At 45.1% G+C, this 262,287-nt stretch overlaps 3 protein-coding genes across 3 annotated transcripts; 1 reads left to right on the top strand and 2 right to left on the bottom strand.

Moving 5' to 3' along the window:
* Window positions 1-27,107: 27,107 nt before the first annotated feature.
* Window positions 27,108-143,493, bottom strand: LOC143957101 (NACHT, LRR and PYD domains-containing protein 3-like). The gene is made up of 13 exons (XM_077467245.1): window positions 143,293-143,493; window positions 123,606-123,662; window positions 121,927-122,214; window positions 107,550-107,591; window positions 92,760-94,464; window positions 90,247-90,354; window positions 80,253-80,423; window positions 59,947-60,114; window positions 49,074-49,241; window positions 38,560-38,730; window positions 35,600-35,764; window positions 28,873-28,934; window positions 27,108-27,783 (listed from the first exon to the last, which is right to left on the bottom strand). Exons 2-12 carry the CDS (start codon window positions 123,625-123,627, stop codon window positions 28,895-28,897), a joined length of 3,048 nt encoding a protein of 1,015 aa, XP_077323371.1. The 5' UTR covers window positions 123,628-123,662; window positions 143,293-143,493; the 3' UTR covers window positions 27,108-27,783; window positions 28,873-28,894.
* A 34,899-nt stretch (window positions 143,494-178,392) lies between these two features.
* LOC143957102 (uncharacterized) lies at window positions 178,393-199,056 on the bottom strand. The gene is made up of 8 exons (XM_077467246.1): window positions 198,852-199,056; window positions 191,036-191,162; window positions 190,236-190,397; window positions 189,933-190,056; window positions 185,473-186,254; window positions 185,277-185,388; window positions 182,663-182,757; window positions 178,393-180,096 (listed from the first exon to the last, which is right to left on the bottom strand). The coding sequence occupies exons 2-8, from the start codon at window positions 191,111-191,113 to the stop codon at window positions 178,606-178,608; spliced, it is 2,844 nt and encodes a 947-aa protein (XP_077323372.1). The 5' UTR covers window positions 191,114-191,162; window positions 198,852-199,056; the 3' UTR covers window positions 178,393-178,605.
* A 1,439-nt stretch (window positions 199,057-200,495) lies between these two features.
* LOC143957115 (uncharacterized) lies at window positions 200,496-222,464 on the top strand. The gene is made up of 5 exons (XM_077467263.1): window positions 200,496-200,688; window positions 213,080-213,238; window positions 213,671-213,808; window positions 216,593-216,716; window positions 220,243-222,464. Exons 1-5 carry the CDS (start codon window positions 200,677-200,679, stop codon window positions 221,808-221,810), a joined length of 2,001 nt encoding a protein of 666 aa, XP_077323389.1. The 5' UTR covers window positions 200,496-200,676; the 3' UTR covers window positions 221,811-222,464.
* Window positions 222,465-262,287: the final 39,823 nt, after the last annotated feature.

Below are 262,287 nucleotides of genomic sequence, written 5' to 3'. Positions count from 1 at the left end.
GTGAGGAAAGCTCTGTGAGCTGATTGGAGGGAAGGGACACACCCCCCCTTCACACAACACACAGGAACAGAGCTGAGGCTCTCAATCAGCTGGAGTTCCTTCCCCTGTCACCATTTTTCTTTTGGGGTCAGGAAAACTTGTCAAAAGTGAGTCATGCTAATAGCAGAGGAAGGGGGCAGCGGACAGAAATGACACTGGAATGAGACAAGCACACACTATAGAGGGATATACTTTGTTCATATTTCTGAGGTTTACAACCACTAAGTAAGCCTGAGCTCCAGCTAGTTACATATATAGCTGAAAATAACTGCCTCATAAAGAAGGACTTCTGGGTGATATTGTGTATTACATGTCATGATTATTAGTGAATGTATTTCTCAATAGTCCCTTGATCTGTCTATGTACTCGCCTCCCTTAATTACTTACAGTATCAGGATTCAGAATATTCGAAGGTGGATAAGTACTGTAAGCCAAACAGGCTTCGATGTATTGCATAGTGATATTAATCTTTCTCCTCCTCCAGTGTGTGATTGGGATCCATTACCACTGTGGCTTTATCCTTCTTGTGGAGGAACCTCTCATGAACTTTATGGTTTGAAAAGGTAGGTATCCTGGTATCCAACAGGCACTACAGCCTGCACTGGTCCTCTGATGGACCTTCTTATTTCTCCAAACTATGACACTCAATTGCCCTTGCCATCTGATATTCTTTCCACTCATACTGTGCGTTTAAAGTATTCACGCCCCTTGATATTTTCCACATTTCGTCACGTTACAAAAAACTTAAATGTATTTTATTGGGATTTATATGTGATAGACCAACACAGTGGCACATAATTGTCAAGTGGAAGGAAAATACTTTGTAGAACCCAATTACAGCTGCAAGTCTTTTTGGGGATGTCTCTACCAGCTTTGCACATCTGGAGAGTGACCTTTTTGCGCATTCTTTCCAAAATAGCTCAAGCTCTGTCAGTTTAGATGGAGAGCGTCTGTGAACAGCAATTTTCAACTCTTGCCACAGATTCTCAATTGGATTTGGGTCTGGACTTTGACTGGGCCATTCTAACACATGAATACTCTTTAATCTAAACCAGTGGTTCTCAACCACGAACAGGCCAGGTTTGCAAGATAACTGAAATACATCACAGGTGATATCATTTGCTGCTCAGTGATTGCAGTATTCTAGTCTGCATTTCCCCAAGGTAATAGTTAAAATCTGGCCTCATAGTGGGTCCTGAGGACAGGAGTTGAGAACCACTGATCTAAACCATTCCATTGTAGCTCTGGCTGTATGTTTAGGGTCGTGGTCCTGCTGGAAGGTGAACCTCCTCTCCAGTCTCAAATCTTTTGCAGACTTGAATGCTGTGTACACACGACCAAACTTTCCAGCAAACTAGGTCCAACGGTCTTCCCGATGGACTTTCAGCAGATTTCCGACGGACTTTCCGAACGAACGGACTTGGCCACATACGAATGGACTAAATCCGGTTGAAAGTCCGCCCGTTCAAACGTGGTGAGGTAAACGGGACAAAAAAATAGCCAGTAGCCAATAGCTGCCCTTGAGCAGTATTTGGTCCGTCGGACCAGCACACAGACGAACGTTTTTCCAGATTTTAGTCCGTCGGGAATTGAGTCCGTTGGATAGATTTGAAACATGTTCTATTTTTAGGTCTGCCGAAATTTAGCCCAATCCGGTCGGACCTAGTTTTGCCGGAAAGTCCGGTCGTGCGTACGCGGCATAACAGGTTTTCTTCTAACATTGCCCTGTATTTGGCTTCATCCATCTTCCCATCAACTCTGACCAGCTTCCCTGTCCCTGCTGAAGAAAAGCATCCTCACAACATGATGTTCCTCCACCATGTTTCACAGTGGGGATGGTGTGTTCAGGGTGATGTGCAGTGTTCGTTTTTCGCCACACATAGCGTTTTACTATTAAGCCAAAAAGTTCAATTTTGGTCTCATCTGACCAGAGCACCTTCTTCCACACGTTTTCTGTGTCCCCCACATGGCTTCTCGTAAACTACAAACAGGACTTTTTTATGGCTTTTTTTCAACAATGGCTTTCTTCTTGTCACTCTTCCATAAAGGCCAGATTTGTGGAGTGCATGAATAATAGTTGTCCTGTGGACTGATTCTTCCAGCTGAACTGGGGATCTCTGCTCTCTTTGCCCGGGCTGTCAGTTTAGATGGAGGGTAATTTCTTGGTAGGTTTGCAGGTGTGCCATACTCTTTCCATTTTCCGATGATGGATTGAACAGAGCTCCGTGAGATGTTCAAAGCTTGGGATATTTTTTTTATAACCTAACCCTGCTTTAAACTTCTCCACAACATTATCCCTGACCTGTCTGGTGTGTTCCTTAGCCTTCATGATGCTGTTTGTTCACTAAAGTTCTCTAAAGCCGCGTACACACGTAGCCGTTTGTCCGACGTACTTAGTCTGGCGGACTTCCCGAACGGGCTACTTGCCCACACACGGCACTTTTTCAGCGAACTAATACGGCGTACTAAGTCCACCGTACTATCCGCCCTACTTTTGAAATGAACGGACTCGCCCACACACGCGGAGGAAAGTCCGCTCATTTCGAGCTCGTCTCCAGGTAGGCGGGGCCCGCGAAGGAGACGCCGCTGGCCCCGCCGCCTGGTATGGACTTAAAGGGGAACCCCAACGACCCTTGTCCGAGCACGCTACTCGGCCGGCCAGGAAAGGAGGGGCGAGCGAACGCCCCCCCCCTCCTGAGCCGTACCAGGCCGCGTGCCCTCAACAGGGGGGTGCCTTGGGGAAGGGAAGAAGAAGAACGGAAGGCGGCGGGGACCACCTGGCTCAAAAGAGCTAGAAGAAGGCGCGGTGGCCTGGCAGAAGAACCGAAGAGGGGGACAAGACCCCCGAAGTCGGAAGAAGAGGCCGCGGCGACGAAGAAGAATGCCGGGCTCCTCCGCTAGTAAAAGAGCTACAAGAAGATAGCGGAGGAGTCCGGCGAGAAGACCCCCGAAGACGGAAGACCCCCGGAGCTGTGCAATAAATTATTTTATCTTGTGTGTTGTGTTTTTTTTTGTACTTTATTTGACAGGTGAATGGGTAGGGGTACATTGTACCCCATACTCATTCACATAGGGTGGGGGGCCGGTATCCGGGGGCCCCCTTATTAAAGCCCCCCGCCCGCAGACCCCGACAACCAACGGCCAGGGTTGTCGGGAAGAGGCCCTTGTCCTCATCAACATGGGGACAACGTGCTTTGGGGTGGGGGGGCCACGCGGCCCCCCCTTCCCTAAGGCACCCCCCATGTTGAGGGCACATGGCCTGGTACGGCTCAGGAGGGGGGGCGCTCGCTCGCCCCTCCTTTCCTGGCCGGCCGGGTAGCGTGCTCGGACAAGGGTCTGTTGTGGACTTTGGGGGGACCCCCACGATGATTTTTTTCGGCGTTGGGGTTCCCCTTTAAGTCCATACCAGGTGGCGGGGCCAGCGGCGTCTCCTTCGCGGGCCCCGCCTACCTGGAGACGCGCTCGAAATGAGCGGACTTTCCTCCGCGTGTGTGGGTGAGTCCGTTCATTTCAAAAGTAGGGCGGATAGTACGGCGGACTTAGCCGTATTAGTCCGCTGAAAAAGTGCTGTGTGTGGGCAAGTAGCCTGTTCGGAAAGTCCGTCGGACAGACGGCTACGTGTGTACGCGGCTTAAGTCTGATTGAGGTTCCCTCACAAGGCTCTGGGTCTTTTCCAAATTTGGTAAAACCCAGCCATCTGACAGCTTGAAAATAATATAAATCAAAAATTTAAGGAGAAATTGCAAGTTATACCGTTAAACTAGCCTACTGATTCTTAAAGTATTAAAATTAATGACCCATCAGGTTTATCACATCTTCAGTCACGTCTTTTTTATTAATAGAGATGAGAGTGATGTCATGTTACCTCCCAGAGTCCTCCTCACCTCTCAAGTCAGGTCTGTGTTTTATTATTAGAGATATGAGTGTTGGCATGTGGCTTCCAGAAGCCTCGATAAAAGGAAGGGGGGTAACAAACCCTTGGACTTTAACGGTGTTCAGTGCAAAAACAGGGTAAAGACACAATAGCATAGATCATGAGTCTTCAAACTACGGCCCTCCAGTTGTTCAGGAACTACAATTCCCATCATGCCTAGTCATGTCTGTGAATGTCAGAGTTTTACAATGCCTCATGGGATGTGTAGTTTCACAACAGCTGGAGGGCCGTAGTTTGAGGATCCCTGGCATAGATAGAATTTTAATATTTTATTATAAAGGTAAAAAACATGAGGAATATAGACCATCCATATCAAGGTTATGAAGTACAACCAATACCACTCAACATGTTTCGCTTTTGGAGCTTCTTCAGGAGTTTCTGGTAAGAGGTATATTATGCTAGGGATAACAAAAGGACAAGGACGAGATCTCATGTTGATTGATTAAGATAAACAAACAAGAAACAAATGAATTATGGTTGGTAAATTGGCAAAGTTGCCAATACATATATCCATAATCATAGAAGACAAATCTTACCTGGGCTGCCAAAAAGCTAAGTAGAAACATCTGTCAGAGGCTCCTGATGAGAGGGAGAGAGAACATCTCTCCAACCTCTCTCTGTACTCCCAATGTCCGTTTAATCTGGTAAGTCTCCTGTTTGTTTTTTGGCTTACAGTGCAGCCCCAGCGATTAATTCAACACTGATCCAGGTCGTTTTTTTTTTCTTTGTTTGTTTTATTACTTTAGATTTTGCTCCTTGGCAGAGCTCAACTTGAATGCAGTATTATCAAATACCAAGTTAGTCCAGCCTTGCATGCGTTCTCTCATACCTGAGCTGAACATCTCCCCTATGCCCAGACCTGTGCTGGATTTACTTTTGGATTCAGCAGGATACTAATTGATTCCATCTTTGGTATTATCCCCTTAAAGGTAAAAACCATTTTGTCATAATTTTGGCCTTTGGTGTCTCTTTTGACATCAGCGGCCTATATTTGACTCTATTTTCCAATGATCCCTTAATTTTCCCTTCTCTAGGGACACATACATTCTTTTCCTCCTGCGACCACTTGGAATAGCACATTCAGGTGGGGTGCTCTGAACCTTTATGGGACGTATAATTTTTCTATTTCCAAATAAAGTTTATACTTAGCTTTTTGGCATCCCACGTAAGATTTGTCTCCTTCCCACACCTATATCTCTGTATTTTCATCCATATGATTATGCATATATGTATTGACTGTATATGTATTGGTAACTTTGCCAATTTACCAACCTTAATTCATTTGTTTCTTGTTTGTTTATCTTAATAAAACAATCAACATAAGATCTCATCCTTGTCCTTTTGTTATCCCTAGAATAATATACCTCTTACCAGAAACTCCTGAAGAAGCTCCAAAAGCGAAACATGTTGAGTGGTATTGGTTGTACTTATGCCTTTTAGTGAAATTCATAACCTTGATATGGATGGTCTAATTTCCTCATGTTTTTTACCTTTATAATAAAATATTCAAATTTTATCAATGCTATTGTGTCTTTACCCTGTTTTAGTACTGAACACCATTAAAGTCCCAGGGTTTGTACCCCTCTTTCCCTTACTTTTATCATAAAATATATTGGGATGTGGTGTTCCTTTCTGATTTGTCTGCTTTGGTTTTCATTTTTGTTCTCCCAGAATCCTCCTCACCTCTCCGGTCAGGTTTGTGTTTTATTAATAGAGATAAGAGTGATGTCATGTGACCCTCCCAGAATCCTCCTCACCTCTCCGGTCAGGTCTGTGTTTTATTAATAGAGATGAGAGTGATGTCATGTGACCCTCCCAGAATCCTCCTCACCTCTCCGGTCAGGTCTATGTTTTATTAATAGAGATGAGAGTAATGTCATGTGACCTCCCAGAATACTCCTCACCTCTCCGGTCAGGTTTGTGTTTTATTAATAGACATGAATGATGTCATGTGACCCTCCCAGAATCCTCCTCACCTCTCCGGTCAGGTCTGTGTTTTATTAATAGGGATGAGAGTGATGTCATGTGACCTCCCAGAATCCTCCTCACCTCTCCGGTCAGTAGATACATGATCTGCAGGGTGAGGTGTAGTATCCTTTCTCCCATGTGTCCTTTGGCCTCTTCCATCACAGTGGAGAGCCTGGAATAGGGCCTTGTTCCTTATGTAAAATGTTTATCATAATGGACTCCTGCAAGAAAATGTGCTACGTGTATCCAGAAGATTAAATCAATGTTGCATACATTCAATTACTGAAATTGTTGTACAAACCATATTTTATGTTATGCAGAGTAAAAAATACATTATTGGCACTTCCAAACTTGTGGTACCAGTTTAGCGAAAGCTTTCTCCTGTTTCAGCTTGACAGCGTACAAACCAGCTCCATAAAGACATGGTCTGACCAGCTTGGTGTGGAGGAACACAAGTGTGGCCTACTTAAAGAGGAAGTAAACCCTGATGGGTTTACTTCCTCTTTGATTCCCTGCAAAGGTAAAGCATAATGGACTACTATGCATCGCTAAGTCACTAAGTCACCGCTGTCCCCTGTAGTTCCGAGTGTCCATCTTCTTGGTGGGTCTCACTGCTCCATCGCTGTGATTCGCCGGAGCAGCGATGACGTTACTCCCACGCATGCGCATGGGAGCCAACACTCGCGGCATATCGCCGCGATCTGCGGCTTGCCCAGTGCGCCTGCGCGCCGCTGTCTTCAGGTAAATATCTTCTAAACCGTATAGGTTTAGGAGATATTTCTTGGACCTACAGGTAAGCCTTAATCTAGGCTCACCTGTAGGTCAAAGTGGTTTGTAAGGGTTTACAACCACTTTAAAGCCCTGACCTCAAGCCTACTGAACACCTTTGGGATGAACTGGAATGCCGATTGTGAGCCAGGTTTTCTCTTCCAACACTAGGACCTGGCCTCACAAATTTTCTTTTGGCTGATTGGGCACAGATTTCCATGGATACCCTTCAAAATCTTGTGGAATACTGTCCCACAAGACCAGAGAGTGTTATAGCAACAAAGGGAGAAATCATTCCATGGTTTTGGAATGGGGTGTCCAACAAGCTCACATAGGAGTATTGGTGAGGTCTCCACAAACTTTTGGCCATATGGTATAGCCTCAGAAAATGCTAAAACATAAAACACTCCCAGGACTTATTCAGAGGGGGTGTATGCATCCTTGCCCCATGTGGGAGCACATGTGTTCCATGCATCCCCATGTGTATATTCCCATTCAAGTCAACTGAGCGCAGCAGCTGTTGAGATGTAGCCACTGGTCCCAATGTGACATCGGTGCAGGTGCACAGCCCTGAACACACTCATGCAAAAAATATGTTAAAGTGGTTGTAAAGGCAGAAGATTTTCTACCTTAATGCATTAGCTGCATTAAGGTAAAAAATCTTTAATGTGCAGCCCCATTTTAGCCACCCTAATTACTTACCTGGGCCAGCTTTTGATCCAGCTCTGTGCCCAAGAACAGCGGTACCGCTCTCTCTCTGTCTTCTCACTGGACTCATTGGCTACCAGCTGATTGGCGAAAAGCAAATGTGGTACCAATATTAAAAAAAGGGCCAAAATACATACCTGAAAACTACAGACCAGTCAGCCTAACATCAATAGTATGTAAATTACTGGAGGAGATAAGGGACCATTTCCAAGAATTTGAATTTCAGTCAGAGGAAAGTCATCCAGAATGCCTAGAATAAATCTAGAGGGTTCAACCGGCACAGTAATGTGAAAGACAGTATTAAGGGTGCCGATTACCCCAGTCTAGTAGCAATGAAGTTTAGGACATCATCATAGTAGATGGAAAGGATCCCCTGGCATGGTGGCGCACCTAGCACAGAGGGGAGATTGCAAGATACTCATATGTTGCAATTTCAAAGGCGTATAGTGAACCCGAAGAACAATATATACCGGTAGTTGGGAAAGCCTCTGAGTAGTGTTAAGTGAGTTTTATAGGACTGATTCAAGAGTGTTATCCCAAAGTTCCTCTTCCACAGGGCCTATATCATGCTCCCATTTCTCTTTAGCATTGCAAGGATATTCTTGTAAATAAAATAGGAATAGCATTGTATAGCATCTAGAAATAAACCCTTTGGTATCCTAGACTGATAGGACATATCTAAAAATGAGCGTTGGAGATGGAGACCAATCTGTGAAGAGGCCCTGTAAGAGGACAACTTGACAAAGTTGGATATAGTAGAACTGCGATGTGGCGGGGGGGGGGGGGGGGACGGGACATATCTAAGAATTTGCTGATGACTTATGAAAGATTGTACTCACCAGACCAATTTTTTAACTGTCTATGAGGAGGTAAGTTGTAATCTGGATGAAGGAAGGCCTGTGGATCTAGATTTCACTAAGACATTTGATACAATACCCCATAAACACTTTGGCTTGAGATTGTACCTAGCCTGGGTATAAAACTGGTTGCAGGAACGTGTTCAGAGGGTGGCGATTAATGGCATATTTTCTGAATGGTTAGCCATATAAACAGCCATTGGCTTCTGCTGCTGTCAATCAAATAACAAGAGAGTGGGGGCAGGGCTGAGTCGCACTGTGTGTGTCAATAGACACACGCAGCCAAGTTCAGGTATGCTATGGTGAGCACTTGGAAGGAAAGAGGAGCCAAGGAAGAGGAGGATCTGGGCTGCTCTGAGTAATATTATTGCACAGAGCAGGTAAGTATTTTTGTTATTTAATAAAAACCAATGCAGCCAGCACATAAAAGGATGGGTAAGCTACAATATATTAAATTTCTGGTTTTTGTTTTGAAATATCTTTTAAAAATTTTAATGGAAAAAACAATACTATTATGATGAAATATTTGTATACAGTGATTTATAAATAATAACCTAGATATTACTCCTCACCATATGGGTATAATTCAGCAATAAAAGCACACAGTCATACAGTATATGTATGTATAATGGCTGCATGCAAAAAGAAAAAGCAACCAATCAGACAATTCTTTATTTTATTTTTTTCCATTAAAGTTTGATGCAGAAAAATAAAGGATTACATATAAACTCGGATTACAAATCCAGTTATGACTTGACATATAATGTATAAACTAGGTAATACAAATAACAGTTTAAAACAAGTTAGTGGATATGGTCGAGTAGACAACCATCGCCTGGTAGTGGGGTCTAAAGACCATGTCATTGTATCAAGAAGCAATTACATTCCAAAGTTACATGTATATAGAAGGAAATTTGTGCATGCTAGGAGCTCATAATAGGTAAGTAAGGGGGGGTAAAAAGTGAAAGGAGGGAGACAGATAGGGATATTGGGTGGGGGGATGAGGGTATTTGGTACGCAAATTGCATGTTGTTGAGTAAGTAACAGAGTCAACATTCTATCCAACGTCCGTTAATATATTTTAAAAGATGAACTGGGACATCTGAGAGAATGCCAAAGATTGTTCACTGGTGAGTGTGTTGCCCCAGAATAAGGGTATGGTGTGGATGGGTTCCTCAAGACAGCTTCTCATAGTCCTGAGAATATTTATATATGAACCAAGGAGACCAAGTATTATGAAAGTGTTCTACATTTTCATTTGATTGAGCAATGGTTTCCTCCACCTCACAAATGCTGGAGATCCTAGGTAACCAATCCGAAATGGATGGTGAACGTGTACATTTCCAGTGAAGTGGAACGAGGGACTTAGCTGCATTTAGCAGGAGTCTGGATAGAGAATTATTGTATTTCTTAAATGCAAAATGTGAAATGTGGAGCAGACAACATTCTGCATTAAAGTAAGCTTGGTCTCTGTGATGTGATAAACAATATCTTTGACATTAGACCAAAATGGGGTTATCGGGTTGCATTGCCACCAGATGTGAAACATGGTACCTTTTGTCTTTGTTGCATCTCCAGCATGTTTCCGAGGACTGGGAATACCATTTGTGTAGCTTTTCTGGAGTGGCAAACCACTGAGGGATTTTATAGGCAGTTTCCAGCATTCCTGTGCTGAGTGAACATTTATGAGAAAAAATACATGCTCTATCCCATTACTTGTCTGAGATTTTCAGATCTAGATCATCCGGCCATCTCTCTTTGAACCTGTCTGCGCCACCCCCCACCAGGTTCTGCAGCCATGCGTAGGAGATGGAGGCAGGGCTGGACTGGGACAGAAATTTGGCCCTGGACTTCATCCAGACCGGCCCACTTACATTTTGAGTGTCCCATCACCAGCCACTTACAACAGAGTGTCCCATCAGCACCACCTTACATCAGAGTGTCCCATTACCAGCCCCCTTACATCAGAGTGTCCCATCAGCACCCCCTTACATCAGAGTGTCCCATCAGCAGCCTCCATACATCAGAGTGTCCCATGAGCAGCCCCCTTACATCAGAGTGTCCCATCACCAGCCCCCTTACATCAGAGCGGCCCACTGAGCCATCGGCCCACCGGGAAACTCCCAGTAGTCCCGATGGCAAGTACATGCCTGGATGGAGGTAGATTTTGGAACCTGTTCCCCTTTTAGGCACACCGACTCCAACTCAGTGAGATCTCTTGTGAAGTGTCCTTTGTGGGCATTATTGTTAACGTAACTACGAACCTGAAAGTATGACCACATGGGTAAGAGGCGTGTATTGTTTTCTGCCTTAAACCTGCTAAGCTTTTCATGACATTGTTGCTAAAACAGTTGAGTGCTAAAAGGGGTTTCTTCGAGTCCGAAGACTCTAGGAAATGGTTCCCGATCCCTTTATGGGTAACATGCGAAGTAGATAGAGAATTCTTGGTAGAATGGACATTTTGCAAATGTCCGCTCTGCCGAACCACAAAAAATTTTTTAGGTGCTTTCTCTATGTTCTTAAGGAGGCGGAGATAAATAAATTTGTCATATCATAAATTTAGGACAGTCGGGGGGGGGGGGGGGGGGTTAGCCAGACCCCCACGTATTTAAGGGCTGACGATTCCCATTTAAAGGGGCTGTTCTCTTGTTATTTCTTCGGATTTTGTGTAATTTATTTTAAGGTTAGAGATGTAACCATATAAAGAGAATTCCTTCAGTAGTAAGGGTATGGAGATATGAGGCTTTGTCAGGAAAAAAACAGATCATCCGCGTAGGCCGCAACTTTACACTCTTTCTCTGTCATCTTAAACCCCTGGATTGAGCTGTTGGCCAGTATCCTTCTGATGAACGGTTCAGGTGAAATTTTAAAAAGTAAGGGTGACAGTGGGCATCCCTGTCTTGTGCCATTTTTTTATGTGGAGTTCTGGTATAATGAGGATATCCAAGTCATCATGTGCGGTCCTAGATAAACCGGCAGGTTTCCAGCATAAATTTCCAGGCTCCTCGATCGAAGGCCTTCTCCACATCCATGGACAGGAGAAGGCCCTCGATTTTTCACGTATGTGCTGCATAGATCAAGTCTACAAATTTGGTGACGTTGTCTTTGGCCTCCCTGCCTGGCATGAAGCCAGCCTGGTCAGATCCAATCAGACTATGAAGATGTGGCTTCAATCTATTGGCAATAATTTTCGCCATGCTTAAATCCAAATTCAGCAGGGAGATTGGTCTGTAGCTGGCACAGTGTAACGGGTCTTTGTTCGGTTTAGGGATAACTGCAATAAAAGCACCTAAGAAGTCAGTGGGTACTTGCTGTTCATGATGAATTTAGTGCTTCCATAAGGGGTTTTATTAGTAAGTCAAGAAACGTCTTGTAATATATAGCGCTAAAGCCATCTGGGCCTGGACTTTTGCCTGTCTTTAGTTCCTTGATGGCAAGTTTAATTTCAAAAGAGTCTATGGGTTTCTTGAGTTGTGAGATGTCGTCCGGGGTAAGTGTGGGGAGGTTGGAGTCTTTTAAGTAGTCCTATATGGCTCGTAGTCTTTTATCTTGGGTAATTGCTTGTTTGTGGTGATTTGGCAGGTTGTAAAGACTGGTATAGAAGTCATGGAAGTGTTGTGCTATCTTGTCTGTAGTTCTGTCTATCTTACCCACCTTATTCTGTATGCCTGATATGTTTTGGGAGGAATATGAGTCCCTAAGGGCCCTCGCCAATATTTTATCAGTTTTATCACTGTGTTCATAATAAATTTTTTTACGAAAGAACAGAAACCTCTTTATTTTAGAATCTAGGATTTGCCTAAGTGCTTTCCTGGTGTCCAATAAGGCCTGTGCCGAGTGTATTGATAGGGAATGTTTGTGTAGGGTTTCTAGAGAGCGAACTTTATCAGTAAGTTGTGTGATTCATTTTTCTTTCTTTCTTTTCCTGTGGGTACCCATTTTAATTAACTCCCCTCTAATGGAACACTTGTGTGCTTCCCATACCATCATGGGATATGCGTCAGGGGCCATGTTGTGTTTAAAGAACTCCTTCAGTAGTGAAGTCAGTTTGGGCAACAGAACAGGGTCCATTAATAGTGAGAAATTTAATCTCCATGTATTTGGTTTGGCTGGAGGGGCTGAAAAATTTAAGGTGATGGAGATGGGGGCATGATCAGATATAGATTGTATCCCTATATTAGCTGCTGTTGTCCCCTGGAGGTCCCTCTGTGATGTGAATAGCTAATCGATCCTAGAATGACACTTGTGTGGAGTTGAGTAGAAAGTGAAGTCTTGGTCTTCCGGATGGAGGAAGCGCCAGGAATCTATTAACTGCAGTAAATTTACTAGAGACTTGATTCGTTTTAAGATTCTGTAAGCAATGTGGGATTTGCCCAAGGAAGTGTCAACAAGGGAGTTGAGGGGGATATTAAAATCCCCACCTAAGAGCAGCTGTCCTGAGCTCAAGTTTTTTTTTTCTTTGATTAGGCGTTGGCAAAATGTTAGGTGTGAGGAATTTGGAAAATACAAGTCCATGTCTCACTGTATTATCCAGGCTGCTCTACACTGGCTATTCACAGGCGCGATCCCACTACTGATCGGCAAGGGGAGTTTGACCTGCTCCGTTTCTGACCCTAGGCCGGTTCACCCCTCCTTGGTACAACCTGGTGGCCCCTGGCTCCCCTAGGGCCACCATATTGATACTGAACTTATCATGGACACCTGATCTACACAGCACAGGGTAGACTATAACTCCTGCACTTAAGCAATCTGATAGCCTCAGCCTCCCAAGTTTCTGGGGTTACAGATGCATGCCACTGCAACCAGCAAAGGTCAGTGCTTGCCCCGAGATACTAGAACAGGTATATGTAATTAGCAGATCTCCAGCTGTTGCAAAACTACAAGTCCCATCATGCCTCTGCCTCTGGGTGTCATGCTTGGGGTTGTCAGAGTCTTGTTATGCCTCAATGTACCTGTAGTTCTGCAACAGCTGGAGGTCAACTAATTGCATATCCCTGTACTAGAAGCTCAAAGCTACATGATGTCAAATCCCTGCCAACTAGTGTCAATATTGCTAATTGCAAAATGTTACCAAAGTACAGCATGAAAGAAAAACTAGGTTTTTTAATAATATGTTGAGGTAAGGGAGGGTGGGGTAGAGGGGGCTGAGTGGGGAATCACATTGTGTAATCCTGAAATGAAGGAAAGCTAATACGATGTCCTACATCTGTCCAAGTAGGCTTCTGTCCAAAATTGGCCCTAGTATATGAATGGGGACCTTGGATTGTGGGCTCCTTGAGGGTAGGGACCGATGTGAGTGTGTAATGTACAGGGATAGGGACAATTGTAGATACTCACTCAGGTTGAACTGGATGGACTGGTGTCTTTATTTAACCTTACTAACTATGTAACTATGTAAATGTAGCTGTCTACCAAATTTTGGCCTGAGACTATCTACTAAGGATGAGCCGAACACCCCCATGTTCGGTTCGCACCAGAACCTGCGAACAGACCTAAACTTCGTGTGAACTTTAGAACCCTATTAAAGTCTATAGGACTCGAACATTCAAAATCTAAAGTGCTAATTTTAAAGGCTAATATGCAAGTTACTGTCCTAAAAAGTGTTTGGGGACCTGGGTCCTGCTCCAGGGGACATGGATCAATGCAAAAAAAAGTTTTAAAAACTAACGTTTTTTCGGGAGCAGTGATTTTAATAATGATTGAAGTGAAACAATAAAAGTGTAATATTCCTTTAAATTTCGTACCTGGGGGGTGTCTATAGTATGCCTGTGAAGGGGCGCATGTTTCCCGTGCTTAGAACTGTCCCTGCACAAAGTGTAATTTCTGCAGGAAAAAAAGGTCTTTTAAAATCACTCACGGCTATAATGAATTGGGCCATTCTTTGGGCCCCGTACACGCGATAGGATTTTCCAACGGAAAATGTTTGATAGGAGCTTGTTGTCGGAAATTCCAACCCTGTGTAGGCTCCATCGGACATTTTCCATCAGAATTTCCGTCACACAAAATTTGAGAGCTGGTTCTCAAATTTTCCGACAACAAAATCTGTTGTTGGAAATTCCGATCGTGTATACACAATTCCGACACACGAAGTTCCATGCATGCTCGGAATCAAGCAGAAGAGCAGCACTGGCTATTGAACTTAATCTTTCTTGGCTCGTCATACGTTTTGTACTCCACCGCGATTTTGACGTTCACAATTCACGACCAACTTTGTGTGACCGTGTGTATGCAAGACAAGTTTGAGCCAACATCCGTCTGAAAAAATCCATGGATTGTGTACGCGGCATAACACATGAATATGCTTTCATCGAAACCATTCTATTGTAGCTCTGGCTGTATGTTTAGAGTCATTGTCCTGTTGGAAGGTGAACCTCCGCCCCAGTCTCACGTCTTTTGCAGACTCCAACAGGTTTTCTTCTAAGATGGCCCTGTATTTGGCTCCATCCATCTTCCCATCACCTCTGACCAGCTTCCCTGTCTCTGCTGAAGAAAAACATCCCCACAACATGATGCTGCCACCACCATGTTTGTTCAGGATGATATGCAGTGTTAGTTTTCCGCCACACATAGCGTTTTGCTTTTAGGCCAAAAAGTTCAATTTTGGTCTCATCTGACCAGAGCACCTTCTTCCACATGTTTGCTGTGTCCCCAACATGGCTTCTCACAAACTGAAAATGGTTTGGAATGTCTTTCTTCTTGCCAGATTTGTGGAGTGTACGGTGATGTCCTGTGGACAGATTCTCCCACCTGAGCTGTGCATCTATGCAGCTCCTCCAGAGTTACCATGGGCCTCTTGGCTGCTTCTCTGATTAATGCTCTCCTTGCCCGGCCTGTCATTTTAGGTGGACAGCCATGTCTTGGTAGGGTTGTAGTCACACCATACTCTTTCCATTTGATAGATTAAACAGTGCTCCATGATATGTTCAAAGCTTAGGACATTTTTTTAGAACCTAACCCTGTTTTAAACTTCTCCATAACTTTATCCCTGACCTGTCTGGTGTGTTCATTGGCCTTCATGATGCTGTTTGTTCACCAAGGTTCTCTAAAGCCCCATACACACTATCAGATTATCTGCTGAGTTTTTCCTTCAGATTTACCAAAACCATATAATATGAGGACAAACCTTAGGAGTTTCAATGTGTATGCAATCAGGCAGGTCCTTCTACTACATGGTTTTGGTAAATCTGAAGGAAAAACTCAGCAGATAATTTGATAGTGTGTATGGGGCTTTACAAACCTCTGCGGGCTTCACAGAACAGCTGTATTTATACAGAGATTAAATTACACACAGGTGGACTCTATTTACTAATTAGGTGACTTCTGAAAGCAATTGGTCCTACTAGATTTTCGTTAGGGGTATCAGAGTAAAGGGGCCGGAATACAAATGCACCCCACACTTTTCAAATATTTATTTGTAAAAAAAATTGAAAACCATTTATCATTTTTCTTCCACTTCCCAATTATGTGCCACTTTGTTTTGGTCTATCACAGAAAATTCCTGTAAAATGCATTTACGTTTTTGGTTGCAACATGACAAAATGTGGAAAATTTCAAGGGGTATGAATCCTTTTTCGAGGCGCTGTAATACAGATAATAGAAACGCTGTATAAAAATTAATAACTGGACAAAAATCAGTGTCTCACTTTATTGTCCAGGCTGCTCTACACTGGCTATTCACAGGCACGATCTCACTACTGAGACCTGCTCCATTTCCTACCTGGGCCGATGTTCTGTCCAAAAATGTCCACCTATCGAATACTGTCTGCCCCGTACTGCACAGGTGCAGCGCTTGCGCAGTACGGAGCACAAGGAGATTTGGAAAATCTCCGAAGATGAACGGCGCATGCTTCGGGCACAGCCTCGCTTCCCTCGGCTCTTTTATATTCTAACTCTGTGTAAACTTGGATGGTGGGGGTTGAACCTGGACTCACGGTGCAGGCGCCGTTCATCTTCCGCTATTTTCGGAATCTGCTTGTCATGTGTAGTGCGCATGCGCAGTACACAGCGGACAATATCCGACGGAGGCCAGTATTTGACAGGACACCGGTTCACCCCCTCCTTAGGACAACCTGGCGGCTCTGGGCTCACCTGCAACATATGTATCATATCTTCTTTATCTTAGGTTTGGTTCACAGTTTTCCAGTAGAAGGGTTTTTTTAGGCGAAAAGACATGCCTTCCCTTTTTCAAGTATCGGCTCCAAAAAGTACAAGCAACCATTTATAATTGTAATCTCCGTATTTGTTTTTATAAATCTGTTTTATGGAGTTTAAAACATAAAGGAAACATTACAAATTCTGATGTACCAACCCACGCAGGAGAGGTCACTGGTGACTTTTGGGTCCACAGTACATCTAACAAAAAACTAATGTCTAACTAAACTCTAATGTGATGGCTTACTGACCAGTCCACAGCACCAGGAATACATGACAAAGCATATCCTCCTATTAGAGACACCAGATTGTATGTATCAGACATGAGGGGGTACAGGAAGCCTCCAAGAGACCAACAAAGCATAGATCAAGGGCCTTAAGTGGCAGCAGTGGATTGTTCCTCTAGCCATTTTGTCCATACATTGCGAAAAAAAAAAATCATATGCATTCCAATAGAGAGGGAGATTCAAATTGGCCAAGCGTTTCCAAAATGAAAGATATGGATAAAGTTGTTTTCTTCCAGTGCATAGTGATTAACTTCCTTGCATAGAAAAGTAACAGTCCCAAGAGCGTTCTTTCTGCTACAGTGGTGTGTCTATTGGGTCATCTCCTCCGCAGGGCCCAATAGACACAGTTTGGGCTTCAGGGTAAAATAGATTACAGTGACTGTGTTAACTGCGTCCACCACCCCAGTCCAGAACCAGGAGGAGATAGATGGGCAGGTCCAAAATAAATGTGAATAAAGTAATCTTCCAGGTGGCTAAACCTTCAACAGGTAGAGAAGAGATTCATATTTAACCTATGCAACCTATGAGGAGTAAAGTATACACTATGTAGGATTTTGAACTGGATCAACTTATCTCCAGCAGTTGTTTGAAAGGGACTTCCTAAATATTTTCCCAGTCATCATATCGGGCATGTTCCTCTGCCTTTCCCCTGGAGACTAGAAAGCTAAGATAGGGTAATAATGAGAACAATGTGCTGGGTTATAGGGTTAACCTTAGCAACATCAACACCAGTAATGAATCAGATACTCAGTCACTGGTTCAGGGATGTGTTGGAGAAGGTGGATCTTCACATTCAGTTTGTCTAAGCCCTCCGAGAATCCATCGGAATGTGTCCTATCGGACTGTGTCATCGGATAATCCGTCGGATAATCGGACTGTGTGTGGTATGCATCGGACTGATTCCATCGGAATATCCGTCTGACTCAATTTTCCAACATGTTGGAAATATTTCCCGACCAACTGGGCTGATCGGACATACTCCGATCATGTGTAGAGAATTTTGATCGGACCAAGTGCCAAGAATGCTCAGATCAAATTCCTACATCAAAGCTATTGGCTACTAGCCTGAACATAGTCCCATCGTAACGAAATTACGTCATCACGTTCTGAAAGATCGGATTTTTCTCCAACTTTGTCCGACTGTGTGTATGCAACAGTTTCGGACAAGATCCGACAGACAAAATCCGACGGGCAAAATCCGACGGATTTGGTTGTGGAAATCTCCGACCGTGTGTACAGGGGCTAAGGGTACAATGGCCACCTGACATCAAGGAGTATAAGATCGATGGCTTATTTATACTTATGACGGACTGGCGAGGAGCCAAGGAGAAATCTACAGCCATTATACTTATAGTGACATACGGCCTGTAGTGGCCATTGCTTGAGGTGAGAGGCTGGGGGAAACAAGGGGCGCACTCTGGAGCACATTTGAACACTACATTGGTGGACTGACACAGTTTGAAGCGAATTGCACTTATTTGCTGCATGGTCAATTTGATTTCTTGGAAGATTATTCATCATTGTGGGACTTATTGAGAATTTCGAATCACTTAAATATATCATCAGCGCAATATACGCATGCACTTTAAAAAACATATTTGCACTATATATTGCTGATTTGCACATTATTGTGATTTATATGAATTATTTGCACTATTTATTGCTGATTTGCACATTATTGTGATTTATATGAATTATTTGCACTATTTATTGCTGTTTTGCACATTATTGTGATTTATGTGGCACTTTTTTCTGTGGATATGGATTAATTTGAGCAAATTTTGCACATTGTCGTGATATTAGGTTTGCACATTTATGATTGATTGCACGTCACTAATTTATTTATGTATTTTATATTGGATAGAAAGTAAGGTAGTGCCACATACTATTTATTATATATGTCCTTAAATTGTGCAGAGATCACTTTTTAAGTTGGTGGCTTCCCGATATCTTTTTTTTATTTTTATTTTTTTTTTTTTTTTATAGAGACATTTTGTAGGTAGGAATTTTCTGGGTTGTGCGCATTAGTACTTTTTATTATAATGTGTGCCATAGTCTTTTTTGAAATTTTTACTTTGGCCCGGTAGTGAGGGTCAGTCAACGTGAGAAGATGGGGCAAATGAAGGATGGATGTACAATGGGGTGTAAGGGCAAAGATTAATGTAAGCCTGTGCTTCCCATTTGACCCCCACAGAGTAGGCTTTAATAGTAGTCTTTATGAGGAGGGTAAGTGAGTATGGGGCTTTTATACCTCGAAAGAGTGGGTTTTGAAGTGCCAAGCCAAGGCTGCTTCCAACATGATGAAGGAGTTATTCAGATTCGGCACCAACCACCAATGAGCAATCGCTAGTGTCAGGGTCGTTACCTGGATGGTCGCGGTGCTGCCCGTGTTGGTGCGCGCCGATGTCCTGCGGTGCGTGCTGGGGTGCGTGTTCCTGTGCGTGCGGTGTTGCGCGCTCCTGTGGGCGCTGGTGCGCGTCGGTGTGTGCCCTCACGTGCCCCTGCTGGCGCTGGTGCGCATCAGCGCGCGCCGTTACGCGCTGTGGTGGGCACTTCGGGTACCGCTGGTGTGTCTGCCGGCATTCGGGTGCGCGCGCGCGTGCGGGTGCGCGCGCGCCCGTGCGCAGTGCTTGGCACCAATCGGCCTATTTAGGTCTGCTACTGACATCTCCCAGGTGCTGCCTGATCAACAGCTTCTCGGTTCCTGTCCCGTTGTTCGTATCCTGTGTTCCTGTTTGCTTATCTCCTGACGACCCGGCTTTCCTTTGACACCGCTGACCTCTGCCTGCATCTGACCTCGGCCTGTTTGACCTCTCTTTTGCCTGCTCCTTCTGTGCCTCTGCTGCCCGCCTGTTGCTGTACCCTGCCTGCACCCGGACCTGCCTGCTCCGCTCCTGCTCTGTACCCAGTTTGCCTGTGTCCCACCTACACACCTGCTGCCGGAAGCTTCCTGCAAGTTCCTGCTCCTGGAGCCATATCACAGGCTCTCTTACCACTCCGCACTCTCAGCCACCTGTCTGCTCTATCAGGGGTTGTGAGTCGGACACGTACGGGAGACCACCCTCTGCCCAAGCGGACTCATTGGTTCGGTAAGTGCCAGCCTGACAGTATCAGGCAGCCATGACTGAGTCCGGGCAGGGGGCCTCCCCTATGGATGAGTTATGCAGACATTTGGCCGGTCTGACCCAAGCCGTGAAGAGTCTCCAGGATGGCTACTCAAGGTTGGAGGAGCAAGTCCAAGCCTTGTCCTCCTCATCCAACCCTCAAGGAACCTCCCCCACCGGTCTTTCATCTGCACCCTCCGTAGTGATGCTTCCTCCAGAGCCAAGGGTACCTACACCCGAGAGGTTTTCTGGCGATCGCACCAAGTATCGTGCGTTTCGCAACTCTTGCGAACTGTACTTCGCACTGCAGCCCCGGACATTCTCTCTAGAGGCAACCAAGGTGGGCTTTGTAATATCCCTGTTGTCCGGCGAGCCTCAAACCTGGGCCCATCGTTTACTGGAGCAGAAATCTGGAACCCTGGATAGCCTTGACGACTTCTTCTTGGCCATGTCTCAGTTATATGAGGACCCTCAGTTGACTGCGACTGCAGAAGCCGCACTACACTCTCTCCAACAAGGTCTCAGAGCGGCCGAGGACTATGCAGTGGACTTCCGCTGTTGGACCTCCGACACGGATTGGAATGACGCCGCCTTGCGCCACCAATTCCGGATGGGACTCTCCGACCCCCTTAAGGATGAGTTGGCACGGGTAGGAATACCACAAACCCTGGATGAGTTAGTCAACCTCTCCATTCAGATTGATCGCCGGTTAAGGGAACGCCGGTCGGAGAGGTCCTCCAGCCACTTCCGTCCCACCTGGGTGCTCCCCAAGGTTCCCAGTTCTGCTGGTCAGTTCTCTTCTACCTCTTCTGCTCCCGCTCTGGAAGCTCCAGAACCAATGCAGCTCGGGTTACTTCGGCCCTCGTTGACCCCTGAAGAAAAGCAGCGCAGACGTACCCTTAACTTATTTCTCTACTGTGGTGAACCTGGGCACTATGTCAGGGCTTGCCCCAACAAGACACGTAAGTGTGTTTCCTCTTCCTTCATGTGTTCCTCTGTTCTACGAAAACCCAGTTCTCACCTTGCCCTTCTTCTCACTTTGCAGCTTCCAGGAGGGAGTTTCCCAGTGTCAGCCATCATTGATTCCGGAGCATGCAGCTGCTTTATCGATCTGACTTTCGCTGCCAACCATCACATCTCGCTCATACCTAAGGCTCAGGGGCTTACTGTACATCTAGCCGATGGCTCCGCTCCTAGTTCCGGTCCTGTCACTCAAGAGACTGTTCCTTTGCTGGCCACTATGGGCACCTGTCACCAGGAGCACCTACGTCTGGATGCCATCTCTTCCCCCTTGTTTCCCATTATCCTGGGGATACCCTGGTTGCAGGCCCACAATCCAAGCATTAACTGGGCCACAGGGGAAATCAAGTTTCTTTCCGATTACTGTCAACAACACTGCTTGGCCCAACCAACATGCAACTCCTCTCAACTTCTCTGTTTGGATGTCGATCCGAAATTGCTTCAGACCGTTCCTGAACCCTACAAGGACTTTGTGGATGTTTTCAGCAAAAAGGGCGCAGACACTCTTCCCCCCCACAGGCCTTATGACTGCCGTATTGAACTGTTACCAGGTACTGAAGTCCCCTTTAGGAGAATTTTTTCATTAACGGAGCAGGAGTTAGGCACGCTGAAGGAGTATATTGGCGAAAACCTAAAAAAAGGGTTTATCCGTCCGTCTACTTCCCCTGCCGGTGCTGGCATTTTTTTCGTCGAAAAGAAGGACCATTCCTTAAGCCCCTGCATTGACTATCGGGAATTGAATAAGATAACTGTCAAAAACCGTTACCCTTTACCCCTAGTACCCGAGTTGTTCCAGAGGCTGGGGTCCGCAGTCATCTTTTCGAAATTGGATCTTCGCGGAGCCTACAATTTAATCCGTATCCGAGAAGGAGACGAGTGGAAGACAGCGTTCCGTACTCGTTTTGGGCACTACGAGTACCTTGTCATGCCCTTCGGGCTGTGTAATGCACCCGCAACCTTTCAACATTTTGTCAACGACATCTTTCGCGACTACCTGGATCTATACGTAATTGCATACCTGGACGATATCCTAATCTTTTCCTCATCATTGGAAGACCATCGTAGACATGTCCGTAGTGTGCTAGCTCGTCTCAGGGTACACGGGCTTTACGCGAAACTCGAAAAGTGCGAGTTTGAACGCCAGTCCATCCAATTCCTGGGCCTGGTTATATCCGTGGAGGGCATCAAGATGGATCCCCAAAAAGTATCTGCCATCCTGGACTGGCCTGCACCTGTGGACAGGAAGGGCGTACAACGTTTCGTCGGTTTTTCCAACTTCTACCGGAAATTTATCAGGGGTTTCTCTGCAATTATTGCTCCCATCACCGAACTGACCAGGCAGGGTACTCGATTCTCTTGGACCCCTGAGGCACAGCTGGCCTTCGAAAAACTTAAGATGCTATTCACTTCTGCCTCTATTCTAAAACATCCGGACCCAGCTTTACCCTTCGTTCTCGAAGTGGATGCTTCGGAAATCGCTGTGGGGGCGGTGTTATCCCAACGGCAGGGTGCCAAGGCCCTTCTTTTTCCGGTGGCATTCTTTTCTCGCAAACTGTCGTCATCCGAAAGGAACTATGATGTTGGGGACCGAGAACTTCTGGCCATTAAGGCGGCTCTGGAGGAGTGGCGTTATCTATTGGAAGGTGCTGCACATCCCATCCTGGTTTACACCGACCATAAAAACCTGGAATATTTGAGAACTGCCAAAAGACTTAGACCACGGCAAGCCAGATGGGCTCTTTTTTTTTCCCGGTTTCAATTCCACATCACCTATAGACCTGGTTCTAAGAATGTCAAGCCGGATGCCCTGTCACGTATGTTTTCTATCCCTGAAGAGACTCGGCCTCCTGATACAATTCTCCCTTCTGGGAACTTCCTGCTCCTCCAAGGGGACCTTATCTCCCGGATCAGACAGGCTTCTGTTGGAATGCCCCCGAGCCCCGAGGTCAGCTGTAGTGAGGGGTTGTTCTGGCATAAAGGCAAGATTGTGGTCCCTGAAGCCTTGAATGTGAACGTGTTGGAACTCTGCCACGACCATAAGATGGCCGGACACTTTGGTACCCTGAAGACTGCCGAACTGATTCAGCGCACCTTCTGGTGGCCTCAACTTCTTAAGGATTGCAAGGACTATGTGGACTCGTGTAGCACTTGCGCCCGAAATAAAAACAGCCGGACACGGGCTTGGGGCCTACTGAAACCTTTGCCTGTCCCTGAGAGACCGTGGAAAATGATTTCGATGGACTTTATCGTGGAACTCCCCCTTTCCGAGGGGTTCTCTACTATCTTTGTTGTCGTAGATAGGCTGTCCAAGATGGCCCACTTCCTCCCGATGAGGGGCAATCCCTCGGCAATGGAGACGGCCAAGATCTTTGTCAAAGAAGTTGTAAGGCTACATGGGATCCCGGCAAGTATTGTTTCCGATCGAGGCGCCCAATTCACCTCAAGGTTTTGGAGAGCGCTCTGAGGGTCTCTTGAAATTGAATTGGCTTTTTCCTCCGCTTATCACCCCCAGACAAACGGACAAACGGAGAAAACCAATCAGTCCCTGGAGCAGTACATCCGCTGTTTTTCTTCTTTCTCGCAGGATGACTGGGTCTCGCTACTACCCATGGCGGAGTTTGCTTATAACAACTCCTTGCATTCCGCCATCAACCAGACACCGTTCTTTGCCAATTACGGCTTCCACCCAGCCTTCTTACCCAGCTCAGTCCCAGAATGCCTTGTTCCGGCAGTTTCCGAGACATTGGACTTCTTTTCTAAAAACAACCAACTCCTAAAGGAAACTATGGCCCGGTCCCAGGAATGCTATAAACGGGCGTTTGACAAGAAGAGACGGGGAGAACTCGTTCTGGCGCCCGGCAGCCAAGTATGGTTATCTACAGCCAACCTTAAGATGGCCTGTCCTTCCAGGAAGTTAGGCCCTAAATTCATGGGCCCTTTTTCAGTAAAGAGGAGGATAAACGAAGTCGCATATGAACTTAACCTGCCTGACTCTTTTAGAGTGCACCCGGTCTTTCACGTGACCTTACTGAAGCCCGTTACCCCAAATCCCTTTGCTGACCGCACTACTGACCCACCCGAACCTGTTATAGTGGACAATGAAAAGGAGTTTGAGGTTGAAGCAATCCTTGATTGCAGGAAGAGGGGTAATGTAACCCAGTACCTTATCAAGTGGAAGGGTTATGGACCTGAAGACAATTCCTGGGAACCCGAGGACAATCTACATGCTCAAGAACTTTTGCGGGCCTTCAAGAACCGCCAGGTTTCCAGATCGGCTCACCTGGGCAGCCGGAGTCTGCCCTTAGGGAGGGGGCACTGTCAGGGTCGTTACCTGGATGGTAGCGGTGCTGCCCGTGTTGGTGCGCGCCGATGTCCTGCGGTGCGTGCTGGGGTGCGTGTTCCTGTGCGTGCGGTGTTGCGCGCTCCTGTGGGCGCTGGTGCGCGTCGGTGTGTGCCCTCACGTGCCCCTGCTGGCGCTGGTGCGCGTCAGCGCGCGCTGTTACGCGCTGTGGTGGGCACTTCGGGTACCGCTGGTGTGTCTGCCGGCGTTCGGGTGCGCGCGCCTATGCGCGCGCCCGCGGGTGCACGCGCGCCCGCGCGCGTCGGCGCGCGCACGTGCGCGGTGCTTGCCGCCAATCGGCCTATTTAGGTCTGCTACTGACATCTCCCAGGTGCTGCCTGATCAACAGCTTCTCGGTTCCTGTCCCGTTGTTCGTATCCTGTGTTCCTGTTTGCTTATCTCCTGACGACCCGGCTTTCCTTTGACACCGCTGACCTCTGCCTGCATCTGACCTCGGCCTGTTTGACCTCTCTTTTGCCTGCTCCTTCTGTGCCTCTGCTGCCCGCCTGTTGCTGTACCCTGCCTGCACCTGGACCTGCCTGCTCCGCTCCTGCTCTGTACCCAGTTTGCCTGTGTCCTACCTACACACCTGCTGCCGGAAGCTTCCTGCAAGTTCCTGCTCCTGGAGCCATATCACAGGCTCTCTTACCACTCCGCACTCTCAGCCACCTGTCTGCTCTATCAGGGGTTGTGAGTCGGACACGTACGGGAGACCACCCTCTGCCCAATCGGACTCATCGGTTCGGTAAGTGCCAGCCTGACAGCTAGTAACTGTGACGTTTGTTTTATTATACTTTTCTACGTTTTCCTTACTCTTAAGCCTTGTACACACGATCCGATTTTTGTCAGGGAATTGTGTGATGACAGACTGTTTGCCTAAAATCCCACCGTTCGTACGCTCCATCAGACAATTGTTGGCCAACTTTCCGCCAACTAATGTTAGCTGGCAGGCTAGTAAATTTTCGGCGGACAATGGTCTGTTGTCAGATTTTCCTATCATGTGTACACAAGTCTATCACACAAAAGTCCAAAGTACAAACACGCATGCTCGGAATCAATGCTCACCAAACATGGCATTAGCAGAAGGTGCCCAAAGGGTGGCGCCCAAGAGCTGAAATTCCACGTTGTATGTTGGTACATTCATGTTTGTTGGCCAACAATTGTGTACCGTTTTGTATGCAAGACAAGTTAACGGCACACGCCCTTCGGATAATAGTCTGACGCTTTGTCTGCGGAAAATCCGATCATGTGTACGAGGCTTTAGTTAGGCCTTGCTAGTTAATTCCTTTAAAAAAAGGCATTGACCTCTGGTGCTCTTTGATCTCCCTCATGTTGTTCAGTTAAATCTCCAGTTCTTAAACTGATCATAGATGGTTCTAGACGCAGCCAGTTCAGGGATTGGCCCAGATTTGAACCATGTAAGGTTGATTGTACCCAAGTTGATTGGTCAAACAACTTGGGTACAACTAGCCTGTCAGCTTTTTCATGCGATAATCACTGTGTGTTCTCCTGGCAGGGACCAGCAGAACCACCAGCAGAACACAATGGCTCCGTGGGAGCGATTCCCTCATCAACACTGACTCTATGGATTGGGGAATCAAGCAATTTTCTTTCCTGCAACCAGTGCAAAAAGTGCTCCTTGCTGCAAAGGCTAGTTAAAGGTTGAGGTGGTTGCCATTTGTTTGTACAGTTGGTGAGATGGTGCTGCGGCACCCTGGATACCATCAGCCGCCATTGTGCCCTTGCTGTGTTTCCCATGCGTGACATCCCTGTACCTTTTTAAGGAGGGGTGGGCTTCCTCCAGGAAAACCTGACCTTAATCTATCCATTGTTATGTTCTCCAACTTGGGAGACTCTTAAAATTATAGAGTTAGGACTGGTTGGTTACTAAGTAACCAAATACAAAAACGGGGAAAGGGGGTTAAACAAGAACCCCGGGACTTTGAAGGTGCTGGTATATGGTAAGTAGATAATGACACAATGTATGTCATAAAAAACACAGATCTTTATTACAATAGCACAAATACAAAATTGATCACATATAAAAGATAAAATTAATTATCCACATCAATGTTTTCAGATGAAACAACAACAGAATTGTATATCATTTATCACTTTAGAGTATACCACTTGTCATGTTTCGCTCCAAACAAGATTCCTTAGGAGTTACAGGTACACCTAGTGGATAAACTAAAAATAAGTACAAAGCAAATGTATATCGTACATACATAGTGTACTCAAATGGCAATTTTGAATAATAGCCAAAATATTGTAACTAAACAGCAATTGTAGACACTCTGCTAATTATCATGTATAGTAGTAAGTTTAATGAATTTTTAAAGTGTAGGTCCACTGAGGGGACCACAGGCGAGCTATTAAGGGTGACCTATATACACTATGTATGTACGATATACATTTGATTTGTACTTTTTTTTTAGTTTATCCACTAGGTTTACCTGTAACTCCTGAGGAAGCTTGTTTGGAGCGAAACAACATGTCGAGTGGTATACTCTAAAGTGATAAATGATATACAATTCTGTTGTTGTTTCATCTGAAAACATTGATGTGGATAATTCATTTTATCTTTTATATGTGATCAATTTTGTATTTGTGCTATTGTAATAAAAATCTGTGTTTTTTTTTATGACATACATTATCTACTTACCATATACCAGCACCTTCAAAGTCCCGGGGTTCTTGTTTAACCCCCTTTCCCCTGTTTTTGTATCCAATTTGCAATGGTGTGAACCCAGCCTAAAGGTTGCCTACCCCTGCCCTATATCTTTCGCCCATTACAAGATATAAAATAGGGAATTCATAGTGTTACTCCCAAGTAGTGATTTGTAGTTTAAAGACAAAATGTACCTTTTGTCTAGTGGGTCAATACAACAGACAATTTCAAAGGGAGCGAATGTCAAAGGTGAGTCTGTGTTAGTCAATGTCAAGTTTATTAAGTGCATATTAAAACAAGATTTCAAACAATTTCAACAGAAGGGATAGATAAACTCCAACCTCTGAAATCAAATTGGATTTTGGTAAAAAAAAATAAAAATGTTCTTGCTGAAGAGGAAGCTGTCCCTGAAGATCTGCAGTGCAAAGATCTCCCTGCTTCATCCATTCTGTGGATATGTGGTTCCTTTACCTCTTGTGCTGCTTCTTGCACTGGTCATCAGATCCCCAGTCATGTAGGGGGAGGCAGCTTACATGAGAAAGCAAAGTTCTGCTTTTGCAAAGATGTCCGCCACCCCAAAGAGAAAAAGCATGGAGCGAGGCATGGTCCAAGGGAAAGGTCAACTGCAAGGAGCCTACCAAAGAAACTACTGACTAGTCCTTGACCCTCTCCTAAACTTTTTTAGGCATCGCTTTGACAGCTTATAACCACAAAAAAAAAGGTTCATGACTCTGGGAGAAGCTTGTGTCCATATTCTGAGCCTATATTAAGCACAAAGGCTTCTCTTCGTGAGACTGAACAGAGCTAAAACTCTGACACCGACTTCAATGCAATATTTCATCTTTATGTACAAAATAATCTGCCTGAGAAAGGCTTCATTTCTTGATACAGGTCCACGTGGTCAAGCAGTGATACATTTTCTTTCAGGCAGTGTATCTAAAAATGTAAATCAAACACAAGAAAGTACGTTTTTTCATTAAAAAATTTATAAGCAATTTTTGTTTTGTCTGTATTGTCTTGTAAAGTCCATCTCTGGTTTTGTGCAAAACTTCCCCATTCGTTCCTCACACGGGGCACCACCCTACCCCCCCCCCCCCCCCCCCAAAAAAAAATACTTTCCAGCGTTATTCAAGGTTACTTGAAGATTGGAAATTTGGACTTTTACAAATGTCAAATTCTGATTGGCTGTCTTTAAAGCAGAGTTACAGCCTGTATTAAATCAAAATTATAAGTCAACATCTACAAATACTGTAGCTGCGGACTCTTAATATAAGGACACTTACCTGTCTAAGGAGCCCACTATGTCGGCACCCGAAGCTGACCCATCCATCGGCTTCGGGTGCAGGCTCCACCATCCTTACTAAGGGATCCAGGAAGCGAAGCCTTGCGGCTTCACAGCCGGTTTCATACTGCGCATGCGCGAGTCACGCTGAGCTTTCTGAATGGTCCTGCTGTCTTCTGGGACCTGTGTGCATCTCTCAGAAGGCAGTGGGGGGAATGAGAAGGGTCTGTAAATGATGTAGGTCGCCGCAGCGCCCTAACGTGGGAGTGAGTACCTGTTTTTGACAGGTATCCTTCCCCCCTCCGGTGCCAAATGTAGCACCGGGGGGGGGGAGGGGGGAAGCAGAGCTTCCACTTTTGGGTGGAACTCCGCTTTAAGGAGTAATGATACAGAATATGACCACCACCCTTCATTCAGAGGAGATAAGAAGTGTCTCAGCTGCTGCAAACCTCACCCGGGCTGTATGGATAAAGCAGATAAAAGCAACCTCACCTCACTCCATCAAAGCCACTCACCCAAAGCGTGTTGCCCTGTTGTCGGTCCGGCACATCACATGGGGGGACAGGGCTTTGCTGTCACGTAATTGCATAGAAAACCAGGTGAAAAAAAACTTTAATGTAATTTGGTTTTATTGAATGAAATGATATGCTACAGGGGGTTTTGTTTGGGGGTGGTTGGGGGGCTTTCCTGGCCTCAAAAAATACCTCCTAATAATAAAATGGTCTAATAGGTAATTTATTTACCATATCAATGGACTTTGCATCTTCAATGTGAAAAAATGATGGTTTCTGGTCCAAAATGAACTCTACAAAAAAACAGAAAATAATGTTTGAACACAAATGCACTAAAAAATAGTACCTTCTCTCTTCACCTTTAGCATCTACTGTATGTTACAAAGAGCTAAATACCCAATTTGATATAAATATACATTGTATGTGTAAATTGTTTAACAAGACAAAGGATATAGTTCTGTACAGCCGGGCTTGCAATTCATACTCCCCTGCTGAACATCACAGCCAGGTGACCTCCACTAGAGTTACACAATATAGCTTGATCTCTGACCCCAGCTTGTTGACTGGACATTAAAGAAACCTCATTGCCAACATGATCTGGTCATTGCTTTTCCCACACCTCCTGTGAGCGCAATTCCAGAATAAAGCTGACTACATCATGCTAAGCACCAGAGCCTCACTGGCTTACTTTACTTCTGATGCCGCGTACACACGGTTGGAAATTCTAGCCGGAAAAGCCTTGGATGTTTTTTCTGATGGAATTCCGCTCAAGCTTGTGTTGCCTACACACGGTCACACCAAATTCCGACCGCCAAGAACGCCGTGACGTACAACACAACGACGAGCTGCGAAAATTAAGTTCAATGCTTCCGAGCATGCGTCAAATTGTTTCAGAGCATGTGTTGGAATTTTGCACGGAATTGCCACAGACTAACGGAATTTCCGCCTGAAAACTTCAGAACATGCTCTCAATCTTTTCCTGGCCGAAATTCCGCCAGCAAAAGTCTGATGGAGCCTACACAAGGTCACGTTTTCTGACCAAAAGCTCACATCGGTCTTTTGCTGGCGGAATTTCCGATTGTGTGTACGCGGCATTACAGTCTGAATAATGTGGTAGAGGACCTTTTCATGGTGTTTTCTGTAGGTACAGCAGCCCATTCAAGGAAACCAATAAAATGTGAAGCTAGCCTTAAAGTGGATGTATTCATGAAATCTCACCTGGGCACATATACAGTGCATCCGGAAAGTATTCACAGCGCTTCACTTTTTCCACATTTTGTTATCTTACAGCCTTATTCCAAAATGGATTAAATTCATTATTTTCCTCAAAATTCTACAAACAATACCCCATAATGACAAAATGAAAAGTTTGTTTGAAATATTTGCAAATTTATTAAAAATAAAAAAAGGAAAAAATCTCATGTACATAAGTATTCACAGCCTTTGCTCAATACTTTGTTGAAGCACACTTGGCACCAATTACAGCCTCAAATCTTTTTGAGTATGATGCTACAAGCTTGGCACACCTATTTTTGGGCAGTTTCTCCCATTCTTGTTTGCAAGACCTCTCAAGCTTCATCAGGTTGGATGGGCAGCATCGGTGCATTGCCATTTTCAGATCTCCCCAGAGATGTTCAATCGGGTTTATGTCTTGGCTCTGGCTGGGCCATTCGAGGATATTCACAGAGTTGTCCCTTAGCGTACCTCCTTTGTTATCTTGGCTGTGTGTTTAGGGTCGTTGTCCTGTTGGAAGATGAACCTTCGCCCCAGTCTGAGGTCCAGAGTGCTTTGGAGCAGGTTTTCCTTAAGCATGTCTCTGAACATTGCTGCATTCACCTTTCTCTCGATCCTGACTAGTCTCCCAGTTCATGCCACCACCATGCTTCACTGTAGGGATGGTATTGGCCAGGTGATGAACGGTGCCTGGTTTCCTCCAGACATGATTCTTGCCATTCAGAGAAAAGAGTTGAATGTTTGTTTCATCAGACCAGAGAATTTTGTATCTCATGTCTGAGAGTCCTTCAGGTGCCTTTTGGCAAACACCAGGCGGGCTGTCATGTGCCTTTTACTAAGGAGTGGTTTCTGTCTGGCCACTCTACCATACAGGCCTGATTGGTGGAGTGCTGCCGAGATGGTTGTTCTTCTTCCTGCTCTAGGAAGAATCCTGGTGGTTCCAAACTTCTTCCATTTACGGATGATGGAGGCCACTGTGCTCATTGGGACCTTCAATGCTGCAGACATTTTTCTGTTCCCTTCCCCAGATCTGTGCCTCAATACAATCCTGTCTCAGAGGTCTACAGACAATTCCTTGGACTTTATGGCTTGGTTTGTGCTCTGACATGCACTGTTAACTGTGGGACCTTATATAGACAGGTGTGTGCCTTTCCAAATCATGTCCGATCAACTGAATTTACCACAGGTCATGTCCAATCAAGTTGTAGAAACATATCAAGGATGATCAGTGGAAACAAGATGCCCCTGAGCTCAGTTTTGAGTGTCATGGCAAAGGCTGTGAATACTTACGTACATGTGATTTGTTTTATTTTTAATACATTTTCAAAGATTTCAAACAAACTTCTTTCACGTTGTCATTATGGGGTATTGTTTGTAGAATTTTGAGGAAAATAATGAATTTAATCCATTTTGGAATAAGGCTGTAACATAACAAAATGTGGAAAAAGTGAAGCGCTGTGAATACTTTCCAGATGCACATATATCTTTAGTGTTTACTTATCTCTCTCCAAAGCATGTGTCTTTCTCCTGCTCCTTTCTTTTGTCAGCATGATAACTTCTGACAAGCTTTCAGACACAGGAGATGAAAGCAGCTTGAAATTTGTGGGAGGGAGCTTAGAGACAGATAAGCAGAGAGCTTATCTATTCACAGCTCTGCAAGTTTCTTTGTTCCTCTGCCTATGTGGAGAGGGGGGTGTGTGCCTTTCCTCCAATCAGCTCTCACACAGTGTAAGCCCAGACTCCCCTCCCACCTCCCACTGATGAAACAGGACTGCACTTTCTAAAGAGTGTAAAAAGCTGAAGACAGCAGATATGGATGTAAATCCTATGTAGGGAGATTTCTTTAATCACTGTATATCATACGATGCTGTTCACTTCACTGGGTATAGGAGAGGGTTCACATCCACTTTAAAGTACAAGTAAAGGGGAAATCTTCTTTTTTTTTTTTTTACATTTTGGATAGAGTGGAGATGGATTAGAACACCTGTCAGGTTTTTATTGCTGTCCCCATTAGGGAGATTCACCCTTTTGTCCTGTTTACCATTATCATTGAAACTGAAAGTAAAAGAAATTACCGAATTTTGGGTTGTCCCCAGAAAAGTAAGAGGGGAAATCTTTCAATAGGGATAATAGTTCTGGTGACCTGGGGATTTCCTTAATTTTTCAGGGATTTAATATCACTTCCTGTTTTGGCTATGGGACAGGAAGTGAAGGGAATTCTCCCCAATGGGACATGTATAGCAAAAAACAAACAAACAGGGGTTATACCCCTTCCTTACTCTATCCAAAATGAAAAAAATAAGGTTTTGCCTATAGTTCTACTTTAACTGCTTCAGCCCCGGAAGATTTGGCTGCTGAATGACGGGGCCATTTTTTGCGATTCGGCACTGCGTCGCTTTAACTGAAAATTGTGCGGTCTTGCGACATTGTACCCAAACAAAATTGACATCCTTTTTTTCCCACAAATGGAGCTTTGTTTTGGTGGTATATCATCTCTGCAGTTTTTATTTTTTGCGCTATAGACAAAAAAAGAGCGACAATTTTGAAGAAAACACAATATTTAGTACTTTTTGCTATAATAAATATCCCCATTTTTAAAAAAAATGCAAATTTTTTCTCAGTTTAGGCCGATGTGTATTCTTCTACATATTTTTGGTAATAAAAATCACAATAAGCGTATATAGATTGGTTTGCGCAAAAGTTATAGCGTTTACACAATAGGGGATAGATTTATAGCATTTTTATTATTATTATTTTTTACTAGTAATGGCGGCGATCTGCGTTTTTTTTTTTTTTATCGTGACTGCGACATTATGGTGGACAATTTTGACACATTTTTGGGACCATTGGCATTTATGCAGCGATCAGTGCTATAAAAATGCATTGATTACTGTAAAAACGTCACTGCCGTGAAGGGATTAACATGAGGGGGCAATCAAGGGGTTAACTCTGTTCCCTAGTGTGTGTTCTAACTGAAGAGGGGGATGGGACTTGCTAGGGGAAGAGATAGATTGGTGTTCATACTTTGTATGAACACACGATCAGTCTCTTCTCCCCTCAGAGAACCGGGATCTCTGTGTTTACACACAGAGATCCCGGATCTCGCCGTGTCACAAGCAATCGCGGGAGCCCAGCGGTCATAGTGACCGCTGGGCTCCTGCGATCTCTTGTGATACAGCGAGAACCGGGATGTGTGTATGTAAAAACGCACACCCCTAGTGGCCAAAAAAGGCAGCCATGTTGCCGCAGTGCAACTGATGGGTTTTACTTCCTCTTTGTTTCCCTGCAAAGGTAAAGCATAATGGGCTACTATGCATCGCATAGTAGCCCATTATGTGTCACTTACCTGACACAGGAGCCAGCGATGTCACTGCTGTCCCCTCTTCCATGAAGCGTCATCTTCCTTCTGGGTATCGCGGCTCCGGCGCTATGATTGGCCGGAGCAGCAATGACGCACGTGAGCCGCTGCTAACGGCATGATCACCACTGTCTATGGCGCATGCGCCGTAGACATCGATGACTGTCTTTTGCAAATATCTCCTAAACCGTGTAGGTTTAGGAGATATTTATTGCACCTACAGGTAAGCCTTAATCTAGGCTTACCTGTAGGTAAAAGTGGTCTGTAAGGATTTACAACCACTTTAAGGTAGAGTGAAAGCATCATAGTAAACTTTAAAGTTTAGGTTAAAGCGTACTGCAAAGCAAAGTAAAACAAAGCAAATATAAGCATTTATATCCATTTTTAGAGACCATGTAAGTACAGGAAAGATTTAACAAAACACTTTAGTTATTTCGGTTTAATCTTTCAATTTGTAGTCAGGATTAATTTCATGTCTTTTTTTAATTTACCGATTTTTATTTATTTTTTTCGATTCGAAGAGTTGGAATCGATAAATTTTGAATCGGTCAAATTGAAAACTTTTTATTTTTTTCTAATTCAAAGGGGCAAAGTGAGCAAACAAAAGAAAAATTATTCAAATGATTACAATGACTCATTAACTGCTTAAGGACCGCCTCACGCCGATATACGTCGGCAGAATGGCACGGCTGGGCACAATCACGTACCTGTACGTGATTCTTTAAGTGCCCAGCCGTGGGCCAGGAGCGCGCCGCAGGCTTAGATGCAACATTCTTTATTTTGTTCACTAACAAATACAAAACTAATATTATTTAAGGTTTTTCAAATTTTCAGGTTTTCAGGTTTCCAAATTTCCGAACATTTGGAAAAATTTGTTAAACTGTTTTTTTTTTTCATATATTAGATATATTCTGGGAACGTCTGGTGCAGACGTCACATCTAATGTTCAGCGGGGAACAGCAGGAAGGTTAGCAAGACCTGGACTGGAACAAAGCAAATAGACCGCTCACGTGCGGTGTAACATGGGAACACTATAGCAGAAAGTGAGCAGGGACCAGAGAGAGAAGACTGAGGGGCAGGGGAGTAGCAGAGCTGGGGGGCTGGAGCAGGAGAAACTAGCAGATGTCACACATGGGAACAATATAGTGGGAAGTAAGTGGGGACCGGGAGGGACCGAGAAAGGAGGATCAGAAAACCAAAAGATCAGCAAAGCTGGGGGTTACTATTAAGCATGGGATCAGCAAAGCTGGGGGTTACTACTGAGCACGGGATCAGCAAAGCTGCGGGTTACTACTGAGCATGGGATCAGCAAAGCTGGGGGTTACTACTGAGCATGGAATCAGCAAAGCTGGGGGTTACTACTGAGCACGGGATCAGCAAAGCTGGGGGTTACTACTGAGCACGGGATCAGCAAAGCTGAGGGTACTACTAAGTGGGGCATTAGCAGAGCTGGGGGTGCTGCTGTGCAGGGGATCTGCTGAACAAGGGTACTAATATTCTAGGGATCTGCTTATCAGGCGTACTAATGAGCTGCGGATCTGTTAAGTGCCAGTACTACTAAGTGAGTTCTACTGTATCCCTTTAAAATAAATAGAAAATCAGCACACACACACAGGGCATTTGCCAAGCTTCATCCTAGATTGTAAGCTCTAATGAGCAGGGCCCTCTGATTCCTCCTGTTTTGTATGGTAACTGTACTGACTGCCCTCATGTTGTAAAGTGCAGTGCAAACTGTTGGCGCTATATAAATCATGTAGAATAATAATAATTAAAGCTCCAAAAAAGCATCAAAAACACATGAAAAAAGACACATCTTGAAGCGGTAGCACATGGAAATGCAATAGATTTACTAAATATAAAGGGCTAAATACCATTTCTCGCCATCAGTTATAGCAGTCTTGTGACTTCTATCAGTGTCTGGTTACAGCTTGTAGGAGCAGTTTTCATTCTCCTCTGACTGTCCTACGAGGCTGCAGGACCCATGACCCTCTGGACAGTGCTGATTGGCTCTGTGCTGATCACATGCATCCCCCCCAAAAAAAAACTTTCTAGCAATACACACCAAACTGGGTATGTGCAACATGTCCCCTAGCTTCTGCCTTATCAGGAGACAGAGTGGGGACTGTGGAAGAAGGGGAGGATCAGAGAAGACAGGATCAAACAGGCTTTTTATACAATGCAAAGGATTAACCCCTTAGGTTCCACAGTGAGTATAACATGAATGGTTTACTGCATATACAGACTGATTTTACTGTTGTGTGTTTAGTAACACTTTAAAGTTGAAGCAAAAGTAAATGAGCCCTAAGTTCCTATCTAAGAAATCTTATTCCAAAGTCCTTGGTATATAATATACAGTACTATTCTCACCTCAGTTCTAGTGTTGAAGCAGTGGGGCGCTTGAGACCCTGAAATTGCCTTTTCATGTTCCTTAGATTATCAGTGCTCAGGTGCAGCGTGGTCAGATGTAGGTTCGTTGTAATGACAGATTTCAGATCCTCATAGCAGTGTGAGGTCAGGCCACATTGCTCCAACCTGCAAAGAGGATGAAGGCCAGCTGCATTGTAAAGTCATTTTCCTAAGAAATTCAGAACAGTTTCCCTAATATATAATTTGGGTTTTTGTAGCACCTTTTACTCAGTGGCTGATCCCACTGAGTTAACATTTCTATATCTGTTTTATCTGTCTGTGACCCCATTGGGAAGATGTTCCCTCACTTTTGGTTCTGTTGAGAAAGTGGTTGTTAACTGTGACGGGATCACAAAAACTTTTGTCGAGTTACAACCCTTCCCTACTCTACGAAAAACATTTTTTTTGAGGGTGAAACTCCCAATTAAGACACAGACTGCAATAAAAAAAATTGACAAAACTCCATCCGCGCCCTCACCTTTAACACATTGAGGAGGGCGCACAGTCAACCGTGACACCATGAGTATTCAAATAGCAAAAATAGCCAGCACGCAAGAAATTTAGAACCTTGAACCTACCGAGGTCTTAACTGCAATGACGACATAGCTTGAACGTAGACACCACCAATGTTTTGGAGACACTTTCACCTGCCCCCCTGAGAAAAGGGATCATATTGTCTCTGAAACATTGGTTATTTTTATGTTTTCTTTTGTGCTTTAGACAGGATTCTCAACCAGGGTTCCATAGATCCCTAGGGTTCCTCCGAAGGTTGCTAAGGGTTCCTTTAGCAATTTCTGCCTCTCAAATAAGTTCCCACTGACACCATTGATATTTTTACTTATCTATAAGGGGAAATTCTTCCCAATGACCACAAGTGTAAGGAGTATTCTTCCTACTGACCATCACACTAATGTATCATGAGTTGTAGATATTGTCATTTTAAGCAGGGGTTTTCTGTGCTTGGAATGTTATTTCAAGGGTTCCTCTGTGTTGAACAAGTAGAGAAAGGCTGTGCTATAGGATTGTTTAGCATAATTCTCCTTTAAGCAGGCCATAGATTTATAGATTTATTTTGTTCAGCTGGCGGGCTAACCTATTGTTCAATCAACACTAAACAGCTCAGATGGATGGATTTCACACTTCAGCTGTTAGAATACCTGAATTCTTGCATCTGATTGGATGTGTTTGAAGGAAGCTGGGCGGAGTGGTGCCGACAGGGCTGCCCACTGATCAAAGTTTTGGCTGGTTCATTAGGAGTAGCCAGGTTAAAGCTCAACTCTTGAAAAATTGCAGCCCCACTGCAGGGGTTAATTACTCGTTTTGTTTAGGGTAGAGGAGAAACACTTTTACTTACCTGATCTTCTTCTCTCTTGGCATATGGGGCTCCCCTCTGTTCTGGTGGTGGACTGTCCCTCAGTGTCAACACGTTCAACGTAGGGCTATCAGGATCTTAGACCATGGGGACATGGGGAGAAGATGCTTTGCGGACAACTATAGCTGTATGGAGAATAGGGATGAGCTCGGCGTTCGAATTCGAACGCATGTTCATCCCGAACATCAGCCGTTCGTCTGTTCGGCGAATTCATAACTTTGTGGACCATTCGCACCAAATTCATGTGGCGCGAACGGCCCACAATGTACTACGCCATCGCAGTGCATTGCTGGCTCATGATTGGCCAAGCATGCACTGTGACCCCGCATGCTTGGCCAATCACAGCGAGGAGAGCCATAATTGGCCACAGGCATGATGCCTGTGGCCAATTATAGCTCAGGGGGTTTAGTACACGCCCCACACTATATAAGGCCGCCAGCGTGGCGGCCTTGTGTAGTGTGTTCCAGCGTGCAGGGAAAGAGCTAGATAGGCAGGGACAGTGTGTTCTTTTCTCAGCCATCTGCAGGAGTTAGTGGGTGTTGTGTGCCTCCAGCACAGTATACACCTGTATCTACCCTTTATTACTGGTCTTTAATACAGGCATCTGCAGGAGTTAGTGGGTGTTGTGTGCCTCCAGCATAGCACAGTATACACCTGTATCTACCCTTTATTACTGGTGTTCTCTAATACAGGAATCTGCAGGAGTTAAAGTCGGTGTAGTGTGCCTCCAGCACAGTATACACCTGAAGATACCCCTTATTGCTGGTGTTGTCTGTTGCATAGCTTGCATATTAGCCTTTAAAATTAGCACTTTTTATTTTGAACATTCGAGTCCCATAGACTTTAATAGGGTTCTAAAGTTCATATGAATTTTCAGTCCATTCGAATGTTCTGGTGCGTACTGAACCGAACCTAATATAGAAGCAGGTAAGTAAATCTTCTTTTATTATTTCCCTAAACTTAAATGAGCAAATAACCCTTGCAGTGCAGGTGCAGTCCCACTGCAAGGGATATATATATATTTTTTTTTTACTTGCCTGGAGTTGGGCTTTAGGCTCTTGCATGCTATAGACCAGTCTTTCTCAACCTTTTTACCCCAAAGCAATCCTTGAAATAATTTTCACGTCTTGGAGACCTCGGCTAATACTGGTTCATTGGTGGTCAATGAGAAAATGCCCCTTACATTGGCGGTCAGTTAGAAGAATGCCCCCTTTACAATGGTGGTCAGATTGCCATCCTTACAGAAAACGAAAAGATCATCGGGGTCATGCAGTTGGCTCTGCCAAGTGGCATGGACCCTGGAACTATGCAGGAACCATCAGATAGGAGGTCAGCTACAGCTCAAGAAACCCTTGGCAACCTCTGGAAGAACCCTAGTGTTCCATGGAACCATGGTTGAGAATGGCTGCTATAGACGTTATGTAAAATCTTCACACAGAATTTTGTTTATGTACAGTCTTTTTATGCTTTCTGGAAAAATCCCCAGCCTGAAAGTCCTATTCCTGCAGTGTCCTGCAGCTCATTATGGAGTTTGTAGCAGATCCCTTACCATAGTTCACGCAGGGTGCAGCTTGGAGATCTCAGTTCTTCACATAGCAGTTTTATTCCAGAGTCCATCAAATTATTGAATGACAGGTCCAGCTTGATCAGAGAGCAGTTGGCAGCAATAGCAGAGCGAATCTCATAACAACATGAGTAGGTCAGATTACATTTTCTCAATCTGAAGATGGTAAAATTTATAGTATATTTAATATTCACATTTATATGGCACTGCTCTAAGCTACAGCAGCTTACAGGCTGCACCAAAATGATCAGGCAGTAGGTGAGGCTCAGGACTTTCACATTTCAGACTGTCCTTTACCCCTCTGTTGTATGAAGTCTATTGTCTACAAAGCACAATAGTTCAGGCTGAAATTTACAGTGATTAAAGAAGAAGTATAGCCAAAGGTATTTTGTTCAGCACCCTGGTTGTAGGCAGGGTTGCTAACAAATGTATTTTGCTAGGTGGTAACTAGCCTGGTTAAATGTTAGGGGGATCCACTGACTTCTCTAACTCTGGATTTGATGCACCTCTCTCTTCTGTCACTAGATGGCATTGTTGCCAGTGGCATTAGACTGACAAGGGCATAGTGAATTCAGACTAGGAGTGGATGGGTTGTCTCAGACAATTGGCAGAGGTTTCTTTGCCCCCTTGGCCTGCTGAGAGAGCCCATTAATTTGGGAGTTGTCAGGTGATCGGGGTTCTGTGCCACCTGGAGAGTTGTCTGAGTGGAAGTGTGTTATAAGGCTCCAGATTGCTAGGCCAGAACCCAGAGGCCTATCCTGGGAGCACCTGGCTACTAGGTTGTCTGAGGCCTATCCAGGTTTGAGAAAAGCAGCACAGGTGGCCAGGCCAACCAAATTGCAGAGGTTTTGCCGGAAGGGGAACCGAATTGTTGTCAGCGGTGAGGGAGAAACAGTTGCCATAAGGGACGACCGCTCCTGTCGCCAGGGGCAAGTGGGGATCAAGTCCAGAGGTAAATGGGAAGCAGTCGCCACCAAGGGACACCCACTCCTGTTATCAGAGGCCAGTGTATGGAAGTCTGAAGAAGTACCAGAGTAACTTTTTCACCAGCTTGGGACAGTGAAGAAGTGGGAAAGCTTCAGCAGATTGTCAAGCCGGGGACCTAGCAGGTTAGCAGGGGTGAACCTTGAGGATTATACAGAGGGTTAGCTGTGTAGGAGCTCAGGGGATCCAGTGACAACTGGGATCTTTAAGTCTAGTGAGAGAGCTCAGTGAGTGAAGATCTACAGAGGGATGCTGTGAGATGTGAGAGAAGATCTGTAATGGGTTACTGTGAGTTACATGTATAGATCTCTATTGACTGTTGAAAGTTCAGTTGCCATAGGAGACGCCAGTTCTACAAATACAGTTGCTGCATCCAGCTTAAGGGCCCTCCACCTGTATAGCTGTCTGCCTATTATTTTGGCTTTAGTGTGCTGTTATAGTAGTTGAGTAAAATAATTATATGTATAGCTTTGGTAATGTTTATATAATTTGTTATTATACCGCCATCTTTTGGTTATTTTGGTTGTAGCATTATCCTTTTCTGCTTATTATCTGTGTCCCCTTCCATATTATGATTGACTTCCTTTTCCTGTTCCTTCACTTTCTTGGGAGAACAGAGATGGCCATTTCTGTATAGGCCGCATTCAATCTGCTCGCATCCTGGAAAACTTTTCTGTGTTTTGACCTGCAGATACCATCTTTCAATCATCTGACACATTTTGTTATCGGCTATACCTGCTGCTTGCAATAAAACCCACGCTTATGGAAGAAACGGTGTCTAGTGAGTTCAAGCTACCTGATAAAGACTGTCCACTGTGATTATATCTGCTTATACAGGCCAGGCACAGAGGTCTCAGCAAGGGATAAGTCACTATTACAACAGTTGGAGTTAGAGTACGCTGAGTCTTTCAATTGCTATTGCATCTGCCTAAGGGTGTCCTGGCCCTAACCCTCTCTCCACCAGTTCTGTTTAAGAGACAATATATCTCTTTTTCTTGCATTCAAAAAGTGGCTGGCACCCATGTTTCTAACTTGCATTACACCCACCATGCCTAATAACCCACACTCCGAGGAAGGTTGTCAGCTCTCCCAGACTCTGAAGGTCACCATTAGGCCTTTAGAGGGCAGGGACACCTCTACATTTGGATATACTTCTCCTATGGATTAAAAGAGTTCAGTTTGTTCTGCACTTCTGTGACACATTTTTAGTTGACCGTGGCATAAAGCCTGCTGTCAACTGATGTCACAGAGCTGGTCCAGGCTTGGGAAAGACCCTGGCTTTACAGTTGGGATCCACCCAGATGCCTGGACCAGCAGCTGGCTCAGCCTCTCAGCATGCTGCTGAGATCCTGAGCCTGCCCCATCCACACCCCAGCACTCCAGTGAGCATTGGAGGGGCAGACCAGAAAGCCGATAATTTACCACCACAGCTCTTTGCTTAGAGCAGAGGGGGGTAACTGAGCTATCAGCTCTCAGGGTAGGGTTGGTGGGGGACAGCTGCAGCTAGGACCGATTCTGCAGCCATCTTTTTTTTTTTGGTATTCCTGAACTTCTCATTTAGGTCAAAGCAGTGACTCCTTTCCCTTCTTTCTTGACAGCAACGCACCAGGTTTCAATTAGTGACAACATATCTGACTTTTAATTGGATAAAGACTGAATGAAAGCAAGCAGTATCTGCAACTTTCTTTAGATAACCCATAATGCTTTGCGAAACCAGTATCAAGGTGAACAGTGACATAAGGGCAGCACAGTGGTGTGATGGTCAGCACTTCTGCTTGGCAGTACTGGGTTCATCGGTTTTAAGCTCAACCATGACAATACCTGCCTGGATAAAACATCAATTGAAGGGGTAGGTTGGGACTTTAAATTCTTCACAAAATGCGTAGAGCCCCAACCTTATGCTACACCATACAATCATGTTATTTTGAGATTCCACGATATGAATGATATGACATTTTATCCTCCATTATAACCTTTATTAATATAATCATGCCGTCCATGAATTCGTACAATTGTACTATTATATACCAATGTATCTATTACCCATTGATTGGTTGTCTATTATGTCATTATCATGCATAATAAATTGTTAAGGTGCTACTTATTTTTATCATGTTATCACCATTATTCAATGTATATCCTTTTCATTTCCTTAGCGGTGCTTCATTAAACATAATAGGGATGGAGGCAGATGAACCTGCCATGGGCGTCCGCAGAACTTTTTTCAGGGGGGCATCATTTTAGGGTCACTCATGCACCGCCCCTTTTTGACAATGTCATTATCCCATTATCATGGTCAGAGTTTGCATAGTACAAGGATAATGGCCAACAGCCCCTTTTACCAGACCCAGCAAAGCTACAGCAGTGATCCCTCCGGCTGGACGATCGCGCACTCTTGGTTCCCCAGGGGGCGACTCTGGTTAGTAGTTTAGTATGTCTGTACCCTGGTAGTGGCTCAGCCTTTCTCTCCCTGGTGGTGCTGGGCAGCGTGGATCTCTCTGGTGGCTCTGGGCAGTATGTCTCTCTTTCTCTGGTGGCACTGGGCGGTGTGTGTCTCTCTCTCTCTGGTGGCACTGGGCAGTGTCTCTCTGGTGGCACTGGGCAGTGTGTCTTTCTGGTGGCACTGGGCAGTGTGTCTCTCTCTGGTGGCACTGGGCAGTGTGTCTCTCTCTGGTGGTGCTGGGCAGTGTGGCTCTCTCTCTAGTTTCCGCCCAGCACACTCCTCATTCTTTGTCCTGTAGAACTCTCTCCCTCAGCTTTTTTCCAGGCTGCAGTCTCTCAATCTCTCTCTTGATCGAGCTGTAGCCTCCTCCCTGTGGAAAATGGGGCCACCAATCTTTGGATCCACATGTCTCATGATGCTCTCCTCTCCTAGTCTCCTTTGATTGGCCCTCAGTTATGGCCAGTAGGGAAGGAGCAGGCAGAAAGCTGGACGGGGAACCTGGTGAGAGCCGTCGTCTCTTCTCCCTGACAGGAGAAAGTAGGGGTGAGCAGGGGAAACCTATGACAGCCCGCAGCTCGCCTCTCTGGTGGACTGAGCAGGGAAAAGAGCCATAGTCACACTACATTAATGGGGGGGCTTGACAACACCTTGATGGTGTCGCCCCACTGGCGGGTGGCACCCATGTGAGGGCTGCCCACACCCTGATTTAAGATCTGATCCCTGATTCCGGGGGGCACTTGGCCCCCCTTGCCCTACCTGCGGACGCCCATGGAACCTACCCATTCATTGCCTCATTTGAAGTCCCAATCTTTCCCCCTGCCTTCTTTTTTTCAGGACTACCTGCCTGGAGTTTGTATGTTCTCCTTATGTTTGTGTGCATTTCCTGTGAGCACTCTTGGTTTTCTCCAACACTCAATGGAAATGCTGGTAGCTTAATTGGCTCCTGTCCAAATTGGCCCTAGTATGTGTCTGTATGAATGTGTTTTAGGGCCCTTAGACTGTAAGCTCTTTGAGGGCAGGGATTTATTTGAATGTATAATATGCTGTATATGTAAAGTGCATTGTAAAATTGTCGGAGCTATACAAATAGCAATAAAAAAATATTAACAAAGGGGTGTCTTCTACAGTCACATGGCACTCTTAAGCCAGCCATATACATAGTTTTAAACTGGGCTGATCCAGCCAAATTTTGATCCATCTTTTGATAAACATGTGTACAATCATCAGCTTGTCTGGTTTTTCACAATCAGTGCTGCCAACTAAAATGAATCATGTATTGCAAGGCAAGCTATTGATATGCAATTGCCCCTTCATCCAGAGAGTCCCGGAGCAAAATGCCAGAAGAAATAGGCGCAGGGACGGCATGACTGTGCTGGACTGCACAGTTGCCGCTTTAAACGGTTGGGACACTTTAAGAGAGGGAAAGGGGAGGAACGGGGGGCGGTGCCTGGGCTAAGGAAGTGAGATGGTTAGGGGAAGTGAAGTGCAGTCACAGAGCGGAGGAGGAAGCGTTTGGTCACATCGCCCTCACCGCTCTGCTTCTCCCCTAACAAAATGGCGGCGGCGGCAGAACACCTGGACCGGTTTAGAGCGGCATTGCGGGCACAGGGCGTTGAAAGGGTTAGGCAGCAGGTGACGGCCATTACAGCGGAAGGTGAGGTGGCACCGATGGCGGGGGGGTCGGCTACTCCACAGGCGTGGCATTTTCCGGCCACCTGACCGCTTCAGCCCTGACCCTGGCCCCGGGGGTTCACAGAGGGGGGCGCAGCCGGCAGACAGAAGGGCAGAACGGTGCACAGCTGGGGGGTCGCCCCAGGCTGGAGGGAGGAAGGCATCCGGGGGGGCTGACGGGGAGGTCAGGTCTCAGCGGGTGATGGACGCAGCACAGCACATGGCTCAGCACCCCCTGCCAGGCGCAGAGGTTTGGGGCAGACGGTGGAGACGAGGGGGGGCACAGAGGTCAGCCCAGCCCATCAGCAAGAAAACACAGTTCAGCGGGTGGGGGGCCGGTCGGCGGGCAGGCCCCCCAGTCCCCAGCGCTTGGGTGAGACCCCCGGGAGGAGCGCCGGAGGGGGAGCAAGCGATGATGAACGGCCTGCATGCAGTGTTTGGCGGGGTGACAGGAGCATGTCGCCGCGGGGGCAGAGCAATTCGGACGGACCAAGGACGGGCGGCGAGCAGGGGCAGCGTGGCTGCTCCAGGGAGAGCGGAGCGAGCCCGGCAGCAGCTCCGGGGGAGGCAACGCATGACACGGCAGGTGGCGACAGATCTGAGGGCGAGGTGACGGAGTCCAATGGAGGTGACGATCCCGGCCGATCAGCGGAGGTGGGTCCAGTATCGGCGGCTGTCGGGCAGCCTGGTGAGTCTAATGTTTCCTCTACCATTTTTTCATTGTTCCATGCTTAGTTAGGACGCCACAGCTCGACTGGGACTCCGGTGGCGGGGGGTGGCTAGCAATGGGGGGGGTGTCTACACCTCCGGTCTCCACTGACCCAGGGACAGGGGCAAGCTCGCTGGGCCTTGCCACTAGGGCTAAAGGAGTTAGTACAGCGCTTTGAGCCTGCGGTGCCGAGTGGTCCGGCGCAGGCCTGGACACCTATTCCAGTGGTGGTCGTTAGGGACACAGCAGGGTCTGCGGTACCATTGGATACAGTGGCAGCCGCGGGGGTGGTCACCCAGTGGGACGTGCACGGTGACACCAACAGAGGGCCAGAATAAGACGGGGACAGGGTGGCTGATTCCGTTAGGTTGACGGACTCTGCTAAGAGTGAGGTAGTCGTGTGCTTCGAGGGACCGTTGGGAGCGCACTTGGAGGCTGAGGTGAGGAACAAGATTTGGAAGGGCGAATGTGTTGAGATATTCACCCTGCTGCCCTTGGAGCAGTTCAACCTGGATTGGTTGAAGCCGGAGAAGCGTAAGAAGGAGGACGGGAAAAAGAGACGATATCGGCTGATTCTGCGGACCTTCTCCAATTGGCTACCAGCCTTTGCGATCTTGGCAAGCATGATAGGTGAGAAGACGCTGGAACATTGCACGGCCCTGTTTGTGTGCCTCGAGGCCACCAGTGAGGCTCATGGGACCTACGGAGGGACGGCATGGTTCGGGTATGACGTGCAGTTCGACAGAGGATGGTGGTCAGACCGTCACTCCGTTGGGACTGTAGGGACATCAGCCTTTTCAGTTTTGTTTTGTTTGTTTTTCGGGGGGGGGGTCGGCGGTTCCACAGCGTCAGGACAACCGACCAAAAAGCGTTGGGTTTATCTGCTGGGAGTTCGAGGAAGGGACCCGCAAGTTCGATTTAAACACATGTGCGCCGTCTGTGGGGGAACGCACACGTTGTCAACATGTTTTAAGAGGGGGAAGGGTCGTCCCGGGGATTCTACAGGTAAGGGGGACGACACCGGTGTGGGTGGACGGGATGTGTCCTTTCCTCAATAGATACCACGACCGGGCGGCAGATCGCCTGCTGGAAGTGGGTTTTTGCTGACAGTTTTCAAATCCCCTGTAAGTTGACTACAGTTCTACCGGTGGCTAGAAATCTGAGGTCAGCCTTGTCCTACCCGAAGGTGGTAGCTGAGAAGTTTGGCTAGGAGGTTGCGCTGGGACGTATGGCCGGCCCCCTTTTTCAGGAATTGCCGCTGCCAGATCTGGTGGTCTCCCCGTTGGGGGTCGTCCCTAGGAAGGAACCCAAAAAAATTACAGCTCATACATCACCTGTCGTTTCCTAAAGGAGGGTCGGGGACCGATTCGATCTCGCCGGAGGAAGGTGCAGTATCATACATGCCTTTGGATGCTGCCGTCGCTTGGGTTAGGCGCTACAGACAGGGGGCGCCGATGGCCAAGTCTGATACAGAAGCAGCCTTCCTGCTTTTGCCAGTGCACCCCGAAAGCTTTAGGCTGTTGGGCTGCACTTGGGGAGGGAGATACTATGTGGATGGGTGCCTGCCGATGGGGTGTTCAATCTCCTGTGTGTTGTTTGAAACGTTCAGCTCCTTCTTGGAATAGGCTGTGCGGGACGTGGCAGGCATAAGCTCGGTCATTCATTACTTGGATGGCTTCTTATGGGGGGGCCCGACAGGTTTGAACATTTGCACAGTTCTCCTGGGGGACGTTGCAACACCTACGGAACGATTGGGAGTCCCTTGGGCGCAGGCAAAGACGGAAGGTCCGGCATCCACCGTGACATTCCTGGGGATAGAGATTGATTCTTTGAGGATGGAATGTGGGCTGCCGGCGGACAAATTGGTTGGGTTGCAGTAGGAAGTGCGTGCAACCAGGGGGATTGCGTGAACTACAACTACGTAGACTTCAACCGTTGTTGGGTAAGTTGCACTTTGCTTGACAGGGCATGCCCATGGGCAGGGTCTTTTTGCCACCGGCTGGTGGCTTCAACTGCGGGAGTCAGTTCCCCCATGCATTTGGTGACACTGGGTAAGGAAAATGGGGAGGACTTGTTGGTGTAGCAGGAGTTCTTGGAATCGTACACAGGACGAGCTCTCGGGATGTCTGGCCCCCATTAGCAATTTTGATCTGGAGCTGTTCACAGATGCAGCTGGATCGACGGGGTTGGGGGACTTCTTTAAAGGTCAGTGGTGCGCGGCAAAATGGCCGGTGGAGTGGCAGAAAGCAGGGGTGTTGAAGAACTTGGTTTTGTTGGAGTTATTCCCTATTGTGGTTGCTCTGGAAACTTGGGGGGAATCCTTTCGCAATCGGAAAGTCCGCTTCAATTGTGACAATCTTGGGGTAGTGCAGGTGGTCAACAGGTTGACAGCGGATTCGGGAACGGTAATTAGGTTGTTGAGGCCTTTAGTACTGCGTTGCTTGCAAGTTAATGCATTCATATATGCTGTGCATTTCCCGGGAGTGGAGAATACTCGGGCTGACGCCCTGTCTCGCTTCCAGTGGGACAGGTTTTGGGAATTGGCGCAGAGGGCGGAGCAGTGCGGGGTGCCCTGTCCCGAGTGGCTGTGGAGTGTAGCTTTGGGACAGCAGCCAAATGGATGAGAGCGTCAGTGACTAAGGCCTCCTGGAACACCTATTCTAGGGTATAGAGGGAATGGTTGGACTGCTTAACAAGCATCGGGGTATCTTCGGAGGCTCCAGGTATAGATCATGCGGTGCTTTATTGTTAGCCTGGGTTTAGAGGCTGGCTTGTTGCCAGCATCGATTGACCGTGGGTTAGCGGGTCTGGTGTTCCTGTTTAAGTGGCAGGGGCACAGGGATGGATTACACCAAGGACTGCTGGGGGAAGCAGGCAGTGAAAGGGTATAGAAAGGCCCGTCTAAGGGAGTGGCTGGAGGGCTTCTGGCTGGGGAGGTGGAGTGTGGTCAAGACTACATCGGGATCTGGGTCAGACGTTCCAAGATGGACAAAAGTGAACGGGGGGCACGGATGGAGGTGAGGAGGATTTCTGGGTTTGGTCTCTGCCCTGTACAAACGGTGGCGACCTATTTGGAGAGACGCCCGCAAGGCGGGGGTTCTTTCCTGGTACATGAGGGTTGGGGGTCCCTCTTAAAATTCCAATTTATTGCAGTGTTCCGCAAATGTTTTGTCGTAGCAGGCTTTGACCACAAGAATTTTTTCATCACATTCATTCCGAATTGGGGCGGCGACGGAGGCGTCAAAAGGCAGGACTGAGTCAGAAGGTGGTCAGGCGCATAGGGAGGTGGGGACTCGGACAGGTTTAAGTTGCACGTGCACCCACACATGTTGTAAGGGTTGCACGAGGGGAGTTTGTTGTAAATTTGTTGATATGTTTATGTGTTGCCTTAACGTATGTGTTTGTACTGTTAATCTTTTTTACAGGTCGGGAAGTCGGATTGGTGTGGAGACTTGGCCACTCGTATGTGAACTGGGGGGCCAAGAGGTCGGACGTTCGGCCGAACGGCAGGTAATTGATGATACCCCCGGGCAGGAGGCTCTAGTCTGGTGAATCGGGGTACTGGGGATGCGGGGGAATAGGGTGCTGGGGGAAGTTTTTAGGTTCTCTAGACCAGACCGCCCTCCCTATGTTTTGGTGTTACATGTTGGGGGGAATGACATGGGAGCAAGAGCCATGCGGGATTTGATTTGGGACAAAAAGGATGACCTATTGAGGATAACAAGCTGCTTATCCTCAAATGGTGGTGGTATGGTCGGACATGGTAGGTTAGAGGTCCTGGAGATGGGCGTGGTCGGACTAAAAGGTTGACAGGGCTCGGTAAAAGTAAATAAAGAAGTTAGCAGGTTTTTATTTGGAATGGATGTTTGGCGGTTCGACACATGGAATTGGAGGTGGACACTTGGAGGTATCTCGGGAGTGATGGGGTGCATTTGACTGAGGTTGGTACGGATTTGTGGGCCCTGGGATGCAAGACGGGATCCAGTGGGGCCTGAGGGTTTGGAGGTGCTCGCAAGGGTAAGGGTTTACCCCTTGCGGGCTGTGGCAGCTCTTTGGGTTGCTGGGAGAGGAGATCGGAGAAGTACATGTGTAAAAACATGCTGTACCCATCCATGTGATGGGAGTGGTTTATGGTACTTCCAGGTACAGGGGGTACCTGGAAGGGTTAAAAGGGGTAGGTCACTGCTAGGTTTGATAACGCCTCAGAGTCAGGGGATTCCGACTGGAGGCATAAGGTTGAAGTTAAAATAGGTGGTAGCAGTGACCAGTGGGTGGGCGTTTCCCCCACCCAACCAGGAACCAGTTTAAAAGTTGAAGTGTTGGTAATGTTAATTTATGTTATTTACTAAAGTTTATATTTGTTAATAAAATAAGGCCGGATGGCCATTTACTCCAAAGCCTAGTTGGGTCTTTTGTAAAGAGGGGTTTTGGAGGGTGGTATGTGGGCATGGGGTAGTAGGCATTAGGTTACTGGGCCTAAGTCCTACAAGGTCAAGACCAGATCGTATGAACGCTATTTAATATTTGTTGGTGAAGGCCCACTAACCTACCAGTATGTTCTTGTGCTATAGGAGAAATTCATGCAAACACAAGGATAGTTAATAGAAAGGTTCTATCTCCACTGACTATGTGGAGAATGAAAATGAGGACTTCAGCTTTGTAACTTTACCACTATGTTAGCGTGAACATCACCTGAGCTCCTGCAGGGTACAGTCTGGATTTTTGAGTCCTTCACAGAGACGCCTCATCCCAATGTCCTGTAGATTATTACTTGCTAAGTCCAGGCTGATCAAAGATCGGTTTGCAATAATGGAGCACAGGTCACCGCAAGAGAATGAGGTCAGCTCGCATTTATGCAGTCTGCAGACATACAAAGGCCAACAATTGTAACGTCACTTTATTCTGACATACAAATAAAAAAGGTATCAAACTAATTATATTTTGGAAAAGGGTTTGCAAAGATGACTAAGATTTTAAAAAATGACATATGGTTAGGTTGAAAAAAGACCCAAGCCCATGTAGTTCAACCAAAAAAACAAAAAACAAACAAACATACAATCCCATATAAACAATCCTATACCCACAGTTGATCCAGAGAAAGGCAAAAAACCCCAGTAAGGACGAGCCGAACACCCCCTGGTTCAGTTGGTATCAGAACAACTCGAACAGGCAAAAGGTTCTTGCGAACATGCGAACCCTATTAAAGTCTATGGGACACGAACATGAAAAATCAAGTCCTCATTTTAAAGGCTTATATGGAAGTTATGTTATGTGATGCTATTACTATGATGCTGGTTTTATGTTGAGCTTGCAAAGAAGAGGGGAACTTCCGACACAGGTCCCGTGCCTCTGGTAAGAGTACCCACCCTTTTGCCTTTTTCCATTTCATCTGGATGTCATTGCTGTGAATATCTCTGTGATTATCCCGTGGCCTTCATATTGTGTAAAATACCATATCCGAATTCCATGTGGGTTCCAAGGACTCATCCATTTCTATTATCTGGACTTTATAGTGTCTGTTCTTGGTGTTAGTCACTTCACAATTTTTTAAAATAATTTTTATATTTTTTTTAGCGCTACATTATAGTTTTTCCTTTTATGTATTGTGCCTAGGGCTGTGGCGGCCCGTTCATAGGGGACGCATGCGCGGCGGCCTCCCCCCAAAGCCAGTCGCCAAAAAGAAAAAAAAAAATGGTCCCTCACAAACATGGTTTCCTAGATTGGGTATACCATGTGTGGACAAAACGCTCTCTGGCTCCCTCTAGCGGGGGATCAAAATGTGGAAGTAGAAATGTTGATGGTAGTACAATAGAAAAAAAAATGTTTATGTATAAAATATTTTTTAAATGAAATGAAAAATGTATTATAAAAAGGGAAGGGATTAAAGGTGGGATCTAACCCCATATAACCACATAGGGCAGTGATGGCGAACCTTGGCACCCCAGATGTTTTGGAACTACATTTCCCATGATGCTCCACTACAGTGCATAGTGCCAGAGCATCATGGGAAATGTAGTTCCAAAACATCTGGGGTGCCAAGGTTCGCCATCACTGACATAGGGTAATGCTGCAAACCAAAAAGGAGGAAATTGCAGATGAGATTTATCAGACATGGTGGGCCTATTACATACTGGCAAACATATGGCATATCCACGAGTTTCTCCCCTCCCTTATTTCACATTAGGCCCCAACTCTTTTAATAATCTGTGATAAAACATTTAAAATCTATATCTTAGTTTAAGCCCTGGTGATATAGAGACTGGAGCCTATATATCCACCCAGTCTCCATTTGGTAGACTCCCTTAGTCATATCGTGACCCTTTCAATAGGGATGGACTTTGTCTATCCCCCAAAATATAAGTAGAGAGGGGTCTCTGTTATGCACTAGTCTGAAGTGGTTGGAGACACTGTACTTTTTAAACCCTTTCGGCCAAGGTCCTGGTAGATCAACCTATATTTTGAAGATTGCAAGGGCACATGAGAAGATATGTAACATATCTACTGTCGCAGGTGATGAGTTGTTTAATATCATACTCCCTCCCTGTGACCACCAAAGAGAATTGATCTGCTTTCCTGGTTCTATCTCTCACTGTTTTACATGCTTTGCACCTTCTACATTTATAAAAACCTGTACAGTCAGGTTTTTTTGGGGGGGGGGATGGGTGATGTTTTGGCCAACATCACCCTAAGTCCCGGAGCTCTTCTGTAAATAAATTTAGGTTTTGGTGGAAGAATTTTTTTCAAAGTGTGATCTCTCAATAATATAGGCCACCATTTCTGGATGGCTTTTTCTACTTCCCTATATTGTGAATTAAATCCTGTAACAAATGCAAGGTAAAACTGATCTCCTCCATTGTTCCCTAGACAATTCCATTTTATTCTTAAAAACTGTCCTTTTGGTATTGCTCTTACCCAATTGGGATGATGGCAACTTCGGGTCAAGATGTACCCATTGCGATCAGTTTCTTTAAAAAATTTACGAGTCCTCAGGGAGTTCCTTGACTTATACATTTCTAAATCCAGAAAATGTATAAACGACTTATGCCAAGAGCTGGTGAATTTGATACTATACTTGTTCGCAGTCATCTAAGTCAGGAACTTTTCTAGTCCCTCCTGTGAACCCTCCCAGATGATAAATATATCTATGTACCTTGTGTACATTTTAAGTTATGACCACTTGTTCAAAAAGATATTGATGATACTGAGGGCATATCTTGCCCCCATCGCCACACCTTTCATTTGGCTAAAGAACTCCCCTGAATACCAAAAATAGTTATTCATCATAGCCATTTTTAAAGTTTCCACCAGATAATTTATTTGTGTATTGGTCAATTTTGAATATTTGTTAGCAGCCCATAGGGTGGCATCCAAAGCATGCTGTTGTTTGATATTGATGTAGAGAGATTCCTCATCTACTGTACCAAGCAATGTGTGTTCCCTTACCTCTACATCCTTTATTGCATTGATGAGTTGCCTACTATCTTTTAGATAAGCTTTACCCTGTGTGAAAAACGGCTGTAAAAAAGTATACAGTATCTGTATTCCCCTAATCTGGAATAAAGAGAACTTATCCCACTGACTATGGGTCTACCTGGTGGGGTGTTCTTATTTTTGTGAATCTTTGGGACCCGATAGATCACTGGAATGTTGGGAACTTTCAGAAGTAGATAATTGGCCTCTTTTTTGCTCAATATTCCTATCTTGGACCCTTTGTCAATCAATTGACTAAGTGCAGATTTTAACTTGATAGTGGGATCCCCCAATAATTTTTTGAAAGTGGATGGGTCCTGGAGAATTCTCTGCATTTCTGCAGTATATACCTCTTGAGTGAGGATCACCACCCCCCCCCCCCCCCCCTCATTATATGAAGGTCTAATCACTGTCCCCTTATTTTGTTATATTTGCTTGATAGCCTTTCTTTCATTTGTTTCATATTTATTTTATTTTAGATATCTTGAATGTCCTCCTGTACCATATGTTTAAAAATTCAATAAACTAGTGGGAAGAACCTTTAGGGTTAAAAGCCAATTTATTTCATAGTCCTGTATGAGAGTAAGTAGATTGAATAGCTGTATCGGTTCTACTTGAATGCTCCTCAAATATTTTTTTTTTCATTAAACTTCCTAGAAATTTTTTCCAAATCAATATACGTTTCAAACTTGTACAGAAATTTAACAGGGGCAAATTTCAAACCTTCACTTAAGACTAAGAGCTCTTCCTGTGAGAAAGAGATCTCAGTATTGGGTAAAAGCAATACCAAATGGACAGTTTTTAAGAATAAAATGGAATTGTAAAGAGAGCAGATTATCAAGCCCAAACAGTTATGTTGATCAGTAGATTCCTGTAAAAGGGTTATAGCAAAGAACAACTGCTTAACACTAGGGAACAAGGAGGAGATCAGTTTAACCTTGCATTTGTTACAGGATTTAATTCACAATATAGGGAAGTAGAACAAGCCATCTAGAAACGGTAGCCTATAGTATTGAGGGATCACACTTTGAAAAAAAATTCTTCCACCAAAACCTAAATTTATTTATAGAAGAGCACCGGAACTTAGGGTCCCAGAGGATGCTGGGACTGTGACATCATAAGGGGTGGGGTCACCATATGACATCACCCAGTGACCCCGCCCCTTGTCCCTATATAAGTCGCTAGCATTACGGCCTGAGAGAGCGTTGTGTCAACATCGAAAGAAGGAAGAAGAAGCAGAAGGCGGCGGCGGTGCCAACAGAAGACCGGGCCAATGCTAGTAAAAGAGCTGGAAGAAGAAAGCGGAGGCCCGGCAAGAAGAACTGAATAGCGGGACAAGACCCCCAAAAACCGGGACAAGACCCCCAAAGTTGGAAGAAGACCCCCGGACGGCGGCGATGAAGGAGAAAGCTGGGCTCCTCCGCTAGTAAAAGAGCTAGCAAAAGAGCAAAAGATAGCGGAGGAGTCCAGCGAGAAGACCCCCAAAGACGGAAGAAGAGAAGACCACCGGAGCTGTCTAATAAAGTATTTTAAAAAACTGTGTTGTGTTTTTTTTCTGTACACTTTTTTTTTTCACCAGGTGAATGGGTAGGGGTACAATGCACCCCATACTGATTCACATAGGGTAGGGGGGCGGAATCTGGGGGCCCCCGGATTCTGATAAGCCCCCCGCCCGCAGACCCCGACAACCAACAGCCAGGGTTGTCGGGAAGAGGCCCTTGTCCTCATCAACATGGGGACAAGGTGCTTTGGGGTGGGGGGCCGCAGGGCCCCCCTTCCCCAAAGTACCCCCCCATGTTTAGGGCATGCGGCCTGGTACGGCTCAGGAGGAGGGGCGCTCTTGTCCCCACCCCCTTTCCTGACCAGCCGGGCTGCGTGCTTGGATAAGGGTCTGCTATGGAGGGGACCGTTCACATTCCCAGTCAACACCAAGTTGCTGAAGTTCCATTCCAGGGCCCGGAATCCGAAAGCAATTGGGGCGGAGGTGCTGACTGCAGAGTGCATTTCCAAGACAGGTTATGCCTTTCTTCTGCTCCCTCTGATTCTCAGCTTCTAGCTGAGGCTGTGGCGGGGGAAGGCAACAGTTCTGGTGATCACCTCAAATTAGAGAGGCAGAGGCTAATGGATTTTGAATTCTCTGTGATGATTGTAAATACTCTTATGCAAACAAGAAAGGACAGAGGTAATCGTGCCTATAGTAGAATATGGCATAAATTCACAGTATTATTGCTGATCAAGATTTTACGCTGGACTCTTCAGAAGTCTGTTCTGAAATGCCTGCAGGCGTGGCTTGATTTAGGTCTATGCGTAAGTATGCTATAGGCACACATTTTGACTATCTCTGCCTTCACCAGCATACAGTGGGCATCCAACACCTAATTACACTGTTTTTCAAGATGCAATTTGGTTGAAACATCAAATTGTTTCCGAAATGGGATCTCCGATTGCTGTTGGACGTTATTGCTTCAGATGCCGTCAATCACCCTCTCACTGAAAACTGCTTTACTGGTGGCAATTACATCAGCCAGAAGAGAGTCGGCATCGGTGGCCTTGGGGTTTAAATAACCCATACTCGCGTACTTCCCAGACAGGGTGTTACGCATGCCAATGCTAAAATTTTGTGCCTGACCTTCAGAGTCCACATCACACAAGAGGTTGTCCTCCTACGTTCCTTTTGGGGAGTACACAAGAAATTAGCCCATTGGATGTGGACCAAGCTTTAAAATGTTTAATCAAGGCGACTTCTGCCATCAGAAAGTCGGATCATCTGTTTGTCATTTCAGGTGGCACACATAATGATTTTACGGCTTCCAGCAAAATTATTGCCCCTTGGTTGGTAAAGCTCATCTCCTTGGCCATGCCAGGAGAATCACAGCACCCTTCCCTAGAAGGGTCTTGACCTTAAGAGTGGCAGCAGACCGAGTGTCTGAAACTATCTGCAAGGCAGCTACGTGGGCACCAAAATATTCATGGCTTAATGACAGTTGAGTTTGGCATCCTGGCTTCTGTTTTTTTAGTCAGAATTGAGGAGTGTGTAGCATTATCCCTCCCTTGTTTTGGCAAGTTAGTTCCCAGCTGTGCTGACATGGAGCCGTCAGAATAATTGAAAATTGAATTTAAATACTTACCGTAATTTTCCTTTCCTGATGAGCTCCATGGCAGCACAGATCCCACCCAGTTTGGTAGGCCTAGTTACAGAATGCTGAGGCTGTAGGTGGGCTAAAATTTATGACACACAAAACACATCATGTTGCACTGTGGTGCATTGCAGTGAATGAACACATCTAAGCCCCCCTCTTTTTTATTTACATACATCGTATTTTGATGAGAGTGGCCGTGGTGTTCTTTTTGGAAAAGTCATCTTTGCAAGTCAGTTGAGATCTATGAGGTCGTCGGAAGACATCTCTGGAGTTTCCGGGGTCCTGTATCCAGCTGAGAGAACCATTTATCTGTGTGTCCAAGCTCGTATGATTCAGTGTCACTGACATCCGGGTCCAAGCGCTCTGGTAAGGGTGTTTCACCTTATTCACTTTTTGGATTCACCTACTGTGAATGTTTTACATTGCACCCAACACGTTTGAAGATTATCACTTTGTTGTGGATCTCAACCTAGTTTCTTTTATTGGGACTCATGCTATGAGATTTGTGTAAAGATTCTTCATTCCACACATTTGTTCATTCTATTATGTTGGACTTTGGACTTTCCATAAATTTTTCATTGATGTATATATTTTGTTAGTGCTACATTGTCAGGTCACCTAGAGCCCAGGTGACAGGTGCACACCGTAGGGTTGGGGGTGCACCGCTAGGCTGTGGACCCTACGGCTGACGGCTGCAGACGGGGGACAGATCCCACTGGGGTAAGAGCGTAAGATTCCCCGGGGCGCGGAGTCTAAGAGCCAGCTGGTGTTCACCAGAGCTTCGAGTGGTGAAGATGGTCTTGGCTGCAACTGGCTCCAGGTCGCGACCCCCAGGGTCCCCCAGCTCACACCCACAGTAGGGAACAGGAGGATAGGGATGGTAAGGGACAAAGCCAAAGTCGGGGCCACAAGCAGAACAGAATAGTCGGGTACACACCAATAGGTCAGGGTCACAGGCAAGCAGGGATGGTCAGAACACGCCAAGGTCGGTAACGGAAATCAGTAGCAGAGCACACGACAGGAGACAGGAAACAGGAAGCTAATACACAATGGAATACACAATGGTTGATCAGCACTGAGCCCTGCAGTGCACAGGTTTATATAGGCTCCCTGATGGGGCCTGGGGTGGAGCCATGCTTAGAGGAGAGGTTATAAAAACCACCAAGTGGAAGTAGCTGGCTTCTTAGTCTGAAGACATGAGGGAAGGTAAGCAAACACAGGAAGATCACTGCATAACCATGACAGTACCCTCCCTCTTACGAGGCCTCCCCCTTCCCTGCCTGGGTCCAGGCTTAAAGGGAAACTCCAGATGGAACCTCCTTAACAGACAGGGAGCAAAGGCCTCAGATGCAGTGATCCAAGACCTCTCCTCAGGACCCAACCCTTTCCAAAGTACGAGTTATTGAAGAATGCCTTTACGGAGCCGGGAATCCAAAACTTGACTAACCTCGTATTTTAGATTATCCTCAGAAACCAAAGCAGAGGTAGGGAGAGGACGAGAGGACTTGAGGACTAAAGGCTTTTTAGGAATGGGTAAGGGCATGAGAAGATCAGGAGTCTGAGCAGGGACCCCCTCACCCTTAAAGTTGAGTTGGGCATCCATCACAGGACCACCAAACTGGGCAGAGGTCAGTGGATCCCTGAGGTCAGGTTGGTTAGAGGGTGACATGTCGCAAGATTTAGGCTGGATAGCAGAAACACAAACAGAACCCTGAGAAAAAGATTGAAAACCCCTCCTGGCCGAATGAGGTATTCTATCCAAAGGATGGATTGAGCCTCTTAAATGGGTTTGAACGGACATAGTAGTAGTAGGGTGAGGCTGGGTCACAGAAGGTCCTGAACAAGAAGCAGGAAGCTCATAGGGCATGGGCTGGACTGGCATAAGTGGTGTGGAGGCCGACTGATTAGTATTGTCAGATGTAGCGACCATCTCAATCGCATCACAAGGCATAGCGACTCTGGAACTTGCAGACAAGTTAGCCTGGCTGTGCGTCCAAGGGAGATCAGGGACTGGCAGAGGTAAATGGTTATGCGAACTGGAGCCAATGATCGACTCAGGTTCATAGGTGGGCTCCTCATCCAGAGTATCACATGACCCAGAGAGTGCACCAGTCCGACTATTGCAGGACGCGTCCCAGAGATCGCCATATACAGCAGGAAAAGCAGAAGATACTGGGATGGTGGTAACGGGAAGTCTCTCCTTTGGGGTACCCTTGAGTAGTCAGGAAGAGGAACAGGAGGAACCCCAAGCCAGGATCCGTCCAGCAGACCAGTCAACGTGTGGAGAATGGAGCCGAAACCAAGGAAGACCTAATATGATAGGAGGTGAAGCCTTAGGTAAGACAAGGAAGGATATCCACTCCTGGTGGAGTGCCCCTACTGACATCTTAACAGGAATAGTCTGGAAGCGGATAGGACCCCCTGGGAGAACCGTGCCATCAATCGCCAAGACCACCAATGGTGTTGTAAGGGGCAAAAGGGTAAGTCTCATGGAGGATGCAGTTTCCCAATCCAAGAAATTGGCAGCGGCTCCGGAATCAAGATGTGCTGAGACCAAACGAGAGGAAGCACCGACATGAAGCAACACAGAAAGGAGAAGACGAGACGGTGAAGGTGATATTTCAGGGTCTAATACTCCACCTTCCAGATGTATTAGCCCTGAGCGTTTTTCCGGACGAAGAGAACAAGTGTCACGGAAATGACCTTTAGCCCCACAATAGAGACATAGGCCCAGAGTTCTGCGCCTAGCGCGTTCTTCGGGAGATAACTTAGTCCAGCCCAACTGCATAGGTTCCTCGGTAGGCAGGGGGTGCTCCTCGAATCGAGGAGAAGGGACTGGGGACTCAGGATGCCTAAAGAACGGGGAGTGCTGGCGTCTTTTTTCCAGGGCCCTCTCCTGAAAGCGAATATCGATCTGGTTACACAAGGTGATGACACTGTCCAGATCAGCAGAAAGGGATCTTCCTGCTAATTCATCCTTCACTCTATCAGAGAGGCCATGTAAAAAGGTTGCAACTAAGGCCTCATTATTCCAGCTCAATTCAGCTGAGACGATACGGAACTGAAGAGCATACTGTCCCACAGAAGCGGCCTCTTGACGGAGACGTAAAAGAGCGCTAGCCGCTGAGGAGACACGACCTGGTTCCTCAAAGATATTCCGAAAAAGTTTCAAGAAATCAGACAGGCTAGAAACCACTGGATCATTCAGTTCCCACAGAGGGGCGGCCCAAGCCAACGCCTCGCCGGACAGGAGGGATATGATATATGCGACTTTTGCAGGAAGTTTTTGCAGGAAGTTTTGGGGCTGAAGTTCAAAATGAATTGTGCATTGGCTGAGGAAGCCCCTGCAGGCCTTGGAGTCCCCAGAGAAATGGGACGGAGCTGGCAGTACTAATGAATGCGTGGATGCGACTGGTGCGATAGGTGCAGTCGCAGATAGCGGTTGAGGTTGTTGAACTGGGGGTCCTAATGAGGCCTGAACCTGTTCAAAACGGGATGCCAAATCCTGAAGGAATTGCATCACCTGGGTCTGATGCGATTCTTGGGTCTCAAGTCGCCGAACTAAGCTCTGCAATGGATCATCTGCAGGAAGCGGCACGTCAGCTGGATCCATGGCTGATCAAACTGTCAGGTCACCTAGAGCCCAGGTGACAGGTGCACACCGTAGGGTTGGGGGTGCACCGCTAGGCTGTGGACCCTACGGCTGACGGCTGCAGACGGGGGACAGATCCCACTGGGGTAAGAGCGTAAGATTCCCCGGGGCGCGGAGTCTAAGAGCCAGCTGGTGTTCACCAGAGCTTCGAGTGGTGAAGATGGTCTTGGCTGCAACTGGCTCCAGGTCGCGACCCCCAGGGTCCCCCAGCTCACACCCACAGTAGTGAACAGGAGGATAGGGATGGTAAGGGACAAAGCCAAAGTCGGGGCCACAAGCAGAACAGAATAGTCGGGTACACACCAATAGGTCAGGGTCACAGGCAAGCAGGGATGGTCAGAACACGCCAAGGTCGGTAACGGAAATCAGTAGCAGAGCACACGACAGGAGACAGGAAACAGGAAGCTAATACACAATGGAATACACAATGGTTGATCAGCACTGAGCCCTGCAGTGCACAGGTTTATATAGGCTCCCTGATAGGGCCTGGGGTGGAGCCATGCTTAGAGGAGAGGTTATAAAAACCACCAAGTGGAAGTAGCTGGCTTCTTAGTCTGAAGACATGAGGGAAGGTAAGCAAACACAGGAAGATCACTGCATAACCATGACATACATTTTTTTGCACTTCTCTGATTTGAATTTTTGTCACATTTTTTTGCGTAGCAGCTATTATATTAATTTTTATTTCTATTTCACCTTTTTTTGATATTTTGCACAGTATTATTTCTATTCACACACAAATGTATATGAGTTAATGGAGGCATGGGGGCAGAGCCTATACCCAGCTGTGCTGCCATGGAGCTCGCCAGGAAAGGAAAATTACGGTAAGTATTTGAATTCAATTTTCCATTTTATGCTCTCTTGCTCCCTTAGCAGAACTGAGGAGGAGTATAAGAACGGTCTTGCAAATGTTACCTGAAAGGAAACCAGTAGCCAGAACCTTTAGATGGACTAGATAACAGTAGAGCAGCAGGGTCCAGTCCAGGCAGAAGGTTTAGAGTCCATGTAGTAAGCCAAGGATAGAATCCAGGATACAATCAGTGTAGCAGACAGCCAGTAAGCAGGACAAATGAGACAAGGAAGTTGCGTGTTGGGTGCTGGTCAGAGACAAAGAGCTCTTGTACACTAGTGGTTGTATTGGTGAGCCATGACAAGGAAAATGTAATTCCTCCATCAGTGACAGTGTAATGCTTGGACCAACTAACTTTATTTTAGAATATAAATGTTATATATCAGGTCACTGCAAGCATAGGAACCCTAGTTCATTGTGATCTTCCTGTATGTAATGTAACATAAACCTTACCTTAAATTTTGCAAGCTGCAACGATTATGTCTAAGTGCTCGGCATAGACATTTTATTCCAGGGTCCTGCAGGTCATTCCGTGACAGATCCAGGGTGATCAGAGATGGGTTTCTGATAACTGAGCAGAGGTTGCCACAGGAGGATGTTGTGAGACCACATTTCTCCAACCTTCAAAAAATGTAAAGTATATGTGAACCCTCATGAATAACATTTACAGTGCATTCAGACCCCCTTCACTTTTTCAGTTTTGTTATGATGCAGCCTGATACTACAGTTGTTTAAATTCATTTTTCTCATTAATCTACAATTAGTACCCCATAATGACAAAGTGAAAACAGAATTTTAGAAATTTTTGCAAATGTATGAAAAAGTAAAGACTGAAATATCACATTGGCATTCAGACCCTTTCCAAAAACATTTAAAATGTAGCTCAGGTGCCTCCCATTTCTCTTCATCGTTGCTAAGATGTTTCTACACCTTGATTGGAATCCATCTGTGGTAAATTACATAAATTGATTGGACATGATATGGAAAGGCACACACCTCTCTATAAAAGGCCTCACAGCTGCCAATGCATACTGTATCAGAGCAAAAGCCAAGAGGTCAAATGAACTGCCTGCAGAGCTCAGAGACTATTAGATTATTGCAATGCACAGATCTAGAATTACAACTGAGAGACCAAAAGAGAGACAACACTTAACCCATGTTACATTGATATGCCATTTAATGCATTCTAGTAATTTAGGTTGTTAGGATGTCCTGAGGAGTCATAGAGATGAGATCTCTATAGCAAGTTGTGGTGATAAAAGAGGACCAGGGGGCCCAAGTAGAGGTATGGCGCTTAGTAGTCCCCCTTGCAATGTGGGTAAGTTCCTCCATGAGGCAAACCTCAGAGATCTTTTGTAACCATTTCTGTATGGAGGGGATTATGGGTTGGCCCCACATAGAGGGAATAAGGGCCATGGCCGTGTTCAGCAGGTGGGGAATGAGCAAGCCTTTATTATACCTGCCAATGGGCATCAAAGTGGCATGGAAAAGTATAATCCAAGGATCGTGGGGGAGGTCGATACCAGTGATTTGATGAATTAGTGACCCTGACCCTTACATCCGTGATGCCCACAGACTTTGTGTGGCCACTGGAGTCTGGAGCTGCCTGTCACTGACCTCCTCCATTGCTGGCTCGTATGCTTTCTCATAATTCATCTCTGTACTCCCCATTCTGCCACTCACTCACACCCCCCAATTCCACCTTTGTACCTAACCCTCCCTTATTCCACCACTCACCTCTGTATCTAACCCTCCCCATTCCAGCACTCACCAGTCTGGAGGCATCTTCCCATCAGTGGGGGGGTCTTTCTCCCACTCCTCCTGCATAGACTTTCACTGCCCTCCCTTCTCTTTGTTAATTATTAAAATACTCAAAAATACCTCCTAACACCCAAACTGTCCTCATACAGTACAGCAGATAATTCCATAATTTCAATCCTCTATATTCTACCATCATCTCCACCCTCTGTATGCTCTTGCTCTCCCCACCGTCAGTGTCCCCTCAACAGAGCTTCCTGGCAGCAGTGTCCCCCTCACTGTAGCACCCCCATCAGTGTACCTCAACACTGACAGCTGGGAACAGACAGTGCCCCCCCCATGTTGGATTCCCTTGGTCTGCCCTTACTGGGGGCCGAGCGGGCTGGACTTAGCTGTCAGAATTTGCGACGGGACTCGATAAACTTGTTATCAGTGTTTTTCTTTCAAATTGTGCACAGTTAGTGCAGTCCTGTCTCAGTCTGAGTGAGGCAGGGAGAGGAGGCGGGACACAGGCAGCAGCCAAGTCCAGAGGAGAAAGTTCTGTTCTTCTCCACTGAATTTTGAGGGCGAACCAACCACGTGGTTGGGTGCTAGACGACAGGCGGCCCTAGCAACCAATTACTAATGCTGGGTACTGGAGCACAGATCTCGGCTGTGGGACACAAGGCAGATCGGAGCTGTACTCTGGGATTTTTTGGAGGGAATGCAGCAGGCTAATATTACAGGGCAGCCGCACAGGCCCGCTGGGGCTGATGCTACGCCCATGGTTTGAAGCATGAAGCAGAGGGGTTCTTGTCCAGGAGGAGGAGATCCCAGCCTTAAGGGCTGCGGCCCTTCTGGGCAGACCAGCTGTACTTTTCAGCTGCTTTTCGAGGTCTTTTCAGGGTCACAGCTATACTAGCTGGAGGGACCTATTCTATTAAACTGTGCTGGAGCTGAGTGAGGGACTTCTTTTTGGTATCTGGTCTGAAGAATTCACTGGAGAGGTGTCTGGAAGATATTGGAAGGAAGCATCCAATTGTCCAAGGTCTGGTCCAGACCAGTGTGTGAGATTCCAGTGATTGTGCACTGCTGCTATCCCTCTTACATCAGAGTCAGACTGTACTTAAAGTGGACATTGTTCATGGTGTCCCTGTCAACCCATCATTTGCTGTTGCAAGAATTGTGCTCAGAATCTTAAGGAGGAAGATTAGTGTACTCGAGTTACTACTTAACATTACTGCTGTATCCCACTGTTACCCTGCACCCATCCAAGTTAAACTTTCTCTAAATATAGCATCAAAAAGAATACCCCTAGACCAGTGATGGCGAACCTATGGCATACCTGCCACAGATGGCACACAGAGCCCTCTCTGTAGGCACGCAAGCAGTCCGGTGATCGCAAGGTATAGGGAAATCTATGAAGAGTCCAAATTTGTGGTGGGGGAAGCGCAACAGCAGCGAGGTCGAGGTGTGGGAATCTATTTACACATAGCGAGCGAGTGGGCGGCCCCATATCCTCCGTGGGGAAATTTTAACAGATAGGCCTGAGAGCTCATAAGGAAGAAAAGAACTTCACTGCCTCCTTGACCCCTGTAGAAGGGAGCAGCGGGTGCAGCATCCCCGGCGCCTTCCAGAGCCTTGACTCCTCTCCGTTAAAACATCAACAGTGAGGCCCGGAGAACAGGCTGACTGGGGCCCAGAAGATGAGGATGGCCCAGAGGTGCAGGCTGCGAGGGAGCTGCTGGAAGAAACAAAGCAGAGAGCACACAGAGACTGGCATGGAAAGTATCAGGCAAGATCATACACAGACCTACCTGCAGACAGAGACTGGGATGACTGGGATGAATTTCGGCCAGCAAAAGATTGAGAGCATGTCCTCTTTTTCAGTCGGAAAAAGTTCCTATCCAAAAATGCATTCGCGTGCAGGCAATTCCGATGCGCAAAAACTCATGCATGCTCAGATTCAACTACGAGATAGAAGCTATTGGCTACTGGGTATTGAACTTCCTCTTTCTAGTCCCGTCGTATGTGTTGTACGTCACCGTGTTCTTGACGGTCGGAATTTGGTGTGACCGCGTGTATGCAAGACAGCTTGACCGAAATCCCATCGGAATTCCGTTGGGAAACCATCAGAGCTTTTTCCGACCAAAATTCCGATCGTGTGTACGCGGCATTACACTTCTCTCTCTCTTCTCATTCACCTCCTCTCTCTTACACCCCTCCTCGCTCTCTCACACCCCCCTTTCTCACACACACACACCTCCTCACTGTCTTTCTCACACCCCCCCCACACCCCCTCTCTCTCACACACACACACACCCCCTCAATCTCTTTCTCACACCCTTCCTCTCACACCCCCCTCTCTCACATGCCCCCCCTCTCTCACACACACACCCCCTCACTCTCTTTCTCACACCCCCTCTTTCTCTCTCACCCCCTCTCAATCTCTCTCTCATCCCCTGAGCAGTCTGAGCAGTGCTGGGTGCCACTGCTGCCCCTGGAGGATAGAGATTTCTGGGGGCTCAGAGCGAGGTGCACAGGTGAGAGGGGAGGGTGCACTGCACCTGCCGGTGAGGATGGGGTCTCCTAGAGGGACCATTACTTCTAGCGGACTGTGTGTGGCCTCCTTTTGGGGATCGGACATATGGTGGGTTGAGTGGAGTTCTGTCTCCCCCCCTCTGGACACAGTCACATGACTTCTGACACACTGCCCTATACACCTGTTGCAGTTTGGTCACTCAAAATGGTTTGCCATCACTGCCCTGGACTGATCATTGAGCTGGAGGAGTGACTGAGACTGTGTGCCCGGGTGTTAATGCACTTACTGAGAAAATAACATTGGAACCTATGCAGCAGGCCCTTTAGGGGGGTGAGCTGTACATTCTCAAGTATTTTTTTTAAAATCTGTCGAGGGGGGGGGGGGGAGTTACATTTTTTTTAACACTACCCAGGGTTTAGCTTCAACATGTTACAGCTTACATACAGTGCCTTAAAAAAGTATTTACATCCCATGACATTTTTAACATTTTTGTCATGTCACAACCAAAAACGTTTTATTAAGATTTTATGTGATAGACCAAAAAAAAGTCACATAATTGGGAAGTGAAAGGAAAATGATAAATGGTTTCTAACATTTTTTACAAATAAATATCTGAAAAGCATGGCGTGCATTTGTATTCAGCCCCCTTTACTCTGATACCCCTAACTAAAATCTAGTGGAACCAATTGCCTCCAGAAGTCACCTAATTATACCTGTCAACGTAAATCCCAAGGTTCTATATCATGCTAATAGGTCAGGAGGTCTGGGAGTCCCTCAAATATGGTTGTATTATGTTAGCCCAATGGAATTGGCTGAGTTTTGAACAGGCTTCTATCTCCTCATACTACCTTCCAGGCCTACTATGGTCCTCTAAGCCCTCATTGTCAGGTATGTGGAATCATAATATAGTAGTAGCCCAATCACTGAAATTATGGCACTTTTATAGACTTAAGCCTGTGCTTATTTCTAAGACACCCCCATGGGCCTCTTTCCTGGGTGATCCCAGGCTCCCTGCAGCCTTTGAGGACCAAAAGGCATTTCAATGGTGGATAGACCAGGGTCTAACTACAGTAAACGACAATCAGTTTGCAACTTCTCTCTTTCTCCCACCTGGAGACCCCAAAAAATATTCCATCATGGGAATTTTACCATTATATCCAAATATGTAATTTTTTCGTAACACGTTACACTTTAGTCCCGTCATATTCCCATGCCCCCTTTAAATTTCTTTGTAAGAATGCCCCCAGACAAAAAGGTCTAATCTCTGGGCTTTATAAATCTATGGCTGCCATGGGGAAGATGCCAAACTAATATATATATATGTGCAACTGGAAATGGGAGCTAAGCTTGACGTTTGATATAAAGGAGTGGGAGACTAAATGGCAAAATATGCGTAACTACACAAAATCCTTAACAATATGCAAGACGGCGATACAGCTTTTTACTCGCTGGTACTATACCCTGTTGCATCTACACGCGATTTACCCACAGGTCTGCCCCTCCTGTTTCCATGGATGTGCTCTCTCTGGCTCCTTTTTGCTCATATTCTGGGAGTGTGATAGATTACAGTCTACTTGGAGGGAACTGTTCGTCCTTGTTGACATGCTGGCGGGGAGGCATCTTGCTCTGACACACGAACATTGTCTTTTATTTGGAAAAATCACAAAAGTTCCTAAAAATCTATTAAATCTCATACAAACCATATGTTTTGCTATGCAATGGCAATTGCCCAATACCAAAGCTCTAATATGGTACCGCTCTCTCAAGTAATTGTTCGTATTGACCAGATAATGTTGATGGAAAACTTTTTTCATACATTTCATGATTCCATATCTTCCTTTTGATGCTAAGTGGGACCCAAGGTTAATTTGCTGCCATCGGGATTGATTTAATTTAGTGATGAATACCATCACCCTAGGTCTTCATGTAATGGTTTCACGCTCTGTTTTATTTTTGTTACAGTTTTTAAAGTTGAAACTTATTTGGAGTTGCGTTAAATTCTATACACATTACTAACTCTTGGTCCAATAATAGAATGAAGAAAAATTCCAGTTGCTCCTGTTTTATTAGCTATTGGACATCAATGATTTGGTGAATTGTTTTTACAACAGTTATCTGTAACCTGTAATATCCATGTTCCACCTCACTATACTTTTGTGATGTGGATTTAGAATCCTAACTTGCTTCTTTCTGCTGTAAAGTTTTTTTTTATCTCAATAAAAAAAAGTTTGTATACAAAAAAATAAGTCACCTAATTAGAAAATAGAGTACGCCTGTGTGTAATTTTAATCTCAGTATGAATACAGCTGTTCTGTGAAGCCCTCAAAGGTTTGTTAGAGAACCTTAGTGAACAAACCGCATTATGAAGGTCAAGGTACACACCAGACAGGTCGTAGATAAAGTTGTGAAGAAGTTTAAAGCAGGGTTACGTTATAAAAAAAAATATCCCACGCTTTGAATATCTCACAGAGCACTGTTCAATCCATCATCCAAAAATGGAAAGAGTATGGCACAACTGCAAACCTATCAAGACATGGCCATCCACCTAAACTGACAGGCCGGGCAAGGAGAGCATTCATCAGAGAAACAGCCAAGAGGTCCATGGTAACTCTGGAAGAGCTGCAGAGATCCACAGCTCAGGTGGGAGAATCTGTCCACAGGACAACTATTAGTTGTGCTCTCCACAAATCTGGTCTTTATGGAAGAGTGGCAAGAAGAAAGTCATTGTTGAAAGAAAGCCATAAGAAGTCCAGTTTGCCGTTTTTGCAAGAAGCCATGTGGGGGACACAGCAAACATGTGGAAGAAGGTCAGATGAGACCAAAATTTAACTTTTTGGCCTATAAGAAAAGCATATGTGTGGTGGAAAACTAATTCTGCACATCACCCTGAACACACCATTCCCACCATGAAACATGGTGATTACAGCGTCATGTTGTGGGGATGCTTTTCTTTAGCAGGGGCAGGGAAGCTGGTCCGAGGTGATGGGAAGATGGATGGAGCCAAATACAGGGCAATCTTAGAGGAAAACCTGTTATTTCTGCAAATAATTTGAGCCTAGGGCAGAGGTTCCCCTTCCAGCAGGACAACGGCCGTAAACCTACAGCCAGAGCTACAATGGAATAGTTTAGATCAAAGCATAGTCATGAGTTAGAATGAAATAAATTAAATTGAGAATCTGTGGCAAGACTTGAAAATTGCTATTTACAGACGTTGTCCATCCAATCTGACAGAGCTTGAGCTATTTTGCAAAGAAGAATGGCCAAAAATTTCACTCTCTAGATGTGCAAAGCTGGTAGAGACATCCCCAAAAAGACTTGCAGCTGTAATTGCAGTGAAAGGTGGTTCTACAAAGTATTGACTCAGGGGGGCGCCATACAAATGCACGCCACACTTAAATATTTATTTGTTAAAAAAAAATTGAAAATCATTTATCATTTTTCGTTCCACTTCACAATTATGTGCCACTTTGTGTTGGTCTGCCGCATATAATCCCAATTAAATACATATACGTTTTTAGTTGTAACATGACAAAATGTGAAAAATTTCAAGTGGCATGAATACTTTTTCAAGGCACTCTATATTTTGTAATTGGTATTTACATTTATACTTTAACATAACCAAATGTTTCATAGGGACCTAAGTTGTTAAAATAGTTTTCAGAGAAATGATCAATTGCACCATTGTATCCTGTTTCTGTAAATACCTAATGTAATCTAATGCAGTTTGTAGTTATAAATAAACATAAGATAATCCATAGTCACAAACACAATATCTCTTCCGCTTGGGAGAGTGCCCACTCTAACGATAAAAGCTATATCTCAGTCCTGTTCCTATTTGGATAAGCCAGGTCTTGCTACCCTCTTAGACTGGGGAAGTCTGGAACACTGCAACTACACAAAAAAACAAACAAGGGTGCACCGACCTAGTGCATTATCTTAGGATCAAAGTTTATTAAAGTAAATCGTGGTAAGTATCATACTCACAGAGTGTATAGACATCAAAGATCATAGTGTAAAATACATCCATTCATATGAGGATCCGATAGGCTGACGTGTTTCGAGGATGACCCTCTTTCTCAGAGCCTCTGAGGAAGAGGGTCATCCTCGAAACGCGTCAGCCTATCGGATCTGCATGCTAATGTATGTATTTTACACTATGACCTTTGATGTCTTTACACTCTGTAAGTATGATACTTAACACGATTTACTTTAATAAATGTTGATCTTAGGATAATGCACTAGGTCGGTGAGCCCTTGTTTATTTGCTTTTTGTATAGGATAATCCATATTTGATCTATACATACTCAGGATCCGCTTCTTCCTTTGCAGCACTACACAGTGGTTGTGCTTTACTGCTCTTACTATGGAACTCTATATATTAGTCGGCTGACACTGATGCTCTTTCTGTGTTTCTGATATCTTAGTTTAAGTGGTTGCAAACCTGCAGTGTATGCTACCTAAAAAAAGCACCATATTAATGTGTCCACATTGCATATTTAAATCATTGTACTTTTACCTTAACCACTTCCTGCCCATCCTATAGCAGAATGACGGCTGGGCGGTGGTTGCGTTATCCTGACTGGACGTCATATGACGTCCAGCAGGAGAAGTCGCGTTGGCGCGCAGTGATCGGTGGTGTGGTGTGTCACTCTGACACACCACAACTGCGATTAGGGTAAAGTGCCTATGATACGCTCCAGTCGTCTCCACCGCTTACCGGAGCCTTCGGTAGCGGCAGAGACGATCACATCTCCCCTGTGAGGCTGGATGCCGAGTGAGGAAAAGATGACCCCCACTCGGCTCCATACCATTGGATGACAGAAGCGACATCAAATGTCACTTCCGCCCAATGGTCTTAAAGGAGACATTTTTTTTTCATTGCATATAAGTGTAAATGTGAGATCTGAGGTCTTTTTGACCCCAGATATCACATTTAGGAGGTCCTGTCATGCTTTTTTTCTATTACACTATTGCACTGATTACTGTAAAAATTACACTGGCAGTGAAGGGGTTAACCACTAGGGGGGCCAGGGAGGAATTAAGTGTGTCCTGGGGAGTGATTCTAATTGTTAGGGGGCGTGGCTATGAATGACACTTCACTGATCATAGCTCCCGTTCACAGGGAGCTATGATCAGTAACCGTGTCACTAGGCAGAACGGGGAGATGCTTGTTTACATTAGCATCTCCCCGTTTTTCAGCTCTGTGAGACGATCGCGGACATAGGCCGCGTACACACGCGGGGACTGTTCGCTCAACTTTGTCCGCTGAACAGTGTTTCGGCGGACAGTCCGCTCATGTGTGGGCTTTCAGCGGACAGTTTCAGCGGACAGTCTGCTGAACAAAGTTTTTCGGAAATTCCGAAAAACTGTCCGCTGAAACTTTGTTTCAGCGAACAGTCCCCTCGTGTGTAGGCTTGTTCGTCAAACTAAGTTCCGCGCATGCTCAGAAAGGATTTACACGCCGAAGTTTGCATTGCAGTGTATAGGACGTCGTTTTCTAGTCCCGTCGTACATGCCGTTCACGTCATCGCGCACGGTTTCAGCGGACTGTTCGTTCGTCGTGTGTGGGCAAGTCCGTCCATGCTAATTTTGAGCGGACTGTCCGCTGAAACTGTTTGACGGACAAAGTTGAGCGAACAGTCCCCGCGTGTGTACGCGGCCATAGAGTCAGTGGGACCCGCGATCCTACTCATGGAGCTCCCAGCAGGGTCACGTACGTGCCGCTGGTAGCTTTTGGCATAAAGAAACAGGAGCCATGCTGGATGCAATTTACTTTACAATCTACTATGTAAGTTTGTGTCACCGGTACAAAATTAAATGAACTAATAAATGAGTGTGTTTGTTTAAATTTGTGTACTGGATCTGCCGCAATCATAAATTCCCTACCAATGGTATGGGAGGTGCAATACATTATTTTAGTGGATGACTGCACCAACCTTTATCCAAATGGCACCCAAAAAATACCAATAACAGTGAATATTAATTTACATCCTATAGTATGAATTCGGTAAAAATTTATTAATATAAAATAGAAATTTAAGCCATGAAAACAACTGTGAACTATATATGAAGAAAAAAACAAAACAGAAGATTCAGTGGATCCAAAAAGCATATAGAGGAAAATTTATATATATAAATATATATATATATATATATATATATATATATATATATATATATATATATATATATATATTAAAGAAAGTCCCCGTGCTCTTCTTTAAAAATGGGTGATTAAACCCTCCTCAACAAATCACGATGCCGTGTTTAAACTTCCACCAAATCCATGACACACCACCACCTTCCAGCACCAGAGATCAATATTAAAAAAGCCTGGATCAGCCACTCCTCATCAGAATGTATCAGAGTATGTCTGTTTTTTCCAACTGGTATCTCAGTAATCATTCCATGATATCTCCACTTAATGGGGATCTTAAAAACTCGTAGGAAACAAACGGTCATAAAGCTTCCTGAAGACGCATGATTGGATGCGAAACGCGTAGATGCTTCTGGGCCCTAAATAGATTGCTGGAAGGACTCAGTGCCGGTCTATAGGCACTATACTTATGAGTGCAATATTTTATATATATTTATGAGTTTTTAAGATACCCATTAAGTGGAAATATCATGGAATGATTACTAAGATACTGGTTGGAAAACCCAGACTCATGATACAAAAAACCGAAAACCCATGCTCTGATACATTCTGATGCGGAGTGGCTGATCCAGGCTTTTTTAATATTTATCTCTAGTGAGTGCCCATTTTGGAAGGTGGTGGAAGTTTAAAAACGGCATCGTGATTTGTTCAGGAGGGTTTAATCACCCACTTTTGAAGAAGAGCACGGGGACTTCCTTTACTATATTTTCTCTATATATTTTTGGATGCACTGAATCTTCTGTGTTGTTTTTCTGCACATATAGTTCACAGTTTTTTTATGGCTTAAATTTCTATATTATATTTTTATATTATTTTATTATTACTGAATTCATACTATAGGATGTAAATTAATACTCACTGTTATAGGTATTTTTTTGGGTGGCATCTGGTTAACCACTTCAGCCTCGGACCAATAAATACCTTAAGGACCAGAGGTCTTTTTCCAATTTCGCACTGCGCTGCTTTAACTGTTAATTGCGCGGTCATGCAATATTGCACCCAAACGAAATTTGCGTCCTTTTCTTCCCACAAATAGAGCTTTCTTTTGATGGTATTTGATTGCCTCTGCGATTTTTATTTTTTGCGATATAAATGGAAAAAGAGCGAAAATTTTGAAAAAAAATGATATTTTCTTCTTTTTGTTATAAGAAAAATCGAATAAACTAAATTTTAGTCATACATTGAGGGCAAAATTTATTCAGCCACATGTCTTTAGTAAAAAAAATGTCAATAAGCGTATATTTTTTGGTTTGCGCAAAAGTTATAGCGTCTACAAACTAGAGTACATTTTCTGGAATTTACACAGCTTTTAATTTATGACTGCCTATCTCATTTCTTGAAGTGCTAAAATGGCAGGGCAGTACAAACCCCCCCCAAATGACCCCATTTTGGAAAGTAGACACCCCAAGGAAACTGCTGATGGGTATGTTGAGCCCATTGAATATTTTTTTTTTTGTCCTAAGGGATTGAATAATGACAAAAAAAAAAAAAAAGTACAAAAAGTTGTCACTAAATGATATATTGCTCACACATGCCATGGTTATATGTGGAATTGCACCCCAAAATATATTCCGCTACTTCTCCCGAGTATGGGGATACCACATGTGTGGGACTTTTTGGGAGTCTAGTCGCGCACGGCATCCCGAAAACCAATCACTGCCTTCAGGATTTCTAAGGGTGCAAATTTTTGATTTCACCCCTCACTACCTATCACAGTTTCGAAGGCCATAAAAAGCCAAAATAGCACAAAACCCCCCAAATGACCCCATTTTGGAAACTAGACACCCCAAGCTATTTACTGAGAGGCATGTTGAGTCCATGGAATATTTTATATTTTGCCACAAGTTGCGGGAATATTACAAACTTTTTTTTTTTTGCACAAAGTTGTCACTAAATGATATATTGCTCACACATGCTATGGGCATATGTGAAATGACACCCCAAAATACATTCTGCTGCTTCTCCTGAGTACAGGGATACCACATGTGTGGGACTTTTTGGGAGCCTAGCCGCGTACGGGACCCCGAAATCCAAGCACCGCCTTCAGGATTTCTAAGGGCATAATTTTTTTATTTTACTCCTCACTACCTATCACTACCTATCACAGTTTTGACGGCCATAAAATGCCAAGATGGCACAAAACCCCCCCAAATGACCTCATTTTGGAAAGTAGACACCCCAAGGAAACTGCTGATGGGTATGTTGAGCCCATTGAATATTTATTTTTTTTGTCCTAAGGGATTGAATAATGACTAAAAAAAAAAAAAAAAAAAATGTACAAAAAGTTGTCACTAAATGATATATTGCTCACACATGCCATGGTTATATGTGGAATTGCACCCCAAAATATATTCAGCTACTTCTCCCGAGTATGGGGATACCACATGTGCGGGACTTTTTGGGAGTCTAGCCGCGTACGGCACCCCGAAAACCAATCACCACCTTCAGGATTTCTAAGGGTGCAAAGGCCATAAAATGCCAAAATAGCACAAAACCCCCCCAAATTACCCCATTTTGGAAAGTAGACACCCCAAGCTATTTACTGAGAGTCATGTTGTCTGAACGAAAAAAAAGAGATTGATCGGTGGGTATGCCCACCATTAGATACCTCCCTTCATCCACCCACTTCTAATGATGGACATACATGCACCATTTATATATGCCGAAGCATGGGGGCATCCTCCCGCAAAAAAGTTATGCCGCGTACATACGTTCAAACTTTTCCATGGGCAAGCCCCCTGTCGGAATTTTGACCGTATGTACGCGGCATTAGGAGCAAAATCGCTCCTCCACCCCTTATGCCCCCATGCTTCGGCATATATGCTCTTTTTTAACTGTGGTGGTGAAATCACCGCCTACAGCACTGGAGTCACGGCTTTATGTATCGTGGGAGCAAACGCTGTTGCTGTCAAGATAAATAAATCCGCGCTGCAGCTGAATGGCGTACCTGCTAAGCAAATTATGGTTAACGTTAAAACAAAGTAACATCCCAGTAAAACCTTACCATACCATACCTGCAAAGCAATTGCCAAAAAAAACTGTAAAAAATAAAACATTTTTTAACACAACCTGTGCCTAAAATATATATATATGCCGAAGCATGGGGGCATCCTCCCGCAAAAAAGTTATGCTGCGTACATACGTTCAAACTTTTCCACGGGCAAGCCCTCTGTCGGAATTTTGACCGTATGTACGCGGCATTAGGAGCAAAATCACTCCTCCACCCCTTATGCCCCCATGCTTCGGCATATATGCTCTTTTTTAACTGTGGTGGTGAAATCACCGCCTACAGCACTGGAGTCACGGCTTTATGTATCGTGGGAGCAAACGCTGTTGCTGTCAAGATAAATAAATCCGCGCTGCAGCTGAATGGCGTACCTGCTAAGCAAATTATGGTTAACGTTAAAACAAAGTAACATCCCAGTAAAACCTTACCATACCATACCTGCAAAGCAATTGCCAAAAAAAAACAGTAAAAAATAAAACATTTTTTAACACAACCTTTGCCTAAAATATATATATGCCGAAGCATGGGGGCATCCTCCCGCAAAAAAGTTATGCTGCGTACATACGTTCAAACTTTTCCACGGGCAAGCCCTCCGTCGGAATTTTGACCGTATGTACGCGGCATTAGGAGCAAAATCGCTCCTCCACCCCTTATGCCCCCATGCTTCGGCATATATGCTCTTTTTTAACTGTGGTGGTGAAATCACCTCCTGCAGCACTGGAGTCGCGGCTTTATGTATCGTGGGAGCAAACGCTGTTGCTGTCAAGATAAATAAATCCACGCTGCAGCTGAATGGCGTACCTGAAAACATGAAAAATGGTTAACAATAACACAGTAAACAGTAAAGTATAAAAAATTTGAGAGAAGAGAGAGAGAGAGAGAGAGAGAGAGAGAACAATAAAACGACAACTATTTTTGGTTTTTATATTTTATATTTTTTTTGGTTTTTTTATTTTACTTTTTTTTTTTTTTTTTTTTTATACACTTTTTTTTGAACTGTAAACTGTAACTGTAACGGTTCGGGTCTCTCAAAATGCGATGGCATCTTGGGAGACCCTGTGTAAGTGTGCCTAGCCTGTGAAATGCTGTACCCTACGCTAATACTTCACTAGTTCATGGTAGCGTTCAAAACACTCACCCTGACAAAGACCAGGATTGCCAGGACAGCGTGGACAATAAGAACGGGTGTCACGCCTATATCCGCGCTTGCTACAGACACGACATCTTTTTTGGGGGGCTCGTTGGGTAGGGGTACTCGGGAGGACATAAGAATAATGCCTCTCATGCAGCCGGCTTACTGCATTTGGTTGGGAATGGTGAGGTACAGAACCGTCTGGAAACAGAAGCTCTGTGACAACCTCTCTTTGGAAGAAAAGAAAGGTTAATGTTCCGCCTGAAGTTTTGTATAGCACAAAAGCATTCAGCAAAGCCAATTGAAATAAGTAAGCAGACACTTTTTTGTACCAGCGTCTGGTCTTACGGGAAGTTAGATACGGCGCCAACATCTGGTCATTGAGGTCCACCCCTCCCATATTTTTGTTATATTCGTGGACACAGAGGGGTTTCTCCACAATACCAGTCGCCGTAGAAATTTGGACCGTCGTGTCTGCATGAAGGGAGGTAAGAAAGAAAACATTCTTATTATGCCTCCACTTCATAGCGAGCAAATTATTACACCGATAGCAGGCTCTCTCCCCCAGCCTAAGACGGGAATCTACAAGCCGCTGGGGAAAGCCCCGGCGATTAGGTCGCACGGTGCCACATGCTCCAATCTGATTATCAAATAAATGACTAAACAGTGGCACGCTGGTGTAATAGTTGTCCACGTACAAGTGGTACCCCTTTCCGAATAAGGGTGACACCAATTTCCACACTATCTTGCCAGCGCTTCCTATGTAATCAGGGCAGTTCTCCGGCTCTACGTAACTATCTTTACCCTCATAAACCATAAAGCTCCATGCATAGCCTGTGGCCCTGTCACAGCACTTATAGAGCTTGACCCCGTATCTGGTACGCTTGTTGGGAATGTACTGTTTGAATGATAAGCGACCAGTAAACTTAACCAGGGACTCATCAACGCAGACAACTTTTTGGGGAGTAAACAAGTCTGCAAAACGTTGGTTGAAGTGGTTTATGAGGGGCCGAATTTTGTAGAGCCGATCGTATTCAGGGTCTCCACGTGGACGACAAAGTTCATTGTCACTGAAGTGCAAGAACCGCAAGATCTGCTCGTATCGTTTCCTGGACATGGAGTTAGAGAACACGGGCATGTGGTCAGCCGGATGCGTGGACCAATAAGCCCGCATCCACATAAATTTATGTGTGCCCATGTTGAGGGAAAGGCCCAAAAACGTCTTAAATTCGGAAACCGTAACTGGTTTCCAATCTCTGGCAAGAGACGGCAACTGGGGATTAGCGGCGATGCGTTGACCAGCATATAAATTGGTTTGGTCCACAATAGATCTATAGAGATCTTCCGTGAGATACAGAGAATAAAAATCGAGTGGCGTAAAATCATCTGTATCCACCTGAATACCGGGTTGGGCAGTGAATGGGGGAAGTACGGGTTCTGCAGAAGTGGTGGGCACCCAATTGGGATAGGCGAATTCTGCAGGAAGGGCACTATGGGTACGACGGGCCTGTCTTTGTCTTCTTCTTGGTGGCAGCGGGACACTACTTGTGCTTGCCACCTCGCCAGCTTGAACTGCACTTATGGGACTCGCCACGTCACCACGTGATACTGCAGTGCTGGATGTACGTCCAGGGTGTACTAGGCCGCTGGTGCTTGCCAGTTCACCAAAAGGATGAGCGGCGCTAGTACTGGCTCTATACTCCATACGAGGGACTTGCGGTTCCTGCACCTCAACAACATCAGAAAATCGGGGTCGGGTACGCCTGACAATAGCAGGGACCTCTTCTTCGTCGTCAGAGCTATCTGACATGGAGGCGCTGTCCTCTACAGGTTCGTATTCTGAGCCTGAATCTGACAGATCAGTGTCTTCCTCTTCACTATCTGTCATGCTCAGAAACGTGTAGGCCTCTTCACTAGTGTACCTTCGCTTTGCCATTTTGGGCTCTAAATTTAGGGGTACAGTAGTGAGACTCACAGGTAAAAAAGCACCTAGCCTGTCAGCGACTGTATAAAACGCTACCAAAAAAAACTGTTAGCGATCGCAGGGATCAGGCCTGACTCTGCGAACGCTGCAGTTATGTGTGTTGTGTTTTGTAAGTGACAGTGATCGATCGATACTGCACTTGGGTGGGCTGGGCTGGGCTGGGCTGGGCAGAGGGGCAAAACGCAGGTGCTAGCAGGTATCTGGGCTGATCCCGCTAACAATGCGTTTTTTTAGAACCCTAAATTGCTGGGCACGCTAGTATAGATCTGATCAGATCAGATATTGATCTGTTCGGATACTATACCACTAAGGGAGGTGTATGCTTTGCGCGTGGGTGTTAGCGGTGCTGGCACTAACCTAGCACTGCCTGGGGCGACGCAGACCCTTTCTGACCCTAAAACCAAATTTATATCACCCGCCGGGTGATCAGGGGGTTAAACCTTTATTAGGCCGCGTACACACGGGCGGACTGTTCGCCCAACCTTGTCCGCTGAACAGTGTTTGGGCGGACAGTCCGCTCGTGTGTGGGCTTTCAGCGGACAGTTTCAGCGGACAGTTGGACGGACAAAGTCTTTCGGAAATTCCGAAAAACTGTCCGCTGAAACTGTGTTTGAGCGAACAGTCCGCCCATGTGTGGGCTTGTCCGCTGTACTTTCGAAATGAGCGGACTGTTCCCGCTCGGAAAGTCCGCCCATTTCGAGCGCGTGTACAGGTAGGCGGGGCCCGCGAAGGAGACGTCGCGGGCTCCGCCGCCTGGAATGGGCTTAAAGGGGAACCCCAACGCCGAAAAAAATCGGCGTGGGGGTTCCCCCAAGTCCACACCAGACCCTTGTCCGAGCACGCTACCCGGCCGGCCAGGAAAGGGGGGCGAGCGAGCGCGCCCCCCCTCCTGAGCCGTACCAGGCCGCGTGCCCTCAACATGGGGGGTGCCTTGGGGAAGGGGGGGCCGCGCGGCCCCCCCACCCCAAAGCACCTTGTCCCCATGTTGATGAGGACAAGGGCCTCTTCCCGACAACCCTGGCCGTTGGTTGTCGGGGTCTGCGGGCGGGGGGCTTATCGGAATCCGGGAGCCCCCTTTAAGAAGGGGGCCCCCGGATACCGGCCCCCCACCCTATGTGAATGAGTATGGGGTACAATGTACCCCTACCCATTCACCTGTGAACTAAAGTACAATAAAAAACACAACACAGAGAAAAAATATTTTATTGCACAGCTCCGGGGGTCTTCCGTCTTCGGGGGTCTTCTCGCCGGACTCCTCCGCTATGTGTGTGTAGCTCTTTTGCTAGCGGAGGAGTCCGGCTTTCTTCCTCCCCGCCGCCGGCCTCTTCTCCCGACTTCGGGGGTCTTGTCCCCCTCTTCGGTTCTTCTGCCGGGCCACCGCGCCTGGTCCGGTGGCCCGGTCTTCTGTCGCCGTCTTCCGTTCTTCTGTCGCCGCCTTCGGTTCTTCTGCCGGGCCACCGCGCCTTCTTGTAGCTCTTTTACAGGCGGTGGCCCGGTCTTCTGTCGCCGCTGTCGTCGCCGCCGCCGCCTTCCGTTCTTGTTCTTCTTCTTGTTCTTCTTCTTCTTCTCCTGGAGATGTTGACTCGACGATCTCTCCGGCCGGAATGCCAGAGCCGCGCTGTGCGGTCACTTATATAGTGACAATGGGGCGGTGTCACATGGTATATGTCACATGGGTTGGTCACATGGGTTGATGTCACATGGGGACTATGACATCGTAAGGGGGCGGGGTCACCATGTGACCAACCCATGTGACATATACCATGTGACACCGCCCCATTGTCACTATATAAGTGACCGCACAGCGCGGCTCTGGCATTCCGGCCGGAGAGATCGTCGAGTCAACATCTCCAGGAGAAGAAGAAGAAGAACAAGAAGAAGAACAAGAACGGAAGGCGGCGGCGACGACGACAGCGGCGACAGAAGACCGGGCCACCGCCTGTAAAAGAGCTACAAGAAGGCGCGGTGGCCCGGCAGAAGAACCGAAGGCGGCGACAGAAGAACGGAAGACGGCGACAGAAGACCGGGCCACCGGACCAGGCGCGGTGGCCCGGCAGAAGAACCGAAGAGGGGGACAAGACCCCCGAAGTCGGGAGAAGAGGCCGGCGGCGGGGAGGAAGAAAGCCGGACTCCTCCGCTAGCAAAAGAGCTACACACACATAGCGGAGGAGTCCGGCGAGAAGACCCCCGAAGACGGAAGACCCCCGGAGCTGTGCAATAAAATATTTTTTCTCTGTGTTGTGTTTTTTATTGTACTTTAGTTCACAGGTGAATGGGTAGGGGTACATTGTACCCCATACTCATTCACATAGGGTGGGGGGCCGGTATCCGGGGGCCCCCTTATTAAAGGGGGCTCCCGGATTCCGATAAGCCCCCCGCCCGCAGACCCCGACAACCAACGGCCAGGGTTGTCGGGAAGAGGCCCTTGTCCTCATCAACATGGGGACAAGGTGCTTTGGGGTGGGGGGGCCGCGCGGCCCCCCCTTCCCCAAGGCACCCCCCATGTTGAGGGCACGCGGCCTGGTACGGCTCAGGAGGGGGGGCGCGCTCGCTCGCCCCCCTTTCCTGGCCGGCCGGGTAGCGCGCTCGGACAAGGGTCTGGTGTGGACTTGGGGGAACCCCCACGCCGATTTTTTTCGGCGTTGGGGTTCCCCTTTAAGCCCATTCCAGGCGGCGGAGCCCGCGACGTCTCCTTCGCGGGCCCCGCCTACCTGTACACGCGCTCGAAATGGGCGGATTTGCCTCCGCCTTACGTGGGCGAGTCCGTTCATTTCAAAAGTTGAGCGAACTGTTTGCCCAACCTTGTTCGTCAAACAGTCCGCTCGTGTGTGGGCAAGTCCGCTCATGCAAATTTTGAGCGGACTGTTTGATGAAACTGTTTGCCGAACAAGGTTGGGCAAACAGTCCGCGCGTGTGTACGCGGCCTTAGGTAATAAATGGCGGGTGCCCTGATGCTATAAAAAGCAAACTACCTAACCAGCGTCACCCGTAACACTTATACGGTGATCACTGGCGAAAGGGTTAACTAAGGGCAATCAGGGGTTAAAACCTTTATTGGGTATTTATATGGGGGTACCTGAAGCTTTATAAAAACCTGACGGGGAACCTAAATAACTAAATAACTAACTGGCTAACCAGCGTCACCAGTGACACTTATGCAGCGATCGCTGGTGAAAGGGTTAACTCTAGGGGCAATCAAAGGGTTAAAACCTTTATTAGGTTATATATCGGGGTACCTAACGGTATAAAAACCTGGCGTTGAACCTAAAAAAAAACTAGCTTCCTAGCGGGACCAGTGACACTATTGCAGCGATCAGAAAAACGATCGCTTAGTGACACTGGTAAAAGAGGGTGAAAGGGTTAACTGGGAGGGCAATCAAGGGGTTAAACCTTTATTAGGGGGGGGGGGTAGGGGGCTAACACTAGCTGCCCTGACACTTTTTACAGTCACAACTGACACTAAATGTAGTGATCAATAAATAAATGAACACTGCATTAGTGACACTGTGACTGGGGGGGGGCGGGGGGCCGATCGGGGGGGTGATCGGGGGGTGACTGGGGTGAAATGTGTGCCTGTGTGTACCTATGTGTCAGTGGACTGTTGGTGCACTTACTTGGACGTCTTCACTCCTCGCTGTCCGGTTCAAAAAGACCGCCACGAGGAGTGTGACATCACTTCCTCCTCCTGTGTTTACATCTTCACAGGGGAGGAAGTTCGTCACTGGCCAGGAGCGATCGAGAGGGGATGGGCGGAAACCAACGGCCATCCCCTCATCGCCGATCGCTCCGGCACCGAAAGGGACCGCCGTATCTAGCGGGAGGGGGTCCGATCGGACCCCCCACCCGCTAGAAGGCATTCACGTACATTTACGTGATTGTGCCTGCCTGTGCCATTGTGTTGACGTACATTGGCAATACGGCGGTCCTGAAGTGGTTAAAGGTTGGTGCAGTCATCCACTAAAATTAACGTAATTTACTTCATACACTCATTTTGATAGCATAATTATTAATGTGGAATATATGTTCCTTGCTAAAAAACATTAGCTTTATCAAGTTGTTATGAGTAAAGTTAGACCTTAACTGTCCATATGTTTGTACTTGGTCAGTGGTTTAGAAAGTACTGACTGCAGAGACAGCGACACAACTAGCATGGTCACAATTGCAGCATAGGTTTTGTTTCAGTAATAGAATAATTCTCACTTCAGCTCTTGTATAGTGCAGCTCCGACGTCTAAGTGCCACATGCAGAATATCTATTCCAGAGTCATGTAGGTTATTCCTTGACAGGTCAATTCTGATCAGCGATCGATTTGTGGAGATAACAGAGAGGAGGTCTTCACAACATGATGAGGTCAGACCACAGTTGCTCATCCTAAAGAGAAGAAGACAGTCATCGGTGAGCAGATGAACCCAAAGAACAGTGGTATGCAGCAATACAATTACACTTTATTTGTATTAATTAATTAACTTTCTATATATACACTATACTACCAAAAGTATTGCGACACCCGCCTTTACACGCACAAGAACTTGAATGACATCTTTGTATTAGTCTATAGGGTGTAATATTGAGTTGGCCCACCCTTTGCAGCTATAACAGCTTCAGCTCTAGTGGGAAGGTTGTCCACAAGGTTTAGGAGTGGGTCTATAGGAATGTTTTACCATTCTTCTAGAATCACATTTGTGAGGTCAGGCACTGATATTGGATGAGAAGGCCTGTCTCAAAGTCTCCACTCTAATTCATCCCAAAGGTGTTCTATCGAGTTGAGGTCAGGACTTTGTGCAGGCCAGTCAAGTTCCTCCACCCCAAACTCGCTCATCCATGTCTTTATGGACCTTGCTTTTTGCACTGGTGCACAGTCATGTTGGAACAGGAAGGGGCCACCCCCAAACTGTTCCCACAAAATTGTTCAAAATGTCTTGGTACCCTTCACTGGAACTAAGGGGTCAAGCCCAACCCCTAAAAAACAACCCTTCACCATAATCCCCCATCCTCCAAATGATTTTGACCAGTGCACAAAGAAAGGTCCATAAAGACATGGATGAGTGAGTTTGGGGTGGAGGAACTTATGATAGCCTCCTATGATCACGCTGGGTGCGGGTGGCGTGCTCTGTGATCAGTGTCTGGAGGACACTGCTGGTCACAGATTGAGGTAAAGAGCCAATCAGCGTCACTTTATTACATGGGCAGCTGTGTCCAATCACAGCTGATTAAAGATGTAACTAAAAGCCGGTTATCAGCACTCCTTTCCTAATGCCGACAAAATGAGGTGAACAGAAGAGAGCCGATAAGTGGCTTCTCTAAAAGGGACATGTACACTAATAATCAGGGCAGATTGGAAGGAGAGACTGGAGAGTGTAGCGCACCTGTAACAGGTCCTGGCCCAGCTGGTGGCAAAGCTTGGAGAGCCCGTTTGAGGAGAAAGCTACCGTTGCTGGAGCTCCGGCGAAGATTTTTCTTAAGGAAGCAGCAGGCCCACTATGCAGTGGCCATGCAGAACCTCTGAAGATGCCTAGAAAAGAGGGATGTTCGGGGCTGTGGCAACATCACTGATTCAGATCACATACTGAGGGACCAATTTATAACTGGTCTGAAGGTAGGCCCAGTGTCAGGAAGATCCTTCTCACCGGCATCCGAGCGGCGTAAGACGCAGAAGATCATCTGTGCGGTAAGAAGAGCGTCATCGCGGTCGGCGGTGCACCCGGCTGTTGTCTTCCACTGTGACCTGTTGCCTCTTATCTCTTGCTGCGGACTACAGGACTCCTTCCACTTCCCGCTATATCCTGTTTGCACCTGCACTCCGCTGTTGGACTACAGAACTCCTCCCGTTGTCCGCTGTACCCTGTAGCCACTTGCACTCTGCTGTCGGACTACAGGACTCCTCCCGCTGTCTGCTGTACCTTGCCATCACCTGCACTCCGCTGCTGGACTACAGGACACCTCCCATTACCAACTGTCTGCTGCTTCCTACATCAACCATCCAGTCAGGCACTTGTGCTCCTCTGTGCTCCCGAGCCCCTGTCATCTCCACCAGGGCCTCCCGAGTCAGAGGTCTACGAGAGGCCGCTCCCTGCATTCCGGGCTCTGCCTTAAGGTACGTGACACCCAGTCTGGAGAGGCCTGCAGGAGAAAGTTAAAGAGCAACCCACCATTTATTTTTATAATGTGCTAGTGGATGTGGTTGCATGGGAACAAGAAGAGGCAGATGCAAAAGTAGCAGTCACTAAGAAGTTTAAGCCTGCGTACCTCAACCAGGAGGCCCTGGCACCATCACCCCTGTCATCCATTCAGACAGCACTGATGAAGCTAGTTCAGGATCTGGCTGCCTTGAAGCAGAAAGTAGCCTCCTCTAAAAAGGCCTCACCTCAACCCCATAGGGGCAAGAACCCATGGCACAAAGTCCTGGTAGAAGGCAGAAAATGTTGGAGGTGTAGCCACTATGGACACATATCCAAGAACTGTGAGCAGCCTAGAGTCAGGAACTCTTCTAGGCTGTGGTTAAACTGTTAACTCCTGGGGTAGAGGGACAACCCCCGGGACAGTCCACCCAGAGTCCCAACAAGTCTGAAGGCATGGTCGCTCCGAGCCCAGAAGCATCCACCCTAGTAAACAGGCAAGAGGTCTCATGTTTGATTGACACTGGGTAAGAGGTCACTGTCATGGAATAGGAACAGCTGGACCCTTGTTGGCAGTCCCTACAAGCGGCCAATAATCTGCTTATCCTAGTCAAAGGCATCACTTGGGTAAAGATTCAAATCAATAATCAGGTGGTGGGGCGGTTTGCAGTAGACGTAACCCGTGGCCCAGTTAATTCTGCAGTGCCTGTGGTGCTGGGCATGAACATCTTTAAGGACTTGAACTTGCCCTGCCTGCTAGACAAATATGAGCATTTGGGCAGGCGGGCCCATAGCTGTGGCCTGCGGGTAGTAGGCTCAGAGTAGTTCAAGTTTTTGAGGCACAACACAGAGCTACTTAGAGGCAACCTGAACAAGTTGGGCTAGTCTGTACCACCCTTACGGAATAAAGGAAGCTACCAGGAGTGATAGTATAGGCTCACAAGGATCCTGTAACACCAGGAGAATGGTTGGTGGGCCGTACCCTATCAAATGTTCACTGCAAAAGGGTGTTGGTACAGCTTATCAACCTGGGAAAAAACACCAATCTCACTGCCCAGGCAGACAAACATATACACTGTACCTTCCCAGTGCATCTCCGAGGCCCAACCAGGGGTTAAGTTGGTATGTGCCCCCCTGCAGGCAGCCGTGGCCTATTTAGATGAGACCTAATACAAGTCTCTCTTAGAACAGCTGGACATTACTTTTAAAGACTTTGCCTTACCTCAACAGAGACTGCATCATCAAATATTGGAGAAGAACTTATTGGTGTTTGCCACCAGCCCTAAAGATTACAGATTCACTGAAGCCGTTTATCACTTTATTCACCCGGGGGGGAGGGGGGTACCGCCACATTTCCCCAGCTCTGTGCGAAGAGGTTAAGGAGTTATTTTGCAATATGCTACAAGGTGGGGTGATTTTGGAAAGCCGCAGTCCATGGGCAGCTTTCGTTGCTAACTTGGCAATGGGTTCATGGGAGTCCCAATACATTTGGTATAATTCCATATTCTAAAAATCTAATATTCTATTGCAGATATATAGATGATGTTTTACTCATCTGGGATGGCCCAAATTATATCATCTGTGATTTTCTAAAACAATGTAATGATACCCATATCCTTGATTTTGAAAAACTTGCATTCTTTGACTTGGAATTCTATCACATCAAAGATGAAATTCACACCAGAAATTATTATTGACCCACAGCCAGAATTTCTTTATTGTATTACAAAAGCTGTCACTATGGAAAATGGACAAAAAACATCCCAAAAGGACAGTACAAGACTACCTCTACAGGGCATGTTCCAATGCAAAAAATTACTTTGTAAGACTTGTGCTTTCATCCAACATGACAAAAAACATTTTTCCACCAAGAGAAAATCATATAAGCTTGATGATTTCTATAATTGTTCCTCTGACCATGTGGTGTATTGTCTGAGTTGTCCTTGCAACCTACTTTACGTAGGACACACCATCCATCCACTCCGACAAAGATTTGATGAGCATTGGAGAAAGGTGGAAGAAGGTAAGGACAAACACAGTGTCCTCCACCACTTTTTTGAACACCACAACAAATCCACCACAGGCCTAGAGGTATGGATTATAGAGCAGATGCTTAAAAATCTCTCAGAAGCTGAGAGATTTCATAGACTCTGCAAACATGAAACTTTCCGGATCTACTTTTTTCGCCTGGGGGGATTAATGAAGAATTAGAAGTGTCTACCATTTTATGAGTCTCTATTGGCTTTTATATGTTTCTCTATTCTTTTCCTCAGGTGGTAATACACGCTTCTGTCTGATCATGATGGAACAAGTATATGATGGCTTGGGTGGTGGGCGGTTCCCTCTAGGAGTAAGTAATCACCTAGTCACATTGATAAGTATACATATTGGACCATGTACATTGTAAAACACATATGATTCCCATCTACAGTTTGTTTTATTCCACATCCATTTTTTCCATCCATTTTTTATAATATGAGGTACCGTTAATCTAGATAGGAACCTATAGCCGCACAGCTATACCACCTATTTAGGAACAAATATGCCCGTTAGTGCCATCCATAGCCCTGTCCCTAGCTATACAGCTGAGTTTTTTCAAACTGTTATATATTATAAGATTAATTAAAATATAAAAAATATAAAATACAAAAAATAAGATATAAATGTATATATATATATATATATATATATATATATATACACAGGCATGTACTGGCCATCGGGACTACAGGGAGTTTCCCGGTGGGCCGATGGCTCAGTGGGCCACTCTGATGTAAGGGGGCTGCTGATGGGACACTCTGATGTAAGGGGGCTGCTGATGGGACACTCTTATGTAAGGGGGCTGCTGATGGGACACTCTTATGTAAGGGGGCTGCTGATGGGACACTCTTATGTAAGGGGGCTGCTGATGGGACACTCTTATGTAAGGGGGCTGCTGATGGGACACTCTGATGTAAGGGGGTGATGATGGGACACTGTGATGTAAGGGGGTGATGATGGGACACTCTGATGTAAGGGGGTGATGGGACACTCTGATGTAAGGGGGTGATGATGGGACACTCTGATGTAAGGGGGCTGCTGATGGGACACTCTGATGTAAGGGGGCTGCTGATGGGACACTCTGATGTAAGGGGGCTGCTGATGGGACACTCTGATGTAAGGGGGTTGCTGATGGGACACTCTGATGTAAGGGGGCTACTGATCGGACACTCTGATGTAAGGGGGGGGGGTGATGGGACACTCTGATGTAAGGGGGGGTGATGGGACACTCTGATGTAAGGGGGCTACTGATGGGACACTCTGATGTAAGGGGGCTACTGATGGGACACTCTGATGTAAGGGGGCTACTGATGGGACACTCTGATGTAAGGGGGGGGGTGATGGGACACTCTGATGTAAGGGGGCTACTGGTGGGACACTCTGATGTAAGGGGGCTGCTGATGGGACACTCTGATGTAAGGGGGCTGCTGATGGGACACTCTGATGTAAGGGGGTGATGGGACACTCTGATGTAAGGGGGTGATGGTGGGACACTCTGATGTAAGGGGGTGATGATGGGACACTCTGATGTAAGGGGGTGATGATGGGACACTCTGATGTAAGGGGGTGCTGATGGGACACTCTGATGTAAGGGAGTGCTGATGGGACACTCAAAATGTAAGTGGGCCGGTCTGGATGAAGTCCAGGGCCAAATTTCTGTCCCAGTCCAGCCCTGTATATATATATATATATATATATATATATATATATATATATATATATACACACACACTGCTCATAAGTTTACATACCCTGGCAGAATTTATGATTTCTTGGCCATTTTTCAGAGAATATGAATGATGACACAAAAACTTTTCTTTCATGGTTAGTGTTTGGCTGATGCCATTTATTATCAGTCAACTCTGTTTACTCTTTTTAAATCATAATCACAACAGAAACTACCCAAATGACCCTGATCAAAAGTTTACATACCCCAGTTCTTAATAGTGGGTATTGCCCCCTTTAACATCAATAACAGCTTAAAGCAGAGGTCTCAAACTGGCGGCCCTCCAGCTGTTGCAAAACTACAAGTCCCATGAGGCTGACAGTTACCAGCATGACTCCCACAGGCAGAGGCATGATGGAATTTGTAGTTTCGCAGCAGCTGGAGGGCCGCCAGTTTGAGACCCCTGGCTTAAGGTCTTTTGTGGTATTTGTAGATGAAGCTCTTTATCTTCTCAGATGGTAAAGCTGCACATTCCTCTTGGCAAAAAGCCTCCAGTTCCTGTAAATTATTGGGCTGTCTTGCATGAACTGTACATTTGAGATTTCCCCAGAGTAGCTCAATGATATTGAGGTCAGTAGACTGAGATGGCCACTCCAGAACCTTCACTTTATTCTGCTGTAGCCAATGATAGGTCGACTTGACCTTGTGTTTTGGATCATTGTCATGTTGGAATGTCCTAGTATGTCCCATGAGCAGCTTCCTGGCTGGCATCTCTTCTGAAAACCCAGACGGACACTGGCAGTAAAAACGCCCTGAGGCGATTTAGTTTGCATACAGTATGTAGCACTATACAAATTATTCATTCCTTCATGCAAATGTTCCTCCAGTATTTTTTGATAGCATATTGCATTCATCTTGCCATCAATTTTGATCAAATTTCCTGTGCCTTTGTAACTCAAAACATTAGCGGTCCACCTCCGTGTTTCACAGTAGGAATGATGTACCTTTCATCATAGGCCTTGGTGACTCCTCTCCAAATGTAGCATTTATGGTTTGGCCAAAAAGCTCAATTTTGGTTTCATTACACCAAATGACTTTGTGCTACAAGGTTTGACGCTTGTCTCTGTGCTGTTTGGCATATTGTAAGTGGGGTACTTTATGGAATTTGCGCAGTAATGGCTTTCTTCTGGCGACTTGACCATGCAGCCCATCTTTCTTCAAGTGCCTCCTTGTGCATCTTTAAACAGCCACACCATATGTTTTCAGAGAGAGAGTCCTGTATTTCACCTGAAGTTATTTGTGGGGTTTTCTTTGCATCCCAAACAATTTTCCTGGCTAAAATTTTAGTTGGTCTACCTGACTGTGGTTTTATTTCAACAGAATCCCTCATTTTCCACTTCTTGATTAGAGTTTGAACTCTGCGATTGGCATTCTTAATTCCTTGGATATATTTTTATATCCCTTTCCTGTTTTATACAGTTCAACTACCTTTTCCCACAGATCCTTTGACAATTCTTTTGCTTTCCCCATGACTCAGAATCCAGAAACGTCAGTGCAGCACTGGATGAAAGATGTAAGGGTCTGCCAGGAGTCTGGAAACTCATTGACCTTTCTACACACACACTAATTACAAGCAAACAGAGCACATGTGAGGTTGGTTACCTTTAATAGCCATTCAAACCTCTTTGTGTCAACTCGTGTGCATGTTATCAGGCCAAAATCACCAGGGTATGTAAACTTTTAATTTGGGTAGTTTCTTTCGTGATTATGATTTAAAAAGAGTAAACACATTTGATAATAAATGGCTTCAGCCAAACACTAACAATGAGTGAAAAAAAATGTTTTTGTGTTATTCATATTCTCTGAAAAATGGCCAAGAAATCATAAATTCTGCCAGGGTATGTAAACTTATGAGCACAACTGTATATATATATATATATATATATGCACATTTATTGTCTACATTTTTATATCCATTTTTACTCCTATTTATTATTCTATGCATTTGCATTATTTATTTATATTCATATTTATCTCTATATATTGGCTAGTTATCATTCTTTATTAAATCTATTTATTCATAATTACCGGTATGTTTATGATTGAATTAGAAAATTCATATAGTTATGAATAAATATATATATATATATATATATATATATATATATATATATATATATATATATATATATATATATATATATATATATATATATATATATATATATATACACATACACACACACACACACACGTATGTGATTTTTATATACTTTAAATTGTATTGTAGAGCATATTGTATAATGTCAAAATAATTTAAAAGTTACTGTGCTGTCCTAAATAATATGTGATATAAATGTGTGATTCATAATGACAATTTTAAAAAATATAGAAAAACAGCTGCGACTTCCTGCGAGATACACACATCAGTCAACAATTTCAAATATCAAGTCGTGCTTTATTTCCATAAAGTGAATCCGTGCTGTGAGTTAAAATATTTCAACCTTTCTAGAGTGAAAATCATAAAAGAATTAATCAAACTGCACACTGTAAACAGTCCATTCTATTGATAGTAGATCTCCATTGTGAAATCAGCAGACAATACGCCCAGGAATAGTGATGAGAAAAAGATCTACCTTCCACCGCCACACACACTGTCGCTTACCGACTCCTGTTGATCTCTTATTACAGGAGATCACATGCGCTTCTGGCTTTATACTCAGCCCAGGCCCTTTATGTGCGTAGCCAAGGTCTCAGTGTCTTCCCAGGTGTTATACCCTTTACTGGTACACTTTGCCAGATATTCCCCATAAGAAATAAGAATAAATAAAAAAGTATTGCACTTACATTTGTATAAGTAAATTCATGCAGTATAAAATGAGAGCTGGCCGGCTCTCGATTGCAGCCCATGGTTCCGGAACTTGGGTGTAATGTGACGTCAGCACATTGCTCCTCCCTATGCGTTTTGTCATACCTGACGTCGTCTTGGAGCACGTCGGTGAGGTCAGCACGGACATGCTTGCTCCCCAGCGCGGACCAGTGCAGTTCAGGCATGGCTAGCACTTATGTTCTCCATGTGTGTTTTATTCCTTTGCTCTATCATTAAATGTGTTATGGTCTACACTCAGAGGTGCCTGTATTTTCTTCTTTTTTGCATATTTGGAGATCACTTCTACTCCTCCCTAAGACTGGCCCTGAGCACATTGACTGTGCATCTTTCTACAATACACTAAGAGACTGCCACCTTTAAAAATATTTATGATAGACCCTGAATCACTTTAACGCACTTATGCTCACTCCACTATCTATTTGTATAGCTTTCGTTGTACTGGTGCATAAGAAAGACGGCAGTCTACGGTTCTGTGTGGACTATCGCAAACTTACTGCCTGCACCCACAGGGACGCTTATCCCCTTCCTCGGGTTATAGAAACCCTAATGACTCTTGGATAAGCCAAGTTCTTCTCTACCTTGGATCTCTCCAGCGGCTACTGGCAAGTCCCAATACAGGAACAAGACCTAAAGAAGACTTCCTTTATTATACCACTGGGCCTGTTCAAATTCAGTCGTATGCTCTTCGACCTCAGTAATGGCCCCACCAGCGCCTAATGGAGAGATATCTAGGGGATTTAAATTTTGAGACTGCGCTTGTTTACCTTGATGATATTATCATTTTCTCCAAGAGTTTCAAGTAGCACGTGAAACATCTGGACCAGGTGTTGGTAAAGAACAACAAGGAAATCACAGGAAGCAAGCTGGAGCCACACCACGCTGCACCCTACCTACATCCATATCATGTTCATAGTTAAACATTTTAATCCCCATCCAAGTGTGATGGAGCAATGTTAAAGTTGCAGATCCAGTGCCTCACACATATAATATAAAAAATGCTCAAAAATCCAAAGAGAGTAGCTATTCTTCATAATGGCTGTAGGGGGTCTACAGAGAACATAAATATGGTAATTAATAGAGCCCTCAAGTGCTCTAGAATACCTTTAGGTCGTTTAACTATCCTACATATACCAAAAGCTGAAATATCCACCTTGGGGGACCTGACCCCTCAAATAAATCATGATGCATAGAGCTAGGCAAAAATGGCATCAAAGTTTTGTGAGTAAATCATTTCAATATTACTTATCTTGCCTATTTGTTCCCACATTTTTTTTTTGTATTTATTATTTATCATAATGGGTAACTTTGTCATTTTGTAGAATCTGTAATTGGAGAGAAACATAGAGGTGCAAAATGGGCCAAGGACTCTGTACTGGGATGTGACTTAGTGTTACTAAACAGAGTTGCCCTAAGCCAAGTATTCTAAGTACCCTACATAAGAACCTACGTCCACCTTTATCCCATGTTCTCCATTATACTTACACAAGTGTTTCTATTCCACAATGGGATGTAAAAAGATTGGAGATGCTGGATTTGTCTCTGCTTTTTTGTTCATTATCCTCTTGGTCAGGAAAGCTGCAATGATTAAACCTTAAAAAAAAACATGTCTGTAAAAAATTCTGGGAAGAAACATAACAAGCATCACATCATAACAAACAGTAGAGATCATGGCTGTCTATCATTGAGACAGTCATAGCAGTTTCAATATCTTTGGCTCCAACGTTCCAAGAGGACAATAGTAGAAAATATTTTCAGAAGTCTTGGCCCTTGCTTAAAGCGGTAGTAAACCGCGATAATAAAAAACGTTCCCCAGCAAAATAATATGCACATTATAATATGCATCGCATATTCGCACATTATAAAATACTTACCTTGAAACAAGGCCATCCAGTGGTGCACTGTCACCACAGAGAAGGCTTCCATCTTCCCCTAGTCTTCCCTCCGGATTCATGGACTCCGGCTGTGTGAGAGGCCGGAACCATAATGACGTCACTCCGACGCATGCGTGTGAGATCCCTAGGTTACGGCACGGTGCTCTAAAGGTCCGGCACAGTCACCGGCTACATCCAGGGTGAATATCTCCTAAACGTCCACCATTTAGGAGATATTCATTTTACCTACAGGTAAGATTTATCATTGGCTTACCAGTAGGTAAAAATCACAAAGTGGATTTTACTACCACTTTAAATGTAGACAATAACATCAGCTAGCGATGAGTGGAGTGATTTTGCTAAAACTGATTTTACAACGAAGAAATCACAGGCTTTATTTCAATGCATTGTTTTGTTTTATGGTGGCCAGTGGTGTCACGCTCAACCTTCTGGACTTTTATTGTATTTCTTTTGAGAATTCACTAGAGCAGGCATCATTAAATGGTGAACCGAGTGGGAGTTTTATCTGGACCACCAGCCAACCAGTCCTGAGCAAAGATTATACCCTTCCTCTGCAGTAAATGGTTGGTAGGACTGTCAGTATTGTAATAAGCAATGATATCACGTGCATGCCATATGATGTGCAACCTCTGCATCACAGGAGAATTGAGGAGGAACTTCCTCCATCCAGACTCTGATGGGGACACCTGATGTAAGGGGGGGCACTCTTATGGGGACACCTGACTTAATGGGATATCTTATATATGTTGGAACTCTAACGACAGGACATTCACATATAAGGACTTGAAGGCTGTGAAAATCTCTACGTCTTTATCAGGAGAACACCTAATATGTTGGTAGTAAGAAAACATATGTTAAAATACATGAATAATCAAATGCAACCAAAAAAAAACACACTAATATTTGATACATCATTATTTACAGCTGGTATATACTGTATACTGTATATACAAAAGGTGTAGACTTGTGGCCAGCACAACGAGGAAGGGGTCAGTATAGCCAAGTCCATCCTGCAAACTTTATTTTGTTTTCAGCTATGTTGCCTTACTTCACAGTGTAGCCCTTTATCTAGCCTGGTATAAATATTTTTGTACATTTTATGTATGCTTTTGCTTCTTTTTCCTGTCCCTGGGTCCTTTATTTGTAACTAGGTTGATACAATTTTGGAGACATTGGGGGTTTCTTGTGAGCACCAGGAAGACAGTAAGATTGCCCTGTTCCCCAGTATTTTGTTTTATATCCTTTTTGGGTCATACAGTGCCCCTATATTCCTACACATATAAAAGTATTTTTTTTCACACTTGTCTCTTGCTGGCTCCTTCATATGGTGTGTGGGCTTTTTCTACCTTCCTGTATATTGTAGTATAAGAGTATGCTATACTATGACTCTGCTCAATGATTTTATTCTAGATTTATGTCCTGTGTGGGGTAACACCCCTCTTTATACCTGTGGTGGTTCGCGGGGTGGACTTGGCCATACTGACCCATTCCTCGTTTTGCTGAAGACAAGTCAACACCTTTTTACATATACCAGCTGTGAGTAACTATGAATCAAATAATAGTGTGTTTGTTTGGTTGGATTTGACTATTCATGTATTCTAACATATATTTTCTTACTACCAACACCTTAAATGTTCTCCTGATGAAGCTTTCCAAGTGAAACACAGCCTTCTAGTCCTCATATGCGAATGTCCTGTCGTTGTTGATCTAATACTTCTACTTGGGGATGTGGGGATACTTATGATATTTACTGTATAATATGATGTGGGCTGAAGGCTGCCAAACTTGTTTTTAATGATTCTTGCATTTTAACATTATTCTAATGTTTTATATGAAATAAAGTTGTTATAAATATTTTTTTATAATATATTATAAATATAATATATTTATTACATTCATGGGGTGTTTCGCAGCGTTTAAAATTACAGACTTAATTTTTCCTTCCACTCCTACTATGGGATGTGGTTCTCTTTTTGCCCAGCCAAGCCAATTTGATTCTATTTGAGACCTGATGTAAGTTCGCTTCTCATTTCTTTGGCTTCTGAGAGGTTAAGAACTCATTGACCTTTCTATAGATTTCTAAGTGACATGATAAGTACTCACCAAAGCTTTGAGTATTTCTGAAGAGGTGCAGCTAGAATTGATTGTGCCTTTGGCCTTATCACACATCGAGTAAGTTTAATCGTATGCTTGATTAAGCTGTTTTTTAAGCAGTATGATAATGTTCTGTAATCCATATCACTGAGCCTGTATTCATAGTCACATGGCTTAATGTCCATGTTGGGGAAAAGAGACATAACCCTTTCAACCCAGTTGGCATCTTGTGTTTCATACAAGAGTCTGAATATTTTACAAGAATGAGAAAAGCCAATGTTTCTAAGCCACGTTTCTAGAACAGGCTTTTCATTGAACGATATCGGACAACCTAGACATCTTCTTGTCAGGTGAATATCACCAGCGAGACCGAACAAGAACTGTACAGTTAGGTCCAGGTGAGAATTTTTTTCTGATGTCCTCAGCAATTGGCTGACGGTGGTACATTTATCAGCAGTATAAACAAGTTGTCTTTCAGACTCATCAACCAGCATATAGTACAGAGCAGCAAAGAACTCCTGAACGCTCAGATGGATGAAGCTGTAGCAGGTTTTAATATCAACATCCTGGACAAAAATGTTCTGGATCAAAAATGCAGACTCTTCATCTGATAAAGAAAGCCCATGTCTTTGAACATCTTCTTCTTCGAACAAGATCTTCTGATCCCAAACTCCTTTGTTAGCCAATGCACATAACTTTTTGACACAGGTAACTACCTGGTTGGATCCTGTAGTGTGATACTTTATTAAACTTTTCAGGTAGAGGAGGTAAATAGATGTAGTTGTATTGCAATTATTTACCACATCAACCCCCTTTTCAATTTTCTGTTTTATTATAGTACATACGATCCAGCATGTTATTGGGACAGCACACATAGTGAAGATGGTGTCATTGTCCATAATAATGCTGAGAGCCAAGTTTGCTTGATAGCTGTCTTTAAAGAAATTGTAGCAGAATTGTTGGCGTTCGTTCCCTGTGAACCCCAGAATTTCCACATAACGAGGGCGTCTAATAAGTTCCCGAAGGTTCATCAGTGAGAATGGCCTTGTGGTGATGATTACTGAACAGTCTCTGAGTACACTTTTTCTAAGTAAACTGTTTAGAAGGACTTCTATTGGAACCTCTTGAAAAGGATCTTCACAGACCCCAGTTCTCTTCTCTATGGAACATGTCAACTCATCAAAGCCATCAATCACAAACAGAAGTTCTTCAGGCTTTCTGAAGATTGACATAACAAGGCCTTGTTCATAATTTAAATGACAAACTCGGCAAAGAAGCTTGGCTAGACTTATGTTTGTGGTGATGGTGTTAAGTTCTCTACAGTTCAGATAAAACACAAAGTTAAACTTTTCTTTCCACAGATCTCCAGAGGCCCAGTCAAGCATGATCTTATGGGAGGTCATGGTTTTACCAATACCTGCTGGGCCTTGCAGAACAACAATCTTGGGGACAACCCAATGTTCATCAGGGGAAAACAAAAGGTCGATATTAGTTGGGGAATACTCATGAGAAGATCTGTTGTCCATTATTTGTAGATGTCTCCTTCCAGAAGACCGGATTTCGTGTTCTCTTTCCACTTCGTTACGATGTTGCTTTATAATCAACAGTCTGGTGTATATACTCCGTAAACTAACCACCTCTCCTAAGAGAGCATTTCTTTCCTCGAAAGTTGAATAATTATTCTTTAGGAGATGCATATAAACTTCTCTGCATTCTGCATAAGATAAGAATGTTAAAATGTCACACATACAAAGTTAAAGTGGAAGTCCACCCTAACACTTAAATTCTCCCCTGCAATCATTAACCACTTCAGCCCCTGAAGGTTCTACCCCTTCATGACCAGGCCAGTTTTCACGATACAGCACTACCTTATTTTAGTTGACCATTGTGTGGTCATGCAACGCTGTACCCAAATAAAATTGATGTCCTTTTCCCCACAAATAGAGCATTGTTTTGTTGGATTTGTATCACTTCTACGATTTTTACTTTTTGTGCTATAAACAAAATAAGACCGACAATTTTGAAAAAAAACAAAAAAAAACAATATTTTTTATTTTCTGCTATAAAACATATCCAATAAAAAAAATTTTAAATCTAATTTCTTAATCAATTTAGACCACTATTTATTCTGCTACATATTTTTGGTAAAAAAAAAAATCGCAATAAGCGTATATTGATTGGTTTGCGCAGAAGTTATAGCGTCTACAAAATTGGGGATAGATTTATGCCATTTTTATTATTATTTTTAATTTTTTTACTTGTAATGGTGGCAATCAGCGATTTTTAGCGGAACTGTGACATTGCGGCTGACAGATTGGACACCTAACTGACATTTTTGACACTTTTTTGGGAAATGGTGACATTATTACAGTGATCAGTTCTAAAACTATTACATTGTACTAATGACACTGGCAGGGAAGGGGTTAACATCAGGGGCGATCAAGGGGATAAATGTGTTCCCTCAGTGTATTTCTAACTGTGTGGGGGAAGGGCTGCCTGGGACAACACACTGAGCCCTCTTCCTGCATAGCATAAAGACAGGATCTGTGTGTCATCCCCTGTCAGAATGGAGATCTGCCTTGTTTACACAGGCAGATCCCCATTCTGTCTCTGCGGGGAATGATCGCGGGCGGGCGGCCGGCGGACATGGACAACTCCCCCGCTGGCCAATTGTAGCACGCACCCCTCCGGTGGAGCGCGCACCCCCAAAAAAGCTAGTGCATGAATCCCTGAATCCTGGCCAAGGGGGGTGGGTGGTCTGGGAGGTGCACATATACAGTATAGTTGTGTTGGGCTTTGCATGAAAACTAGCAGAGGAGAAGGGGGCTCGACACAGAAGGGGGGGGGGGTGGAACTGTCAGTGTAGCTGGAAATGCTCTGGGGTCTCGGCTTACAGTCTACAATGATCATAGTACAGGCAACCACAGTACCCATTCCCATCTATGTGTCTTTGAAAATCAGCTACTTTGAAAAGGTACCTGCACTACTTTGATGCAACTTTTGAGTCGCATCAAAGCCACACTCCAAAGTCGCACTTTAGCCTTAGGCTATGTTTTCACTAGTGGTGCGATTTATAGTGCGACTTTGTGTGCAGCTTTGATACAACTTTACACTCTGGATCAAAGTTGCATTAAAAGTTGCATCAAAGTAGTGCAGACACCTTTTCAAAGTCGTATAGATGGGAACATTTGCCTTGGAAATCAATGGGCTGTGACTTGTGATGCAACTTTGTGTCCAAAGTATCATGACAAGTCGCAGTAGTGGAAATGGAGCCTTAAACTCATTACTCACATGTAATGAGCAATAGAAATCAATCTGTATCCTTCCAAACTTCCACAAATGACCCTTTGTATTCCATTTCTTCCCCAGCTCCTTCCACTATTCACAGCAACTGGGCGTGTGCCACACCATGCACACAGTGCCCATCAGTGCCATCACAGTGCCACATTATGCACAAAGTGCCCATAAGTGCCATCATAGTGCTACACCATGCACACAGTGCCCATCACAGTGCCACACCATGCACACAGTGCCCATCATAGTGCCTCACCATGCACACAGTGCCCATCAGTGCCATCACAGTGCCACACCATGCCCACAGTGCCATCACGGTGCCACACCATGAACACAGTGCCACCACAGTGCCACATCATGCACACAGTGCCCATCAGTGCCATGCAGAAACAACCACATGGATCTACACTGTAGAAAATCTGCAGCATGTTGCATTCTAATCTACATTACAGTTTCTAACAAATAGAACATACTTCCAAAGCCTGCCCCCCCCCCCCCCTCTCTCTTTCTCTCTCTCTCTCTCTCTCTTTCTCTCAAGAGAAGTTGCTGGCCAAAACAAGCCTATGAAGACAGGAGGAGATCATGTTCTGTGAAGGATAGGAGGGTGTCAGGGCTGGCTTAGCCCTTCCTTCTCTGGGCAGGCTGCTCAGCTGTCGGCTAATTGCCAGCTCTTATCTCTCTCCACAGTTACCAGCTGTTCCTGATCATGCTCGTCTGACCTGCCTACTTAAAGCTGTCCGGCTCACTTCACCTCTGCCTTCGCCTTGGTCACAAGAAACCATCTCCTGCAGTTCTGGTTAAAGACTGGCTTGCTGACATCCCTTCGGGCTCCTTATCCTGCTTGCTGTTGCTCTACTTGGATCCCTGACTTCTGGCCTGGCTGATTACCCGATCTGGTTATTGAACTCTGGCCTGGCTGACTACTCTATCCGGTTATTGGACTCTGGCTATGCTTTGACTACACTTTTTCTATTTAATGAATATAAAGGGGTGGGTCCTGCGCAAATCGTGCCACTCAAATAAAATACACAAATTCAAAATAATATAAATATGTGCATACATACAATGCCGTGAAAAAAAATATAGTCCAAAAAACAGCACGCATAAAAATATATAAAAAATATATAAAAAAATGGAAAAAAGGTTTAATGATAGAACAATAATAAAATGTCCGCTACTCAAGGCTCCCAGAACTCTCACCTTTAAACGAAGTGAATAAGCAAATCAAACAAACTCCAGGATTCTCTTATTTCATTCATAAATAATAAATAATAGCCATCAGGAAATCCAAAGGAGGGATGCAATGATACAATTCCGCCACTAGAGGGCCAGTCCCAGCTTCCAGAACAGGTGAAATGGATCTTCACTTCTATTTCACAGTGTATGGCTCAAAATAAGAGAGAGGAGGGGGAGAGAGAGAAACAGGAGACTTCCATAGTGTAGTAGTTTAAAAAACGGCAGGTAGATTTATTAAAAAGCAGTAAAGACTCTCACATTTTAATTGCAAAAACAAGCACAATCAGGAAGAGGGTATAATGACAACTTCCTCCCGCCTTACTCTACTTCCGGTTCGTCCTCTGGCCAATCCCTACGCGTTACGTCATGTGACTTCTTCATGGGGATCATCCCCATGAAGAAGTCACATGACGTAACGCGTAGGGATTGGCCAGAGGACGAACCGGAAGTAGAGTAAGGCGGGAGGAAGTTGTCATTATACCCTCTTCCTGATTGTGCTTGTTTTTGCAATTAAAATGTGAGAGTCTTTACTGCTTTTTAATAAATCTACCTGCCGTTTTTTAAACTACTACACTATGGAAGTCTCCTGTTTCTCTCTCTCCCCCTCCTCTCTCTTATTTTGAGCCATACACTGTGAAATAGAAGTGAAGATCCATTTCACCTGTTCTGGAAGCTGGGACTGGCCCTCTAGTGGCGGAATTGTATCATTGCATCCCTCCTTTGGATTTCCTGATGGCTATTATTTATTATTTATGAATGAAATAAGAGAATCCTGGAGTTTGTTTGATTTGCTTATTCACTTCGTTTAAAGGTGAGAGTTCTGGGAGCCTTGAGTAGCGGACATTTTATTATTGTTCTATCATTAAACCTTTTTTCCATTTTTTTATATATTTTTTATATATTTTTATGCGTGCTGTTTTTTGGACTATATTTTTTTTCACGGCATTGTATGTATGCACATATTTATATTATTTTGAATTTGTGTATTTTATTTGAGTGGCACGATTTGCGCAGGACCCACCCCTTTATATTCATTATTTGATAGTTTGTGCTCACTATTTTGTCCTGCTGCATTTTTTAGTTAGCATTTGCACTTTATATCACTCAGGCTCTTTTTCACAGCATCTGTGTTTCATTATATCTGATTTTGGATTTTGTTCCACTTTAGTCACTTATTACCACTTAGCGGCGCGAAGGCTGACCACTTTTACTTTTTCTATTTACCTTTTTATTTTTATTTAATAAACAAGTGTGATTTAATTGTACTTCTGTCTCGATCTGATTCATGGTTTCTGACAGTAGGTGAAGGCCATGAATTCAGAAGATACAGTGAATCCACTTGGTAATATTTTTTCCAGATTGGATGAGCAAGATCACTGCATGGATCAGTTTGCCATGGCATTACAAACGCTCCTGAGTCACACGGCTCACCTGGAATCCCCCACGGTGCCTGCTGCGGTACAACCTGAGTCGCAGGCCGTCCCTGCTGCTGCACCAGTCTCTGTGCAGGTACCCGCCTCGAGTATTACCACTGTAAGAGGTATGTCTGGTTCTGCTCCGCTTCCCCAGCGATTTGGGGGTGATCCAGTTCAATGCGGAGGGTTTCTCAATCAGGTTGAGATATACTCTGAGATGCTGCCCCAGGCGTTTCCCACGGACAGAAGCAAAGTAGGTTTCGTGATATCTTTGCTTTCTGAGAGAGCCTTGGCCTGGGCTAACCCTCTATGGGAGACGCAAAAACCTGTTGTCTTGAGTTACCCTCAGTTTGTGGCCTCCTTTAAAAGGGTATTTGACTTTCCCGCACGCTCCGCTTCTGCTGCCAAGTGCCTCATGTCCATCAAACAGAGTACGAGAACTGTTGCCGACTACGCCATTGAATTCCGTACTCTGGCAGCAGAGATTGCTTGGAACAATGAGGCTCTCATGGCTGCTTTTTCTCATGGTCTCTCGGATTCCATCAAGGATGAGATAACAGCCTGAGATATACCCACTGAGCTGGAGAGCTTGATCTCGTTTGCTATCCTCATTAACTCCAGACTCAAAGAAAGACTTTCTCTTAAGGAGTGCTTGCGGAAGCCTCCTGTAGGTTTGCCACTGAGATTTGTAGTCCCACTCATGCCTCCCTCACCTCCCATGCCTCCTGGTACCGAGTCGGTCAGTGGAGATGAACCCATGCACCTGGGCTTCACGCGTCTCTCTGCGGATGAGAGAGCCTTTGGGAGGAGGGAGAGATTGTGCCTTTATTGTGGCCAGGCAGGTCACTTTTTGAAGTCTTGTCCTACCCATCCAGGGAACACCCGAACCTTGAGGTCCTGTCATGGACAGACCTTAGGTGGCGTTGTTTCATCCCCAGTTATCTAGAAGAATAAGCCCCTGGTTTCGGTCACCCTTTCTTGGGCTGAGTCGTCCATCGAGATAAAGGCTCTAATCGACTCTGGGGCTGCAGGCCTCGTCTCCTGCTGGTGCTGGTTTCTTCTTTGTGAAGAAGAAGAGCGGTGAACTGAGACCTTGTATAGATTATAGGGGTCTCAATCGTCTCACGATTAAGAATGCCTACCCAATTCCATTGATTGCAGGGTTATTTGACCGCCTCAAGGGAGCAATGGTTTTTACAAAGCTTGACTTGAGAGGGACATACAATTTCGTGGCGCATTAAGTAGGGTGACGAGTGGAAAACTGCGTTTAATACCAGAACAGGCCATTATGAATACCTGGTAATGCCTTTTGGCCTTTGTAACATGTTCCCTCACTGAAGTTTGCACCTCGGTTTATTGGGCCTTTCCGTATCCTTCGCAGGATTAACCCAGTGGCTTACTCGTTGGACCTTCCTCCTAGTATGCGCATCTCAAATGTGTTTCATGTCTCCTTATTGAAACCGTTGGTCTGTAACCGATTTATCACCTCGGTGCCACGCCCTCACCCTATTCAGGTTGAGAACCATGAGGAGTAAGAGGTACAATCCATTGTTGACTCCCGTAGGTTCCGTGGGCGCATACAGTACCTGGTGCATTGGAAGAGGTACAGTCCGGAGGAACGCTCCTGTGTTTCATCCTCGGATGTACATGCCCCTGTCCTCCTCCACGGGTTCCATAGACGGTTTCCCCTCAAGCCCGGTGGCCCTCCGAGGGAGAGGGGTCATTGAGGAGGGGGTACTGTCAGGGCTGGCTTAGCTCTTCCTCCTCTGGGCGGGCTGCTCAGTTGTCGGCTAATTGCCAGCTCTCATCTCTCTCCACAGTTATCAGCTGTTCCTGATCATGTTCGTCTGACCTGCCTACTTAAAGCTATCCAGCTCACTTCACCTCTGCCTTCGCCTTGGTCACATCACAAGAAACCATCTCCTGCGGTTCTGTTTAAAGACTGGCTTCCTGACATCCCTTCTGGCTCCTTATCCTGCTTGCTGTAAATATTTATGATAGAAACATATACTGTAGTTACATAGTAGTTGAGGTTGAAATAAGACACAAGTCCATCAAGTCCAACCTATGTGCGTGATTACATGTCAGTATTACATTGTACTGTATATCCCTGTATGTTGTAGTCATTCAGGTACTTACCTAATAGTTTTTTTAAACTACTGATGCTCCCTGCTGAAACCACCGCCTGTGGAAGGGAATTCCACATCCTTGCCGCTCTTACAGTAAAGAACCCTCTACTAAGTTTAAGGTTAAACCTCTTTTCGTCTTATTTTAATGAGTGGCCATGTGTCTTATTAAACTCCCTTTCGCGGAAAAGTTTTATACATATTGTGGGATCACCGGTATGGTATTTGTAAATTGAAATCATATCCCCTCTCAAGCGTCTCTTCTCCAGAGAGAATAAATTCAGTGCTCGCAACCTTTCCTCATAACTAATATCCTCCAGACCTTTTATTAGTTGTGTTGCTCTTCTTTGTACTCGCTCAATTTCCAGTACATCCTTCCTGAGCACTGGTGCCCAGAACTGGACAGCATACTCTAGGTGTGGCCGGACCAGAGTTTTGTAGAGCGGGGGAATTATTGTTTTATCTCTGGAGTTGATCCCTTTTTAATGCATGCCAATATTCTGTTTGTTTTGTTAGAAGCAGCTTGGCATTGCTTGCCATTGCTGACCCTATCCTCTACTAGGACCCCCAGGTCCTTTTCCATTCTAGATTCCCCCCAAGGTTCTCCTCTCAGTGAGTGGATTGCATTCATATTTTTGCCACTCAAATGCATTATTTAAAAATTTTCTACATTAAACCTCATTTGCCATGTAGTTGTCCACCCCATTAATTTGTTCAGATCTACTTGCATGGTTTCAAACCTTGTGGAGAAGTTATTGCTCTGCTTAGCTTAGTATCATCCGCAATTACAGAGATTGAACTGTTTACCCCATCGTCCAGGTCATGTATGAATAAATTAAATAGAATTGGTCCCAGGACAGAACCCTGTGGGACCCCACTTTCCACCTCTGACCATTCTGAGTACTCCCCATTTATCACCACCCTCTGAACTCGCCCTTGTAGCCAGTTTTCAATCTATGTACTCACCCTATGGTCAATGCCAATGGACCTTACTTTGTACAGTAAACGTTTATGGTGACCTGTATCAAATGCTTTTGCAAAATCCAGATACACCACGTCTACGGGCCTCACTTTATCTAGAGGGCAGCTCACCTCTTCATAGAAGATTAATAGATTGGTTTGGCAAGAACGATTCTTCATGAATCCATGCTGGTTACTGCTAATGATACAGTTTTTACTACTAAAATCTTGTATATAGTCGTTTATCGTCCCCGCCAAGAGCTTGCATACTATTGATGTTAGGATAACTGGTCTGTAATTCCCAGGGATGTATTCATGAGGACGTGTCATGAGGCTATACACTGCAGTTTTGGTTACTGAAGCCCCCCGATTCCCTCATGAAGACTGAGAAGAAGAATAAATTCAATACCTTCGCTATCTCAGCATCCTTTTTAATCAGATTCCCTTCCTCATTCTTTATGGGGCCAATATGGTCTGTCCTCCCTCTTTTACTGTTTATATACTTAAAGAATTTCTTGGAATTTTTTTTGCTCTCCTCTGCTATGTGTCTTTCGTGTTCTATCTTAGCCGCCCTAATTGCCCCCTTACATTTCTTGTTGCATTCTTTGTAAAATTTGAATGCTGATGATGATCCTTCAGCCTTGTATTTTTTTAAGGCCTTCTCCTTTTACTTTTATATGCATTTTTACATTGGAGTTCAACCACCCAGGACTTTTATTCGCTCTTTTAAATTTATTTCCCAATGGGATGCACTGGCTAATGCCCTTATTTTGTCACGGTACTACTTACAGCGAACCCACAGGCGAGCAGGTGACCACGGGATCCCCCAGGGCGTGGAATCTAAGAGTCAGCCGGTGTTCTGCCAGTGACCCTCTCACGAAGGTTTGGACTTAGCTGCGTGCTGACCCCAGGTCACGACCCCCCGGGTTCACCCTGCTCGCTAGGGAAGTACCAGAAGACACTGTAGACAAGGCTGGATGGATAAAGTAAGGAAAGCCAGGTAGTGAGCCAAGGTCAGGGCGGGCTGCAGACAACGTAATCAGAACAAGCCGGGTTGGTACACAGAAGATCAGTTCATGGGAAGTCAGGTAAAACAGGTTACACAGGGGAGCTTCAGAAACAAACGTTGCTCAAGCAACCAGTAGCTGGTTTGAAAGGGATTTAAATAGAGAAGCACATGAGGGGCTGGACAGGAAGTAGCAGGAAGGAATCATATATTAGGCAACAGGTGAAGGGCGTCGACACCCATAGCTGGAGAGTGCACAGAGCTGAACACCAGACAGTGGACAACAGATGCCAGCCGACCCACTGCAGTAAAGGTGAGACACAGATCAGCTCCGCAGCTGATCTGTGACATATTTAATATGCTCTTAAAGCAAACCCATCTCTCCTCCGTGTTCTCCGAGATCCTGAGCAGGAGGCATGGGAGCAAGGAGAGGACAGACAGCCAGGCAGGAGGACTGGTGAGTGTTACAGTCTGAGGACTGAGAGGCATGCCTGAAGGGACTGGGTGGAAGCAGTCTGGGATGGATGCAGAGTCAGTCTGGGAGGACTGTGGAGAAGTAACCAGGAGGGCCAGTCAAAGGGGCAGCTGCAGCCAGGCTGGCTGGCAGTGCCCGAAGAGGTGGTACTGGGAGCAGTAGCCACAGATAGGACAGCTAAGCACTGAGACCTCTTTTTCTGCTACACAACCAAAGGGGCCCATGGTCCCTGCCTGCAAAGGGCATCTGCTACAGATCTGACTGAGTCTGTGTTGGATCATCGTTAAAATGCTAGAGGTACTGGAGGTAGAAGAGAAGTGTATATATTGTGGGTAGTGATGAGCTTGGTGTTCGTGTCGAACGCATCAGCGAAGCCAGAACTCTGTGGGCCGTTTGCGCCAAATTCGCGTGGCGCTCATGGCCCACAATGCACTGCGTCATCGCAGTGCATTGCTGGCTCATGATTGGCCAAGCATGCACTGTGACCCTGCATGCTTGGCCAATCACAGCGCCAGCAGCGAGGAGAGCCATGATTGGCCACAGGCTGGATGCCTGTGGCAAACTATCAAGCAATAACAAACACTGCGCTATCCTCAAAATAATAAAAGCTGCTAACACACCACAAGGATATTCAGAAGTGTAACGTGTAAATTCTATACAAAAGTGTAGCGCTAAAACCAGGCATATTATAACATTCTTATGAAGAATAATGTATATATATAGAACATATGCATATGTGTATTAAACACTAATAATGTGAAATAAGAAAAAAAACAACCTAAAGAGATACAAAGTCTCTTATACATCAAAACCACGTGTATAGTGAAAATTACAGGTAAGTGAAAAATAACTGGTGAAAGAAAGTCCAAAAAAGAGATGCAGTCTCTTGTATGTGATAATCCAATCCACATGTATGAAGAAAATCACCATCCGCCTTCTTTACATGTAAAGGTCATGCAGACACCATGTGATATTCCCTTCACCAGACAAGGTGTAGGCTTACCAAATATACTGGATCCAAATGAATATACATTCGAAGGATCACAAAAGCTTGTATAATTGTATGTAGATTTCTCAAGGATAAATTCTCCAAAGGAATTTCAAGTATAACCGTTCCGTTCGTATACTGGGCAGTAGATTATCTCCAACCATACACACCAATTGAAATAGTTGAATACATGTAAAGGGAAATAGGGACCAAATAGCGTAATTCCGTTTTAAAAGGAAATTTAATAAAAAATAATAAACTCACATGTATACAGTAGATCAAGCGCTTTTCAATAAAAACACGGCTGCAGTGGAGTCCCAAGGATGCCTGTGGCCAATTATAGCTCAGGCTGTGTAGTACACGCCTCACACGGAAGGATCCTCGTGTTCTTCGGATCAAGGAGAGGGACCATTACTGGCTGGCCACTCTCCTTGATCCACGGTACAAGGGTAAGGTTGCGGACCTTATCTTGCCATCGCAGAGGGAGCAGAGGATGAGACATCTCCGGGAGGCCTTGCAGAAAGGTCTGTGCAATGCGTTCCCAGAGACTGGGAGGTTACAAGCTCCTGGTCCTGGACAACGTGTTGCTGAGGCATCGGTCAGAAGGAGTGGTGGAGAAGGTGGCCGTCTGACCAATGCGTTCAGACAATTTTTTAGTCCGCAGCCCCAAGGTATGATCGGTTCCAGCAACCATCACCAGCGTCTGATTTACATGGTGCAGGAATACCTAAGCCCCATACACACTATCAGATTGCCTGCTGATTTTTTCCATCAGATTTACCAAAACCATATAATATGAGGTCATACCTTAGGGGTTTCAATGTGTATGCAGTCAGGCAGGCCCTTGTACTACATGGTTTTGGTAAACCTGAAGGAAAAAATCAGCAATCTGATAGTGTGTATGGAGCTCTAGAGGCAAGGTCAGACTTGGACACCTTTCCCACTGGAAATCCTCTGGCTTACTGGGTTTGGAGGATGGATCACTGGCCAGAGCTTGCACAGTATGCAATTGAGCTACTGGCCTGTCCTGCATCCAGCGTTCTTTCAGAACCCACCTTCAGTGCTGCTGGTGGCTTTGTAACCGATCACAAGGCGCGCCTGTCCACCGACTCGGTTGATCGACTGACCTTCATAAAGAAGAATCAGTCTTGGATCACCACCAGCTTCCAAGCACCTGAAGCTGATGTAACGAAAAAATTTTTTTTAAATATCACATCCCTTCAATACTGCCTATGCTGATGCTGAGTGACTGTCCTGTTATGTTGACTGTCTATCCTCTTCCTCCTCCGCTGATATCTTGGAAGAACATTTTTGGTTCTGGGTGATGCCACCAGCCCAATTTTTCAGCCCCTGTTTAACAGGGGCATTTCATTACAATTTTTGATGCAATGCTTTGCAGCAGGGCTCATTCCTGCACTCCAACTAGAGTATATGGTAGAGGTTGCAGTGTCGTGGCACCAGTGCCTAAGGCTCAATTTTTCAGCCTCTGTTTAACAGGGGTGTGTAATTAAAAATTTTGATGCAATGCTTTGCAGCAGGGCTCATTCCTGCACTCCAACTAGAGTATATGGTAGAGGTTGCAGTGTATAGGCCCAATTTTTCAGCCCCTGTCTAACAAGGGCATGTAATACAATTTTTGTTGCAATGCTTTGCAGCAGGGCTCATTCCTGCACTCCAACTAGAGTTTCTGGGAGAGGTTGCAGTGTTGTGGCACCAGCAAGCAGTGCCTAAGGCTTAATTTTTCAGCCCCTGTTTAACAGGGGCATGTAATTACAATGCTTGATATAATATTTCACAGCAGGGCCCGTTCCTGCGTCCACCGAGAGTAACTGTGAGGACTTACAGTGTTGTGGCACCAGCACCACTACCACCACCACAACCACCAAAGGCCCTATTTTTCTACCACTGTTCAACAATGGCATGTAATTACAATTCTTGATATAATTGTTCACAGCAGGGCTCTCCAGCGCCTACCAAGAGTCACTTTGAGGGCTTACAGTGTTGTGGCAACACCAACACCTTAGGTACTTTCAAATATCCAACTTACAAACGTCTCCTACTTGCAAACGGAAGGAGACAACAGGAAGTGAGATGAAAAAAAGACATACGGCAAAACAAATTATACAGGGGTGTTAACCCTTCCTTATGTTTTCCAAAAAGCTTAAAAATAGATTTTTTGACTGGAGCTACACTTTAAAAATGGTACCAGTTCAAAATTACAAACAGATTCTACTTAACACAACAAACCTACACAGTCCCTGTCTTGTTTGCACCGCCTGTATACTGCTGTTCTGAGTATATAGGGCAGTGATGGCGAACCTTGGTACCCCAGATGTTTTGGAACTACATTTCCCATGATGCTCCACTACACTGCAGAGTGCCAGAGCATCATGGGAAATGTAGTTCCAAAACATCTGGGGTGCCAAGGTTCGCCATCACTGATATAGGGTCTGGGGGCCACACGCCTTTCCTTTTTTTAATATGGGTACGGGGTTCCCCTTAATATCCGCACAAGACCCAAAGGGGCTGGTAATGAGCAGGGGGGCTACCTATGCCATTTTTCTCAATGATTTTCATCCATATTGCTGGAACTAGATAGTACATTAAAACCGCAAGCAGTTTTGAATGACTTTTTTTCTGTTAAATGTCATTTTGTGCAGGGACTGTTCTAAACACGGGAAACACATGCCACTTCACAGGCATACTACAGACACCCCCCAGGCATGATATTTAAAGGAATATTTCACTTTTTTTTTTCACTTTAATCGTCATTAAAATCAGTGCTCCCCGAAAAAACAGCCGTTTTTAAAAACATTTTAGGCATTGACCCATGTCCCCTGGGGCAGGAGCCGGGTCCCCAAACCCTTTTTAGGACAATATCTTGCATATTAGCCATTAAAATTAGCACTTTTTATTTCGAACGTTCAAGTCCCATAGACTTCAATGGGGTTCTAAAGTTCGCACAAATTTTCGGTCTGTTCGAAAGTTCTGGTGCGAACCGAACCGGGGGGTGTTCGGCTAATCCCTAATTATGGGTGTATATAGTTGTGTCCCTGAAGAATTCTACATTGATCAAGTGGGCATCCCATAAAAACCATATCCCCATTCAAGTTTAATCCCACTAATAAAACACAAAAACAAAGCTGCAAGGACTGATTACTGACTCCCGCGTGTGGAAAATTTGTGTACCTGCCCGTGCACAGTGGGAGATACCCATATTCACCAGAGGCTCCTACTGGGGTAGTGTTACACAAAAAATAGGGCAGTATACATAGAAAAAAATGAAATGAATCTCATACCTTTTAAACATTGGTCTGATGATATTCGAAGAAGCTGCATGCCTGAAAAGGTAAAAACACATTCCTGAATCATATGCATCACCCACAGAAAGACTCTAAATAGAATTTATAAATAGTAATCGTCTCACTTACCAATTCCAAAAAAATTCTTTAAAGAAAAAATACCATTAAACAATTTTACTGTTACCCAGAAACCAAGATAACACTTGGTCCAATTCAAATTTTAAGTAGTGTGGGCAGAGAGATTCCCCCCCCCCCCCCATCCAACAACGCTGCTAGAAAGGAGAGAAATTTGTGATTGATAGTTCTGGTCTCTGACAGCAGAGGTCGCTATGGAGACCAGTGCTGCCAGTCAACAAAAAAAAAAGTCGCACAGCCTGCGGCACCATGTGTCTCTCAGCTTGCCGATGGCAGAGCTGGTGCACTATGTGAATGTTCAGGCTTATAAATGAGTGATTGCTGGACTGTGTTATACACTGCACCAATCTTGATCGTTCAATCATAAAAGTGAAAGCTCACACAGCTTGCCATGTTGTATGATCCATTGACTGTGCTGTGTATATGTAAAAGCCACCACACACAGAGCCGCTGCACTGAGCAATCTATCACTATTATGAATGATCAACAAATGCATGTTCAAACATAAAGGTTAAAAGATCAGAGCTACCGCTTTGTGTGATGTACCTGCAGCTGCTATTACTTCATACACTATATTACCAAAAGTATTAGGACGCCTGCCTTTACACGCACATGAACTTTAATGGCATCCTAGTCTTAATCCGTAGGGTTCAATATTGAGTTGGCCCACCCTTTCCAGCTATAACAGCTTCAACTCTGCTGGGAAGGCCATCCACAAGGTTTAGGAGTGTGTCTATGGGAATGTTGGACCATTCTTCCAAAAGCTCATTTGTGAGGTCAGGCACTGATGTTGGACAAGAAGGTGTGGCTCCCAGTCTCCAATCAAATTCATCCCAAAGGCAGCCATGTACTGGCCATCGGGACTACCGGGAGATTCCCGGTGGGCCGATGGCTCAGTGGGCCGGTCTGGTGCAGTCCTGGAGCCGCTCCTCTCTGACAGTGAGTGATTTCGATTTCACTCCTGTCAGGAGGAGCAGTCTCCGACATATGCTGGAGAGAGCATTAGCCTTTCTGCTCCCCCCAGCCTGCAGGGGGAGATAGACACGGTCAGCAGACTTTCCTTCCTCTCTCCCCTATCGCTTGTTATCACATGACTGGAGAGAGGAAGAAGAGAGGCTGCCTTTAGAACCGTGAGTACATGTGGGAGGGGGACACTCTGATGTAAGGAGCTGGTGGTGGGACTCTGATGTAAGGAGCTGGTGGTGGGACTCTGATGTAAGGAGCTGGTGGTGGGACTCTGATGTAAGGAGCTGGTGGTGGGACTCTGATGTAAGGAGCTGGTGGTGGGACTCTGATGTAAGGAGCTGGTGGTGGGACTCTGATGTAAGGAGCTGGTGGTGGGACTCTGATGTAAGGAACTGGTGGTGGGACTCTGATGTAAGGAGCTTGTGGTGGGACTCTGATGTAAGGAGCTGGTGGTGGGACTCTGATGTAAGGAACTGGTGGTGGGACTCTGATGTAAGGAGCTGGTGGTGGGACTCTGATGTAAGGAACTGGTGGTGGGACTCTGATGTAAGGAGCTTGTGGTGGGACTCTGATGTAAGGAACTTGTGGTGGGACTCTGATGTAAGGAGCTGGTGGTGGGACTCTGATTTAAGGAGCTGGTGGTGGGACTCTGATGTAAGGAACTTGTGGTGGGACTCTGATGTAAGGAGCTGGTGGTGGGACTCTGATGTAAGGAACTTGTGGTGGGACTCTGATGTAAGGAGCTGGTGGTGGGACTCTGATGTAAGGAGCTGGTGGTGGGACTCTGATGTAAGGAGCTGGTGGTGGGACTCTGATGTAAGGAGCTGGTGGTGGGACTCTGATGTAAGGAGCTGGTGGTGGGACTCTGATGTAAGGAGCTGGTGGTGGGACTCTGATGTAAGGAGCTGGTGGTGGGACTCTGATGTAAGGAACTGGTGGTGGGACTCTGATGTAAGGAGCTTGTGGTGGGACTCTGATGTAAGGAGCTGGTGGTGGGACTCTGATGTAAGGAACTGGTGGTGGGACTCTGATGTAAGGAACTGGTGGTGGGACTCTGATGTAAGGAGCTTGTGGTGGGACTCTGATGTAAGGAACTTGTGGTGGGACTCTGATGTAAGGAACTTGTGGTGGGACTCTGATGTAAGGAGCTGGTGGTGGGACTCTGATGTAAGGAACTTGTGGTGGGACTCTGATGTAAGGAGCTGGTGGTGGGACTCTGATTTAAGGAGCTGGTGGTGGGACTCTGATGTAAGGAACTTGTGGTGGGACTCTGATGTAAGGAGCTGGTGGTGGGACTCTGATGTAAGGAGCTGGTGGTGGGACTCTGATGTAAGGAACTGGTGGTGGGACTCTGATGTAAGGAGCTTGTGGTGGGACTCTGATGTAAGGAGCTGGTGGTGGGACTCTGATGTAAGGAACTGGTGGTGGGACTCTGATGTAAGGAGCTGGTGGTGGGACTCTGATGTAAGGAGCTGGTGGTGGGACTCTGATTTAAGGAGCTGGTGGTGGGACTCTGATGTAAGGAACTTGTGGTGGGACTCTGATGTAAGGAACTTGTGGTGGGACTCTGATGTAAGGAGCTGGTGGTGGGACTCTGATTTAAGGAGCTGGTGGTGGGACTCTGATGTAAGGAGCTGGTGGTGGGACTCTGATGTAAGGAACTTGTGGTGGGACTCTGATGTAAGGAGCTGGTGGTGGGACTCTGATGTAAAGAGCTGGTGATAGGACTCTGATGTAAGGGGGCTGCTGGTGAGAATCTGATGTAAAGGGGATGCTGATGGGACACTCAAAACGTAAGTGGGCCGGTCTGGATGACGTCCAGGGCCGAATTTCTGTCCCAGTCCAGCCCTGCCCAAAGGTATTCTATCGGGTTGAAGTCAGGACACCCCAAACTCGCTCATACCTGTCTTTATGGACCTTGCTTTGTGTACTGGTCGAAATCATTTGGTGGAGGGGGGATTATGGTGTGGGGTTGTTTTTCAGGGGTTGTGCTTGGCCTCTTAGCTCCAGTGAAGGGAACTCTTAAGGCGTCAGCATACCAAGACATTTTGGACAATTTCATGCTCCCAACTTTGTGGGAACAGTTTGGAGATGGCCCCTTCCTGTTCCAACATAACTGCGCACCAGTGCACAAAGCAAGGTCCATAAAGACATGGATGAGCGAGTTTGGGGTGGAGGAACTTGACTAGCCTGCACAGAATCCTGACCTCAACCCGATAGAAAACCTTTAGGAATAATTAGAGTGCAGACTGCGAGCCAGGCCTTCTCGTCCAACATCCGTGCCTGACCTCACAAATGCACTTCTGGAAGAATGGTCCAACATTCCTATAGACACACTCATAAACCTTGTGGGCAGCCTTCCCAGAAGAGCTGAAGCTGTTATAGCTGGAAAGGGTGGGCCAACTCTATATTGAACCCTACGGACTAAGACTGGGATGCCATTAAAGTTCATATGCATGTAAAGGCAGTCACCCTAATACTTTTGGTAATTATAGTGTACATTGCATTGGCAGAGACTTTATACAGATCCGCTGCTTTGAGTTATCTTTTACTTTGATGAATGAGAAAACATTGCTGATTGTTCATTTATAATATTGAGAGGGGTATGTTCCTTGAGCTGATTGTATCTCACCCCACACGGGGGCTGACCTTCAGAAAGCATATAGAGGTAGGCTTTGGGGACAATGGGGTGACCAATCAGAATGGGACCAAGTGCTATACTGTATGTCCTTTGTCCCCTGAGGAGTTAACTTTGATTAAAAGACGGTAGTTCTTCTTTAACTGGCAATTCATTTAAAAAAGGCTCTGCAGGACTTCACACTGACTTAGGATTTTTGACTCCTTTTGTCCCATCTTACTATGTGTTTTATAGTTTTTATTAGGGATCCCCCAAAACTTTCCTTTTACCGGTGAGTACGAGTGCCGAAACTTTTGGTTATGTGCTCGCCAATACCCAGTACCGATACCTTAGCAGTGCGATTTGAGTCCATACACAATGAATGGGCTCAGATCGCATTGCAAAGAATTGCTTGCGATTTAAAGAGAAATGCAGTGTGATTCCTGTCCAAATCCCAGGCTGAAGTAACTATGACAAGCCTTGGTTCACACATAGGTGGTCCTGGAAAACGCATGCAATTCGTACAGGAATCCCACTGCATTCCTCTTCAAATTGCATGCAATTCTTTACAGTGCAATTTGAGTGCATTTATTTTATATGGGTACCACAAAGGTATTGGTTTCGAGCACTCATGCAAATGCTCAGTATCAACACCACTACTGGTATCGGTGCAACCCTAGTTTTTATATGTGACCCATGATACTGTTGGTGCTATATAAAACCTATATAATAATAATAATTGCTTAAGGGTTCCCATTCAGGCTGTCAGGGTCCAATGAGTTGGATGCTGCTGGCTAGTGAGGGTGAAGTCTGAGGAAAGGTCCCTCCAGACCCAAAGCATCCTGTAGAAATAGGAAGAGATAGCCTGGCCACCGCACACTTCACCTGGCTGGAGTGGTTAGCAGTAGGGATGAGCTTCGTGTTCGAGTCGAACATACGTTAGACTCGAACATCGGCTGTTCGTCCGTTCGGCGAAGTCCGAACGTTTTGGTCCGTTCGTGCCAAATTCGTGTGGCGCTCACGGCCCACAATGCACTGCGATGGCGCAGTGCATTGCTGGCTCATGATTAGCCAAGCATGCACTGTGACCCCGCATGCTTGGCCAATCGCAGCGCCAGCAGCGAGGAGAGCCATGATTGGCCACAGGCAGGATGCCTGTGGCCAATCATAGCTCAGGCTGTGTAGTGCACGCCCCACACTATATAAGGCCGCCAGCGCGGCGGCCTTGTGTAGTGTGTTGGCGTCTGAAGCAGTGGGTGTTCTGTGTACCTTCAACACAGTACACACCGATCGTTTTCGGACGATTTTCGATCTTGCTGTTGTGTAGTGGTTGTTGTCTGCGTGCCCTGACCGCAGTATACACCACTATATTCACCTCACCTATATAGCTAGTGATCTATCTTTTATAATAGAGCTTGCAGTCAGTAGTGTTAGGAGCTAGTGCGTGCTGTCTGCGTGCTCTGTACCCAGTACACACCGCTATATCCACCTACATAGCTCTTCTCTATTTGAGCCCACTTGCCATCTGCAGGAGTTATTGGAAGTTGTGTGTGCCTCCAGCACAGCACAGTATACATCTGTATATACCCCTTTATCTCTGGTGTTCTATAATAAAGGCATCTGCAGGAGTTAGTGTGTGTTGTGTGCCTCTAGCACAATATACACTACCCAACTGCTTTTTTACCCAACTCCCTTCAGGCCATTACCATGTCTGGAAGGCCAGCAAGGAGAGGCAGACAGACACGAGCCGATAAAAGAGGACAAGCAGGCTCTGTGTCTAGAGACAACAGTGCTGGTCGTGGACGCGGTGCATTGTCATCAGCACGTGGCCATGGGACACGCTTGTCCTTCTTTTCGGCAGCTGGACATGTTGAGCCGCAACATGCCAACGACTTGGTAGAGTGGATGACCAAGCCCTCTTCATCCTCCTCATCTTCTCTCACCCAGTCTCAGGGTACTAGCAAAGCAGCTGCCAACACATCGTCTTCCCTCCTCTCAATGTCATCATCAGTGACTCCTTCCCTAGACCCACCACATCCTCCTGAGGAGTCTCCTGAACTCTTTGAGCACAGTGTTGGGTACATGCTCCAGGAGGATGCCCAGTGTTTTGTAGCCTCTGATGATGACACTCAGCTAGAGGAAGGCAGTAGCATGAATGCAGAGAGAGGGGATGCTCAAGAAGGACAGCAATCTGGCAGTCATGTTCCACAAGCTGCAGCATACTACCAGGTTTGCTACAGCGATGAAGAGGGAGGGGATGATGAGGGCACTGACTCCACGTGGGTGCCTGGTAGGAGAGAGGAGGCGGAGGAGGCACATGTCCAACGAGGCAGGATGCCCTCCGGGGGCCAGCTTAGGGGCAGCACACTGACTGAATCACACCGCAGAGCTCCGCCTGTGCAGGGCGCTGCCTCTGCACGTTATGCTAAAAGTTCTTTGGTGTGGGCCTTTTTTGAGACGAGTGCATCAGATCGCACCGCTGCTATTTGCAACATATGTCTTAAGCGTATCTCGCGTGGCCAAAACATCAGCCGCTTGGGCACCACATTCTTGACCAGACATATGTTGACCTGCCATGCAGCTCGTTGGCAAGCGTACCTCAAAGACCCACACCAAAGAACAAAGCGGACCTCTTCTTGCTCCTCATCAGCTGGCATCTCCAACCCCACTAGACCTTCAGTCCTCTCTGAAACCTGCTCTGAGAGGAATGAAGGTGTAGAATTAGGTGTGTCACAGCCAAGTGCTTCCGGGCACTCTGCTAGCAGTACACCCACGTCCGATTATAGCAGGCAAATGTCCCTGCCCCAGCTGCTGGACCGGCGAAAGAAGTTCACTCCCAGCCATCCACATGCCCAGCGGTTGAATGCTAGCTTGGCTAAATTGCTAGCACTTCAACTGCTGCCTTTTCAGTTGGTAGACTCGGCCCCCTTCCGTGAGTTTGTGGAATGTGCGGTTCCTCAATGGCAGGTCCCCAAACGCCACTTTTTCTCACGGAAGGCGATTCCGGCTCTCTACCGGCATGTGGAAGGCAATGTCCTTGCCTCGCTGGACAGGGCGGTCAGCGGTAAGGTGCATATTACCGCTGACTCATGGTCCAGCAGGCATGGACAGGGACGTTACCTGTCTTTCACGGCCCATTGGGTCACTCTTCTGGCAGCTGGGAAGGATGCAGGACAAGGTGCAGTAGTGTTGGAGGTTGTTCCGTCACCACGCCTCCAAAATGCTACTATTGGTTGTGACACACCTCTCTCCTCCACCCCCTCCTCTTCTTCTTCCTCCATGGCCTCTTCCAGTGCTCTGTCCTCAGAACCAGCGGTGCTCCGTAGGCGTTCCAGGGGCTACGCAAGTACGCAGGCAAAACGATGCCATGCCATGCTTGCGCTGGTTTGTTTGGGGGACAGGAGCCACACTGGGGTGGATGTTTTGTCAGCTCTGCAGGGGCAGGCCGAGAGGTGGTTGACGCCACGCCAGCTTAAGCCAGGAATGGTGGTTTGCGACAATGGCACCAACCTCCTCTCCGCCCTCCGACAGGGACAACTGACCCATGTGCCCTGTGTAGCTCACGTCCTTAACCTGGTGGTGCAGCGGTTCTTGGGCAGGTACCCCAGCTTACAGGATGTCCTGAAGCAGGCCAGGAAAGTCTGTGTGCATTTCCGCCGATCATTTAATGCCTGTGCTCGGCTGGCTGAGCTCCAAAAGGAGTTGAACCTGCCCAAGAACCGCCTTATATGTGACATGCCCACCAGGTGGAACTCAACGTTGGCCATGCTGCAGCGGCTGCACACGCAGCAGAGGGCCATCAATGAGTACCCGTGCGACTACGGCACCAGGACAGGGTCAGGGGAGCTCGGATTTTTCTCACCACGCCAGTGGGGCATGATCAGGGATGCATGCACTGTCCTGTCACCACAGGAGGCCACAAGGATGGTGAGCAGTGACAGTGCATGCATCAGTGACACTGTACCTCTTGTCCACCTCTTGGAGCATACGCTGCATGGAATAATGGACAGGGCACTTGAGGCAGAACAGAGGCAGGAAGAGGAGGACTTCCTTGGCTCTCAAGGCCCCCTTTATCCAGACAGTGTTCCTGCTGTGCCACCCATCACACAGGAAGAGGATGAGGAGGAGGAAGAGGAGGAGGAGGATGATTGTGTCAGCATGGAGGTGGAGGCTGGCACTCAGCATCAGCAGCAGCAGCAGCAGTCTTGTAGGGATGATTTACAGTCCCAAGAAACACGTGGACTTGTACGTGGCTGAGAGGAGGTAGCTGCAGATCATGTTGTCCTTAGTGACCCAGAGGACTCCGGACTGAATGCCTCAGATAACCTACGCTGCATGGCCTCCCTGATCCTGCAATGCCTGCGGAAGGATCCTCGTATTCTTCGGATCAAGGAGAGGGACCATTACTGGCTGGCCACTCTCCTTGATCCACGGTACAAGGGTAAGGTTGCCGACCTTATCTTGCCATCGCAGAGGGAGCAGAGGATGAGACATCTCCGGGAGGCCTTGCAGAAAGGTCTGTGCAATGCGTTCCCAGAGACTGGGAGGTTACAAACTCCTGGTCCTGGACAACGTGTTGCTGAGGCATCGGTCAGAAGGAGCGGTGGAAAAGGTGGCCGTCTGACTGATGCTTTCAGACAATTTTTTAGTCCGCAGCCCCAAGGTATGATCGGTTCCAGCAACCATCGCCAGCGTCTGATTTACATGGTGCAGGAATACCTAGGGGCAAGGTCAGACTTGGACACCTTTCCCACCGAAAATCCTCTGGCTTACTGGGTCTTGAGGATGGATCACTGGCCAGAGCTTGCACAGTATGCAATTGAGCTACTGGCCTATCCTGCATCCAGCGTTCTTTCGGAACGCACCTTCAGTGCTGCTGGTGGCTTTGTTACAGATCACAGGGTGCGGCTGTCTACCGAATCAGTTGATCGACTGACCTTCATCAAGATGAATCAGTCTTGGATCACCCACAGCTACCAAGCACATGAAGCTGATGTAACCGAATAATTTTTTTTGAAATATCACATCCCTTCAAGACTGCCTATGCTGATGCTGAGTGACTGTCCTGTTTTGTTGATTGTCTATTCTCTTCCTCCTCCGATGATATGTTGGAAGAACATTTCTGTTTCTGGGTGATGCCATCAGCCCAATTTTTCTGCCCCTGTTTAACAGGGGCGTTTAAGTACAATTTTTGATGCAATGCTTTGCAGCAGGGCTAATTCCTGCAATAAAACAAGAGTATATGGGAGAGGTTGCAGTGTTGTGGGACCAGCACCAGTGCCTAAGGCCCAATTTTTCTGCCCCTGTTTAACAGGGGCGTTTAAGTACAATTTTTGATGCAATGCTTTGCAGCAGGGCTAATTCCTGCAATAAAACAAGAGTATATGGGAGAGGTTGCAGTGTTGTGGCACCAGCACCAGTGCCTAAGGCCCAATTTTTCTGCCCCTGTTTAACAGGGGCATTTAATTACAATTTTTGATGCAATGCTTTGTAGCAGGGCTAATTCCTGCAATAAAACTAGAGTATATGGGAGAGGTTGCAGTGTCGTGGCACCAGCACCTAAGGCCCAATTTTTCTGCCCCTGTTTAACAGGGACATGTAATTATAATTCTTGATATAATATTTCACAGGAGGGCCCGTTCCTGTGCCCACCCAGAGTAACTGTGAGGACTTATAGTGTTGTGGCACCAGCACCACAACCACCAAAGGTCAATTTTTCTACCACTGTTCAACAATGGCATGTAATTACAATTCTTGATATAATCGTTCACAGCAGGGCGCTCCAGCGCCCACCAAGAGTCACTTTGAGGGCTTACAATGTTGTGGCAACACCAACACCTTGTTCCGCCATTTCTGCAGAGCATATAGGGCAGGCCCCTACTTTCAAACATCCAACTTACAAACATCTCCTACTTGCAAACGGAAGGAGACAACAGCAAGTGAGATGAAAAAAGATGGACGACAAAACAAATTATACAGGGGTGATAACCCTTCCCTATGTTTTCCAAAAAGCTTAAAAAAAAATGTTTTGACTGGAGCTACACTTTAAAAATGTACCAGTTGAAAATTACAAACAGATTCAACTTAACACAACAAACCTACACAGTCCCTGTCTTGTTTGCACCGCCTGTATACTGCTGTTCTGAGTATATAGGGCCTGGGGGCCACACACATTTCCTTTTTTTAATATGGGTACGGGGTTCCCCTTAATATGCGTACAAGACCCAAAGGGGCTGGTAATGGGCAGGGAGGGCTACCCATGCCATTTTTCTCAATGATTTTCAACCATATTGCAGGAACCAGATATAACATTAAAACCGCAAGCAGCTTTAAATGACGTTATTTCCGTTAAATGTCATTTTGTGCAGGGACTGTTCTAAACACGGGAAACACGTGGCACTTCACAGGCATACTACAGACACCCCCCAGGCACCATATTTAAAGGAATATTTCACTTTTTTTTTCCACTTTAATCGTCATTAAAATCAGTGCTCCCGCCAAAACGACCGTTTTTAAAACTTTTTTTTGCATTGACCCATGTCCCCTGGGGCAGGAGCCAGGTCCCCAAACCCTTTTTAGGACAGTATCTTGCATATTAGCCGTTAAAATTAGCACTTTTAATTTCGAACGTTCGAGTCCCATAGACTTCAATGGGGTTCTAACGTTCGTACGAATTTGGGGTCCGTTCGAAAGTTCTGGTGCGAACCAAACCGGGGGGTGTTCGGCTCATCCCTAGTTAGCAGGTAAAAGCAGCCTCAGCTCAATTCATCCAGACTACAACCCACCCCAATGACGGGAAGAAAGATGTTGGAGTTGTGGTCTGAATGAATTAAGCTGAGGCTGCTTTTACCTGCTAACCATATATATTGATATACTTACATATGGCTACTTTTTCATAAATAAACAACTAGTATTTTACAAAGAAACAATAGTAATGTTTTTAAACCCTTAGAGCCCATTCACACAGGGGCAACACGACTTGTAGGCGACTTGATCAGGCTACTTGGACACGACTTGACAGCGGCGACTTGGGACGACTTCAAAACGACTTGTGATGACTTCAAGCGCGACTTGGGACGACTTACAAGTCGCCCCAGGCCAGGCGACTTTTGCCGCGGCCAAGCAGAGAATGAGCTCAAGGGGAAACTCCACGGCAAATTTCTGAAAAAAATTTGGCGTGGGTTCCCCCTCCGAGAGCATACCAGGTCCTTAGGTCTGGTATGGATTCCAAGGGGAACCCCCTACGCCGAAAAAACGGCGTGGGGGTCCCCCCCAGATCCACACCAGACCCTTATCCGAGCACGCTACCCGGCCGGCTAGGAAAGGGGGTGGGGACGAGCGGGCGGCCCCCCCCCTCCTGAGCCGTACCAGGCCGCGTGCCCTCAACATGGGGGGGTGCCTTGGGGGAGGGGGGCGTGCGGCCCCCCCCACCCCAAAGCACCTTGTCCCCATGTTGATGAGGACAAGGGCCTCTTCCCGACAACCCTGGCCGTTGGTTGTCGGGGTCTGCGGGCGGGGGGCTTATCGGAATCCGGGAGCCCCCTTTAATAAGGGGGCCCCCGGATACCGGCCCCCCACCCTATGTGAATGAGTATGGGGTACAATGTACCCCTACCCATTCACCTGTGAAATAAAGTACAATAAAACACACAACACAGAGAAAAAGTATTTTATTGCACAGCCGGGGGTCTTCCGTCTTCGGGGGTCTTCTCGCCGGACTCCTCCGCTATGTGTGTGTAGCTCTTTTGCCAGCGGAGGAGTCTGGCTTTCTTCCTCCCCGCCGCCGGCCTCTTCTCCCGACTTCGGGGGTCTTGTCCCCCTCTTCGGTTCTTCTGCCGGGCCACCGCGCCTGGTCCGGTGGCCCGGTCTTCTGTCGCCGTCTTCCGTTCTTCTGTCGCCGCCTTCGGTTCTTCTGCCGGGCCACCGCGCCTTCTTATAGCTCTTTTACAGGCGGTGGCCCGGTCTTCCGTCGCCGCCGCCGCCGCCTTCCGTTCTTCTCCTTCTTCTTCTCCTGGAGATGTTGACTCGACGAGCTCTCCGGCCGGAATGCCAGGGACGCGCTCCGCTGCCTCTTATATAGGGACAATGGGGCGGTGTCACATGGGTTGATGTCACATGGGTTGGTCACATGGGTTGATGTCACATGGTGACCCCGCCCCCTTACCATGTGACATCAACCCATGTGACCAACCCATGTGACATCAACCCATGTGACACCGCCCCATTGTCCCTATATAAGAGGCAGCGGAGCGCGTCCCTGGCATTCCGGCCGGAGAGCTCGTCGAGTCAACATCTCCAGGAGAAGAAGAAGGAGAAGAACGGAAGGCGGCGGCGGCGGCGACGGCGGCGGCGACGGCGGCGACGGAAGACCGGGCCACCGCCTGTAAAAGAGCTATAAGAAGGCGCGGTGGCCCGGCAGAAGAACCGAAGGCGGCGACAGAAGAACGGAAGACGGCGACAGAAGACCGGGCCACCGGACCAGGCGCGGTGGCCCGGCAGAAGAACCGAAGAGGGGGACAAGACCCCCGAAGTCGGGAGAAGAGGCCGGCGGCGGGGAGGAAGAAAGCCGGACTCCTCCGCTGGCAAAAGAGCTACACACACATAGCGGAGGAGTCCGGCGAGAAGACCCCCGAAGACGGAAGACCCCCGGCTGTGCAATAAAATACTTTTTCTCTGTGTTGTGTGTTTTATTGTACTTTATTTCACAGGTGAATGGGTAGGGGTACATTGTACCCCATACTCATTCACATAGGGTGGGGGGCCGGTATCCGGGGGCCCCCTTATTAAAGGGGGCTCCCGGATTCCGATAAGCCCCCCGCCCGCAGACCCCGACAACCAACGGCCAGGGTTGTCGGGAAGAGGCCCTTGTCCTCATCAACATGGGGACAAGGTGCTTTGGGGTGGGGGGGCCGCACGCCCCCCCTCCCCCAAGGCACCCCCCCATGTTGAGGGCACGCGGCCTGGTACGGCTCAGGAGGGGGGGGGCCGCCCGCTCGTCCCCACCCCCTTTCCTGGCCGGCCGGGTAGCGTGCTCGGATAAGGGTCTGGTGTGGATCTGGGGGGGACCCCCACGCCGTTTTTTCGGCGTAGGGGGTTCCCCTTGGAATCCATACCAGACCTAAGGGCCTGGTATGCTCTCGGAGGGGGAACCCACGCCAAATTTTTTTCAGAAATTTGCCGTGGAGTTCCCTCTTGAGAGCTGATAATTCTGTCAAAGTCGCCTCCGTATAGACAGAGATCCGACTTGGAGGCGACCTCCATTGAAATCAATGGGTACCGGTCGCCTACAAGTCGGATAGAAGTAGTACAGGAACCTTTTTTGAAGTCGGAGCGACTTCAGTAGTGTGCATTAACACGGCTCTCATTCACTTACATTGATTTTTAAATGTTGTCCGACCTGAGGCGACTAGGGGCGACCTGAAGTCGGATCAGGAGTTGCCCCTGTGTGAATGGGCTCTAATCCTTAAAGGAAAACTAAAATAGTGTTTTTTTTTTTATGTTTTTTAAACTGTTTTATATTTCACTTTTACAAATAAGCATTTAATGTCAAAGGATCCCCAGAGCACTGTAGGTTACCTAAAGACACCACAGTGGTAGTTATCTCCTTTATCACCTCAATAAGCCTACCCTCTCTTTCCAGGTAAGAACATCCAGGAGTTCTAAACCTTCTTCATCTCCTTATGGGTGTAAGCATTTGCCAGTGTAGGCCAGAACCTGCATAAAGAGAAGGTTGTCCCTTGTTTTCATGGTCAACTTCACAACACATCTGACTTTCTTTTTGTCTTTCACCTCCAATCACACACTATGACAAATTTTTGGTTGATTTAGTAGCTTCAGTATTTTTAGAGACTATGGCCTGAAGCAAGTATGGGGATTACAAGCCTCGATTTCCCTCTAAACTACCTGATCTGTAACCATGACCAAGGTTAGAGACTCATAAAGTAGTCAACCTGCTAAATCATTATGACAGCCTGTGTACTAGCATTTTCATAAAAATGTCAGGCAGGGGAGCCACTATATTTATATTATAGGTTTCTTTTTATGTTCTAAAATGTCATAAAATGTTCTTTTTATGGCCTGGATGCTGTGTTTCCTGTTGAGGTCTGCAGAAAAATGTTTGCGTAATGATTGTTCCTAAGAACACTTTTTGAACAGCTGGACTGTGCATGCAGGACTGGTTAAGGTCTAAGCCCTTGAACACACGGTCGGACATTCCGATGGAAAATGTCCGATCGGACCGTGTTGTCGGAAAATCCGACCATATGTGGGCTCCATCGGACTGTTTCCGTCGGAATATCCGACCGACAAAGTTTTAGAGCTGGGCTATAAAATTTTCCGACAACATGATCCGATCGGACTTTGTCCAATCGTTAGTAGAGAATTCCGATCGGACAAAGTGCCACGCATGCTCAGATCAAATTACAAGACCAAAGCTATTGGCTACTAGCCTGAAAGTAGTCCAGTCGTAAGGAAATAACGTCATCACGTTACGTACGATCGGATTTTCCGACAACTTTGTCCGACTGTGTGTATGCAACACCAGTTTTCGACAAAATCCGACAGATTTTGTTGCCAGAATGTCCGACCGTGTGTACAAGGGCTAATATATGTAGACAGCTTTAGTCTATAATGTTATTGTAGATTCTATAATCTTACCAGTTAGAATGTGTTCCACTAGTTTGTTTGCAATGCCCTTGAGTCCAATGGCTTTGAGAACTTGTACAGTCACCTCTAGAGCTGTTCTATCTCCATAAAAATCTATGAGAATGTCCTTTACAGTAACACAGTCTTCATGTTCCAGACGTCCACGTGGTATACGCTTTCCACCCTGGTAAGAGAAATCTGATAACTTGTTCTTAAATCGTTTAAAATCTTGATTTGTGAGATCCTCAAGTGTATATGCCAGGACATCCCCAAGAGTAGTATCTTCCTGAGCCTCAGAGCCTGAAGAATATCAAAAAGAGTTTGGTACAATGTTGATCAGTATAAAAGATAGATAGTTGGGAGCTACAGATATTTCGAGAAAAAAAAAAAGTACCCTGAATAAACGTACATGTCAGTTTTGGATAATGTTGGCAGGTTGAGTTGACCATTGATCTATTATATCTTTTGGGGCTAAAGGTATATCCAGGATTGTTGTGGTCACTGAAGTCCCAGGTATGCAAGAGGTTAATGAGGATTTAATTCAACAACATTTCAAAGAACAAATATCTGTACGTGCAATCATTCAAACCTAGAAACCAGTTAATGGCCTGTGTCCAACTACGCCTATCTCAGACCTAGTCGCTGTTCACTCTAGGATACCAAGCTGATGCTCCTAGAATTGTGATATTCAGAAGCTAAGGTCCTTTCATGCGTTTTATTTTATTTATTTTTAATACTGAGACTGTACTAAACTGTAGGAAGTTTGAGGTCCTCCCTCTGCACCGGAGGTATGATCGTCTCAGTTTAACATCCTAGATAAGGAGTCTCCAAACTTTCTAAACAAAAAGGGCCAGTGGGAGTGGAAAATGCCACAGAAATAGTGCCCCATCATTGGTATCAGTGGCAGGAAGAGTGCCCCATCATTGGATTCAGTGGGAGGAATAGTGCCCCATCATTTGTATCAGTGGGAAGAATAGTGTCCTGACATTGGATTCAGTGGGAGGAATAGTGTCCCAACACTTGTGTCAGTGAAAAGAATAGTGCCCCAACATTGGCATCAATATTGCCCCAACATTGCCCCAACATTGGTGTCGATGGTATCAGTAGGAGGAAAATACTCCATCATTAGTGTTAGTGGGAGTAATAATGTTCTATCCGTTATATATCAATGGGAGGAACTATGCCCCAATGTTGGTGTTAGTGGAAGGAATGTAGCCTTATTCTTGGTGTGGGTGCTGGTGGAAAGAGTAGTGCCTCATATCAGTGGGAGGAATAGTTTCCTAGGGGTCGGAAAAAGGCAAATAAAGGGACTGCAGGCTGCTGTTTGGAGACCTGTGTCCTAGAGTGAAGTTTGAAGTATCAATCTTAATAGAGTGTCCTAGAAGCGCCAAATGGGAGTAATTGGGTGGAAGATGTCCAGAGATTGAGCTGAAGCAATATCTGACCATCAACTTCGAGTTGAGACTTAACAAATATGTATTAACCAGCTCTTAACCAGGTGGTCATTTAATGGTGAGTGGCTGTCCTTTAGTTTTGTAGAGAGTCCTCATTAGAAGATACACTGTGGTCTTATGGCGTAATGTGGCCTCTGCATAGTAGTACTACTATTACTGCTACTTCTTTGGGAGATTTTGTATTTAAAACATATCAACATTTTAAAAATTAGATATTCATATAACAAAAATTCTCACCTCCTTGAGCTGAAGCTGCCATGACTAGCTCGGTAGGTCACCACCACTTCATAGTCACTAAAAGAGATATACCAGTATTTAAAACATTCACTATGAGTCTTCTTTCCATGAAAAATCAAACATCTGATAAAAAAGAAGATTGAAAAATGAAATCTATATTTCAAGGTGGCTATTTACTAAAATGGGAGCAGACAGAATCTGGAGCAGTGGTGCATCTTTAGCTTGTTCAGTTAAGCTTTGAAAATGAAAAATAGAAGTTGAATGGTTGCCATATACAGATGCTCCAGTTTCTGGCTTCTCCAGTCTTGGTAAGTTTTACTCCAAGACTTGGTCAACCTATGGTACTGTACTGTACTGATATGTTAGTGATTGGTAGGTTCTGGAGAGCTACATTTAAAGTGAGGATTTGATAAATTATTGGGGACCATCTACAAATGTTAAGTGTGCAAAATCAGTACCTTAAAAAAATGTACTTTTGTCTTTAACCACTACAGCCCCGGACCAATAAACACCTTAAGGACCAGAGGTCTTTTTCCAATTTCGCACTGCGCTGCTTTAACTGGTAATTGCGCGGTCATGCAATATTGCACCCAAACGAAATTTGCGTCCTTTTCTTCCCACAAATAGAGCTTTCTTTTGATGGTATTTGATTGCCTCTGCGATTTTTATTTTTTGCGATATAAATGGAAAAAGAGCGAAAATTTTGTTATAAGAAAAATCGAATAAACTAAATTTTAGTCATACATTGAGGGCAAAATTTATTCAGCCACATGTCTTTAGTAAAAAAAAATGTCAATAAGCGTATATATTTTTTGGTTTGCGCAAAAGTTATAGCGTTTACAAACTAGAGGACATTTTCTGGAATTTACACAGCTTTTAATTTATGACTGCCTATCTCATTTCTTGAGGTGCTAAAATGGCAGGGCAGTACAAACCCCCCCCCCAAATGACCCCATTTTGGAAAGTAGACACCCCAAGGAAATTGCTGATGGGTATGTTGAGCCCATTGAATATTTATTTTTTTTGTCCTAAGGGATTGAATAATGACAAAAAAAAAAATTACAAAAAGTTGTCACTAAATGATATATTGCTCACACATGCCATGGTTATATGTGGAATTGCACCCCAAAATATATTCCGCTACTTCTCCTGAGTATGGGGATACCACATGTGTGGGACTTTTTGGGAGTCTAGTCGCGCACGGCACCCCGAAAACCAATCACCACCTTCAGGATTTCTAAGGGTGCAAATTTTTGAATTTACTCCTCACTACCTATCACAGTTCCGAAGGCCATAAAATGCCAAAATAGCACAAAACCCCCCAAAATTACCCCATTTTGGAAAGTAGACACCCCAAGCTATTTACTGAGGGGCATGTTGAGTCCATGGAATATTTTATATTTTGCCACAAATTGCGGGAATACTACAAACTTTTTTTTTTTTGCACAAAGTTGTCACTAAATGATATATTGCTCACACATGCTATGGGCATATGTGAAATGACACCCCAAAATACATTCTGCTGCTTCTCCTGAGTACAGGGATACCACATGTGTGGGACTTTTTGGGAGCCTAGCCACGTACGGGACCCTGAAATCCAAGCACCGCCTTCAGGATTTCTAAGGGCATACATTTTTTATTTTACTCCTCACTACCTATCACAGTTTTGAAGGCCATAAAATGCCAAGATGGCACAAAACCCCCCCAAATGACCCCATTTTGGAAAGTAGACACCCCAAGCTATTTGCTGAGGGCCATGTTGAGACCATTGAATATTTTTTTTTTTTGTCCCAAGGGATTGAATAATGACAAAAAAAAAAAAAAATTTTTTTTTTACAAAAAGTTGTCACTAAATGATATATTGCTCACACATGCCATGGTTATATGTGGAATTGCACCCCAAAATATATTCCGCTACTTCTCCCGAGTATGGGGATACCACATGTGTGGGACTTTTTGGGAGTCTAATCGCGCACGGCACCCCAAAAACAAATCACCACCTTCAGGATTTCTAAGGGTGCAAATTTTTGATTTCACTCCTCACTACCTATCACAGTTTCGAAGGCCATAAAATGCCAAAATAGCACAAATCCCCCCAAAATGACCCCATTTTGGAAAGTAGACACCCCAATCTATTTACTGAGAGGCACGTTGAGTCCATGGAATATTTTATATTTTGCCACAAGTTGCGGGAATATTACAAACTTTTTATATTGCTCACACATGCTATGGGCATAAGTCAAATTACACCCCAAAATAAATTCTGTTGCTTCTCCCGAGTACGAGGATACCACATGTGGGGGACTTTTTGGGAGCCTAGCCACGTACGGGACCCCGAAAACCAAGCACTGCCTTCCGGATTTAAATATAAAATGCTACCAAAAAACTGTTAGCGATCGCAGGGATCAGGCCTGACTCTGCGATCGCTGCAGTTATGTGTTTAGTGTTTTGTAAGTGACAGTGATCGATCGATACTGCACTTGGGTGGGCTGGGCAGAGGGGCAAAACGCAGGTGCCAGCAGGTATCTGGGCTGATCCCGCTAACAATGCATTTTTTTGGAACCCTGAACTGCTGGGGATGCTAGTATAGATCTGATCAGATCAGATATTGATCTGTTCAGATTCTATACCACTACGGGAGGTTTATGCTTTGCGTGTGGGTGTTAGCGGTACTGGCACTAACCTAGCGCTGCCTGGGGCGACGCAGACCCTGACCCTAAAATCTAATTGATATCACCCGCCGGGTGATCAGGGGGTTAAACCTTTATTGGGTAATAAATGGTGGGTGCCCTGATGCTATAAAAAGCAAACTAACCAGAGTCACCCGTAACACTTATACGGTGATCAGTGGTGAAAGGGTTAACTAGGGGCAATCAGGGGGTTCAAATTTTTATTAGGTAGTATATGGGGGTCCCTGGCGCTATAAAAAAACCTGATGGGGAACCTAAATAACTAACTGGCTAACCAGCGTCACCAGTGACACTTATACTGTGATCGCTGGTGAAAGGGTTAACTAGGGGCAATCAGGGGGTTAAAACCATTATTGGGTAGTATATGGGGGTACTTAACGCTATAAAAACCTGGCGGTGAACCTAAAAAAATAACTAGCTACCTAACGACACTAGTGACACTAATGCAGCGATCAGAAAAACGATCGCTTAGTGACACTGGCAAAAGGGGGTGAAAGGGTTAACTAGGGGCAATCAGGGGGTTAAAACCATTATTGGGTAGTATATCAGGGTACCTAGCGCTATAAAAACCTGGCGGTGAACCTAAAAAAATAACTAGCTACCTAGCGACACTAGCGACACTAATGCAGCGATCAGAAAAACGATCGCTTAGTGACAGTGGCAAAAGGGGGTGAAAGGGTTAACTAGGGGCAATCAGGGGGTTAAAACCATTATTGGGTAGTATATCGGGGTACCTAGCGATATAAAAACCTGGCGGTGAACCTAAAAAAATAACTAGCTACCTAGCGACAGTAATGACACTGATGCAGCGATCAGAAAAATGATCGCTTAGTGACACTGGCAAAAGGGGGTGAAAGGGTTAACTCTAGGGGCAATCAGGGGGTAAAATCTTTATTGGGGGTGATAGGGGGCTACCCTGGACCTAACACTAACTGCCCTGACAGTTTTAACTGTTACAACTGACACTGAATGCCTGTGTGTACCTACATGTCAGTGTAGTGTTGGTGCACACTTACTTTTAGTCTTCTCCTCGTAGTCCGGTCAAAAAGACCGCCCCGAGGAGAATGACATCACTTCCTCCTTCCTGTGTAAACAATACACAGTGGGAGGAAGTTCGTCATTGGCCAGGAGCGATCCAGAGGGGGTGGCCAGAAACCAACGGCCATCCCCTCATCACGGATCGCTCCTGGAGGGAACCGGACCGCCGTATCCAGCGGGAGGGGGTCCGATCGGACCCCCCACCCGCTGGAAGGCAGGCACGTACATCTACGTGCTTGTGCCTGCCTGTGCCATTGTGATGACGTACAATGGCAATACGGCGGTCCTTAAGTGGTTAATTCTATCTAAAAAAAGGTTAGCACTTTCTGTGCCTACAACGCCGTAGATGTATATCTGCAGCGTGAGATCTAAGTCACTGCTAGTCTCAGGAGGTCTAGAGTGAATATTGGTAACTACTGTGTTCTTGCTTGTGGGTAGACTTGCATGTGGCTATTGTGTAGAGGTATCAGATGAAAACACTTTCCTTAGATTTTCTTTATAATGGGAACCCCCACTCTGCACAGCCAGGCACATCCCATCTTTACAGCACACTTAAAGTGAATGTAAACCTGATTCATGAAATTTGACCTAGGCACATATATCTGTAGTGTTTACTTATCTCTCTCCAAAGCATGTCTTTCTGCTGCTCCGTTCTTCTGTTATCAGCGTGAGAACTTCTGACAAGTTCTCCGACACGGGAGATAAGCGCAGCTGAAAATTTGGGTTGGGGCGGTTGCTATTAATAGATTAGCGGAGAGCTTGTCTATTGACAGCACAGCTCTGCAAGTATCTTCTTTCATCTGCCTAGGTGGAGAGGGGGGGTGTGCCTTTCCTCCAATCAGCTGTCACACAGAGTATGCCAGGACTCCACTCCCACAGCTGAAACAGGAAAAACGAATTCTAACGCAATGTTCACTTTCTAATGAATATAGCAGGCTGAAGCCAGCAGATATAATGTAAATTTAGTTTTTGCTTGAGCTGTAAACAGCTCAGACTGATTGTACAGTTTATCTGGTCTTTCCCTAATCTTAATTAAGTTGTGCATCTCACACTATCGCCAGTAGGTGTCACTGGTACCACAGGCCAGTACGAGAAGTAAAACTAGGTTGAGCTATGGATATTTATTGTTCCAGACAGCCCAGTAGGAGATCCTTAGTCGCTGGTGCATTCTGGGAAAGGATATTTATTTGGGCTGGACCATGTGCTCGCTCTCTCTTACCCTCCTGGCCTGAGGACATGATGCTGCAGTGAGCTGTGCAAGTAGGCCTGTTTGGGGCCTACTAATCCTGAGGGGGTCCTTAAGCTGTGTTGCCTGCGTGGAAGAAGCCAAGCCACACTGAGAAGATCCAGGGGAGGACCCTTGCTAGAGAGAGCCAGGATGAAGGCTGGTCTCTCAGGAGGGCCTGGGGACTCGTTTGGAGGACGCACCTACACCTAAAACGTGCTTACAGTGTTTTGCTGGGTCGACTTAAAGGTTCTGACACTGAGAAGCTGGATCTTGTTCTACATCTGAAATGTATTTGCAGTATTGCCGTGTCCAGGGCTGGCCCTGGACATTGCGCTGCCTGGGCCCAAGAATGAAATGCTGCCCCCCCAAAAAAAAAACACACCCACCAAAAGGCCCTCACATTCATTATTTTATATCATGATAACTAAAATTGAATTCATCAGAGGCGTGGTCAAGATAGCGATCTGAGAGGATGTGGGTGACTGGAGCTCCACACTTGGAAGGCTTAGTTATTAAATTTTACGGGATGTAATACTACCCTGATCTGACTTTTTGTGCTGGCAGGTACTGGTATGAGAAGGGGGAAATCCAGAACTAACCGAAAGCGGAACTCGGCTCCCAAAACCCCTCCGCCATCTAAGGGCCCACAAGCAGGTAACAACCCCAGCATGGCATTGGAGACTGAGCAGCCCAATCCGCTGCCCCCCCCCCCCCCGGAAATGAACAATTTAATGCCCTCATGCAAGCCATCACGGGACTGCAAGACCACTCTAACAGCAAAAATTTATCTCATGCAGATGGAGATGGGGTTGATCAGGCGAGATATGGATAAATATCAGGATAGACTCTCGGAAGCGGTGAGGAAGGTTGGAGACACTGAAGACACGGTCCGTGAGCATGATGCCTCCCTCTGTACGCTACAAGTCAAGATGAAGGCAATGGAAGCCCGCACCGAGGACCAGGAAAATAGGAACCGTAGAAACAACCTGTGTCTGGTGGGACTCCCTGAGGGAGTTGAGGGCCGCAACTCAGCAGCCTACACGGAACATCTACTGTGTACGCTCCTCCCTCAGGCGCCATTTACTCCCCACTTCACAGTGGAAAGAGCCCATAGGATACCATCTGTCAGGGGGCCGCCTGATACCTCTCCGTGTACCTTCATATTCTGGCTGTTGAACTTCACCACGAAAATGCAAAGATCATGATCTTTCCAGATTATTCTATGGAAACGCAGCGACTCCGCAGAACCTTTGACCAAGTTAATGCCCAGCTATGCACCAAAGGGTTAAAGTACAACATGATGTTCCCAGCCCGACTGCGTGTAGTGGATGGGGAGTCTACTCATTAATTTAGCTCCACTTCCTCTGTGCTGTGTCCTGTAAGACTTCTCCTAATAATCCTTCTGACTCGAGCTATGAAACATTGGAGATAGGCCTGGGTCCCCTAGGGCTGAACAAAACCTGAAGGTAACAGCCTGTAACCGGTTGCTTTGGGGGATCCCCCTACTGACCATCCCACCATGGTAACTCACCCCCTTGGGTTCTGACGGTGTTTGCTCGCCTCCAGCTTCTCTGTAGTGCTATGTTAGAATGCTGGCTGCTGTCCTGCCCAATTTACTGATTTCTCAGCGGATATATGCCTTGGCTCCCTGAACTATGGGACTGGAGTGCTCAGTTCAGCTGCTTATGGGCCTCAGGTGGGTGTCAATGGTCCCTCTCTCTGGATGGACATGAGGGAACGGTAGCTGCTGGCGGGATGCAGCTCTCCTTGCCTTACTTGAGCCTCATGGAAACTCTGACGTGCTCGCCCAGACTGGTCCCCTATATGGTGCTATGTCTGATTACCCTGATTCCACTGGGAGATACGGGATATTTGAGGGGATGGGTGGAGGGGAGTTCCTAACTAATTAATATATCTTGTTGTATAAGTGTATCTCTATATTTATTTATTTCATTTTTCCCCATTTATGTTTTATTGAGGGGTATTATGGTATGCCCACTTGACTTTTCAGCAAAATAACTCTTCAGGGACACAACTATATACAGTCCATATATAAACTCTTCTTCTGCCTCCTGCACAAATCTTGCTTCCAGAACACACAGGCCCAACTGGAACACTGTTTGGGGGATCTGACAAGGCACTCAATCAGATCTAGCAAAAGCCTTTTACAGGCAGGGGCCATGGGCCCCTTTGATGTGTAGAAAAAGTCTGTGTCCCATCTACCTTCCTATGGCATTGCCAGCCCACCTAGCTGCAACCGCCCCTTTTCACTAGCCCTCCTGGCTACTCTTCCAAAGTCCTCTCAGATTGATTCTGCATCCATTCCAAACTGCTCTCACCCAGTCCTCTCAGGCTGCCTCTCAATCTTCCTGACTGTAACACTCACCAGCCAGCTGGCTGTCTTCTCCCTGGAGATCACTGGCTCCTGCTGTCCTCACACCTGCTCCTAAGTCACCAGTCAGGACACCTCTGTGTGTTTTAAAGAGGGTCCCCTCTGCACCCGAGCTCTCAGAGCTGAGGTCACCCACATCCATCAGTGGCTAATTCTGGGGTAAGTGCTACACGAACTGTCTCTTCCTTTTTCAAGAACTGTCTGTAAATTTTTTGTTGCTTAAAGTGGTTGTAAACTCTGCAAAAAAAAAAAAAAGATCTAGCACCCTGGAGTTTAGGCAGGGATGTTCCTCACAAATTTTCTTGCCAGGAGTTATCCTGGTCGATTGTTATAGATCCATTGATTTTTTTCCCCACGTTTAGCCTTGTTGCACTTATCTCTTCTACCACTTGGTGGTATTAGATATGAGAAAGGCAACCCAAGGTCAGGTTATGGGTATATGGGGTATTTCAGCCAATGGGCAGGGGTTTTCTTGAATCCCTTTGCCTGCTGGGAGCACCTATATATTTGGGTGGAGTCAAGTGATCTATGTTCTGTGCCACCTAGATGGCTGTCTGGGTGGACGTGTGTCATATGCCCCACGTGGGAGGCTGTGTGAGGGCTTATCCAGAAGCAAGAGAGCAGCGCATGGTTGGGATTGCGGCTTGCAGTCCAACCAGAAGTAATGGTTCTGCTGGCTGGAGAACCTGTCATTGGTCAGAGGTAGAAGGGAAGCTGTCGCTACAAAGGGACCGAACCACCTTGTTACCAGGGACCACAGTGAGTAACTGAAGCAAGTACCGGAGCAGTATTATCACCGAACGGACACGGTGGAGAATTGGGAAAACTTCAGGTGGTGATCAAGTCAGGGACCCTGCCAGTGGAGAAGAGGCTTGCAGAGCAGTCTTGTGTGACAAGCTAGGGACTGAGCAGGCTAGTGGGGGTGACGCTTGAGAAGTAGCTGGAGTGCCAAGCTAGGGACCCAGCAGAGCACTGTAACACCGTAAAGATTGGAGGAGCTCAAGGCATTCAGAGTTAGTGAATCAGAGGGTCTAGTGAGAAACCAGGAGCACTGCTCCCGCTGTGAAATCAGTGGGTTCTACGGCAGCCATTGCTCACAGGAGAGTGGGATCAGCGGTGTGCTGATGTAAACAAAGCATAACGCTGATTTGTCAGTGAGGAAAAGTGAGAGATCGTGTTTTAGCTAGGCTAAATTATAATAATACGTTATTATTATTGTTATTATTATTATTATTATTATTAATAATAATAATAATTTGCTACGTTTCATTCGTTTAGATGCGGCATGCATTTTTTCCGATAATTCGTATCTTTGGAAAAATTTGTATTCGTTATGTTCACTAACAGCCAAATTTGAAAGGAAATTCCAATACCTATAATTTAATAGTTAGTAATAGTTAGTAATAGTTATTATTAGTTATTATTTCGGAATTCAGAATTTTAGAAATTTCGGATTTTTGTTCTTATTTTCGGATTTTCGAATTTCAGATTTTCGCTCTTTAGAATTTTTGAATTTATGATTTACGATTTTTCGAATTTTTGTAAAAATTTGTTAAAACTGGTTTCGTTAATTTGAATTTTTCCAAATGTCGCGTTTCGTTGAAAAATTAATTTGTAACTAAACGAATTGCACATGTCTTTGAAAAACTAGCAGCTATCATGCACGATAAATTCAACAGGTTTACAAATATTTGGAACCCTTGGATAAGAAACTACCTATGGAGAAATATGGATGACTCAGTCTGGTCACATTGACTATCCATGTTTCACTATTCGAGGTTTGATCTACGTCGTGGTCCCATTCCTAACCCTTTGTCTTGTCTCTTTCAAATTTGTTTACTCTTTTGCATTCTCTTCTTCTTTGTTCTTTGCCCAGTCCTATGGATGATGCATCCTATTAGGGGTGCTTCATTACTATGAAATTAATTGAAAGATTCATTGTCATACTAGACATATAGTTAGTGGTGTCCACCTCCTTAAAACGTTAGATTGATCTCCGGTTTTGTTACCGCTATGATTCTTTATGGGTTTTTTCAACCTTCAAAATAGCTCAGCATATGGCATTGACTACTATTTGACTGTTTTTTTTTCTGTATAGGGACCTGATGCTGTAATGGATCGATCTTCCATCACATCCCTTGTATCCTTAAAGCAGAGTTCCAACAGCATATAGTAGACGTGTGCACTGACAAAAAATTTTTTTCATTTCATTCGGTTTATTTTTTATTTTTTTGCAATTTTCAATTTTTGATTTTCGATTTTCAGATTTAAATTTTCCAAATTTTCGAATTCAGAATTTCCAAATTTTTGGAATTCGGCAATTCTAAAATGTGAAAATCCAAAAATTTTTGCATCTGAAAAAAAGAAAGAAAATCAGTAAAATTTGAGACAATAACTAACTAATAATAACGAACTACTAAATTATAGGTATTGGAATTTCCTTTGAAATGTATCTATTTGTGAACGTATTGAATACAAAGTTACAAATTATCCGAAATAATGAATGCCTCATCTAAACAAATGGAATAAAACAAATGAATAATAAAAAAAGTTTTATTATTATTATTATTATTGTTATTTGTTATTATTAGATCATTACGTTACATTCTTTTAGATATGGCATTCGTTATTTCAGATAATCTGTAACTTTAGATAAATTTGTACTCGTTATGTTCACTAACAGCCAAATTCGAAAGGAAATTCCAAGACCTATAATTTAATCGTTATTATTAGTTATTATTTCAGATTATCGGGTTTTTGAATTTTCATATTTTCATTCTTTTGAATTTTCAGATTTTAATTCTTATTTTCAGATTTTCAAATTTCCAAATCTTAGAATTTTCTCATTTCCGAAATTCAGAATTTTCAAATTTTCTAATTTCTTCATTTCAAATTTTCAAATTTTCAATCTTCCGAAATTTCCAATCTTCCGAATTTCCAAACTTCTGAATTTCCAAACTTTAACAATTCCAATTTTCGAATTTTCTAATTTTCAAATTTTCCAGTTTCCGAAATTTCCAATTTAGGAAATTCAGAATTTTCCAATTCATGAAATTTTTCAATTCATGAAATTTTCCAATTTACGAAATTCGGAAATTTCAAAAATTCGGAAATTTGAAATTCGGAAATTAGAATTTCGTAAATTCGTAATTGTCAAAGTTCCTTAAAAAACAAATTTGGAACGAAATAAATTGCACATGTCTAACATATAGCACTATTTATAAAAAAAAACTTCCATTAGCAGCATAGTCTTCTAATGTGGCACTCATTTGTCTTCTAATTTTCGGCGCTATACTTTAGATTATATATAAAAACGTACCTTATATTTCCTCTTCTTGTAGGTTCCCATTTTGCCTATGGGCAGACGAAGCCCACGAGGATATTCTTCCAGGATATGGTGCTGCTGAAAAACCAGCATCCCTCGCCCGTGCTCGCGCAATGCGCAGTATGGACACATCGCAGAGCAGGAAATGCGATGCTAGCCCTCGGCGCTGCCCACTGACTCCTGGGAAAGGATGACAAGCATCAGGAGCACTAGTGAGCACAGGCGCCGAGGGAAATGACATCAATCGCCATGGAGAGAAAGTGGCAGAATACAAGGGACCCCATTGCAACAGTGCTGAAGGGGTGAGTAAAAAACAAATTTCCAAATGTTTTTGCTGATGCAAAATACTGTTGATTTCTGCAAAGTTGATTTTATGGGTGCTCCACTTTAATTTCTTTGTGAATTTAGATGCATACTTTTGTCAATGTCTAACAAGTCATGTATCTGTGAGTTGCTTTCTGTTTTAATTCCTTAACCGCTTAAGGACTGCCCCACGTACATATACTGTGGCAGGACGGCCCTTAAAGCGGGATTCCACCCTAAAGTGGAACCTCCGCTGATCGGATCCCTCCCCCCCTCCGGTGTCACAATTGGCACCTTTCAGGGGGAAGGGAGGTGCAGATACCTGTCAAAGACAGGTATTTACACCCACTTCCGGGCATAGACTCCCGTGGGAGTCTACGCCATTTCCTGCCCTGACGCACTGTCTGCTGGGACACACACGGGTCCCAGTGACAGCGCGGAGAATTCCTATTGCGCTGCGCGACTCGCGCATGCGCAGTAGGGAACCGGGAAGTGAAGCCGATTCGCTTCACTTCCTGATTCCCTCAGCTAGAATGGTGGCGGCAGCAGCCGAGGGCCGAGCGATCGATCGGCCTCGGCTGCCGGCATCGCTGGAACCCGGGACAGGTAAGTGTCCATTTATTAAAAGTCAGCAGCTGTAGTATTTATAGCTGCTGGCTTTTAATATTTATTTTTTTGGTGGAATCCCTCTTTAAGTGCAAAATCACATACCTGTACATGATTTTTTTTCAAGGACTCTGGGGTGCGCGTGCATGCCGCCGGAGGCCCGCTCCTGCTGTGATTGGACACAACGGGAGGCAATCAGTGGGTCTGGAGGCCGCGGTGGCCGCCGATCACCTGCGAATGTTCACAGGAGAGACAGAACGGTGGTTTGTGAGAAAGAAAAAGGGAGATCTTGTGTTTCTGCTAAGCAGAAACACGGATTTCTGTTTTCCTCCAGTCACAGCATTCCCCCCCCCCCCCAGTTAGAAAGCACACTTAACCCTTTGAGTGCCCCTGGTGTTAACCCCTTCCCTGCCAGTGTCAGTTATACAGTGACAGTGCATTTTTTTTAGCACTGATCACTGCAATGATGTGACTGGTCCCCAAAAAGTGTCACTTAGTGTCAGATTTGTCCGCCGCAATATCCCAGTCCCGCAAAAAATCACTGATCGCTGCCATTACCAATAAAAACAATAAAAAAGAAAAAGTCCATAAATCCATCTAATATTTTGTAGACACAGATAACTTTTGCTAACCAATCAACATACACTTATTGGGATTTTATTTACCAAAAACATGTAGCAGAATACATATTCGCCTAAATTGATGAAAAAATTTGATTTTTTACTTTTTTTTTTTATTGGGTACGTTTTAAAGCAGAAGTAAAAAATATTGTGGGAAAAAAGGCTCTATTTGTGGGAAAAAAGGACATAAATTTTATTTGGGTACAGCGTAATAGTCAGTTAAACAACGCAGTGCTGTATCACAAAAAATGGCCTGGTCAGGAAGGGGGTAAAACCTTCCGGAGCTGAAGTGGTTAATAAAAACGTAATATAATGCAAAAACAAACAAAACTTTTCAGAGTAGAATAATTTTGGAATTGTTGGTTGTATTGTGAAGATTGGAATACACACTATTAATAAAGCTGACGTATTATTATTATTATTATCATTATTATTTTTAAAATATTTTATTTCATAATTGTAGCACCACCCCCGTAAGAGTTGCAGATGTCAGGGTTCCGCACTGGTGCACAGCCAGTCACACAGAATTTCCTTCTTGCATCCAGACACAGAAATCAGTCCTTTTGGCTTGTTTCTGTTATTTTAAAGAATGATAACTTGGATGGGGTGGTTAGGGATTATGGAATTCCCAACTTGAAAAATGTCCAACAAACACAACCAGGCACAACTTCCTCTCTATTTCCAGATTCCTCTTCTACCTTCCTCCTGCACAAACTTGGTTCCTTTGTACAGCTCTTAATGGGTTAATTCCCTTGGGAACTAATAGTCTCTTGTTAGCTCAGCAACAGCCCATTACAGTCTAGAAACTCTCAGTCCCTTGGCAAAGTAGAACATGTGGAGTGAACAGCATATCTCACCACCTTCTGCCTCCCCTGTAGACGCTGATCCCAGTTCTACTGCTTGTAGAAATGCTAGCCCACCTGGCTGTCACCAGCCCACCTGGCCTCTTCTTCTTCCCAGTCCTCTTGACTGACAAACACACATAGAGATTCCCCAGGGAAAGGTTGGATAAAGACTTGGCACACCGCTGTCTTCAAGAGACACCTGCTACAGTTGGCAGTCTCTCCCCTTGTCTTTCCCTGCACCATGCTGATCTACTCACTGTCTTTCCTTGCTCTCTCTGCTGTCTCTCCGTTTAGGGTCCCTCCAACTGCCTACTGTGGTAGAATCCTTCCAGGCCAGGCTCCTAAGTTCCCTGCCAGGCCCACTTCCTGGGGATTGGCTAAGGGCCTCTAAATATTCAAGGCAACTCCTCCTAGTTTCTGCCCACTAACTTCTAGAAAGTTCTCCAACATTCAAGAAACAGTGGGGGCACCAGAGAGCTGCCAGAATGAGTTATCCAGTCCTAACCTCTAATAACCCTGATCCAGATTCCATTCCTTGGGTTTATCGTTGGACCAAATACATTTGCCTCTACTACCACTAGTAGCCCACTAGAGAGGCTGCTACATAATTATATTTTTTAAAGCCTAATGCTTTCTTTGAATATTTACAGTGGTTCACCTAGGATTGACATAAGTATATATGTGCAATGCCTGGTCGGTCACTGTAGTATTTGGAAATAACTGTAGTAGGCACCACTACTACTACTGATCAGCAATAGCTTCCGGGTCCTGCTGAATAATGAATACGGGGTGTAAAGGGCTCGACACACAGGCACCATTCAGAGAATGCTTGCATTCTCTCAATGAATGCAAAATGTTCTCTGATTAGATTAGGTGGCACTCCTCGCCATTTTGTCCAATCAGAGAATCATTTCTATTCATTCATTCAAAATGCACAGCATTCACTGAATGGTGCCCATGCCAAGCGATTGACCTCCCAGTTCACTATGCAGGACAGCTGCTCAGCACAGGAAGCCTGTGCTAATGGCAAACAATGTTGTAGCAGTGCCTACTACAGTCATTTTTAGCTACCACGGGCATTGGCCATGTATGGAAAATGCCGACTTACATTGGTTGCTGGACCAATGGAACAAAGCAAATAAAACCATATCTAAACTTTAGCTTTAATAATATTAGAACGTTGGTAATAATTAGACATGTGCAGAGTAAAATATTTCATTTCGTATGGGTGACCCCGACCCCCTCTGATGTAATGGAAACCTGCCTGTGTTACATCAGAGGGGGGCGGGGTCACCCATACGTCACGGGGAAGCCCGGGTTTCCCCTTGTGTCAGAGGGGGGCGGGGTCAGGTGACAGGTGGCCCCGCCCTCCGCATATAACAAACGTCAGGCCGCCGGGATCCCCGCAGTGTCTCCTCCATGGAGACAGAAGATGGATGGATTCGCTGCGCTGATTCAGATCAGCCATTGCTGGACCCCGGAGAGATGATCGTCTGTCGCTGGATAGCAAGAGTGGCTTACCATCGCTGGAATCTTTTTTTTATTTTTTTTATTTTTAATAAAGGAATTTTTCAAAAGTTTGTTTGTCTTATTTAAAAAAATTTTACACTTTCTTTGTGAAATGGTAAGGGGGGCGGGATCTGGGGGTCCCCTTGTTAAAGGGGGCTTCCAGATTCTGATAAGCTCCCCACCCGCAGACCCCCACAACCACCGGCCAGGGTTGTGGGGATGAGGCCCTTCTCCACATCAACATGGGGACAAGGTGCTTTGAGGGGTCACAGACCCCCAAAGCATCCTCCCAATTGAGGGCATGTGGCCTGGTACGGTTCAGGAGGGAGGGGGGCTGCTCTTTTGTCCCCCCCTCTTTTCCTGCGGCCTGCCAGGTTGCGTGCTCGGATAAAGGGTCTGGTATGGATTTTTAGGGAGACCCCCACGTCAATTTTTTTTTTTATTTGACGAGGGGTTCCCCTTACCTGAAATTCGGACGAAAATGCATTCGGACGAAAACTAATGTACATGTCTAGTAATAATAATAATAATGATAGTAATAATAATAATAGTAATATTGGCACAGTAAATTAGAGGCTCCTTGGATTTCTGGCAGCGTTTTTTGTTATTATCTGGCTCTCCTACCATTGGGAGGTTTGGTGTGGTGATGGTCCCCAGATCACTAACCCTATGGTTAAAAAAATTTAAACTGTATATAGCATATCACATACCTTGTTGTTATACAGTCAGGTCCATAAATATTGGGACATTGACACAATTCTAATGTTTTTGGCTCTATACACCACCACAATGGAGACTTTCAGCTTTAATATGAGGGTATTTACATCCAAATCAGGTGAACGTTGTAGGAATTACAACAGTTTGTATATGTGCCTCCCACTTTTTAAGGGACCAAAAGTAATGAGACAATTGGCTGCTCAGCTGTTCCATGGCTCGGTGTGTGTTATTCCCTCATTATCCCATTTACAAGGGGCAGATAAAGGGTCCAGAGTTAATTTCAAGTGTGCTATTTTCATTTTGGAATCTGTTGCTGTCAACTCTCAATGTGAGATCCAAAGAGCTGTCACTGTCAGTGAAGCAAGCCATCATTAGGCAAAAAAAACAAAACAAACCCCTACAAACCCCTAGTAATACTGACATATAATCACACATAGGTTGGACTTGATGGACTGGTGTCTTTTTTTCAACCTCACCTACTATGTACTGTATTTATCGGCGTATAACACGCACCCCAAGTTTAGGAGGGAAGTTTAAGGAAAAAAACTTACATTTAAATGCCCATCAATGCAGCCTTGTCAGTGTCCATCTGCAGCCTTGTCATTGCAGCCTTGCCCCAGTGTCATTTGCAGACTTTAAAAATGGTGCTGCCGAGATACAGAGCCGGATGTTCTGTGTATCTCGGCGGCGCTCGATAGTTCTCGGCGGCTTTCGGCCATTCTCGGTCTTTCAGCCCCTGCTCTGTCAGCCCCCTTCCTCTCTGTCAGATATCCCCTCTTCTCTGTCAGCTACCCCCCTCCTCTCTGTCAGTTACCCCCTCCTCTGTCAGCCCCCCCTCCTCTGTCAGCCCCCTCCTCTCTGTCAGCCCCCTCCTCTCTGTCAGCTACCCCCCTCCTCTCTGTCAGCTACCACCACCTCTCTGTCAGCTACCCCACACCTCTCTGTCAGCTACCCCCTCCTCTGTCAGCCCCCTTCCTCTCTGTCAGCCACCCCTCCTCTGCCAGCCACCCCTCCTCTGCCAGCCACCCCTCTTTTCTGTCGGCCCCCTCCTCCTCCCCTGTCAGCTACCCCCTCTTCTCTGTCTGCTACCCCCTCTTCTCTGTCTGCTACCCCCTCCTCTCTGTCAGCCACCCCTTCTCTGTCAGCCACCCCTTCTCTGTCAGCCCCCCTCCTCTGTCAGCCCCCCTCCTCTCTGTCAGCCCCTCCTCCTCTGACAGCCCCCTCTCTATCAGCCCCCCTCCTCTGACAGCCCCCCTCCTCTGCCAGCCCCCTCCTCTCTGCCAGCCACCCTCTATGTCAGCCCCTCTTCTCTCTGTCAGCCCCTCTTCTCTCTGTCAGCCCCCCTTCTCTCTGTCAGCCCCCCTCCTCTCTGTCAGCCCCCCCCTCCTCTCTGTCAGCCCCCCCTGCTCTCTGTCAGCCCCCTCTATGCCAGCCCCCCTCCTCTGTCAGCCACACTCCTCTCAGCACACCTCATTACTACTCTCTTTGGGTAACCCAAAAGGTGTCCCAGGTATTTTACAATCCTAGAGAGTGTACTACAAAAAAAAATGCCATGCGCCGTGAAAATGTTCTGGTTTGGCTTGAAGAAAAGGTGGCAATCCTCCTCTTGGCTGCTTCTCTGATTAATGCCCTCCTTGCCCAGCCTGTCAGTTTAGCTGGATGGGCTGGCTATTTGAGACTCCCATACTGCTTTTTAAATGTTTTTACACCATTTTTATTACACTATTGTGTTCTTTTTATGTCTCCTTGACTGCGAGAAATTTCCAATAAAACATTATTGGCTGATCTGCACTCTGTGGAGCACTTTTTTTCCTCCTTTTTCATGATATTCTTGGTACCGGTGAACACTGACGAGCTGGATTCTGAAGCTGTGGATGTTCCTAGAGATTATCTCCTGCCGTGAACCTATCCCTGTGATCCGGGACCTCATTATCATACCTAAAGACAACCATCCGTGACCTCATTATCATACCTAAAGACAACTACAACTATGCGCATTTGACCCACTGCCATATGGTATGTGTGTCCACCTCTGCTGGTAAGAGTACCTCATTGAGTGTTTTAAGCATTGATGTTCTCCATTTCACAAGCATTACATCCTTGTGCAGTCATCATCTCAGAGACATTACGGTTGATCTCCATTCGGATTTAAATCCTCCAGATTGACTTACATGTACTAGTTTCACATTAAAGTCATTGGACTTTCACTTGCATATTGCACATTATTGTTCACTTTGTGATTTTTATTTATTTTTCACTTGGCTATTACAAGCCTTAGCGCTACACTTTTTTTGCTTGTATTTGTATGACTTTGTTTGAGTGTTAGCTGCTATAGAAATTTCCTTTTTCATTTTTTTGTGTATCTCACCCCCACTTTTTAGGTTTAGGGCAGTGTTATCCCCCCCCCCCCTTTTTTTTGTATACTCAGTTTAGCTGGATGGCCATGTCTTGGTAGGTTTGCAGCTGTGTCATACTCTTTTCGTTTTGAAATGATGGATTGAACAGTGCTCTGTGAGATGTTTAAAGCTTGGGATTTTTTTTATAACCTAACCCTGCTTTAAACTTCTCCACAACTTTATCCCTGACCTGTTTAGTGTGTTCCTTGGCCTTAATGATGCTGTTTATTCACTAAGGTTCTCCAACAAACCTCTGAGGGCTTCACAGAACAGCTGTATTTATACTGAGATTAAATTACACACAGGTGGACTCTATTTACTAATTAGGTGACTTCTGAAAGCAATTGGTTCCACTAGATTTTAGTTAATGGTATTAGAGTAGAGAGGGCTGTTTACAAATGCATGCCACAATTTTCAGATATTTATTTGTAAAAAAAAAAAAAGAATTGAAAACCATTTATCATTTTCCTTCCACTTCACAATTATGTGCCACTTTGTGTTGGTCTACCACATAAAATCCCAATAAAATACATTCATATTTTTGATTGTAACATGGCAAAACGTGGAAAATTTCCAGGGGTATGAATACTTTTTCAAGGCACTGTAAATGAACCAATGAAAAGTGAAATATTATACCGTGCTGTCCCTTTAAGCAATGAACAGCAGCCAGCACAGCAAACAAACAATTACAAAACAAAACATAACAAAATGGAAGTGCGCTTCCATTTTGTTACTGTAAATGAGCCAGCATTCTAATATGTGTAAACTGCAATGATTGTGTACACTTAGTATTAAAAAAATGTGTCAAACAAAATATATATATAAGAAAGTGTCCATAGTCTGCTTTAAAATATCTACCGTACACCAAAATATAAAGCATAAAAATATTTTTCAACCGTTCAGTAGAGTGCCATCCACCATGTTCTTTGAGCTACAGTGAGACCTTCTTAGCTCTCCAAACCAAGTGCTCGGCTGCGTCGGATCAGGGCCGTCTTTAATATTATTTGGACCCCGGGCAAACATTTTTTTGGGCCCTCCCAAATTCACTTATCAACTATTTGCAGGCAGCGCAGGCTCACGGGGCAGCTGCTTTTGGGCCCCGCAATAATGACTGGGCCCAGGGCATCTGCCCCTTTTGTCCTGCATTAACGATGGCCCTGCGTGGGATTTAGGGGGACACTCACCAGATCTGTGTGGCCATATAGACCTAAACAGCCTTATAACTTGTGCTCGTGTTTGGCATGGATATTGTCTCCAGTGTTTCTTCCTCTTTCACATCTCATATCATCTCATATGGAATCATAAATCCCCGAAACATCAACATCCGGATGTTGATGACGTCATGTCCGGTTTGAGGTGGGACGCACGCCGAGCCTTTGGAGAGAGTGGTGTGGCGGGTTTGGAAAAATAGCAGGCTGATTGAGCTGGTGCCATTCGGGACACAATGAAATGTAAGTGCTAAAGACTGTCTGTATTTTAATTATTGATTTTAATAAACATACTGCACTATCATTGCCTTTTGGGGATTTATGATTTATTTCAGTTTAAAAATTGTATTGACTGGTAATATACAGTACCAGCAGGGATTTCTATTAGAAGAGGAGGAACCAAAGTCCCACGTCAAATTTAGGATCACAATATAACGGTGATTTTATTATTTTGCTCATGAACTCAGCTTGTAAAAAATGCTCTTTAGTAGCTCTCCGTTCTCTAGGTAGCCTCCAAAGCCTCATACACACTCATACACGTTTAGCCCCGATGCTTGAGGCTCCGGTGTTTAGCTGAGGCTGGAGGGATATGGAACACCTTCCAACCCTGCCTCCGGTAGCCTGTCAGACTCTATGGGAGGCCGAGGCTGCTGAGGCTGGAAGGTGCAGGTAGGTGTACTTCTGTTTAGGGCAGTATGTGTCCAAGGTCCAATGCCCAGATTGCTTGCGCTCGGGGACAAGTATTCACCCCCGAACAAAGGTATTCAGGATAGCCACTAGGGTATTAAGAGAAGGTAAAAAAAAGCCCACCTCACAACTGATAACCCTCTCTGGTCCAGTTTCTTGATCTCCTCCAGTTCTCTTCATCTCCGTTGCTCCAAAACTACTTAGACCAAAGACCGTAATGGAGAAAACTATCTATGTTCTTCTGATACTTCTACCGGTCATATTTGTTTCTCTCAGGCTTCACCTTGACTACTATAATCCTCCGCCTTCCACACCTTCTTTTTAGACAACCTGAACTTGCTCTGTAAAGGACAAGTCCTGGCAACAAGTGAAGTCATTGTTATTTGTTGTAATGCTTCCAGGAACTAAGTAAATTATTACTGAAAGTAAAAATAAATAAATAAATCGTCTTTATGATGACAGCTACAATATCTCACAAAAGTGAGTAAATATTTTATCATACCTTTTCATGTGACAACACTGAAGAAATGACACTTTGCTACAATGTAAAGTAGTGAGTGTACACCTTGTATAACAGTGTACATTTGCTGTTCCATCAAAACAACTTAACACACAGCCATTAATGTCTAAATCGCTGGCAACAAAAGTGAGTACACCCCTAAGTGAAAATGGCCCAAAGTGTCCATATTTTGTGTGGCCACCATTATTTTCCAGCACTGCCTTAACCCTCTTGGGCATGGAGTTCACCAGAGCTTCACAGGTTGCCACTGGAGTCCTCTTCCACTCCCCCATGATGACATCACAGAGCTGGTGGATGAGCCATTTTCCCTACCCAGTGTCATGCGACTCGTTCGTGTTACAAGGCCTCAGGTGTGAATGGGGAGCAGGTGTGTTAAATTTGGAGTTATCACTCTCATGTTGGTCACTGTAAAGCCCCATACACACTCTACTGATTTTTGTCTTCAGATTTACCAAAACCATATAATATGAGGTCAAACCTTAGGAGTTTCAATTTGTATGCAATCAGGCCGGCCCTTGCACTACATGGTTTTGGTAAATCTGAAGACAAAAATCTGCAGAAAATCTGATAGTGTGTATGGGGCTTAAAGCCTCGTACACACGATCGGACTTTCCGACAACAAAATTTTGTCCTAAGGACGTTGTCTCAAACTTGTCTTGCATACACACAGTCACACAATTGTTGGCCAACAATTACGAACGTAGTGACGTGCTACGTGATTTTTCAGCTCTTTAGCACCACCTTTTGGGCTCCTTCTGCTAATTTTGTATTAGTAGAAGTTTGGTGAGTGTTTATTTAAGCTTTTCTTTTTGCGCTTTTTATTTTGCGTTTTTCATTTTGTGCTTTTCAGTTCGTTTCTGAACAGCCGTTCAACAACCAGCCATGTTGCAGAATCGGAGGAGATAACGTGTTATTTATTATTTGCCTTATTGCATTGATATTAATTTTTTTTTGGTTGAATAATGATTTGATATATTTTCTATATTTTTGGGGTGCATAGAATGCACTTATTGGTTAAGTTCTATTGGTGGATCTGTATCACGCATGCGTGGGAATCCTATCGATTGAGGTCATGCAATTGCGGCGGACACGGATGTGTCTTCCGGAACGCCGAGGGGGTGACAGGTTGGCTGCTCGTCAGCGGCTGAGTGGGTTGTCGTCCCCCCCCCCATTGTGGAGCAGGAATGTCTTGGGTGGAGTAAATTTAAAAAGGCACGTGAATACAATATAATTAATTTAACCACTTAACAACCGTCCATTGCCGATTAACGGCTTCAGGGCGGTTGTTTAACTCTGAGAGGCCGTTAATTAACGGCCTCCCAGAATTCTGCTCTCGCGCGCCCCCTGGGGCGCACACACGAGAGCATCCGTGACCGCTGGGTCCAGTAACACCTTGCAACACCTTGCAACACCCTGCAACACCTTGCAACACGCCGCAACACGCCGCAACACGCCGCAACACGCCGCAACACGCCACAACACCCGCCAATACCCTGCAACACTCTGCAATGCTCTGCAACACCCGCCAATACCCTGCAATGCTCTGCAACGCAGTACTCTGCAACGCCATACTCTGAGATACCCAGCCATACTCTGAGATACCCAGCCATAGTCGGTGATACCCAGCAATACCCAGCCATAGACATCCCCCCCCCCCCCCCACCGCCCTCCGGTGCTTCTACCGAATCGCTAATACGATCAAAGCCAGAATCTTTTTTTTTTTTCAGGCTTCCCAGCTTAGAGGTGAGATGCGGGGTATTATTGACCCCACATCTCACTGTAAAGAGGACCTGTCATACCATATTCCTATTACAAGGGATGTTTACATTCCTTGTAATAGGAATAAAAGTGATCAAAAAAATTATTTTTGGGGAAAAAAATGTCAAACTAAAATAAATAAAGTAAAATGAACAATAAAAAAAATGTTTTTTTTTTAAAGCGCCCCTGTCCCCATGTGCTCGCATGCAGAAGCGAACGCATACGTAAGTCCCGCCCACATATGAAAACGGTGTTCAAACCACACATGTGAGGTATCGCTGCGAACGTTAGAGCGAGAGCAATAATTCTAGCCCTAGACCTCCTCTGTAACTCAAAACATGTAATCAGTAAAAAAAAATTAAATAGTCGCCTATGGGGATTTTTAAGTAGCGACGTTTGGCGCCATTCCACGAGCGTGTGCAATTTTGAAGAGTGACATATTAGGTATCTATTTACTCAGCGTAACTTCATCTTTCACATTATGCAAAAATTGGGCTAACTTTACTGTGTTTTTTTTTTTTTTTTAAGCACAAAACTGTTTTTTTTCCCAAAAAAAAGCATTCGAAAAATTACTGCGCAAATACCGTACGAGATAAAAAGTTGCAAAGACCACCATTGTATTCTCCAGGGTGTTTGCTAAAAAAACATATATAATGTTTTGGAGTTCTATGTAATTTTCTAGCAAATAAATGATGATTTTTACATGTAGGAGAGAAATGTCAGAATTGTCCTGGGTGCTCCAGAACACCTGATGGCGCTCCATGCATGTTGGGCCTCTGTATGTGGCCACACTGTGTAAAAGTCTCACACATGTGGTATCGCCATACTCGGGAGTAATAGCAGAATGTGTTTTGGGGTGTAATTTGTGGTATGCATATGCTGTGTGTGAGAAATAACCTGATAATATGACAATTTTGTGAAAAAAAAAAAAAAAAAGTAAAAAGAATCTTGATTTTGCAAAGAATTGTGGGAAAAAATGACAACTTCAAAAAACTCATCATGCCTCTTACTAAATACCTTGGAATGTCTTCTTTCCAAAAGGGGGTCATTTGGGGGGTATTTGTACTTTTCTGGCATGTTAGGGTCTCAAGAATTGAAATAGGCCGTCAGTACTTCAGGTGTGATCAATTTTCAGATATTGGCACCATAGCTTGTGGACTCTATAACTTTCACAAAGACCAAATAATATCCACCAATTTGTACTTATTTTTACCAAAGATATGTAGTGGTATAAATTTTGGCCAAAATTTATGAAGAAAAAATTACTAATCTGCTAAATTTTCTAACAGAAACAAAGAAAAATTCATTTTTTTACAGAATTTTCGGTATTTTTTCTTTTATAGCACAAAAAATAAAAAACCCAGCGGTGATTAAATACCACCAAAAGAAAGCTCTATTTGTGTGAAAAAAAGGACAAAAAATTCATATAGGTCCAGTGTTGCATGACTGAGTAATTGTCATTCAAAATGCGAGAGCACCGAAAGCTGAAAATTGGTCTGGTTATTAAGGGTGTTTAAGTGCCCAATGGTCAAGTGGTTAATTAGCAAGGAATTATGTACTGAGCACACACCAGGTAGGATCAGTTGATCCCTGACGTGAGCAGACTACTAAACTTGACAGGTAAGATGGCTGTTGGCAGTAGAGATAAATCAAAAACTTTTACTATTCTGGATACTCTAACTGATTTCCTGATATCCATTGTTTGTGGCAACATAGATACTTACCATGGAGGTTACCTGCATCTCTTATGGGTCTTGTTTGCCAGCACAGCTAGTTACAACATCAGGTAACGGTATGATTGATACAAAGAGCTACAATGTTTGTGTACGATGCTTGTATGCTTTACTAAGCATTCATTTTACAATGACCAAGCATTAGGGATGAGCTTCGTGTTCGAGTCGAACAATGGCTGTTCGCCCGTTCGGCGAATTCCGAACGTTATGGGCCGTTCGCACCAAATTCGTGTGGCACTCACGGCCCACAATGCACTGCGATGGCGCAGTGCATTGCTGGCTCATGATTGGCCAAGCATGCACTGTGACCCCACATGCTTGGCCAATCACAGCGCCGGCAGCGAGGAGAGCCATGATTGGCCACAGGCAGGATGCCTGTGGCCAATCATAGCTCAGGCTGTGTAGTACACGCCCCACACTATATAAGGCCGCCAGCGCGGCGGCCTTGTGTAGTGTGTTGGCATCTGTAGCAGTTAGTGGGTGTTCTGTGTACCTTCAACACAGTACACACCGATCGTTATCGGCCGATTTTTCGTTCTTGCTCTTCTGTAGTGGTTGTTGTCTGCGCGCCCTGACCGCAGTATACACCGCTATATTCACCTATATATCTAGCGATATATCTATCTTTTATAATAGAGCTTTCAGTCAGTGTTAGGAGATTGTGCGTGCTGTCTGTGTGCTCTGAAAGCAGTATACACCGCTATATCCACCTATATAGATAAATATCTTGCTCGTTTTAAATAGAGCTTGCAGTCAGCGGTAGGAGATTGTGCGTGCTGTCTGCATGCTCTGAAAAAGATGGACGGCAAAACAAATTATACAGGGGTGATAACCCTTCCCTATGTTTTCCAAAAAGCTTAAAAATTGTTTTTTTTGACTGGAGCTACACTTTAAAAATGTACCAGTTGAAAATTACAAACAGATTCAACTTAACACAACAAACCTACACAGTCCCTGTCTTGTTTGCACCGCCTGTATACTGCTGTTCTGAGTATATAGGGCCTGGGGGCCACACGTATTTCCTTTTTTTAATATGGGTACGGGGTTCCCCTTAATATGCGTACAAGACCCAAAGGGGCTGGTAATGGGCAGGGAGGGCTACCCATGCCATTTTTCTCAATGATTTTCAACCATATTGCAGGAACCAGATATAACATTAAAACCGCAAGCAGCTTTAAATGACGTTATTTCCGTTAAATGTCATTTTGTGCAGGGACTGTTCTAAACACGGGAAACACGTGGCACTTCACAGGCATCCTACAGACACCCCCCAGGCACGATATCTAAAGGAATATTTCACTTTTTTTTTTCACTTTAATCATCATTAAAATCAGTGCTCCCGCCAAAACGGCCGTTTTTAAAAGTTTTTTTTGCATTGACCCATGTCCCCTGAGGCAGGAGTCAGGTCCCCAAACCCTTTTTAGGACAGTATCTTGCATATTAGCCGTTAAAATGAACACTTTTCATTTCGAACGTTCGAGTCCCATAGACTTCAATGGGGTTCTAACGTTCGTACGAATTTGGGGTCCGTTCGAAAGTTCTGGTGCGAACCGAACCGGGGGGTGTTCGGCTCATCCCTACCAAGCATACGAATTGAATACTTTTTAACTAATAAGGAATATGTAAGGGATTTATGTCATAGTGTATCATTACACATATTTTTATACACATTTTTTTATTATGAGGACACAATATGTTTATCACATTTCACTTAAATGTAATATTGTGGTTTATTATCACTTTATTTTAGGCACTGACTTCAGCCAATTATAGATATGCATACTTTTTCTTTTGTACCCATTTTTTTATTTATTTTTTATCATAACACCAGGGTGTTTTTACTCCAAATCATTGCGGGCTTACCTGCAACACCATTTTATGTTAAACTCATCACACAACTAAATCACTATTTAGTAGTTTTAATAATCGATACTAAATGAATAAAATATATTACATTGACTATTCATTAACATATAAATAACAAGCACGTGATGCATGCTAAAATTGCATCTCATGCCTTATTTTTATTTTTTTTTACCGGTTCCCTGTGCATCTACATATAAAAAAATAAATTTGCCATACAGACCATGATTATGTCAATCATTACTTTCAGGTGCCTTGCTCCCCCAATAGTGGGCACTCTTGCTGCAGTGGGTGGACTCTCTAACACTGTCACCACTTGCTGGCCGATGGGCTCTGTGGCTGGTCCCCTCCTACCCCCACCCAGGTGGGTAGGTGTGGTGTGGACGTAAATACAGCGATTCCTGGAATCACCTTCAGGGAGGAAGCTTGTTTGGGGCTTTTAGAATAAAAGACTCTGGTTTATGTGGAAAGGACTCCTCTGGTAAAGGTAAATACTATTGGTTAATGTACATGAATACATAACGGTGATATAGCTCAATGTTAAATAATTGTCATCTTGAAATGCCTGCAGAAATGCGGAGATAAGAGAAAAAATCCCCCCCTGAAGAAGGCCATAAATCATCCAAGGCTGAAATGCATTGGGGTATTAACCCCTTCCCGACGAGCGTACGCAGATGTGCGTATTTGGCTTCCGGGGGTTATACCGGGATGATGCCCACACCTGCAGTACCGTTTTTCAGAGCCGATGCGGCTAAAAGCAGCTCGGCTGTTATGCCGGAGGAGCGGAAGTGGACGCTCCCCCCTCCCGCCGCTCTTACTGGGGCTTCCGTTCAATCTGGAGCCCCAATCAAACATCCGATGCCTCCGGTGGCTAGGGGGAGACAGGAATGAAGCTGTAAGCGGCTTCATTCCAGTCTCCTAATCGTAAACACGGAAGCATGACGTCACTTCCTGTTTACTCGACTGCCAATGGCGCTGGTTTAAAAAAAAAAAATATTCATAATCGCCGAAAAGTGTAAAGGAGCGATCCATCCATAAAGAGTACCTGTCACCACATATTACTGTCACAAGGGATGTTTACCATCACATATTACTGTCACAAAGTGAACAAAAAATTTTGGGTTTTTAAAAAACAATTTATTCATTTTAAAATAAATAGGAAAAAATATTTTTTTTTAAAGCGCCCCCGTCGTCGTCGCGAGCTCGCGCAGCAAAGAAAACGCATACGGAAGTATATATAATGTTTGGAGGTTGCAAGTAATTTTATAGCAAATAATATGGATTTTAACTTGTAAACACCAAATGTCAAAAATAGGCTTTGTCATGAAAGGGTTTTTAACCACTTGCCTACTGGGCACTTAATCACTTCAGCCCTGGACCATTTTGCTGGTCAAAGACCAGACCACTTTTTGCGATTCGGCACTGCGTCGCTTTAACTGACAATTGTGCGGTCATGCGATGTGGCTCCCAAACATTTACATCCCAAACATCCAAAATTTACATCCTTTTTTTCCCACAAATAGAGCTTTCTTTTGGTGGTATTTGATCACCCCTACGGTTTTTATTTTTTGCGCTATAAACAAAAATAGAGCGAAAATTTTGAAAAAAACACATTATTTTTTACTTTTTGTTATAATAAATATCCCCCAAAAATATATATAAAAATTTTTTTCCCTCAGTTTAGGCCGATACATATTCTTCTACATATTTTTTGTAAAAAATAAAAAAAAATCGCAATAAGCGATTATTGATTGGTTTGGGCAAAAGTTATAGCGTTTACAAAATAGGGGATAGTTTTATGGTATTTTTATTAATATTTTATAAAAACCAGTTTTTTTATATAAACCAGTGGGTGGCAGTGTAGGGGTTAAGTGTTCCTAGGGGTGTGTTACTAACTGTGGGGGGCTGGGCTTTAATTTAGTGAACACTGATCTCTGCTCCAATCACATGTTTTTCATTTCGTGCTTTTCAGTTCGTTTCTGAACAGCCGTTCAACAACCAGCCATGTTGCAGAATCGGAGGAGATAACATGTTATTTATAATTTGCCTTGGAGTTATTGCATTGATATTGTTTTTTTTGGTTGAATAATGATTTGATGTGATATATTTTCTATATTTTTTGGGCGCATAGAATGCACTTTTTGGTTAAGTTCTTTTGGCAGAAAGCGTGTCTAATTATTATTATTTTTTTTTAATGCACAATAAAAAAAATTGTGGACAATAATAATACTTGGCTATGTGTTTTACTTCAAAAGACAGTTTGGGAGTTGGCAGTTACATTTAAAAAAAATACAATGTAAAAATGACAAGGGACACCAACATAGTTGTATCCTTGTTCTTAAAAACTACAGAATAATGGTGTTGTGGTAACTTGCACAAATAAATAATAAAACATTTTTTTATAATAATATTATTCTTGATATCACTAGAAAAAAAAAGCCTTTGAAAATTTGTTTGCAATAACTCCATCAGTAATGCAGCTTCATTATTATCCCATTAAAGAAGAAGAAAATTGTGCACTGCATTTGGAGTTTTCATAATTTGCCACTTCACGAATGTTAATTCTCCATTACAAATGCTAGTTTACAAGACCGACCACTTCTGCTTCCGAGTATGTGTGTTTGTACTTTGGATTTTTGTCCGACGGACTTGTGTACACACGATCAGAAAATCCGACAACACACATTAGTTGGCGGAAAATTTGAAGACATGCTTTCAAACATTTGTTGGCGGAAAGTCTGACAACAAATGTCCAATGGAGCATACACACGGTCGGATTTTCCACCAACAGCCTGACATCCAACATTTCCCGTCTGAAAATCCGATCGTGTGTACGGGGCTAAAGTTCAACATGGCACCTTATGGCAAAAACTCTGAGGATCTGAAAAAAATAATTGTTGCTTTACATAAAGATGGCAAAACATGGCACCCCAGATGTTTCAGAACTACATTTCCTCTGATGCTCATGCACGCTGCAATTTTTATTTTTATTTCACACTGCAGTGTAGTTGAGCATTATGGGAAGTATAGTTCCAAAACATCTGGGGTGCCAAGGTTCTCCATCACTGGCCTAGGCTATAAGAAGATTGCCAAGACCCTGAAACTGAGCTGCAGCAAGGTGGCCAAGACCATACAGTGGTTTAACAGGACAGGTTCCACTCAGAACAGGCCTCGTCATGGTCGACCAAAGAAGTTGAGTGCACGTGCCCAGTTCGAATCCAGAGGTTGCCTTTGGGAAACGGACGTATAAGTGCTGCCAGCCTTGCTGCAGAGGTTAACCTCCCTGGCGGTGATCCCGAGTCTGGCTCGGGCTGGGATTTCAGTACCACGAGCGGTAACCCCCGAGCCAGACTCGGGATCGCATCGCTGGATACAGGGAGAAGTTACTTACCTTGTCCCCTGGATCCAGCGATGTCCTCCGCGCTGTGTGATCGAGCTGTCCTCTGCTCGATTCACACAGTGCCCGAGTGCAGCCGAGCTCCGTCCCCTGCGACGTTACGGCTCACGGGAGCGGAGATCGGCGGCAAATTGAAAAAAGTAAAAACACAATCTTACAGATTACAGTACTGTATAAAAAAATTACACACCCCCTTCGTCCCTAGTGGTCTGTCCAGTGCCCTGCATGCACTTTTATATTATTATATTATATTATATTATTATATAGTTTTTTCTGCCTGGAATTTGGAGATTGCCCATAGCAACCAAAAAGTGTCCCTTTATGTCAAAAGTGATTTTAGACCAACTAGAAAACAGCAATAATGAATTATAATCACTTGCAGAATTGAGCGATAGCGATTTGTGGGGAAATTCGTCATCAAACACTAAATCTAATTACAGCGACAATTCTGCAAATGAGCAAATTTCAGTGTTTTTGGATTTGATTACATTATTGAATAATTTTTACTATTATTTATTATCATTATTTATTATATTATAAATCTTATCATACCCGGGATGTCTGCTAGACTCTGGTTTGAACAGATTTAAGAGAGTTATTCCTTAGAATTGCAAGCCTACAATATAAAACGCCAAATTTCCATGCAAAATAATTGTACCGCTTTCAGCACCTAAAATCAGAACTAATCATACCGCCAGGGAGGTTAAAGGGGTAGGGGGCTCAGCCTGTCTGTGCTCAGACCATGCACTGCACGCTGCATCAAATTGATCTACATGGCTGTCATCCCAGAAGGAAGCCTTTTCTAAAGATGATGCACAAGAAAGCCTGCAAACAGATTACTGAAACCATGTCCTGATGTCTGGTGAGACTAAGATAAACTTATTTGGTTCAGATGGTGTCAAGTGTGTGTGGCAGCAACCAGGTGAGGAGTACAAAGACAAGTGTGTCTTGCCTACAGTCAAGCATGGTGGTGGGAGTGTCATGGTCTGGGGCTGCATGAGCGCTGACAGCACTGGGGAGCTACATTTCATTGAGGGAACCATGAATGCCAACATGTACTGTGACATACTGAAGCAGAACATGGTCCCCTCCCGTCGGAGACTGGGCCACAGGACAGTATTCCAACATTACAACCCCAAACACACCTCCAAGATGACCACTGCCTTGCTAAAGAAGCTGAGGGTAAAGGTGATGGACTGGCAAAGCATATCTCCAGACCTAAACCCTATTGAGCATCCTCAAACGGAAGGTGGAGGAGAGCAAGGTCTCTAACATCCACCAGCTCCGTGATGTCGTCATGGAGAAGTGGAAGAGGACTCCAGTAGCAACCTGTGAAGCTCTGGTGACCTCCATGCCCAAGAGGGTAAGGCAGTGCTGGAAAATAATGGTGGCCACACAAAATATTGACACTTTGGGCCCAATTTGGACATTTTCACTTAGGGGTGTACTCACTTTTGTTGCCAGCAGTTTAGACATTAATGGCTGTGTGTTGAGTTATTTTGAGGGGACAGCAAATGTACACTGTTATACAAGCTGTACACTCACTACTTTACATTGTAGCAAAGTGTCATTTCTTCAGTGTTGTCACATGAAAAGATATAATAAAATATTTACAAAAATGTAAGGTAAGTACTCATTTCTGTGAGATACTGTAGGTCTGGAGCAGTGACAGGTATCTGGATGGTACTGTGATAGTCTGTCTGCCAGGTGGAGCAAGCACACCCTGGCTTCCTAACAGTGGAGGGGGCAGGCTAATGGTGGGAGAAGTGCCAGGTAGAGTGTGGTAGGGCTGCGAAGAGTGTAGTGGAGTGCAACTAGGATAGAGAGGGAGGGAATAGGAAGAGAAGAGGGAGAAGAAAGAGACAGTAGAGGTAAGGGAGAGGAGATGAAAAACAATTATAAGAAGGCAATGAAAGGAAAGAGGGAGAGGAAAGGAAAGGCTAATGGTGGGAGAAGTGCCAGGGAGAGTGTGAAAGGGCTGTAAAGAGTGTAGTGCGACTAGTATGGAGGAGGGGGTGGGAAGATGAAGAGGAGAGAAGATGGAAAGGGAGAGGGAGAGGGAAAGGGAAGGGAAGAGAAGAGGGAGAGGGAAAGAGAAGAGGGGGCGGGAGAGAAAAGAAGAGGACAGGATGAAAAAGGAAGAGGAGAATGAAAGAGAGATAGGGAAGAGGATAGGAAAGAGCAGGAAAAGAGGAAGAGGAGAGGACAAGTGAGGAGGAAATAGGAATATGTTGAGAAGCAGAATGAAAACATTTAGGAATATGAAGAGAAGACAAAGAAGAGAGGTATAAGGCCGCGTACACACGGGCGGACTGTCTGACGGACTTGGTCCGCTGAAACGTGTTTCAGCGGACAATCCGCTCGTGTGTGGGCTTCAGCGGACTTTTTCAGCGGACAGTCTGGCAGACTAAGTCTTTCGGAATTTCCGTAATATTGTCCGTCCAAACTTGGTTTCAGCGGACAGTCCGCTCGTGAGTAGGCTAGTTCGACGGACTAAGTATGGCGCATGCTCAGAAAGGATTTACACGGCCGAAGGTTGCATTGCAGTGTATTGGACGTCGTATTTCTAGTCCCGTCGTACGTGCTGTACACGTCATCGCGCAAGCTTTCAGCGAACTGTCTGTTCGTCGTGTGTGGTCAAGTCCATTCATTCAAAAGTAGGACGGACTGTCTATCGGATTGTCTGACGGACTTAGTTGGACGGATAGTCCGCCCGTGTGTACGCGGCCTAAGAGAAAAAAGCTGGGTTGGTTGTTGGCACTCTCTTTTGACCACCTCTCCCCATCCACATTTTGGGTCTTCAGGACACCTTGTGGGTTCCGTGTTGGTGTTCTGTCCGGTTCGTCACTCGGTGTCCCAGAGGGAGTGTCTGTTCTTTTAATTGGTTCTGGTCACATTCATCAATAACCTATGTTGATTGTAAGAGCATATAAGAATTTCTTTGGTGAGATGGCCACTGTATTTACAGGTTTGCCATCATGTTAACTTTGTTATTGTGGTGATTTATTACACTGTTTTATACTATATATGTTCTTTATTACTTAGATCAGCCTTTTTCAACCAGCGTGCCTTGAGGTTTCTTCAAAGGTGCCTTGGCAAAATCCCTAAAAATTTATCAAAAATTGTATCTAAGAGAAATCCTAATCTGCCTCATTCTTTTTTCTTTCAAACATCCAGTTGTTTGGGCAAAATTTTGGGTTAAGAAGAGTAGTGGTGTCATCACAGATGGGGACCTGAAATCTTTTGATGCACTGAAATCTTTATATCAGTTACCAAATACACATTTCTTCCGGTATATACAATTAAATAAGGAGGGAATTTTGGACTTTAAATGAGGCTATTGACATTGTTTAGGTGAATTAGTAAAGGAACATATTTGTTGACATGGAAGGATGTAAAAATACATATCAAGATTAGGGATGAGCTTCGTGTTCGAGTCGAACGTACGTTCGACTCGAACATTGGCTGTTCGGCCGTTCGGCGAATTCCGAACGTTTGGGCCGTTCGCGTCAAAATTCGAGTGACGCGCGCGCGGACCACAATGCACTGCGGTGGCGCAGTGCATTGCTGCCCCATGATTGGCCAAGCATGCACTGTGACCCCGCATGCTTGGCCAATCGCAGCGCCGGCAGCGAGGAGAGCCATGATTGGCCACAGGCATCCTGCCTGTGGCCAATCATAGCTCAGGCTGTGTAGTGCACGCCCCACACTATATAAGGCCGCCTTTGAGGCGGCCTCGTGTAGTGTGTTACTTAGCATCTGAAGCAGTGGGTGTTCTGTGTACCTTCAACACAGTACACACCAATCGTTTTTGGCTGATTTCCTATCTTGCTGCTGTGTAGTGGTTGTTGTCTGTGCCCTGACTGCAGTATACACCACTATATTCACCTCACCTATATAGCTAGTGATCTAGCTTTAACCACTTAACAACTGCCCTTTGCCGATTAACGGCTTCAGGGGGGTTGTTTAACTCTGAGAGGCCGTTAATTAACGGCCTCCCAGAATTCTGCTCTCGCGTGCCCCGAGGTGTGCGCACTCGAGAGCATCCGTGACCACCGGGTCGCATCACGGATCACGGTAAACGGCCGCTCATAGCGGCCGTTTACCACGTGATTGCTCCGTCAAATGACGGAGTGATCACTTGGAAACAAACCGGTGTCATGTTATGACGCCTGTTCCTCCCTCCCCTCTCTGTACCGATCGGTACAGCGGAGGGGAAAGAGATCGGTGTCAGCAGCGATGTGGGCTGCATCTGCAGTGCCCACATCGCTGCTCACCGAATTTAACCCCTCAATTCCCTGCCAATACTCTGCAATACCAGTGCATACTCTGCAGTACCCTGCCATTACTCTGCAGTACCCCGCCATTACTCTGCAGTGCAGTACCCTGCCATTACTCTGCAGTGCAGTACCCTGCCATTACTCTGCCGTATCCCCCATTACTCTGCAGTAACCCCCATTACTCTGCAGTACCCCCCAATACTCTGCAGTACCCGCCATTACTCTGCAGTACCCGCCATTACTCTGCAGTACCCCCAATACTCTGCAGTACCCTGCCATTACTCTGCAATGCAGTACCCTGCCATTACTCTGCAGTAACCCCCATTACTCTGCAGTAACCCCCATTACTCTGCAGTACCCCCCAATACTCTGCAGTACCCGCCATTACACTGCAGTACCCGCCATTACTCTGCAGTACCCCCAATACTCTGCAGTACCCTGCCATTACTCTGTAGTACCCCCCAATACTCTGCAGTACCCTGCTATTACTCTGTAGTACCCCGCCAATACTCTGTAATACCCTGCCATAAATTGCCATACCCAGCCATACTCAGAGATACCCAGCCATACTCGGTGATACCCTGAAATACCCAGCCATAGACGCCCCCCACCCCTCACCGCCCTCCGGTGCTTCTACCAACTCGCCAGTACGATCAAAGCCAGAATCTTTTTTTTATTTTTTATTTCAGGCTTCCCAGCCTAGAGGTGAGATGTGGGGTCATATTGACCCCCCAGATTTCACTGTAAAGAGGACCTGTCACCCCATATTCCTATTACAAGGGATGTTTACATTTCTTGTAATAGGAATAAAAGTGATCAAAAATATATTTTTGGGGAAAAAAATGTCAAACTAAAATAAATAAAGTAAAATGAACAATAAAAAAATAAAATAAAAATTAAAGCGCCCATGTCCCCATGTGCTCGCATGTGCCACACATGTGAGGTATCGCCGAGAATGTTAGAGCGAGAGCAATAATTCTAGTCCTAGACCTCCTCTGCAACTCAAAACATGTAACCAGTAAAAAAAAAATTAAAGCCTTGCCTATGGGGATTTTTTAAGTAGCGACGTTTGGCGTCATTCCACGGGCATGTGCAATTTTGAAGAGTGACATGTTTGATATCTATTTACTCAGCATAACTTCATCTTTCACTTTATGCAAACATTGGGCTAACAAGTGGTTAATAATAGAGCTTGCAGTCAGTAGTGTTAGGAGATAGTGCGTGCTGTCTGCGTGCTCTGTACCCAGTACATACCGCTATAATATAGGGCAGGCCCCTACTTTCAAACATCCAACTTACAAACATCTCCTACTTGCAAACGCAAGGAGACAGCAGCAAGTGAGATGAAAAAAGATGGACGACAAAACAAATTATACAGGGGTGATAACCCTTCCCTATGTTTTCCAAAAAGCTTAAAAATAGTTTTTTTGAATGGAGCTACACTTTAAAAATGTACCGGTTGAAAATGACAAACAGATTCAACTTAACACAACAAACCTACACAGTCCCTGTCTTGTTTGCACCGCCTGTATACTGCTGTTCTGAGTATATAGGGCCTGGGGGCCACACGCATTTCCTTTTTTTAATATGGGTACGGGGTTCCCCTTAATATGCGTACAAGACCCAAATAGGCTGGTAATGGGCAGGGAGGGCTACCCATGCCATGTTTCTCAATGATTTTCAACCATATTGCAGGAACCAGATATAACATTAAAACCGCAAGCAGTTTTAAATGGTGTTATTTCCGTTTAATGTCATTTTGTGCAGGGACTGTTCTAAACACGGGAAACACGTGGCACTTCACAGGCATACTACAGACACCCCCCAGGCACCATATTTAAAGGAATATTTCCCTTTTTTTTTTTTCACTTTAATCATCATTAAAATCAGTGCTCCCGCCAAAACGGCCGTTTTTAAAACTTTTTTTTGCAGTGACCCATGTCCCCTGAGGCAGGAGGCAGGTCCCCAAACCCTTTTTAGGACACTATCTTGCATATTAGCCGTTAAAATTAGCACTTTCCAATTCGAACGTTCGAGTCCCATAGACTTCAATGGGGTTCTAACGTTCCTACGAATTTGGGGTCCGTTCGAAAGTTCTGGTGCGAACCGAACCGGGGGGTGTTCGGCTCATCCCTAGTTAGCAGGTAAAAGCAGCCACGTAAAAGCAGATCTTTTTACCACAATGTGCCGCCCAGATGACGTGTATATATATATGAATTTATAGAATTTACCTATTAATTTTTTACATTATCATGTGTTGCCAAGTTGATATATATTTATGTATCCTTGATGTCTGGGCTATATGTGCATATATATGATCAATACTTTTTACTTGTTCTTGATGTGCATTTTTACATCCTTCCGTGTCAATAAATATGTTCCTTTACTAATTCACCTCCACAATGTGAATAGCCTCATTTAAAGTCCCAAATTCCCTCCTTATTTTCTTGAACCAGGGATGGAGGCACACTACCTATGTGCTTCATTCAAAGTCCCAAATCCCCCCTCTTTAAAGCGGGAGTCCACCGGGACTCCGCGTTTTTTTTTTTTTTTTTAAAAGCCAGCAGCTACAAATACTGCAGCTGCTGACTTTTAAATAGTGACACTTACCTGTCCAGCGCGCCCGCGATGTCGGCACCCGAAGCCGATCGCTCGCTCGTCTGGCGGGTCCTGCCGCCGCCATCTTGGGTATGGGAATCAGGAAATGGAGCCTTTCGGCTTCATTTCCCGGTTCCCTACTGCGCATGCGCGAATTGCGCTGTGCAATAAGGACGCTCCCCGCTGCCTCTGGGAGCTGTGTGTTTCCCAGCAGGCAGCGGGGCACTTGCTGAAGGGGGCGGGCGCTTGCGGAAAGGGGCGTAACGTACGCCCCTTTCCGCAGAGAGCTAGCCCGGAAGTGGGTGCAGTTACCTGGATTATCCAGGTAACTGCACCCCCCTCCCCCCTGAAAGGTGCCGATTGTGGCGCCGGAGGGGGGGGGGATTCCGATGAGCGGAGGTCCATTTTAGGGTGGACCTCCGCTTTAAGGTATATATAATTAAGGCATGCGTATCAAATGTAATTTAAACATGTTAGAGCTTCATTCTCGGTATCTGCCCTAGAATCCATGTTAAGAGAGGATGATCTTCAAAAGCCTCCATCTACCATTTATAAGTTCCTTTCCCCCGAGGCTGATCAGCTCATGAGCATGTGTAGGTCTAAGTAGGTGGTGGTAGTCCCTGATTTGGACATAGTAGATTAGGAGGATATCTGGGATGCACCCTTTACCAGACCAATATTCAGCCCATGACCAACTGATTTACTACAAATTTCTACACCATGTGTGTGTATATATATATATATATATATATATATATATATATATATATATTACACACATACATACATACACACACGTCTCCGGCGAAGATAGCTAGAATTTTTGGCTCAGTCACTAGTGATGGACGAACTTCCGACGGGACGTTTCGCGAACGCGAAACGCGAACGGGCACAAACGTTCGCGAAAACGACCGTTCGCCGCGGGCTCCATTGACTTCAATGGGAGGCGAATTTCGCAAACCTTTAGGTCGAATTTGCGGCCACGGGGTAATTATTAGGGGGTAGCACGTAGTCCCACCACCTGGACAATAGCATAATACATGTATGAGGTGAATTTGGGATCGATAACTACAAGCATTTTTTTTTTATTTGGGAAATTGTTCTGACAATTCAGGACTATGGAGCTAATGAAGGCAATGGAGGAGAGGGAAGGTCAGGGACCAGGGTAGGCAAACAAGAGGGTGCAGGAGATACAGAGCACTGACAGCAGCACCGTAATACAGAGCACTGACATCAGCACCGTGACATACAGCGCTGACAGCAGCTCCGTGACATACAGCGCTGACAGCAGCTCCGTGACATACAGCGCTGACAGCAGCTCCGTGACATACAGCGCTGACAGCAGCTCCGTGACATACAGCGCTGACAGCAGCTCCGTGACATACAGCGCTGACAGCAGCACCGTGACATACAGCGCTGACAGCAGCTCCGTGACATACAGCGCTGACAGCAGCTCCGTGACATACAGCGCTGACAGCAGCTCCGTGACATACAGCACTGACAGCAGCTCCGTGACATACAGCGCTGACAGCAGCTCCGTGACATACAGCGCTGACAGCAGCACCGTGACATACAGCGCTGACAGCAGCTCCGTGACATACAGCGCTGACAGCAGCTCCGTGACATACAGCGCTGACAGCAGCTCCGTGACATACAGCACTGACAGCAGCTCTGTGACATACAGCGCTGACAGCAGCTCCGTGACATACAGCGCTGACAGCAGCACCGTGACATACAGCGCTGACAGCAGCTCCGTGACATACAGCGCTGACAGCAGCTCCGTGACATACAGCGCTGACAGCAGCTCCGTGACATACAGCGCTGACAGCAGCTCCGTGACATACAGCGCTGACAGCAGCTCCGTGACATACAGCGCTGACAGCAGCTCCGTGACATACAGCGCTGACAGCAGCACCGTAAGCAGCCCCAGGAGGAAGTCAGCACAGCACAGGGATGGTGTGATCCCCTCATAATAAGAACCCCCAGGAGGAAGTCAGCACAGCACAGGGATGGTGGGAGCCCCTCATAATAAGAACCCCCAGGAGGAAGTCAGCACAGCACAGGGATGGTGGGAGCCCCTCATAATAAGAACACCCAGGAGGAAGTCAGCACAGCACAGGGATGGTGGGAACCCCTCATAATAAGCAGCCCCAGTAGAAATATGACACCGCTCAACCTCTTCAAAGAGGAGGGTAGGGGCATATAGTACGGTGTGCTTTTTTGGGTCAGGGAAGTGAGCCAAATGAATTAAGAAGGTCTGTGTGCTTGATTCCAAAAATTGTTTATAGACATATACATGGTCTACTGATCACATGTGTTGAATTCCTCCGAGATCCATGCCTCATTCATTTTTAGAAATGTGAGGTAGTTAACACTGTCGTGAGCTAGGCGAGTACGCTTATCGGTCACAATCCCCCCTGCTGCGCTGAACGTCCTTTCGGACAGGACACTGGATGAGGGGCAAGCCAACAGTTCGATTGCAAATTGGGCAAGCTCTGGCCAGAGGTCAAGCCTGCCCACCCAGTAGTCTAGGGGTTCATCACTCCTCAGAGCGTCCACATCGGCCGTTAACCCAATGTAGTCGGACACCTGACGGTCTAGGCGTTCCCTGATGCTGGATCCGGATGACACCTGTCGATGGGTCGGCTGAAAGAATGACCTCATATCCGAAGTCACCAACACATCTTCAAACCGGCCTCTTCTTGCAGGCGCTGTTGGATTGGTACCCGCAAATCCTTCTCTGGGAGTGGGAATTGCTCCTCTGCCAGCGCACGCAAAAGCAGAATGCAGCATTTCTCGAAGCAAGGCCTGGAAGTGCTGCATTCTGACAGCCCTCTGCGACGGCGGTAACATTTCCGCCATTTTGTGTTTGTACCGGGGATCTAAGTACGTTGCCACCCAGTACTGGTCCTTGACCCTCATGCTTTTTATACGGGGGTCCCTATTAAAACACTGGAGCATGAAGGCCCCCATTTGCACTCAAGCGGAAGGTATGTGGTGGTGGTGGTGTTGTTGGTGGTAGTGTCTTTGGGGGTGCACATAGCAGAGAGTGAAGAAGAGGGTGCAGATCGAGAGGATGAGGAGGGTGCAGAAGAATAAGGCTGAGTGAGCCACTCAACCAAGTCTGGTGCGTCCTTTAAAGTAATTGAACGCACCTTCTGCAACTTCCCACTTTGGCTCAAGGCTGTTGCTCCTGCCCTACCCCTACCACCCCTGCGGAAGGGCCTGCCTCTTCCTCTGCCTGTCATTTTTTAAATCACCCTGTGACAAAACTCTTAGTCCCTATACCGCTGAAGGACTGCTGCAGTATAGGGCAGCGGTCAGCAGTAGTGCACGTCAACCCTATGTATTGTGGACCGATAGCGGTCCTTACAGAACAGCAGACTGTACTGCACTCAGGCCTATGTACCGTAGCACCCTATACCAAGTTACCAGTCCTTATAAAAACTTTTGTGGACCAAGCAGGTTGTGTGTTAGTGATTAGCAGACTGTACGTCAGTCCCTATACCAATGAAGGACTGCTGCAGTATAGGGCAGCGGTCAGCAGTAGTGCACGTCAACCCTATGTATTGTGGACCGATAGCGGTCCTTACAGAACAGCAGACTGTACTGCACTCAGGCCTATGTACCGTAGCACCCTATACCAAGTTACCAGTCCTTATAAAAACTTTTGTGGACCAAGCAGGTTGTGTGTTAGTGATTAGCAGACTGTGCGTCAGTCCCTATACCGCTGAAGGACTGCTGCAGTATAGGGCAGCGGTCAGCAGTAGTGCACGGCAACCCTATGTATTGTGGACCGATAGCGGTCCTTACAGAACAGCAGACTGTAACGCACTCAGGCCTATGTACCGTAGCACCCTATACCAAGTTACCAGTCCTTATAAGAACTTTTGTGGACCAAGCAGGTTGTGTGTTAGTGATTAGCAGACTGTACGTCAGTCCCTATACCAATGAAGGACTGCTGCAGTATAGGGCAGCGGTCAGCAGTAGTGCACGGCAACCCTATGTATTGTGGACCGATAGCGGTCCTTACAGAACAGCAGACTGTACTGCACTCAGGCCTATGTACCGTAGCACCCTATACCAAGTTACCAGTCCTTATAAGAACTTTTGTGGACCAAGCAGGTTGTGTGTTAGTGTTTAGCAGACTGTGCGTCAGTCCCTATACCGCTGAAGGACTGCTGCAGTATAGGGCAGCGGTCAGCAGTAGTGCACGGCAACCCTATGTATTGTGGACCGATAGCGGTCCTTACAGAACAGCAGACTGTAACGCACTCAGGCCTATGTACCGTAGCACCCTATACCAAGTTACCAGTCCTTATAAGAACTTTTGTGGACCAAGCAGGTTGTGTGTTAGTGATTAGCAGACTGTACGTCAGTCCCTATACCAATGAAGGACTGCTGCAGTATAGGGCAGCGGTCAGCAGTAGTGCACGGCAACCCTATGTATTGTGGACCGATAGCGGTCCTTACAGAACAGCAGACTGTAACGCACTCAGGCCTATGTACCGTAGCACCCTATACCAAGTTACCAGTCCTTATAAGAACTTTTGTGGACCAAGCAGGTTGTGTGTTAGTGATTAGCAGACTGTACGTCAGTCCCTATACCAATGAAGGACTGCTGCAGTATAGGGCAGCGGTCAGCAGTAGTGCACGGCAACCCTATGTATTGTGGACCGATAGCGGTCCTTACAGAACAGCAGACTGTAACGCACTCAGGCCTATGTACCGTAGCACCCTATACCAAGTTACCAGTCCTTATAAGAACTTTTGTGGACCAAGCAGGTTGTGTGTTAGTGTTTAGCAGACTGTGCGTCAGTCCCTATACCGCTGAAGGACTGCTGCAGTATAGGGCAGCGGTCAGCAGTAGTGCACGGCAACCCTATGTATTGTGGACCGATAGCGGTCCTTACAGAACAGCAGACTGTACTGCACTCAGGCCTATGTACCGTAGCACCCTATACCAAGTTACCAGTCCTTATAAGAACTTTTGTGGACCAAGCAGGTTGTGTGTTAGTGTTTAGCAGACTGTGCGTCAGTCCCTATACCGCTGAAGGACTGCTGCAGTATAGGGCAGCGGTCAGCAGTAGTGCACGGCAACCCTATGTATTGTGGACCGATAGCGGTCCTTACAGAACAGCAGACTGTAACGCACTCAGGCCTATGTACCGTAGCACCCTATACCAAGTTACCAGTCCTTATAAGAACTTTTGTGGACCAAGCAGGTTGTGTGTTAGTGATTAGCAGACTGTACGTCAGTCCCTATACCAATGAAGGACTGCTGCAGTATAGGGCAGCGGTCAGCAGTAGTGCACGGCAACCCTATGTATTGTGGACCGATAGCGGTCCTTACAGAACAGCAGACTGTAACGCACTCAGGCCTATGTACCGTAGCACCCTATACCAAGTTACCAGTCCTTATAAGAACTTTTGTGGACCAAGCAGGTTGTGTGTTAGTGATTAGCAGACTGTACGTCAGTCCCTATACCAATGAAGGACTGCTGCAGTATAGGGCAGCGGTCAGCAGTAGTGCACGTCAACCCTATGTATTGTGGACCGATAGCGGTCCTTACAGAACAGCAGACTGTACTGCACTCAGGCCTATGTACCGTAGCACCCTATACCAAGTTACCAGTCCTTATAAAAACTTTTGTGGACCAAGCAGGTTGTGTGTTAGTGATTAGCAGACTGTGCGTCAGTCCCTATACCGCTGAAGGACTGCTGCAGTATAGGGCAGCGGTCAGCAGTAGTGCACGGCAACCCTATGTATTGTGGACCGATAGCGGTCCTTACAGAACAGCAGACTGTAACGCACTCAGGCCTATGTACCGTAGCACCCTATACCAAGTTACCAGTCCTTATAAGAACTTTTGTGGACCAAGCAGGTTGTGTGTTAGTGATTAGCAGACTGTACGTCAGTCCCTATACCAATGAAGGACTGCTGCAGTATAGGGCAGCGGTCAGCAGTAGTGCACGGCAACCCTATGTATTGTGGACCGATAGCGGTCCTTACAGAACAGCAGACTGTACTGCACTCAGGCCTATGTACCGTAGCACCCTATACCAAGTTACCAGTCCTTATAAGAACTTTTGTGGACCAAGCAGGTTGTGTGTTAGTGTTTAGCAGACTGTGCGTCAGTCCCTATACCGCTGAAGGACTGCTGCAGTATAGGGCAGCGGTCAGCAGTAGTGCACGGCAACCCTATGTATTGTGGACCGATAGCGGTCCTTACAGAACAGCAGACTGTAACGCACTCAGGCCTATGTACCGTAGCACCCTATACCAAGTTACCAGTCCTTATAAGAACTTTTGTGGACCAAGCAGGTTGTGTGTTAGTGATTAGCAGACTGTACGTCAGTCCCTATACCAATGAAGGACTGCTGCAGTATAGGGCAGCGGTCAGCAGTAGTGCACGGCAACCCTATGTATTGTGGACCGATAGCGGTCCTTACAGAACAGCAGACTGTAACGCACTCAGGCCTATGTACCGTAGCACCCTATACCAAGTTACCAGTCCTTATAAGAACTTTTGTGGACCAAGCAGGTTGTGTGTTAGTGATTAGCAGACTGTACGTCAGTCCCTATACCAATGAAGGACTGCTGCAGTATAGGGCAGCGGTCAGCAGTAGTGCACGGCAACCCTATGTATTGTGGACCGATAGCGGTCCTTACAGAACAGCAGACTGTAACGCACTCAGGCCTATGTACCGTAGCACCCTATACCAAGTTACCAGTCCTTATAAGAACTTTTGTGGACCAAGCAGGTTGTGTGTTAGTGTTTAGCAGACTGTGCGTCAGTCCCTATACCGCTGAAGGACTGCTGCAGTATAGGGCAGCGGTCAGCAGTAGTGCACGGCAACCCTATGTATTGTGGACCGATAGCGGTCCTTACAGAACAGCAGACTGTACTGCACTCAGGCCTATGTACCGTAGCACCCTATACCAAGTTACCAGTCCTTATAAGAACTTTTGTGGACCAAGCAGGTTGTGTGTTAGTGTTTAGCAGACTGTGCGTCAGTCCCTATACCGCTGAAGGACTGCTGCAGTATAGGGCAGCGGTCAGCAGTAGTGCACGGCAACCCTATGTATTGTGGACCGATAGCGGTCCTTACAGAACAGCAGACTGTAACGCACTCAGGCCTATGTACCGTAGCACCCTATACCAAGTTACCAGTCCTTATAAGAACTTTTGTGGACCAAGCAGGTTGTGTGTTAGTGATTAGCAGACTGTACGTCAGTCCCTATACCAATGAAGGACTGCTGCAGTATAGGGCAGCGGTCAGCAGTAGTGCACGGCAACCCTATGTATTGTGGACCGATAGCGGTCCTTACAGAACAGCAGACTGTAACGCACTCAGGCCTATGTACCGTAGCACCCTATACCAAGTTACCAGTCCTTATAAGAACTTTTGTGGACCAAGCAGGTTGTGTGTTAGTGATTAGCAGACTGTACGTCAGTCCCTATACCAATGAAGGACTGCTGCAGTATAGGGCAGCGGTCAGCAGTAGTGCACGGCAACCCTATGTATTGTGGACCGATAGCGGTCCTTACAGAACAGCAGACTGTACTGCACTCAGGCCTATGTACCGTAGCACCCTATACCAAGTTACCAGTCCTTATAAGAACTTTTGTGGACCAAGCAGGTTGTGTGTTAGTGTTTAGCAGACTGTGCGTCAGTCCCTATACCGCTGAAGGACTGCTGCAGTATAGGGCAGCGGTCAGCAGTAGTGCACGGCAACCCTATGTATTGTGGACCGATAGCGGTCCTTACAGAACAGCAGACTGTAACGCACTCAGGCCTATGTACCGTAGCACCCTATACCAAGTTACCAGTCCTTATAAGAACTTTTGTGGACCAAGCAGGTTGTGTGTTAGTGATTAGCAGACTGTACGTCAGTCCCTATACCAATGAAGGACTGCTGCAGTATAGGGCAGCGGTCAGCAGTAGTGCACGGCAACCCTATGTATTGTGGACCGATAGCGGTCCTTACAGAACAGCAGACTGTAACGCACTCAGGCCTATGTACCGTAGCACCCTATACCAAGTTACCAGTCCTTATAAGAACTTTTGTGGACCAAGCAGGTTGTGTGTTAGTGATTAGCAGACTGTACGTCAGTCCCTATACCAATGAAGGACTGCTGCAGTATAGGGCAGCGGTCAGCAGTAGTGCACGTCAACCCTATGTATTGTGGACCGATAGCGGTCCTTACAGAACAGCAGACTGTACTGCACTCAGGCCTATGTACCGTAGCACCCTATACCAAGTTACCAGTCCTTATAAAAACTTTTGTGGACCAAGCAGGTTGTGTGTTAGTGATTAGCAGACTGTGCGTCAGTCCCTATACCGCTGAAGGACTGCTGCAGTATAGGGCAGCGGTCAGCAGTAGTGCACGGCAACCCTATGTATTGTGGACCGATAGCGGTCCTTACAGAACAGCAGACTGTAACGCACTCAGGCCTATGTACCGTAGCACCCTATACCAAGTTACCAGTCCTTATAAGAACTTTTGTGGACCAAGCAGGTTGTGTGTTAGTGATTAGCAGACTGTACGTCAGTCCCTATACCAATGAAGGACTGCTGCAGTATAGGGCAGCGGTCAGCAGTAGTGCACGGCAACCCTATGTATTGTGGACCGATAGCGGTCCTTACAGAACAGCAGACTGTACTGCACTCAGGCCTATGTACCGTAGCACCCTATACCAAGTTACCAGTCCTTATAAGAACTTTTGTGGACCAAGCAGGTTGTGTGTTAGTGTTTAGCAGACTGTGCGTCAGTCCCTATACCGCTGAAGGACTGCTGCAGTATAGGGCAGCGGTCAGCAGTAGTGCACGGCAACCCTATGTATTGTGGACCGATAGCGGTCCTTACAGAACAGCAGACTGTAACGCACTCAGGCCTATGTACCGTAGCACCCTATACCAAGTTACCAGTCCTTATAAGAACTTTTGTGGACCAAGCAGGTTGTGTGTTAGTGATTAGCAGACTGTACGTCAGTCCCTATACCAATGAAGGACTGCTGCAGTATAGGGCAGCGGTCAGCAGTAGTGCACGGCAACCCTATGTATTGTGGACCGATAGCGGTCCTTACAGAACAGCAGACTGTAACGCACTCAGGCCTATGTACCGTAGCACCCTATACCAAGTTACCAGTCCTTATAAGAACTTTTGTGGACCAAGCAGGTTGTGTGTTAGTGATTAGCAGACTGTACGTCAGTCCCTATACCAATGAAGGACTGCTGCAGTATAGGGCAGCGGTCAGCAGTAGTGCACGGCAACCCTATGTATTGTGGACCGATAGCGGTCCTTACAGAACAGCAGACTGTAACGCACTCAGGCCTATGTACCGTAGCACCCTATACCAAGTTACCAGTCCTTATAAGAACTTTTGTGGACCAAGCAGGTTGTGTGTTAGTGTTTAGCAGACTGTGCGTCAGTCCCTATACCGCTGAAGGACTGCTGCAGTATAGGGCAGCGGTCAGCAGTAGTGCACGGCAACCCTATGTATTGTGGACCGATAGCGGTCCTTACAGAACAGCAGACTGTACTGCACTCAGGCCTATGTACCGTAGCACCCTATACCAAGTTACCAGTCCTTATAAGAACTTTTGTGGACCAAGCAGGTTGTGTGTTAGTGTTTAGCAGACTGTGCGTCAGTCCCTATACCGCTGAAGGACTGCTGCAGTATAGGGCAGCGGTCAGCAGTAGTGCACGGCAACCCTATGTATTGTGGACCGATAGCGGTCCTTACAGAACAGCAGACTGTAACGCACTCAGGCCTATGTACCGTAGCACCCTATACCAAGTTACCAGTCCTTATAAGAACTTTTGTGGACCAAGCAGGTTGTGTGTTAGTGATTAGCAGACTGTACGTCAGTCCCTATACCAATGAAGGACTGCTGCAGTATAGGGCAGCGGTCAGCAGTAGTGCACGGCAACCCTATGTATTGTGGACCGATAGCGGTCCTTACAGAACAGCAGACTGTAACGCACTCAGGCCTATGTACCGTAGCACCCTATACCAAGTTACCAGTCCTTATAAGAACTTTTGTGGACCAAGCAGGTTGTGTGTTAGTGATTAGCAGACTGTACGTCAGTCCCTATACCAATGAAGGACTGCTGCAGTATAGGGCAGCGGTCAGCAGTAGTGCACGGCAACCCTATGTATTGTGGACCGATAGCGGTCCTTACAGAACAGCAGACTGTACTGCACTCAGGCCTATGTACCGTAGCACCCTATACCAAGTTACCAGTCCTTATAAGAACTTTTGTGGACCAAGCAGGTTGTGTGTTAGTGTTTAGCAGACTGTGCGTCAGTCCCTATACCGCTGAAGGACTGCTGCAGTATAGGGCAGCGGTCAGCAGTAGTGCACGGCAACCCTATGTATTGTGGACCGATAGCGGTCCTTACAGAACAGCAGACTGTAACGCACTCAGGCCTATGTACCGTAGCACCCTATACCAAGTTACCAGTCCTTATAAGAACTTTTGTGGACCAAGCAGGTTGTGTGTTAGTGATTAGCAGACTGTACGTCAGTCCCTATACCAATGAAGGACTGCTGCAGTATAGGGCAGCGGTCAGCAGTAGTGCACGGCAACCCTATGTATTGTGGACCGATAGCGGTCCTTACAGAACAGCAGACTGTAACGCACTCAGGCCTATGTACCGTAGCACCCTATACCAAGTTACCAGTCCTTATAAGAACTTTTGTGGACCAAGCAGGTTGTGTGTTAGTGTTTAGCAGACTGTGCGTCAGTCCCTATACCGCTGAAGGACTGCTGCAGTATAGGGCAGCGGTCAGCAGTAGTGCACGTCAACCCTATGTATTGTGGACCGATAGCGGTCCTTACAGAACAGCAGACTGTAACGCACTCAGGCCTATGTACCGTAGCACCCTATACCAAGTTACCAGTCCTTATAAGAACTTTTGTGGACCAAGCAGGTTGTGTATTAGTGTTTAGCAGACTGTGCGTCAGTCCCTATACCGCTGAAAGACTGCTGCAGTATAGGGCAGCGGTCAGCAGTAGTGCACGGCAACCCTATCTATTGTGGACCGATAGCGGTCCTTACAGAACAGCAGACTGTACCGCACCCAAGCCTATGTACCGTAGCACCCTAGACAGACCAAGTTACCAGTCCTTATAAGAACTTTTGTGGAACAAGTGAGTTGTGAATGATTAGCAGACTGCAGCAGAAGGGCAGCAGTCAAGTATAATATTCTTTCTATATTTGGAAGAAAGAATATTATACGTGTACAAGCCTATTACCGTACCACTGATACCAGTCCTGAAAAGAACCTTTGTGGAACTAATAGTAACAGCAAGTCTTTAAAATTATCCTCACTGCCTGACACACTGCTTCCTGCCTGTCCCTATACAAATTGGCAAAAAAGAGTAGGCTGGAACGATTAGCTGGAACAGCTCTTTTGTGGACCTGATAGTAACAGCTAATGATGATGATGATGATGATGATGAAGAAAGACTAATCTGGCTGAGCTGTCCCTAAAATAGCAGCATACAGCGCTCTGTCCCTTTATCTAAACTGACAAAAGAAACTCAGGCTGCTGACCTAACACCTATACCAGTCCTGAAAAGAACTTTTGTGTACCAAATAGCTAGCGTTTTCTCTGTCCCTACTCCACACAGGATCCTTTCCCTACAGTGACAGAAGAAAGAATGTAAAATGGCCACCGGATCGGGTGTATTTATAGGTTAGGGGGAATGTCCAAGTGTCCATGAGCTGTCATGTCTCAATTGGTTGTCCTGTAACACATGATAAACGTGTCACGAAAGGTTAAAGTTCTTGTATACATTAAACACGTAAGTCCGCCGGGGCGAACGACGGAAAAAGGCGTTCGAACCCGCGGACGGCGAAAGTCGGAAATTCGCCGCGAAACGACCGCCGGGCGAACCGTTCGGCCATCACTATCAGTCACCTCTTCTTGCTGGCGTTGTTCTGCAAGGGGGGGCTGAGTTTACGCATATCTTCTGGGATTGTCCTACCGTAGGATACAGAAATATTGGAAGGATATTTTGACGTGTATACAGGAGATGACTACTATCTTTTTAAGTCCCTCTACGGGACTTTGCATGCTCGGGTTGGTGGATGATTTGGCCCCTACCACAGCTATACAAACCTTACTCACTTTATTATTCTTTTCATGCTAGGAAATGCATAGTCCTGTCCTGTAAGAGTTCTACTCAGCCATCTGTAGAGTCCTGGAAGGTATCGGTTAACAAAGCCTTACCCTTTTATAAAGCCACATATTTGAATAGGGGGGCGCTACTTAAATTTGATAAGGTCTGGGGGGGGTGTGGATGGCTTCACCTCTAACCATAGCAGACTAACAATGGCCTTACTCAAGGTTATCCTTCTTGCTACATGAGTTTTTTTGGATAGGTAGCCCTGTGCATCTGATGGGGCAGGTGAATGGGTTTTTCTGCAATAATAATGGTCTTCATAGTTTACACCTTCTGGAGAGTGTGGGTGGTTTCTACATATTGTTTGTTTTATCTTGGTTGGATGTGTGTGGGGAGGGTTGTGTTTTTTTCTGAGGGGGCAATGTGGGTTGGGTTGGCTAGCTTCACAGGCAATGTACATGTACATATTTATGCAATGCACTTCTTATGGTGTAATAATTTTGTCAAATTTTTGGGATGGCTTACCATATTGTGGTGAGGGGTCCTTAATGTTTCTGTTGTATTGTATACAAGCCAGCAGGTGGATCGATCCTGCTTTTTATTTACACATAGCCACGGTATCTCATTATGCACCATTATAACTTTCTAGACCAGGGGTCAGGAACCTATGGATCGCGAGCCAGATGTGGCTCTTTGGATGGCTGCATCTGGCTCTCGCCTCTCAATCCGTGGATCGCGTGGTGTGCCGATCTGCAGATTGAGCCCATAGGAAAGGCCGCGGCTTCGGGCTAGCTCCGGAGTGGAGGCCATCTTGGTACACCCCGCGGCAGCCTAGGTGAGTAGTGCGCTGACGTCATCATCACCCACCTCAACTGTTCGTGGATCTGCCTGCTTGTGTAGTGGTAAGCAAGTAGACAATCATGGGGGAGATGTGGACATTACAGTGGGGGAGATTGTTTGTTTCATTCAGAGACTTAGTGTACTTTAAAAGTGTTGGTTTTACATAAAATGCACACATTTACTTGTATTTAGTTTTAAACATATTGTATGGCTTTCACGGAATTACATTTTAAAATATGTGGCGTTCATGGCTCTCTCAGCCAAAAAGGTCCCCTACCCCTATTCTAGACACTGGCATCCTAACAACCAATGACATCATCAGTTAATAAGGAGGATGTCTGTTGCCTCCACAGCATCCTTCTTTGACCCCTCCTGTGCCCCTCTTCCTCATCACTGAGGTGACATTAGCTGACTGATGGAAAGAAATTGAGGTAAGGGAGAAACATTGGAATACTAGTCAGTACCAGTGTGCAAACATCTATTTGCTTTGGAAGAGTAAATCACCTCTACATGGCCTACATGTGGATGCTTCTGCATTATGTAAAGTTAACAGAATCACTTTTTTTTTTATTTTAGAACGGAGTGCCTTGAGACTGCCTATAATTTTAACGGGTGCCTTGAGATTGTCTATAATTTCAAAGGGTGCCTCGACTGAATAAAGGTGGAGAAACACTGACTTAGATGATATCCGGCCATGTCCCTGAAGAAGATCTATATTCCCCGAAACTCGTCAGGGGCACAAACTGGATATTGCACGAGAAATATCTATGAACATGAGACCAACAATATTTTCTTAATGTTTTTGTACAGTGAATATATTATGATGGAACCATGCATGTAGGGTATTTATTTGTGATTGCATTTAATTATGGATAAAGTTGTACAGTCTTTTAAAGAGTAGTGTAATTTTGCTGCCTGAAAAAGCCCAAGAGGAACTGGTAGTATGTATTGCATTCTGTTAGCCCTTGTACACACGGTTGGACATTCCGACAACCAAATCTGTTGGATTTTGTCCGAAACTGTTGCATACACGCGGTCAGACAAAGTTGTCGGAAAATCCGATCGTTCAGAACGTTATTTCGTTACGACGGGACTACGTTCAGGCTAGTAGCCAATAGCTTTGATGTAGGAATTTGATCTGAGCATGCGTGGCACTTTGTCCGATCGGAATTCTCTACACATGATCGGAGTATGTCCGATCGGAGCATTTTGTCTGAAAATTTTACAGGCAAGTTGGAAAACTTGGTCCGTCGGATACTCCGATGGAAACAGTCCGATGGAGACCACACACAGTCGGAATATCCGACAAAACGGTCCAATCGGACACATTCCGTCGGAATCTCCGACCTTGTGTACAAGGGCTTAGGGATGTGGCGGCTTTTGACTCCGTCAGGGTGTTCTTGTTTACTTTTTGTTTAGGATCATGCAGGCTTCCATTAAGTTTTGCAGGAATTGATCTCTTTATTGAAAGTAGAAAATCAGCATGTGAACATTCTGCTTTAGTCCTTCCTGAAGGAGAAATTCTCTTTATTCTGAGCTAAACATGTATAAAACCCCAAAATCTGAAATATAATATATTGCCGCTTACCAGTACTTAGATGTAGTGGCTGCATTTTTTTTTAAGCTTTTTTTCTTTACTTTTAGCTGGTAATTCTAAAAAGCTCTAGGATGACAATGCTTTCTGAGTTCTGTATCAAGATGAAAACAGGGTAGACTACAGCGCACCTCCCCTCTTCTCTTCTCCATAAAATAGAGAGCATGGTTCTGTGGTACTCAGACAAAGCTAAAAACAATGACTGATAACAGCACAGGAACTTATCATTCATAAAGCAAAAGGGACCAAATAGGAGAATTTCACAAATCCACACAAGTCCTAGAGAGTTTAATAGCCCTCCAGTAGCTCCCAGCCCTCCAGTAGCTCCCAGCCCTCAGTATTCGAAAAGACACAGGACATTATTATGATGAACATGAAAGGGGAACTCTCGGTCCTGAAGAACTACTGATAAAAGGTTTTATCGACTAATAACTTGTATATTACATATACAATTTACTTGAAAGATTAGCAAAATGTATCGCTAGGGTTGGACCACTAACTAAAGTGCCTAACTTCCCAATATATGATTTCCATTGGAACTAAACCATTAACCACCATGCTGTGTGCAATGATACCTGCATGACCGGTATGAGCTTTGTGTTGCCATTTTGCCATATGACTACATAAAGCATAATGCACAGTAGCCTGAGTGTAAGTTATCGCTGATGCTACAGATTCTTTATCAATATACAAGGATGTCCTTTTTAACCATAACAAATGTATCACTGCAATAATGTGATGCATGAACCCTGAACCTATATATCAGGTCATGTAAAATGTATAGTAGGGGGGAAAAAAAAAGTAGATGATAGGCTCATCAATGGCATGCAAAGCCAAGCTGCTGCAAGCAAAGCAAACAGAATATTGGCATGCATTAAAAAAGGGATTAACTCCAGAGATAAAACAATAATTCTCCCGCTCTACAAGACTCTGGTCCGGCCTCACCTGAGGTATGCTGTCCAGTTCTGGGCACCAGTCCTTAGGAAGGATGTACTGGAACTGGAGGGAGTCCAGTGAAGGACAGCAACACTAATAAAGGGTCTGGAGGACAAGAGGAAAGGTTGCGAGCAATTGCTTTCTCTGGAAAAGAGACGCTTGAGAGGGGATATGATTTCAATGTACAAATATCGTACTGGTGACTTCACAAAAGGGATAAAACATGAGGGAATTTAATAAGAAATGCAGCCATTCACTAAAATTAGAAGAAAGCGGTTTAACCTTAAACTACATAGAGGGTTCTTTACTGTAAGAGCGGTTAGGATGTGGAATTTCCTTCCACAGGCGGTGGTCTCAGCGGAGAGCATTGATGGTTTCAAAAACCTATTAGATAAGCACCTGAACGACCACAACATACAGGGATATACAATGCAATACTGACATAAAATCACACACAGGTTGGACTTGATGGACTTGTGTCTTTTTTCAACCTCACCTTCTATGTAACTATGGTTGCACTCCTGCCTCCACCATGTGCAATGCAGGGTTCCACCCTGTACAATGCATAGACCTTCACTGTGCATGATGACGCTAAGGCTCTGCCCACAGTGCAGAGCTTTAGGGAGAGAGAACAGGGCCACCGCCTGCTGGAGTGAGGAGTCAGATAAGTAATACAGTCTCTTCTAAAACTTTCTAGAAGCATTTAACTATTGCAATGTGAGGAAGCCCCACTGAAAATAATGTTTTTATCTTGTTTTCGAATTTGGGCTGTATTACCCCATAAGCTACATGTAAAATGTATACCAATATTCCATAATACGACATAACAAACATATAAAGCGTCTGCTCATGCAGACTGTAATCCTAGTAGGAACTGAACTCTGGGTACCTGTGCTGCAAGGCTAGTAAACACTAACACCCCTTTCACACCAGGGAGTTTTGAAGGCCCTATAGCGTTAGAAATAGCGCCTGCAATCCGCCCTAAAGAAGCTGCACCATTGTTTGTAGTGTGAAAGCCCGAGGGCTTTCACACTACAGCAGTGCGCTGGCAGGATGTCAGGGAAAAGTCCTGCCAGCAGCTTCTTTGGATCGGTGAAGGAGCGGTGTGTTTACCACTCCTCCACTACTGCTCCCCATTGAAATCAATGGGGCAGCGCTGTAATACTGCCGGCAAAACGCCGCTATTGCTAGAGGGTGGTAAAAGCGCCCCGCTAGCGCCCGAAATGCGCCGCAAATCCGGCGGTAAAATGCTGCTAAAAATAGGGGCGTTTTACTTCCCATGCTATGGGAGGTGTGGTGTGAAAGGGGTCTAAATCACATTTTTTTTGTGGCAGCTTAGACTAATATAAACAACACAGCAACTGACGATGCTACATGACTAAACTGCAAAACTCTCATTATGAATATATGGTATTATTAGCAGTTCAGTTGAGACCTGAACAAAATAAGGGATTCTCTTTGCCCCAGCAGGAGGAAGTCTTCTGGTGTGCTGGAAACAGCAGACTGGAAACCAGGAGTTGTAAAAAGGGAGATACAGAGGGTACGGTGAGAATTTTATGTTACTATACTACTACAATGTACAGCCATAAAATGTAAAGGCACCTGCTTGTCACCGATGAGCTGGTGTCAACTGTGCCTCATTCATAGTTGCAAGACTGATGGAGATTCCAGCTAATTGTCCAGATTAGTGGTGTGGTGCGGTGCATGCTCATCTCTCGTAAAGCTGGATGCATAATATTACATTTTCTGTAGATTTTTTTCCTTCAGATTTACCAAAGTCATATAATATCAGCTCAAACCTTAAAAGTTTCAATTTGTATGCAATCAGGGAGGCCCTTCCACTACATGGTTTTGGTAAATCTAAAGGAAATCAGACAACAAAAGTTGTATAGTGTGTATGGGGTCTAATGCCCCGTACACACGATCGGACTTTCCGACAACAAAACCATGGATTTTTGTCCAATGGGTGTTGGCTCCAACTTGTCTTGTATACACACGGTCACACAAATGTTGGCCAACAATTATGAACGTGGTGACGTACAAGACGTGCGGCAAACCGGTTAAAAGGAAGTTCAATAGTGATGCGCGATTTCGAGCATGTGTGTTTGTACTTTTGTCCGACCGATTCGTGTACACATGATCGGAAAATCCGTCAACAAACATTTGTTGGTGGAAAATTTGAGAGCATGCTAGCCACCATATGTTGTTGGCGGAAAGTCAGACAACAAAGTTTGATGGAGCATACACACGGTCGGACTTTCCGCTAACAACATTTGTTGTCGGAAAATCCGATCGTGTGTACAGGGGCATAAGAGTAATATTCATGCACTGGGCTCCCCCTCCCCTCCGCTCAATTGATATATAGAACCTTTGCTGAAGAAATCACTACCCGCTGCAAGCACCTACCACACCTATTCCAGGATGCCAGCTTTCTCTCATTCCCTCATATTAGGTTTAAAGAACAAAGAAAAAGTGATTTTATTCAGAGGCCAGTTGTGAAGTAGGTTATTTTTTTACCGGTAATGGTACATTTTAAAAGGGAAAGTATCTCTGTGATTACAAGGCTCCTCCAATCTTGCAAACGAAATGCTTACAACTGAAAGTAAGGATTTCAACAAAGCACGTCTTCAGTGGAGTGACGAGAAATATGTGCCCAGAAACTGAAACATAGAGAAGTTGTAGAAAGGGGGCATCTCCAGAGACACTTCATGGGTGTGGTCAAAGGGGGCATCTCCAGAGACACTCCACGGGTGTCGTCAAAGGGGCATCTCCAGAGACACTTCATGGGTTTTGTCAAATGGGGCATCATGGGTTTGTCAAAGAAGGCATCTTCAGAGACACGTCATGGGTTTTGTCAAAGGGGACATCTATCATGGGTTTTGTCAAAGAAGGCATCTCCAGAGACACGTCGTGGGCTTTATCAATGGGGGCATCTCCAGAGACACTTCATGGGTTTTATCAATGGGGGCATCTCCAGAGACACTTCATGGGTTTTATCAATGGGGGCATCTCCAGAGACACTTCATGGGTTTTGTTACATGGGTGATTCTGTTACTGGCAACTGCTTGACAGTGACAGCATTTTATAAATTTGTGACAGAGAAATCTCACTCTCACTGGAGCAGCTTAAACATAAGAAGCTAATGGCTGACTCACCAGTACACACCAATGCTGCTCTACTGGAGATCACTGTAAATTGAGTAATTTAATATAATGCAGCAATTTTATATTTCCCTTTGTTCCCAAACCAACATTACCTAAAATTTGCTCTCCATCCAAATCTAGTCTTGAAGAAACAGATCATTTAATCTGCCTGTTAGAGGGAGAATGCTAGCATCTGCCACTAGAGTGACCATATGACCATATTTTCCCACAAGGCTTTCATGCAGTTGGGGGGGGTGGGGGGGGGGGTCTGCTTTTGGACCTGCATGCTTTTGCAATTAGACGATGTCTGTGTACAACCATTCAAGAAAAGATCATCTGGCAGTTACATCATCTGCAGATGTTCTATGACTAGCCTTTGCCTTTAATTTACTGAAAGAAAAAAAATACCACAATCCTAATTTTTGTAGAAACAAGTCAGCTTCATTTAAATAAGATACTATATGACTTAAAAAGTTGAATAAATAGAGCTTGAGGTGAAAGTTAAGAAAATCATAAATCATGAATATGATAAAAAATAGAGAACTTAAACGGAAGTCCAGGGTGCAACTTTTCAAAAAATTGCTTGAGAAGGCAGACGGAGCACACTGTCGCGATGTCCCGCTACTCCGACTTAGTCGTAAGGGACTGTTTTGCGCTTCTTTGCTGGTTCATCCGGTATGAGTTGAGTGTAGTTATTGAGAAAGAGGGCCGAATTACGCTGCATGACCGCATTGTGATGCTGAATTAAGTCAGGGTCCATGAAGCTTCTTTTATGAACAGGTGGCTCCCCATATCTGCTTGTCGAAGGTCGCGGGTGAAAACTGCTAGCAGACATCATCATCTTGTCTTGTGACTGGCTTGCCATTGATGTCGGGATGTTATTAATCATGGCTGGCATTTTATGCTGCGCTACCTCGGGGGCAATCGAATGATTGACACTGCTGCGTACGTTGTTCGGCACAGTTTGTGCCATTGAGGGAGCTGTCAAGAGGTGTTGTGGAAGTCTTTCTACCAATCTCTTTTTTGTAATATACCCTACTTTCTTTTTCGATTCTGGAAGAGATGCCCGAATTTTCATCGTCGTCATCATCGCTCGAATTTTCTGGATTCCGATTTTTGTGGAACGGAACCATTCTGAGAAGGCAGGGTTGTAGTTGACGTTGGGGGCTAAATAAAAAGGAGCATCTGGTGCCATCATGGCACCAGGCCTAAAGCTCCTGTATTTTATGTATGCAGTCACTGGATCTCGATCTGGTGCGTGCGGGGTTGCGTACATCCTTGGCTTTACTTGTCTAACATTTTTGCGGTTTTCCACCGTCTCCATCTGGCGATCAGTGTACTCCAAATACTGGTTCCCTCTCGGGTCCATTTTCATCTTAATGTCACCCCACTGGAGGTTGTATTGTTCTTTTGTCCGAAGGGCAAAATGAATTCCGTTGTTGAAAAACACCAAGTTTAGCAAGCTTGTTGGGTTGTCCATTGACAGCGTACCACTCTTGAAGAGGTTTTCAATGTCATCGTCCGTCAAAGCCTCCTGTCTGATTGGCGGATTGCTCTCCGCTATCTTTTTCAAAAATTTTATTTTGGCACTGAGTGACTGCTTGGTCAACGGAAAGTCTTTGCTATTCCCGTATACAATTGTATGCATATAGTTGTGTTCTTTTAGGTACCGATCAATGCTTCCCACCATGCAGCGGAGGGTGTGTGGCTCGTACTCGTTACCGTCCTTCCTTTTCACCACAAGAAGGAACTTCGAAAGCAGTGTGTCAAGCTCAGTATGAGGTATGTCTTCAACTTTACGATTTTCGTTCATTTCACTCAAAAAATTCTGCAGCGTCTGAATGTCTGAGGTAGTTTTTCGGGCAGTGTTGATATTTTTTTGCTGCTGCTGTTGGTGATGTTGCAGCATTTGGGCATGTTCCTGAGCAGGTGGAATTCTAAAGTGAGTCATCAATTCCATCTGACCGGGAGGGAAAGTACTCTGCCCCATGGAGCATCTTTTTACCATGTTGTTTAGCGTTGTACTGGAAGTTGCTCCATTATCGGGCTGACTTTTTGGTAACATATGAGAATTGTTTTTGCTTAGCGAGGAGCTTGCTTTTTCCTGAGGCCGAACAAGGCGCTAAGAGAGGGGGGAAAAAAAACAAAACACGGTGTGTAAAAAGGAAGATATGATTCACAAAAACAGTCCAGTTACAAGACCCAACCCATTCAGATGACAAGTGTATGTAAAGCTCAACTCCCAAATACTTTATACTTGCCTCTCCCCCCCACTACTCCTTTCTCCATCAGGGCTCATTTACACTTGCTTCAACTTTAACACACATTAAAGCGCCTACCGCTTTAACTTGTTTATGTGCTTTTTATGTTTTGGTGATGCTTTTTTGAAGCTTTAATTAGGCTTGGCAAATGCCCTATGTGTGTCGATTTACAATTTGTTTTAAAGGGGCTCAGTAGTACCCCAACTCAGTAGATCCCCAGCTCATTAGTTCCCTCGTTCAGCAGATCCCCCAGCTTATTGATACCCTCGTTCAGCAGATCCCCAGCTTTTTAGCACGCATGTTCAGAAGATCCTCTGCTCAGTAGTACCTCCAGCTGTGCTGATGCCTCAGTTAGTAAAACCCCCCAGCTTTGCCGATCGCCCCTCAGTAGTGACCCCCCCAGCTCTGCTGATCCTCCTCTCTCTCCGGCCCCCATTCACCTCCCACTATATATTGCTCCCACATTGATCACCATGTGTGAAATTGCTCTGGTTCCCCAGCTCTGCTGATCCTCCGGAGCTCAGTCCTCTCTCTCCTCCCAGTCGCTGCTCACCTTTTGCAATAGCATTCCCATATTGTACACCATGTGTGCCATCTGCTAGTTGCTCCATTCCAGACCCCGCTCACCTTCCTGCTGCTACACACGGCACACCAGATGTGACATCTGCACCAGACACTTCCAGAATATAGAGACATGAACCAGAAGTGCTTGCTGATGATGTCTTTCCAGTTCGTGTGTTAGTTTCCCAGTGCATTCTCGGCTCTCATATACCTGCAATATCTCCAAAGCAAAAGGTAACGCTGAATAAAAGCCTCTCAAAAGCTTTAGGTGTTGTCGGCCAGCGTTTTCATAGACTTATATTGTGGATTTGGAGATGCTTCGAAGTGCCAAGAAAGTGACATGGGGTATAATTTTTAAAGCAAAGCAAACACAACATTTGAATAGAACTGTAAGCTTACCATTTTATTTAGTGACAGACACTTTGATTGTCAATTAGAGTGCTTTAAAAAAGCATGTCCAATTGCACATTTTGAAGCAAGTGTAAATGAGCCCTCAAAGCTGCCACCAAAATAGCTGGTGCTGCCACTCAACCGATGCAATGACATCACCCCATAAGTCATGTGATGCTAGACCCAAACACTAACATAAGAGGTGGTTATGTGCTCCCCCATACCTGAAACCATTGAGCATTCTGCAGTGATGACCTCAGGAGAATGAGGGATCACCGAAGAGTCAAGAATAAAGTAGAAACTGAAAAAAAATAGTATCACTCCTTTTCTCTGCATTATTTGGAATGTACTGTCAAGAGGGGATTTACAGGCCAAACTAGGACCCAGTTCTAATGTGTCTCTGGGACAGGAAATGAACAGAAACCTTCACCATTGGACACGTGCAATATTTAAAAGGTGTCCATATTAAAAAGGTGTGCATTTACAGGTTAGCTTTCAATTAGGGGTGCACCGAATGGGTTTTTGGTGCCGATACTGAAAATGAAAAATACACTAGGCCGAAAACCGAAACATATTTTAAAAAAAATATTTTTATACAGGAGATGGTCAGAGAGAGGGGACATGGTACAGGAGATGGTCAGAGACTGGGGACATGGTACAGGAGATGGTCAGAGACTGGGGACATGGTACAGGAGATGGTCAGAGACTGGGGACATGGTACAGGAGATGGTCAGAGACTGGGGACATGGTACAGGAGATGGTCAGAGACTGGGGACATGGTACAGGAGATGGTCAGAAACTGCACACATGATACAAGAGGTCAATGCAGCCTCACCAGTGCACGTCAGATGCAGCCAGCCAGTGTCCCCATTGCAGCCAGCGTGTCCCCCATATTGCAGCCAGCCTGTGAAGGGAAGAGAGGAGAGCCACCTCCACCGCCTGTTTGATCACAGGGCCGGGAACATCACAGCTTTCATTTCCATAGCTGTGTGTTCCCGGCCGCACGCCGTCACACACAGTCCCTCCCCCTTGCCCGGGCACTTTGATAGACAGATCATCCGTCCAATCCTGGGACTATTGAAATCAAAGCTGTGATGTTCCCGGCACTGTGATCAAACAGGCGGCGGAGGCAGCTCTCCTGTACTATAGGACACCCCCATGATGGGCGGCACCAGGGGCGGGGCAGCCCGCCCCATTATCGGCCATTTTTCTCTTTCGGCAAATTGCTGAAAAGGGCATTTTCGGCCGATATTTCGGTGCATCCCTACTTTCAATATACTTAATTTTAATCATTAAGAATTTAATTACTTGATAGCTGGGTCTCCAGGCTAACTAACTTTATTATGTTTTAATGCTAATTTGTCCTGCTAACAAACTATTGTAAGCATGGCTAAAATTGAGAAAAAAAAAGTCTAACATTTTTAGAATGGGGATAGAGGCAAACTTTTCATTTTCGATCTACTTGAGTGATTGTACCTGATAATCCTGGGATGATTCATAATCGTCTTCTCTGCAATCAAGATAGAGATTTGGGGGGCGTTTCTCCGGTGTATTTTCACCACTGGATTCATCTGTAGGGAGGAATACAAAACATGTGACTACAGCCTAGTACACACAGTCAAAAAAGACTCAAGTCCATCCAGTTCAACCAATAAAAGGGGAAAACCCACAGTTGATCCAGAGGAAGGTGAAAAACCCCAGCAAAACATGATCCAAAAAATTCCTTCCTTATCCCCCTGAGAGGCAATCAGATATTCCCTGGATCATCTTTACCTATAAACGTTAACATCAGTTATATTATGTAAATTTAGGAAAGAATCCAGGCCTTTTTTAAAGCAATCTACTGAGCAGCCCAAAAGCCACCACTGGAGGGAATCTATTCCACATTTTCACAGCTCTTACTGTGAAGAAACCTTCTTGTATATTTACCACTTAAGGACCGCCCCATGTACATATATTGTGGCAGGGCAGCCCTTAAGCGCAAAATCGCATACCTGTACCTGATTTTTCTCTTTGGGTCTGAGTCTGAGGCACACGTGCCATCGGTGACCCACTCCCGCTGTGATTGGACAGCGGGAGCCAATCAGCGGATCTGACGTTTACATAGGCAGACCGCCATTTACAAGGCAGATTGCCATTCTGCTAGTAAGGAAGGCAGAGATCTTGTGTTTCTGCTAGGCAGGAACACAGATCTCTGTCTTCCTACAGTTAAACCATCCCCCCACACAGTAATAAAGCACTTCCAGGGAACACAATTAACCCTTTGATCGCCCCCGATGTTAACCTCTTCCCTGCCAGTGTCATTAGTACAGCGACAGCGCATATTTTTAGCGCTGATCCCTGTACTGGTGTCACCAGGCCCCAAAAAGTGTCAGTGTCATATTTGTCCGGCACAATGTCGCAGCCCCGCTAAAAATCGCTGATCGCCACCATTACTAGTTATTCCACTCTACTTACACACTCCAAAGACATGCTGGGAGGTTAACTGGTTTCTGTCCAAAATTTACCCTAGTATATGAATGGGATTGTGGGCTCCTTGAGGGTAGGGACCGATGTGAGTGTGCAATGTGCAGGGATAGGGACAATTGTAGACACTCACTCAGGTTGAACTGGTGTCTTTAGTCAACCTTACTAACTATGTATGTATATATGCAAGTTCACTATATAAACCCCTTATTGTATTTGTACATGGTGATCATATCTCCCCTTAATCTCCTCTTCTCAAGATAGAATAAATTCAGTTGCTCTAATCTTTCCTCATAGCGGAGTTCCTCCATGCCTCTTATCAGTTTGGTTGCTCTTTTGTCTTTCTTCAGTTCCGATATCCTTTTTCTGAACTGGTGCCCAGAACTAAACTGCATATTCCAGATGAGGTCTTACTAATGATTTGTCACATGATGATAATATCGGACAAATGATGACCATTTATTTTTATTTTTTTGCATGCTGGTCTTATAATGAAAACGAATAGGCTACTAGAGTTATGAAAATTGTAGTAAGACATGCGGAGATGTAATGTGTTGTATTGTAATGTATTCTTTCATTTCCAAGCAAGCGTGGTCTTGGTCACTCGATTTTTCACAGAAAAATACTATACTGATTAAAAGAAAATTGTTTGTTTTGTTATCGTACGAGCAAAAAGTTTGCTTTTGTCCTTTCGGATAATTTTGCATGAACTGACTTGATCGGCTCTCGAAAGCTGTGTATTAACGATCAGATTATCGGATGATCGCTCCAAAAGTGGTATTTTTCATACGATTTTCTCATCATGTGTACTAGGGCATCAAGGGTAATATATTTAATAAAATGCATCCTAACTGTACCTCAGTGTTGTCTCCCTTCCAGCCACTGTACCTGCGACAATAGCGGTAGGTTGTTGCCAATATTGGTGGGGCTATTAGCATAGTCACTACTGACTGCCAAGTCTTCAAATTGTCAATAAGTGTTTGCCACACCTGGCTCCACCTCTCCAGCTCACTGATTGGATGAGGCACTGCTCGTGGGGAATGTAGTTTGTTCAAAAGTACTGCCCCCCCCTCCCACCTTGACTGGCAATAACGTCTATTTTACAGGTGTGCCAGCCACATAACAAGCTCTAAAGGCCAAGTTCACCTTAAAAGCACATAGTTTTACAGGTAAAAAAAAAAAAAGTGCAATTATTATTTTTTTGTTTTTAGAGCCTTCAGAGGCATTGCATCTGTGATCAGCAAATCGCAGGTGCAATGCTCGGCTCCTGCAAAATTTATAGTATAATTGGCTGCCCGTACGGGCAGAGTTACCGTAGAGCAAAAAGATCAATGAGCTACAAGAACATTCACCAACGTCCTCGCAGCTCATTGAGAACTACAAGCAGTCTGTCGCAATGGCAGACAGTGGTTGTAGTTCATTCATTCACAGAAGCGCTTTTTAAATTGTGACAGCGGGTGCAGGGAGAAGATCCTTGATAACAGGTTACATGGAAGGAAGGAAGGAAGGAATGAAGGAGCTTTGAGATGGCCCTTAATGTTCTCTTAGCACGAGGAACCATGCCTGAAAATGTTCATCTACGTATATTGTGGGCATCCAGGTAATAAACTATTCATTTTTTCACCTGTGTTAATATATATAGGGCTTTCTCCTTCTTTATATGTGTCATCCCATTCTTCATCATCCCACTCATCATCTGATAAGATCTCAATTTTCACTTCTTTCAGTTGTTCTTCCTATATGGAATAAAAAAAGCCAAAACAATAAACATATGGAAATGCAATCTTTCCAATATTCATCTATCTCCTTGATGATTATACCTCATAATACTGCTGGACCTCTTCATCTTCCTGCTCCCAGTCTTTCCGGACATGGCCAGTGTTCCATCTGCAATCCTTCAAGTTACGCTCAGCTTCTCGTTTGCAGACCTTGGGCGTGGAGTTAACCCCCCGTCTACAGTCTTTTGGAATACAGTCAACTTCCTGTTTACAGTCCTTTAGGATGGTGTCACCTTCCAATTTACAATCCCCTGAGTTATGTTCATTTTCCTGTCTGCAATCCTTGGAGATGCTGACAACTTCCTGTTTACAATCTTTAGGGATGCAGTCAACATCCTGCCTGCCATCCTTTAAGAGGTGGCCAGCGTCCGGTTTACAATGTCTAGGGATGCAGTTAATTTCCGGTCTACAGTCCGTTTGGATACGTTCGATTTCCCGTTTACAGTCCTTTAAGATTGTCTCAACTTCTTGCCTACAAATTTTTCGGATTAGGTCAATTTCCTGTCTACAGTCGTTTTGGATTTGATCAACTTCCTGTTTGTCTTCGTTTGGGGGGTTGGAAACTTCCTGTCTAGAATCTTTAGAGATATGGCCAACATCCAGTTTTAAACCCTTTGGGGGATCACCTGTTTTCTGTCTACAATCCTTTAATATACCATAATCTTCATTTATAGACCCCTGGTCATCTTTCTCTTTAGCATCTCGGGTAATACTGTTATTTTCCTCTTCAGGTTGTCGAGATACATTGACGATGTTCTCTAAATGATTTTGTGCATAAACAGGACTGGGACTTCTTTCTGGTGTACTGCAGGTAATCGATTCTCCTGTAGGAAAAAAACAAAAGATGTAACGTCCTTGCCAATAAAATAGAAATATATATATATTTATTATATTATATATTGTGTACACCTGCCCTTGACATCTACATGTTGGACTTCCTATTTGAATCCTAGAATTATTCATATGGAATTAGCTCCCCTTGCAGCTATCCTCCACTCTTCTGAGAAGGTTTTCCAAGATTTTTGAGTGGGTCTATGGGAAGTTGTGGCCCGACAAAAGAGCATTTGTGAGTTCGGATGCTTTAACTAAATGAGAAGACCTGACTCACAATCCGCATTCTGATTCATCCCAATAGTGCTCAATAAGATTGAGGTCTGCACACAATGCAAACCAATCAATTCCCTCCGCACCAAACTCATTAAATCATGTTTTGTTTCTCATCAAGCTGTTTTTTTTTTGCACAGGGGCACAGTCATCCTTTAATAATTTAGAGGGGTGTTCACATAATGTTCAACATAAAGTAGGCATAATGGTCAGGAGTCCACAAAGTTTTAGCTAGCGCCATTTATAAATGGCAGCTGGTGGAAAAGGATTTTTAACACATTGTGTCAAAATGTTTTCAGTAATTGGGTTTTCTACTTGAACAGATTTGAGTGGCTATAAAGCTATTGGCCCCCTCCATAAATGATTGCAAAAAATGTAAACAGCTTGCCAATCACATCATGGACGGGGAAGTAAAACTAAAAATTTGGTTGCGTAAGTGTGCACGTTCTCTTATAACTGGGGGGGGGGGGGTGTAGCTGTGTTAAGAATTAAGCAATCATATTCAAACTCATGTTAAATAGGAGTCAGTACACACCTGCAATCATTTAAAGTGCCTCTAATTAGCTCCAAATAAATTTCAGCTGTTCTAGTAGGTCTTTCCTGACATTTTCTTAGTCGCATCCTACAGCAAAAGCTATGGTCTGCAGAGAGCTTCCAAAGCATCAGAGGGGTCTCATTGTTAAAAGGTATCAGTCAGGAGAAGGGTACAAAATAATTTCCAAGGCATTAGAACACAGTGAAGACGGTCATTATCAAGTGGAAAAAATACGGCACAACAGTGGCATTACCAAGAACTGGACGTTCCTCCCAAATGTATGAAAAGACGAGAAGAAAACCGATCAGGGAGGCTGTCAAGAGGCCTACAGCAACATTAAAGGAGCTGAAGGAATATCTGGCAAGTACTGGCTGTGTGGTACATGTGACAACAATCTCCTGTATTCTTCACATGTCTATGGGGTAGAGCGGCAAGACGGAAGCCTTTTCTTACGAAGAAAAATATCCGAGCCTGGCTGAATTTTGCAAAAACGCATCTGAAGTCTCCTAAAAGCATGTGGGAATATGTGTCATGGTCTGATGAAACCAAGGTTGAAAACAACACTGCACATCATCAGAACACCGTACCCACAGTGAAGCATGGTGGTGGCAGCATCATGCTTTGGGGCCGTTTTTCTTCAGCTGGAACACAGGCCTTAGTCAAAGTAGAGGGAATTGTGAACAGTTCCAAAAACCAGTCAATATTGGCATAAAACCTTCAGGTTTTGCTAGAAAGTTGAACATGAAGAAGAACTTCGTCTTTCAGCATGACAACGACAAAAAGCATACATCCAAATCGACAAAGGAATGGCTTCACCAGAGGAAGATTAAAGCTTTGGAATGGTCAGCCAGAGCCCAGAACTGAATCGGATTAAAAATCAGTGGGGTGATCTGAAGAGGGCTGTGCACAGGAGATGCCCTCAAGATCTGACAGATTTGGAGTGTTTTTGCAAAGAAGAGTGGGCAAAATATTGCCAAGTCTAGATGTGCCATGCTGATAGACTCATAACCAAAAGGACTGAGTGGTGTAATAAAATTAAAAGGTGCTTCAACAAAAGTATTCGTTTAAGGGTGTGCACACTTATGCAAACATATTATTATTATTATTTGTTTTTTACTTCCCTACAGTTTATAGGTCACATTAAAAAAAAAATGTGGTTGGTTAGGGGTTGACAGGGGACCTTATAGATTTAAATGGCAGTGTTTGAAGAGCCTGACAGAACCAAGAAGAGAGCCCATGGAGTCACAGATGGGTGAAACTATGTGAGCAGCACCATGTACAAAGGCTGATACCAAGGAATGCATGGCAAGCAGTCTTCGAAGAGGAATTGCTAGAGCCAATATCTAGCCTTGATAGCACTCAAGGCCAAATGATAATCAAGACTAGTTAAAAAAACGAAATAAAACCAAAAACAAAAAAACACTCAAAGTCCCTTCTATTGCTCTCATCCTCCTCCAAAGCTCCATATTTTGCTTGCTGTTGTGACCACCTGACTTCCTATTGGTGGGGGGGGGCTACCTTCATTCTTTATGGTCCGAATGTATGTAGAAACATAGCTGTCCTCTTGTTGGCTCCCAAGAAAGACTAGGCACTATGGGGATGGTGACCTGGGGGGCCCCAATACATTTTCTTATGTGCTCTCACTTCCCGTTTTGATTATGGAACGGGAAGTGAAGGTAAATCTCCCCATTGGGATACAGATGACTAAAAAAACCTGACCGAGGTTATACCTTCGTATCCAAAATGAAAATAAATAATTAAAAAGATTTTGCCTATAGTTCTATGGTTGGGCTAGGCACAAAGTTTTAGGGTTACCATGATGGAAGGGTTATGAGATTGGATCATCCTTAGCCCTTGTACACAGGGTTGGAGAATCCGTCGGAATGTGTCCTATCAGACCGTTTTGTCGGATAATCCGACTGTGTGTGGTCTGCATCGGACAGTTTCCGTCTGAATATCCGTCGGACCAAATTTTCCAACTTGCTGGAAATATTTTCCGACAAACTGGTCCGATAGGACATACTCCGATCATGTGTAGAGAATTCAGACCGGACAAAATGCCACGCATGCTCAGATCAAATTCCTACACCAAAGCTATTGGCTACTAGCCTGAACGTAGTCCCGTCGTAACGAAATAACGTCATCACGTTCTGAACGATTGGATTTTCCGACAACTTCGTCTGACCGTGTGTATACAACAGTTTCAGACAAGATCCGTCGGACAAAATCCGACGCACAGAATCCGTCGGATTTGGTTGTCGGAATCTCCGACCGTGTGTACAAGGGCTAAGGGTCAAGTCAATGTTATGAACCAGCAAGTGTGTGTGTGGTCATTATCTGGCAAATAGGATGCCGCTCAACAGACCCAGTCCTTACAAAGGTGTATGGCCTCGGCCAGCACTACTTCGACTACACCCTGACACATTTCATCCTGCCAACCAAGGGTTTGGTCAGAGGGCAAGGCCATACACCTTTTGTAAGCACTGGGTCAGTTGAATGGCATCCCATTTGCAGTATGTTGACACTTCTGGATTGGTGAAGTCAGACGCTGGCTCCCTTACTCTGAGTACTGGCGGGGAGACACTCAAGCTTCCAGCTTTGAGTGGCGTTACAAGCTTTCTGTGATCGCAGTGCTGGATCCTTGGCAACATACCATCCACAATGCTCCTGGTAGCCTTGGAATCTATAATCTAAGCTTTATGTCACATGAGGGAGCTTGGAAGTAGTGGTACGAAAACTTTTTTTTTTTATATATATTCAAAATAAGAACATAATTTGGCAACAGGGCCAAGTACCCCATCATCCCATGTGAAGAGTTAAAGTTTATGAGTATTTGAAAAAAGTGGGAAATCAAAATTCTTACCTAGAGGTGTGAAGGTCTGCCAATCATCCTCCATTATGTCCTCAAAGAGATCCTTGTGTCCTTCCAAATACTCCCACTCCTCCACTGAGAAATGGATAGTGACATCCTGACATCTTATAGGAACCTGACACACACAATGATACAGTCACCATCCAGACACATTATTATACGGGATCTATATAGCGCCAACAATTTGCACAGCGTTTTACAACATGAGGGCAGACAGTACAGTTACAATACAATACAGGAGGAATCAGATGCCTCCCTCCTGGATAATGTCCCAGAATTCCCACCACTGCTCACCTCTCCCGTCAGCAGTTTGATGATCTTGTTGGCGACTTCCAGTATTTTCTGGTCATTGCTACCTTCAGGGATCAGGGAGGAAGGCGGGGGCTCCGTGATGGGGCTCTGGATTTTCTTATGGGGTGCATTGCAAATGCATTGTTTGTTAATAGGCCCATAGTCCTAAATAAGGAGGAATAGATCAATGTTGCACTGTACATGGCCATGGTCTATTAAAAAAACAAAACAGGAATATCATCACATACCATATTGCCTTCAAACAATACAAAATTGCAAAAATACCACGGAGGTAATAGCTTGAATCTTGAATACCCAACTAAATCACACACTAAAGGACCTATTTGTTACTAGTATTGTAGGTTCCATCCTGGTAGTTCTTTCTTGTTCAACCTACTCAGAACTGCAGCAGGTCTGTCTAATATGTGCTCCTATTAGTTCCTTGCCTGCGAAGACAACTGCTGGTCAGTGACAGATCATACAAGAGTGATAGAGTTCCCAGAATCCTCCTCGCCTCTCCGGTCAGGTCTGTGTTTTATTAATAAGAGATAAGAGTGATGTCATGAGACCTCCCAGAATCCTCCTCACCTCTCTGGTCAGGTTTGTGTTTTATGAATAGAGATAAGAGTGATGTCATGTGACCTCCCAGAATCCTCCTCACCTCTCCGGTTAGGTCTGTGTTTTATTAATAAAGATGAGTGATATCATGTGATCTCCCAGAATCCTTCTCACCTCTCCGCTCAGGTCTGTTTTATTAATAAAGATAAGAGTGGTGTCATGTGACCTCCCAGAATCCTCCTCACCTCTCCGGTCAACAGGTGGATGATCTTTAGAGTGAGCTTTAATATCTTCTTAGCCACATGATCTCTGTTCTTGTCCATCCTCAGGGATTCCACAAAGCCGGGTCAGCTTGAAGCAACTTCAAGATGTCTACAAACAAACCAATGCGGTTTAAAACACAAATACTACTGAACACGCTGGAATTGGCCAAACATGATCTACTGATAAATAATAAAAATATTACGATATTATAAAATATATATATTTTCACAGCCGTAAAAAAACTGAAATTCATCAAAAATAGTAGAATTACACCCTTAAAAAAGGCATTATAAACCTTCCAACCTGCACTTTGTAATTTTTACCTGTATAAGATGGACATTGATCATGTAGTCTTATGGTGTCAGTTGTTCGCCTGAACATACAGTGTGAATATGTATGTAGGCACAATTCCTTCAAGTCAATAAATAGCGATAACACTATACAAACACATAAAATGCATCAAATCAGCAAGCAACGGCTCACCACAATGGGACTCAAATAATCCTCTGAAATATTAAAGAGTGAGCGCCCACATAGTGTAAATCTACTATACAATTTGCCTTTATTTAGTTGCAGACAAACTTACAATGTGGGTACAGAGACAAGAAAAAAACAAAAATCACCCACACATTTCTCGCAGTTGGTGAACGTGATGACGTCACCGATTAAACCAAGCCCAATGCGTTTCGTTACCAAAGAACATTGTCAGGGGACTGGAGCACGTTTGTCTCTGGTAGATACACTTGTTGTATTTTGTGTTGATATATTTTAATCACTATTTATTGATTTCAAGGAAGCGCTATTTATTTGGTATTCAGATAAATTAGTGTGTGGCATCCGATATGTTGGATACGCATAGCACAGAAAATAACTGCTTTCAATATAGTGTACATAAAGCAAATCTGAACATTCCTATGGCCAGAAGTTCTAGTTTGAGTTCCAACATGAGTCATGCAGCAAGGCACTGCACAGGTAAATACATGACTTCCATCTGTAGTGTGAGAACTAACATTTCCTGTGAAGAAACGATATATCCCACAATCCCCGGGTCTCCCCGTCCAATGCTGGTGCAGGCGATAGATAGAGTGGGGGGCAATGCTTGCACTGGACACTGTGACCCGGAACAGGACATTGTTTTGTCCCTTTGATGATAAAGGGACAGGCTCGCTATAGCAAACCATGGATATAGGGGAATTGATCAGCCATGACACTACAAACTTCAGCCACAACATGTAAGCCCCTCATTACAATGTAAAGCAAACAGCACAGAAACTATAACTGCACTAATACCTGGGTAAAATGAAAACATCTGAAAGTGTACAATGCCTTCAAGTGCTTTTAAACTTATTACAGGCATTACTATAACCCAATGCATATCAAGGTCTGTGCAGGTCAATCAGGGGCGGACTGACAACTCATGGGGCCCCCGGGCAATAGGAGATTATGGTGCCACACAGTATACACATACATGTTTCTATTGGCTGAGAAGGTACTGGAGAGGTGGGGCAGCCATAATCTCAGGATTTTTAGACCAAAAGGATGTCGGTAAGGGGCATTTCAGAGACAGATGTAAAAAATAAAAAAAAAACCCACACAGATTTTTACATACTGTCCCTGGTTTTACTGAGGCTGGCAACCCTGATGGGGGGCCCTCGGGCAATGCCCGAGTGGCCAAATGGTCAGTCCTATCCTTAGGCACTAAACCCAAGAAATCAACAGAGAAGTGGACAATGGACTAAAGAAATCAAGGCAGGAAGGCATGACAACTAAAGAGGAAGATGTGACAGAAGAAGAAGGCAGAAGACACTGCAATGAAAAAGGAGAAGATGGAAACCATGATGGTACAGGAGGAAAAAGGCAGAAGATGTGACAATGCAAGAGGGAAAAAGCCCAAAACCTGACAACGAAAAGGGAGAAAGTGGAATACATGATAGTGCAAAAGAACAGAACGACAGAAGAAGAGGATGGAAGAAGAGGAAGGAGGTGGAGGAAAGAAGAGGAAGAAGAGGAAGGAAGGAAGGAAGGAAGGAAGAAGAGGAAGGAAGGAAGAAGAGGAAGAAGAGGAAGGAAGGAAGGAAGGAAGGAAGGAAGGAAGGAAGGAAGGAAGGAAGGAAGGAAGGAAGGAAGGAAGGAAGGAAGGAAGGAAGGAAGAAAGAAAGAAAGAAAGAAAGAAAGAAAGAAAGAAAGAAAGAAGAGGAAGGAAAAAAGATGGAGGAAGGGACCACGGAAGAGGGGTGAGGCGACATCGGAAGAGGAGAAGGCAGAAGACAAGACAGTGGTAAAGGATAGGACAGTAGAAGAGGAGACGGCAGAAGATATGGTAATGTGGTAATGGAAGAGGCAAAAGACAACATGACAGCAGAAGAGGAGAAGGAGATAGCGATAACAATGCAGAGTGCACAGGAAAACACTGGATATCTGGCAGGATCAACAGGAATTTACATTTCCCTATGTATGGGACACACACACACACACACACACACACACACACACACACACACACACATACATACATACATACACACACACACACACACACATATACATACACTCTCTTTATATAAATTTTCTCTCAGACCAAAAGGCAGAAAAACAAGTTCATCGTTCGGGTCTAAATGCACTCTCTTTTTTCAAGAGAACCAATAATGAAAGTCCAACTACTATTGGTAAATTATTCTAAATAATCAAAGTATACAATAGGTAAAAACTTCATCCATTTCACCCCCCCCCCCCCCACCACCACAAAAACATAAATAAATATGTGTATTCTTGACATTTCTGTGTTCTATCACTCAATGAGCCATGTATATTTACCATATTATTATTATGTTTATTTTTTACTTGCCATACCCAGTCGCCATTCCACCCACCATCACCAATCATCTATTATTTATTTGCTTTTCTAAATTTTAAAGTGGAACTTTAGTCACAAAGTGAAGTCCCCCTGGTTTGCTCCCTCTCCCAAGCCTGGGTGAGGAGGATGGTGCCCGCCCCCACTGCAAACCTCGTCTGGGCACGGATGATGCCCCTTTCCTGTATCCAATACTGGCACTGCCTGCAGAAAGATAGCTCTGGCCTCCAGGCACTGGTAAGTAACAGATTTTTAAAAGTCAAAAGCTTATAGTATTTGTAGCTACTTTGTAAGGGCTCATATACACTTGCTTCGGCTTCAACACACATTAGCGACTACTAGACTTACACTTGCTTCAAAGCATGGCTTTGGACAGGCTTTGTTAAAGCTCTCTGAACACCAGTCAAAGCTCCTGTCACTAAATAAGATGGTAAGCTTAGAGCCCTGTTTACACCTTGCTTTTACTTTGCCGCTTTAGTGGTGCTTCAAAGCCTCCATAGAAGTCTATGGCAAAGCTCGCTTGAAGCCCCACCAAAGTCTCATTGAAGCATCAAGCAAAAGCAAGGTGTGAACAGAACTGTAAGCTAATCATTTTATTTAGCGACAGGAGCTTTGACTGACATTCAGAGAGTGTTGTCTTGTCTTGTTTTGAAGCAAGTGTAAACTAGCCTTAAAAAAAAATAAAAAGGGAGGGGGGAATCCCTCTTTAAAGCAGAAGTAAACCCTGCTGTCTTTTACAGCCAATGAAGCTTCCTTCTTGGCCTCTGTTTGATCTGCAGATCTCATGGTGCTGTACATCTGATCAGTTATGGCACTAGGATGGCTTGACAGTTCAGTTGAGAGCACAAGCAAATGTGACAGTTGGCATTTATGGCATGCCTTGTATTTGAAGTGGTGGTAAACCTTTCCATATACCCAGTGAAGTGACTGGACTCAGGCGATACACAGGAGATAAAACAAATCCTCTTGTATAAAATTGTATCTGTTTATCTGCAGTCTTCATTTCTCTACATGCGTTCAAAGTGCAGAATCTATGAAGCCTGTCTGAGCTGTCAGAAAAAAAATAAAAATAAAAAAAAAAGGGGGAGGAGAGCTGAAGTTACACCCTGCAGAGGTCAGTGGAGGAGAGCTCTGAGAGCTGATTAGAGGCACTCTCCCCCTCTCCCTTCACACAGCACAAGGAAACAGAACTGAGGCTGCCAATCACAAGCTGTGTGCTGGAGATTTCTCCCATGTCACCTTTTATCTGTTGGTGTCAGAAGTGACTCATGCTGATCGCAGAGGAATGAAGCAGCAGACAGAAATTACACTCTGGAATGAGACAAGCACACACTATAGAGGGATATGCTTTGTTCATATTTCATGTCTGAAATTTACAACCATTTTAACTGTTAAATCAGTAGGTTTAGTTTCACTTTAGGGTTCATTCACACCATACGTGCATGAAAACTGCACAGATTTCACTTGCAGAGACATCAATGTACATGCATGTTGACATGGCAGCTGTCTGCCATCCTGTCCCCCTCATCACTGTCTGCCGCCCGTGCCCAGCCATGTCTGCCCCTGCCCCCGGCGTCTCTCTCTCCGCCGTCCGTGCCCCCGGCGTCTCTCTCTCTCCGCCCTCCCTGCCCCCGGCGTCTCTCGCTCCCCGCCCTCCGTGCCCCCGGCGTCTCTCTCTCGCTCCCCGCCCTCCGTCTCTCTCTCGCTCCCCGCCGTCCGTGCCCCCGGCGTCTCTCTCTCTCCCCGCCGCCCGTGCCCCCGGCGTCTCTCTCTCTCTCCCCGCCGCCCGTGCCCCCGGCGTCTCTCTCTCTCTCCCCGCCGCCCGTGCCCCCGGCGTCTCTCTCTCTCTCCCCGCCGCCCGTGCCCCCGGCGTCTCTCTCTCTCTCCCCGCCGCCCGTGCCCCCGGCGTCTCTCTCTCTCTCCCCGCCGCCCGTGCCCCCGGCGTCTCTCTCCCCGCCGCCCGTGCCCCCGGCGTCTCTCTCTCTCCCCGCCGCCCGTGCCCGCGGCGTCTCTCTCTCTCTCTCCCCGCCGCCCGTGCCCCCGGCGTCTCTCTCTCTCTCTCTCTCCCCGCCGCCCGTGCCCCCGGCGTCTCTCTCTCTCTCTCTCCCCGCCGCCCGTGCCCCCGGCGTCTCTCTCTCTCTCTCTCCCCGCCGCCCGTGCCCCCGGCGTCTCTCTCTCTCTCTCTCCCCGCCGCCCGTGCCCCCGGCGTCTCTCTCTCTCTCTCTCCCCGCCGCCCGTGCCCCCGGCGTCTCTCTCTCTCTCTCTCCCCGCCGCCCGTGCCCCCGGCGTCTCTCTCTCTCTCTCTCCCCGCCGCCCGTGCCCCCGGCGTCTCTCTCTCTCTCTCTCCCCGCCGCCCGTGCCCCCGGCGTCTCTCTCTCTCTATCTCCCCGCCGCCCGTGCCCCCGGCGTCTCTCTCTCTCTCTCCCCGCCGCCCGTGCCCCCGGCGTCTCTCTCTCTCTCTCTCCCCGCCGCCCGTGCCCCCGGCGTCTCTCTCTCTCTCTCTCTCTCCCCGCCGCCCGTGCCCCCGGCGTCTCTCTCTCTCTCTCTCCCCGCCGCCCGTGCCCCCGGCGTCTCTCTCTCTCTCTCCCCGCCGCCCGTGCCCCCAGCGTTTCTCTCTCTCTCTCCCCGCCGCCCGTGCCCCCGGCGTCTCTCTCTCTCTCTCCCCGCCGCCCGTGCCCCCGGCGTCTCTCTCTCTCTCTCTCCCCGCCGCCCGTGCCCCCGGCATCTCTCTCTCTCTCCCCGCCGCCCGTGCCCCCGGCGTCTCTCACTCTCTCCCCGCCGCCCGTGCCCCCGGCGTCTCTCACTCTCTCCCCGCCGCCCGTGCCCCCGGCGTCTCTCACTCTCTCCCCGCCGCCCGTGACCACGGCGTCTCTCTCTCTGCCGTCCGTGACCACGGCGTCTCTCTCTCCCCGCCGTCCGTGCCCCTGGCGTCTCTCTCTCTGCCGTCCTTGACCACGGCGTCTCTCTCTCTCTCTGCCGTCCGTGCCCCTGCCGTCTTTCTCTCTCTCTCTCTCTGTCTGTGCCCCAGCCGACTCTTTCGCTCTGCCGTCCGTGGCCCCGCTGTCTCTCTCTGCCATCCGTGCCCCCACCGTCTCTCTCTCTTCTCCATCTGTGCCCCCGCCAACTCTCTCACTCTGCCGTCCGTGCCCCCGCCATCTCCCTCTCTCCCCCGTCAGTGCCGCCATCTCTCTCTCTCTCTGCCGACCGTGCCCCCACTGTCTCTCTCTCTCTGCCCGCCGTCCGTGCCCCCGGCGTCTCTCTCTCTCTCCCCGCCGCCCGTGCCCCGGCGTCTCTCTCTCTCTCCCCGCCGCCCGTGCCCCCGTTGTCTCTCTCTCTCTCCCCGCCGCCCGTGCCCCCGGCGTCTCTCTCTCTCTCTCCCCGCCGCCCGTGCCCCCGGCGTCTCTCTCTCTCTCTCCCCGCCGCCCGTGCCCCCGGCGTCTCTCTCTCTCTCTCCCCGCCGCCCGTGCCCCCGGCGTCTCTCTCTCTCTCTCCCCGCCGCCCGTGCCCCCGGCGTCTCTCTCTCTCTCTCCCCGCCGCCCGTGCCCCCGGCGTCTCTCTCTCTCTCTCCCCGCCGCCCGTGCCCCCGGCGTCTCTCTCTCTCTCTCCCCGCCGCCCGTGCCCCCGGCGTCTCTCTCTCTCTCCCCGCCGCCCGTGCCCCCGGCGTCTCTCTCTCTCTCCCCGCCGCCCGTGCCCCCGGCGTCTCTCTCTCTCTCACCGCCGCCCGTGCCCCCGGCGTCTCTCTCTCTCTCCCCGCCGCCCGTGCCCCCGGCGTGTCTCTCTCTCTCTCCCCGCCGCCCGTGCCCCCGGCGTCTCTCTCTCTCCCCGCCGCCCGTGCCCCCGGCGTCTCTCTCTCTGCCGTCTGTGACCACGGCGTCTCTCTCTCCCCGCCGTCCGTGCCCCTGGCGTCTCTCTCTCTGCCGTCCTTGACCACGGCGTCTCTCTCTCTCTCTGCCGTCCGTGCCCCTGCCGTCTTTCTCTCTCTCTCTCCGTCTGTGCCCCAGCCGACTCTTTCGCTCTGCCGTCCGTGGCCCCGCTGTCTCTCTCTGCCATCCGTGCCCCCACCGTCTCTCTCTCTCTCTCTCTCTTCTCCATCTGTGCCCCCGCCGACTCTCTCACTCTGCCGTCCGTGCCCCCGCCATCTCTCTCTCTCCCCCGTCAGTGCCGCCATCTCTCTCTCTCTCTCTCTCTCTCTCTCTCTCTGCCGACCGTGCCCCCACTGTCTCTCTCTCTGCCGTCCATGCCCTCTGCAGAAGGCATGAACAATCCCTTAAGGGTATATGCACATGATATTAATGTATGAACATCAGATTTGTAGCAGAAAATTCCTGCGTAGAAACGTGAGGATGACAGATATAGTATATGTGTATATGTGCACAACATTCTTCTAGTTTTCGCATTGGGTCAGGTTGTATTTGCACGCGTGTAAAATACCGTCCAGCAACGCAGAATATAGTCTTTTCTTTTTCCTGATCTATACAAAGCGCAGGTTCATGTGCAGCATATACAGACCCATAATAAACTATGTGCTGAGTTTACATTGGTAAAAAACAAACACCCAAATGACGGAAAAAAAAAAAACATAGCATTTTTAGGTGAGCCCTTAAAGCAACGCGTTTCACTAGCATATAGATAACCTAAATAGCGACCTATGGAGGGTGAAGATGTGCGCCCCGGATATCACACATAGGCCCCTATATCGGGGACAAAGGTAAACTTATCCCAAAACTAGGAATACAAAATGCAGCAATCATGTCTCAGAACATCAGATCTACATGAAGGAATATTATATACAAGGGTCACCCCCTCCCCCCATGTGATCATCCTCTATGGAGGGGGATCCCTCTGACACAATGGACATTTAATATTCCTGGCAGCCATAAGCACAGCTCAGCCCTCCACACAGGCTCAGCCAGTGCACATGGCCGCTGGGGGGCTCCACAACTCACCTACATACAAGGTGGCTCCCCAGGCTCAGCTAGAAGAAGAAGAAGACATTGAAGCCAGCAGTGGGACAGCTCCAGCTTTGACATAACTTAAACACCGGATATTAGTTTGTTATAAACTTCCTGTCTGCGTTCCAAGCCTCTCTCTGGTTGACAGCCGCTCCAGCCCACACTAGAGGCTAAATGATCCTAAAACTAGCAGCGGCGGTTTAGGCTTTCCCCGTTGGGTTCCTTTCTCCGCCATTTTCCTGAAGACCACAGCCTAGCTAAAAGCTCACAAAGAGGCGCAAGAAGGAAAGGAAAACGCCTCTTGTTCAGCCGTGTCCCAGCTGAAGGAGTTACGGCGCCATTTTGGTGTAGACCACCCGATGCTTTTTCTGCTTACACAAAGCAATTGAAGAATCACAGAGAACTAAAAGTAGCAACAGAGATCAATATATGGGATATTGCCGCCAGTTTTGCTACAAATATGTGTTCAAAAATCCTATTTTCACATTTTGCTCAGCTTTATATCACCTAACTGAGTCAATTTTACTTCAATTATGTGTTTTATATAAAAACGTTCGACATTTACTCAGCTTTATGTGATCTAAATAAAAATCTGCAGGTTCCGACACAACTATTTGGACACTTTTTAATGTAATTCTAAACACGAAGATACCCTTGAAAAAGCTGTGAGGGAAAATGTCTCCAAACCTTGATATTATCGCCTCGTAAAGGCGTCATTTTCTTGAAGCCACTGTTCCATTCATATTAAGGTAAACGAGACACAGAAAAATGGCTTCTGTAGTAAAGACAACTTTGGTAAAGCAGATTTTATTCATGTATAAGAATGATAATTCGCTAGATTTTAGCAGACACCGTTTGATATTGACTGTAGCGATGCTATGTTTGATGAATTGTGATGTTTTGTCTCTTTGGACGTCAGGAAGTTGGAGTCCAATGCACTACAAGTGCTGGTGTTTCGTCAGATTAGGCGACCCGTCAGAATGTGTAACGAAAGTGACTGTCGCCGCCATCTTGCTACACCCCACACTCCTCCACAGTATGGATACAGTGAGAAAGCAGACATCTTGTTACACCCACCGGACTCTTGCATTTTACACTTATTTTTAACAGCAAAGTGAGTTTATATCGTGAAATACAGTGCGTAGAACTCCGTCTGACCGGTAAAATGTTAAATTTAAAAAGCAGCGGGGAGTCTTCGGATCTCTCAGGTTTGCTAATCTGACAGATATTCGCTGCTTTAAAAAGTAAACCTCTAAACATTGATACGTAGTTCTAAGTACTGTATTTCACTATATAAACTCACGTTACTGTTAAGCATAAGTGTGAAATGAAAACCTCAGGTGGGTGTAACAAGATGTCCGCTTTCCTCTTCTCATTGTATCTTTACTATGGAGAAGTATGGGGTGTAGCTAGATGGCGTCACCGGAACGAACCTCCATGTCTACAAACCTTGGTATTATAGCCTCTTAAAGGCGCCATTTTCTTGAAGCCACTTTCCATTCATATAAGGTAAAATGAGCCACAGAAAAATGGCTCCTGTAGTAAAGACAAGTTTGGTAAAACATATTTATATCATGTATAAGAAGGATAATTCGGCGAATTTTAGCAGATACCGTTTGATATTGACTGTAGCCATGTAATTTACCTTTTGCATGTTATGTTTGGTCTCTTTGACTGTCAGGAAGTGGATTCCAATGCACTACAAGTCCCAGAATCCTCTGAGGTGGGAAGATCACTTCCAGGGTGTTGTTTAAGGGTGATTGCCTGCAGTGTTATGGAGGTTGTGTTTCCTATATATGCTGTGCCTTTTATGTGATTCATGCTTTGGAAGGTAAGCAATGCTCAGTGTTGTCTATTGAGCTGACAATCAATTCTTCCTGTGGTGGGGGGAGGGGAGCGGTGTGTAAGACAGGAGCCATTGGAATCAAAGCACAACCAGGAAATGCATTCTGAATTCCAGAATCTCATGCTTCACTAGACATCTGTTGTCCTTGCTGTACCTTCTTCACTTTGTTCTGTTCAGAAGTTCTGCCCATGCAGAAGTAAGATTTCAGTTTTAGGTGGTGTTTTGGTTGGGATGAGTTTAATGGCTTTGGCAATGGACTCCGGTGACAAGACATCCTGGCGATTTTCCTGATCAACTTGGGAGTCTTCCCGTTCACCATAATAGAAAGTGAGTCAGGCTTCCCTGGAATGTCAGTGGACTCGGGAACTCCAAAAGCAGAGATACCAATGGAGTCTCCGAAAGACAGAAGAAGGCTTCACCTCCCCAAGGTCCAGCAAACACTGGTTCTTGGAAGGAGTGACCCTTTAAAACCTCACAGCAAGAGTAGATTTGGTCTAATTCTAGGAGTCGGCTTTTAACCTCATCCTGCCCACCCCACCTAGGGTTGCCACCTCATCCCTTTTAAACCCGAACACGTATTAATTACACGGGTTCTGAGGCTGATTATGGTGGCAATTAAACTCACTTGGTGCCTTATCTGCATTAAATTAGCCTCGGAACCTATGTAATTCAGATGTGTTCCTGTTTAAAGGGATGAGGTGGCAACCCTAACCCCACCATCTCTTTAAGGTAGGCTTACCACTTCCAGGGGCGTTGCTAGGTCTACAAAAGGTCTGGGGCTAGAGCCCCGTAGCAGTGTAGTAAAGAAAGTCATACACTTGGTCAGGCATGCATATGTATATATCCCAGAGAGCCCCCCCCCTTACATCGGGGTCCCCAGAGAGCCCCCCCTTACATCGGGGTCCCCGGAGAGCCCCCCCTTACATCGGGGTCCCCGTAGAGCCCCCCCTTACATCGGGGTCCCCGTAGAGCCCCCCTGCATCGGGGTCCACGGAGAGCCTCCCCCTTGCATCGGGGTCCCCATAGAGAGCCTCCCCCTTGCATCGGGATCCCCAGAGAGCCCCCCGAGCCTCCCCCTTGCATCAGGGTCCCCTGAGAGCCTTCCCCTTAGCATCAGGGTCCCCAGATAGCCTCCCCTTGGAGACCACTGCAGAGACCTGGGGCTATAGTCCCAAAAGCCACCCCCTAGAGACACAACTGACCACCTCCATCCCTTCAAAACTGAACACATAATTACACCGGTTCTGTGGCTGATTAACTACCTCAATACTGGGCCCTTAACTTTCATCCCCTTCCTGCCCACGCCATTTTTCAGCTTTCAGCGCTCTCACTCTTTGACAATTATACGGGCATGCAACACTGTACTCAAATTACATTTTTATCCCTACAAATAGAACTTTCTTTTGGTGGTATTTAATCACTTGGGTTTTTAAATTTGTATTTTTTATTTATTTTTTTACCAAAAAAAAGACCGAAACATTTTTGAAAAAAAAAGTTTTTCTTAGTAATTTTTCTCCTTCACTTATGGACACTGATAGGTGGCCGTGATGAGGAGGCACTGATAGGTGGTACTGATGAGCACAGATAGGCGGCATTGGTGGGTGGCATTAATGGGCAGCACTGATAGGTGGCACTGAAAACCAGCACTGACTGGCATCACTCATGTAGAAAATTTAAGAAAACAGCTGAACGGCCGCACTCCGCATAACACCTTTTATTCGTGGCAAAACCGTATAGAAGATCCAAAATCTCTTACATCATGGTGATGAAAAGTACAGACAGACGCGCTTCACATCAATATAGATGCTTAATCATAGCCTATAGGCATCACTAATGGGCACTGATTGCTGGCACTGGTGGGCATGGATTGTGCTTTTTTTTGTAATCAGGGCACTGATGATCAGTGCCCTAATTACGTGTTCTGGTGTCCCCTGCGAGGAGATGCCACTGAACGGCTTTGTCAGTGTGAGACGATGAGAGGCGATTACCGGCACTTCCTGCGTTTACATGTGACCGGCTGTGATTGGACGCAGCCGATCACACGATTAAAGCTCTTTACAGAGTTCGGGATCATGCTGTGCTGCGTGCCCCCGCAGGCATGGCTGTTCAGGTGTGCCGTCATATGACGTCCATACAGAACGAGAGCTGCACCGTCCCTCTATCATTTGACGGTGGGTGGGCAGCAAGTGCTTATGGTGGTAAGTAAACTCACTTGGTGCCTCATCTACATTCACTTACCCTCAGAACCCGTGTAATTCATATGTATTTGGGTTTGAAAGGATGAGGTGGCAACCCTACCTTTTAGGGGCCGGATCACACCAAAATGTGCATGTTCTTGCGTGTGGGCTGCCGAATGCACATAAGACCCCTTTCACACTGAGGCGCTATAGCACTAAAAATAACACCTGTAAAGCGCCTCTCTTTCACTCCAATGTGAAAGCCTGAGGGCTTCCACATTGGGGCGTTGCGCTGGCAGGATGTAAAAAAAAGTCCTGCAAGCAGTTTCTTTGAATCCCTTTAAGAACAGTGTATACACCGCTCCTAAAGCGCCCCCGCCCATTGAAATCAGTGGCGCCCCAGCCCATTGAAAGCAGTGGTGCTTTGCAGGTGCTTTTAACCATTTTTTGGCTACTAGTGGGAGTTAAAAGCACCCCGCTGGTGGGTGAAAAGCACAGCTAAAACGACGATTAAGCGCAGCTAAAAACAGCGGCACTTTACTGCCGACGCCTGGGCTCTTCGAGTGTGAAAGGGCTCTTAAGTACAACTTTTTAAAATGCCACCAAACCATGTGGCACTGCAGTACCATGTGGTTTGGTGGGCGCAAACCCCCGCATTTTGCTAGATATGTATGAGATGCCATTAATGACACCAGCCTGCTTAAAGTGGAGTTCCACCCAAAAGTGGAACTTCTGCTTTAAGCACTCCTCGCCCCGACATGCCACATTTGGCATGTCATTTTTTTGGAGGGGGGGGGTGTGTACCCTCTCTTTAGTGGAACTTCCTGTCCCACTTCCTCCTTCCAGTTCTTGGCCACCTAGGTGGCTCCTCCTCTCGCCCTAGGCGGCCCTTCCCTGACAGCGATCTTCTGGGACACAACACAGGTCCCAGAAGATTGGCTGGCCAATAGCAGGGCTCAGTGAGACTCGCGCATGCACAGTGCGCGCCCGGCCGTGAAACCGTAAGCTATCATGGCCAGGTGCCCACAGTATCAATGGAGGCGAGGGGGAGAGGAGCAAGGCTCCGGGCGCCCGCTTCACTGGACCGTGGGACAGGTAAGACCCCTTTCACACTGGGGCGTTATGCAGGCACTATAGCGTTACAAATAGCGCCTACAAACCTCCCTAAAACAGCTTCTCCGTTCACTCCAGCCTGAAAGCCCGAAAAGTCCTGCCAGCAGCTTCCTTGGAGCGGTGAACTCACCCCTCCTCCACTAATCCTTCCCATTGAAATCAATGGGGCAGCGCTGTCATACCACTGGCAAAACGCGTTGCGTTTTGCAAGCGGATTTAATCCCTTTTCGGCTGCTAGCGGCGGTTAAAACTGCCCCACTAGTGGCCGAATAGCATTGCTAAAATGGTGGTAAAGTGGTGCTAAATATAGCGCCACTTTACCGCTGATGACAGTGGCGGCACAGTGTGAAAGGGGGTCTAAGTGTTGGTTTATTAAAAGTCAGCAGCTATGCTTTTTGTAGCTGCTGACTTTTAATAAACGAAAAGAAATGGGTGAAACTCAGCTTTAAAAAAAAAAAGGGACACTCCTTTCCTGCACTATAAGTGGTGTGAATGGGCTGTAAAAGCAGAATTAAACTCACCGATTTAATGGTTTCAAAAAACATTTACGTTCCTGGTAACTGTAACATTGGTTGTGTCCTCAACCAAACTGTCAAACCATCCAATGGCTGGAGTCCTAACTGATCACATGTGCAGCACCATGGCGGTTGAAGATCAAGCCGAGGCCAAAAGGGCAGCTTCCTTGGCTGAAAACAATAGGAGGGTTTAGTTCCACTTTAACTCTCAAGCCAGCAAATGGCTGGTGTCATGGCTGATCACATGTGTGGCATCAGGACAGTTGCAAGATGGCAGCTTCCTTCGCTGAAAACAATAGAAGGGTTTAGTTCTGCTTTAAACAGTTCTGACCGCCTGGGGGTGCGGGAACAGCCTTCCCACTGGATAATGATCTTTAGACCGCACCGAGAGCTCTCTTATGCCCTGTACACACGGTTGGAAATTCCGAGGGAAAAGGTCAGATAGGATTATGTTGTCAAAAAATCCAATCGTGTGTGGGCTCTATCGGACTTTTTCCGTCTGAGATTCCGACGGAAAAAATTTGAGAGCTGGATCTAAAACTTTCCGACAACAAAATCCGATCGGACTTTTTTCAATCATTTGTAGGGAATTCCGACAGAAAAAGTGCCACGCATGCTCAGAATAAATTACGAGACAAAAGCTATTGGCTACTGGCCTCCACGTAGTCCCATCGTATGGAACGAACGTCACCTCGTTCCGAACGATCAGATTTTCCGACAACTTTGTCCGACCGTGTGTATGCAACACAAGTTTTGGCCGAATTCCGTCTGAAAAAATCAGAGGGATTTTGTTGTCGCAATGTCTGAACGTGTGTACAGGGCATAAGACCCGTCCTCGGAGCATACTCTCAGCACATAAACATCAACCACCCAGCAACACATATATGCAGCATGCGACTGTTAAAGCCCACCCTTTTGCGAAAGCACATGTGTGTTGTAAAGCGTTTAAAGGGTATCTAAACCAAAGAACGCATTTTACATTTATGTGGTGGCTGCATTCATTATATATATATATATATTGTGAGGGGTTAGCTCGGCAGCAGGTGTGTGTGACCCCCTGGATGGTTTCACAACACAAAATCAGGCACAGCAGACAGCGTTGTAAGTGGAAAAAACAAAAGGTGCGGTTTATTCATGCTACATGCAGTAAAAAATATAACAGCCAAAACAAAAGAAAAACATGAAAATAAATCCTGGTCAGCTTGACCTCTAATTACACACTTAGTTTCCCTGTCTAACAACTGAGTGCAGCCTTGTGCTGCACCAGTCCCTGTCTCTGTTGTAAAGGTTTGCCACACAGGTGTTAACTCACCGCACAGAACAGGTGTCACACTCCCCAGTCTATACACACAAAACTGGTTCCAGGATGGAGCATCTCCCTAAGCATGCTGGGGTTTTTTGTAGAGGTCTTAATGAGCCCACTTACTTCAGCTGGGCTCATTAACTCTTCCCCTCTAGTTGTAAAAGTCTGCATAAAGCCTGAATCTAGGGCACACATATTTCCCATCCTGGATACAACCAGGTGACTTTACCTGCGTGCTGCCACATACCCCCCCCCTCTTGTTTCAACCTTGGGGTTGTAACACAAGCAGTCAGACACGCATGTATCCGAGACAAAGCATCCACATTCCCCATTTTAACACCAGGGCGATGCTTAACTGTAAAGTTAAATTCCTGTAGGGCCAGGAACCACCTATTTACCCTTCTATTGGTCTCCTTGTTCTGAGCCATCCACTTTAAAGGAGCGTGATCAGTCACCAGGTCAAAGTGCCTACCTAGCAGATAGTACCGAAGGGAATCTAGAGCCCACTTCACTGCTAAACATTCCTTCTCAATCGTGGAGTAATTTACCTCATGGGACTTCAACTTCCTCTTCCCCGTTCCAGACCTGGGATAACACTGCTCCTAACCCAACGTCTGATGCATCAGTTTGTACCACGAAGTCCTTAGAGAAGTCTGGTGAGTACAACACTGGCTGGCTACATAAGGCTGTTTTTAAGGACTGAAATGCTTCTTCAGCCTCTGGGGACCATTTAACCATGACCGACTCTTTCCCTTTTGTCAGGTTGGTGAGGGGCACAGCCTGAGAAGCAAAATGGGGAATGAATCGTCGATAATAGCCAGTGATTCCCAGAAAGGCTCGTACCTGTTTCTTGCTGTTGGGACGTGGCCTACTCTGTATGGCCTCGACTTTATTGACTTGGGGTTTTATCACCCCCCTCCCAATAGTGTACCCAAGATATTTGGCCTCCTCCTGTCCAATGGTACACTTCTTTGGATTGGCCGTAAACCCAGCTTCCTGGATAGAGTCTAGGACTGCTTGTACTTTTGGCAAATGTGAGACCCAGTCTGTGCTATGGATAATCACATCATCCAGGTAAGCTGCAGCATATTTCTGATGGGGCCTCAGAATCTTATCCATTTTCCGCTGGAATGTTGCCGGTGCATTCTGTAACCCAAACGGCATTCTCTTATATTGGAATGCCCCATCTGGGGTTACAAACGCAGTTTTCTCCTTGGCCGACTCGGCCAGGGGAATTTGCCAATACCCTTTGGTGAGATCAAGAGTTGTCATATATCGGGCTGTTCCCAGCCGGTCAATCAACTCATCTATACACGGCATGGGGTAGGTGTCAAATTTTGTAACTTTATTCAATTGTCAAAAATCGTTACAAAACCGCCAGCTCCCATCAGGTTTGGGCACTAGTACGATAGGACTGGACCAGTCACTCTGGGACTCCTCTATCACACCCAATTCCAACACCTTTTGAACCTCCCCACGTATTGCCTCCCGCCGGGCCTCTGGTATTCTATAAGGTTTTAGTTTTACCCTTTCTCCTGGCGGGGTGATAATGTCATGCTCTACGCCAGATGTTTGTCCCGGCAGCTCAGAGAAAATCTCTTTGTTACGAAGTACAAACTCTTTAACCTCCTGTTGTTGGGCTTTCGATAAGGTGTCTGCTATTCCAACCTCAGGAACTAAGCAATCAGGCTGTGCTTGTGACAAAGTCTCTGCGACTAAGGATTCCCTATCCCTCCAGGCTTTCAGCAGATTGACGTGATAGATCTGCTCCGGCTTTCGCCTTCCTGGCTGTCTAACCCTGTAGTTCACCTCACTAATTTTTTCAATTACTTCGTATGGACCTTGCCATTTGGCCAGAAATTTGCTTTCAACCGTAGGGACTAGCACCAAGACCCTATCCCCCGGGGAAAAAGTACGGGTCTTGGCCCCACGGTTGTACACTCTCTGCTGTGCTAACTGCGCTTGGGTCAAATGTTCCTTTACGATTGGCATTACCTGTGCAATTCTATCTTGCATCAGGGCGACATGCTCAATCACACTCCTGTGAGGAGAACTCTCATTTTCCCAAGTTTCCTTGGCGATATCCAGCAGCCCTCTTGGGTGTCTCCCATAGAGCAACTCGAAGGGTGAGAAACCCGTAGAGGATTGGGGTACCTCCCTAATGGCAAACATCAGATAGGGTATTAGACAGTCCCAATTCTTTCCATCTCTATCCACCACCTTCTTTAACATTTGTTTTAGGGTTTTGTTGAATTTTTCAACCAACCCATCTGTTTGGGGTGATACACAGATGTACGCAATTGTGTCACTTTGTACAACTTGCATAGTTCTTTCATAACCCGGGACATAAAGGGTGTACCTTGGTCCGTAAGCAGTTCCTTACAAATACCCACGCGGCTAAAAACAAGAGATGGCTCTTTGGCTATGGTTTTGGCCGAGGTATTTCGAAGAGGAATTGCTTCCGGATAACGGGTGGCATAGTCCAATATAACCAAAATGTACTGATGCCCCCTAGCAGACTTCATTATCGGACCTACCAAATCCATTGCGATCCTCTCAAAGGGGACCTCAATGATAGGAAGAGGTACCAGCGGGTTTCGGAAATGTGGCATAGGTGCCGACTTCTGACACACAGGGCAGGAGGAACAATAACTTTCTGTTTCCTTCATGACCCCAGGCCAATAGAATCTCTGCAGTACCCTCTCTCTGGTTTTCTCGGTCCCCAGATGACCTCCCAGAATGTGCCCATGGGCTAATTCTAACACCAACTTCCTGTAAGGTTTGGGCACCACAAGTTGCTCAATGGTTTCTTCTGCCCTTTGAGCCACTCGATACAGCAGGTCCCTTTCCATAGTGAAGTACGGATAAGTGCAAGTCTTATCTGGGTTCACTAACTCGCCATCTATTTTCACCACATTTTCCCGTGCCTTTATTAGGGTGGGATCTTTTAACTGTTCTGTGGCAAAACTTTCCCTGTGAACCTCAAGATCTGAAAACTCCACAGACGGCATGTTTTCATCTGAGGATGTTGGCTCCTCCCCAGTTTCTCGAGTTTCCCCCGCCAATACCGACAAGGGAAATTCAGGAGAGTCCTCACCACTCCCAGAGGAATTCTGGTCATCTTCCTGGTCTATAGGGGTACCAGTGGGGGGCTCAGGACAATCCCAGAGTTCCCAGAATTTTGGAAAATCCCTTCCCACAATAGCATCATGTGGTAAGTGAGACACTAACCCCACCTGATGAGAGAGGTTACCTTTGGGGGTCTCAAAAAACACTGAAGTTACAGGATACTCTCGGGTGTCCCCATGCACACAAATAACAGCCACCTTGTTCTTCCCAGAGACCTTTGTAGTAACTAATTCAGCTTTTATCAACGTTACCAGGCTACCTGAATCCAGCAACACATCAACATTTCTACCATTAATACACATTTTACATAAATGTTTCTCAGGTCCCCGAATGGCAGTGCATGCAACTGTCGCAAACAGCGACTGACGTCTCTCCCTTATAAAGTCACATTGCAAAGGCTCATCCACAACGGGGCAATTGGCTGCAATATGTCCCTCTTGGCGGCAGCGGTAGCAAATAATCTTTTTCGCTGCCTCTTGCAGCATGGGCTTCCTGGGCTGCTCCCGCCAGACCTTAGGTAGAACTCCCACCCTCTCACTCTCTCCATCCTCACCCCTTGGAGTCATCTTACCCGCCACTGGGGATGATCTGGTCTTAGGGTAGAAAGTCTGTGAGTCCCTGGAAGAGGTGGTCAGGTTCTCTGTAGCCAAGTACCTCTCAACCAGATCCACAAGTTTATCTGCATTTTCTGGGTCTCTATGGCTTACCCATTTTTGGATGGCAGTAGGAAGAGCTCTCAGGAAACGATCCATGACAACACGTTCCACAATGTTTGGTGCGGTCAAAGTCTCTGGCTGCAGCCACTTCCTGCTCAGGTGAATGAGATCATACATTTGAGACCTGGGGGGTTTTCCAACCTGAAAAGTCCAATTATGCACACGCTGAGCCCGGACGGCCAGGGTAACACCCAGCCGTGCCAATATTTCTGTTTTTAGTACCACATAGTCTTTTGCTTGGTCAGGCTCTAGGTCATAATAAGCTTTCTGCGATTCCCCAGTTAACAGAGGGGCCACCAGTCCAGCCCATTGCTCCTTAGGCCACTTTTCCCTTTCAGCAGTCCTTTCAAATGTGGTCAAAAACACCTCCGGATCATCCTCTCCAGTCATTTTTGTCAGTAAACGGCTCACACCAAAGGATGCGGTATTATTGTAACCACTTGCTTCATTGGTCTGCGGACGTTGCTGTATCAATGTCTCTATTTTCTGTTGAAAACTCTGCTCTTGCTTCTGCAACAGGTCTATGAAGCGGGCTTCAGATCGCTGCTGGGCTTGTTGCTGAGCTTCCAGACTCTGCTGCAAAGTTGCATTTGTCTGCTGCTGGGCTTGTTGCTGAGCTTCCAGACTCTGCTGGTGAGCCTTCTGCTGAGCTTCCAGACTCTGCTGCAAAGTTGCATTTGTCTGCTGCTGGGCTGCAAGGCTCCTTTGTAAACCCGCATTTGTTTGCTGCTGATTTGCATTTGCTAGAGCCAGCTGTCTCAGTATCTCCTCCATGCTGGCCTTAAAAAAAAAAATAGAAAAAAAACTGCCAAAATTCTCCACCAACTGTGAGGGGTTAGCTCGGCAGCGGGTGTGTGTGACCCCCTGGATGGGTTCACAACACAAAATCAGGCACAGCAGACAGCGTTGTAAGTGGAAAAAACAAAAGGTGTGGTTTATTCATGCTACATGCAGTAAAAAATATAACAGCCAAAACAAAAGAAAAACATGAAAATAAATCCTGGTCAGCTTGACCTCTAATTACACACTTAGTTTCCCTGTCTAACAACTGAGTGCAGCCTTGTGCTGCACCAGTCCCTGTCTCTTTTGTAGAGGTTTGCCACACAGGCGTTAACTCACCGCACAGAACAGGTGTCACACTCCCCAGTCTATACACACAAAACTGGTTCCAGGATGGAGCATCTCCCTAAGCATGCTGGGGTTTTTTGTAGAGGTCTTAATGAGCCCACTTACTTCAGCTGGGCTCATTAACTCTTCCCCTCTAGTTGTAAAAGTCTGCATAAAGCCTGAATCTAGGGCACACATATTTCCCATCCTGGATACAACCAGGTGACTTTACCTGCGTGCTGCCAAAATATATATATATATATATATATATATATATATATATATATATATATATATATATATATATATATATATATATATATATATATATATATATATATATATATATAAATTGTTTGTATATATAGCTTTTTGGCAATCCTGCCGCTCTTGTTTACCAAGCGTATTTTGACACTTCTCGCATAAGTGTAAAAATCTGCTTTATTTTTTGCTAGAAAATTACTTAGAACCCCGAATATAAATATAAATTTTACATACATACATTTTTATTTTTAAGCAGAGACCCGGGAGAATGAAATGGTAGGTGTTTCAATTTTTTATGTCACACGGTATTTGCGCAGTGGTTTTTTCAGACACAATTTTGTGGGAAAAAATAGACTCGTATAGCATGCTCACAGTCTCTGAAAGTCTCTTGCAGCATGTGTGCAGTCTCTGACCATCTCTTGTATCATGTCCATAGTCTTTGACTATATGCTGTTGTGTATCTGCTGTCTCTAAATATTTACTGAATGTTGGGTGATGCTTGGGTCGCACATGAGGCCCCCATATCAAGAAATTTGACCACCACTGTCCTACACCCTTCCTTCCCCCCATATCAAGGAAGTTGACCACAACTATACTACAGCCTCCGCCCCCCCCCCCCCATATCAAGGAGGTTGACCACAACTATCCTACACCCTTCCCCCCCCCCATATCAAGGAAGTTGACCACAACTGTCCTACTCCCTTCTCCCCCCCCCCCCCCCCCATATCAAGGAAGTTGACCACAACTGTCCTAAACCCTTCTTCCCCCCCCCCCCCCCCATATCAAGGAAGTTGACCACAACTGTAATACACCCTTCCTTCCCCCCCATATCAAGGAAGTTGACCACAACTGTCCTACACCCTCCCTTCCCACATATCAAGGAAGTTGACCACAACTATCCTACACCCTTCTCTCCCCCCCTCCATATCAAGGAAGTTGACCACAACTGTCCTACACCCTTCTCCCCCCCCCCCCCCCATATCAAGGAAGTTGACCACAACTGTACTACACCCTTCCTTCCCCCATATCAAGGAAGTTTACCACAACTGTCCTACCCCCCAATCTCCGCTGTACTCTGTGGTGAATAGCTTTCTGTGCCCACACACCCAGTGTGTGGCCCTTTGGGTGATGTCAGGGGCTACATTTGAGGCCCCCCATAATAAGATTGCCCAACACTGTCCTACACCCTTCCCTCACCCATTTCAAGGGAGTTGACGACCACTGTCCTACACCCTTTCCCCCGCCCATATCAAGAAAGGTGTCAGCCACTGTCCTACACCTCCCTGAAGTCTCTGCTGTACTTACACTACAGATGTGCAGCCCTTTGGGTGATGTCGGGGGTTACACTTGAGGTCCCACCCATGATAAGAAAATTGACTAACACTGTCCTACACCCCCTCCCCCCACCCATATCAAAGACGTTGACCACCACTGTCCTACACCCTGGGTCTGCACACCTACTGTGCCACATGTGAGGGGTTCCCACCATCCCTGTGCTGAGTTCCTGGAGCTGTGCACCTGCTGTGTCCATTACTAGGGGTTCCCCGGTCTGTACATCTGCTGAGCCCATTATGAAGGGTTTCCACCATCCCTGTGCTGAGTTCCTGGATCTGTACACCTGCTGTGTCCATTTTGAGGGGTTCCCACCATCCTTGTGATGAGTCCCTGAATCTGTACACCTGTTGTTCCCATTATGAGGGGTTCCCACTATGCTGGTGCTGAGTTTCCTGGTCTGTGCACCTGCTGTGCTCAATATGGTTCCTACCATCCCTGCAGTTTTTTTTTTATTTATTTTATATTATGGAGCATATAAAAGGAGCTGGACCGGAACATCCAAAACTACAAGGTGCAAAGGAACAGAATATGAAGATCTTATGGAGTATCCAAGACCTAAAAGAAGCCAAAGGCACGAGGTCAAGAGGCTCCAACTATAACTAAAATATCACTTTTGGGTAGATTGATGCTTTTACGTAATTTCAAAATCTTTGTTTTATTATGTCTTTAAGGTGAAATCTGCATCTAATTTTATTAAATGCCATTGTCACAACTTAGGTTTCTGTTGGCCATCAGCAAGACATTCCGCTGTCACACAGACACAACAATTGGACCGGCTCAGAGTCGCCCAGCTGTTCACTTACAATGGACGAGAATCACGTGACCGAGAGGATACTAAGCCTCACACTGGAGATCATCTACCTGCTGACTGGAGAGGTGAGGGGGATTCTGGGAGGTCACATGACATCACTCATCTCTATTAATAAAACACAGACCTGACCGGAGAGGTGCGGAGGACTCTTGGAGGTCACATGACATCACTCTTGTATCACTAGAGGGGTCAGAGAGCCATAAAAACCTTACCTCTTACCTTTTCCCACCTTTTTCTTCTGTAAAATGAAAGTTTAAGGGCTCGTTTACCACGTGAAGGAAGGACTTCCGCTCCTCTGAAAAGTGATCAGCGCTTGGAATGCTTTTCAGATGCATTTGATAGGTGGTAAGAAGGTGATATGTTACCTCCTCACCACTTGTTTTAAAGCGTAAGCTCATCTTTTCAGAGGCGAACTAACACTTTTACATGGAAAAAATGATTGCCTAAAGTTCTGAATTGCTTTGTTATCCAGTAAATGACAGATAATGTTTTTCTAGGGTTGCACAGTTGTTAATAAGGCCAGTGAGCGGGTGACGCCTCGCAGCCACCCTCGCTTCCCTGAGCGATCCAGCAAAATCAACTCTAAGAAGATTCTAGAAGTCACTCAGAAGATCATTGAGCTTCTGACGGGAGAGGTGAGTGGTGCCGAGAATTCTGGGACATTATCCAGTAACAGACAACTAGTTCTGAAAGTAGAAGTCTAGAAAAAATCATGACAAGCAGATATCCAATAGCATTGTACAATTATTACCTTGTGCTACTGTTGGGAAGAAGCTGGGAGTGGAGCTGGAAAGTAGCATGTGCAGGGTCTGGAGGAGGACCAGAGAAGGGCGGAGGTGAGACAGAGATAATGGGGGGGGGGGGGGGCTGCGGCTGCACAGAGAGGCACAGGATTTGTAGGAGGAGTTCTGTCCTCATTTCTGCGGCTGAGACGGGGACGGGGTCAAAGATGAGAGGAGTCTGTAGGAGGAGCTCTGTCGTCCTCTCTGCTGCTGACTGCTGAGATGTTGGAGGGCAGAGACAAGCCTCTCAGCAGCTGCATGGAGAAGCACCAGATCTGAACGAGGAGTTCTTTCCTCCTCTCTGCTGCTGTCAACAGCTGAGAGAAGGTGAGGGCAGAGACGAGGGGGGTACCACAGCTGTAGGATAGCTGCAAGGGCCCAATGAAATGGCCTAGGAGGGGGTTGGATTCAGGCACTCGGGCTTTGTGGTGTAGGGGGAGCTGAAGTGGCGAAACTTGTGGTCTAGGGAGAGCTGAAGATTACTCCCCTGACCCCTCGCTCCAGCACTTTCCTCCTTTCCCTGAAGTTCTGGTCTGTAGATGGGACCTTGGTGTCATCACGTGCAATCCGGGGCTACTAGTCCTGCATTGTACATGGTGGGGGTGAGCATGCAGCTGCAGAGAGGGAGCTTCAGGGGACCGGTCACATGGATCGCGGGAGCCAAAAAACACTTACCCATCCCCATTTATGGCATTGAAAAATTACCATGATCATTTTCTTGGACAATAATATCTAGACATATAGGGTAGAATTCATAAAGGGTGTCAGACTTCCGTCACTCCTCTGCAAGTGCTTGCCACAGATTTATATAGAGAGGGAAAAAAAAGTATTTGGGCCCCTGCTGATTTTGTACGTTTGCCCACTGAGAACGAAATGATCTTAACAGTGAGAGACAGAATATCAACAAAAATATCCAGAAAAACGCATTTCAAAAAAGTTATAAAATGATTTGCATTTTAATGAGTGAAATACGTTTTTTTTATCCCCTATCAATCAGCAAGATTTCTGGCTCCCAGGTGTCTTCTATGCAGGTAAGGAGCTGAGATTAGGAGCACTCTCTCTTAAAGGGAGTGCTCCTAATCTCAGCTTGTTACCTGTATAAAAGACACCTGTCCACAGAAGCAATCAATCAGATTCCAATCCCTCCACCATGGCCAAGGCCAAAGAGCTCTCCAAGGATGTCATGGACGACATTGTAGACCTACATGAGACTGGAATGGGCTACAAGACCTTCGCCAAGCAGCTTGGTGAGAGGGTGACAACATTTGGTGTGATTATTCGCAAATGTAAAAAACACAAAATAACTGTCAATCTCCCTTGGTCTGGGGCTCCATGCAAGATCTCACCTTGTGGAGTTTTAATGATCATGAGAATGGAGAGGAACCTTGTCAATGATCTCAAGGCAGCTGGGACCATAGTCACAAAGAAAACAATTGCTAATGCACTACGCCATGAAGGACTGAAATGATCTCCTTTGAGAGTGCTCCTAATCTCAGCTTGACACCTGGGAGCCAGAAATCTTGCTGATTGATAGGGGATTAAATACTTCACACATTAAAATGCAAATGCGTTTCCTGGATATTTTTTGTTGTTCTTCTGTCTCACTGTTCAAATAAACCTACCATTTAAAATTATAGACTGATTATTTCTTTGTGAGTGGGCAATCATACAAAATCAGCAGGGGAGCAAATACTTTTTTTTTCCCCTCCCTGTACCTAATGTGACCCTGCATAGAGTGGGGTGCTGCTCCAGACACACACCCAAAAGCTCCGGTCCCTTCTACTATCGGGGTGCAGGCAGAAGAAAGGGCGCACCTTGGCTCTGTGCAACTCCTGAGGAAGGAATGTGCATTAAGGGCACTCTGGCCACCTGTTTCATAAATTTCCTAGTAAGAAAACATCCAACCGTCGCACACCAGCTCAGCCCAAGTGAAATTTAGGCAGCCTCCTTCCAGAACACACCCCCCCCCCCCTCCGGCAACGTGTTTTACTGAGGTGACTGACTAAGCCCTGTGAGCGGGATGAAACATGTCGGGAAGTGGGGCGTGGCCTGGATGGAGCCAGGTTGAGGCCGGTTACTCTTTTGCATTTGGGCTGAGCTGGGGGGCAGCGGTTGGATGTTTTCTTTTTAGGAGAGTCTTGTACCTGTTGGAAACGGGTGGCCAGAGTGTCCCTAATGCACATTCCATCCTCAGCACAGCTTAGGAACACTGAGCCTGATAAAACCAGCGGCTACTGCACTCCCTGACCGGCCGCTGTTCCTGTCACGTTAACAGGCACATCAGCCGAGAATTTTTTTTTGTGGGGTGGGTGGAGCCTGATGTGCATGCTCGCTCGCAAGCTGGGCTGTGTGCATCTGTAGACACACAGAGTATGGCTCAGCCTCGCCGCCGCTCTCTGCTTCACAGGATTTGATTGACATCAGCAGTAGCCAATGGTTTCTGCAGCTGCCTCTGGGAACAGAGAGGGAGGAGAGAGCCCCTGCAGACAGAGTATACAGGGGGGTAAGGGGGTGATACTTCTACTGAGTCACTTTTGTCTTTTAATGCAGGGCGTGCATTAAGGTAAAAACAATGTTATGTCTTTACAACCACTTTAACTATACTGTATATGGTGACTGTATCATTGTGTGTGTCAGGTTCCTTTAAGGTGTCAGGATGTCACTGTCTATTTCTCCATGGAGGAGTGGGAGTATATAGAAGGACACAAGGATCTCTACGAAGAGGTCATAGCAGAAAATGCAAAGCCTTTTACCTCTCAAGGTAAGTTATCCTGTTTTGTATACACTTTATTTATGATCATGCTAAAAGGCAGAATGTTTGTTTATTTTTTGGGTGACGTAATTATAAAATATTGCCTGTAAATATTTTATAATGTCATTTCCACCAGCAGGTGGGGCTCTTGGATTATCACATGCTTGCTAGGCTCTTCTTAGTTGCTTTGCAACTGTTTACAGAGCTCAGGAGCTTAAGCTGAAATTTGACAACGGTAATTCCTTGAGTCAGAGCAATTACTACTCACTCTTTCTTCCTTCCCCCCCCCCCCCCCCCCCCCCCAAAGGGCACAGTGAAACAATTCAATTATTGAGAATAGGCCTAAAACTATACTCGTTTGCCAAGAAAATCCAACAAATGTCCTGTAACCCATATGTCATAGATGAGAGCTACCCTATATTAAAAGCTGCTTTTTATTTATTTATTTAAAATTTTTTACAAATTTAGAAGGCATAAAATACTAGTTTAATTGACCTCTGGAAGTTTTTACCCCCTTCATGATCAGGCCATTTTTGCTATTCAGCACTGCACTTCTTTATCTGGTAATTGCAGTTATGCAACACTGTACACACATTCAATTATTATAATTTATTTCACAGAAATGGAGCTTCTTTTTTTGGTAAATGATCACCTCTGGGTTTTATTTTTTTATTATATAAATGAAAAAAGAACGACAATTTGGGGCAAAGAAATATATATTTTCTACTTTTGTTATTAAACATATCCAATAAATTCAAATTTCTTCGTAAATGTAGGCCAAAATGTATTCTTCTACATGTCTTTGGCAAAAACCAAGCTGCGTTTTTCGGGGGCACTATACTTTTAGGTTTACTGGTATAGTTCTGATTGTAATCAAGATACTGATCTGTACAGGCACTATACTGGTAATAGTGGTGATCAGTGACCTATAGTGTCGCTGTGATAGTGTAGGGGCAAGCTGCTACTAACTGACAATGATTTCACTAGTAACACTTAGGCCGCGTACACACGCGCGGACTGTTCGCCCAACTTTGTCCGTCCAACAGTTTCGGCAAACAGTCCGCTCAAAATTAGCATGGACGGACATGGCCACACACGACGAACGAACAGTTTGCTGAAACCGTGCGCGATGACGTGAACGGCACGTACGACGGGACGAAAAATACGACGTCCTATACACTGCATTATAGCTTTCGGCGTGAAAATCCTTTCTGAGCATGCGCGCAACTTTGTTTGACGAACAAGCCTACACATGAGCGGACTGTTCGCTGAAACAAGGTTTCAGCGGACAGTTTTTCGGAAATTCCGAAAAACCTTGTCCGTCCAACTGTCCGCTGAAACTGTCCGCTGAAAGCCCACACACGAGCGGACTGTCCGCCCAAACACTGTTCAGCGGACAAAGTTGGGCGAACAGTCCGCCCGTGTGTACGCGGCCTAATACAGTGATCAGTCATAATGCTGTACTAAGGACATTGGTTGGTTGACAGGAGTGATCAGGAGGGCAATCAAGGGGTTAACTGTGTCCCTAGCAAGTGTATATGTGCCGCTTTTAATGTAATGTATATGGGGGAGGGGTGTTTATAACAGCCTCACGTCATTTGAAGCTATCATCCCCATTGCAACATAAAAAAGTATGAGAATAATATATTGGGACTTTAAATATACCTCCAAAGGTAAAGTGGATTAATTATTCATTTAAAAAATATTCAGCTTTATTGTGACAAGCATTAAAATATATAGGTTGAGACAAACCTTAAAATCTGAATGATGTCTTTACATTATGATACTGTGAAATCTGTCAGTTATATCACTTGTCCTCAGACAAAAATTGGCAGGAAAGTTAGTCTATGAAGGTCCAATGAGATCCTTATCTAAAGGTTGACGTGTTTTGTGGAATCATCCGCTTCATCAGGACTTTGGCTCTCGGATATAAACAAAATGGACACTGAAATCATATTAGAAAAAATGTATGTTAGGAAACATATAGCACAAGCATCAACGTAATTTAGACACAAATTAACAATTATCGTGGAATATCCTATACCCACGAAAGACCAGAGAAAAACAAGTGTGCTGCTTTTACTCGCAGATCATCTGGCTGGGTCACTCCTTGCTTTCAGTTCTGAACGGTAACTGATAGCAGGGAGAAATCCAGCCAGAGCCTGTGTGTTGTGTTTAAAAACACACAGATCTGTGAGTGGCCACCGCCGATCAGTATGTATACAGGCAAAATCATTGGCTGTAACCTGCTGAGAAACTCATGTTGTTTCCAGTGACAGTATAGTCGAGCAGTGGGCACTCGCATGCACCCCTCTAAACCAAAAAGTGCCTGGGGGGCTGTAAGTGTACTGTTACTGGTAAGTGTGCTGTTGGCGGATGGTAAGCGATTAAAACATATAAACTAAAAATTTGAAATTGACTAATTCCCGACTGTGCTACAGCCAAAAGACAGCTGCAGAGCAGTCTCCCAGTTGTGGGAGGGCGTCCATGGACATCCTTCCAGAACCACGCCTTCTGGGTTGCCCATCCAGCCCACTCTGTGAACGCTGTGTCCTTTAGACACAGCTGATCACAGATCGTGGTAAAGGGCACACAGCGGACCTTTACCATGTGATCAGCTGTGTCCAATCACAGCTGATCATATATAAACAAACTTGTGGGTTATCAGCATTCCTTTCCTGGCACGCTGTCACAGCGTGAGGAAAGGAGAGCCGGTAACAGGTAATACTGGCAGGGCACATTTTAAATTTTATCAGTACCCTGATTATCAGTGCCACCTCATCATTGCCCATCAGTACTGCCTCATCGGTGCCCATTAGTGAAGGCGAAAAATCTCTTCTTTGCAACAATTTATAACAGAATCTATTGGGCGGCACAGTGGTGTAGTGGTTAGCACTCTCACCTAGCAGTAAAAAGGGTTGCTGGTTCTAATCCCAACCATGACACTACCTGCCTGGAGTTTGCATGTTTTCCCTGTGCCTGCGTGGGTTTCCTCCGGGTACTCCGGTTTCCTCCCACACTCCAAAGACATGCAGATAGGTTAATTGGCTTCTGTCCAAAATTGGCCCTAGTATATAAATGGGGACCTTGGATTGTGGGCTCCTTGGGGTTAGGGACCGATGTGAGTGTGCAATGTACGGGGATAGGGACAATTGTAGACACTCGGGTTGAACTGGATGGACTGGTGTCTTTATTCAACCTTACTAACTATGTAACTATGTAAACACGTTGCGTCTTTTGTCCCAAATTTGCTGTCTTTTTTTTTTTCATAGTTTAGCAAAAAATTAAAAACCCAGTGATGATTATATACCAGCAAAAGAAAGCAATTTCTGTCTCAAAATTTTTTTAGAAATGTCATATGAGTACAGTGTTGCATGACTGGGCAATTGTCATTCAAAGTGCAACAGCGCTGAGAGTGAAAACTGGCCTGGGCAGGAAGGGGGTGAAAGTGTCCAGTATTGAAGTGGTTAAACAAAATTACTTTTACTTTTTAAATTCTTAAAAAAAACAACAACTTCTCTTCATTTGTTTCCAGATGAGTCAGAAGTCGCAATCTCCCACAATGACCATAAAACGCACAGGGTACACTTTGACAAATGGACGATCTCAGACCCGTGCAAGCTGAAGACAAAGAACTGTTCAGGGGCACCAAACATGGGTGAATATGGCATAACCCCTGTGGCCTCATGTACAAAATACACGCAGACGGAGCTTGACCACGACGGGAAAGAGTCCTCTTCTTTCCACGAAGACAATGATATAATTTACTCTACGGCTGAAGATCCCGTAATTGACCGTATAACCGAAATTCCAAAACAGCTTGAAGAACCCAATTGCTCTGATGACGAGGACTGCCTGATGACCGTCGAACCTGAAAAGGAGGTGGAAAGAGACGTGGTCAGAATTCATTCTCATGCACAAACAGTTCAAAAACCTGCTGAACTTCTTGACCATCAGTCTGTGTGGCCCCAAAATTGCGTGTCCACCTATAAGAAGAGTCATACAGCCCTAAATCTTCCAGAGATGGAATACCCATCAAATTGTATCCTCGAGGTTTCTTCTTTATGCCCAGAGGAAAGCGTTACCCACATGGACGTATATGCAGCTTCTAACAGACGACCGGGGCCATATAGATCGGCCCAGACCCCAGAGGAAGCCAAGAATGTAATGTTCACCAACATCTTCACCCCCGCAGACCTAACTCAAGATGAGTTAACGAGCATCAAGCAAGAGTTGGTTACATGGGAGGAGGAAAGCCTCTCGTTTCAAGAAATCTACCTACCTGTGAAACATATACAGGATACTACGGCAGGAGGAGTGTTAGCAAGCCGCAGCAACAATTTACACGTCAACTTTGCTACCACCCATGTTAAAATGGAACGCGGAGAAGAGGACAACGTGGAAGATTTTACTCCTCAAGAAACAGCTCAGGAGGCCTTTGTGGACGTTTGCATAGAAGAGGATAGCAAGGACTCGATTAATACTGAAGAATTAGGCAAACAACAGACTTTGCTGAATTATACAGGCTTTGGGGAGAACTTTAACAGTGGGCTTGGTTACACCACCCCACCAATGTACAACTGTCCAGATTGCAAAAGATCATTCTCCAACAGCAGCAACCTGGCCAAGCACCAGCTGCTGTGCCGGGGCCGGAAGCCACACGTGTGCTCAGGCTGCGGCAAGTGTTTTGCCAGCGCCTCCTACCTTGTCATCCACGAGCGCATCCACACCGGCGAGCGGCCGTTCGCCTGCTCTCACTGCGGGAAGAGCTTTTCGCGGAAGCCGGACCTGGTCAGACATGAGCGCATACATACTGGCGAAAGGCCGTTCGCGTGCCCAGACTGCGGTAAACGCTTTACCAGCGTGTCCAACATTTTCATGCACAGGCGCATCCACACAGGCGTCAAACCTTTCCCCTGCTCGCAGTGCGGGAAGAGGTTTATTAAAAAGTCGGACCTGGTCCGCCATGAGAAGATTCACTTGCCACAGAGACCCCTGCCTTGTCCGGAGTGCGGTCAACTTTTTGGATCCAATCACATCCTGAATAAGCATATGCTAAGCCATGCCGGGGGGATGCAGGTGGCTTTCCAAGGAGGAAGCTGATTTAAAGGGGAGGTCCTCCTTAAAAATGATAGCTTAGTTTTGGGTGGGTGCTGGTAGATCCAGTATTCCACTAGCACCTTAAAGGGCCAGTCCGCCAAAAATTGATATTTTGGTGTTTGGTAAATGCTGGAGAGTTAAACACCTGAAAGTCTCTTATATCTCTCAGGGGCTTGGGTAAGATCTCAGTGCTGAATTCCCGAACTGTGTAATAGTTTATGATGGCAGTACAAGCTTTTGGCGAATGCATAGCATAGGTGGATGCAGAACGCTCGTAAGCAAGCATTAACAAAAAAAATATCCAAAATACAATTTTATTCCTTAAAAATTGCAAAAAAGGCAGACAAAGCCTGGTGCTGTGAAATGGGCTTTGGAAGAACAAGCACACCTATGGATAGTTGGGCAACTTTGCTAATAGGACCTTGTCTTTCCATGTGCTTTGAGAGCATGCAAAAAGTGCTTTGTTTACATTCAGCATATCCATGTCTGCAACTGCAGACAAGGACTGAGAAAAACAAGGAAGGCGTCTACAACTCCACAACTAGGACTTTGTGGGAGGCCAACCACTTAATGAAGTAATGATGCAAAAAATATCTAAAATAAAATTAAAAATGTATTTAATTATACAGATAGAATTAAAAATGTTCTCCAAATACATGATGCAATTGAAACAAATTCCATTAGAAGCTGACATTCATATAATTAATACAATTATAATATATAGATACATGATGGCATTTGAGACATGTACATGATAAATATAAGTTATAAAAAGTCAGAATGTTTTGACATGAAAGAACTCAACGCATTTTGAGGATCCATCCTTTCATCAGGAGTGTAATGTCAAAGGTATCTATAAGTATAGGTGATAAAAGATGGTTTATTAATAGGGATTGCCTATGTTGAACAAAGAAGGGAAGATATAGGAAAGACAGAGGGTCTAACACTTAAATGTCAGCTCATGGAATATCTGATGGCCCTGCTGCTATGGGAAGAAGGGGGGTGTCTAATATCATGTCCCTTCTCATTGCATCTAGCATGATGTTGGCAGGGGGACACACCCAGAATCTTGGGTACTTCTAGCCAAGGCTGGCCAGTCCATCACGCCTCTTGTTGTGATCACCAGAGATTTTTTCCGACGGATTTTGTCCGAAACTGGTGTTGCATACACACGGTCGGACAAAGTTGTCGGAAAATCCGATCGTTCGGAACGTGATGACGTTCGTTCGCTATGACGGGACTACGTTCAGGCTAGTAGCCAATAGCTTTGGTCTCGTAATTTGATCTGAGCATGCGTGGCACTTTGTCCAATCGGAATTCTCTACAAACGATCGGACTTAGTCCGATCGGATCATGTTGTCGGAAAATTTTTATATCCAGCTCTCAAACTTTGTTGGTCTGACATTCGGAGGGAAAAAGAAAGACACACGGTCGGAATATCCGACAACACCGTCCGATCGTTTTTTTTTCCATCGGAATGTCTGACCGTGTGTACAAGGGCTTAGGGTTTGGCCACTATACTGATATTCACTGGCTTTGGTTCACTACAACAGCATATCCATGGCTGTGGATTCATTTTTTTTTTCTTTCCTGGTCACATTTTTATGGCCCCTTCAGGCTTTGCTGGGCTTTGTTGTAGATATCTGCACACTCTCCTTGCATTCATGCATGTATTTATCTACACATATCGTTTTTATATCACAGCACATATTATTATATGGTGCGAATACAGATGTATTTCCTCTTTTCCATGTTCATCTTCATACAGCATGGTAATCTGGCCTGCTTATCGGCTGTTCCCGTGGCCTGGGGTGCATGCCCCTGCCTCAGCCCCGGGGCTAACATTATATTGGACAACCCCCATCTTCCCTTAGCAGCTGGGCCATCGTATATTCCATGAGCTGACCCTCTGTCTTACCTACATCTTCCCTTCTTTGTTCGACTTAGGCAACCCTAATAATACCATCTTTTACCATCTATACTTATAGATACCTTTTGACTTTACACTCCTGATTAGAGGATGGATCCTCGAAACACGTCAAGACAGTCTGACTTTTTATAACTTATATTTATCATGTACCTGCCCTAAATGCCATCATGTATCTATATATTATGTATTTTATATATCATTTTGTTAATTATATGAATGTTGGCTTCTAATGGAATTCGTTTCCACAATTGCATCATGTATTTGGAGAACATTTTTTAATTCTGTCTGTATAATGAATTTTTAATTTTATTTTTTATATTTTGTATTATGTATTACTTCATTAAGTGGCTGGCCTTACACAAAGTCCCATGACCATAGTTCTTTGAATACATACGTATATTAGGGATGGAGGCCTGTCACTGTGGTTGTGCTAGATCATATTTTTCTTGCCTCTACTCCATATACTGCTCCATATACATGTGGTATTTAGGGTATTCATTGATGAAATTATGATTTATATGCTGCAGTGCACTCATGTAATCAATTAAGATCATTAACTGCTAGCAGATGGCCCGTGTATAGGTTTAGCTAAGCTCTGCCTCACCCATGTGACCTTAAACAGCCAATTATCCTCTTGAACGCAATACATATATTTACGTTTTGGCTTTCAAGTGTGTATACCGGAATGACTACTTGCAGCTACAGGCTTATTCCCGGTATTGCTTTTTTCTCTGGTTACCCGGCTTGTTTTTGTAAAAGCAATCATAGCAGCTAATTAGCTGCTGGATTTCTTTTACAGGCAGTGGGAAGGGTTGCCGCCCACCGGTGCCTCTCCAGGTTCTCCGTCCCACCGTAGAAGCTGGAAATGAAGCCAGCAATTCCACCGGCTTACCATAGAGCTTTTAGAGGATTGGAAGGTCCCCATTCAGCTCTATCGTCCAGGACAGGGGTCTCCAAACATTTTAGAGACGGGGCCAGTTTACTGTCCTTTAGACTTTAGGGGGGGCTGGACTGTGGTCAGTGGGAGTAAAAAATGAAATAATGCCTGTGGTCAATAGGAGGAAAAATTGTAGCCCCATAATGGGTATTAGTAATAAGAATAATGCCCCATTGTTGGTGTCAGTGAGAGGAATAGTGCCTCGTTGTTGTTGTCAGTAGGAAATTAGAATAGTGCCCCACCATTGTTGGTGAAAGAAATAGTTTTAGCAGTGGAAGGAATAGTGCTTTATATCTGGGAAAGAAATCCTCAAGGGCCGGATAAGGTGGGCAAAGGGTGGCATTCGACCCGTGGGCCAAAGTTTGAAGACCATAAGCACCAAGCATTTTTGTCACTTTCGGTTTCCCCGTTTTTATAAAGAGCGCTGTTTTTAAAATAGGAAAGCATCTGATCACACTGATCTTGGTGTGATCAGTTGCTTTTAATGACAAAGGAGAAATCTGGGGTCTAATAGACCCCAGATCTCTACATAAAGAGTACCTGTCACTGCCCATTGCTGTCACAAGGGATGTTTATTGCAATGAACATCCATACAAGGGATTGGGACAGCAATAAAAGGGATAAGTAAAGGAACAGTGTAAAAATAATTTTTGTTTTTTTTAAAGCGCCCCCGTGCTCGCACGCAAGCGCTGGTCGCGTACATTTATGTAAACGCTGATTACACCACGTGAGGTATTACTGCGATTTTCAGAGTGAGAGCAATAATTCTAGCACCAGACCTCCTGTGTAACTCTCCACTGGTAACCTGTAAAGGCTTTTAAATCGTCGCCTATGAAGATTTTTAAAGACACGTCGTTTTGGCGCCATTCCGTGAGCATGCGCAATTTTAAAGCATGACATGTTTGGTATCCAACGACTCGGCGTAACACCACATTTTATATTTTACCAAAAATTGGGTATTGTATTGTAAAATTAATGCGGCCTCTATAATTGCTAAAGATAAAAATTTAAAGTACCATCATCCAGAAATCTAAAGATAGAGGGATTGGGAGCCTGGTCCCCAACCAGGCTCCCACAAGGATATAGGGCAATTGGACTGTCGCGATACAGTAGGGCAGTAAAGTTCAAATATTTAACAGGTATAAAAAAATATTTAAAAAAAGTTTTATTAATGCAGAGAAAATTATCAGTTACAAGTTTAAAACATGACAACAGTTCATATATATCACCAAAATAATTAACCCCAGAAGGGGAGGATCACAGTGGGACAATCGATCAGATAGCATCTCGACTAGTTTCACGGACAGTGGCTGCTTCATCAGGAGGGTATCTGTAATTTAATTAGCAGATGATCAAAGAACATTGTAGTTGCCCAAAGGCATGAACAATGACATTTTTTTGATATGGCATAACAATTAAACAAAATTGTTTTGTACATAAAGGGGGGGAAGAGCAAGGCTCCTTACCCATGTCCCGGCAGGCACTGAGCGCAGGGCGTTACAACTGAGAGGGTTGGGTCCCCTGCAGCGACTCGGGGGAACTAACAAACATGATGAACTGTATTGCATTATGTTTGTGTGCATTAAAATTCATTAAAGTGTATTTTTTCCCAAAAAATATGCGTTTGAAAACCTGCTGTGCAAATACTGTGTGAGGCCTAGTCTTGGAGTCCTTTCACATTGAGGCATTGAGAGCGTTGGCGGTAAAGCGCCCCTGCTAGCGGCCAGAAAATGGTTTAAAGCACCACTGCCCAATAATTTGAATGGGCACGGGCACTTTAGAAGTGGTGTATACACCTTGGGCTTTCATATTGGAGAGCCAGGAGAGGCGCTTTGCAGGCGATATTTATAGCGCCTGTAAAGCACCTCAGTGTGAAAGGGGTCTTAAAGCGGTTTTGGAAAGCAGAATGCATATCTAGATCTGGAATGCCTTCCTGCCAACATGAAAGGCATTAGAGATCTAGAAATCATTATCCTATAGCTCCTGGCACTGGAGACTTTGAATCAAACAGGCATAGGTAATGGACGTGTTCCTGTAAATTCATCCTGGTCACAGGGCAGACTGCAGACAGGCTGAACGTAAGCAATGCTATGTTTGCACTGGTCAGTAATAATAGCTCTCAAAGTACAGGGGAGAAAAGCAGAGATATCTTTGCTGGGTATCCCTGGATAAATAAATAAAATGTTAATGTGTTGTTTATATGCTGCAGCGCAGTCATGTAGTCAATGAAGATCACTAACTGCTAGAAGCAGATAGCCCATGCATAGGCTTAGCTAAACCATTAACAGCCAATTATGGAAAGCAGAATGCACATCTAGATTTCTAGATAATGCCTTCTTCATTCGCAGGGCTGGTCTGCACACACAGGCTCCCTACACTATAACTAACCTAATACAAGAGCACATGTCTGCAGACCAGCCCTGCCAACCGGAAGGGCAATAGAGATCTAGGAATTAATATCTGTAGCTGGCACTGAAGACTTTGAATCAAACAGGTATAGGTAACAGGTGTCTTCATTATAAGCCATCCTGGTCACAGTGCAGACTGCAGACAGGTTGAATGCAAGCAACGCAATGTTTGCACTGGTCAGTAATAACCACTCTCAAAGTACAGGGGAGAAAAGCAGTTTTATATTTTTTGCTGGGTATCCCTGGATAAATAAAAAGAGTTAAATTGCTGCAAGTGTAGCTATTCATTAGGGCCTAGCAACATGACAACTACAGCCAAGAAAAAATGTAAATATTAAACATAGAGCTTGTTTAAAAATGTGTAGGATGCTTTAGAAGCTCTGCAAAGAATTAATTGAATATGTATGCGTGACACTGCTAGAATTGTTGTTCACATTTTTGAGGTGAACTCTCAAAAATGTAGAGGTTAAGCTCATACAGGATCCTTTACACTATATATTCCTATGAAGAGTCCAGCAGGGGGAGCCTGACAACACATCAAATATGCAGCGGCATGAGGCAGAGTTGGGGTCCCTTCAGGGAAAGGTACCCAAATGTGGGGGTACTGAGAGTTTTATAAATACAGTAAGCAGTAGACCACATTAGCATTTACTGAACACCAAGTTATGCTTTTCAGGTGGACTAATCCTTTAATTGAAAATGGTGGAAACTAAAGCATAAGCAAGCAAGCATAATTCCTATTTAGGAATAAAGCGGGCAGGGCAAAGCCAGTAGGAGCGGGTGACAGACAGGTCAGTGCATGCTAGCCTCACCATGTCTATAAGGTGGTTCAGGATGGGCTGAACAACTGAATCCTAGGTTTGTATACCTCAGGGTGGAGAGTTCCCTGGACCGCATGCATTGGCACTTATTAAAGCTACTTATCACTACTCTTGAACCTAGTGCTTTATTAGGTACACCTATCTTTTAAATTCCATAAAGATACATGTGATTGGCACAATATTAATATAGTAAGAATATGGAAAGGATGCCTAGTTGGTATTAAAGAGCTTAGGGTATGCACCAAGAGAACATTTTGGTGTGTTTTGTGACAGTGCTGGACCAATAAAAACAAGGCTAGGTATTGGTGCATGCATTGTGGAGTAAGCCATCCTTCTGGGGGGCTAATACCCAATGAAGGGGGGAGCTTATTATGGTCTTCTACCTCTCTGGTGAGAAGGACCCTCAACAGAAAACTCTTGGATGGTTATAGAAGAGCGCCCTGTACAAAGGTTCATACCCTTCAAGAATCAATTTGAAGTGTTTATTGAAGATAACTGGTAAAGGCAACGCGTTTCAGAGGAATGCATCCACCTCCTTCTGAGTTGGAATAATGAATGTGTCATGGTTATGCAATAGAGTTTGTCTGCTTACCTGTCTCCATGTGTTCATTTCTAGAGACCAGCCGAGCCTCACCTGACTGCTTTTATAATCCATCCTCTGGCAAGGCTCCACCCTAGCTCCTATCAGACTACTCTATATTAACTTGTGCACTGCTAGCCTATCCTGCTGATCAACCTTTGTGTGTTAGCTTCCTGTTACCTGCCGTGTGCTCTGCTACTGTTTTCCGTTACCGACTTTGGCGTGTTTGACTATCCCTGTTTGCCTGTGATCCTGACCTTTTGGCGTGTCCCCGACTATTCTTGTCTGCTTGTGGCCCCGACCTTGGCTTTGTCCCTCACCATCCCTATCCTCCTGTTAACTACTGTGGGTCGCGACCTGGAGCCAGTTGCAGCCAAGTCCATCCTCACCACCAGAGGCGCTGGTGAACACCTGCTGGCTCTTAGACTCCGTGCCCCAGGGAATCTTACGCTCTAACCCCAGTGGGATCTGTCCCCCGTCTGCAGCAGTCAGCCGTAGGGTCCACAACCTTGCGGTGCACTCCTAAACCCTACGGTGTGCACCTGTCATCTGGGCTATAGGTGACCTGACAGAATGTGACTAAGACCCCTATAAACACTATACAACTTTTTCCTTTAGATTTACCAAAACCATGTAGTGCACAGACCTGCCTGATTGCATAAAAATTGAAATTCCTAAGGTTTGACCTCATATTTTATGGTTTTGGTAAATCTAAAGGAAACAATCTGAAGAAAATTGTATAGTCTGTATCCAACTGTAGAATGAGGCTTGTTACAAGCTCTCAGATCTTCTCGTAATTGCAGAGTGGTGGTATGGTCGTTCAAATCCCATTGCGGTGCCTATTATATTCATAGGCATTGTGGAGACGTTGCTTCGAAAACACATAGGCTTTAGGCTTTTGTTTGTTTGGAATGTTTATTGAAGACAACAGGTAATGCCAACACTTTTCAGGAGAAATGTCTCCTAAATGTCTATGCATGTAATTGGCACAGCAATGGGACTTAGCATGAGCCAATATCATGCCGTTCCTCTGCAATTATAGCAAGATCTGAGAAGTTGTAATGAGCCTCCTAGGTCTAGTAGCTGTTTAAATGACATTCCAACCTTGAGGAAGGGGGAGGCATTTCCCCTGAAATGCGCTGGTTTTCCTGTTTTTTTTTTTTAGAATGTTTATTGAAGCTAATGGGTCAAGCCCAACGCTTTTGGGGGAAAATGTCTCTGAAATGCCTAAGAATGTATTTGGAACAGCCATGGGACTTGGAATGAGCCAATACCATGCCACCACTCGGCAATCATAGAAAGATCTGAGAAGTTGTAATGAGCCTCCTTCTAGATCTAATAGCTCTTTTAATGACATACATAATTCCAACCCTGAGGAACGGGGAGGCATTCCCCTGAAACGCGTTACCTTTTAGATGTCCTCTTCAATAAACACTTCAAATAGACTCTTGAGTGATATGAACTTTTCTTTACCCCTCCAAAAGTTTCCTGCCGGAGGTTCTCTTTGTTGGCAGTGTCAGTGTTGAAATCACTAGAGGTCAGCAGTTTCCAAAATGCGTAAGACATAACAACTGTACCATTGGTCAAAGCCACGTAGATCGCACATCCTCTCTCTTTTTTTTTTGGGTGACCATCAATGAACTTGTTGCTTTTATATTGCATTGCAGCCACATGATTTTCTGCTTGACTTCTGCATTAAGTAGGTGTACCTAATAAAGTGAACATACATGTAAAGAACTAAAAGAATAAAAAATAAAACACGTTCGGTCTATGTACCTGTAACCGTTTTTTATGGTCTTCATCATCCTGACAGCTCAGATGACGTTTACATTGGGCAAGTCTGTACTGGTTGCCGGAATGCAGGAGAAGGTGTAAAGCTAAGCGTGTCACCTATCCCCTACTTGAGATTAACTAAAATTCCTTGACTAAAGCTGGCTATACACTAATAGGTTTTCCAATGAACGTTCGTCTGAAAATGTTTTGTACATTCCATAACTGGACGAATGTCAGACGAAAGTACTTGCATTTCATTTGCTTTTAACATTTGATTTTGGAATGAATGTCATGTTCTGAACAAACAACTTTCCCTCCTTGGAATTTTCTCATCACTGTGGTAGAAAAGGAACATCAATTTGATCCCACGAACGACGATAAAATTGAGTGAACTTTTTTAACCCTTTTACTGGCACTGTGTCAGCTATCAGATAAAAGCGATCCTGCTCCTGTGCAGCTGCTGGATCGCTTACACGGGTGCACCCCTGCCATGTTTCTCAGGCTCTGCATGCCCATTAGAGGACCTGGAACTGGGTGCCCCTGCTATGTTTTGTAGGCTCTGAACACCCATTAACGGTCACTTTGACCAGCGTGGTAGGTGTCACCAGGTGGAAGGGACTGTAAGTGGTGGTGCCCCACTGTATGCGTGCCCATTAGTGATCCTGGGACCGGCATGGTGGATGCCGGCAGGTAGAGGGGACTGGAAATGCCAGTGCCCCCCCAACCTGCAGGCCCATTAGTAGACCTAGGACTGGCATGGTGGATGCCGGCAGGTAGAGGGGACTGGAAATGCCAGTGCCCCTCCCCACCTGCAGGCCCATTAGTAGACCTAGGACTGGCATGGTGGATGCTGGCAGGTAGAGGGAACTGTGAGTGCCAGTGTCCCCACCCACCTGCAAGTTAATTAGTAGACTTGGGACCAGCATGGTGGATGCCGCCAGGTAAAGGGAACTGTAAATGGCCGTGTCCCCCCCACGTGCATGCCCATTAGTGGACCTGGGACCGATATGGAGGGCACCGCCAGGTAGAGGGGACCATAAGCGCCGATCCCTCCCATCTTCTTGCATGATCCTGCCATGTTTTACAGGTGCCCTTTAGCCAACCTGGGACCGGTATGGCAGGTGTCAACAAGTAGAAGGGAGGACCCCAGATCTCTCAGTAAAGAGGACCTCACTGCCCATGCTATTACAAGGGATGTTGTTCATCTCTTATGATAGCAATAAATTTGATAGAATTTTTTTTTTTTTTAAGCAATAGGGTTTACACATTTTTTTTTTTTAAGAGCCCTTACCCCCTTGTGTGCAAAGGTGAACACGCACGTCATAAATAGCGATTGCACCACATGTGAGGTATCGCTGCAAACGTCAGAGAATTAGTGATAATTCCAGCACCAGACCTCCTTTCTAGCTCTAAAGTGGTAACCTGTAAAGGCTTTTAAATTGGTGTCTATGGATAATTTATTGTACCGTAGTCTGTTGTCATTCTACAGGCGTGCACAGTTTTCAAACGTGACATGTTGGGTATCTATTTACTCAGCGTAACATCATCTTTTAGATCAGGGGTAAGCAACCTCGGCCCTCCAGCTGTTTTGAAACTACAAATCCCATCATGCCTCTGCCTCTAGGAGCCATGCCTGTGATCGTCATGGGTCTTGCAATGTCTCATGGGATTTGTAGTTTTAAAATAGGTGGAGGGCCGAGGTTGCCTACCCCTGTTTTAGATTTTATCTAAAAAATTGGGTATTCTACTGTTTGTATGCACTAAAATTCATTAAAGTGTATTTTTTTTTTCCCCCTCAAAAAAACAGCTGCACAAATATCACGTGGCATAAACAAATTGCAACACACACCATTTTATTCTTTAGTGCCTCTGCTTAACCACTTCCATACCATAGGTCATCATATGATGTCCTGGAGTTTGACTGGCTCACCGATCAAAGCGGCAAATGATTTGGCCAGCAGCAGACGTTTATCATAGAGCTGGGCATTTCTTTGACCCTCGGAGGCCAGAAGCAATGTCTTGACATCGCTTCCGACGCCAGCAGATATAAACACTGCCATTTTTTTTTTTGCTTGGAACCAGAGAACTTTTTTTTTTTTTTTCTTTTTTTTTCCTTGGATCTCAGGCTTTCCAGCCTAAAGGAGAGATGTGGGGACTTATAGACCCCAGGGGTCTCTATAAAGATGACCTGTCATGCCCTATTCCAATTACAAGGGACGTTTACATTCCTTGTAATAGAAATAAAAGTGATTAAAAATGTTTTTAAAGGGAAAGTGTAAAAAAATTATTTTTTAGTAAAATAGACAAAAAAAATGAATTGAAGCGTCCCTGTCCTCTTGTGCTGAAGCAAACACATAGGTAGGTTGTGCTCCTATATCTAAACAACATTCAAACCACACGTGAGGTATTGCCACAAACGTTAGAGCGAGAGCAATAATTCTAGCGCTAGCCCTCCTCTGCAACTCTAAACTGGCAACCTGTAAAAAAAAAATTTAAAGCGTCACCTATGGAGATTTTTAAGTACCAATATATGGCGCCATTCCACAAGCGTGTGCAATTTTAAAGCGTGACATGTTGGGTATCTATTTACTCGGTGTATCTTCATATTTCACATTATACAAAAAAAATTGGCTAAATTTAATGTTTTTTTAATTCATGAAAGTTCCCCCCCCCCCCCCCCCCAAAAAAAAATCGCTTTTGAAAAATTGCTGCGCAAATACCATGTGACAAAAAATTGCAATAACCACCATTTTTTTCCCTAGGGTCTCGCTATATATCTCACAAAAGTGAGTACACCCCTCACATCTTTTCATGTGACAACACTGAAGAAATGACACTTTGCTACAATGTAAAGTAGTGAGTGTACAGCTTGTATAACAGTGTACATTTTCTGTCCCATCAAAATAACTCAACATACAGCCATTAATGTCTAAACCACTGGCAACAAAAATGAGTACACCACTAAGTGAAAATGTCCAAATTGGGCCCAATTAGCCATTTTCCTTCCCCTGGTGTCATGTGACTCGTTAGGGTTGCAACGTTTCAGGTGTGAATGGGGAGCAGGTGTGTTAAATTTGGTGTTATCACTCTCGCTCTCTCATACTGGTCACTGGAAGTTCAACATGGCACCTCATGGCAAAGAACTCTGAGGATCTGAAAATAAGAATTGTTGCTCTACAGATAGATGGCCTAGGCTATAAGAAGATTGCCAAGACCCTGAAACTGAGCTGCAGCATGGTGGCCAAGACCATACAGCGGTTTAACAGGACAGGTTCCACTCAGAACAGGCCTCGTCATGGTCGACCAAAGAAGTTGAGTGCACGTGCTCAGCGTCATATCCAGAGGTTGTCTTTGGGAAATAGATGTATGAGTGCTGCCAGCATTGCTGCAGAGGTTGAAGGAGTGGAGGCTCAGCCTGCCAGTGCTCAGACCATACACCGCACACTGCATCAAATTGGTCTGCATGGCTGTCGTCTCAGAAGGAAGCCTCTTCTAAAGATGATACACAAGATAGCCTGCAGTTTGCTGAAGACAAACAGACTAAGGACATGGATTACTGGAACCATGTCCTGTGGTCTGATGAGACCAAGATAAACGTATTTGGTTCAGATGGTGTCAAGCGTGTGTGGCGCCAACCAGGTGAGAAGTACAAAGACAAGTGTGTCTTGCCTACAGTCAAGCATGGTGGTGGGAGTGTCATGGTCTGGAGCGGCATGAGTGCTGCCAGCACTGGGGAGCTACAGTTCACTGAGGGAACCATGAATGCCAACATGTACTGTGACATACTGAAGCAGAGCATGATCACCTACCTTCAGAGACTAGGCCGCAGGGCAGTATTCCAACATAACGACCCCAAACACACCTCAAGTATGACTACTGCCTTGCTAAAGAAGCTGAGGGTAAAGGTGATGGACTGGCCAACAATGTCTCCAGACCTAAACCCTATTGAGCATTTGTGGGGCATCCTCAAACGGAAAGAGCGCAAGGTCTCTCCACCAGCTCTGTGATGTCATCATGGAGGAGTGGAAGAGGACTCCAGTGGCAACCTGTGAAGTTCTGGTGAACTCCATGCCCAAGAGGGTTAAAGGGTGCTGGAAAATAATGGTGGCCACAAAATATTGACACTTAGGGCCCAATTTGGACATTTTCATTTTGGGCCCCGTTTAGACATTAATGGCTGTGTGTTGAGTAATTTTGAAGGGACAGGAAATTTACACTGTTATACAAGCTGTACACTCACTACTTTACATTGTAGCAAAGTGTAATTTCTTCAGTGTTGTCCCATGAAAAGATAGAAGAAAATGTTTTAAAAAAATGTAAGGGGTGTACTTACTTTTGTGAGATACTGTATATATATATGTGTGTGTGTATGGGATATATATATATATATATGTGTGTGTGTGTGTATGTGATATATATATATATATATATATATATGTGTGTGTGTTTTTTTTTTTATATATATATATATATATAAGTGTGTGTGTATATATATATATATATATATATATGTGTGTTTTGGGGGTTCTGAGTAATTTTCTAGAAAAAAAAAAGATTTTTTACATGTAGGAAAGGAGTGCCAGGATTAGCCCAGTATGAAAGTGGTAAAAAAAAAAAACTTTTATAATGTTTTAGGGTTCGAAGTAATTTTTTAGCAAAAAATAAATAAAAATGTAGAAGGGAGAGGTGTAAGAATTGGCCATTCAATGTCATTGAAAGAATTGTGGCTGAACCATGCGCAATGTTTTTATTTTATTTTTTAAACTGCTCTGGTGGCGAAAGAGTTCACAATTCTCTTAGTGTATAGCCAGCTATATATCCCAGACAGGGGAGTTGTGTTGGGGGAGGGGGGAGGTCAGGTAGTGCACGGAATTCCGACATGTATAAGGAGGCGGGGCAGGGACCACACTGGATGTAAATTATAGCTTCAGGAAACGTCACATTTTTCATCATAAAGCCGTTATGTAGCTTTTGGAGCACCGATGCAAATCAAAGTCACAGTACAGAAAAAAAATACAACTTTCTTTTTTTATCGGCTGGACAGCAGCCAATAGATTTTCTCCGTCTTTTGAGCAGAGTTTCGCTTTAAGGTGTTGGCGGGATAGATTTGGGCATAAAAGAGTTTTGTTATAAATTATTTAACACAGATAAAAGTTATAAGGAATGTTATGTTTATACAGTGACTATTAATGTTTCTCATTTTTGAGATATATATATAATTTTTTTATTTGTTTTTGTTTTAATGTACGTTGCATGAATTCTCTTTTATATGGAGAAATAAATGAAAATAAACACGTTCATATTTCTTAGTCCGCTACAGAGTTTGTTATTGCTTCTTGACCTCCGGAAGATTTTACCCCCTTCATGACCAGGGCATTTTTTGCTATTCTGCACTGCACTATTTTAACTGGTAATTGCACAGTCATGCAACACTGTGCACAAATAAAATTTATATCATTTTTTTTCACAGATAGAAGTTTGTTTTTATGGTATTTTATCCCCACTGTTTTTATATATATATATATATATATATATATATATATATATATATATATATATATATATATATATATATATAAAATTATAAACAAAATAAGACTGAAAAATGTGAGAAAGAAAGAATGGGGGTTATTAACGAAAGGCAATTTTTTTTTTTTTCTTTTTACCAAAGACATGTAGTTTAATACAGTCTGGCTTAAATTTATGAAGAAATTACATTTTTTTTATGTTTTATAACAAAAGTAGAAAATAGTGGGGGTTATTTACGAAAGGCAAATCCACTTTGCATCAGATGTGCAAAGTGCACTTGAAATTGCACTTGGAAGTACAGTCGCTGTAAATCTGGGGGGTAGATCTGAAATGAGGAGAAGCTCTGCTGATTTTATCATCCAATCATGCGCAAGCGACTTTACTTCCAAGTGCAATTTCAAGTGCACTTGTAGTTTGCACATCTGATGCAAAGTGGTTTTTCCATTAAATAACCCCCAATATTTTCTACTTTTTTTATTGGATATGTTTTATAACAAAAGTAGAAAATAGTGGGGGTTATTTACGAAAGGCAAATCCACTTTGCATCAGATGTACAAAGTGTACTTGAAATTGCACTTGGAAGTAAAGTCGCTGTAGATCCGAGGGGGACCTGCAAGGAAAATAAAAAACAGTATTTTAGCTTGCGCATGATTGGATGATAAAATCAGCAGAGCTTCCCTTCATTTCAGATCTACCCCTTAGATTTACAGCAACTGCACTTCCAAGTGCAATTTCAAGTGTAGTTTGCACATCTGATGCAAAGTGAATTTGCCTTTCGTAAATTAACCCCCCACTATTTTCTACTTTTGTTGTAAAACATATCCTATAATAAAAAATAAAAAAAATGTAATTTCTTCATAAATTTAGGCCAGACTGTATTCTACTACATGTCTTTGGTAAAAAAAAAAATCCCAAATATGCCAACATTTGCCAGAACAGTACAGATATCCCCCAAATTACCAATTTTTGGAAAGTAGACAGCCCATGGTATTTAGTAAGAGGCATCATGAGTTTTTTTTTTTTTTTTTTTTTGTAAAATTAAGGAAGTTCATTTTTTTTTCACTTTTTTTTTATTTTTATTTTTTTAATTGCATAATGTTACTAGTGCAGTACAGCATCAGTATATAACTGGTGTGGTGGTGGTCAGGGACACTGGTGACAGTGGCCTCCCGCCACAATAGGTGCGCCGCCTGGCCGTCATTTGACGGCCGGCGGTCAGCAACTAGTTAAATAAAGGAATTGTCAAAAACCTGTCTCCCATCATTTTACTTTTTTGGTGAATGGGTAGGGGTACAATGTACCTCGTACCCATTCACATAGAGGGGGGCTGGGTTCTGGGGCCCCCTTGTTAAAAGGGGCATCCAGATTCCAATAAGCACACCTGCCCGCAGACCCCCACAACCACCGGGCAAGGGTTGTGGGGATGAAGCCCTTGTACCGATCAATATGGGGACAAGGTGCTTTGTACATGGGGACCCCAAAGCACCTTCCCCATGTTGAGGGCATGAGGCCTGGTACAGTTCAGGAGGGGGGGCACTCTCTCTTCCCCCCCTTTTCCTGCGGCCTGCCAGGTTGCGTGCTCCGATAAGGGTCTGGTATGGATTTTGGGGGGACACCCATGGCATTTTTTTTTCTCTGCACGTGGGTGGCGGCGTGTTCCCCGGGAACACTGCTCGTCACCGACGCTGGTAAACAGCCATTGGCCGGCTGTTTACCCACGTGATCGGCTGTGATCCTTTCACAGCCGATCACAAAAATGTAAACAAACTGCGGTAACGGGATGTTACCGGGTTCTCCTCCTCACACACCAATCGTGTGTGAGGAGGAGATTGCGGTAACATCTCATTACCGCATACAGTGTACACCAATCATACTGATTGCCCCCCCCCCCCAATAAAGAGGACCTGTCACCACCCCTCATAGTACCTGTCAATCACAGTCCATCAGAGTACCTGTCACAGTCCATCAGAGTATTTGAGTACCTGTCACAGCACATCAGAGTACCCGAGTACCTGTCACAGCCCATCAGAGTACCTGTCAGCCCATCAGAGTACCCGAGTACCTGTCACAGTTCATCTGAGTACCCGAGTACCTGTCACAGCCCATCAGAGTACCCGAGTACCTGTCACAGCCCATCAGAGTACCCGAGTACCTGTCACAGCCCATCAGAGTACCTGTCAGCCCATCAGAGTACCCGAGTACCTGTCACAGTTCATCTGAGTACCCGAGTACCTGTCACAGCCCATCAGAGTACCCGAGTACCTGTCACAGCCCATCAGAGTACCCGAGTACCTGTCACGGCACATCAGAGTACCCGAGTACCTGTCACGGCACATCAGAGTACCTGAGTACCTGTCACGGCACATCAGGGTACCCGAGTACCTGTCACGGCCCATCAGGGTACCCGAGTACCTGTCACGGCCCATCAGGGTCCCCGAGTACCTGTCACAGTCCATTAGAGTACCGAGTACCTGTCACAGTCCATCAGGGTACCCGAGTACCTGTCACAGTCCATTAGAGTACCGAGTACCTGTCACAGTCCATTAGAGTACCCGAGTACCTGTCACAGTCCATTAGAGTACCGAGTACCTGTCACAGTCTATTAGAGTACCGAGTACCTGTCACAGTCCATTAGAGTACCGAGTACCTGTCACAGTCCATTAGAGTACCGAGTACCTGTCACAGCCCATCAGAGTACCCGAGTACCTGTCACAGCCCATCAGAGTACCTGTCAGCCCATCAGAGTACCCGAGTACCTGTCACAGTTCATCTGAGTACCCGAGTACCTGTCACAGCCCATCAGAGTACCCGAGTACCTGTCACAGCCCATCAGAGTACCCGAGTACCTGTCACGGCACATCAGAGTACCCGAGTACCTGTCACGGCACATCAGAGTACCTGAGTACCTGTCACGGCACATCAGGGTACCCGAGTACCTGTCACGGCCCATCAGGGTACCCGAGTACCTGTCACGGCCCATCAGGGTCCCCGAGTACCTGTCACAGTCCATTAGAGTACCGAGTACCTGTCACAGTCCATCAGGGTACCCGAGTACCTGTCACAGTCCATTAGAGTACCGAGTACCTGTCACAGTCCATTAGAGTACCCGAGTACCTGTCACAGTCCATAAAGAAGAAAGGGGACAAATTGTGAACAAAGGGACTGGAGGGTAACCAACCCCCGGGACTTTATCAACGGCACTAAATATAATCAATTAATATTTAAAATCAATTGTAAATTTTATTCAATGTACAAAAAAACATTATTTGAGACAAGTGACTTTCGTCTATTTTACATATATGATATAAAATGCGGATATACAGAAATAGGTATATGAGCCTTCAAGACTACATAGGTTACCACATTAATGTATAATTCAAACTGCATTGTTTCTTTCTACATGTTTCGCTCAGATAGAGCTTCCTCAGGACAATTGCAGCGTATAATATTCTACAAAAGAACAAAATTGTATAAACAAATTAATGGATTTTGAAAAAAGATGAGGTAAAATATGCATAAATAAGTTTTGTTATGTACATAACCAAATCACAAAGGGTACAGAAAGCATTAAACAATATGGGTCAACACATTCTGATCCAATAAATTTCGTGGCAGAGCTCCCCTCAAGACATCTTTGATGGCCAGAAAGGAGCATACCCACCACCCTCTACATAAAACATAAGGACATAAATTTGTAAGTCAGTATAGAATACCATGTTTGTCATTCAAGCCGGGGGACACATTAACCCTTTATCTGGGTGGCGTCCCACATATTCATAATCATAATATATGAGCAAATATCATTCTCCTCTAGAGAGAATGATAACAGGATTGAACTATGAACCCAAAAAAAAAAAAAAAAAAAAAAATATAAGGATAACATTCTGAACATACAAATATTGTGCATGGAAACAGTTGTGCAAAAAAAGGGAAGTATCCAAAAGCATTATATATAGGAATATAAACTAGGAAAGCAAGGCAGAACACAGCCTCTTACCTCATAAGTCTGATAAATTAAAATGCTTTGGAGCCGTGGCAGTTTGTCTGATTATTAAAATACAGACCAGTTATCTCATTATATTCTGTCATCAAATGAGCGGATCACGGTGAGGGCATCATTAGGGATCTCCCAATCAACCCCTCTAGGGATCTGCAGAAGCACAAGACATAAATATGTAATGGGCCAGTTTGAATAAACTATCAAATTGGCCCAATCATTACTCCGAACATACCTGGTAGAAACCTGATGGTATTTATCAATAGAGTAGAACCAGTTCAACAAGCCCAATCTCAGCAATCAGCCTGTATTGTCAGACATAGATTAAATAGAGTGTAGTTCAGGCACAGAAGTTTTCACAGTGCTGATCTCTAAAGAAACAGTAGAAAGAGAGAGAACACACATGTTCCCATTACTGTTGTAAGATTATCCCCAAGCGATCATCAAAAGTGATCTCCTCAAAGCCTTTCCTTTCTTACCTAATTAAATTGGGTAGTGTGTAGTCCAAGAGGTAAAAGTACTTCTCCACTCGTTCAGCGGCTCCCCACGTCAGCTCCCATCGCTAGTTCAGATGGGAGTGACAGGGACCCGCATAAATACCTCGTGCTTCCAGCCCGGCGGCGTCTGACGTCACCGCCGGGCTGCGGGCACACCTATTGAGAGGATCGCCGTCCCGCGCATAGCGGTGTCAATTGCGCATGCGCGAGGGACGTAGGTCACGTCCATATCGCGCTAGCGCCCATTATGGATTCTGGCAATAAAACGATTTTGCCAGGAAGTGATGCATCAGCCCCTGTACTCTGACGATGACCTATTATAAAGTCAGAGACATGCAGCCATGATGGCTGAAGGCCAAATGCCAGGATCTTATAATGGGATACATCAAGAATAGCGAGTATCCAGGAGTAACGGTGAATCGACATTGTAGGTCAATCACCATATAGTCCTGATTTCAACAAGATGGAACAATGAAGGATACTCGCAGCCCAACGGCCGAAAATAAGGAGGGGGAAAGAACTCCCAATTAAAAATGGGGCGGGCTGACTATACCCCTAACCAGTTAGGAAGGGTGAAGGGTCAAAGCCCGCCCCGGGGTGCCCGTACAGACCCCCCAAGGGAAGTCCCCTGGGAGAAATCCCTTTCGAATATGACGTCCACCACCGTGATAAAAAAAAAAAAAAAAAAAAAAACCCCTACTAATCTTTATTATAAAAAAGGTTTGAAACTATAAGCATCATTGAGTCCCGGAGATCGAGTAGCTTTTAAATTAAATATCCATCTAGTTTCTCGTTGTAGGAGAGTTTGATTGTAATCACCCCCTCTTTCTCCTGGGGGGATATGTTCTAAAGGAAAGAAATGCATGAAATTATCATTGAATTGATGATATAAGCCAAAATGTCGGCTGATTGGAGTCTCCATTTTCTTCCCACGCACCAGGGACACATGGTCCCTGATGCGGTGGAAGAAGGGGCGTTTTGTCTTTCCAACATAGAAAGCATTGCACTGGCAGATCATAATGTACACAACCCCTACTGACTGGCAGGTCACAGCAAATTTGGGCTTAAACAAATGGCCGTTGGGCAGACGTATGGATTTAGATGCATGTAAGTATCTACAGAAGCCACATTTGTGGCAGGGGGTACAACCTGATTGTCTGGAACCCAACCTTACAGAGGAAGAAGAAAAATGGCTTTGTACTAAAGAGTCCCTCAGAGATCGCGACCTTCTATATGTGATACCCGGATATTCCGGGAGATGTTTGGCTAGAAGGGGGTCACCCTTCAGAAGGTACCAATATCTCTGAAGAACTCCCTTGATTTGCATATGTTGTTCATTATATGTAGTAATGAATCTGACCTCTAGATTAGTTTTTAGTGGTCTATGATTGTGTATTAAAGAGGCCCTATTCTGTTTCTTGGCTTGTGCATAGGCCCTTTTGAGGCATTTGTTACTGTAGCCTCTTTGACGGAGGCGCAACCTCAACTGTCTTGCCTCTAGAGCAAAATCCTCCTGACTGCTGCAATTTCGTCTTAGACGAAGATATTGTCCGTATGGGATACTCGCCACCAGAGGGGACGGGTGTGAGCTAGATGCATGTAAGAGTGAGTTTGCCGCAGTTATTTTTCGGTGGAGAGTGGATTGAACAGCCCCATCTCCGTCCGTAAAGATTTGCACGTCCAGGAAAGTTATCCTGGACAGACTCATTTCCATAGTGAAATTGAGGTTAAAGGAGTTTGTTCCCAATAAGTCCACAAACATCCTCAATTCATCCTCACTCCCTGTCCACACAAAAAAGATGTCATCTATGAATCTTCGCCACATCGGTATAAAATCGAAGAATCGTTGTAAATTCTCCTGGCGAAAGATCTGGCGCTCCCAGCCCCCCAGGTACAGGTTGGCGTATGAGGGAGCACATTTCGTCCCCATAGCAACCCCCTGCACCTGGAGGTAGTGGGAGCGCCCGAACATGAATATGTTATTGGTGAGGATGAAGTGTAGAAGATCGAGGATGAAGTTTCTATAGTTGGGAGGAATGCGTATAACCTCCACTATAAAACTTTCCACTGTCCGTACCCCCTGTTCATGGGGGATTGAATTATACAGGGCCTCTACATCTAGGGTCACTAGCCAGGTCCCCTCTGATAGCGAGATCCCATCCAGAGCTCGCAGCAGGTCCGAGGTGTCTCGTAGGTATGATGTTAGGTCCTCCACAAAGGGACGCAAAAAATCATCGACCATAGCGCTAGCACGCTCAGTCAAACAGCCTCTGCCTGATACAATGGGGCGGCCAGGAGGTTTCAAAGGATCCTTATGCACCTTGGGGAGGGCATACATCGTCGGAGTTTTAGGATTGGGGACATTCAGATATTCCCACGTTTTCTTCGTAATGGTACCTTCTTTGTAAGCTTTGGCAATTAATTTACCAAATTGGGTATTAATGTAACCAACATGGCTTGCTGGAACCTTGCGATACCAATGTTTGTTTCGCAAAAGGTCCAACACCATGTTCTCGTATTGAATCAAATTCATTATTACAAGGTTTCCCCCTTTGTCGGCTGGTTTTATTACAATGTCCGTGTTGGATTTTAACGTTAAGAGGGCATCTCTTTGTTCCTCTGTAAGATTGGGTTGTTGTGTACTTTCCCACTTGGTCTTAATTATTTCTTGGGTCACTTGTTGTACAAATGCCCATATGTTGGGATTGTTTTGTAAGGTAGGGAACCTATTGGATCGTGGTTTGTATTCTTTTAATGCATGCGAGAGATGCGATTTTGAGGTTGCAGCCGGACGCTCCGTATCAGTATCCTGATCAGCGAGCAATACAGATGCTTCCTCCAGATCAGTGGAGTCAATGCCTCCCTCCTCCCATAATTCCATAAGGTCCTCTATGGCCTTGATTTCTGAAAGACTAAGGGCATCAAGTGATGTGCTAGAAAATGGTGAGTCCTGTTTTGGATTTGATGATTTATCAAAAATTGCCTTATAAAAAAGTTTCCGTGCAAAAAGATATGTGTCCTTGACCAATTCGAAAGTGTCAATAGGTTGTGTAGGGCAGAAAGAAAGACCCAATTTCAACAGAGAAATTTGGGCTTCTGTAAGTGAACTCGAGGAAAGATTAATTATTTCAAAGGGATTTTGTTGTGTCTCAAGTGAATTTGGTCTAGTGCTTTGGGAACAGGTTGATTGAAAATTGGGGCTGTGCGAAAACCCGAATCAGAGGCACCCATGGTCCGCCCCCCATCAATTAGGGGCGAGGCCATGGGTGCCTGTGGGTCGGGCATCAGGCTCGGGTGTGGAAGGGGTGAACTGTTTGTTTTAGTCGCAGAGGCCACTTTGGCTGCTGAGGCTCTTGTGTGAATAGAGGTGTTTGATATGTGAGAAATCGGTTTAGTTTGAGAAATACCTTCCTTCTCATTAGTACGTTTGGCATGACGTGTTTTCTTACTCGATGTAATATTTGCTGTGACCTGTGAGGAAGAAAGAGAGGAGGAGGAAACAGAAGAGTTAGAAGATATATCTGAATCTGTTTGTTCTACATTATGACTTCGTATTTTGCCTTGTTTGGGCAAAAATTTTGTTTTATAGTTTCGGTTGGAAGTCCAGTTATAGGCCTGATTATTGTCATAGGCCAGTTTGTCTCGCATGTACTTTTTTTCCTTGTTGGAAATCAGTGTAGCCACATATTGTTCTAAGTTGGATTTCAAATTGTGTTCCCGGTCCAAAAAAGATTCATGCGAGATTACTGATGTATTCTCGTCATATAGTTTCTGGATTTCATTGTCAGCAATGTTCAACTCATTAGTATAATGAGAACAAAGTATCTGCATCATGGTGGTAGAGCATTGCTGAAGATTAGCCTCCCATTGATGTTTGAAGGAGGATTCTATTTTGTAGATGGTGGGAAAAATCTGTATTCTTAGGCCCCAAGGGGACATCTCATCTTCAATATATTTTAAGAAATACTGTTTATTCCAAAATATTCGTGATTTTTTCTCAAGCATTCGCTGGAGTCTTAAAAAGAAACGATCCATGCTTAGTCCCCCCGTTGCCTGCCCTTGGGAATGATGAAAAGTGTTCATGAGACCATCAAATTCAGTGCCACAAAATTTAGCCATTTTTTTTTTAAAAAAGAGAACGGAGGGAAAAAAAAAAAAAAAAAAAAAACTGGGATCTAAAGTTTCAAGCCTGTCAATTAAAGTATCAACAATAGGTATTCTTAAATTAGAATACGTTTGTTGTAATAAAGAATTGAAACCTTTCAAAGTTAGCCTTATCTATAATTGGTGACTAGGCGGATACCACCCTGGTTAACATATACAGAAGGATATATATATGACAAGGCTCAGGTTCATGTTAATCTGAATAGTGAAAAAAGTGCCACATCCCTGTTAAGAATCAATAAAGAAGAAAGGGGACAAATTGTGAACAAAGGGACTGGAGGGTAACCAACCCCCGGGACTTTATCAACGGCACTAAATATAATCAATTAATATTTAAAATCAATTGTAAATTTTATTCAATGTACAAAAAAACATTATTTGAGACAAGTGACTTTCGTCTATTTTACATATATGATATAAAATGCGGATATACAGAAATAGGTATATGAGCCTTCAAGACTACATAGGTTACCACATTAATGTATAATTCAAACTGCATTGTTTCTTTCTACATGTTTCGCTCAGATAGAGCTTCCTCAGGACAATTGCAGCGTATAATATTCTACAAAAGAACAAAATTGTATAAACAAATTAATGGATTTTGAAAAAAGATGAGGTAAAATATGCATAAATAAGTTTTGTTATGTACATAACCAAATCACAAAGGGTACAGAAAGCATTAAACAATATGGGTCAACACATTCTGATCCAATAAATTTCGTGGCAGAGCTCCCCTCAAGACATCTTTGATGGCCAGAAAGGAGCATACCCACCACCCTCTACATAAAACATAAGGACATAAATTTGTAAGTCAGTATAGAATACCATGTTTGTCATTCAAGCCGGGGGACACATTAACCCTTTATCTGGGTGGCGTCCCACATATTCATAATCATAATATATGAGCAAATATCATTCTCCTCTAGAGAGAATGATAACAGGATTGAACTATGAACCCAAAAAAAAAAAAAAAAAAAAAAATATAAGGATAACATTCTGAACATACAAATATTGTGCATGGAAACAGTTGTGCAAAAAAAGGGAAGTATCCAAAAGCATTATATATAGGAATATAAACTAGGAAAGCAAGGCAGAACACAGCCTCTTACCTCATAAGTCTGATAAATTAAAATGCTTTGGAGCCGTGGCAGTTTGTCTGATTATTAAAATACAGACCAGTTATCTCATTATATTCTGTCATCAAATGAGCGGATCACGGTGAGGGCATCATTAGGGATCTCCCAATCAACCCCTCTAGGGATCTGCAGAAGCACAAGACATAAATATGTAATGGGCCAGTTTGAATAAACTATCAAATTGGCCCAATCATTACTCCGAACATACCTGGTAGAAACCTGATGGTATTTATCAATAGAGTAGAACCAGTTCAACAAGCCCAATCTCAGCAATCAGCCTGTATTGTCAGACATAGATTAAATAGAGTGTAGTTCAGGCACAGAAGTTTTCACAGTGCTGATCTCTAAAGAAACAGTAGAAAGAGAGAGAACACACATGTTCCCATTACTGTTGTAAGATTATCCCCAAGCGATCATCAAAAGTGATCTCCTCAAAGCCTTTCCTTTCTTACCTAATTAAATTGGGTAGTGTGTAGTCCAAGAGGTAAAAGTACTTCTCCACTCGTTCAGCGGCTCCCCACGTCAGCTCCCATCGCTAGTTCAGATGGGAGTGACAGGGACCCGCATAAATACCTCGTGCTTCCAGCCCGGCGGCGTCTGACGTCACCGCCGGGCTGCGGGCACACCTATTGAGAGGATCGCCGTCCCGCGCATAGCGGTGTCAATTGCGCATGCGCGAGGGACGTAGGTCACGTCCATATCGAGCTAGCGGCCATTATGGATTCTGGCAATAAAACGATTTTGCCAGGAAGTGATGCATCAGCCCCTGTACTCTGACGATGACCTATTATAAAGTCAGAGACATGCAGCCATGATGGCTGAAGGCCAAATGCCAGGATCTTATAATGGGATACATCAAGAATAGCGAGTATCCAGGAGTAACGGTGAATCGACATTGTAGGTCAATCACCATATAGTCCTGATTTCAACAAGATGGAACAATGAAGGATACTCGCAGCCCAACGGCCGAAAATAAGGAGGGGGAAAGAACTCCCAATTAAAAATGGGGCGGGCTGACTATACCCCTAACCAGTTAGGAAGGGTGAAGGGTCAAAGCCCGCCCCGGGGTGCCCGTACAGACCCCCCAAGGGAAGTCCCCTGGGAGAAATCCCTTTCGAATATGACGTCCACCACCGTGATAAAAAAAAAAAAAAAAAAAAAAAAAAAAAAAAACCCTACTAATCTTTATTATAAAAAAGGTTTGAAACTATAAGCATCATTGAGTCCCGGAGATCGAGTAGCTTTTAAATTAAATATCCATCTAGTTTCTCGTTGTAGGAGAGTTTGATTGTAATCACCCCCTCTTTCTCCTGGGGGGATATGTTCTAAAGGAAAGAAATGCATGAAATTATCATTGAATTGATGATATAAGCCAAAATGTCGGCTGATTGGAGTCTCCATTTTCTTCCCACGCACCAGGGACACATGGTCCCTGATGCGGTGGAAGAAGGGGCGTTTTGTCTTTCCAACATAGAAAGCATTGCACTGGCAGATCATAATGTACACAACCCCTACTGACTGGCAGGTCACAGCAAATTTGGGCTTAAACAAATGGCCGTTGGGCAGACGTATGGATTTAGATGCATGTAAGTATCTACAGAAGCCACATTTGTGGCAGGGGGTACAACCTGATTGTCTGGAACCCAACCTTACAGAGGAAGAAGAAAAATGGCTTTGTACTAAAGAGTCCCTCAGAGATCGCGACCTTCTATATGTGATACCCGGATATTCCGGGAGATGTTTGGCTAGAAGGGGGTCACCCTTCAGAAGGTACCAATATCTCTGAAGAACTCCCTTGATTTGCATATGTTGTTCATTATATGTAGTAATGAATCTGACCTCTAGATTAGTTTTTAGTGGTCTATGATTGTGTATTAAAGAGGCCCTATTCTGTTTCTTGGCTTGTGCATAGGCCCTTTTGAGGCATTTGTTACTGTAGCCTCTTTGACGGAGGCGCAACCTCAACTGTCTTGCCTCTAGAGCAAAATCCTCCTGACTGCTGCAATTTCGTCTTAGACGAAGATATTGTCCGTATGGGATACTCGCCACCAGAGGGGACGGGTGTGAGCTAGATGCATGTAAGAGTGAGTTTGCCGCAGTTATTTTTCGGTGGAGAGTGGATTGAACAGCCCCATCTCCGTCCGTAAAGATTTGCACGTCCAGGAAAGTTATCCTGGACAGACTCATTTCCATAGTGAAATTGAGGTTAAAGGAGTTTGTTCCCAATAAGTCCACAAACATCCTCAATTCATCCTCACTCCCTGTCCACACAAAAAAGATGTCATCTATGAATCTTCGCCACATCGGTATAAAATCGAAGAATCGTTGTAAATTCTCCTGGCGAAAGATCTGGCGCTCCCAGCCCCCCAGGTACAGGTTGGCGTATGAGGGAGCACATTTCGTCCCCATAGCAACCCCCTGCACCTGGAGGTAGTGGGAGCGCCCGAACATGAATATGTTATTGGTGAGGATGAAGTGTAGAAGATCGAGGATGAAGTTTCTATAGTTGGGAGGAATGCGTATATCCTCCACTATAAAACTTTCCACTGTCCGTACCCCCTGTTCATGGGGGATTGAATTATACAGGGCCTCTACATCTAGGGTCACTAGCCAGGTCCCCTCTGATAGCGAGATCCCATCCAGAGCTCGCAGCAGGTCCGAGGTGTCTCGTAGGTATGATGTTAGGTCCTCCACAAAGGGACGCAAAAAATCATCGACCATAGCGCTAGCACGCTCAGTCAAACAGCCTCTGCCTGATACAATGGGGCGGCCAGGAGGTTTCAAAGGATCCTTATGCACCTTGGGGAGGGCATACATCGTCGGAGTTTTAGGATTGGGGACATTCAGATATTCCCACGTTTTCTTCGTAATGGTACCTTCTTTGTAAGCTTTGGCAATTAATTTACCAAATTGGGTATTAATGTAACCAACATGGCTTGCTGGAACCTTGCGATACCAATGTTTGTTTCGCAAAAGGTCCAACACCATGTTCTCGTATTGAATCAAATTCATTATTACAAGGTTTCCCCCTTTGTCGGCTGGTTTTATTACAATGTCCGTGTTGGATTTTAACGTTAAGAGGGCCTCTCTTTGTTCCTCTGTAAGATTGGGTTGTTGTGTACTTTCCCACTTGGTCTTAATTATTTCTTGGGTCACTTGTTGTACAAATGCCCATATGTTGGGATTGTTTTGTAAGGTAGGGAACCTATTGGATCGTGGTTTGTATTCTTTTAATGCATGCGAGAGATGCGATTTTGAGGTTGCAGCCGGACGCTCCGTATCAGTATCCTGATCAGCGAGCAATACAGATGCTTCCTCCAGATCAGTGGGGTCAATGCCTCCCTCCTCCCATAATTCCATAAGGTCCTCTATGGCCTTGATTTCTGAAAGACTAAGGGCATCAAGTGATGTGCTAGAAAATGGTGAGTCCTGTTTTGGATTTGATGATTTATCAAAAATTGCCTTATAAAAAAGTTTCCGTGCAAAAAGATATGTGTCCTTGACCAATTCGAAAGTGTCAATAGGTTGTGTAGGGCAGAAAGAAAGACCCAATTTCAACAGAGAAATTTGGGCTTCTGTAAGTGAACTCGAGGAAAGATTAATTATTTCAAAGGGATTTTGTTGTGTCTCAAGTGAATTTGGTCTAGTGCTTTGGGAACAGGTTGATTGAAAATTGGGGCTGTGCGAAAACCCGAATCAGAGGCACCCATGGTCCGCCCCCCATCAATTAGGGGCGAGGCCATGGGTGCCTGTGGGTCGGGCATCAGGCTCGGGTGTGGAAGGGGTGAACTGTTTGTTTTAGTCGCAGAGGCCACTTTGGCTGCTGAGGCTCTTGTGTGAATAGAGGTGTTTGATATGTGAGAAATCGGTTTAGTTTGAGAAATACCTTCCTTCTCATTAGTACGTTTGGCATGACGTGTTTTCTTACTCGATGTAATATTTGCTGTGACCTGTGAGGAAGAAAGAGAGGAGGAGGAAACAGAAGAGTTAGAAGATATATCTGAATCTGTTTGTTCTACATTATGACTTCGTATTTTGCCTTGTTTGGGCAAAAATTTTGTTTTATAGTTTCAGTTGGAAGTCCAGTTATAGGCCTGATTATTGTCATAGGCCAGTTTGTCTCGCATGTACTTTTTTTCCTTGTTGGAAATCAGTGTAGCCACATATTGTTCTAAGTTGGATTTCAAATTGTGTTCCCGGTCCAAAAAAGATTCATGCGAGATTACTGATGTATTCTCGTCATATAGTTTCTGGATTTCATTGTCAGCAATGTTCAACTCATTAGTATAATGAGAACAAAGTATCTGCATCATGGTGGTAGAGCATTGCTGAAGATTAGCCTCCCATTGATGTTTGAAGGAGGATTCTATTTTGTAGATGGTGGGAAAAATCTGTATTCTTAGGCCCCAAGGGGACATCTCATCTTCAATATATTTTAAGAAATACTGTTTATTCCAAAATATTCGTGATTTTTTCTCAAGCATTCGCTGGAGTCTTAAAAAGAAACGATCCATGCTTAGTCCCCCCGTTGCCTGCCCTTGGGAATGATGAAAAGTGTTCATGAGACCATCAAATTCAGTGCCACAAAATTTAGCCATTTTTTTTTTTAAAAAAGAGAACGGAGGGAAAAAAAAATAAAAAAAAAAAAAATAAAAACTGGGATCTAAAGTTTCAAGCCTGTCAATTAAAGTATCAACAATAGGTATTCTTAAATTAGAATACGTTTGTTGTAATAAAGAATTGAAACCTTTCAAAGTTAGCCTTATCTATAATTGGTGACTAGGCGGATACCACCCTGGTTAACATATACAGAAGGATATATATATGACAAGGCTCAGGTTCATGTTAATCTGAATAGTGAAAAAAGTGCCACATCCCTGTTAAGAATCAATAAAGAAGAAAGGGGACAAATTGTGAACAAAGGGACTGGAGGGTAACCAACCCCCGGGACTTTATCAACGGCACTAAATATAATCAATTAATATTTAAAATCAATTGTAAATTTTATTCAATGTACAAAAAAACATTATTTGAGACAAGTGACTTTCGTCTATTTTACATATATGATATAAAATGCGGATATACAGAAATAGGTATATGAGCCTTCAAGACTACATAGGTTACCACATTAATGTATAATTCAAACTGCATTGTTTCTTTCTACATGTTTCGCTCAGATAGAGCTTCCTCAGGACAATTGCAGCGTATAATATTCTACAAAAGAACAAAATTGTATAAACAAATTAATGGATTTTGAAAAAAGATGAGGTAAAATATGCATAAATAAGTTTTGTTATGTACATAACCAAATCACAAAGGGTACAGAAAGCATTAAACAATATGGGTCAACACATTCTGATCCAATAAATTTCGTGGCAGAGCTCCCCTCAAGACATCTTTGATGGCCAGAAAGGAGCATACCCACCACCCTCTACATAAAACATAAGGACATAAATTTGTAAGTCAGTATAGAATACCATGTTTGTCATTCAAGCCGGGGGACACATTAACCCTTTATCTGGGTGGCGTCCCACATATTCATAATCATAATATATGAGCAAATATCATTCTCCTCTAGAGAGAATGATAACAGGATTGAACTATGAACCCAAAAAAAAAAAAAAAAAAAAAAATATAAGGATAACATTCTGAACATACAAATATTGTGCATGGAAACAGTTGTGCAAAAAAAGGGAAGTATCCAAAAGCATTATATATAGGAATATAAACTAGGAAAGCAAGGCAGAACACAGCCTCTTACCTCATAAGTCTGATAAAATAAAATGCTTTGGAGCCGTGGCAGTTTGTCTGATTATTAAAATACAGACCAGTTATCTCATTATATTCTGTCATCAAATGAGCGGATCACGGTGAGGGCATCATTAGGGATCTCCCAATCAACCCCTCTAGGGATCTGCAGAAGCACAAGACATAAATATGTAATGGGCCAGTTTGAATAAACTATCAAATTGGCCCAATCATTACTCCGAACATACCTGGTAGAAACCTGATGGTATTTATCAATAGAGTAGAACCAGTTCAACAAGCCCAATCTCAGCAATCAGCCTGTATTGTCAGACATAGATTAAATAGAGTGTAGTTCAGGCACAGAAGTTTTCACAGTGCTGATCTCTAAAGAAACAGTAGAAAGAGAGAGAACACACATGTTCCCATTACTGTTGTAAGATTATCCCCAAGCGATCATCAAAAGTGATCTCCTCAAAGCCTTTCCTTTCTTACCTAATTAAATTGGGTAGTGTGTAGTCCAAGAGGTAAAAGTACTTCTCCACTCGTTCAGCGGCTCCCCACGTCAGCTCCCATCGCTAGTTCAGATGGGAGTGACAGGGACCCGCATAAATACCTCGTGCTTCCAGCCCGGCGGCGTCTGACGTCACCGCCGGGCTGCGGGCACACCTATTGAGAGGATCGCCGTCCCGCGCATAGCGGTGTCAATTGCGCATGCGCGAGGGACGTAGGTCACGTCCATATCGCGCTAGCGGCCATTATGGATTCTGGCAATAAAACGATTTTGCCAGGAAGTGATGCATCAGCCCCTGTACTCTGACGATGACCTATTATAAAGTCAGAGACATGCAGCCATGATGGCTGAAGGCCAAATGCCAGGATCTTATAATGGGATACATCAAGAATAGCGAGTATCCAGGAGTAACGGTGAATCGACATTGTAGGTCAATCACCATATAGTCCTGATTTCAACAAGATGGAACAATGAAGGATACTCGCAGCCCAACGGCCGAAAATAAGGAGGGGGAAAGAACTCCCAATTAAAAATGGGGCGGGCTGACTATACCCCTAACCAGTTAGGAAGGGTGAAGGGTCAAAGCCCGCCCCGGGGTGCCCGTACAGACCCCCCAAGGGAAGTCCCCTGGGAGAAATCCCTTTCGAATATGACGTCCACCACCGTGATAAAAAAAAAAAAAAAAAAAAAAAAAAACCCTACTAATCTTTATTATAAAAAAGGTTTGAAACTATAAGCATCATTGAGTCCCGGAGATCGAGTAGCTTTTAAATTAAATATCCATCTAGTTTCTCGTTGTAGGAGAGTTTGATTGTAATCACCCCCTCTTTCTCCTGGGGGGATATGTTCTAAAGGAAAGAAATGCATGAAATTATCATTGAATTGATGATATAAGCCAAAATGTCGGCTGATTGGAGTCTCCATTTTCTTCCCACGCACCAGGGACACATGGTCCCTGATGCGGTGGAAGAAGGGGCGTTTTGTCTTTCCAACATAGAAAGCATTGCACTGGCAGATCATAATGTACACAACCCCTACTGACTGGCAGGTCACAGCAAATTTGGGCTTAAACAAATGGCCGTTGGGCAGACGTATGGATTTAGATGCATGTAAGTATCTACAGAAGCCACATTTGTGGCAGGGGGTACAACCTGATTGTCTGGAACCCAACCTTACAGAGGAAGAAGAAAAATGGCTTTGTACTAAAGAGTCCCTCAGAGATCGCGACCTTCTATATGTGATACCCGGATATTCCGGGAGATGTTTGGCTAGAAGGGGGTCACCCTTCAGAAGGTACCAATATCTCTGAAGAACTCCCTTGATTTGCATATGTTGTTCATTATATGTAGTAATGAATCTGACCTCTAGATTAGTTTTTAGTGGTCTATGATTGTGTATTAAAGAGGCCCTATTCTGTTTCTTGGCTTGTGCATAGGCCCTTTTGAGGCATTTGTTACTGTAGCCTCTTTGACGGAGGCGCAACCTCAACTGTCTTGCCTCTAGAGCAAAATCCTCCTGACTGCTGCAATTTCGTCTTAGACGAAGATATTGTCCGTATGGGATACTCGCCACCAGAGGGGACGGGTGTGAGCTAGATGCATGTAAGAGTGAGTTTGCCGCAGTTATTTTTCGGTGGAGAGTGGATTGAACAGCCCCATCTCCGTCCGTAAAGATTTGCACGTCCAGGAAAGTTATCCTGGACAGACTCATTTCCATAGTGAAATTGAGGTTAAAGGAGTTTGTTCCCAATAAGTCCACAAACATCCTCAATTCATCCTCACTCCCTGTCCACACAAAAAAGATGTCATCTATGAATCTTCGCCACATCGGTATAAAATCGAAGAATCGTTGTAAATTCTCCTGGCGAAAGATCTGGCGCTCCCAGCCCCCCAGGTACAGGTTGGCGTATGAGGGAGCACATTTCGTCCCCATAGCAACCCCCTGCACCTGGAGGTAGTGGGAGCGCCCGAACATGAATATGTTATTGGTGAGGATGAAGTGTAGAAGATCGAGGATGAAGTTTCTATAGTTGGGAGGAATGCGTATATCCTCCACTATAAAACTTTCCACTGTCCGTACCCCCTGTTCATGGGGGATTGAATTATACAGGGCCTCTACATCTAGGGTCACTAGCCAGGTCCCCTCTGATAGCGAGATCCCATCCAGAGCTCGCAGCAGGTCCGAGGTGTCTCGTAGGTATGATGTTAGGTCCTCCACAAAGGGACGCAAAAAATCATCGACCATAGCGCTAGCACGCTCAGTCAAACAGCCTCTGCCTGATACAATGGGGCGGCCAGGAGGTTTCAAAGGATCCTTATGCACCTTGGGGAGGGCATACATCGTCGGAGTTTTAGGATTGGGGACATTCAGATATTCCCACGTTTTCTTCGTAATGGTACCTTCTTTGTAAGCTTTGGCAATTAATTTACCAAATTGGGTATTAATGTAACCAACATGGCTTGCTGGAACCTTGCGATACCAATGTTTGTTTCGCAAAAGGTCCAACACCATGTTCTCGTATTGAATCAAATTCATTATTACAAGGTTTCCCCCTTTGTCGGCTGGTTTTATTACAATGTCCGTGTTGGATTTTAACGTTAAGAGGGCCTCTCTTTGTTCCTCTGTAAGATTGGGTTGTTGTGTACTTTCCCACTTGGTCTTAATTATTTCTTGGGTCACTTGTTGTACAAATGCCCATATGTTGGGATTGTTTTGTAAGGTAGGGAACCTATTGGATCGTGGTTTGTATTCTTTTAATGCATGCGAGAGATGCGATTTTGAGGTTGCAGCCGGACGCTCCGTATCAGTATCCTGATCAGCGAGCAATACAGATGCTTCCTCCAGATCAGTGGAGTCAATGCCTCCCTCCTCCCATAATTCCATAAGGTCCTCTATGGCCTTGATTTCTGAAAGACTAAGGGCATCAAGTGATGTGCTAGAAAATGGTGAGTCCTGTTTTGGATTTGATGATTTATCAAAAATTGCCTTATAAAAAAGTTTCCGTGCAAAAAGATATGTGTCCTTGACCAATTCGAAAGTGTCAATAGGTTGTGTAGGGCAGAAAGAAAGACCCAATTTCAACAGAGAAATTTGGGCTTCTGTAAGTGAACTCGAGGAAAGATTAATTATTTCAAAGGGATTTTGTTGTGTCTCAAGTGAATTTGGTCTAGTGCTTTGGGAACAGGTTGATTGAAAATTGGGGCTGTGCGAAAACCCGAATCAGAGGCACCCATGGTCCGCCCCCCATCAATTAGGGGCGAGGCCATGGGTGCCTGTGGGTCGGGCATCAGGCTCGGGTGTGGAAGGGGTGAACTGTTTGTTTTAGTCGCAGAGGCCACTTTGGCTGCTGAGGCTCTTGTGTGAATAGAGGTGTTTGATATGTGAGAAATCGGTTTAGTTTGAGAAATACCTTCCTTCTCATTAGTACGTTTGGCATGACGTGTTTTCTTACTCGATGTAATATTTGCTGTGACCTGTGAGGAAGAAAGAGAGGAGGAGGAAACAGAAGAGTTAGAAGATATATCTGAATCTGTTTGTTCTACATTATGACTTCGTATTTTGCCTTGTTTGGGCAAAAATTTTGTTTTATAGTTTCGGTTGGAAGTCCAGTTATAGGCCTGATTATTGTCATAGGCCAGTTTGTCTCGTATGTACTTTTTTTTCTTGTTGGAAATCAGTGTAGCCACATATTGTTCTAAGTTGGATTTCAAATTGTGTTCCCGGTCCAAAAAAGATTCATGCGAGATTACTGATGTATTCTCGTCATATAGTTTCTGGATTTCATTGTCAGCAATGTTCAACTCATTAGTATAATGAGAACAAAGTATCTGCATCATGGTGGTAGAGCATTGCTGAAGATTAGCCTCCCATTGATGTTTGAAGGAGGATTCTATTTTGTAGATGGTGGGAAAAATCTGTATTCTTAGGCCCCAAGGGGACATCTCATCTTCAATATATTTTAAGAAATACTGTTTATTCCAAAATATTCGTGATTTTTTCTCAAGCATTCGCTGGAGTCTTAAAAAGAAACGATCCATGCTTAGTCCCCCCGTTGCCTGCCCTTGGGAATGATGAAAAGTGTTCATGAGACCATCAAATTCAGTGCCACAAAATTTAGCCATTTTTTTTTTAAAAAAGAGAACGGAGGGAAAAAAAAAAAAAAAAAAAAAAAACTGGGATCTAAAGTTTCAAGCCTGTCAATTAAAGTATCAACAATAGGTATTCTTAAATTAGAATACGTTTGTTGTAATAAAGAATTGAAACCTTTCAAAGTTAGCCTTATCTATAATTGGTGACTAGGCGGATACCACCCTGGTTAACATATACAGAAGGATATATATATGACAAGGCTCAGGTTCATGTTAATCTGAATAGTGAAAAAAGTGCCACATCCCTGTTAAGAATCAATAAAGAAGAAAGGGGACAAATTGTGAACAAAGGGACTGGAGGGTAACCAACCCCCGGGACTTTATCAACGGCACTAAATATAATCAATTAATATTTAAAATCAATTGTAAATTTTATTCAATGTACAAAAAAACATTATTTGAGACAAGTGACTTTCGTCTATTTTACATATATGATATAAAATGCGGATATACAGAAATAGGTATATGAGCCTTCAAGACTACATAGGTTACCACATTAATGTATAATTCAAACTGCATTGTTTCTTTCTACATGTTTCGCTCAGATAGAGCTTCCTCAGGACAATTGCAGCGTATAATATTCTACAAAAGAACAAAATTGTATAAACAAATTAATGGATTTTGAAAAAAGATGAGGTAAAATATGCATAAATAAGTTTTGTTATGTACATAACCAAATCACAAAGGGTACAGAAAGCATTAAACAATATGGGTCAACACATTCTGATCCAATAAATTTCGTGGCAGAGCTCCCCTCAAGACATCTTTGATGGCCAGAAAGGAGCATACCCACCACCCTCTACATAAAACATAAGGACATAAATTTGTAAGTCAGTATAGAATACCATGTTTGTCATTCAAGCCGGGGGACACATTAACCCTTTATCTGGGTGGCGTCCCACATATTCATAATCATAATATATGAGCAAATATCATTCTCCTCTAGAGAGAATGATAACAGGATTGAACTATGAACCCAAAAAAAAAAAAAAAAAAAAAATATAAGGATAACATTCTGAACATACAAATATTGTGCATGGAAACAGTTGTGCAAAAAAAGGGAAGTATCCAAAAGCATTATATATAGGAATATAAACTAGGAAAGCAAGGCAGAACACAGCCTCTTACCTCATAAGTCTGATAAATTAAAATGCTTTGGAGCCGTGGCAGTTTGTCTGATTATTAAAATACAGACCAGTTATCTCATTATATTCTGTCATCAAATGAGCGGATCACGGTGAGGGCATCATTAGGGATCTCCCAATCAACCCCTCTAGGGATCTGCAGAAGCACAAGACATAAATATGTAATGGGCCAGTTTGAATAAACTATCAAATTGGCCCAATCATTACTCCGAACATACCTGGTAGAAACCTGATGGTATTTATCAATAGAGTAGAACCAGTTCAACAAGCCCAATCTCAGCAATCAGCCTGTATTGTCAGACATAGATTAAATAGAGTGTAGTTCAGGCACAGAAGTTTTCACAGTGCTGATCTCTAAAGAAACAGTAGAAAGAGAGAGAACACACATGTTCCCATTACTGTTGTAAGATTATAACCAAGCGATCATCAAAAGTGAACTCCTCAAAGCCTTTCCTTTCTTACCTAATTAAATTGGGTAGAGTGTATTCCAAGAGGTAAAAGTACTTCTCCACTCGTTCAGCGGCTCCCCACGTCAGCTCCCATCGCTAGTTCAGATGGGAGTGACAGGGACCCGCATAAATACCTCGTGCTTCCAGCCCGGCGGCGTCTGACGTCACCGCCGGGCTGCGGGCACACCTATTGAGAGGATCGCCGTCCCGCGCATAGCGGTGTCAATTGCGCATGCGCGAGGGACGTAGGTCACGTCCATATCGCGCTAGCGGCCATTATGGATTCTGGCAATAAAACGATTTTGCCAGGAAGTGATGCATCAGCCCCTGTACTCTGACGATGACCTATTATAAAGTCAGAGACATGCAGCCATGATGGCTGAAGGCCAAATGCCAGGATCTTATAATGGGATACATCAAGAATAGCGAGTATCCAGGAGTAACGGTGAATCGACATTGTAGGTCAATCACCATATAGTCCTGATTTCAACAAGATGGAACAATGAAGGATACTCGCAGCCCAACGGCCGAAAATAAGGAGGGGGAAAGAACTCCCAATTAAAAATGGGGCGGGCTGACTATACCCCTAACCAGTTAGGAAGGGTGAAGGGTCAAAGCCCGCCCCGGGGTGCCCATACAGACCCCCCAAGGGAAGTCCCCTGGGAGAAATCCCTTTCGAATATGACGTCCACCACCGTGATAAAAAAAAAAAAAAAAAAAAAAAAAAAAAAAACCCCTACTAATCTTTATTATAAAAAAGGTTTGAAACTATAAGCATCATTGAGTCCCGGAGATCGAGTAGCTTTTAAATTAAATATCCATCTAGTTTCTCGTTGTAGGAGAGTTTGATTGTAATCACCCCCTCTTTCTCCTGGGGGGATATGTTCTAAAGGAAAGAAATGCATGAAATTATCATTGAATTGATGATATAAGCCAAAATGTCGGCTGATTGGAGTCTCCATTTTCTTCCCACGCACCAGGGACACATGGTCCCTGATGCGGTGGAAGAAGGGGCGTTTTGTCTTTCCAACATAGAAAGCATTGCACTGGCAGATCATAATGTACACAACCCCTACTGACTGGCAGGTCACAGCAAATTTGGGCTTAAACAAATGGCCGTTGGGCAGACGTATGGATTTAGATGCATGTAAGTATCTACAGAAGCCACATTTGTGGCAGGGGGTACAACCTGATTGTCTGGAACCCAACCTTACAGAGGAAGAAGAAAAATGGCTTTGTACTAAAGAGTCCCTCAGAGATCGCGACCTTCTATATGTGATACCCGGATATTCCGGGAGATGTTTGGCTAGAAGGGGGTCACCCTTCAGAAGGTACCAATATCTCTGAAGAACTCCCTTGATTTGCATATGTTGTTCATTATATGTAGTAATGAATCTGACCTCTAGATTAGTTTTTAGTGGTCTATGATTGTGTATTAAAGAGGCCCTATTCTGTTTCTTGGCTTGTGCATAGGCCCTTTTGAGGCATTTGTTACTGTAGCCTCTTTGACGGAGGCGCAACCTCAACTGTCTTGCCTCTAGAGCAAAATCCTCCTGACTGCTGCAATTTCGTCTTAGACGAAGATATTGTCCGTATGGGATACTCGCCACCAGAGGGGACGGGTGTGAGCTAGATGCATGTAAGAGTGAGTTTGCCGCAGTTATTTTTCGGTGGAGAGTGGATTGAACAGCCCCATCTCCGTCCGTAAAGATTTGCACGTCCAGGAAAGTTATCCTGGACAGACTCATTTCCATAGTGAAATTGAGGTTAAAGGAGTTTGTTCCCAATAAGTCCACAAACATCCTCAATTCATCCTCACTCCCTGTCCACACAAAAAAGATGTCATCTATGAATCTTCGCCACATCGGTATAAAATCGAAGAATCGTTGTAAATTCTCCTGGCGAAAGATCTGGCGCTCCCAGCCCCCCAGGTACAGGTTGGCGTATGAGGGAGCACATTTCGTCCCCATAGCAACCCCCTGCACCTGGAGGTAGTGGGAGCGCCCGAACATGAATATGTTATTGGTGAGGATGAAGTGTAGAAGATCGAGGATGAAGTTTCTATAGTTGGGAGGAATGCGTATATCCTCCACTATAAAACTTTCCACTGTCCGTACCCCCTGTTCATGGGGGATTGAATTATACAGGGCCTCTACATCTAGGGTCACTAGCCAGGTCCCCTCTGATAGCGAGATCCCATCCAGAGCTCGCAGCAGGTCCGAGGTGTCTCGTAGGTATGATGTTAGGTCCTCCACAAAGGGACGCAAAAAATCATCGACCATAGCGCTAGCACGCTCAGTCAAACAGCCTCTGCCTGATACAATGGGGCGGCCAGGAGGTTTCAAAGGATCCTTATGCACCTTGGGGAGGGCATACATCGTCGGAGTTTTAGGATTGGGGACATTAAGATATTCCCACGTTTTCTTCGTAATGGTACCTTCTTTGTAAGCTTTGGCAATTAATTTACCAAATTGGGTATTAATGTAACCAACATGGCTTGCTGGAACCTTGCGATACCAATGTTTGTTTCGCAAAAGGTCCAACACCATGTTCTCGTATTGAATCAAATTCATTATTACAAGGTTTCCCCCTTTGTCGGCTGGTTTTATTACAATGTCCGTGTTGGATTTTAACGTTAAGAGGGCCTCTCTTTGTTCCTCTGTAAGATTGGGTTGTTGTGTACTTTCCCACTTGGTCTTAATTATTTCTTGGGTCACTTGTTGTACAAATGCCCATATGTTGGGATTGTTTTGTAAGGTAGGGAACCTATTGGATCGTGGTTTGTATTCTTTTAATGCATGCGAGAGATGCGATTTTGAGGTTGCAGCCGGACGCTCCGTATCAGTATCCTGATCAGCGAGCAATACAGATGCTTCCTCCAGATCAGTGGAGTCAATGCCTCCCTCCTCCCATAATTCCATAAGGTCCTCTATGGCCTTGATTTCTGAAAGACTAAGGGCATCAAGTGATGTGCTAGAAAATGGTGAGTCCTGTTTTGGATTTGATGATTTATCAAAAATTGCCTTATAAAAAAGTTTCCGTGCAAAAAGATATGTGTCCTTGACCAATTCGAAAGTGTCAATAGGTTGTGTAGGGCAGAAAGAAAGACCCAATTTCAACAGAGAAATTTGGGCTTCTGTAAGTGAACTTGAGGAAAGATTAATTATTTCAAAGGGATTTTGTTGTGTCTCAAGTGAATTTGGTCTAGTGCTTTGGGAACAGGTTGATTGAAAATTGGGGCTGTGCGAAAACCCGAATCAGAGGCACCCATGGTCCGCCCCCCATCAATTAGGGGCGAGGCCATGGGTGCCTGTGGGTCGGGCATCAGGCTCGGGTGTGGAAGGGGTGAACTGTTTGTTTTAGTCGCAGAGGCCACTTTGGCTGCTGAGGCTCTTGTGTGAATAGAGGTGTTTGATATGTGAGAAATCGGTTTAGTTTGAGAAATACCTTCCTTCTCATTAGTACGTTTGGCATGACGTGTTTTCTTACTCGATGTAATATTTGCTGTGACCTGTGAGGAAGAAAGAGAGGAGGAGGAAACAGAAGAGTTAGAAGATATATCTGAATCTGTTTGTTCTACATTATGACTTCGTATTTTGCCTTGTTTGGGCAAAAATTTTGTTTTATAGTTTCGGTTGGAAGTCCAGTTATAGGCCTGATTATTGTCATAGGCCAGTTTGTCTCGCATGTACTTTTTTTCCTTGTTGGAAATCAGTGTAGCCACATATTGTTCTAAGTTGGATTTCAAATTGTGTTCCCGGTCCAAAAAAGATTCATGCGAGATTACTGATGTATTCTCGTCATATAGTTTCTGGATTTCATTGTCAGCAATGTTCAACTCATTAGTATAATGAGAACAAAGTATCTGCATCATGGTGGTAGAGCATTGCTGAAGATTAGCCTCCCATTGATGTTTGAAGGAGGATTCTATTTTGTAGATGGTGGGAAAAATCTGTATTCTTAGGCCCCAAGGGGACATCTCATCTTCAATATATTTTAAGAAATACTGTTTATTCCAAAATATTCGTGATTTTTTCTCAAGCATTCGCTGGAGTCTTAAAAAGAAACGATCCATGCTTAGTCCCCCCGTTGCCTGCCCTTGGGAATGATGAAAAGTGTTCATGAGACCATCAAATTCAGTGCCACAAAATTTAGCCATTTTTTTTTTAAAAAAGAGAACGGAGGGAAAAAAAAAAAAAAAAAAAAAAACTGGGATCTAAAGTTTCAAGCCTGTCAATTAAAGTATCAACAATAGGTATTCTTAAATTAGAATACGTTTGTTGTAATAAAGAATTGAAACCTTTCAAAGTTAGCCTTATCTATAATTGGTGACTAGGCGGATACCACCCTGGTTAACATATACAGAAGGATATATATATGACAAGGCTCAGGTTCATGTTAATCTGAATAGTGAAAAAAGTGCCACATCCCTGTTAAGAATCAATAAAGAAGAAAGGGGACAAATTGTGAACAAAGGGACTGGAGGGTAACCAACCCCCGGGACTTTATCAACGGCACTAAATATAATCAATTAATATTTAAAATCAATTGTAAATTTTATTCAATGTACAAAAAAACATTATTTGAGACAAGTGACTTTCGTCTATTTTACATATATGATATAAAATGCGGATATACAGAAATAGGTATATGAGCCTTCAAGACTACATAGGTTACCACATTAATGTATAATTCAAACTGCATTGT

Source organism: Lithobates pipiens, unplaced genomic scaffold, assembly GCF_037356315.1.
Source record: "Lithobates pipiens isolate NorthernLeopardFrog02 unplaced genomic scaffold, aLitPip1_a1.2 Scaffold_51, whole genome shotgun sequence".
NCBI lineage: Eukaryota > Metazoa > Chordata > Amphibia > Anura > Ranidae > Lithobates > Lithobates pipiens.
The sequence above is the reverse complement of the archived record's forward strand: the minus strand, read 5'-3'. Positions and strand labels throughout refer to the sequence as shown.

Excerpts from the sequence above, each read along its gene's own strand:
- LOC143957102 (XM_077467246.1), bottom strand. The coding sequence starts at position 191,113 with ATGGACAAGAACAGAGATCATGTGGCTAAGAAGATATTAAAGCTCACT. Across the intron at positions 190,398-191,035 it reads TCCACCTGTTGACCGGAGAG|GACTATGGGCCTATTAACAA; the intron begins GTGAGGAGGATT and ends CTCCTTATTTAG. Across the intron at positions 185,389-185,472 it reads AGGTCCAGCAGTATTATGAG|GAAGAACAACTGAAAGAAGT; the intron begins GTATAATCATCA and ends TATTCCATATAG.
- LOC143957101 (XM_077467245.1), bottom strand. The coding sequence starts at position 123,627 with ATGGCAGCTTCAGCTCAAGGAG. Across the intron at positions 94,465-107,549 it reads ATCAGACCAATGTTTAAAAG|AATGCAGAGAAGTTTATATG; the intron begins GTATGAGATTCA and ends TATCTTATGCAG. Across the intron at positions 60,115-80,252 it reads TGCACTATACAAGAGCTGAA|GTTGGAGAAATGTGGTCTCA; the intron begins GTGAGAATTATT and ends CATTTTTTGAAG.
- LOC143957115 (XM_077467263.1), top strand. Across the intron at positions 213,809-216,592 it reads TTGAGCTTCTGACGGGAGAG|GTTCCTTTAAGGTGTCAGGA; the intron begins GTGAGTGGTGCC and ends TGTGTGTGTCAG. Across the intron at positions 216,717-220,242 it reads AAAGCCTTTTACCTCTCAAG|ATGAGTCAGAAGTCGCAATC; the intron begins GTAAGTTATCCT and ends ATTTGTTTCCAG.